Consider the following 273,002-nt stretch of genomic DNA (forward strand, 5'->3'; position numbering starts at 1 on the left):
CAATAATAAAATGTGACATTCTGTACTTCTGCCTCATATTAATATGTCATATGTCATAATAATATGTCTTGACACCACAGGTAACAGAACAATTGTATCTTTACTGTTCCAATACTTATGAAGGGCACTGTATATAAATTTGATGAATGACTGCAGAAATCCTGTTTCCCTGCATTAAAAAAAATAGACTGAATGTTTTATGCTCAAATGGTACAAATTAGTTATGTAGACAGATATAAACTGTGTAAATATATTAATTTTTTACATTTTAAAGGCACATTATATATCTTTTTTTTACATTTATATAATGGTTTGGAAGAGGTGTTCATGGTGTACTCAACCATGTTTTTGTCTTTTTTTTGTCCTGAATCAGTATGGTACACCTGTAATCTTTTCAGTGTTTAAATATACATATTATACTATTTAAGACCAAGTGAGACACCAATTAATGTGGAGTAGCTCTAGCTGCAATGTTTTTCCGCTAGATGCATAAAATTTTATTTATTACCCACTAGAGTGGCAAAAATTACATAGTGTACCTTCAAACATTTTTGGCACTAAAGGGTTACAGTAGTTCACCCAAAAATGAAATTTCTGTCATTTACTCACCCTCCACATGGAATTCATGACCAGTGTCAAAATGTGTAGCAATACATACCAAATCATCTGTTGTGGTTGTCTTCTTGTAGTTCTTTCCATGCTGACAAGCATATATCACCCTACTTTTCACAGAGAGTGCGACATGTTCTGAATAGTCTTCTACTTTCCATAGACATTGTGGTGTCACTTTCTGTTTTTTGTGACTGTCATCAGACCTGTTATGAGGAAAAATACAATTAAAATTAAAAATGAAAGAAAAGCAGAACATTATGGGACAGGCACTGCATGAATAAATAAATGTATTGCTCACTGTTAGTTAATGCTTTGACTCTTACTGTTATGAAGTGAGACCTTATTGTAAAGTGTTACCCTCTGCTACCTATTATCTTCTTACACTGCATATTAATGTAATTTGACATGAAACACCTGAGCTCAGGACAGGTATCTGAAGTTATAACTGTGTTAATGTAATTTGACACGAAACACTTGAGATCCGGACAGGTATCTGAAGTTATAACTGTGTTAATGTAATTTGACACGAAACACCTGAGATCAGGACAGGTATCTGAAGTTATAACACTGTTAATGTAATTTGACACGAAACACCTGAGATACATATTTTGAAATTTGTTGGGATCCAGTCTGATAGAAACAAAGTATATTAATAAAGTATTAAAGTATAAAGAGGTTTAATACTTTGGTCTCCATGATCTTTTTATTTATATTCATTCAGTATAACTTAACTGTGGAAAGATGCATAGACTATACAAAATTGTTTTTGGTTATTTATTTGTTTTCAAAAATAGCTTAACTGTAAGATAATAAAGCATAATAGTTATAAAATATAAAATCTACCTCCATGACTGTTTTGTCCTTCCATCGTAGCTTTGCTTTTATTTCTCTTTCATTATCCATCTGAGTTGATCCTGGGATTGGAAATGCCCATGCATGATTTGTGACCTCTCATTTATTTTTTTAAATTTTTTTGAAAGAGGGCATTTTCCAAGACCTCCGGAAACACGCCCACTTTGCATCGTGGAACGAAACCCCTGGAATTTAGTGCCTGCCTTAAATGGACAGACAAAACCAACTGCCCAAAGTCATTGCCTATGTCTTTTGGAACTCGAAAGAGTATCAGCGGAAATGCCCATGAAAACTGGGCCTTGATCAGGTTTCTTTCATTTCTCATAGGTCCCAAAATTCCAGTGGATGTACATGCATGGTTAATTCTAATTCTAGAGTCCACTGGCTACCTTGACATCAAAATATCTGAGCACAGACACAGATTTATGAGTCTATTTCCACAGCAGAAGTTGCTTCCTAAACATCATTTCTTGGAGCACTATCCGGAGCTGATACAGGCTTTTGGTCCTCTGGTGGCTATGTGGACCATGCGCTTTGAGGCCAAGCACAGTTTTTTCAAACGTGTTGTGCAACACACCCATTCTTTCAGAAACATCTTGCTTTCGCTTGCAGTGAAACACCAGTTGTTGATGGCTTTTCACTTTTCTCATTCAGATAACTTTAAACCATCACTTTCTGTTTCACATGTGTCCAATGTCAATTTGGATTTGCCACATGATGATGTACAAGTTTGTAAAAAATTTCCAAACAAATCATCAATAGTGTTGGCAAACACTGTATCTTGTTACGGAACAAGATACAGTAAAGGTATGATTCTGGCTTATGGTTCCACTGCTGGACTTCCAGACTTTGTTCAGATACACCAGCTGATGGTTGTAAACAACTCTGTAGGCTTTATAGTGAAAACACGTAGAGCCTGGTACAATGAGCATTTGAGGTCTTTTGAACTGGATGCACCTGGCCATGTTAAAGTACTTAAAAAAAACAGAGAATTTAACTTGGATGGAGCTTCATGATGAAGTCAAGATAAGGGATAACTGGAGAAATATTAATATAAAAATGGCCAGAACTTTCTCCTACCGCCGTTAGGATATAGTTGAAAATAGTCCTTCAATAGCAAGTATTCAGGAAAGATGGCTTGCTTTGTTCGACACCTCTCAGCTATCTACATTTATTTCCTTGTTTTAATTTTGCTCTAAATTTGTCTGAGATTTGAGTAATGTATTGTTGTCTTTTTAGGTCAAAGAAAAATTCAGGAGGTTAACAGCTGTTGAGCTGGAAACAACATTCATGGTCAACCTGGACAAACACACAGATGCTCTACTGTCTTTGTTTCGCACCAAGGGAGGAAATGCTGGACAGCAAATTAGTGAAATTTTGAATATGCTAAACCAGTTATGTGGCTAATTTGTTGTCAAAAATACCAGTACTTCAATACCAAGTTGAAATTGAAATGTTAAAGGGTTAGTTCACCCAAAAATGAAACTTCTGTCATCAATGACTCACCTTCATGCCGTTCCACACCTGTAAGAACTTCATTCATTTTCCATTTACATTTACAGCATTTGGCAGACGCCCTTATCCAGAGCGACGTACATAAGTGCTTAAATCTCTAACATTGAATCATTAATGCTGGCTCACTAGGTTACATACTTAAGATACCAGGAGTTTAAAACATTTGTTCAAAGTTACAATGAAAAAGTGTAAAAGTTTTTTTTTTTTAAATGCAAAAGATAAGGAAAGAAGTGCTGGTTGAAGTGTTTCCTGAATAAGTAGGTCTTCAACCGCCACTTGAAAATAACCAGTGACTCAGCTGTCCGGACCTCTTGGGGAAGTTAGTTCCACCACCTTGGTGCCAGAACAGAGAAGAGTCTTGTAGTATACTTGCCTCTTACCCTGAGGGATGGTGGAAGCAGTCGAGCAGTGCTGGTAGATAGGAGGGTGCGGGGTGCAGTGCGAGGAGTGATGAGGGCTTTGAGGTAAGAGGGAGCTGGTCCATTTTTGGCTTTGTAGGCCAGCATCAGTGTTTTGAATCTGATGCGTGCAGCTACCGGAAGCCAGTGGAGGGATCAAAATGGCCGAATCCTTCTAATGTTGTAGAGAAGAAACCGACATGAGCGAGTCACATTAGCAACATGAGAGGAAAAGGACAGATGATTGTCCATGGTTACCCCAAGGTTGCAAGCTGTGGCTGAATTGGAGATCAGATCGTTGTGCAAGGATATAGCAAGGTCATGACCTGGGGATGAATCACCTGGGATGAACAGCAGTTCAGTTTTGCTAGGATTGAGCTTTAACTGATGAGCAGTCATCCATGATGAAATTTCTGCCCGACATGCTGAGATCCAATCAGAAGCTGTGGTATCTGAGGGTGGGAAAGAGAAGATAAGTTGTGTATCATCAGCATAGCAGTGAACCCATGTGAGGAAATAACTTCACCAAGAGAGTGAGTATACAGGGAGAAAAGAAGAGGACCAAGTTCTGAGCCCTGTGGGACACCAGTGGAGAGTCTACGTGAAGCAGATGTCACTCCCCTCCATGTTACCTGAAATGAGCGTCCTTCCAGGTAGGTAGCAAACCATTCCCAAGCTGATCCGAAATCCCAAGATTCCTGAGGGTGGATAAGAGAGTCTTGTGGTTGACCGTATCAAACGCTGCTGAAAGGTCAAGGAAGATAAGGACGGATGACAGTTTGGCTGATCTAGCAGCATGTAATTTCTCAGATACATCCAAAAGCGCTGTCTCTGTGGAATGAGCTGCTTTAAAACCAGACTGGTTGGGATCTTGGAGGTTGTTCTGTGAGAGATAGACAGACAGTTGATTATAGACAAAGCGTTCAAGAATTTTTGAAAGAAAGGAGAGGAGTGATACCGGTCTGTAGTTACTGATATCTGATGGATCCAGAGCAGGTTTCTTTAGGATGGGAATAACATTTGCTCTCTTGAAAGTAGTTGGTACCTGACCATTCATCTTCAGAACACAAATTAAGATGTTTTTGATGAAATCCGAGGGTATCTGATGAACACATAAGCTGCACGTCATTGTATCTTTTGATGTCAAGAAAGTTGAAACATGGTTAAAATAATCAACATGACTACATTGGTTCATCTTTAATATTATGAAGCAATGAGAATACCGTCGCTGAACCTCGTATGTCCAAATTTTGTCAATTTCATATTTTTTCACATTTCGATGCTATTGGTCAGTGTAAGGACTCTGCCCGGACTCTGGCCACGTGCGCTTGTTTACGTTTCTCGTCACGTGTCTGCCCCGCCTTCGTCTGCTCCTCCCTGTCATCACACCTGATCCTTATTGTGTCATTGTCCTTTTTTGTATTTAACTGTGCCGCGTTGCCTCGTGCAGCGCGGCATCTACTGTGGTCTTAGTCCTGTTTAGTCCCATCTCTAGTCTGTGTTCCTGTTTTGTGTTTTGTCATTAAACCCCGTTTATTTATGCTATCCTGCGTTTGGGTCCGCTCTGTTCCGTGTTCATGACAGAAGATGCCGCCACATTAGGACCCAGCGGGATAGCAGCAACCTGGACCGGCCGACTGGGAGTACTTTTTTCCTGTTTGTATTTTTTTTTCTCCCCCCTGGACTTGGTGCGTTTGGTGACATTGGTCTGCATTTTTTTTGGTGAGGGACGCCGCCCCGCTTCCGGTTTCTCTGCGGGGGGCGGCGCCTCACTTCCTGGTTGCGGGCCATGTCGCCAGCCCGAGGTTTGTTCTGTTTTTCGGTGTCCTGTGACATCGCCCCACACTTTCCGGTGGGGGGCGTCGCTTCACATTTGGTTTCCGTGGAGGACGTTGCCCCATTTCCTGTCCGCGGGGGGTGTTGCAGGCCCGCGTTTTTCCCTGTTTTTGGATATCTTTCTTTTCTGTGGAGGATTTTCCCCCCCTCCCTCCCTTTCCTGGACTCTGGGGGTGGATCTGGCCGGGGTGCATCGGGGATTGTGCTCGGCCCTTCAGCTCGGCTGTGGACGTCGCACGGCCCTTCAGCTCGGCTGTGGACGTCGCTCGGCCCTTCAGCTCGGCTGTGGACGTCGCTCGGCCCTTCAGCTCGGCTGTGGACGTCGCTCGGCCCTTCAGCTCGGCTGTGGACGTCGCTCGGCCCTTCAGCTCAGCTGTGGACATCACTCGGCCCTCTTTGGCTGTGCCGCCATGTGTCTTGCTCCCCCCCACCTGCCTCGCCGTGTGCCTTGCTCCCCCCCACCTGCCTCGCCGTGTGCCTTGCTCCCCCCACCTGCCTCGCTGTGTGCCTTGCCTCCCGGACCCGTCGGGACTGCCTGGACGGATTGGCGCGTCGGGAGCCGCGCCTTGGCGGGAGCTTCTCGGCATATTTCTCCGATGGAGAGAGTGTAGAGAGAGAGGAAGCAACAGAGGTGGAGGATACAGTGGTGCAGGATATAGTGCAAAATATAATATTTGCATAATATAATATTTCAATTAAATTGAATGTTTTGGATACCACTATTAAATTATGGTTTTTATTATTATTTTACTGACTTTAAGTCAGCCTACTTATAGACAATGCCTCTCTTGGCACTGTGCATGTAAAACACTGTTTTTTGGACACTAACAAGTGAAAATAGTTAGGTTAGATACATTTGAGTAGTCCTGTTTTGTTAAAATATGATAGCTGTAATGCTTCTGTGCAGAAAGAAACCCGTGAGCCACGAAGGTAAGTTTGCCAGCAGATTAGACTAATTTCCACCTATTAGACAGCCTAATCAGCTTATCGTGTTTTATAAATATATATATATATATATATATATATATATATATATATATATATATATATATGTATATATATTAGGGCTGGGCAAGTTAACGCGTTTTTATCGTGTTAACACATTAATTAATTAACGCCGACAATTAGTTTATCGCGCGTTAACGTACTTTTTATTTTGAAAGTCCGTTGCTCACTACGTTTGAATACACATAGATAGACTGTATTAATACAACTGGAATACAACACAAACCATGGGTCACAGGAGGGGTGGGATGTTTATCAGTAGGCTACTGGCTGCTTGGGATGAGCATCATCACGCGTCTCAACTAATGAAAGCATTTGTTGTGTGCCTAAGAGAGCTACAGCACGAAACAGAAAATATCTGGTGCGGACAGAAAAATGGAAAAAGGTACCGAAATCTTAAATGGACATTTTTATTTTAAACCTCTTCCACACGGTGGACTTGATAGAACTAAAGCTATTTGTAACCACTGCAAAGCTGAATTGTCTTATCATCGGAGTACTTCAAGTCTGAAGTATCACTTAAATGTAAAGTTGGAAGAATGGATATATGCAGTTAATTTTGTCCACTCAACCTGCATCACTGAAAGTTTTTTTTTTTTTTTTGGACTGAGATTCTCAGTCTCTTAAAGGAGATTGATGTTGTTGCTCGGAAGTGGCCAGTTATAATGTTATGATCAAGGTTCTGGACATAATTTTTTTTTTTTTTTTTTTTACAAACTAAACAAAACATTAATGTTTTATTTAATAAAACATTAACGTTAACATTTATACCATTTATAAATGTTTATAACATTTATACGTTAATGTTATATTTAATTTGATTACATTAATGTTTAAGTTAAGATTTACAAGAAGTGTTAACTGCTACTAACTTTTAACTGCTGTAAAAAAGCACTTTATTTCTTTAAAGTTTTGACAAACCAAATGTTATTGCACTTTTGTTCATACAGTAATACTTTGAAAGAATAAAATTACGCAATACACTACTTTTGATTTCATTATTGAATTTTGCAGATTAATCGCGATTAATCACAGAAAAATCATGCGATTAATCGCGATTAAAAAATTTAATTGTTGCCCAGCACTAACATATATATATATATATATATATATATATATATATATATATATATATATATATATATATATATATGTGTGTGTGTGTGTGTGTGTGTGTGTGTATAAGTTTGTTTAAAATATTTATTGGACAATGACATTTGCCATCACACTGTAATATACACACGTGCACAAACAACGTTACACAATATAACCTTTACAACACACATTTTTGGTCTTAGCTTCCGCTCTCTCTTTTAGCGAGTAACAAGTAGTATGTGGTGGCGATGACCATGTATTTTTAAGAGGTGCTACCCGGAGTCGTTTGCCTTTAGACAACTCCTGGGGGCCGTTTCAGAAAGGAGGTTCAACCAACTCTGAGTTTAAACTTGAACTCTGAGTTGACAAACCCTGAGATAGGAAACTCTGAGTTTTCGGTTACAGAACAGCTGAAGAGAGTTAGTTTTATCAACTCTAAATTGACTGACTCAGAGTCAAGCGTGTGTACTACAACTAAAAAAATCCATTATCAATGGAGCGCAGATATAACGAGTCACCATGGCAACAGCGTCAGACAAAAGAAAAGTCTGCATATTTCTCGCCAGCAGAACCGGAAGTGCTTATGCAAGCATATGTAGAATTTGAACATGTATTTAAAAAAAAAAAGGCAACACTGCTGTATAAAACAATAGTGGATTTAACATCCAATTCTAAAAATATATATATATATATATATATATATATATATATATATATATATATATATATATATATACATTTTTTAAATACACCTTTTAAAATTTGATGTTAAATCCACTATTGTATATATATATATATACCTCTCTCTCACTCATTTTCTACCGCTTATCCGAACCCCCGAGGCACGGGGAGAACATGCAAACTCCATATATATATATATATATATATATATATACCTTTAAAAGTTTTTTTTTTTAATATTTTAATGTAAACTTCTCCCTCTAGTTACACACTTTGTTCAATTCAAGGATAATTCATGCAATTGTATATTGTTTATTTCTTGTCTCTCCTTATTGTTCAAGTGGTTGAGGTTGATATGGGATTTAGAAAATAATTAATAAGTAAGTAGACCAATACTTTCTAGATATAGTAATTATTACATTAATCTAACTAGATTTGTAAAGTTCGTCGCGACAAAATTTGATGTTGGCTTTGACGAGGCAAGTATTCACAAAGGCCGGTGCTTTTTGGAGGCAAGTAGACATAAGGGTCAGTGTTACTTTTGGAGGCAAGTGGACAGAAAGATAGGGTGCCAAAACATTTGGAGGCAAGTGGAGACGAGCATGTGACGTCATCCGAATACTCCCGAGGAAGTTCGCTCAAATAAAAATGCATATGGATGTGACAAAAATCCACTCTGGGCTCAAAAGAATTAATACAGACTCTTCATCAACAGGATCGTCCATAAAAGGACACGCCACTTCATTAATTTTACATTTACGGCATTTAGCAGACCCCCTTACCCAGATTGACTTATATTTTGTTTCAATTTATACAACTGAGCAATTGTGTCCACAAAATCTTAGTGGACCGGGGATTTGAACCCCTGACCTTCTGATCAGTAGTCCAACACCTTAACCACTGAGCTACCACATCCCACATTTGCTTTGCTGCGAACTGTGTAACTGAAACGTGGGCAATGAATGAGGCGTTTAAACGTCGCTTCCTCTTTAAAAAGGGGAAGAGACCGAAAGAAACTCTGGGTTTACTGAAGAAAACCTGCTCCCGACCAGGTTAGGTTCACAGAGTAAGTTACTATGGTAACTGACTCTGGGTATAAGTTACCTCACTTTCAGAAACGGGCTTAACTTAACCTGCTTTCTTGGGTTTAACTTACCTCCCTTTCTGAAACGGAAAACCCAGAGTTTCCATAATTTCAGGGTTAACATACTCAGAGTTTTCACTTAACCTGCTTTCTGAAACAGCCCCTACTCTATGTCTTCTTTATTCTCTGAAAAATTATAGAAACAAGATAAGAAACTATATATCACTCATTTGTTTATATTGTGCAGTGAATGAGTTACGATAAAACAGCTACTGCTTAAGTTACATACCTTTAAGCATTAGTCTTTGTGCCCTGAAGAAGTCTTGTTCCATCGTACCCAATGAACCTGAGTTTGGTCAAACATTTCATAGTTAAAGTCCTTAATTTCGCTAGTTGAAACTGCCGTGTAGCCGTCATCCAGGTACCTCACGTATGCAAACATTCAGATTCCCAGTGATCAGTAGATTCCTCGTGTAGAAGCGGAAGCTTTTTATTTACCCCAAAACAAAATCCTAATTACGGTGGCAAAAACATGATGATCTGGAACACGTGCACTTATACTATTTTCGATAAACACTGTAAGGTATATAATGTAGTCGGAAACATTGCAAAATTTATTTTTGGAAAGTGCAGGAACTACATTTACCTTCGTGAACATAGTTGCTTTAAATGTTGCATAGCAACGCTGATGCTGGGTAATATCTCTCCACATTACCGCTTCACTAAAAAAACCAACAAACAACTTAACTACTTCTTAATTGAGACAAATGGATTTTATATATATATATATATATATATACGTATATATATATATATATACGGTATATATATATATATATATATATATATATATATATATATATATATATATATATATATATATATATATACACGTATATATATATATATATGTGTGTGTGTGTCTTTCAAAAACCATCATTCTGTATGATTTATATGCTGCTTCCCTCATGGAGCCCAGGAAGTCAACATTTGTTGGTATTACTATATTTAATTTGTGGAGACACTTTAATCCTTAACGAACGATTTTTAAATGTTTTTATTCTTTGCAATTCAAAGTTTTTTAAGCTTTGTTATTTCAGTTCTTTATTCAATAGAGGGAGCAAAAGAAATAACACACTTACAATTAAATATATTCCAATATTCATTCATTCATCTTCTACCGCTTATCCGAACTACCTCGGGTCACGGGGAGCCTGTGCCTATCTCAGGCGTCATCAGGCATCAAGGCAGGATACACCCTGGACGGAGTGCCAACCCATCACAGGGCACACACACACTCATTCACTCATTCACTACGGACAATTTTTCCAGAGACACCAATCAACCTACCATGCATGTCTTTGGACCGGGGAGGAAACCGGAGTACCCGCAAGAAACCCCTGAGGCACGGGGAGAACATGCAAACTCCACACACACAAGGTGGAGGTGGGAATCGAACCCCAACCCTGGAGGTGTGAGGCGAACGTGCTAACCACTAAGCCACCGTGCCCCCCATATTCTAATATATCATGTTTTAATCTTATATTAATGTGTTACATAGAAACATACACAAGCAAAAATAAAGCTTGTTCCCATAAAGCTCATTCCAGCAAGATCATACTGGTTAAAGAATTAAAGGAATCAAGCATATTACTGACTTCAGTATACGTGACAGAGAATTACACATGGCTACCTTCTATTGGTCATGTGTTTTTGTTGTCAGAGAATCACACAGTTATGTGTGATGTGGTGTGAAATCTCGGGAACCTTTTCTCTGTGACGTGCATTCATACTTGCCACATCTGTTGACCATCTTACTTGACCATCCCTCCCCCAACAGCCAGATACTCTGTCTAACCACAGTCAAGGTGATAAGAATTCTATGTAGAGTTAAACCACGGAAGTCCAACATTTCCTAAGTAATATCATTGTTTCTATGTGCCTCAAGACAACCAAAGTCTACAGTTTCTTGTTTCAATGATTATCGTCCCGTTGCACTCACACCCATCATGATGAAGTTCTTCAAGGGGCTTTTCATAATGCACATCAAGACTCAGCTACCACCTCCACTGGACCGCCCTCAGTTTGTGAATTTTCCAAACTTCTCCATGATGCCATTGTCTTGCTCTTCGCCCCCTAAATTTTGTGGCTCTATAGAAACAGCGGCAGCTTAGTGTGGCTGAAAGGCTGGGGCAGCCAAAAGCCCTTTAAAACCAGAGAAACCAATCAGGAGTGACCTCTAACCTTTCACCCTCTGAGAGTAAGCGAGCTAGGAGAGCCTGTCTCAGCACTGGGAGAGGTAAGAGATTGAGTATGCTCTGGTGAACTGCAGATGCCTTCTCCACCATAAATGATTGGCGATGCTGCCCCAGAGTGAAAACACTGAGCACTGCTCCACCACCACTGCTGCACTTTCACTTTCATCCCAAGCCAACAAATAATGGCTAGTGGACTTCACGCATCGGCTCCCCATTTGAAGCAGTCCCACTGTGGAAGGCCACCTCCCAGAACATCACCAAGGAGCTCTTCATGCTCTTCAGTTGAGTGGTTATCCCAAAGGACATCCTTACTGACTATGGTGGAAATGTGTCAGTTATTGCAGAAGGTCCATCTACCACCCACAGATAGATGGGCTTGTGGAATGGTTCGACCAGACACTAAAGAGGATGCAAAGGAAGGTGGTAGATGAGGAAGGATAGAATTGGAACTTGGAGGCACAACTAAGTCTCAGACTTTGTTGTGAAAAATTTGTGAACCCAGGAATGCCCCAAAAGTAAAGTGATATGCCTTAAAAGGATTATAATTAGTGTCATAAGACACATGGGAATAGACCTCAGATGGGGTAAACTGGGGATCCAGGTTCAGAGTCAGAAGAAGAAGAAGCCAAAGCAGGAGAGAGAGGGTGGATGTAGGCGAGAGGAGGTGATGAGGGACGAGGAGGAGAGACAGGAGTTCCAAGCTCAGGGCAGCAAGGTTCAGCATGAGGACAGCCATCAGTTTGAGTTCTCTGGTCCACGAGGTCAGCCAGAGGGGTTTGAGAGGAGGAAGTGCGAGCAGGAGGTTTCCTCACAATATGGGACAGCAGAAAAGGATGCTCAGGAAGTTCAGGAGACCAGAGCTAGTCCAGGAACTTGGTGAGTTCATGGGTGATATGAGACAGCTGAAAGTGGCGATAGCCAGCCATGACCTCAGCAGGAACTGGCCTTGGGTAGGGGGAAGGGCGAGAGATCCAGATGGTGTGACCTGGACTGAGGTTGAGGATCTATTGGGAAAAATACGGAGTAACTTAGTAGAAATATAGAGAAACTAAAGCTTAAAGTATGCATGAGCAAGCCCAGTCTGAGAAGTAACAGACTGAGATCATAATGAGGTTATAAGTTCAACAAAGCTTAAGGAGCTAACATAGAACTCCATTTATATTCAAAGCAACATTATAGCAGCAAAAGCTTAGCAATACAATATAATCAAATATAAGTAAGGACTTTTAACATAATTCAAACTCATAAAGTTAACATATAATCAGTAGAAATCATATACACTATAAAATAGCAAGAGAAGAAATGAGAAAAACTTACTCATTGTAGCTGAAAGGAGGAGTAATCCACAAAACGTCTGTCATGAAAGACTGAGCGACAAATGTGATACAAACAAGGAAATAAAGCTCTCTCGAGCACATTTTTTAATAACAATGACGAAGAAGGTTGGAAATAATAGGAAATTAACAAGGACAGGAAAATCCATATACAGAAAAATCCAAGGGCAGTCTGGGAAATAAGGGGAAATCAGAAAAACAGGACATTAGGTCACTTAGGGGGCGTATGAGGTAATTCTGGAAAATAAGGGGAATTCTGAGAAGTCAGGTAAATGATTAGGCGGGGCTTTGAGGGCAACTTTGAGAAATAATGGGAAATTGCCTGAAGGTATGTAAATTAAAAGAGGAGGTGCCTAGAGGCACCAGAGCACATATTGAGGGGATGTTCTTGGGGAAGGGGGATCTTTTTTGGGTTGCAGGTGAATGCTCTTTTGGGTTTTTATTTGTTACTTTTAACTTTTAAATAATTTTTTCCTTGACCTCAATGGAATTGTTGGCTGATTGGCTGCAATAAAGAAGTTTGCTCATTCAGATCCAGGTCTGAGGAGTCTTCTCATTGTTTTATGTGCACTAATTATAGTGTTATCTTTTAAGTTTAATTAAAATAGTTAAGATTTGACCAAAAGACTAAGAATGTAGTTCACCCTGTGATATGTTCACTTGGAGGCGGGCTCTAAGTTCCGACAACTTCAACAGCTACCCCCTCCCCTATGAAGCTACTCCCTCCCCACCATGTTATAGAGTAACGAGAGAGAGCTCATACATATCAAACATGGAGCTCACAAAGTCATCGCAGGTATCATTGGCCCCTGACATTTGGCCGAAGACAGTCTACATGGAGTCCTGCCACATTTCAGTGGCTGATGGACATCGTCCTTCACCCCAAAACCAATTCACTGCTGAGTACCTGGACAATGTAGTAAGACATTCCTCCAAAACATGGTCAGACCACCTGTTCCAACTGGGGAGGTCTTTGGGGCCCTCTGGTAAGTGATGGCCAACTCTTGCAAATGTCATCAGAGGCTGAACGATGCGCTGTACCTAGGGTACTACAAGGCCTGATAAAACTACAAGAAAAGAAGACTGAGGCAGTGAAGTAGAACCCCAATCTCACCACCAAAAAGCAGATACGTGCTTTCCTTTTTCAGATACGTGCATTTTGGAAGGCCATATTACTTGCCCTCACATCACTTTTTGATTCCATGGGAAACTTAATGTTAAAACGCATTCAGGAACTCATGCGGTTTAAAGTTGGAGAGTGTATGCTAAGTTTTATTAAAATTTGATCTGATCTAATGTTTCTTTAAATTGGTACTGCCCCTTTAAAAGTGTGGGGCAGCCATGCAGGCAGTGTGCATGGGAATAACATCTACAGCAGGTGTGTGTGTGCACAGAAGAATTCACGTTAGTGTGAGAGTAGTTCTGAAATGTTAATTAAAAAACTTTCACATATAAAAATTACTGCTCAGTATTGTTCATCCTCAGTAGCTCAATATGAACTCGTTCAGTTAAAGGCCAACTTTTCTTTTTCCTGTCTTAATCCATTCTGCTGGCATACCTTCTCTTTTTCCTCCTCCACCTCCTCTCTCTCTGCTTCTTTTTTGTGATAAATAATAAGGGAGAGAAGCATGGGGCTACAGATTACAGAGTAAAGAATTCTTTTTTTCACTTCTACAGAAGTCCAACCATGCATCTACCAGATAATGCAACATATATAACATATAACATTGCTTGGCAAATCAAATATTTCCACTAGTAAATGAGCCAAGCCATACTCAAGTACCTATGCTAAATTTGGCAAAGAACCAAAACTGTGGAGCTAAAAAGAGTGCAAAACATTGTTGCACAATTCTCATGGTCAACATCTCTAATTGGAATTGCTTCTTTACCTGTACAAAAATATTCAAAAGTAGTCTAGTATAGTGTTGAAGTTCCTTACACTTTCCAAAAGTCTGTTTCCTGGTAAATTTAAGCAGTTTTAAAATATTTTTTTCAAATTGATTTACTTATGGTAATGTAAGTTGATCTGTTTTTCTGTGCATGTGCAGCCATTAACTGAATGTTAACTGAAAACTTCACTTTTGGAAGATGTTATTTTTTTTCTATAAAATCTGTTAAGCCAAGCTAATATTACATATTTGCTGTATATACATGGTCGCAGCTCCCATGGCTAACCTGGCACCCTATTCTGGTCTGCCGGATTAATGCAAAGGCTTTCTCTTAAATCTTCGAAATGCAACCTAACCGTTTTCCCACAGATCAATGCACAATTGCGTTTATCATCTTTCTGCTCACCGGAAAGGCATTGCAGTGGGCAGAATCCATTTGGCAGCAAGACGGATCATTTCTTCACTCCATCACGGACTTCATGACGTACATCCAAGAGGTATTTGCAATGCCAGCTGGCGATACTATCGTTTGTGATAGTCTCTATCATTTAAAACAGGGGAATTATTCTCTGCAGTTTTGCACACTAGTGGCCATTAGTGATTGGAACAAAGGAGCCCTCCACACCACCTACCACAATGGCCTTATCCCAGCACTGAGTTTGCAACTCTCAGCCTATGATGACACCATGGGCTTAGAGAGCTTCAATCAGCTATCAATCAGAAGAGAATACCGTATGCAATTCTGTTAAAACGATGTTAAAGGACCCGTCACGTCTCATATACTCCGACAGCCAAAACCGTCATCTTACATTTACAGCATTTGGCAGATGACCTTATCCAGAGTGATGTACAAAAGTGCTTAAATCTCTAACACTGGATACATTAATGCTGGCTAACTAGGTTACATACTTAAGATACCATGAGTTTAAAACATTGTTCAAAGTTACAAAAAAAAAAAAAGTGTCAAAGGTTGTGTTTTATTTTTATTTTTTTAAATAAATGCAAAAGATAGGGAAGAAAGTGCTAGTTGAAGTGTTTCCTGAATAACTAGGTCTTCAACCGCCGTGTGAAAATAGTCAGTGACACTAGCTGTCCCGACCTCTAAGGGAAGTTCATTCCACCACCTTGGTGCCAGAACAGAGAAGAGTCTTGTAGTATACTTGCCTCTTACCCTGAGAGATAGTGGAACCAGTCGAGCAGTGCTGGTAGATCGGAGGGTGCGGGGTGCAGTGCGAGGAGTGATGAGGGCTTTGAGGTAAGAGGGAGCTGGTCCATTTTTGGCTTTGTAGGCCAGCATCAGTGTTTTGAATCTGATGCGTGCAGCTACCGGAAGCCAATGGAGGGCTTGCAGCAGAGGGGTGGTATGCGAGAACTTTGGCAGGTTGAAAACAAACAGTGCAGCTGCATTTTGGATCATTTGCAGAGGATGAATTGTGTTCATAGGTAGACCTGCAAACAGTGCATTGCAGTAATTCAGTCTTGAAATGACAAGAGACTGAACAAGTACCTGAGCAGCCTGTTTGGACAAAAATTGCCGAATCCTTCTAATGTTGTAGAGAAGAAACCGACATGAGCGAGTCACATTAGCAACATGCGAGGAAAAGGACAGTTGATTGTCCATTTTTACCCCAAGGTTGCGAGCTGCAGCTGAAGGGGAGATCAGATCATTGTGCAAGGATATAGCAAGATCATGACCTGGGGATGAATCACCTGGGATGAACAGCAGTTCAGTTTTGCTAGGATAAAGCTGTATCCCCAACTGATGGGCAGTCATCCATGATGATATTTCTGCCAGACATGCTGAGATCCGATCAGAAGCTGTTGTATCTGAGGGTGGGAAAGAGAGGATAAGTTGTGTATCATCAGCATAGCAGTAAGAGAACCCATGTAAGGAAATAACTTCACCAAGAGAGTGAGTATACAGGGAGAAAAGAAGGGGACCAAGTACTGAAACCTATGGGACACCAGTGGAGAGCCTGCGTGGAGCAGATGTCACTCCACTTGAAGTAATTATACTGACATACGTGTCCTTTAGTGACACATGTTTTCGGATTGCGTAGGAAACCCTTCCACAATCCCGCTAAAGGATGTGTCCTAGTTTGCACGGGTTAGTATTGAAAACACAAGATCAACAATTAGAGTTGCTCTTACCTTGAACGCAGATATCCTTCGAAGTCCCTCGGTCTTCTAACAAAGGTTCTGCTCCAAGTTCTTCTACCTATTCTATTGTTTGAACCTTTTGATGAAGGAGTCAGACTTAGACCTTTTTGTCTTTTCAGGATCCTCACAATGGGAGGCCTTGTTTTTATTAAAAGTAGTGTAATACAAATAGATGTATGTAATATATGTAAAGGAAAAGAAAAGAAAATTACAAACAAAATCTCCTTCAAATAGTCAAACAATTCTAGCGTAAGTAGAAAGAAATAAAATGCAAAGATAAAACAAACCAGGAAACACTCTCCTAGTGTAAGCCTGCGTCTGTTCTCCTGATGCACCCTCTATAACAGAGTATAACACAATGAGCTTGCCTCAAGGTGAATGCACACCGATAACTGGTTCTAAAATCCTATTTATAACATTTCTTAGTATGATCTCATAATGGTCATTCTGCTTCTGTCAGCATTCTATCAGGTCTCTGATAACCTCATGCTTCTGAAAAAGATCCTGATAGGTCTCCTAAGCTGCATGGCTGGCTGTGTATTCTTACAAAGCTGCTGACACAGAACTCGTGATTTCTTTTTTAAGCTTCCATTGTTACTTTCTGTCTTAGTATCTAAAAACATTATATCATTTCTTAATCACACAATGGTTACATAAATTCATATAAAAAGTAAATGAAACTTATCATTCTATAAAATGGAAAAGAAAGTTCATATAAAGATAAATGAAACTTATAACAATTCTATAGTCTTCTTTCTGCAAGATGATGGGTCTTGATCCAACTGTCTATGTACAGTGTCTGTTCCTATTTGGGTTGACTCAGGTTACTTCTATTGTAGGTCCTTTTCTTCACAGTTTTAATCAGATATATTCAATTTCTTTATGTCATATAACAATTTACACATTTCTTTTAGTTTATTTTCCACAGCTTCCTTTTTCCTTGCTCTCTGTCTTTGTTTTTGTTTCTGTCTTTTTGCTGCATTAATTTCACTCTGTTTCTTTATAGTCAAATAAGGATAACCAGGTGCACGTTGTATGGTAGTTACATGTGATATGGCAGTTACTCCACTCCTAACATTTCTGTTCAAACACTCCATGTTACCTTATATGAGCGTCCTTCCAGTTAGAAAGCGAACCATTCCCAAGCTGATCCGCAAATCCCAAGACTCCTGAGGGTGGACAAAAGAGTCTTGTGGTTGACCGTATTAAATGACTAGGATAAGGATGGATGACAGTTTGGCTGATCTAACAACATGCTGTTTCTCAGAGACATGCAAATGGGCTGTCTCTGTGGAATGAGCTGCATTAAAGCCAGACTGGTTGGGATCTTGGAGGTGTTTTCTGAGAGATAGACAGACAGTTGAATATAGACAATGCGTTCAAGAATTTTTGAAAGAAACGAGAGAAGTGATACCGGTCTGTAGTTACTGATGTCAGGATGGGAATAACCCTTGCTCTCTTGAAAATAGTTGGTACCTGACAAGATGCTATGGATCTATTGATGATGGTGGTAATGAAGGGCAGAAGGTCTTGCGAGATGGTCTGGAGCATAGTGGAAGGGATTGGATTCAATGGCCAGGTGGTATGATTGCAAGACTGGATGAGTTGTAAAATCTCTTCTGCTGCTACAGTTGAGAAATGAGAAGCAAATGTCTTCTGCAGGAAGGTAGGATGAAGAAGGTGGAGCCGGGTGGTTGAGTAGAGAAGAGATGATGATGTGGAGCTTCCGAGGGTCATGTAATGAAGCTTCAAGCTTTCCCTTGCAGAAGGAAGTCTTGGCAGAAGTCACATCTGAGGAGAACTTGGCCAGGAGTGTTCGGTAAAAATCAAGATCTGCATCAAGTTGTGATTTCAAAGGAGCAGAACAAGAAGTTTTCTTGGGTTTAGTAAACATAGGGCAGAGAAAGTCCATAGTTGAGTAAAGAGATGAGAGGAAAGTATCTGTGGCTGAGTCCAGTGGTAGTGAGGAAAAAGACTCAGGATCAGGAAGAGAAAAAAAAAGTGCCAGAAGCTACAAAAGGAGCCAGAATCTGCCAGAATCTGAAGCCATCTTCAGAGCCAGAATCCATGCAGATCTATACCAACCATCTCTCACTGTCTGAACGTCAACGTCGGCTCACCCAAGGGCTGTGTCTATGATGTGATCCAGCTGGACACTCTATTGGAGATATATGCTCCCCTAACCACAGAGGTTCAATTCCATCTCTCTGACACTTTTGTTACAGTCACAGCCACTTACTCAAGGTCAGCCGGCAACTTCATCTTCTCGCAGTTATGATTGGACCTTCAGATCCATGGGGAACGGATCCCTCAAAAACTCCAAGTCTAGTCTGTAACTGGCAAACCCCTCAATCGATCCTCCATTAACTCCAAGACGTGAGATCGATCTGACAGTGGGAGTCCTACAAGGGGAAACCATCAGATTTCTCCCTCCACAGAGCCTGGTGAAGAAGCCCCCCTCTCGAAGAAGACATCGGTGTGTACACTGTTCGGGAGTTACTGGATGCCAGACTTCGAGGTGGACAGCTTGAATATCTGTTCGATTGGGCGGGGTTTGGACCTGAGGAATGTTCCTGGGTTTTTCGGGACGACATTCTGGACCCAGAGCTCCTGAGGGTGTTCCATGCTCTGGTGTTCCACCCACCCAGAGAAACCCGCTCCCAAATATATTATTAATTTATTATACTGTATTATCTAAACCATGCCAGTCAGAATGTGGTTGTATTGAAGTAAACATATTGTTATAAGTGAAATATTGTTGTATTAGTGTGATTTACTTTAAGTTGTTTAGAGAGTGGCTAAGTGCAGTGCTATAATGCTAGCTTGCTAGTTGTGGTGGGCAGGCAGTACACAATGCCAATGCTTATTACAATTTTTTTATATTGAGTTGGGATGTTGTTGTATTATTTTATTTTATTTATATAAAAGTGTCATTCTTAGTAATCATTTATCAGAAAAGGATCCAAGCAGATTTATTTCACAACTGTTTTATCAGAAAAAGACATGATATTAGTTGAAGTACATGGAATTTCTCATTATGGATTGGTTAAAAGTTCTGTAATTATTTTGCAATGTACATTTTTGCCGACTTTTTTTTTCTTCTGGGGCAAATTCTTTCAGGTAGACAACTTTTTAGCTGGCATTAGCTCTTCAGTCTTCTGTTTTATTTTTCCACCTACAGATTGAATGCCATTCTTAACAGAATGGTAAGACTGAGACTTTTCATTTGCATCGTTACATGGAACGGAAAATGATCTCTTTTTCTCTAGAGGGAAGTGAGTTTTGAACTGGAGGTTTTTGAACTGGAGGAAAAAAATATAGGTATATATATATATATATATATATACATACATTTTATATATATATATATATATATATATATATATATATATATATATATATATATATACCTATATATTTTTTTTTTATAAAAAATATTCCTGGTCAGCATAAGATCCTGCGTTTGTTGATGCATTATTTTGTTTTTTCTTTTCTCCCTTAATATTTTCAAGTTGCGTATGACTTGTGCTGAGGTCATGTATTCTTTCCCACCTGTTGCTTGTCATGCCAAATGTGTTGCGTTTTATATATATATATATACACAGTAGCATGTTATATACAGTATATATATATATATATATATATATATATATATATATATATATATATATATATATATATATATATATATATATGTTCTTGTGTATATGTCTTTGTTCATCCTTGTATTGCATTGCGTTCTTGTCATGTGTGTTCATGTGTAAATTTGGTCATGTAAGGTTATGTTAGTTTGTACGTGAATAAATGTATGAAATCATATCCTGCATCTTGGTCTGGCTGTGGTGCTTTCTTGTGAGAACATGACACCTGTGTTTGTAAAACTGATCTACAAAGATTAAAGTTGCCTCAATCTACAATCTACAAAGATTAAAGTTTTTATTTCTTATAAAACAAAGGAATTGGTGTCAGCATGCGAGAAGTGTAGCTGGATGGCAGCCTCTGTCAAATCTGGTAAAGATTTTAATACATTGTTTTTGGAAATACCAACTCGTCATCGAAATTTATGGGTGAAAATTACCAGCAATGAAAACCATAGGATCATCCATAGACTACCAAATATTAAGTGTCAATTATGAGGAAAACTGTCATGGCTGGAGCACCTGCCTCACTCCATGCGTATCAACACAGAGAAGCGTCTCCGGAGTACTAGACACTTCCGGACTGCAGTTCCCACAATGCCCGCACCGGGGCTAATTACGCAGCCAGCTGTAACCAATTTCCCACGCTACTTAAGCGCACTTGAACTTGACCCCGGTGCAAAGTCTCGATTTGCTTTTGCAGTCAGTCTGAGCGTTTCCCATGTTTGTTTCCTGTTCTGGTTTTTTGACTCTGTTCCTGTCTTTGGTTTCTCAATTGTTCGCTGCTTGTCCTGACCTTTTTGCCTGTTTCCCGTTTACTATTTTTGCCTGTACTACGTTGTTGTGTTTGCCTGCCCTGACCGTGCCTGTTTTGTCTACGATTAATAAAAGCTGCAAATGGAGCCTCAGCCTTACGATGCCTCATTACAAAAACATGATAGACAAAGCAATAGGCAATTGCAGAAAAAATTAAAAATAATAAGCAATATTATAAAAATAAAAAATAAGCGTTTTATAAACAGAAATCAAAGGGGGAATTGGCAGTCATCTTAACTGTAGCACCATTACATGAGTTGCCAAGAGAAAGACAATTTTGTATATTTCTGTGATCTAAAGCAGATCTCAAAGCTGATGATTTGGCCAAGAAGAGTCATATTATATAATTATACAATACTATATATATATATATATATATAGGGGAATATGCCACTGCCTTCTGGGGCAGATAACAAACCTTTGAAGGAAGACTGAGTGGGCAACAGGATCCTAGTCCTCCCACCCAATGCTTTAGGTCTCAGTATAACGAGTGGTTATATGTTGATGTCTATAGTGTTGTCAAGTGGGACTACAGATAAGGTGAGGTGTGGTTCAGGATCTATCTTATTCACGGTGGTAGTCTGAAGTGTGGAGAATGGTCAGGAAAACCCACCCTCCCAGATCTAACAGGATAGATGAGACGGCCCCACTCCTTAGTATAAAGGACTCAGGTTAACTTACAGACGTTCAATTTAACTAAACAAAAATATTTATTTAAATAAAAACATTAATCCTATGAAACGGCTCAGAATTAAACCAGTATATATATATATATATATATATATATATATATATATATATATATATATAAAACCGTAAAGAAAATAAAAACAATGTGACTGTTTCAATTAAACCTTAAACAATCATGTTCTTTTGCCACACTGAAAATTTCACATTCACAATTACTTTGAATTAAATCAGTTCCCCTCAAATTTTAAAGAGTTCGTTTCGAAAATCTTGAGGAAATTATACTCAGTCCATTCACGAATCAAAATGTCCATAGACTGGCAACAAAAATTTATGAGTCTTTTTGTTGGAAACTCACATGACAGTTTCTCGTTTCTTTAAAGCACAGTTCCGTTTTGATACTTGTTAAAAAAAAAAGGTAACTTGCTTATCAACTGTCAAGGAAAAACAAACAAATTATTGTACATCACCACCCTTGGGTCCTGGACGGAGCGCTGAAAGGTGTCCGGATAGGCAGGGTACTGTTTCCTTAACTCTTTGATCCCAACGTTTGCCCTCGTTATCCTGAAAGACACAGCACGACCTGACGAGGCCACAATCCCATCCAACGGTGATGAATTAGAGGAAACAACGAACACACGATGCCATCCAACGAGTCAGCCAATAGTCCCCACAATAGCATCCACTACGCCTTGAGTTCATTTGAACTAACAAAATCTGGATGTAAATCACAAAAAGAACCCAAAAACACGGGGGTATTCAACTTCTGCACCGAATAACTCGAATGACATTAACAGGCCTGTTGTCCAGCCTCATTCACAAGCACAATGACAGGCTCGTTAAGAGGAATGGAGACTTAAAAGCACATCAGGTAGTGTTGTGAAAAATCTGTGACCCCAGGAATGCCCCAAAAGTAAAGAGATATGCCTTAAAAGGATTATAATTGGTGTCATAAGACACATGGGAATAGACCCCAGATGTTGTAATAGTTTTAAGGCAATATAATATGTTACATATAAATATAATGAGTCAGATTATGAATAAGAAAAGGAGTTTATTGTAATTATAATAAGAGTTTATTGTTTTATAATAATAATTATAATAAAAGTAATAAGGCCCAGTACTATCAGGCCTAGGAGAAGTAGGAGTAGGAGGGAGAAGAGGGAATGTAAACTGGAGATCCAGGAAGCCAAAGCAGGAGAGAGAGGGCGGAGTTCCAAGCTCAGGGCAGCAAGGTTCAGCATGAGGACAGCCATCAGTTTGAGTTCTCTGGTCCACGAAGTCAGCCAGAGGAGCTTGAGAGGAGGAAATGCGAACGGGAGGTTTCCTCACAATATGGGGCAGCAGATAAGGATGCTCAGGAAGTTCAGGAGAACAGAGCTGGTCAAAAGGGAGTAGAACTTAGTAGAAATATATAGAGAAACTAAAAGCTTAAAGTATGCATGGGCAAGCCCAGTCTGAGAATTAACAGACTGAGATCATAATGAGGTTATAAGTTCAATAAAGCTTAAGGAGCTAACATAGAACTCCATTTATATTCAAAGCAACATTATAGCAGCAAAAGCTTAGCAATAATAGCAATACACTATAACCAAATATAAGTAAGAACTTTTGACATAATCTAAACTCATAAAGTTAACATATAATCAGTAGAAATCATATACAGCATAAAATAGCAAGAGAAGAAATGAGAAAAACTTACTCATTGTAGCTGAAAGGAGGATTAATCCATAAGACGTCTGTCATGGAAGACTGAGTGACAAGTGTGATACAAACAAGGAAATAAAGCTCTCTCGAGCACATTTTTTAAAATCAATGACGAAGAAGGTTGGAAATAATAGGAAATTAACAAGGACAGAATGACAAGGACATATATAGAAAAGTCCAAGGGCAGACCTTGAGTCTGGGAAATATGGAATCAGAAAAACAGGACATTAGGTCACTTAGGAGGTATATGAGGTAATTCTGGAAAATAAGGGGAATTCTGAGAAGTCAGGTAAATGATTAGGCATGGCTGTGAGGGCAACTTTTAGAAAGAATGGGTAATTGTATGCAAGGTATGTAAATTAAAAGAGGAGGCGCCTAGAGGTGTCAGAGTATAATTTGGGGAGTTTTCTTGGGGAAGGGGGGATCTTTTTTTGGTTGCAGGGGAATGCTCTTTTGGGTTTTTATTTGTTACTTTTAAATTTTTCCTTGAGCTCAATGGAATGGGTGGCTGATAAAGAAGTATATAGAATAAAGAAGTTTGCTCATCCTCATCCAGGTCTGAAGAGTCTTCTCATTGTTTTATTTGTATTAATGTTAGTGCTATCAGTGATGTTTAATTAAAATAGTTGATATTTGGCTAGGGGCACGGTGGCTTAGTGGTTAGCACGTTCGCCTCACACCTCCAGGGTCGGGGTTCGATTCCCACCTAATCCTTGTGTGTGTGGAGTTTGCATGTTCTCCCCGTGCCTCGTGGGTTTCCTCCGGGTACTCCGGTTTCCTCCCCTGGTCCAAAGACATGCATGGTAGGTTGATTGGCATCTCTGGAAAATTTCCCTAGTGTGTGATTGTGTGAGTGAATGAGTGTGTGTGTGCCCTGCGATGGGTTGGCACTCCGTCCAGGGTGTATCCTGCCTTGATGCACAATGACGCCTGAGATAGGCACAGGCTCCCCGTAACCCGAGGTAGTTTGGATAAGCGGTAGAAGATGAATGATATTTGGCTAAAAGTCTGCGATATGTCCACTTGGAGACGGGCTCTAAGTTCCGACATATTTAATGGCGTCCAACGTGGGGCTCGATAAGGGACAGCGTGATCTAGGTCTGGAACCGGGACCACTCTCTCAGAAGGGTTACAGAGGCAGGCCATAATAACAAGGTGAGCAGACGCCTGTTACTGTATATTCAAATGTCTGTGTATAGTGAATCTGTGGCCTGACTGGGGAGGGGCCCTGGTGAGGAAGGCAGACAGCTGCCCTCGAAATCAAGAACCCCCAAGGGTGAAATAAAAGAACTGGATGAGAAAAAGCAAAGGGAAAGCCCCATACGTACAGTAGATGGGGGGTGTAGTTTTTGTATTGGTTTTGATTTGTGACTGTGTGTGTGTGTGTGTGAAAAATCTCATGAGTGGATATTTACAGCAGATATATGTGTTGTTGTTAGGCCTGGAAAATTCCTGCGGATACCGCCAGTGTGTGGGTGCTATTAAACTCACAGACTGTGGCTGCACGGGCAGGTGTAGAAAATGTTAGTCCCTAGAATACCGCTGTCGGATGAGACAGGTCTGCTTGGTAGGGATGGGGGACCCCCGGTAATGAGTATACGGTGAAGTATATAGTAATGAGTATTCGGTGAAGTATACGGTAATGAGTATATGCGTATTGAATTGTTTATGTGCATATGTAAATTGTTGAACCGAATGACGATTCGGTTTGATGTGTGATGTAGTAAAAGTAATTGCAAGATATTGTTTTAGTAACAAAGATATTGTTCAAGTAACTCCATAATCCGAATGGAGGAGGAATTGTTGTGTGTAATATACCGTAGGTGTATTGGTTGGACAAATTGACAGGGAGTTAGGAATTGCATTGTGGGCAATTAAATGTTTTTTAAAAAAAAAAAGTCCCAGAAGGAGAAAATAGGTAAGTAAGCACGACACCAGTATTGTATAAAGTAGTAAAAAACAATACTTGAATAAAAGTACAAGTATCATACTAGAAAAAGACTTTAGTAGAATATTTTACCTTATATTATAACATACTACCTTTAATAATAGTAAATAACCTTTATAGTATAATACCTTTTATTATAATAAACGTCTTAAAGTATCTGATATATACTGTACTTAATAGGGCTGTATGATTTAGGGAAAATGTCATATTGCAATTATTGAGGTCAATATTGTGATTGTGATATGCGATTGCAATATAATAAACAAATGGTATCATGAGTCAACTTGCTTGGTTCTCAAGGAAAATGCACACACAGATTACTGATAATGCTGAAATTTGTATTTCTCAACTCAAACTAGCAACAACAACAAACATATGCAAAACGTTTTCAAATTAAAATATTTTTACAAAATAACATCTTTGCATTACTGCAAACAAACTTGTTATTGTCTCAATAGTACAGCTAAATATAATAAATAGAATAAAGTAATTTCTATGTTCATGAAAATAAGATATTTTGAACATTCTGTCCAAACAGGGATATTTTACCTGGACATAACATTTTTGTATAAACATTCAAAAAGGAATTTGGATATAAATGTGTGGTTCAAAGCACTAAAACTGTTGTTGGTCATTTACAAAAACAAAGCAACAAACTGGTACTTCCAAATCCTCTTCCTAAAAAGCTGTACTTATCACTTGAGAGGTTCTTTGCCAAAAAAACAAGCATATAGCATAAAGCTCAGGGATTGCAACTTGAGAGAAATAGTTCCGCGAGGGCAGCTGGTACCTCTTGTCCAGTATGCGGATCATTTTCTGAAATCCGCCTTTGCTAACGGTGTATATGGGCAACATGTCTCCTGCCAAGCATGAGAGTTGGTGCATTATAGAGTTGGTGATTTCTCTATATCTCTGTGAAGACCTTTCATATGGCGCAACACTCTCAAACACATCTGTAATTGTGTTTTTTTTTTTTTTTTGTCTTATAGATTGTTCTTTTTGTTCCGTTGTTTCTTTACTAATCTGGGCTTTATACTTTCATGTATTCATCAGAGATGGGGGACTCGAGTCATATGACTCGACTCGAGTCAGACTTAAGTCGCAAATTTGAGACTTGAGACTTGCTTGACAAATATTTAAAAAAGACTCGACTTGACTTTGACTTGACAGTCATGACTTGAGACTTGACTCGGACTTGGGTTAAATGACTCGAAATAACTTCTTTTTTTTTTTTTTTTTTTTAATAAATCTGTTTTGAACGCCTGTTCAAAAAATGCCCGTTCGGATAAGCGGTAGAAAATGAATGAATGAATGTTTTTGAACGCACGCAAGAGCGTAATCTAACCACGTGATGCAGCAGGCAAGCAGAGGGAGCGCGCGCACTAACTAATAACAGTCGTGACGAAACATGGAAGGCGCGGCCCCCAAAATAATTAAGTTCGGGTACCGGGATTTTGTACAAGACGCGAAGAGAAGAACAGCCGTATGCAAGGCCTGCAAGACGAAGATATCCGATACAACCAGCACCACATCGAATTTCATTCGACACTACAAATCCCACAAAAAACTGTAAGTAACAAAGTCTGTCCCCTTGTTTTCAGATAACGTCTTAGCCATGTTAGAAGTTGATAAAAATCAATAATTCAAGGCACTCAAATGTTATTGAGAAAAAAGTATGATAGGTATGCTAATGGTAGGTATCCATTTTTGAAAAAAAAAAAAGCTGGTGGTGAAAGAGTTTAGCATTACACTTTAGCATGCCCCTTTCAAACATATCACAGGCTACACTAAACAAACGTCACATTCTCTACAGCAAGCCAACTGATTCACCTAGTATACCAGTTAAATGAACACAATGCGTTAATTCAAATTACAGCTTTTAATGTAATGATAAACTATGTAATGAATAAAATAAATATGCCTGTCATGTTTCTTTCTCTTCCTTCTGTTTAGATATGAAGAATACCTCCACACCAAGGCCACATTTGACCCAGATCAGCGTCCAATTTCCCAATTCATTGAATCAAGGATACCACACTACAGCACCAACCATCCCCAGCAGAGAGCCATTACAAACTCAATACTGTCAGACCTAATTATAAACTGCAACATGCCTTTATCCATCATTGAGCATGAAAGTTTTCTTCACTTTTTATCAGTAATGGACAACAAATACTCCCCTGTTAGTCAAAGAACTATTACTTCAAAGCTAGACGATCTAGTGGCAGAAAAACAGCTGAAGTTGAAAAATGATCTAGCAAAGGCAGATAATGTTTCAGTGACAGTAGATATATGGTCAGATCGTAGGATGAGAGGCTTTCTAGGAGTCACAGCACACTGGCTCAGTACAGAAGATAACAGTCTGCAGTTAAAATCACAGTTGCTTGTATGTAACCGCTTCAAAGGTTCTCATACTGGAGAGAGAATTTGTGAAGAATTTCAGCAAATATGTGAAGAGTACCAGATCAGGAGAAAGATTGAACACATAATCTGTGATAACGCTGCAAACATGAAAAAGGCATTCAGCACGTGTTTCCCAGCACAGGGAGATATAGAAGACGACCTTGAAGATTCTGACATTTGGAATGACCTCGCAGTTGAGGACCAAGAGATGGTTGAAAAATCTTTTAGCACCAAATCCCAGACACGGCTCCAGTGTTTTGCACACACTCTTCAGTTGGTCATAGGAGATGGCCTTAAAGAGACAAAATTAATCAATGCATCCCTTGCCAAAACCTCCAGGATGAGTTCCTTACTCCACACAAGTATCTCTTTCAAGGACAACTTTGAGAAGGAGTTTGGACAGCGTGGAATCCCAGCCTCTGTTGTCACACGCTGGAATTCCACACTGAGGCAACTGAAAGCAGTACTCAGCTGTGAACACCTAAGACTATGTACATTTCTTGAAAATGAAGGACACAAAGAGACAATATTCACAGCTAGAGAGTGGAATCAGATGCAGGAACTTGTCCAAGTCCTTCAACCCTTTGCAGAAGCCACAGATCTTACACAAGGTGAAAAACATGTGACCATAAGTGCTGTGGTTCCCTGTGTCCTTCCTCTTAATCACCACCTGGAAAATCAAAAGGAGAGCGTGTGCTATTTGGGCAGTTTGATCTGTAGCCTGCAAGCATCTCTCAAAAGAAGATTCAGAGGGATCTTTGTTAATGTGAAGATGGCAGATGGAGAGAGTGATGGGCCATTATTGCCATTCTCTGACCCTCTATACCTAAAAGCTGCTCTGCTGGATCCTTCATTTGCCTCAATGTGGATAAACCATGATGTCTTGGTCCCTGAAAATACCAAGGAGGTTGTGTTTGCCATGATTAAAGGTATGTTATACAATTTTACATCAACTTGTCTGAGCTAGACTAAAATAAAAAATAGCATATGGTATATTTTCATTACTGTACATAGGTGCTTATTTTACATTATCCATAACCTGTTGCACTGTTTGTTCACAGTATTCAACACATGTACATTTTGTTTCATATTCTTGTTTCAAATTCAGATTCATATTCTTGCTTTTGCTTATTCAGACTTGATTATCAAGGAAGCATGCATAGCTACCACAGTCTCTTCCCACAGCCATGAGCAGGAGGATCCAATAACAGTGCCAAAACATCAGACTGTACTGTTCACAGCTTACCGCAAGCAGCAGAAGAGAGATTCAAGTTCCAGTCCCCTTATTCAGTTTAACCACTATTTGGACATTTGTGATGGACAGGACTCCCTGCAGTTTTGGGCTGTGAACAGACACACCCTCCCGTCATTGTTCAAGGTAGCGGAAAGAGTTATGGCCATCCCTGCATCAAGTGCACCTGTTGAGCGGGTATTCAGCCATGGTGGGGTGATAATGCAACCACATCGCTCACAATTGAGTGACAAAGTTTTATCCAATTTAATTTTTTGCAAGTGCAATGCATTGTAAATATTTTTCATTTTCTCACCCTCATGATGTTACAAACCTGTATAAATTTCTTTGTTTTGATGAACACAGAGGAAGATATTTTAAGCAATGTTTGTAACCAAACCATTCATGAGCCCCATTCACTTCCATAGTGTTCTTTTTTTCCCCACTATGGAAGTGAATGAGGCTCATGAATGGTTTGGTTACAAATATTCCTCAAAAATGTGTGTTCATCAGAACAAAGAAATTTATACAGGTTTGTAACATCATGAGGGTGAGAAAATGACAATTTTTATTTTTGGGTGAACTATCATTTAATATTAATAAATTACACTCACTCATACAATCATCTCTCTCTCTCTCTCTCTCTCTCTCTCTCTCTCTCGAATAGTTAATTCTCACAAGGTTTGTGTTATTCAATAATTTAAGTTTTTTGATTGACGTGATTTGTTGTTGTTATTCTGTTGATAGAAAGGATCTATTGAAAATTGTCCCATTTAAAGCCTGCCTGTTCAATAAATGCCATTTGGTTGCATAGAACCCATTGTACTTTTTTATATATACACTTTTCCATGGTCGTCTGCCACGTTTGAGGCATATTGAAACTTTTCATTCTTTTATGTTGGCCTAATTTCAGTTAAATTTACATCTTATTCTTTGTAGTTTTTTCATAGTCCATAAATACTGTTGATTTAACCTTGTTTAATATCTACATTTAGTTAAATCATCAAACATATGTATGACTTGCCAGTGACTTGCTTGACTTAAGCTACGACTTGACTTGACTTGCTTGACATAAAGCAGTGACTTGACTTGACTTGACTCTCACAAAAAATGAGACATAAGACTTGAGACTTACTTGTGACTTGCACATGTGTGACTTACTCCCACCTCTGGTATTCATCATACTTTTCTCTGTGCTGTTTCAGGTGCTGATATAAGTTTGTCATGTTGCCACATGATGTAGCAACTTTATTTTTTACAAATTCTTCACAGTATCTCTCTCTGCTCAGTGTCGGATATCTTATAGCCAAAATATCGCCATATAACAGAGGTAGCATTTTTTCTGGCCACCAGTTCAGTAGTGTTAATTTCGTCACCTATTTTTAATTTAGTCTTAGTCTTGTGCCAAATGTCCTTGTTAGTTTTAGTCACATTTAGTCATTCACATATCTTTTTTGTTAGTCAAGTTTTAGTCGACTAAAGGTCCCGTCATTTTAGTCTAGTTTTAGTCAAAAGAAAACTCAAGATATCTTAGTCAAGTTTTAGTCGACTAAAAGTCTTTTAATTTTAGTCTAGTTTTAGTCAAAAAATTGTAGTTTGACCACATCTGGAATCTATTGTAAGAATAAATACAACGAGGCTTCATTAAATGCAATAATATCAGGAACACAAGTGTTATAGTGGAAATAAATAACTTAATGAAATGCCTAAGATCAAAACTGTAGGTGTATATATATATATATATATATATATATATATATATATATATATATATACCAATTACCAACTTAATGTAAGTTATACATGGTGTTGCACGCACCATTATTGATGATATTTGGAACAATATTACATGTAATTGTTAAACTTGATTCCCTTACATATACATTTGCTTTTAAGCCTAATTATTAATTTTGATTATAATGTGATTGTGACAGGGGCGTGGGAAGAGGTTTCAGGTTGGGGGTGCTGAGTTTTTTCTGTCACCACTTTTGAATAAGAAACAAAATCAAGGCTATAAAACTTGTCAAAACTCTGCGAATCACAAAAGTATCAGTGAGAAGTTGAGAACACTCGTTTAAACAGTGCATACACTCGAACTTGACTCCACATCACATTTTTTTATTTTATTGATACTGCTTTTAATCGTAATGCAAAGACCGGTCATCGGGACATAAGCTGTCATGTACAATAAAAGAGCCTGCGCAGCGACAGGAAATATAATTTAACACAAAAAGCCTGCCTAGACGGTGGACTTGTGCTCGGGATTTTTTATTTATTTATTTATTTTTAACAGACCGCTGCAAACTATAACACACCATTGCCATGAAAAACAGAGTGTTGCCATGGACACACAGGATTCTAACCGTAGAGACGGAGCGCACTATTTTCTTTAGAGGAAGCAATACAATCGTTTGTAAATCAATAAACTCCTTTTTAAGGAGTCATCATTTTGTGACAAATTATTGATTTATTTGGTAGGTAGCAATATAATAAGCGGAATCCGCTTCGTTGACTTGTAACTTGAGCAACAGCTCAAAGCCGCAAACTCGTTCTGAATATTTTAAAGGCGTAACAGCTGATGAAAAAGCAGAGACAATTGTAGACGAAAATGAAGAGAGATTATATCTGTTGTGATACAGGACAAAGGCGAGCAAGGATCCAAATGCAGTCTATAGTTTAATTATCCAAAACACAAGAAACAGACAAACAGAACAAAGAGCTAACAGGGAAAGGGAACATAGAAACAAACTTCCAACATGCTACAACGGCCAACACCAGGGAAGCGGACAAACAGAGTATATATAGCTGACAGGAACCAATGACAAAGCAGAGACAATCAGAGACAAAGACAACACACCTGAGGAGATGAATGAGTTCAATCAGTGTCCATGGGAACAAACGAGTGGGCAGAGCAAACAATTAACAACAGGGAAAGACAGCAGACAGAAACGGGGCAAAAACACAGACAGACTCATCACAATATCTTAGTTTTTATTTTATACAAAACATTTTTGCCACGTCTTTTTTCGTCAACAATAATGCATGTTAATTTAGTCTTAGTCAGCGTTTTTGGACAGTGGTGCAGTCTTGTCATCGTCTCGTCTTAGTCATGAAAAAAAAGTTTGTTGACGAACATATTTCGTCTCGTCTTGTCTGACGAAATTAACACTACAGTTCAGTGTCCGTCTGCTCGGCATCCATCTTCACCCGTTCCGCGCTGCACACCGGAAAAAGTCACGTGCCACTGCATAAACTGAAACTCACTGGTCTTTTTTTTTATTAGCGGATAGCGGTGTAGTGTATGAAATAGGCAAACAGCTTTCAGAGAGAATGGGTTGTCATGTCCACACATGCATTTATTTATTATTTATTTATTTCATAAAATCACAGCATTTTGCGTCATATAATTGCACAGGCTTGATATTGCGATTGCGATATGATTAATAGTATTTAAGTATCAAAATACTTAATAGCACTAGTATTTAAGTATCAAAAGTAATTTTCTGATACTTAATGTACTTAAGTAGTTGAAGTAGAAATAAGAAGTAAAATTTCAGTGATTTTTAGGTAGGCATAAGGATTTCAGGGTTTAGGATTTCATCTTTAGGGGTTTTAGCCATCGGTGTGAATTTAAAGTAAGAGGAGGTTTATATTATATCTTATATGACTACATAGTTAGCAAAAAATTATGGTATTATGTAAAATGGCAAAAGTGGACACCAAAATTTCAAAATTTTCAGATCAGTTCATGTATGTGTGCAGTTTCCACAGTGTGTCCAATGAATGTAGTCATTAATAATAAATAAATAATAATATTGACAAGACAAAGACCAAATCAATAAATATTATGTTTATGAAGTATTGCATGGAGTGCTTGCATTAATATTTTGTTTGTGCTATAACGCTGGTAACAAGAATAGTGTCATTTCACTGCGGTTGGTTGTTTTTGCGCTCTTTCCAGCTCTAACAGTGCGTGCACGCTGCGCGCGCTTGTGCTTTTCCATAGAGCGTGCGGATGTGCGTAATGCAATCCAAGCTAAGAGCAGTGTAATCTCCCTTATGGCATTCTTCTGCTTTTAGTTTGTAGTAACGAGTAACAAGGATGCTTAGTGGAAATATAACGGAGTACAAGTGAAAAGTTTAAATTTAAAAAGCGAAGTAAAGTACAGATTTGTGAAATTTATACTTACGTAAAGAAGTATTTGTACTCTGTTACATTATAACACGGCACGACACACAATATTTAGAACATCTGTCTACACACAAAGGATTGCATGAAGAGCAGATTAATATCCTGAGTAAAATGAGAAAGGAGAATTATTGTGTTGCATTTTATAGACAAGAACAGAAACGTCATCCCGCTTTTGAGCTTTAATTCCTCTTAGTAACAACGTCACGGACACGCACAGCTTCGCGCAGCTTCCAACATCCAACTCGTCTACTTCGGGGGAAAAAAAACTCGTCTACTTAGTCAGAAAATCAGATAGCGGCTAAATTGTGGTCCCTGACAGGCTTTGATGGACTGTGGGCATTAGAAAGTTTCTTTCCATCGTGATTTTCCATTATTTCTGTCCATGTGATAATTGGTATGAGAAAATAAAAGTGATCTGGAGGCCACGACTGGTGAGCCCAGTACTGAGAGTCCTAGTAGAGACCCCTGATGATTAATAGGCTGAAATACCATTGTGGGATTTTATAAAAGACCTATTTGATGCAGATGATGAACGGTTGGGAGAATTTTAATGACATGTCCATGTTGTGGTCAATTTTTGATTTCGCTTATTTTGGGGGTGGGGCTACACGTGACGTCACGTGACGTTACCAGAATACACGTGAGGCACTTCCCCTCATTGGGCTGAGTGTTTTGATATATGACATGTCCATGTTGTGATAATTTTTGTTTTCGCTTATTTTGGGGGCGGGGCTACAAGTGACGTCACGTGACGTGACCATAATACACGTGAGGCACTTCCCCTAATTGGGCTGAGTGTTTTGATATGTCACATGTCCATGTTGTGCTAATCTTTAATTTTCACGTGTCATCACGTGACGTCACGTGACGTCACGTGATGTGACCAGAATACACGTGAGGCACTTCCCCTCATTGGGCTGAGTGTTTTGATATATACTTATACTTACTTTACTTTATTGTCCCCAAAGGGGAAATTCCTTTCCACAACACTGCACTTGTTCGACACACACAACATAAACATAAACAGTCATAATACACACATGTCAAGAAACATTCAGAATAACACTCAGCGATGTCTGTTGTTAAGATACTTAATGACTGAGGGAATCAGGCTTCTTCCAAAGCGGGCCCTCCTGCACCTCAGAGCCCTGTACCTGCACCCTGAGGGCAGTGGGGCTAGGTGCTCATTTAGTGGGTGTGTGGAATCCCGTTCTATTGAAATGGCAAAGCGTCCGATAGCTGTGTTATTGAGTTCTATAAGGTTAGCTGTTGGAAGACCTATAACTTTTGCAGCAATATTGGACACCTTTGTGAGTTTGACCATATTTTTTAACAGAAAGCATGCCGAAAAAACAAGTTGAACAATACAGTAAAATTGACTGAATAATGCTTTGATAAAGTAATAATAGTAAATGAGGAGCGACATTAAGTCCTTTGAGTTTGCGAATGACTGACAGTCTTTGATGACTTCTTTTCTGAATGTCCATAATGTGCTGAGCAAAGGTGAGTGTGTTATCCAGTGTCACTCCCAGATATTTGAAACTGTCCACTATTTCAACTGGTTGATTTTGAATGACAATAGGGTGCTGAGGTGAAGAGGGACTGACTATCAGCTCTTTTGTCTTGCTAACATTCAGATTCAGGTAGTTACCCTCACACCACTGAGTGAAGTGCATAACAGTGGTGTGATAATCCATGACAATGTTGTTGTCTCTAAGCAGGGAAAGAATGGCTGTGTCATCAGAATATTTTAAATATTTTATGCTAGACGAAGGGCTGATATTGTCATTTGTGTAGAGTGTATACAAAAATGGGCTTAACACACAGCCCTGCGGTGCTCCGGTATTAATAGTAAGAGCAGAAGATGTAATTGAGCCCAGCCATACTACTTGCTGCCTGTCGCTAAGAAAGTTGTGTATAAGTTGAATCAGCCGAGATGGGATGTTGAAGTGAAACAGCTTCTGAATCATCACGTCTTTGGATGCAATTAAAGGCAGAGCTAAAATCCACAAAAACTATCCGAGCAAAATTGCCAGGGAAATCCAGGTGCTGAAGGAGGAGATTCATCAGACAGGCTACGGCGTCCTCTGTGCCTCTTTTAGCCTTATAGGCAAATTGGAGGGGGTCCATTTGTGGACTGACAGCTGGCAAAATAGATTTCAGCAACAGCTTCTCCAGGCATTTCACAATTATAGATGTAAGGGCAACAGGTCGGTAGTCGTTAAGCTCTGAAGGCCTAGGTTTCTTAGAAACCGGGATTATGACGGACATTTTCCATATGGAAGGTATGATGGCAGTGAGATAAACCTCGCTGAAAAGTAAATGAAAGACATATGAGAGTTCTTGGGCGCAGTTCTTCAGCACCCGTGCTGAGATGCCATCGGGACCCGGGGCCTTGCCCAGCTTACATCTGCTGAGCTGATGCCTCACATCTTCCACAGTAAAGGGGGGTAATTCATCAGGGTCTGGAGGAGGGAGGGCTCTCAAGATGTCAGCACATTCAGATGAAAAGTCCTGCTTGTCAAAACGAGCGTAAAATGCATTCAGTTCTTCTACAAATAGTACTGGATCTATTGCAGAATTTGTACATTAAGTTGTTCTGGGTTCACATCCTGTTAGTGTCCGTACTGTCTGGAATGCTTGTTTTGTGTTCATGTTGGAAAAATCTCTGTCCTTGTATTTCAGTTTTGCCTTAAATACAGCATTCTTAATATTGCGGTTTGCCAATTTCAAGCTAACCCAGTTCTTCTCTTTGAATGCTTTATGTTTTTCTTTAAGACATTGTTTAATTTGGGAAGTAATCCATGGGTTGGAGTTTGGATATTTCCTTACTGTTTTAACAGGAATGCACATGCTGATACAAAATCTTATATAATCAGTAATAACAGAAGCCTTGTCATTCAGATTCCCGTCAAAAATGTTCCAATCAGTGCATCTCAAGGAACCCTGTAGGCGTGCGATGGCGTCCTCTGACCACTGTGGGGCACTGTAGCATTGTGGACTGTTTCTTCAGTTGTTGTTTATATAGCGGGAGAAGTGAGATGATGTTATGATCGGCAGCTCCTAGCAGTGGATAAGAGCAGGAACGAAATGCATCAGTTATATTGCCATAACACATATCCAGGATGTTTGCCTGCCTTGTGGGAATATTAACATACTGCTGGAATGATGGCAACACACAGTCCAACTTGCAGTTGTTAAAGTACCCCAGAATGAACAGCGGTGCACCAGGATACGTAGCTAACTTGTTGTTAGCATCCCCGGCTATAGGCTCAGCTGCTTTATTGATATTGGCGCTGGGGGCAACATAAACACAGCTGACCACAACAACAGGGAATTCCCGGGGCAGGTAGTAGGGACGAAGGGACACAGTTAGTATCTCCAAATCGGCTGTACATGACTTGTGATGTACTTTGATGTTATCACACCACCTGTTGTTTATGTACAAGCACACCCCACCACTATGCGTCTTCCCCGATTGCTCAGTTCTGTCTGCACTAATTATAGTAAAATTGTCCAGACTGACTTCAGCATCCGAGACCGACTGGTCTAGCCATGTTTCTGACAGGGCAATGATACATATGTCCCTGAAGGCCCTTTCCAGTCGACACCTTGCATGTAGCAAATCCATTTTATTGCGAAGTGAGCGTACATTTGACAGAATGATGGAGGGAAGAGGAGGTTTGAATGGTCATTTTCTAATTCTACTGCGAATACCCCATGTCTTCCTCTTTTCCTCGGCCGAAGCTCCGGTGGTAGAAGCACATCAGGCTTGATGTTACACAGCAGTGAGGACCGGTGTAGTAAAAGTGCATCACGGCTATAAGTGAGTAACCTGTTGTCGGTGTCTGTCGGATGTGCGTTGTTCCTGCCAATCAGCCATGCCGTCAGGATTATTGTGATAGTAATCACCTTGTAGTGATGAATTGTTTATCCAGCTAAGTATAACGTAACATAGAACCAAAAACACAAAAGACGTGCACTTAACACTCATAAACGGGTTGAACATGACAAAACTGGATCAAACAAAATACAGGTCGTGCTGTCGCAGCAGAGCATGGGTCATCATATGACATGTTCATGTTGTGCAAATTTTTGATTTCCCTTATTTTGGGGGCGGGGCTACACGTGACGTCACGTGAATACCCGGTGGGGTGCCAATAGTTTTGGACAAAAGTGACTACTAAGTGTTTTGACATTTCATTTTAAAAACTGCAGTCATTATGGAATTCTACTTATTATTATACTGCATAGAACAGTATTTTGGGGGCGGGGCTAGACCTGACATCACATTAATACCCGGTGGGGTGCCAATACTTGTGGACAAAAGTGTACTGACTGGGGGCCAATACTTGTGGAATCATTGGATTGATAGTGTGGAGTTGATAGTTACATGTATTGAGAGTCTCCTTTACATCTACAGAGAGAACAAAAGAATTTTAAGAATTCCCCATTCAAGTCTATTTGGAAAAAAAACCCCTTTGAGCTTCCGTACCGGGAATTCCAGAATTCTGATCGCTTATAAAAGTCATAGCACACCTCTCCTCAATGAGCCGGTCGATTTGACACCTCATTCATGGGTCTAGGACAAAAGCTGCGGGACAAGTTACGCGCCGAAAAAGTGTCCGGAAGAATAATAATAATAACTAGAACGGTACATTTCCTGAAGAAAATGTGAATGGTGCTTGCACGTGGCAAGTTCCCCTCATCGTGCTGAGTGTTTTGATATATGACATTTCCATGTTGTGATAACTTTTTGATTTTGCTTACTTTGGGGGCGGGGCTACACGTGACGTCACGTCACGTGACCAAAACACGCGTGAGGCAGTTCCCCTCATCAAGCTGAGTGTTTTGATATATGACATGTCCATGTTGTGCTAACTTTTTTATTTTGCTTATTTTGGGGGCGGGGCTACACGTGATGTCACGTGACGTGCCAAAACACGAGTGAGGCAGTTCCCCTCATCGGGCTGAGTGTTTTGATATATGACATGTCCATGTTGTGCAAAACTTTTTGATTTCGCTTATTTTAGGGGCGGGGCTACACGTGACGTCACGTGAATACCCGGTGGGGTGCCAATACTTTTGGACAAAAGTAACTACTAAGTGTTTTGACATTTCATGTAAAAACTGCAGTCATTATGGAAGTCTATTTATTATTATACTGCATAGAACAGTATTTTGGGGGCGGGGCTACACCTGACGTCACGTGAATAAACATAAACAATGTTTTGTTTAAGTAACAGTGAATTGGTGGGGTGCCAATACTTTTGGACAAAAGTGTATTGACTGGGGGCCAATACTTGTGGAAACATTGGATTGATAGTGTGAAGTTGATAGTTACATGTATTGAGAGTGTGCTTTACATCTACAGAGAGAACAAAAGAATTTTAACCCTCTGGGGTCTGACCATTTTGTGACACTGGCAGAGGTTCTGACATGCTCTTACATTTGGTCTTTTTTCAGTTACTTCAAAACATATTAATGGCTAATATCACATAACACTGTATTCAGCACAAACTGGGCTACAATATTATGTAAGTAAAATGTATGTACATGTTTGTATTTTTAAGTAAATGATGTTTATGCGTGGTTAGTAAAAAAAAGAAAAAGAAAAGTTGCTGAAATAAGGCCAAGAAACACATACTAAACATTTGTTCACAAACAATAAAGTTCTCTACTCTTGTAGAGTTGAGAATTTGCTACAAAAAGATGTAAAAACCATTTTACCCACTCATTCACATGAAACAATACATTGATTTAACTTTTGTAAGACAGTTTTTGTTGTGTAAAGGCAATATGCGAGGGCAGGTCAATGGTCATGAATATTGATGATTCACACCTGAGGAGGCCCAACCCCCTAATGGCTTAGTCTGGATTGTGTTGGCAAAAGAATGACTCAAAGAGAAAATCTTTTGCTTGTAGTTTAATAAAATAGTGTACAATAAAGTACAAAAGACTTTTATATCTGTACTTGACAAAATAAGACTTTTATTTTACCAATGGTAAAAAAACATGAACAATACAATAGAGTCAAGAGTCAAGAAGCTTTATTGTATGGAATGATTCTTTACAATATAAAAAATAAGATAGAAATTTGTAAGCCATCACACACTGTGAATCTTTGAGAATGGAGTTTAAATGTCGTCATGCCATTGCTCAAAACAGTTCCTATTTAACTGAACACACATTAGTCTCAGTTGCTTTGAACTGAAAGAAGACCTACGGCATGTGTGAGTAGCAGGTGATGGTAAAGGTAAAGGTGATGCAGACACATTCCTAAAAAAAAAAACAACATAATTAGTCTCATGTATTTTCCAAAGTACTAAGCAACACATTAGTAATAATAATATATAACTAATATATACTAATATACAATATAACAGAAAAATGGGTACATGTTGACGTACTCTTTTTTGTTCCCAGTTGCGTTGCTGCGTGCCCTCGTGCGAGTATCAAACGAAGGTGAACGTGTTGCAGCCACATTCCTAAAAAAAAAAAACATAATTAGTATCATGTATTTGCAAAGTACGAAGCAACACAATTAATATAATGTATTTTCCACATCAGTAATACAAATATTCTGCACGCATAATAGAAAAAAATGGTTACATGTGGACGTACTCCTTATTGTTCTCGTTGCTGCGTGCCCCAGTGCGAGCATCAAACGAAGGTGAAAGTGTTGCAGCCGGTGCAGGTGAAGACAAGAGTGATGCAGCCACATTCCTACAAAAGTTTTTAATAATTAATATAATGTATTCTCCACAGTAACAAACTTATAAAGCAATAACTAAGGCAGTTAAACATAGCTGAGATAAAATAATTGAGTACAGAGATGCCCTGTATATGTTTGTTAACGGGCCATTACCGGACATATTTATGGCTAAACATTAACACATGACATATCTCCGGGCACATTTACAGCTCATCGCACATTTATATTCACATTACATTAATCAGCATACAGCTTAATAAGAACTAATATATTAAGGTAAATAAAAGTTGCCAATTACGAGACGTTTCTATAAAGTCACTCTTAATATCTGCTTGCAAATAGTCTGTATACAATACAGTATATATAATTTTACATCACACAAGATTTCAACAAATGTATGTAAAACTTACTCTTCAGAAATTATATCCTCGCTCGCGGATCAAGTCGCTCTTCAAAATACAAACGTTCGTCGTCGGAGTCCTGCTCTTCATCTTCATCTGTTTAATCTGTTAAAACTTTGTGCTTCTTACATTGTTTGGGGGCGTTGATCTTATTTGCATAGCCCGCTCAGGTAATTTTCATATGAATGGCGCGCACGGCGTTAGGTGGGATCACATTAGTGGTAATGAGGTCGAGCCAGAAAAACTGTACCTCTCTTTACTTACATACAGATTACACAAAAAGACAATATTTGCAAAATTTAGTATTTTAAGTGGACTTCACGTCGAAGAGGAAAAAATGCGCCAAAGACGCACCGGTGCGTCTTTCGACCCCAGAGGGTTAAGAATTCCCCATTCAAGTCTATGGGAAAAAAAAACCCCTTTGAGCTTCCGTACCGGGAATTCCGGAATTCCGATCGCTTATAAAAGTCATAGCACACCTGTCCTCAACGAGCCGGTCGATTTGACACCTCATTCATGGGTCTAGGACAAAAGCTGCGGGACAAGTTACGCGCCGAAAAATTGTCCGGAAGAAGAATAATAACTAGAATGTACATTTCCTGAAGAAAATGTGAATGGTGCTTGCACGTGGCAAATTCCCCTCATCGTGCTGAGTGTTTTGATATGTCACATGTCCATGTTGTGCTAACTTTTTGATTTCGCTCATTTTGGGGGCGGGGCTACACGTGACGTCAGTTCCCCTCATTGTGTTGAGTGTTTTGATATATGACATGTCCATGTTGTGCTAACTTTTAGATTTCGCTAATTTTGGGGGCGGGGCTACACGTGACGTCACGTGGTGTCGAGTGCCGCCACCAGGGGGCCAATACTTTTTGGAATCATTGGATTGATAGTGTGGAGTTGATAGTTACATGTATTGAGAGTCTCCTTTACATCTACAGTCACTAGGAGAACACAGGAGAAAAGCGGTGCCTGAGCTCTGTGCACGCTGCGTGTGTGAGAGCTTAAAGGAATTTCAGGAATTTCCCATTCATTTCTATGGGACTTTTTTCGCCGCTTTTTTGTCCGCTGTGCGAACACCGTTGGTCCGATCGCTTATAAAAATCAGAGTACACCTGTCCTCAATGAGCCGGTCGATTTGACACCTCATTCATGGGTCTAGGACAAAAGCTGCGGGACTAGTTACGCGCCGAAAAAGTGTCCGGAAGAAGAATAATAATAACTAGAATGTACATCTCCTGAAGAAAATGTGAATGGTGCTGATGACGTCGTGCTGAGTGTTTTGATATATGACATGTCCATGTTGTGCTAACTTTTTGATTTTGCTTACTTTGGGGGCGGGGCTACACGTGACGTCACGTGACGTGACCAAAACACGCGTGAGGCAGTTCCCCTCATCGGGCTGAGTGTTTTGATATATTACATGTCCATGTTGTGCAAACTTTTTGATTTCGCTTATTTTGGGGGTGGGGCTACACGTGACGTCACGTGACGTGACTAAAACACGCGTGAGGCAGTTCCCCTCATCGGGCTAAGTGTTTTGGTATATGACATGTCCATGTTGTGCAAACTTTTTGATTTTGCTTATTTTGGGGGCGGGGCTACACGTGATGTCACGTGACGTCACCAAAACACGCGTGAGGCAGTTTCCCTCATCGTGCTGAGTGTTTTGATATATGACTTGTCCATGTTGTGCAAACTTTTTGATTTCGCTTATTTTGGGGGCGAGGCTACACATGACGTCACGTGAATACCCGGTGGGGTGCCAATACTTTTGGATAAAAGTGTATTGACTGGGGGCCAATACTTGTGGAATCATTGGATTGATAGTGTGGAGTTGATAGTTACATGTATTGAGAGTGTGCTTTACATCTACAGAGAGAACAAAAGAATTTTAAGAATTCCCCATTCAAGTCTATGGGAAAAAAAACCCCTTTGAGCTTCCGTACTGGGAATTCCGGAATTCCGATCGCTTTTAAAAGTCATAGCACACCTGTCCTCAACGAGCCAGTCGATTTGACACCTCATTCATGGGTCTAGGACAAAAGCTGCGGGACAACTTGCGGGACAAGTGCGCGCCGAAAAAGTGTCCGGAAGAATAATAATAATAATAATACGTATGCAGAATAACAATAATGATGCTTTTCAAGCACCATTAATAAGTATGCAAGAGAATAAGAATGTGCTTTGCACATTAATGAGCACATTAATAATTAAAGCTGCAAGCAGCATTTCCCGGGTTCAAGCGTTTAAGGCCTTTAGGGAGTTTAAGGCCTTAAAGGATTTTCACATACACAAAGTGACCCACAAGTTACAGAGGGTGGCACCCGCTCCTAACCTAGTGTCTCTAATACAGAAAAGCTTACCAACGTGTTGTGTTGCACAATATATGCCATGTGAAGTACTCACCTGTCCAGTTTTCCCTAAAATAAACAAAGTCATATCCATAAAGCGAAGAAACACAAGCATCCAGATGCAGAACGAGTGACCCGCAAGTCACATACACAATGTGACCGGCAACTCACATACACAAAGTGGCCCTCAAGTCACATACACAAAGTGACCCTCAAGTCACATACACAAAGTGACCGGCAAGTCACATACACAAAGTGACCCGCAAGTCACATACACAAAATAACTAAGAAATTGGGATACATGAACAGTCTTACATTTGAACAGTCTGAACAGTCTTACAGCCCTCTAATTGAAGCTGAATGTGCTTGGAGGAGACCACTAACTCAGGGCTCAGAGATTCTAGAATCAGAAGAACCTCTGATTCTAGAACTGTGTTCGGACTGTGATGTCACACAGGATAATGAAGATTGACAGGAGATGTCCAATGGTAGGGATCTGAAAAGATATTATTGACATTGAAACTCCAGAGAATATTAATGCACTGGATTGGTCTCGACCAGGCGAAAAACCTAGGACTAGTTTGCAAAAGTAGGTTTCGGACAAAATGCACTATAGCGAAAAAAAATTTAATGGCGGAGATGAAATCGGAGATATACGTTTTTTAAGTCATGAGCCAAGGATTCCAATGATATAAAGCACTTGAGATTTGGACATAGGTGTTTTAGGGGTTTAGGGGTTATGGGGACAAACGCGTTGAGGGGCGCTGAAGCGCCCCAAATTGTCCGATTCCGCTGAGACCTTGGCCCTGAGTAACTGTGACCAGTACTACCATCTGACCAAGTTTGAGCTCTCTAGGCCTTAGGGTTTGGGCTGCACGATCGTTTCTAGGGCGGAATAATAATAATAATAATTAAACCTGCAAGCAGCATTTCCCGGGTTCAAGCGTTTAAGGCCTTTGGATTGACATGACAATATATGTCATGTCATGCTACATATGTCATGCTACAGAGGGTGCCACAACATATGTCATGTGAAGTACTCACCCGTCCAGTTTTCCCTAAAATAAACAAAGTCATATCCATTAGAGATGAGCCGGATACTCGGCTGAAACGAGTATCCGGTACGGATAAAGCACTTCTCCCGAGTACGAGTATTATACGAGTAATACGAGTCAATATCTGTGCTCGGATTGTATGAAAATCATCATTGGCTAGCTGATTGTGTCAGCGTTCTGTGATAGGCTAGTCACAGCGCCCCCCCCCTACAGTGGTAGGCTAGTCACAGCGCCCCTCCCCTACAGTGATAGGCTAGTCACAGCGCCCCTCCCCTACACACATACAGATGTATTGTGTTGCTGTGTCTCGCTATGCTCACTCACAGTCACACACAGAACAGCTCTCTGTCTCTCCCTCAGTCACTCGGGTCTTTTCCGTTAACGTTTAGGGTTTCTTCAGCTTTTTACTTCGGGTTGTAACGTTAATAATACGTACTTACTAACCAGTAGAGTTCTGGTAAACGTGGGTTCGTTCAGACGTGGTGCTTGCTTGGTAGAATGCGACTCGCATTGCGTCTCTGCCTGTCGGAGATTTTTTTTCTTTTTTAAACCTTCAGCTGTCTCTAACCAGTAACCAGACACTGTGTGTCTGACACGTTTTTGCTGTATTTCATAAAAACATAAAGGTAATAAGCTAGTGTTATAAATATTACAAATTAATTATTACCGGTTAAAGCCCCGCCCATTTCAAGACAAGCCCCACCCACTCCGAGTCAGAACCAGAATCAGAATCTTTGCCTTACAAGTCAGCACAAAATTGGGTTTTTGGACTGTTGGGGGCGCTAGAGAGCTTTTTTTAAAAAAATGGCTGTTTTTAGTGAGTTTTCCATTATAGCGCCACCAAGTGGCCAATCGCCACGGTTTTTGAACTGTGACCTCAGTTTGACCTCTTTCACATGTCTCCCAAGTTTGGTGTTGATAGCTCATTTAATTCTTGAGTTATTGACATTTTAGTAAAACTGGCTCCTCACAGTCCAAACTTTTTGGGGCCCCTTAAGGACCCTGAATCAAAATTTAGACTTTTTTTCGAAAATTATTGTCTTTGAGACTCCAGAGAATATTACTGCACTGGATTGGTCTTGATCAGGCGAAAAACCTAGGACTAGTTAGCAAAAGTAGGTTTCGGATAAAATGCGCGATAGCGAAAAAATTTAATGGCGGAAATGAAATTAGAGATATACGTTTTTTAAGTCATGAGCCAAGGATTCCAATGATATAAAGCACTTGAGATTTGGACATAGGGGTTTTAGGGGTTTAGGCTTTTTGGGGACAAACACGTTTTGGGGCGCTGAAGCGCCCCAAATTGTCCGATTCCGCTGAGATTTTGGCCCTGAGTAACTGTGACCAGTACTACCATCTGACCAAGTTTGAGCTCTCTAGGCCTTACAGTTTGGGCTGCACGACCGTTTCTAGGGCGGAATAATAATAATAATAATAATAATAATAATAATAGAAATCCTAACAAAAACAATAGGTTTTCAGCGCTTCGCGCTTGAACCCTAATAATAATAATAATAATAATAATAATAATAATAATAATAATAAAAGGTTTATAACGGAAATCAGAATCTTGGCTTCTACAAAGCCAACATAATAATAATAACTAGAATGTACATTTCCTGAAAAAAATGTGAATGGTACTTGCAAGTTCCCCTCATCCTGCTGATTGTTTTGATATGTCACATGTCCATGTTGTGCTAATTTTTTGTTTTTGGCGTGACCAGAATACACGTGAGGCAGTTCCCCTCATTGTTGTGAGTGTTTTGATATGTCACATGTTCATGTTGTAAAAAGTTTTTTGATTTTGCACATTTTGGGGGCGGGGCTGCAGCACAATTGGAAGGCCAGACGGTACACTAATTTAAGCCAAGTTTGTTCAGAGTATCACCCTAAAGGAGCTGGCTGAGATTGGTGTAGATAGTTCAAAAGCTTGCCGAGCTATAAACCTCCAAATTTATAATGGGAGTCTATGAGAAAAAAGGCCATTTTAAGACCTGGTACCGGAAGTACCGGTACTCGGATCGCTTATAAAAGTCATAGCACACCTCTCCTCAATGAGCCGGTCAATTTGACATGTCAGTCATGGGCTAGGACAAAAGCTGCGGGACAAGTTACGCGTCGAAATTTTGTCCGGCACAATAGTAATAATGTTGCTTTGCAAGCACCATTAATAAGCTTATAAAGGAAAACAGAATGTTGGCTTCTACAAAGCCAACATAAAAACTAGATTTGCAAAGTTTGTCGCAACAAACTTTGATGTTGGCTTTGATGAGGCAAGTATTCGCAAAGGCTAGTGCTTTTTGGAGGCAAGTTGACATAAGGGTCAGTGTTACTTTTGGAGGCAAGTGGACATAAATCTTGTGAAATCTAATGGAGTGCTAGGGTGCCAAAACATTTGGAGGCAAGTGGAGAGAAGTCAGAGTATCCCCCTAAAGGAGCTGGCTGAGTTTATAATGGGAGTCTATGGGGGAAAAAGCCAATTTGAGACCCGGTACCGGAAGTACCGGAACTCGGATCGCTTAAAAAAGTAATAGCAACAAACTTCAGACCAGGGTCTACAACATGTCCGAATTTGGTGCATGTAGCTCGAAAGCCCTAGGAGGAGTTACTCTTGATAAATTTTTGTCTAAGCTTAAATAGGAAAACAGAATGTTGGCTTCTACAAAGCCAACATAATAAGCTTATAAAGGAAAACAGAATGTTGGTGTCAGGGAACCGCCAGGTTCTTCCCTCACACAACAAACCCGATCCTCATCACCTGAGTTCTAATCACCGTCACCTGGCACCCGTCATTACCGCAACGCTTAAAAGACGCTCACCCACACCCACACCTTGTCCAGTCTCGTACACGCTAGCTGCTCTTGCATGCTGTGTCTACTAACTCGACTCTTTATCTCTCTTTATCCAGTAGGATCCTAGTACTTCGCCCTCCCAAGAAGCTTATCCGAGTGTGCCTGCTTCCAGTTATCCCGTGTGTGTTTTTTTGCCATTGTTAACTTTTTTCTTCCACTGTTTATCAATAAACACTGTTCTTTTACGTTACCTCTGTCTCTGTGGTGTTCTGTCTGTGACAGAAGACTGGACCAACAAACTTATGTCTTCCCAGAACTCGGACACCTACCAAGGACTGATCGACATGCTCAGACAGGAACTGCTACAAACACCGGGACAACCACCGCACACCCCGAGCCCCGCAACGAACAGTGCCACCGTTGTCACGGTTCCCATGGCCAACCCCGCGCCCTACTCAGGTGTCGTGGAGGAATGTAAGGGATTTCTCCTCCAATGTTCATTAATCTTTGAAATGCAACCGTCACGTTTTCCCACAGATCACAGCAAGATTTCATTCATCATCTCATTACTTACCGGAAAAGCGCTCCGTTGGGCCAAGTTGGCATCAAGACGGGTCCTTCTTATACAACCGTTGGCGATAGGCTTTATCATATTAAACAGGGGAAGTCTTAGGCAGCCGACTACTCTCTGCAGTTTTGCATGCTAGCGGCCGCTAGCGGTTGGGATGAAAGAGCACTGATGACAACCTACCGTAACGGCTTGAAACCAGAACTTCGTCTGCAATTATCAGCCTTCGATGATACCATGGGGTTGGAGAATTTCATCCAGCGAGCTATCCGAACAGAAAATCGTATGTTGTCATGTACCTCCAATGTTTCTCCACAGACTCAACTGCCAGGACCACCCTCTCCGGGACCCGAACCCATGCAGGTCGATTCCACCAGGTCTCCGAGCGTCATCGACAGCTGACCCAGGGCCTGTGCCTGTACTGTGCAAACAAGGGGCATTCCATTTGCGACTGTCCCATCCGCCCTCCGAGAGCGTTCAACCTGAACCACACATTTCCACCCCACTCTCCACCAAGGTTCAGTTATCTCATCCCAATCTATCTGTTACAGTGTCCGCCTTGCTCGACTCGGGGTCAGCCGGGAATTTCATCTCTGCGCAGCTCTGCACTCGCCTCAACATTGCGAGGGAACGGATAACCCAGAAACTAAAGGTCCACACAGTGACTGGCAAACCACTTAACCGGTCCTCCATCCACCACTGCACCAGTGAACTCACGCTGACCGTGGGGTGTTTCCATCAGGAGATCAAACTTCTGGTCCTGGAGAACTCAACAGCCGAGGTGATCCTGGGAAGACCCTGGCTGATGCAGCATCATCCAGAGCTCTCTTGGGATACTGGCAAAGTGAAGCGTTGGAGTGACCATTGTTTCCCTCGCTGCTTTCAGAGAATCCCTAAACCACGTATTCCTCCTAAACCAATGAAGGTATGCAGGACCTCTATTGAAAGTCCCAAGAATAATGTGTCTGTCTCTATCACGCACACCTTCGCAGCGCATATAACCTCATCCGTATCCGGAAAGGAGATGAGTGGAAAACCACTTTTGTGACCCCTACTGGCCACTGGGAATATTTGGTCATGCCGTATGGCCTGGTTAACGCTCCATCCGTTTTCCAGGACTTTATGCACACCATCTTCCGAGACCTGCTGAACCGATACGTGATAATATACATTGACGATATTCCTATCTTTTCCAGAAGCCCCACTGAACACCTCCAACATGTGAAGGAAGTCCTAAAATGGCTGCGTCAACATTCCTTGTTCCTCAAGGCTGAAAAGTGTGAGTTCCACAAATCCACGATCCAATTTCTGGGATATCATTTCTCGGCTAAGGGAGTCAGCATGGATGAAGGGAAGGTTAACGCCATCATGAACTGGCCGGTCTAGTCGACAATCAAGGACCTTCAAAAATTCTTGGGGTTCGCAAATTTTTACCGTCGTTTCATCCAGAATTTCAGTAGCATCGTAACTCCACTCACGTCGGTATTGAGAGGTAAGCCGAAATTACTCCAATGGACTATAGAAATGGATAAAGCATTTAAGAAACTGAAACAAGTTTTCTGCGAAGCACCAGTTTTAACCCATCCAGACCCAGAAAGACCGTTCCTAGTGGAAGTGGATGCGTCATCGACTGGAGTGGGAGCTGTTCTTTCCCATCAAAAAGGTAAACCTCCAACTCATCATCCATGCGCTTTCTTCTCGTACAAGTTCAATCCGGCAGAGAGGAATTACGACATCGGCGATCGGGAACTCCTGGCTATTAAGTTGGCATTAGAGGAATGGAGACACTGGCTTGAAGGCGCCCGGCATCCTTTCACCGTACTGACAGACCATAAAAATCTCCAGTACCTCCGGGAAGCCAAGCGGATGAACGCCAGACAAGCCAGGTTTGCCCTATTCTTTACTCGCTTTGATTTTGTTATTTCTTATCGTCCAGGACAAAAGAATTGTCAAGCTGACGCTTTGTCGAGAATGTTTTCTCCCGAGGATGACCACACGCCTCCCACAACCATTCTGACAAGGTTTTCGTCTGTCCCATCGAGTGGAGTGAGGAGGACATGATCCCGAACACACCATCAGCACCACTGGGCTGCCCAGAAGGCCACAAGTATGTCCCACTGTCTCATCATGTTCTCTTAATCGCCAAGGCGCATGCCTCTCTAGGCACTGGTCACCCCGGCATACAGCAAACCCTCTCACTACTAAAACATGGTGGCCCAGCATGGCCCAGGACATCAGACGGTTCGTGAGAGGGTGCAAGGATTGTGCTATGGCAAAGACACCCCGGCATCTTCCCAGCGGAAAACTCCACCCTCTGCCCATTCCTCATCGTCCCTGGTCACATCTGGGGGTGGACGTCCCTGCGGACCTTCCAGCCTCACAAGGTAACACCTGCATTTTTGTAGTAGTCGATCATTTCTCCAAGATGTTACATACCTCTTAAGAGCAGAGTTGCTATTTCAGCATGTGTTTCGTTATTTCGGCCTGCCAGAGGTCCGCAGTTTGTCTCCAGAGTCTGGAAGGCGTTCTTTAAACTCCTGGTTGTGACAGCCTCTCTTCAGGTTATCATCCGCAATCCAACGGCCAAACTGAACGGAAGATCCAGGAGGGTAGCCGTTTTTTCCGAACTTTCTGCCACCATCACCAGAACTCTTGGAGCCAGTTTATTCCGTGGGCCAAGTACGCACAGAACTCACTACGTCAGCAAGCCACCGGCCTAACCCCTTTTCAGTGCGTGCTCGGCTACCAACCTCCCTTGTTCCACTGGGCAGAAGAGCCATCGGAAGTCTTGTCTGTCCAGCATTGGTTCCAAGAGAGCGAGAAGGTTTGGAATTCAGCACATCATCATCTGCAGGGGGCGGTCAAGCGCCAGCAACAACAGGCGGATGTTCGTCATGCCCCGACACCCGAAGTCAAGGTAGGGGACAGGGTCTCCGCCTCCACCTACCCTGCAAAAAGCTGAGTCCGCGATTTATTGGCCCATTTACCATCGTAAATCAATCCCGTAACCTTTGAGTTCCGACTCCCCTCACACTACCAGATTCACCCAGTATTCCACGTCTCTGCACTTAAAGTATATCACTCACCTGTCTCTCCTTCTCTCCTCAAAGAACCTGGCGAAGAAACCCCCCCTCTGGAAGAGGACTATGCCGTGTACACCGTCCGGCAACTGCTGGACTCCAGGCACCGAGGTGGCAGGTTAGAGTATCTCGTCGATTGGGAGGGATTCGGCCCAGAGGAACGTTCATGGGTCCACAGGGACGACATCTTGGACCCCGAACTCCTTCCTGACTTCCACAATGCCCACCCCGACAAGCCCGCACCTCGTAGTAGAGGTCGCCCACCTCGGCGCCGGAGGTCGCAGCGGTCCTCAGGAGCGGACCCTCGGGGGGAGGGGTACTGCCACGGTACCGCCAGGTTCTTCCCTCACAAAACAAACGAGATCCTCATCACCTGAGTTCTAATCACCGTCACCTGGCACCCGTCAATACCGCAACGCTTAAAAGATGCTCACCCACACACACACCTTGTCCAGTCTCGTACACGCTAGCTGCTCTTGCATGCTGTGTCTACTAACTCGACTCTTTATCTCTCTTTATCCAGTAGGATCCTAGTACTTCGTCCTCCCAAGAAGCTTATCTGAGTGTGCCTGCTTCCAGTCATCCCATGTGTGTGGTGGAGCCTCGTCTGCACTGTTTTGCCATCGCTAACTTTTTTCTTCCACCGTTTATCAATAAACACTGTTCTTTTTATGTTACCTCTGTCTCCGTGGTCTTCAGTCTGTGACAGTTGGCTTCTACAAAGCCAACATAATAATAATAATAATAATAATAATAATAATAATAATAAGGGGGCACGGTGGCTTAGTGGTTAGCACATTCGCCTCACACCTCCAGGGTCGGGGTTCGATTCCCGCCTCCACCTTGTGTGTGTGGAGTTTGCATGTTCTCCCCGTGCCTCGGGGGTTTCCTCCGGGTACTCCGGTTTCCTCCCCCGGTCCAAAGACATGCATGGTAGGTTGATTGGCATCTCTGGAAAATTGTCCCTAGCGTGTGATTGTGTGAGTGAATGAGAGTGTGTGTGTGTGCCCTGCGATGGGTTGGCACGCCGTCCAGGGTGTATCCTGCCTTGATGCCCGATGACGCCTGAGATAGGCACAGGCTCCCCGTGACCCGAGGTAGTTCGGATAAGCGGTAGAAGATGAATGAATGAATGAATAATAAGCTTATAATGGAAATCAGAATGTTGGCTTCTACAAAGCCAAGATAATAATAAGCTTATAAAGGAAAATAGAATGTTGGCTTCTACAAAGCCAACATAATAATAAAGCACAGAGATGCTGAAAAGGAAATAAATAAGTACATGAAAAATGGCAAGAACGGACAAAAGGAGAGTTGCAATGGCCTGAACAAGGAACATTTGATGAAGGAATATTGAAAATATTGGAAAAATTAAGCAAAAATGTTTTTACCTCTCATATATTGTTTCAGGAGGCCTATATAAAGTATATAAATAACGATTTTTCAAAATTTTTACATTCTAGTAAGTTTTTAGGGAAATATTATAATATTGCAACTTTGGGCTCTGCTAGGAGCAGAATTTCTGTATTTGTACTCACCTTGTCTGATCAGATATACAGAGCATTTAAGCATTCATTTTCAGGGTTGATTGCTTACTTTGCCCCATAACCGTATATACTGTATCATGAGTAATAATCACATAATCATATTTTGTATAAATAAGCATTTATTAATATAAGTATTGGGGAAAAAAATAGACTTTTAGACATTAAATAACAAACAAAAAACTACAAAGATACAGGGAGTTTCAGATACTGCTCTATAGGATGGAGTTTCCCCATAAAATTTATTCTTGTGTGTAATTATGATCTAATCGAAAATAAGTATAAATTTAACATAAAAGCACATTTAGAAATGAGTTACAATGAATCATCTAACAGTTTAAATTTCAATTTGTGATGTGAGAAGTGCAGTGTCCTTATGTAATGTGTAAGGTGCACAGGCTATTTTGACTACCACTCTGGCCCAAAGTTGTAGAATTACAACATGGACATAACATGCTCTAAATCAAATTTTATTAATGTTTTCCAAAATATCTAAATATGTATGTGTACTAGACATTGTAATAAACACAGGAAAAAGTATGGGAAGAATTTTATTTGCTTGAATTTTGACAAATCCAGTCATGCAAAATAAAAAAAAAAGAGATAAACTCAACGCGAAGTTTGCAGGTAGGGTGAGTTCATGGCCAGGTGACCGGACAAATAAACACTTCTTCTATCCAATAGCATTATGAGGACAAACAATAGAACCCACTAACTATGTAAATGTGGTCTTGTGGGAAAAAAAAAGAAAAAAAAGGAAAAAAAAAAAACATTCACAGAACAAAAGAAATTGTTAAAGGTGTTGTTGTAATTCTGCAACGGTGGGCTTTACAGGGTCAAAGGGAGAACAGAGTAAAGAACAGGAGAAAGAGAAGGTTACAGCTCCACCATCAGGTGAATGTGAGGAGCAGCTCCAGCCCCCATCTTATAACGAGCATTACAAATCCGAGTAAAGGAGGCAAAGTATAAGAAGTAGAACTGAAGATCACAAGCGGACAAGTCAAAGGGTTAATACAACAGGTATCAGCAGAAGAAAAAGACATGAAGAAAACGAAGAGCCCAGCTCCCCTCTCCCAGATGACCACGATAGAAGGAGAGAGGAAGAAAGTGTAAGACGAAAAGACACACAAGCAGGAAGACCAAAGAGCCCGCAGATGGCTGCTAAAAAAGGAAGTGATGGAAAGGAGTCATGGTGGGAGGACCCAATAAACCTTGAAGCAATAAAACTCACGGAACGATGGCTAAGAGAAGACTATCGTGAGCAGGAGCAGCAGTCCCATAGCACTCCCAGAATACGAGAACACCTGCAACAACAGCTTATGCCAGACCATAGGAAACGCTAAAATGATGGATAATGCTGGATTGAAGAGAATGGCGGACGATCCAAGGGGAGAAGGAATAGCTTTCGGTCCATATCGGAATATCCTATGGAATGTGCTAATTGATATGTACCCAACTAAAGCCGACCCAGGAAAGGTGGAAAAGATAAAACTGGACAAGGGAGAAGGAGTTGCGCAATTCATACTGAAACTTCTGGACTCCTGGAGAGAAGAGATGGGAGCACCCTGGGATGAGACACCGGCAAGAATGACACTGTTCAAAATCATGTTAAAACGGGCACACTCGGTGGAAGTTCAGGATCAGCTGGAAACAGTAGTGGGCTTGAACACTATGCCATGGGCCACGTTTGAAGCTAACATAATACAGCATACAGAACTACACAGGAAAGGGAAACAGGAGGCAAAGAAAGCTGCAGAAGACCTGTTTTTGCAGCTACACAAGGCACAACTAGGAGAGCTGTCGAGAAGCAAACAAGAAAGTCATGAAAAGAAGAAGAAAGAAGACAAAGAATACACCACAAAGCAGGCAGCAGTGATGGTGGCTCCAGCCGAAGTTCAGGCAGCACCACCCCAGAATGGAGGATTGCCGCAGTTGGTGATGGCACAACCATAGCCTTTGCCCCAAAATATGATGCAATATCCAATGGGATACCCAATGAATTATCCCATGAACCCTCAGAGGTCGAGGAAGAGGACAAAGGAGACACCCTCCCCAAAGACCTGCCTGGGGAACAGGAGGACAAGGAGGAAGTTGCTGGAACTGCAATAACCCAGGTCACTTGAAACGAGATTGTCCCTACTTACAATATGGGGCACATGCTGGAGGAGTCATGGGACACCAAGGAAGACAGCAGATGCCTGCACAAATGCCTGCACCAATGTTCCAACAAGGAACAGGGCAGCCAGGGATGCAGCAAACACCCACAGCAGTGCCACAAAGGGCTGAAAATTGGGCAGGCCAATGGATGGGCCCAGGATTTCAAAGACAAGCCCCAGTTCCACCTGAAGGAAGCCCAATGGGCCCAGTTCCAGGGGTAATGTGAAGAGGCCTAGAGAAGCCAGAGGGGGAGCTGGTGCAGTGTACCACCTCATTGCACCCTGCACAAGTACCAACAATTATGGTGGGAATTGGAAATGAAGTACAGGCCCCATTCCTGATTGACACAGGAGCAACATTTACAAGTATTGGAAAAGAAGGCTTAAAGCTTCCCCTCACACGTAGAGCAATAAAGACAGTGGGCTTCTCAGGAAAAACTCAGACTACGATTTACTGAGCCTCAATGGATTACTGTGGAAAGAGTAGTAGTGCAAGCACCTTTACTATATTCACCAGACACTCCAGCCAATCTTCTTGGGAGAGATGTGCTCTGCAAGCTGGGAGCCAAAATATACTGTGTTCCAACAGGAGTGTGGATAACACTCCCAGAAATGTTGGCCCAGCAGTACTTAGTAGTAAGCCAAGAAGAAGAAATAACTGAATTGGATAAAGTGTATTGGATGGAAATCGAGGACAAAGATACATCAAAAATATGGAGAAAATATTGCGAATGAAAGCCATGGTTAAATTATATACGTCCGGATTGCTGTGAAGCTAGAGGACCAATATACAGCATAATAATTGGACAGCAAGGAGTCGCTGCATATGTCACACTCCCAGATGAGATTCAAGGATGGTATCAGGTCGGGAACGCAGTCTCCCACATCTCTCTGATGATCGGGAAAAATTTTGAATCCAAAGATTTAGTGCCCATGATGAAAGAGGCAGAAAGGGTAGTGAAGTGGTACATGACTAGAAACCCTAGGGTACATATGTCAGAAGGATAGAAAGTTTCTGAAGATAGAGTATAAAGGGACAGAGCAAGTAGTACAGTAGCTACAACCCTGTTAGTGAGTCAGCAAACAAAAATACAAGTAAGAGTAGAAAAAGAGGTACAGATGCCACAAATTGCAGATAAGGAGGAGCTGACAGAGAAAAAAGTAGAAGAAACACTAAGTAAAGTCCCAGAGCAACTGTGGACTAAACATGCAACAGATGTACTGGCTAAGTTAGCAGAGTTAGCAAAGAAGGACCAATACCCCATCGGAGACAATATCCATTGTCTAAACAAGTAGAGGAAGGGATAGGACCAACTATTAAAGGGCTAGTGGAAGCAGGGGAGGGGTTCTAATCCCCACAAAAAGTCAGTGCAGCACTCCATTTTTTCAAGCCAAACTTAGATAAATGGAGATCGGTCCATGATTTAAGACCAGTCAATCAGATAGTGGTGGCTGAGACCCCAGTTGTCCCAGATCCACACATGTTGTTATCAAACATTCCAGATGGAACAAACAAAATGGATTGATCTGTGTTCTGCATTTTTTAGTGTTCCATTGCACCCAGACTCTCAGCACTTGTTTGCATTTACCTATCGTGAACGTACCTATCGAAGCTTAAAGTATGCATGGGCAAGCATGAGAAGTAACAGACAGATCATAATGAGGTTATAAGTTCAATAAAGCATAAGGAGCTAACATAGAACTCCATTTATATTCAAAGCAACATTATAGCAGCAAAAGCTTAGCAATAATAGTAATACACTATAACCAAATATAAGTAAGAACTTTTGACATAATCTAAACTCATAAAGTTAACATATAATCAGTAGAAATCATATACAGCATGAAATAGCAAGAGAAGAAATGAGAAAAACTTACTCATTGTAGCTGAAAGGAGGATTAATCCAAAAGACGTCTGTCATTGAAGACTGAGTGACAAGTGTGATACAAACAAGGAAATAAAGCTCTCTTGAGCACATTTTTTAATTACAATGATGAAGAAGGTTGGAAATAATAGGAAATTAACAAGGACAGAATGACAAGGACATATACAGAAAAATCCAAGGGCAGACCTTGTGTCTGGGAAATAAGGAATCAGAAAAACAGGACATTAAGTCACTTAGGAGGCATATGAGGTAATTCTGGAAAATAAGGGGAATTCTGAGAAGTCAGGTAAATGATTAGGCAGGGCTGTGAGGGCAACTTTTAGAAAGAATGGGTAATTGTATGCAAGCTATGTAAATTAAAAGAGGAGGTGCCTAGAGGCGCCAGAGTATATATTGAGGGGATTTTCTTGGGGAATGGGGGATCTTTTTTGGGTTGCAGGGGAATGCTCTTTTGGGTTTTTATTTGTTACTTTTACATTTTTCCTTGAGCTCAATGGAATGGTGTAGGAGAAAATCGCCTCCAACCTACATTGGCCCAGGCTAGCTCCTGCAATCTGACTATAAGTTTAAACAATAATTCTAAGTTAAAATTCAAAGAAGAAATGATCAGCCAAACTCACGAAGACTGGATTCAGTTGAGGTAGGTTTATTGACAGTCGTATAGACAGCAATCAACCAGCTGGGACCAGGGATACAAGTTTGTCCAGTAGACGATACTTGCACCGAAGCACTGCTGATCACAGCAAGCTTTATATACAGTTCTGACATGCCCGCTTTTTCCTCGTTATCCAATCATAATACAGCTCACGTACACAGTTTTGCTCGCTTACGGAAAAATAACATTATCTCCAGATGGTCAATGTTTACCTATGCATTAGGCTATGCATTTAGGCCATCTAAATTCCCATTATCTTCTAACTGAGGGGCCCCATTCCTATGTCTCTTAGCTCACCGCCTACGTCATCAGGTCATAAAGCTTTTAAGTTGGTTTTATGTGCTTTTAGACTTTATTCTCCTTTATGAGGTCTTTGTCAATACAACTCACTTTCTTCATGGGTACGTATGGGTTTCTTGTACTTTTGTTCTGTATCCTTGGATACGGTGTGCATTAGCCATTAGTTTACTTATTAACTCAGTGGCCAGAGGCTGTGCTTACTGAGGCTTTATGGACTTGTGATGTGTTCTAGCTTCAATCTCTGCATGGGTCGCCCAACTTTTGGATGAAACCAACCTTTCTACACCATCACCAACTGCTGATCTTCTCACTGAGGTCATTACTCATTATATCCAGGATATGGAGAGTCGTGGTCGACCCAGTGACACATCTGCTGTTAAGGGGGTCGATGTCTCAACACAGACTGCTACAGTGGTTACCAAGTCTACTCAGACTCCCTCAGCCTCATCCACAAGCACACAAGCTACTCAAGCTTCATGGCGTGTTAACAAGAAGACCCAATATCCTCCTCGTCATGCTGTCAAACCATTTTATATTAAGAAGTGACTCTGTTTGATTTTGCATCTTCTTATTAAAACTTATGCTCAGTTTTGTGCCTTAATATTGTGTGCACATGTGTCCTTTCTGCATTCCTGTGTGTGTTGGTTTCTGTGTGTCTTTAGGGGTGGTTAATTATTCTCTACCTTTCATGGCCTATGTCTGGGACCTGCTCGCGTCTAATGGCCTTTTACCTTTATGGCCTATGCCTAAGACCTGCTCACGTCTAATGGCCTGTGCATAATATTACATTTGACTCTAAATGGATGCTTCTTCTCCCACTCTCATCTTTCCCCTAGTTCGTGGTGTATTTAGCATTACTTTATTAAAAAATTCCTACATAATTCCCCCCTTTTGCAGCTGCAAAGCTACAAAACCCAATGGACTTAGTGGTGGGTGGTGAAGGGAAGCATGTCACATTTTATGCTAGCACAGTATACATACATCATTCATGTTTAAAGCCTTGGTCCGGTGAGCGAAAAAACCCTCTCATACTTGCCAATCGATAGGGAAAAATTCTCACCTTGCCAGCGTTTTGTGCTCGACAGTGCATTCATCACCTGGACTCTACACACAAATATATACATCCTGACATGTTATATGCATTACATATTATATTGATTATCGATTACTGATAGGTTACATTCGTTATAGATTAATGACGTGCGCTACACATTATATATTAGTGAAGGTTATTTATCACTCGTTGTGTGTAGGTTCGTTCCGTTGTCCTCTGTCGCCCCTCAGAACAGTGTACTTCTGCCCCTTGTGGCTCTGCACCACGTAGAAAGGCTTGGTGGGGAACAGGGGAGAGGTTACTAGCACTTCACCACGTTCCCTGGGTCGCTTTCCAGTCCTTGCACATGGCAAGGCCTCCAAGAGCTGTTCTACCTTCACAGGTAGGTTAGCTCACAGTCTATCAGTCCCTGCACAAATCGTGATGATTTCCATGTTCTTCCACATGGGTGTGTTCAAGGAAAGCCAACTCTAGTCCTCCCACCTTGAGTCCATATGATATCTCTCGCATCAGGTGATATTTCGTGTATGTCACCCAGATCTGGACACCTTCCTTGTTCAAGGGCCCATACACCTGTTTCTCCCGTGCAGCTACCCACTTTCTGTCCATGGTGATGTAGTCTGCCTGTCGGGGAATTGGGTTTTCCCAGTGGGTCAAACTCCACTCTCCAAGTTCATCCATCAGGATGTCCTTGCTCTGTCCCATATTCATCATTTTCTCTCCACCCTTTCCCTGTTAATTATAGGACACAGAGAACACGGGGACAAACAACACATAACACCATTCTTGTTTCTAAATTATAAGTATTTCTACACAATGTGTACTACTTGATTTCTAACTTGGGGTGCTTTTATATATTTTATTTTTATTGTTTTTTGTTTTTATGTAATTTTTATTTATGCTATTTATTTTTGTTTCAGCTTAACATAACATACCATATTTACATTTTATTTACAGGAATCTTATATTGTCTGGGCAAACCTGTGCCTTTCTAGGGATGTCATATACCCCGAAGGTTTTCATTTCCATGTACTCTGGTTCAATATTTTCTACAATTTGCAGATTCTGTCCAAATATAGATTTTGTGGCATTGGAAATCATTTTACGAATCAAAGGTATTCGTGTTAGAATAGCTCTCCAGCTTCCTGAAAACAACCAGTACCACCAAGTTCCTCCGGTTACATCTGGTTTGTGGGTGTTTCGTACATGCTCCATGCGCAGATCTTCCAATGCTTTGAGGGCAACGGTAAGGTTACCTCCTTCCCCTGTATGCATTGGAATTACTGAACAACACTCGTCTCTGATCAGACTACACACTCCGTCATCGGGTGCTCTCATTGTATCGATGGCAAGTCTGTTTTGCAATGCCATTACAGATACTGCATGCAATTATCATTCGATTCCTTGAAGAGCTAGGACAGTGGCATTTACAAATCGCTGTTGATTATACCATATGTAGTTGATCCATTCCGCGTTCTTCTTTGTTTGCAACCGTGGAAAAAACACTACGAGGTTGTCCACGGCGAGTTGTCCCTGTGCTCTGTACTCGGCCGGGATGCCTACCGGGATTCCTCCCCACTCAACATAGACAGATTTATCTTCTGCATAGCTGAATCTTTTCCGTCTTCTTAGCAATTGCGTCGGCACAGGATTCTTTATTTGTCCTATGGGAAGAGTCAGCACAGGATTCTCTATTTGTCCTATGGGACGTACCCTTAGGGCCCCAATCAGGATTACTGGGGCACAGATTCCTCCCCACTGCTCTGGGAGTCTTTGCTGTAATGACTTCCCCTGTCCGCAATACCAGAATACATCTATCGGCAGTGTTCCCTTCTTCACCAGGTCTGAGATTGTCCAAGTATGCTTCACTATTTGTCCTTTTTCCCCCACAGCTTGCACTCTTACATCTTTGTTGGCTTCCCACACTTCTTCACAGTTCTGTACTTTCTGTACTTTTTGTGTGCTATTTTTATGTTTCCAGGTGGCTTGGGAACTGCTGGTCTTGTTATTAGGGAGGCTATACTTTCGCAGCTTTCTTCGTACAAATGTTTATAGCCATATCTTATTGGTTTTTCTCCAGGCTTACTTATTGGTCTTTTCACTGATGGAACGGTTGGGTCGAAGAAATGATTCAGACAGAACGGGACACATCCTTGGTATGTGCATGCTGACATAGATTTGCAGCCACGCATTTGGCACGTCGCTAAATTTCCTGGAATTGGGACCACCCTAACAGGTAAGTTCCTCTGAGCACATATTACACAGTCTGTCTTCACAGTTTCTTTGGCAGTAAACGTTAGCCATTTCAGGTACAGATTTTCTGTTCCTTGGTTGACTTCTTCTATGTGTACCAGTATTGTTTGCTTTGTTTCACGTTGTAGCAGTGCTTGTTGGATACCTTCTGGGTTCTTCTCTTTCTGGCTCCTGCTGGTCATGTTGTGGGCGTACAATTTTACCTTACTGCCTTTCGTGCCTTCAGTTTTTATCTTCCATATTTGAGTACAGTCTATCTGGACCTTCGTTCGTTTTATGGTCCTCAGTAGTCCTGCTGCTATTATGAGTATGGCTGCTATTGCCATTGTTATTAATATCGCAGATATCGGGCTTACTCTTCTAGCGTCTCTTGGGGTCATCTTCAGTTCCTGTCTGTTGCTGCGTTCCTGTTGTCAAGTTCTTGCTCTTGTTCTAGATGCTGGCCCACCCCTTATATCTTCAGGCACTATATTTTCCACCCCTTGATCTATGCTGTCCCACCCAGCAAGTATCTGTTCCCACTCTGCCCTGTTAATGGTGGACGGTATCTCAGCCTTAGGTGATATTGGACTGTCGGCCCGTTCTTGCTGCCTGGGGTGGTTCAGGAATCTGTTCCACCTCGCGTCTTAGTGCATCTAGTGCCTGTTCTACTCCTACCCTCCAGCAATTCTCCTGTTGTGGGCTGATCGCTGTCTGGGAGGTTCCTTCCTCGGGTTGCCCCAGCCTGTCGTCTCCCGGGGCTCCTACTGATGTTTCAGGTAGCACTTCTAGTGGTGCAGGACATGGGTCAGATTGCTCCTCTGAAGGTGGTGCCCTTCCTTCTTGTGTCTCGTCGGGCTGTCTTTCCCCCGGTGGTGGGTCCTCCGCTGGTGAGTCTCAGATGTCTCGGGTGTCTCAGGTGCTGGGTCTTGCAACTGCCTGGTGAATACTTCTGGGGCCGAGGGTGCAGTTGGGTCTCGTGCACGTGTGCAATGATTGAGGTGGTACCATCCAGCCTTACCTTCTACCTTTATGGCTGTTGGTGTGGCTAGTGTTACCTTGTATGGTCCTGTCCTTCTTACATTGTTCCACTTCCTTTTGAAGGCTCTGATGTACACCCAGTCCCCTGGTCCTACTTTTCGTAGTTTGTTGGGTAGTTCTATCACTCTTGCTTCTGTTGCCCCTTTTACCTGTTGAAACACAGTTCTGTGTATTTGGGTTAGATGTTTTACATAACTGGCCAGTTCTCTTTCTAATTGTTCGAGTTGGGGCCCTTTGTAGGGGCCTCTCAAGTATGGCACCGGCATGGGTCGACCCGTAAGCATTTCGTGTGGTGTTAAATGTGTGATACGATTTGTCTGCATGCGCATGCTCATCACTGCCAATGGTAGTGCTTGTACCCATGTCAATTTGGTCTCTGCACAGATTTTAGACAATTTTGCTTTTAGCGTCCCATTAGCCCTTTCCACCATCCCCTGCGACTGCGGATGATATACACATCCAAACCTGTGTTTTATCCGCAAGGCCTGTGTCACTTTGCTGGCAACTTTGTTCAAGAAATGCATACCATTATCCGAACTGATCTTATCAGGAATTCCAAATCGGGGTATCACTTCTCTGCAAAGAAATTTCACTACCGTTTCAGCGACAGCATGTGCTGTCGGGTGGGCTTCCACCCATCTACTGAACCTGTCCACTACCACCAAAACGTATCTTTTCCTTTCTTTCCTTTCAATCATGTCAATGAAATCAATCACTAAATGTCGGAATGGACCGCCTGGCTGTGGGATGTGCCCTATTGGAGCAGTGAAGTTTTTCCTGATATTACGTTTGGCGCATATTTCACAGCTTGTTAATACATGATCGATTGTTGGGCCTAAAAATGGTGACCACCATGTTCTTTTAAGCCTTTTCACTACCTCCCCCCTTGCGCAATGGTCCAAACCATGCGCAGTATTGATTAAGGTAGACAAAAGTGATATAGGGGCTACAAAGCTTCCATGTGGCCCTCGCCACAGGCCAGTTTGCCTGTGCCTGCGTGCTCCCATTTCCTCCCAACGTGTAGTCTCATGGACTGATGCTGCATTCTGTGAGGCAGCTAAGGATGCTAAGTTGGTCTCTGGTGGAGGAGTGTCATGTGGGACAGTAACTGCTAGGATATCTACCCGCTGTGATGCCACCTTTTTAGCGGCTTCATCCGCTGCCGCATTACCCTTAGACATGAATGTACCATCCGTTTTGTGTGCAGCACACTTCACAATAGCTAGCTTAGCTGGAAGTGTGATGGCATGTAGTAGGTCTGAAATGGCCTGACCATGCGTGACCGGTGAGCCATCTGCCCTATGAAACCTGCGCTGGGCCCAGATTGGTCCGATTAGTGACATACTCCATAGGCATATGCTGAGTCAGTGTAAATTGTGCACGTTTGTCCACTGGCAAATATACATGCTGCTGTCAACGCTTTTAGTTCTGCTAATTGGACTGATTCTCGAGATCTTGTCGTGCTTTTAAATGTGCACTGGAGACAGCATGACAGTCATGTGGCTCTCCTTCTAAAGGAGTCATCATTCTGTCTGCTGGATTTACCGTACGACACCTCTGGATTGTCAATTCAGGTGCTGACAGAATTACGTCATACCCCGTTTTTCGTGCATGGGTAATTACGAATGCTGGGCTAGTCAAGAGGGCATGTAGTGCATGGGTCGTATAGGGTTGTTGGGTGGCCCATAGTAATTGTGGATGCCTTTTGATAAGCAAAAGCGGCCGCTGCTAACCCTCTGTAACAAGGAGGCATTCCCTTTTCAACGTTATCAAGTGATGTACTAAAGTAGGCAATCGGCTGCTTCCCCTGGCCATGTTGTTGAGTTAAAACCGCAGTTGCAAAGCCTTGTTTCTCTGAGACATATAGGTGGAATGGTTTGCTATAGTCTGGTCCAGCCAAAGCTGTTGCAGAACACAGATCACCTTTTAGCAGCTCAAATGCTGCGTGGGCCTCTGTGGTCCAAGTAAGGGATGCTTTTTCATTTCTCTGATCAGCTGCATGTATCAGTGCACGCAGAGGAGCTGTTTTCAACGCAAAGTCACAGATCCATTGTCTACTATAGCCCACCATGCCTAGAAAAGAAAGCATATGTTTCACTGTTTAAGGTTTTGGGGCGGTGCGTACCGCTTCCACATAAGCTGGGGTGGGAGACCTATCTGTTCCTTGTAAGACCCTACCAAGGTATTCAACTTTTTCTTTACAAAACTGCAATTTCTCTCGGCTGACTTTATGGTCATTTTCTGCAAGCATGTTAAGCACTGCCAGTGAGTCCTTCCTGCACTGCTCTCTGGTTGGGCTACATATCAATAAATCGTCAACAAACTGAATTAAAATGCTAGAAATGTCAATCGAGGCCAAGTCTTCTGCCAACACACGGTTGAAGTTCGATGGGCTTTCACAATACCCTTGTGGGAGCCTTGTATACGTATACTGCTTACCTTCGTATGTGAACGCAAACAGATGTCTTGAATTTGGATGTAAGGGCACACTAAAAAAGGCTGAACATAAATCTATTACTGTATACCACTTTGAGTCTTCTGGGATATTTGACAGGAGAGTGTGCGGATCAGGCACTACAGGCGTCTCCGCTTGTACTACTCTGTTGACTGCCCGTAGGTCATGCACAAGTCTCCATTTGTCAGAGTTGGGCTTCTTGACAGGAAATATGGGGGTGTTGCAAGAGCTGTTTGTTGGAATTAGGACACCTGCTTCAAGTAACCCTTGAATTGTGGGTCTAATTCCCTCTCTTGCCTGTACTGACAATGGGTATTGCCTTTGGTAAGGTAACCTAACATTGGGTTTAAGCTGAATTTGGATTTGACCTGCCGATTTAACTAATCCTACATCAGTCTGATGTTTTGTCCACAAGATATCTGGCACGCTTTCTAGCAATGATTCGTCTTCATTGGCTTCATGCTCTGTCCTGAGTGTTAGTGTATGCAATGACAACGGCATGTGCCTCTCCATCCATGTGTGTGTAGCTACCACGCTATCTACTGCCTTTTGTGAGATTTGTGTGTACTTCCCGTCTGGCGAGATGTGTATGTAGGAATTATGCGTCGGTTTCCCTGACCTGCACTGCATCCCTAATCATTGGTCCTAAATCTTTCGATTAAAATCCTTCTGCTACCATGAGAGAGATATGTGGGGCCGCATTTGGAATGAGATGCCACGCCTCTAGCTCATCCTTTAGGATTACCATGGTGGCCACTCCTTGTGGGCCTATTATCACATCTGTTGTCGTTATCTCAAACTGTTTCGTCTCCATCAATCCATTCCACAGTTTTCCATATTCTTCATTCTCGCTGTCATAGTCATAGTATAGGGTACAATGCAAGGGGCTCTTCGGTTCCTTGCAGTCTGGCCGCATGGCCTGTATCCACATTTTCCATTTCATGTAGGTCTGGTTTAGTCCAGATGTGTTAGGGGTGGTGTATTCCAGCCAATACACTGTATCCTGTGTCCTCTTCTTGTTCGTTTCTGTTAGTAAGTGTTGACCTGCCAATGTTTCATCTGGGAAAGTTACCCAGACTCCTGTTGGGCTGCAGTGTATTTTTGCTGCTAGTCTGCACAGTAAATCTCTTCCCAGTAAGTTCACTGGGGATTGGGGTGAGTATAAGAGTGGTGCCACTATCGTGGTGTCTTCAACTGTTAAGGTCTGAGGCTCCGTGAATTTCAATATCTGTGTTGTCCCTGAGAAGCCAGTAGTTTTTATCGAGTTTTATGCGTGAGAGGGGGAGTATTTTATGCGTGAGAGGGGAGTCCGGAGCCTTCCTGTCCTATACACGAGAAAGTGGCACTCATGTCTATCATAAAGGGAACTGATTTCATGCTGTTAATAGACACCATAGTTGTTGGTTCCTGCCTTGGATGCAGTGTGGTGACGTACTGCATGTTCTCCCCATCCGGCTTCTCTGGGCATCCTCAACTCCAATTCGCTGCAGGCCCTGTCCAGGGTCCTGCTTGTCCTGACCATTGGTCGGGACCTGATGTTGTCCCTTGCTGACATCTGTGTTCCGGCTGTCCTGGTTGACTTTCCCATGGATTGACCTGACAGTTTCTTCTAGTGTGTCCTTTTCCGCCACACCCCCAACATTCAAGTGCCTGTGCTTGTGGGTTGTTTCCACCAGCCTGGGGATTCCCAAACTGTCTTGGCCCTGGGCCTTGGGGCCATCTTTGTCATCGTCCTGATCCTTGTCTCTGGCCTGGTCCCCTCATAGGGTGGTTTTGTGGTGCCCCCTGTTGAGTGCCGAGGTGGACATGTATTGGGGGCATAGCTGCTTGCGATAGCATTTGTTGTTGCGCACTTGGGGGTATTTGTGCTGGAGGCAGCATAGGCTGTTGCACATATGTCTGTGTCGTTACTTGGGGTGCTTGGGTCGGTGTCATCTGGGTTACATTTGATGTAGCAGGTACCATTACTGCTGCTTCAATTGTTGGGGCTTGCAGTGAAGCTTGTACCTTTCCTGTTTTTTCTTTTTCTCTTCTGGCTTTGGTGAGCTCTCCCAGTTGAGTTTTGTATAGTTGTGTCATTAGTGCTTCAGTTGCATCTTTAGCTTCTCTCTTCTTTTTCCTGTGTTGTTCTATGTGATGTACGAGATGAGCTTGGAATGTTTCCCAGGGTAGGGTATTCAGGCCTACCACATTTTCTAGTGCTTCTTGCACTGCTGCTGGCATGCATCTTTTTAGCATCATTTTGAACAAGCCTTGGTTTGTCTCATTCATGTTCCAGGGTGTACCCGTCTCTTCTAGCCATTTGGTCTGGAAGTTCTGGATGAACTTTAATGTATTTTCTTCTTCGCCCATTGTTGTGGCTTCTAGTTTACCTTGGTCCATTTTGGTGGGGTACATATCACGTAATGCATCCCACACACGATTTCTGTAGGCTCCAAAGGCTAGGTCGTCGTCTCTTTCTGAATCCATCGTATTCTTCAGTCCTGCTTCTGACAGTATTTCAGTCGGCTTACTTTTCCCTATCACTTGGGCCAGTATGGCCTTGATATCTCCTATTGCCAGCAGGTGGCCAGTCGTTTTTTCTTCAAACTTTGTTATCCATTTTTGCCCTCCCATGTCGGGGAGTTGGTTTGCCAACCCAGTCATATCCATGAACGACCAGGGCACATAACGCACCTCTCCTCCTTTGGCTATTAAGGGGCACTGGCTCACTTATGGTTCTTCCATCACAGTCGCTGGTAGGTCTTCTTCTGTCCCATATCTTTGTGGAGCCCTTATCGATCTTCCTGACTTTCTCTGTTTTGTACTCTCCGGCTTCTCTTGTTGCAGTTGATGCAGTTCTCTTTCTTTTCCAGTTCGGCTAGGTTGTCATCTTCTTGTTGAATTACTTCTTCTATTTGTCGCATTCTTTCTTCCATTTCTGCAGTACTTCTCTCCAGTGTCCTTTTAGCATATGCATCAATTTCCTCAGTATGTTTCAACTGTTGTTCCAGTCGGTTGAGTGACTTTACCAGTTCCTCCTGCAGCTGTTGATCTTCTTTTCTTCTCAATGCTGTGGCTTCTGGCTCTATGTACAGTGTTCCCTTCACTCTTCTTTCAACAAGTCCACTTGTATTTCTTTCGCCACTGTTATCTGGTGTTGTCCTGATTCTGGTGTCTTCTTCTTCTGGTAGTTCTCTCCATCGTTCTTGTTCTGTGGAGTGTTCTCCATTTCTGGGGTTGTTAGCTTGACATTCTTCTTCCATCTTGCTTTCCTCTGGTGCCAAGGGTGTGCTGGTGGAGAGACCTATTTCTTTCAGGTAATTGTTGCTTTCTTCTCTTAGTCCCTCCAGCTGCAACTTTCTTTTAGCTGTAATGGGTGCATCTTGATCTTCTGTTGAACTGTCCAGATGACTTGCTGATTCCACTCCGTCTTCTTCTCCGAACAGCTTCACTCTTCCAGTTATTGTTCCTTCAATTTTTGTCCAGTTCCCATCGTTTTCCTGTACCACCATCTGTGTTACATTTGGATACAGTTTTCTGTGTGTCTGCAGTCCATGATGTGTCGCATAGGGTGGGGGTTTTTCCTCGCTGCACCCGTCTCCCTCTTGTCGTCTCTTTTCTTCCTCTTCTTCTTTCTGTATCACTTTCTGTATTGCTTCTTCTCTTCTCTCTATTTCTTTGCCTTCTTCTTCAAACCAGCTAAGTATTTCTAGCCTCTTTATCCTCTTTCCTCTCGTCTTATCATCTTCTTTCCCTACTTTCCAATGTCGCAACATTTCTTTCACTTCTTCACACCTTTTTAGCCTAAATGTCCCTTCCTTAGGCCATTGCAACACTCCCTGCATCCTGTCACGCCATTTCATCATACACTTTTTAATGTATTTCTCATCTGTTTTGTGTTTAGCAATCACCACTTCTGCCGGTGTTGGCTGAATTGTTTTTATCACTTTTCCCATGACACACCCTTCTTTCTCCTAAGTTTTGGTTGTTTCTTGACCAAACCAAATGTACGTTTATCTGCTTGACAGTTATCGCTGGCCTGACTGGTTTTTTCCTCCTGTATCCTTCTGATAATGTGTTTATCTTATCTATCAATGCAGATACTGCCAATCCTCTCTCCCAATTCACACTCCTTAACTCTACAGTAACTATTGCTGTAAGTCCTGAGCAGTAGTTGTTTTGGATAGGTCGAGCTTGATTTAAATTTATCGCAGGCTCTTCTTCTTCACTGTCTGGATCCTTTAGGAAATCAAACAAAGGGATGGTGGCCTTAGTAGCACTGGGATCTTCCACCAGTCGCCATGATATTGGGCTTAGGAGTGTGGGTTCCCAGAGTTTTTTAAGCGTTTGTGTCCAATCAATCTCAGGAAACTCAACCTGTAAATTCAACAAGTTATTACACTTAGTCAGATATCACAATTTAGCAGCAATTAATTCTTTCGACTGCCACCTTTCAACCCCACACTTATCTTTAAACGTTCGTTTGTCCCAAAAGTGTGTTTTTATGCCTTTCGTCTCTATAAGTATATCTTGTGGTGCCATTAACTATTTAACTTGTCTGACACAAGGCCCTCAACCACCAGAGGGAGCCAACAGTACCAAGTGAGAATTACTCTCACGGGGGCTTTACTCTGCTCGTCCTTTAGATACTAGTTTCTTCCGGTGTTTCACTATTTCTACAATACAGGCAGTCATAAAACTCATTAACTACCACTATGTAGCCACCTGCACAATACTGGAGCTTAAATCTTCTAACACGTCGGCCTTCGACGTAATACTGGGTGATTATTAAGTCACGACCTGGATTGGTAAGGAGTAGTAACACTAGTGGTCTGTCAGCCGACACCGTCAATATTCTTGGGGGAACCTGGCTCCTATATTATTCCTCAAATCTCAAGAAACTTGGGTATAATGCTAGGAAGGTGTACCACCATGTAGTCATATGTAGGGGACTTTAATGTTCAATGTGGGTCCAGGTTCAACCCTACGTTTTTATTGTGGAGTATTACCTTAGGGATTCTTCTTCTGGTTCAATGATGCTTTCAACGTATCTTATCACTAGTCTATATTGATTGTGGGATCTAATTAATCTCTATCTTATGAGGTGTAGCTTATCGCCCTCTAGTCTGTTCTCCGTTAAATCATAAGTTGGGTTTTCTAACAACAGCTGCACAATTGGATGATTAGGAGCTATTGTGTGACAGATTTCTGAGGCTACGCTAACGTTATCACCTTCTTCAATGCCTACACAGCATGGAACCAACATGTGAAGCGTCATTCGGGGCTGTCTTTTACTTATTAAAGTAAGTCCTATTAAATGTATTTTACAGTGTTATTCAACACGTATTTTGTTTAATCTTTATATTATTTTCACTTTTTCTGCAATTTATTACTGGGGCTCCTTCAGGAGTCCCTTTGCTCAGATTACTTTGAGCACTTAAATGAGTGTTATACAGTTCTATGGACCACTATATGTTAAGCAAGGGCTATTTCTACGGCAGCCAACAGAACTGACAATGCTAGGTGGGGGCACTGGTAATACACCAACCCCTACAAAAGCAAATAAGACAATATTCCTACGCCAACACACATTAGGAAACACTATGCAGGGAAATCAGCTTAGTCATAGAAAATCACACACAGCAGGGAAATCAGCATTTTGTCATAGAAAATCACACACAATACTCACACATGGCCATGCAAATCCACCCTTATCACATAAACATACACACAGTAATGCAGATCTGCTTTTGTCACATACAGCAATGCAAATCAACTCCAGCTCTTTTTACACATAAAATCATACACAGCAATGCAATTCCACTTCTCTCTCGAGCTTTTTCAACACAATATCTTCACTCTGATCTGACCACACCATCCTGTGCCTTTCACAGCGGTATTTCAGATGCTTCTGACCATGCAGCCCTGGGGCAGCTGTTTATACAGAGAAGTAAACCCTCAGATTACTGTCTTGCTTGACAGTCCGCAATGAGCCTTTTCACACACTCCTTTCTGCTCACCTTTGCTTTTTCCTTCTCTATATAAAGATAATGAATCTATTTTTCTCCTCTATTCACCTTTGTGCTGCAACGTACCCCAGCGGTATCTCGGGAAACCTTAACTAACTCACACAACCTGTCCGTTCAGACCTGTCTTTACTCAAAGACAGCGGTAGCCACAGGTGAAACAATAATCTCAATGTGCACATACACTTATCACTCTCGATCTCACATATATACTTTTCCACCAATCAATGTTTGCAAACGTCACACAGTCTCTTCCAAATCCAGTCTTTATAGCCTCATGAAAACGCGCAGTAATTTTTTGGTTTTATGAATCAATCACAAATTTTAGTAAAGTCTTTTGGGTCTTTATAATTAATCAAAAATTTTCTTGTTAAAATCCTTTGGATTCTCTATAAGTCAATCAACTTTAATAAATCTTTTTGGGTTTATGAAATCAAAGCTTCTTACTAGGTTCTTTTAGGAGAGTCAAGGAACTGATCCATCCCAAAAATGGGGCCGCTCCGGCCGTACAGACCACACAAGGCTATAGCAGAAACTTTGATCTAACAGGCATATTGCTTACCTTTTCCTATGATGGCCAAAGTTGTCTGGTCTGGACGGCGGCGCTATGCCTCCCCACATCCGGGGTTCGGGGTCCCCGTGGACTCTCCTGGCTGGCTCACCGAAACAATGTAGGAGAAAATCACCTCCAACCTACATTGCCCCAGGCTAGCTCCTGCAATCTGACTATAAGTTTAAACAATAATTCTAAGTTAAAATTCAAAGAAGAAATGATCAGCCAAACTCACGAAGACTGGATTCAGTTGAGGTAGTTTTATTGACAGTCGTATAGACAGCAATCAACCAGCTGGTACCAGGGATACAAGTTTGTCCAGTAGACGATACTTGCACCGAAGCACTGCTGATCACAGCAAGCTTATATACAGTTCTGACATGCCCGCTTTTTCCTCGTTATCCAATCATAATACAGCTCACGTACGCAGTTTTGCTCGCTTACGGAAAAATACCATTATCTCCAGATGGTCAATGTTTACCTATGCATTAGGCTAGGCATTTAGGCCATCTAAATTCCCATTATCTTCTAACCGAGGGGCCCCATTGCTATGTCTCTTAGCTCACCTCCTACATCATCAGGTCATACAGCTTTTAAGTTGGTTTTATGTGCTTTTAGACTTTATTCTCCTTTATGAGGTCTTTGTCAACACAAACCACTTTCTTCATGGTTACGTATGGGTTTCTTGTACTTTTGTTCTGTATCCTTGGATATGGTGTGCATTAGCCATTAGTTTACTTATTAACTCAGTGGCCAGAGGCTGTATGTGCTTACTGAGGCTTTATGGACTTGTGATGTGTTCTAGCTTCAATCTCTGCATGGGTCGCCCAACTTTTGGATGAAACCAACCTTTCTACACCATCACCAACTGCTGATCTTCTCACTGAGGTCATCACTCATTATATCCAGGATATGGAGAGTCGTGGTCGACCCAGTGACAGATCTGCTGTTAAGGGGGTCGATGTCTCAACACAGACTGCTACAGTGGTTACCAAGTCTACTCAGACTCCCTCAGACTCATCCACAAGCACACAAGCTACTCAAGCTTCATGGCGTGTTACAGATGCAGCAGCTCAGAATTGCTGTTTGACTACTGCATGATCACTGCATGATCACTGGGTATTTCTGCCAGACATCCACCAGGAGTGCTACAATGATCTTGTTCCCCCGCTCTGACGTAGTTAATGAGTAGCTGCCTTATTCACGCCCCCTATGCGCATCTGTTGCAATGACGCATTGATCAGTGTAACAAGCTGCTGGCATTAACCAATGAAACGTCTCTAAATTAAATTAAAACCATTTTGACCATTTTTAATGTCAGTAAATAATAAAACCTGTTTTTTTCCAGGTCAAATTGACTTGAATGCTTATAAATCAAAAACTCTACAATGATCACCATTCTGTGTGATCAGCTTACAGTTGTTATGTCTATTTTGCCTACCAGATGCCATCTGATCACCAAAAAACGGGCTACACACACACACACAGAGAAAACATGGCATAATTTATTGTGAATAAAACTTCCTTTACACCTCTTATGCTTTTTATTATATTTAATTTATAAACAATAAACCTCATGAAATTATGCCATGTTTTTGAGTAAAATAAGCAGAAATTATTAAATATTATTTTGGATAACCACTGGCTGGTGTATGTCAAACATCCCCAGATCAAAGCTGACTGAAGCAACTAAATTCAAAAATAAGAGAGAGAAAACAAATATGATTTGAATATGAAAACACAACGTTGTGCGTGTGTGTGTAGCATCATTTCATTAGATCATACTTTGCCTCTGCTAGGCAAAGGAATATCAAAAGTGTGAAATATTTACAAATGTGTAGCTTTTTTTTCTGGAGGCCTAATGAAATGCAATGCCCAGTGTGTGTGTGTGTGTGTGTGTGTGTGTGTGTGTGTTTTGGGTACGTGTGTTAGTGTACATTTTATGTGTGCATTTTTGTGTCTGTATGTATGTTCATTGCACTGAAAAGGGCAAAAGTGTAACCTATTGCCCCACTAAATGTGGCCGAGTCAAAATGACTCGGGAGGAAAGTATTTATTTTATGAACACATAGTTCAACGAAAATAGACAAAATTCATAATTTGGAACAGTCCTGGTAAATTTCAGGCAAATATGTGGAAGGAAACCCAGGTTATGACACATTAAACTTTCCAGATGAGTCAGATAGACCCCAGGTCATTGTATTAGCAACTTTTCATTCTGTTTTCACACAATTTTTTATAAACAAAACAGACTATTTTGCATTTATTTAGGCATTTATTTATTTGGGCATTTCTGAAGGTTTCCATGTCACACACAGAAGTTTGGCCTGCCTTGGATCTGAGCTACTCTGAGTGAACAAATGCAAAATGTGCCTGGCCTCACAGGTGATGGGTGTGTTTGCACAACAAAAGCAGGAGGAGAATCGAGCTGAAGAACTGTGAAAATCTCAACGGGGGGAATCACACCTCTTGTACCGCTTTGACACATTGCACTTACAGTAGGAAACATCTCCATCCAACAAACCTCAGTTTCTGGTTCTCACATGTGTTGTTTTCAGCATTTTTGTGCAAAGTGCTCATGGGGATAGAGTCTTGTACAAACAGGCCAAATACACACTGGAAAAGGAGATCAGAGTGGCAAAGAGAAATTATTCTGTAAAGCTACAGGCTCAATTTTCCGCTAACGACTCAGCTTCAGTGTGGAAAGGTCTGAAAGCCATCACCAACTACACGACACCATCCCCCAGCACTGTGGTGAATCAACAACCTGAATGAGTTCTACTGCAGGTTTGAAAAAGCCCAATTCTCACTTCCTGTAAACCCCGATGCCAACACACCTAAAATTCAGTTCAGTGAAGATGAGGTGTGTCAGGTCTTCAAGAAGAACAAAAGAAGAAAGGCACCAGGCCCAGGCAGCGTTTCACGAGCCTGTCTGAAAACCTGTACTGATCAACCGGCCCCCATTGTTACAAGGATATTCAACACCTCACTGGAGCTGTGTGAAGTCCCCTCATGCTTCAAAAGCTCCAGCAGTCTGTGCAACAGTGACAGTGTGTGTGTGTGTGTAGCATCATTTCGTTAGATCATATTTTGCCCTCTGCTAGGCAAAGGCATATCAAAAGTGTGAAATATTTACAAATGTGTGGCTTTTTTTTCCTGGAGGCCTAATGAAATGCAATGCCCAATTTGTGTGTGTGTGTGTGTGTGTGTGTGTGTGGGGGGGGGGGGGGGGGGTAATGTGTTTTGGGTGCGTGTGTTAGTGGACATTTTATGTGTGCATTTTTGTGTCTGTATGTATCTTCATTGCACTGAAAACGGCAAAAGTGTGACCTATTGCCCCACTAAATGTGGCCGGGTCAAATTGACTCGGGAGGACTTGAGGAGGAAAGTATTAATTTTACTTGCAAAGTTCATAATTTGAAGCAATCCTGGTAAATTTCAGGCAAATATGTGGAAGGATACCCAAGTTATGACACATTAAACTTTCCAGATGAGTCAAATAGACCCCATGTCTGCACAAGGGTTATATAAATATCATATGTACTATGGCAATGACAAACCTTAGCAATTTGAGGTCAATTTGACCTGAAACATACTGTAATAAGAGGGTTAAAGTCTAAACAGGTCCTAGATGCATGTCTTGAAAATATCTTGTCCTCGGTTCAAATCACGCTCTTGGCATACAGTATATTAGTCTTAGTTTTCATTTTGGTAAGTAAAAATGAAATGAAAAATCAAAAAAAAATCTGAGGATTCCTATTAAAACTGATGTCTCTAATAGTGCAGTGTTGTTATGCTTGGTGATGCATGTTTTAATATATATAATATATATATATATATATATATATATATATATAGATAGATATACTGTAGATATAGATATAGATAGAGAGAAGGTATATATAGATATAGTACCATCTTCCTGCTGGACAGGTAAAAGGTGAAAGAGAAAACTGCTTCTATACTCTTAAAAAAATGTTGTCTCTGACCTGTAAAGTCAGGGTCAGAAAGTATTTGTGAGCAAAGCCCCATCTTCTGTTTGTGCCCTGGAATTGCATTACAACAGCTAAAAATGGGGGTGGCTACATTAGAATATTCACACGTCCTTGATTGCCTGTAGAGAGGGGGGCTCATGACAAAAGTCTGTTAAAAGTGTGATAAAGGTGTGATGAAAGTCTGACTAAGGTCAGTCACACGTTGCTGTGTGTGTTCTAAGTTCCATGCACCAAGACGTGACGATCGGTGACGGCAGAAAGAGGAAACTCAACACGATAACAGACTATAACCACATATATATGCTTGACCTGGAGGTGGTGAATGCCTACATTTTGTACAAGGCATGTACAGGGTGGACAGGCAAAAGAAGATTATTTCTGAGTCTTCTAGCTAAGGAACTTTGTTGCCGATTCATGCAGCAGGAAATATTGGCACAAAGGCAGGCTGCTGCAGCTGCTGCAGCTGCTGTGCCAGGGACTGCACAGACAACGCAGTGCCAGGTGCAAGAGAGCTGCAACAGGAATCGCAGCAGGTTTACCTGTGCAACATGTCAGAAATTCACCTCTGCCAAATGCAGGGACGATGGACACTGGGTCTGCAAACGCTGTAAAGTTTGAAACACTTTAAAATAAACCAGACTTGTGTTTCCATATATTGTGAATGTGTGTGTGTATGTATGTATGTGTGTGTGTGCGCATGTGTGTGTGTGTGGTGTGTGATTTGGGTGCGTGTGTTAGTGGATATTTTATGTGTGCATTTTTGTGTCTGTATGTATGTTCATTGCGCTGAAAAGGGCAAAAGTGTGACCTATTGCCCCACTAAATGTGGCCGGGTCAAATTGACCCGGGAGGACTTGAGGAGAAATGTATTTATTTTACGAACACATAGTTCAGCGAAAATAGACAAAATTAATTTTACTTACTAAGTTCAGGATTTGGAACAATTCTGGTTAATTTCAGGCAAATATGTGGAAGGAAACCCAAGTTATGACACATTAAACTTTCCAGATGAGTCAAATAGACCCCAGGTCTGCACAAGGGTTATATAAATATCATATGTACTATGGCAATGACAAACCTTAGCACACAGTTTTTTATAAATAAAACAGACTATTTTGTATAGATACGGCAGGCCTTTCTGAAGGTTTCCATGTCAGACACAGAGGTTTGGCCTGCCTTGGATCTGAGCTACTCTGAGTGAACAAATGCAAATGTGCCAGCCCTCAGAGGTAATGGGGGTGTTTGCACAACAAAAGCAGGAGAACAATGGAGCTGTAGGGGTCCTAGGAGGTGTGAGGTCCAGGGATTTTACGCAAATTTGCGCAGCCTTAGTAATTCTAGTGTTAAGAGTATAGTTCAGCATACAACACAAGACACTTTCCTTTAAAGTGTCTATTACACTATTCTATACACTATATATATTTCAGTCAGGACCACTTGAGTCAAAATAAAGAGAATTCTTTGACATTTGAATTTTTTATTTGCAAGCTTATAAAATTTACATTTGGCGGTATGGCTCTGTTCTGAATTCCCCTTCTTTTTCATGAGCTCCATGAAAGCTAGTCAGGGAACAGCAGCAGCTTCTGGGGACAATCTCCCATTTAACTGGGAAAGCAGCAAGACAAAATCCACCCTTCCGCCCCCAACAGACCATACCAGGCAATCCTCCCTGGCTCTTCCTGCTAACTGAAGAGCCAGCAGAGGATTAAAGCGAGCATTTCACTAGCCAATCTTATTAGTAAATACCAACAGAGCAGATAATGTTATTATCAGGCACAGAAAGCAGTTCCTTTGCCATTTACTAGCAACCAGTGACCATTAAAACCCCCCCAAAACCAACAAAAGGTGCTGAATCTGTATACGATTCAAGGCTGCAGAAGACTCCAGAACATCATGATGAGAGAAAAAAAAAAGAAATGCCATTCCACTTTTCCAAGGAGCAACCAGAACTTTTTTAACGTTCCACTCCTGGTTCAGCTACCTTTGGGGACGGCAGCAGAGGAGAGCTAGCAGCAGCAGAGGAGAGCTAGCAGCAGAGCTAGCTCAATCACAAACAGAACACGAGAAACCAAGTGCCTCCTCCCTGAATATCCCCCAAGTAGCCATCCCTCTAGGATCCATCCAGCAACCCGAGAAAGGAGACTTCCAAAAGGCCCAACAAGAAATCTATTCTTAACTTCCTTTTCCAACAAAGAATCAACAATTTCAGGTTCTTTAACAGCAGAAAGCAAATTATTATAGGCAAACGAATGAGTAGGCAACCAAGACACTCCCGCGAAAACCTCAGATAAGTCCAGCTATTAAATAATTGAAGAAGCAGCGGTTAGGATGCTTCTCAGTACCTTTCCCAGCTTTGGAACATTACTTTGTTTTTTTTTAAGAACAGAAACACAATACAAGCAGAGCCAGTAGCTATCGATTATCAATCCACCAAGTCACTATCTTTTTTTCGCTGGACACTGCTGCAGAGCTTTACAAGGAGGAGATAAATTTAATCAAGCTTTTCATTTTCATTGCTGGCTAGCATTTAACCATTGTCAAGATAAGAAGTTAGACCATTTGTCAGTAAATATTTCCTGCATAACGTATCATAACAGCCTAGCAAGTCCTAACATAACGCATCATAACGCCTAGCAAGGCATGGCATAATGCATCACAACAGCCTAGCGAGGCACAGCATAACGTAACATAACGCCTAGCAAGTCATGGCATAATGTATCATAACCGCCTAGCAGGGCATAGCATAACAGAACATAGCCTAGCGAGGCATCACATAACGTAACATAACGCCTAGCAAGGCATGGCATAACGCATCATAACAGCCTACAGAGTCCTAGCACAACGCAACATAACGCCCAGCAAGGCAAGGCATGGCATAACATACAACACCCCTGCGAGGCACAGCCCAATGTATCACAACAGCCAGCGAGGTATAGCACAACGCAACCCAACACAGCCCAGCAAGGCATCGCATAACGTAACGCAAAACCGCCCAGCAGGGCACAGCACAATGCAAGATAACACCTAGCAAGGCACCACATAACGTATCACTACAGCCCAGCGAGGCACAGCACAACGTATCGCAACAGCCAACAAGGCATAAACACAGCGCAACACAACACGGCCCAGCGAGGCATAGCATAATGTAACATAACGCCTAACAAGGCATGACATAACGTACCATTACAGCCTAGGGAGGGATAGCATAACGTAACAAATGCCTATCGAGACACGGCATAATGCATCATATCAGCCTAGGGAGGCATAGCACAATGCAACATAACGCCCAGCAAGGCACGGCCCAACGTATCATAACAGCCAAGTGAGGCACAGCATAACGTAACAAAAACGCCTAGCAAGGCACGGCCTAACGTATCACAACAGCCTAGCGAGGCACAGCACAACATAACGCCTAGCAGGCATGGCCTAACGTATCATAACAGAATAGCGAGGCACAGCACGATGCATCACAACAGCCTAGCGAGGTACAACATAGTGCAACATAACCTAACATGGCCTAGCAAGTGATAGTATAACGTAACGCAACACAACATAGCCTAGCAAGGCAGAGCACGACATATCATAACACAGCCTAACGAGGCATAGCATAATGCATCATAACAGCTTAGCGAGGCACAGCATAACATATCACAACAGCCTAGCGAAGCACAACATAGCGTAACGTTACCTAACACGGCCTAGCAAGGCACAGCCCAACGCAATGCAACATAGCCCAGCAAGGCACAGCACAGCACACAATAACACAGCCTAGGGAGGCATAGCATAAAGCATCATAGCAGCCTAGTGAGGCATAACATAGTGCAACCTAACATGGCCTAGCAAGGCATAGCATAACGCAACACAAAATAGCCTAGCAAGGCACAGCACAACATATCACAACAGCCTAGCGAGGCACAACATAACGTAACCTAACATGGCCTAGCAAGGCACAGCATACTGAATGCAACACAACATAGCCCAGCAAGGCACAGCACAATGCATCATAACACAGCCTAACGAGGCATAGCATAACGCATCATAACAGCCTAGCGAGTCCTAGCATAATGTATCATAACAGCCAACGAGGCCTAACATAGCATAATGTAACAACATGGCCTAGCAAGGCAAGCATAACGTAACGTAACATAGCCTAGCAGGGCATAGCATAACGTAACCCAACATAGCCTAGCAAGGCATAGCATAACGTAACCTAACATAGCTTAGCAGGGCATAGCATAACTTAACCTAGCATAGCTTAGCAGGGCATAGCATAACGTAACCTAACATAGCTTAGCAGGGCATAGCATAACATAATGTAACATAGCCTGGCGAGGCATAGCATAACGTAACATAGCCTAGTAGGGCATAGCATAAAGTAACCTAACATAGCCTAGCGAGGCATAGCATAACGTAACCTAACATAGCCTAGCAGGGCATAGCATAACGTAACCTAACGCCTAGCAAGGCATGGCATAACGCATCATAACAGCCTAGCGAGGCATAAAATAGCGCAACGTAACCTAACCTGGCCTAGCAAGGCATAGCATAATGTAACAACATAGCCTAGAAAGGCAAGTCTAACCTAGCATAACGCAACATAGCCTAGCAAGGTGTAGCCTACCTAGCATAACATAACATAGAATAACCTAGCATAACATAACGAGCTGGCATAGCAAGGCATATCAAGGCATAGCATTACCTAGCATGAGGTAATCTAGCCTAGTATAGCAAGCATGGCATGACCCATTGTGACGAGCAATGCAGAAGCATAGCATAACCTTATCTTATAACATAGCGTAACATAATATAATCTAGCCTCTCATAAAATACATAGCACAGCATAGCGAAGCATAGCCTAACATAGCGTAGCATAACAGACTGTACAACAGTTAGCCCAGCAACAGTCAGCTCGAGTATACTAATAGTAGTCACGACCTCTTATAGTTCCATATCCCAAACACAAAAGGAGATAGCTGCGGTTTAAACTCTAATAGCCGCCGAGTTTAAATCACAGCAACAGCAATGCAGAGGAAACAGCCCCATAACATAATGAGCTGGCATAGCAAGGCATATCAAGGCATAGCATTTTCCTAGCATGAAGTAATCTAGCCTAGCAAAGCAAGCATGGCATGACCCATCGTGACGTGCATAGCAAAACATAGCATAACCTTACCTTATAACAAAGCGTAACATACAATAATATAACCTAGCATAGCATAACATGCATAGCCTAATGTAGCATAGCATAACAGACTGTACAACACGCCAGCCCTAAGGTCGCTTCAACAAACGCAAAATTATACACAAACATGCGAGCCGTATCGATTTACCGTAAGTTCAAAGCGTCTTCAAACTTCCCTTTCAGCTCAAGTATACTAATAGTAATCACGACCTCTTATAGTTCCATATCGTGAACACAAAAGAAGATAGCTTGCGGTTTAAACTCCAAATAGCAGCCGAGTTTAAATCGCAGCAGCAGCAAAGCAGAGGAAGCAGCCCCACAAAAGAAGATAGCTTGCGGTTTAAACTCCAAATAGCTGCCGAGTTTACATCGCAGTTGCAGCAATGCAGAGGAAACAGCCAAGCAGACAGACTGAAAAATGCATTTAAATAGGGCACCCTGTTTGAAAGGGACCAATAGCGGGCTTAGGAATCAGATCAACTGATGGGCGGGGTTAGAAAATTTGACATCAGCTGATAGCCGAGCTTGACTATGTGGCCTAAGTGAACTGACGCTGAACGCTATATTAATAAACTAACCTAACGTGTTTACATACATCCATCCATCCATCCATCCATTTTCTACCGCTTATCCGGGGCCGGGTCACGGTGGCAGAAGTCTAAGCAGGGACGCTCAGACTTCCCTCTCCCCATACACTTCCTCCAGCTCTTCCGGGGGAATACCAAGGCGTTCCCAGGCCAGCCGAGAGACATAGTCCCTCCAGCATGTCCTAGGTCTTCTCCGGGGCCTCCTCCCGGTTGGACATGCCCGGAACACCTCCCCAGGGAGGCGTCCAGGAGGCATCCGGAACAGATGCCCGAGCCACCTTAGCTGACTCCTCTCGATGTGGAGGAGCAGCGGCTCTACTCTGAGCTCCTCCCGAGTGACCGAGCTCTAAGGGAGCACCCAGCCACCCTGCGGCGGAAACTCATTTTGGCCACCTGTATCCGGGATCTTGTCCTTTCGGTCATGACCCAAAGCTCATGACCATAGGTGAGGGTAGGAACGTAGATCGACTGGTAAATAAATTTCTTCACCACAACAGACCGGTATATCGACCGCATCACTGCAGAAGATACACCGATCCGCCTGTCGATCTCCCGCTCCATCCTTCCCTCACTCGTGAACAAGACCCCAAGATACTTAAACTCCTCCACTTGAGGCAGGAGCTCTCCACCAACCTGAAGAGGGCAAGCCACCCTTTTCCGGTTGAGAACCATGGCCTCGGACTTGGAGGTGCTGATTCTCATCCCCGCCGCTTCACACTCGGCTGCAAACCGTCCCAGTGCATGCTGAAGGTCCTGATTTGAGGAAGCCAACAGGACAACATCATCTGCAAAAAGCAGAGACGAAATCCTGTGGTCCCCAAACCGGACTCCCTCCGGCCCCCGACTGCGCCTAGAAATCCTGTCCATATAGATAGTGAACAGGACCGGTGACAAAGGGCAGCCCTGCCGGAGTCCAACATGCACCGGGAACAAGTCTGACTTACTGCCGGCAATGCGATCCAAACTCCTGCTCCGGTCATATAGGGACGGACAGCCCTTAGCAGAGGTCCCCGGACCCCATACTCCCAGAGCACCCCCCACAGGTCACCACGAGGGACACAGTCGAATGCCTTCTCCAGATCCACAAAGCACATGTGGACTGGTTGGGCAAACTCCCATGAACCCTCCAGCAACCTGGCGAAGGTATAGAGATGGTCCAGTGTTCCACAGCTGGGACGAAACCTGCATTGTTCCTCCTGAATCCGAGGTTCGACTATCGGCCGAATTCTCCTCTCCAGTACCCTGGCATAGACTTTTCCGGGGAGGCTGAGAAGTGTGATCCCCCTGTAGTTGGAACACACCCTCCGGTCCCCCTTCTTAAACAGAGGGACCACCACCCCAGTCTGCCAGTCCAGAGGCACTGTCCCCAGCCTCCACGCGACGTTGCAGAGGCGTGTCAACCAAGACAGCCCCACAACATCCAGAGACTTGAGGTACTCAGAGCGGATCTCATCCACCCCCGGTGCCTTGCCACTGAGAAGCTTCTCAACTACCTCAGTGACCTCAGCTTGGGAGATAGACGAGTCCACAACTGAGCCCTCGGTCTCTGCTTCCTCAATGGAAGACATGTCGGTGGGGTTGAGGAAACCTCGAAGTACTTCTTCCACCGTCCGAGGATGTCCCCAGTCGAAGTCAGCAGATTCTCACTCCCACTGTAAACAGTGTGCGCAGGGCACTGCTTCCCCTCCTGAGGCACCGGACGGTTTGCCAGAATTTCTTTGAGGCCAACCGATAGTCCTTCTCCATGGCCTCACCGAACTCCTCCAAGACCCGAGTTTTTGCCTCCGCAACCACCCGGGCTGAAGCTCGCTTGGCCCTCTGGTACCTATCAGCTGCCTCCGGAGTCCCCCGAGCCAACCAGGCTCGATAGGACTCCTTCTTCAGCTTGACGGCATCCCTTACTTCCGGGGTCCACCACCGGGTTCGGGGATTGCCACCACGACAGGCACCAGAGACCTTACGGCCACAGCTCCGAGCGGCCGCGTCGACAATGGAGGTGGAGAACATGGTCCACTCGGACTCAATGTCTCCAACCTCCCTCGGGATCTGGTTGAAGCTCTGCCGGAGGTGGGAGTTGAAGATCTCTCTGACTGGAGACTCTGTCAAACGTTCCCAGCAGACCCTCACAGTATGTTTGGGTCTGCCAAGTCTGTCCAACTTCCTCCCCCGCCATCGGATCCAACTCACCACCAGGTGGTGATCAGTTGACAGCTCCGCCCCTCTCTTTACCCGAGTGTCCAAGACATACGGCCGGAGGTCAGATGAAACAACCACAAAGTCGATCATCGACCTCCGACCTAGGGTGTCCTGGTGCCATGTGTACTGATGGACACCCTTATGCTTGAACATGGTGTTCGTTATGGACAAACTGTGACTAGCACAGAAGTCCAATAACAGAACACCACTCGGGTTCAGGTCGGGGGGGCCGTTCCTCCCAATCACACCCCTCCAGGTGTCACTGTCGCTGCCCACGTGAGCGTTGAAGTCCCCCAGTAGAACGATGGAGTCCCCGGTCGGAGCACTTTCCAGCACCCCTTCCAGAGATGCCAAGAAGGTCGGGTACTCTACACTGCCATTTGGCCCGTAAGCACAAATAACAGTGAGAGACCTATCCCCGACCCGAAGGCGCAGGGAAACGACCCTCTCGTTCACCAGGGTGAACTCCAACACATGGTTGATGAGCTGGGGGACTATGAGCAAGCCCACACCAGCCCGCCGCCTCTCACCGCGGGCAACTCCAGAGTAGTAGAGAGTCCAGCCTCTCTCAAGGAGTTGGGTTCCAGAGCCCAAGCTGTGCGTGGAGGCAAGCCCAACTATCTCTAGTCGGTATCTCTCAACCTCCCGCACCAGCTCAGGCTCCTTTCCCCCCAGCGAGGTGACATTCCATGTCCCTAGAGGCAGATTCCGTGTCCGGGGATTGGGTCGCCGAGGCCCCCACCTTCGACTGCCACCCAATCCACATTGCACCAGCCCCTTACGGTTCCTCCTGCAGGTGGTGGGCCCACAGGAGATCGGCCCCACGTCGCTCCTTCGGGCTGAGCCCGGCCGGGCCCCGTGGAGTTAAGACTCAGCCACCAGGTGCTCGCATGCGAGCCCCAACCCTGGGCCTGGCTCCAGAGTGGGGCCCCGGTTGTGCCATACTGGGCGACGTCACGGACCTTGCTATTGAATTACTCATGAGGGGTATTTGAACCGCTCTTTGTCTGGCCTGTCACCCAGGACCTGTTTGCCTTGGGAGACCCTACCAGGGGCAGAAAGCCCCAGACAACATAGCTCCTAGGATCATTCAGGCACACAAACCCCTCCACCACAATAAGGTGGCGGTTCGAGGAGGGGTGTTTACATACACAGGTCCACAAAGGAAAGCTTTGAATAGAGGATGGAGAAAGTTAAATGAATGAAAGTTTCTTGCACTGTATACCATTTGTTTAGACGATCACCTGTATGAAACATGAACTTATCAATTTACTATCCGTTAACAGTTTAAAATCTTGTCAGTTTTTTATGAATTTCTTTAAGTGTTATATCTAAATTATACCAGTTCAGCAAGAACATGGAGGTGCTGTTTTTGTGTTTGTGTTTTCTTTGGATTGAAATCTCTCATCAGTCAGAAAGGGAGTTTGTAGGAATTAAAAATAAATTTAATAAATTGAAATAAACTCACAACACAGAATTTGGTGAAAAATACAATGTATTAAAGAAATAGATGGGTGGGCTGGAGCTGTTCAGCTGAATGTGTGTATAATAGCCAGAGTGAAATGATGGGGCAGGATGTGGTAGAATGGAGGAGGAGGAGAGGCAGTGAGTGTAGAAGCATGATGCTCCACCAGTGCTCTTATGTGAACAGCTAGACGATTTAGACGATGGGAAAAGCGAGCCTTGAGAGTAGACATACAATATATGAACTGAAATTTTTTTTACACAGATTAAAAGAACATTTAAGCACAACATTATCGGCACAAACAGTATTATGTGCTCTATAGAAGTAAAAAGATGGTACATGGCCATACTCATACATACGGTCTTTTGTCTTTGTCCAAACTTCCACTATACTGTTAAGCACTTTACTAAACTAACTAAAGCAAATTATAAACAAAGCAAAAATGAGACTGCAGATCTGGATGAGATCCATGAAAAATCCTCTCTATTTATACCTCAGCACCACTAAGTGCCTCCACTTTTAATTTACATACTTTCAGGAAATTTCCCATTATTTCTCATTGTTGTGCTTGAAGCCCATCCTATTAATTTGCACGGCTTCTCAGAATTCCCTTTAATTCCCAGAATTGTCTCATATGCCTCTTCTATGATCTAATTTCCAGCTTTCTGAAATCCCCTTATTTCCAGAAATTGAAGCCTTCCCATTACTCATATGTCACTGGCAGCTTACATACATGGCAGGCATGCTGACTAAATTTTTGGATTACCTCTCTGACACCAAATTGCTTGAGTGTCCTTTCATGCTGTCACACATTGTAAGACACAAACATGATCCCCTTGTCACACTGTAGGATCTCAGTTGTCATCATGTCAGACTGTACAACAATCAAAGGAGGTTTGAAGTTGTGCTAAGCAGTGTTGTATAAAGTATTAGAAAGCAATACTTGAGTACAAGTATCGTACTAGAAAAAGACTTTGGTAGAAGTGAAAGTTACCTTTTAGAATATTACTCAAGTAAAAGTCTTAAAGTATCCGATATATACTGTACTTTTAATAAATAATTTTTTAACAGTATAAATAAAACAGTCATTTTCTGATATTTAATGTACTTAAGTATTTGAAGTAAAAGTAAAAAGTAAAATTTCAGTGATTTTTTGGTAGGCATAAGAGCAGGGGTGGTTCTAGGGTTTCATCTTTAGAGGGTTTTAGCCCTCAGTGAGAATTTAAAACAAGAAGAGTTTTATATTATATATTATATGACTACATAGTAAGCCAAAAGTTATGGTATTATTTAAAATGGCAAAAGTGGACACCAAAATTTTATGCATGATGTAATGATGCCAGTCTTGAATCAAATCAGTTCATGTTTTTGTGAATTCTCTACAAAGTGTGTCCAATGAATGCAGTCATTAATAAAAAAAAATATTCACAAGACAAAGACCAAATCAATAAATGTTATTTTTATTTATTATTGAACGGATTGTTTGCATTAATATTTTGTTTGTGCTATCAACTCTGGTAATAAGAATAGTGAAATTTCACTGCTTTTGGTTGCCGTATTTGCAGCTTTCAGCTGATTAACGTTATAGATAAATGCCTCCAGCTCTGACTGCGCGTGCACTGTGCCTCCAGCTCTGACTTCTCCTTAGAGCGTGCGGACGTGCGTAATGCAATCCAGGAGCAGTGATTCACCGAACCTCCCTTATTGTAGTCGCACACATTTCTTCTGATTTTATTTTGTAGTAATGAGTAACGAAGACGCTTAGTGGAAATATAGCGGAGTAAAAGTATACATTTTATCTAGGAAATGTAGTGGAGTAAAAGTGAAAGTTGACATAAATTTAAATAGCGAAGTAAAGTACAGATACGTGAAATTTCTACTTAAGTACAGTAACGAAGTATTTGTACTCTGTTACATTACAACACTGGTGCTAAGTGCACATCTGGTTCGGTGCTCCTACTGGTTCTTGGTTTGACGCTGGTTGTAGGAAATGTCACACCGCAGGTAAGTGTCTGAAATCTCCTGATACTTCCAGAACTTCTTCAGAGAAAAAAAATGATACCAACAACCATTAACTGCTTATCTGTCACCTTGTCAAACCAGCGCTCGAAGACTACAGGTTTTACCCTAGGATGCTAGAAATCTTTTAGGATTTTCAAAATTTGTCTCAGATGATCAAATCATTGCCAGAATCGCACAGTGTGAGCCCGACTTTAAGTCTGGGGTACTTTCTGGCAATGGACCCAAAATTTTGATGTTTTGCACCAAGATATTCTTCTCCATGCTATTTTGTACCACATGCTTCCCTGATGCTCAATCAGACTGAGATCTGGGGGCATGGTCAAAATCTTCAGCTCTTTGTCATGTTCCTGTGAGTTCTGAGAAAACCAGCACATCTTTCCTGCTTCTAACACATCATCTTTGGGGACTGACTGCTCTTTAGCTCAGTGATTTTAAAGATATGGCTGATTGTGTGGATATGTAATTTAAATACATACATACATACACACACATACATACACACATACATACATACATACAGTGGTGTGAAAAAGTTTTTGCCCCTTCCTGATTTTGTATTTTTTTGCACATTTGTCAACTTTAATGTTTCAGATCATCAAACAAATTTAAATATTAGTCAAAGTTAACACAAATAAACACAACATGCAGATACTTTTTCACACAGGGCCACATAGGTTTGGATTTTGTTTTCCCTTATTAATAAAAATCTTCATATATATATATATAAATCAGGAAGGGGCAAACATATTTTCACACCATTGTACATACATACATATGTATGGTATGTACAGTATGTATGTATTTAAACAGGGCCAGTGTATGTATGTATGTATGTGTATATGTATTTAAACTTAACCCTCCCTGTATCATAGCTGCCCCTGTACTCTGACCCCAACCTCCACAGTTGGGATATGTGAAGAAAGAATTCCACTGTGCTGTAATGTACATGTTGTGATAATAAAGGCTTCCAAGCCCCAATTTAATTCAATACATACATACATACATACATACATACATACATACATGTACATATACCTTCTGGTCAACATGTCTTTGCATGTGTTGCATACCTTTAATTTGCCTTTTTATTTTTCAGCGATTGCACATAGTGGAAATACAAATATTCACAGAATAAGCACATAATAATTACTATATTCCTGCCAAAAAATATTGTAGTCAGGATCACAGTATATGCAAAAGACCTTAAAGTATTCTACATCTAGCTCATGGGAATCATTTGAAATTACTTAAATCTGGAGTATTTAATTAATTACTAGAGTACAACCAAATCAAGTGAAATTACTTAGCACTGACTATGTAAAGGTTTATGGTGCTTTACAGAGCTGTGCTTTACACTAGTACACTTTAAGAAATATACAAGTCTGCATATACAAAATATTTCTGTGCTTTTCTTTCTTTTTTTTGATCATGCTTTTAAACATCAGTGCACTTTTCCAAAGTGACAAAGCCATGTTCCACAATCACTGGAACAGTACAAAAGATAGCTGTACAATAGCTGAATATTCTGGTGCATCCCTATAATGTGTTTGCTTTTTTCATTTCATGTACCTTATTTTGCAAATGCAGATAAGTGGCTTTTGAGTGAAAAGGACAGAACAGAAGATTAGCAGTCTCATCTTAGGTTTATAAATATATTGTGTTTTCTACAGTGGACAATTGATAAAAGGGAATGAAAAAAAGCATAAAACAATGTAAAGGGTTCTATTTTCATGCTAACACAAGCATGCAGTACATGTTATTCTGGATGGTCACAATACATTTTTTGTGGCTGTGCACTGTTGCTGTTTACATGTTCATAAATTAATGTGCCATAATGATGTGGATGGAGTGACAGAAAAACCTAAAATATCTGCTGACACAGTAAAACATTTAAACTCTTTTTGGCTCAAAATTGTGTGTAACTACTCCAAGTACCCTACTAGCACAGAGAATAAATTATAGTTTTCTAACTTCAAGTAGAAGTTAAGAAGTACTATCTTACAACCCAGTTTTTTTTGTTTGTTTGTTTGTTTTTTGCTACATCGCCCCCCTGTCAAACATAAGTATGGCAAAATTCAGTCTTAATCATTTTATATGAATGCTTTTAAAAATAAAAAGAACCAACAATTCAGCTGTGTCAACTAAATTTGTACTATTCATCCCATATAAGCTTCTATTTAATTATGGTTTAAACCTGACAAGATGCACCATTGAAGCATGCACTCATTCTTTTTTTATGTATGCATGAGTGAAACATGAATAAAGAATTAATCCAAATCCATTGAATTTCCAAAATAACATTAATGTATTAAACTAACAAATAAATGTACATAATAGTCAGCAAAATAAGTGCTGATAGAATACAGATAACATTAGTTTGTTTTGCACTTTACATCTGGTAATATGGAATCTACTGTATTACTGTACTTACATTAAAAAGTGTGAATTTGTTGCTGGAGTTGGTGTGAAGATAATGACCTAGATAAAACTATTGGACAGGGATTTAATTCTTATTTAGCAAAGAAATCAGATGTTCAACTCAATAACACAATACATTTGATTATAAGACCTATCAGACATAGTTAAATAGACCTATGAGCATTTAGTTCCACTGATAAAAGCACAAATTTACATTTATCGTTAATAAACAAAAAGAAATAGTTCAAAAACTGATTTAATTACAAGCAGTGATTGTGAAATACAGCATGAACCATACTTGTATTCAAGTTTATATTGTATTCATTTATTACATTTTTTACATCACTATCAATATCAAATCTAAACTGATTTAAAGATTGTACCCCTGTGGTTACAGCAATGAAGAAAGAAACATATAGCACCTGCTATCCAATATACCACTCTCCAATATGCCAGAGCTAGATGAACGGGATATTTCTAGTGATTCAGATGAAGTCCAAATGAGATAACCAGATACAGAGAATTGCCATCAAGTATCATCACCAGCTGACAATGACAAATGGCGCAAAGACATGAAATATCCTAGAGATGATATCTTATAAACTATGTTGACTATTTGTGAACTACCACTATATGATGATTTTGAGTGCCTTCACAACTCTGGACAAGCAATACTTAGTAGCAGCATGGACTGCCTTTGAGAACACATCATTTAACAAATGCAGGCATCATTTGGGAAAAATAAATTCAATGCAAGACACAAAATAAACATTGAAACATGATTCAGAGAATTATTTAGGCATTAGAACATAAAAATAGCAAACATGGATCATTGAAGCAAGGCATTCTGAATGTGTTATAACAGATGTGTCAAATACTACAAACTCACAAATCTCAACAGGGATATGGTGGGTATTTATAGTAAGGTGGTCAATGGAATAATGCATCCTAAGCAAGATGTTGTGACATAAAAAGAGCATGATAAAAGAAGTAGGATTTTGAACATGCCCAGACAACTTAGGCATCTACGAACACTGGGATTCAGCCTGCCATCTGTTGTTACAGCTGTGGATAACAAGGATTCAGAAGGACTTTATTTAAACAAAAATGAAAGTTTGAAGACCATGACTGAGAGCCTGGGTAAATAGATGCCCATTTCCTTAGGCCCCTCCTAGACCTATTTAAACACTGAGCAAAAGGCCTTCACACGTGGACAAAATTGTTGGTACCCTCCATTAAAGAAAGAAAACCCCACAATACTCACTGAAATAACTGGAAACTGACAAAAGTAGTAATAAATAAAAAAATTGTGAAAATTGACTAATGAAAACCATACAGTGATTTGCAATGTTGTTTAACAGAGGCATTTAAAAAACATACTAACTGAAATTGGCCTGGACAAAAATGATGGTATTCTTATTATTTTGTTGCACAACCTTTTGAGGCAATCACTATAATTAAGCAATTTCTGTAACTCTTAGTGAGACTTCTGCACCTGTTGACATACATTTTGGCCCACTCCTCATGAGTAAACTGATCCAGTTGTCTCCGGTTTGAAGGATGCCTTCTCCAGACTGAATGTTTCAGCTCTTTCCACAGACATTCAATAGAATTTAGATCAGGTCTCATAGAAGGTCACTTCTATAGAAGGCCACTTCTACAGAGTAGTCCAATATTTTGTTCTTGGAAATGTACCTTGACCTTGCAGTTCACCTCTAATATCTTTGGAAGTTGTTCTGGGCTCTTTGGTTACCTTTTGTATTATCCATCTCTTTACTTTGTCATCAATGTTTCTCTTGTGACCATGTCCAGGGAGGTTGGCTACAGACCTAAAACTTCTGAATAATATGTGCAGCTTTAGTCACCGGAACATTAAGCTGCTTGAAGATGTCTTATAGCCTTAACCTTTAACATGCTTGTTTACAATTTTCCGAATAATCTCCTGAGACAACACTCTCCTTAGCTTTCTGTTGTCCATGTTCAGTGTGGTGGCAAAGTGACAAAGTGGCAAAGTGACTACAAGTTTGAAGACCCCTGTGATGCTAATTACATGACACACTGCAGTATATCATGTCCCTATGGTCAAATTATTTTCAATAATTTCTAGGGGTGCCATCATTTTTGTCCAGGCCAGTTTCATTGGTTCATTCATTCATTCATTCATTCATCTTCTACCGCTTATCCGAACTACCTCGGGTCACGGGGAGCCTGATCTCAGGCGTCATCGGGCATCAAGGCAGGATACACCCTGGACGGAGTGCCAACCCATCACAGGGCACACACACACTCTCAGTTTCATTGGTTTGATTTTAAATATTTCTGTTAAACCAAAATGTTAGATTTTCATTAGTCAACTTCCTTTAATTTTTTATTTATTTTTAAAACTATATATTTTATGTTACCTTTTTCAGTTTCAAGTTATTTCAGTAAAAATTGTGAGTTTTATTTCCCTTAATGGTACCAACAATTTTGTGTGTGTGTGACCAGGAAAAAATAACTTGACTTTGGTCAAGTTGTAAGTCAGTCTAGCCACAGGGCTTGCAAGCCAGTGACTTCTGTCTGGTCCCAAGCATGGATAATTAGAGAGGGTTGCATCAGTTTAAACATGCAAATCGTCAAAGGGAATTCTATGCAGGACCAGTGGAGACCCAGGTTAACAACAATTGCCACTAGCACTCTTGACTGACAGGGTGCCGGTGGAAATTGGATTACTTTTGGTAGAGGAAGGAGAGGAGGGAGAAGGGTTTGGAGACAAAGAGAGAATAGGAATTGCAGGTGTATAGGTCTAAGAATAGTGACTCTTACCATTAGTACAATGACAGAGAAAGATATAGAGCTGACAGACATAAGGAAGTTAGATACACTGTTTGCAGTAGAACAGGTGGAAAGGGAGCAAATTATGTAGTATTGGAGGGGAATACAAACTTTTTTATTATGTTGTGGATAGGAATAGGATTGGGGTAGGAGTGATCCTGAAGGATGAGATGTGGAAGAGGAATGTTTTAGAGGTGAAAGGTGTGTCAGACAGGGTAATCAGTTTGAAGTTTGAAATTGAAGGGGTGATGTTGAATGTCAGTGCTTCAGTCTTTATGCTTCATAAGTAGGCAAGTTAAAAGAGAAGGAGAAATTCTGGAGTGAATTAGATGAAGTGATAGAGAGTATTCCCAGATGAGAGAGAGTAGTGATTGGAGCAGACTTCAACAGGCATGTTGGTGAGGGGAACAGAAGTGATGAGGAGGTGATGGGAACCCTGGAGGACAAATGGTGGTGGACTTTTCAAAGCAGATAGAAATGCCTGTAGTTAACACTTATTTCCGAAAGAGTTCAGCTCTGCAATCTGAAAGAGATAAGTGACTGCAAAGTGGTCTAAGAAAGAGTGTAGCCAGACAGCATCAGATTGTGATGGTCTCTGGTCATTAGGAATAAGAGGACAGGAAAGATAGAAAAGAAGACCAAGTGGTGCAAGTTGAAAAAGGAAGAATGTTGTGAGGAATTCAGACAGAAGCTGAGATAAGCTTTGGGTGGTCAGGAAGAGCTTCCAGATGACTGGGAAACTATAGCAGAGAGACAGCTAGAATGGTGCTAGACAAGAATACAAGGAATTACAGCACAGAGTAAAGAGGGACGTGGCAAAAGCCAAACAGTTGGCATACAATGAGCTGTATGCCAGGTTAGACATGAGGGAAGGTTAGCAAGACAGAGAGATAGAAATGGGAAGGATGTGCAACAGATAAGGGTGATTAAAGACAGAGATGAAAAGGTGCTAACAGTCAAGGAGTAAAGGAACATTTTGAGAAGCTGATGAATGAGCAAAATGAGAGGGACAGATGGGAGGAAGAGGTGAATATTCTGGAGCAAAAATTAGAAAGTATGAGGTGAGGAATTCTCTGAGGCAAATCAAGAGTAGAAAGGCTGTTGGTCCAGATGAAATTCCCATGGAGGTGTGGCAGTGTCTAGGACAGACAGCAGTGACGTTTTTATCTTGTTCAACAAGATTTTAGAGAGTGAGAAGATGCCTGAGTAATGGAGGAGAACTGGTCTATTGCCATTACCAAGGGGGATGAGCAGATTTGTAGCAACAACAGAGTTATAAAATTGATAAGCCACATAAGGAAGCTATGCGAAAAAGTAGTGAAAGCTAGGCTAGAAAGGAAGTGAGTATTTGTGAGCATCAATATGGCTTAATGCCCCGAAAGAGCACTACTGATGCAATTTTTGTTCTGAGAATGTTAATGGAGAAGTAAAGAGATGGTCAGAAATAGCTGTACTGCACCTTTGTAGATTTAGAGAAAGCATATGACAGGGGGCCGAGAGAGGAGGATGTCAGGAGTGGCAGAGAAGAAACGTCAGAGTAGTTCAGGATATGTATGAGGGAAGTAAGACAGTGATAAGATGTGCTGTAAGTCAGAAAGAGGAGTTCAAGGTGGAGGTTAGGCTACATCAAGGATCCACTTTGAGACCCTTCTAGTTTGCTATGGTGATGGACAGGTTGACAGATGAAGTCAGTGGGCAATGCTGCTTGCGGATGACATTGTGATCTGCAGTGGAGAGCAGGTGGAGGTCTGCTTTGGAAAGAAATGGAATGAAAGTCAGTCACAGTAAAACAGAATTCATATGTTTGAACAAGAGGGGAGGAAGTAGAACAGTGAAGTTACAGGGGACTGAGGTCAAGAAAGTGCAGGAGTTTAAGTATTTGGGTTTAACTGTCCAGTGCGAAGGGAGTGTGGAAAAGAGGTAAAGAGGCGAGTGCAGCTAGGTTGGAGTGGTTGAAGAAAAGTGTCAGTGTGGTGTGACAAGAGTGTCAGCAAGAAACAAAGGAAAGGTGTACAAGAAAGTAGTGAAAAAGCTATGATGTATGGTTTAGAGACTGTAGCACTGAGGAAAATACATGAGACAGAGATAGGGGTAGCAGAGATGTGGATGTTGAGCTGCCAGCTATATACTGAATATATATCTTCTTTGGCCTTCATCTTGACCTCTTACCTGGCAGCTCCATCTCAAACATCCTTATACCAATATGAATTATTAATACAATATAATAATAATAATAATAATAATAATAATAATAATAATAATAATAATAATAATAATCATTCATTCAATCATTCATATCCTCATCACTCCTAAAGAGAACCTCAACATCCTCATTTCTGCTACCTCCATCTCTGACTCAAGTCTTTGTGCTTTGTACCCTCAGTGCTACAGTCTCTAAACCATAAAGGGGGCCAACACTTTTTCACACTACTCTATATATGTGTTGAAAGAGAAAATGAAGTTAATTGGTGCGAGAGTAGAGGATGCCGAGGATAGTATTAGGTGGTAACAGATGATTTGCAGTGGCGACCCCTAACAGGAAAAGTTGAATATAGAAGAAGAACAAGAAGGTCAAGTTGTAATTCAATTCACATCAAAGAGTAGTTTTGGCAGGATGAATTGACATCTATCTTCAAGAAAGTGTGACAATAACAATGTCATATAACCCACTGTGCGTAAAGGTGATTGGAAAGGACTCTGTAAATAGCCAGCCTTTTACAGAGCTTCAGTCTCCCACTAGCACCTTTAAGCATGCTGTTTAAAACTTAATGCAACAAAAAAAAAAATAAATAAAATCCCAATATTATGGGGCTATCACCACTCTCAATGTCATCACTCACTCTCTAGTTCATGGCACTCCTTTTATTTTACACTAAAAGGTAAGTAACTTTGCCTTGTTTACACACAGGTGAAAGTCATCATATGTTACCTACTGGTTCAACACACCTCCTCTCCATCCTCAGCTGACGTTCAACAACACCATGTGAATACAATTTTCATTTGGTCCAAAATCAGCTGAGCAACACCACAGATTTATCTGATCAGATTTAGCAAAAGTAAATATTTTTTTTCTTTTTCTGTGCTAATGCCTGAAAAGGTTGTCTGGCATGAACTGTGGCTGGAGAACAATACACTTAGACTAGATGACCCCAGTCTCTACAGAAAAAAAATCACACAATTTACCACATGCATTCTGCTACCACCACAGGAAAGCAACAGAAATGTCATTAGTCATTGTAAATTGCCCTGACAGTAGGTTAAAAGAATAAAAAATGATAAATGTTTGTTGACAGTCTTGGACTTCCTGGTAAAAAAAAGGCCACAAAGCTAGTCTGTCAAAGACACAGCTTTGTCAGAAGGAATTGATATATCTGGGCCAGGAAATCTAACAAAGATTGTCAATCAAATGTTGGTGACTAACCACACTCTAAGAATTGTTTTCAATTTCAGTAAAACATGGATAGACTCCTAAAATGTGAATCAACCATTTAATGAAGTGCTGAAGGGAAAGAGATTCCAAGGAAATATGCAGTTAAAAAACTCAAAAATGGTATTTGTTAGGCACATGCCTTAGGGTATTCTCAGACCTTTTGTCCTCGGAATGATTGTTAGGTCCTGGATGGAGAATGGTGCAACACTATGACAATTTCAGTGGACTATGAAAATAAAAAGACAAATCTGTTGTGCATATCATATACACTCTTTATAGTGGAAAAAGTTAAACGATGGAACCCATAATTCAGAATGGAAGTAGAATATTTGACACAACAGAGTAAACACAGACATTATTGATGAAAATGAAAGGCTGACATTGACAGACAATGGTTAACATTTATGATTAGTGAGGTGACTGAACATTTTACTAGTCTCCATTATTATATCTTATATTTAACCACAATCAACCTTAATCATTTATTCACATTTAAATAATCTTTTTATATAATTAATTGTTTAATGCTTTAATAATACAATTTCCATATGTTTCTAGAACTTTATGGAGAGTAAGCATAACCAATATGATAACCACTTTTATTATCACTTATATATGCATCTGTTTTCCTTATCCATTTTTGTTTTGATGAAGAATATTTGGCTTCAAATATATCCAGGTCTGAACCTCCAGGAAGGGGCAACCAGATTTAGGGACTTGAAAACCATCTCCAACGCCTGAGCGATACACCAAATTATTGTACGTGTAATTTATCCAGTCCACTAGCATGGATATTTTGGGAAGTCTGATAAAACCAGACAGCAAATGCTAGGAGAAAACTCTTGAGCTGTTAGGTGGCAATGCTTCCTGCTATGCAAAATAATGGTATAATGGTATCACAAAATATTGTGTAAAAAATGTAGATGATGCTACATTCTATGCAAGTTTGACATATAGTGGTAAACCAGAAGGAAAACATAACCATATACTTAGTAGAGACAATTCTACTTATGACTCATCCAGACACCAGGTTCCAAAGCCTCAAAAACCGTGGTGTTAGACCATCAGGACACTTGTATCTCACTTACTGTAATTTACTTCAGAGTGGTTTCTGAATATATATATATATATTCTGGGTATATGAACAACGTTTAATAATTTTTATTAATCACATTCCAAAACATTAAAATCGACAAATTCTTATTTTATATTTTTTTCAGTGAAACTAAAGGCTAATGGAAAAAAGTGAACTTTGCTACATCTGTATAACAATTGTTACATATTGCAGGACAATTAGTCCTGTACATGAGTTTTAGATATACTGTTTCAAACCAGCTCCAACAGCGAATAACAATTTCACTTTTTTACATTTTTATACATTTTATAAAATGGCAATATAATAGAATTAACCAGCAAATCATGCTCATATTGGCATGAAAATTGAGCCCTATAGTCTCATCAAAAGAGCTATTCCACTAGATTGGTGAAGATTATAATGACATTCTGTACACAACAGGATAAACTTTGTTTTCAAACTATACCTTTGATTTGTTTATCACAAAATAACACCTAAATGTTCCATATACCATAAAATGTAATTGTTGCAGGTAGTTCATATTTAAAAATCACATACCTATATGTGTATATTGTGTATAGTGATTGTTAAATATGACATTAGTTAATTTCCACCTTGGAATATCACTTATGTAAAAATGCCCAATGCACTTATTTTTCAATGTTACATTATATAGCTATAAAATTTCATGTTCAGTAAAAATACATGTCTACTTCACATTAGAGAATTACATCAGATAATTACTTGCAATAAAGGGAGGATCAAAATTTACGTGTAACCTGAATTATTAATAAAAACACAAATAAAATTTAAATAGACATTTATCTCAAATAAATATTTGAGATATGCATACACATTTTTTTCTTTTTGGTACTGGGAAGTGGAAAATTACATTATAATATCTGCAACTCTATAATAGAATGGTTAAGTGCTTTAATAACTTCTAGAAATAAAATGTTACAGATACAGGCACAATAACATATAATATATAACTTGACATACTGTGTATGAATACATTATAGGCTATACAACTGTTTGAGTTTCACAGAAGCCTAGTTCTCAGTTGGGCACTTTGGGCTCAATTTTGAGTGAGGCTTCGTACATGCTTTCTTCATCCAACACATTGCTACTGTCAAGCAAATACTGTGCTGCCTAGAAAACAAGGAAAAACAAATAGACAGTTTCAGTTTATATTTATTTCTTGTTACCTTTTTAAAGCTTAAGATTCTGAAGGGGGCAAAAACAAATTACAACAAATTTATGTTGAGTCATGAACAGGAACTGAAAATAATTTTTCCAAAAAGACAAAGTGTCACTTGAAAGTTTGTAAACCCTATTGAAATTTTTATATTTCTGCATAAATATGAGACCAAAACATGTAGTCCAAAATGTCCAAAATGTAGACCAAGTGAAACCAATCAAACAAATGATCTTATTTGATTATATGATTATATGATATTATTATTATCAGATGATATATGCTTATATGATTATACTTATTTATTTATTTATTTATTTATTTATTCCAGCATTACATATCTGTGACTGCCAAAATTATGTGAACCTTTGTTTCAGTATCTGTTGTGACCCCTTGTGCAGCAATAACTGCAAGTAAAATTTCCAGTAACTTGCTTCAGGGCCTTCCACAAAATTTCTTTTGGATTAAGATTAAAAATTAAATTTTAATCCTAGAGGTTCACATACTTTTGCCCGACAGAGACATTTAAAATTGAAAAATTTCCAGAATAAAAATTTCTGAGAATATTTCTGTTTTTGTTCCCTGCTTTCAGGTCTTCTGAAAGTACAGTAGGTGTCTAAAAATATGGATATAGGAAGTGTTAAGAAACTTTCAAACAACATTGAATAATGCTGCTGCATTGATAATGTGTTAATGTGTGAGACAATCAGTTGCGGTATTAGAGTGTCTTTAAATAGATTAAAATACACTAACAGGCAAATGAAACGCAATGCACAATTTTTACTTAGTTTGCCTCTTTTTACATTTACAGCTTAATCATGCCATAAGGCAACTGACAGAAATTCAAGAATTGAAAAAAAAAATTACAATCCTGGTTACAGAATACTTTGTGGTACCCTTTGCATTCATTAGAAAATTAACTCTTTAGAAATGTCTTTTTTTTACTTAACTGGACACTGTTATTTTATCTCACACTTTTATGCAAAAACTTTTAAGTTCCTTAGATGATGAATTATACTTTGGTCAGTATTTATGCTCATAGGCAGGTTGTCTTTAGCAAACAGATTGTCTTTAGCAAACAGATGCGGCTTTCTTCTGAGCCAGCTTCAGAAGAGGCTTCCTTCTGGGACGATGGCCATGCAAACCAACTTGTTGCAGCCTGCAGCATATGGTCTGAGCATTGACAAGTTGACCTTCTGCAGCCTCTAAAACAATGCTGGCAGCACTCATGCTTCTGTTTTTTGAAGCCAGTTTCTGCACCTAACGAACAGCAAAAGGACTCAACTTTTTCGATCGACCTTTGCGAGGCCTGTTCAGAGTGTAACCAGTCTTGTAAAACATCTGAATGGCCCTGGCCACTGTATGCTAACTTAATTTCAGGGTGTTACCGATCTTCTTAGAGCCTAGGCCATTTTTGTGGAAAGCAACAATTCAAATTCTCAAATCACCAGAGAGTTCTTTGCCATGAGGCACCATATTTAGTATAAGAGAATTGTAATCAAAGCACCAAGAAATATTTGTGAAATACACTACTTTTTTGTTATGCAAAGGCTGAAAAATATGTCTTTTTCCAATTAACAAAACTTTTGGTCGACTTTTATGTATTTTTTTTTGTTTGTTTTTAGGTGCAGTTATACTGGAATTACTGGTAAGACCTGCAAACCCTGGTGAATATTTACTTGTTGAACAAAAGTAACTTGAACAAAAGTAAGTCTAAAACTACAGACTGTAAGACTGCATGCTGTATGACTGGTTTTTATATGTATACATGGTTTTACATACCTTTGGCTGATGTTCAATCTTGTATGCGGTTTGCTGAAACTGCCGTATTTCTCTGATGATATGAGAGATCTAGAACAGGACACAAATAAGTGTTTGGCCTAAAAACAAAAATGTGCAATTTTATATTTTATGTACATTTTTAGAGTTTGTGGACAACCAAGTGAAACGTAATGATGCATTTCTTCTCAAAACAAATGTAAACATTGTAAACAAAACCTAGTAATAAAAAATGGACTACTGACAGGTTAAAACAGTTTAAACCATAGTAATAAGTGTCAACAAAAGCAGAAAACACAGTTTGTCATGTTGATTTGCTTTTAAACACACCAAAAACTGTTTTCTTGAAATCATATAACAGATGCCTCAACAAAAACACCACTTGTTTACACTCAGTTTATGTCATGTTAATTATGCCTTGATAGTGTTGAAAGGGTTGGAGAAGTTTAAAATTGGTATTGTAAACAGGCATAAGGTCTTCTAAAGTACAGAGACCTTCTCCAGATATCTTAGAATGAAACAATTATGCTAATAAATAGGAGTTGGAGTTTGTTAAACATTGAAGTCACTTTATTAGTTATATTTTCTCATTCTAGAATATTAGATTTGTTTTCTTGAAATCACATAAACGATGGCTTAATAAAACACCTTTTGTTTACCATTCTCATCTTGGAAAAGTTAACCAGGTTGTCTTCTGTGTAGTTTGGTGTACCTTCCTCAATGAATGCCAGGTCCGTGAGGTACATCCCCAAGTACGGCACGCATGGAGGATCACAACTAGCAGGGGCATTAGCATTTTATTAGATAATGTAAAGAACGGACATATTTGGCTGAAATATATATAATTGCATGTCACAAAATATAAAAGTATTAAGCCATATCAAGTTTACTTTTTTAAAGCTTCTCTTAGGTTCTTGAACCTTCCTTCTGATGAGACCAACTTCTGCAGCTTGTCAATAACTGTTTTGGTCTGTGGAGTAAATCAAAATCAAAAAGACATTATATATGTAGAGAACCGTTAGATAAAAAAAAATTGTGCAGTTTAACAAGTAACTTTTCAATTTTAAATGAATATTAGAAGATTAGACACAAATCAATTTGAATTGTTACATCTTCTTTCCGTTTACCTCAAACAAAGCCCTGTATATGCTCTGTATATGCGGTCAACATTCGACAATGAAGCAACAGCCTGTCTGGCCTTAAATATCCTGCCAGAAAGATGCAGGAAGTCCAGGTTAATCAAGCATTCTCTGTAATGACATATCTCACACTGCACTGCTGCTGCTCTGGCAATATTATGCAAGAATTCTCTGATGAACTCCAGGTCCCAGCAATGGCATGCTGGAACCCATGGCTAATCCTCTAGGCTGACCTATACAAAAGGTGGAATTTTCCACTACTCTAGCCACAGGGGTTGCAAGCCAGTGACTTCTGTGCCAGTCTCAAGCCCAGATAAATATAGAGGGTAGAATCAGGAAGGGCATCTGGAGTAAAATGTACCAAATTTAAACATGAAAAACATCAGAGGAAATTTCATACTGGATCGGTCAGGCCCGGGTTAACAACAACTGCAACCAGCATTGTTGATTGACAGGGTGCTGGTGAAATTTGGACTATTTTGGTCAAGGAAGAAGAGGAGGGAGAAAGGTTCATAGACAGAGAAAGAAGAGGAAAGGCAGTATAGGTCTGGGAATAGGGACTCAATATTGATTGGTACAATGACAGGGAAATGTAGAAAGCTGGCGGACATAATGAAGAGAAGGAAGGTAGAAATAAATTCTGTGCAGGAGAGAAGGTGGAAGGGGAGTATGTAATAGTGGAGAGGGATACAAACTCTTATTATGGTGTGGATAAGTAGAGAAATAGGGTAGGAGTGATCCTGAAGGATGAGTTTGTGAGGGATGTTTTATAGGTGAAAAGAGTGTCAGACAGAGTAATCAGTTTGAAGTTTGAAATTGAAGGGGTGATGTTGAATGTCATCAGTCTTTATGCTCTATAAGTAGGCTGAAAGAGAAGGAGAGATCCTGGAGTGAGTTAGATGAGCTGATAGAGAGTATTCCCAAATGGGACAGAGTAGTGATTGGAGCAGACTTAAACAGGCATGTTGGTGAAGGGAACAGAGATGAGGAGGCTTGGCCAGGTTTGGTGTTAAGGAAAGAAACCTAGAAGGATATATACAGTAGTGATAGACTGGCTAAAAGAATGCAAATGGCTGTAGTTAACACTTATTTCCATAAGAGAGAAGAACACAGACTACGCATGTAGACTACATTATATGTAGACGTGGCAATCTGACAGAGATTAATGACTGCAGGTTGCTGGTAGGATAATGCACAATGTCTCTGGTATATCAGGAATAAGAGGACAGGAAAGATAGAAAATAAGACCAAGTGGAGGAAGTTGAAAAAGGAAGAATGTTGTGAGGAATTCAGACAGAAGCTCAAGTCAAGTCAAGTCGAGTCAAGTCAAGAAGCTTTTATTGGCATTTCAACCATATATAGCTATTGCAGTACACAGTGAAATGAGACAACATTTCTCCAGGGCCATGGTGCTACATAAAACAAAGACAGGGATAAGGACTTAGTAAGTAGGACTAGCCACATAAAGTGCAACTGTGCAACCTGGTGCAAACAGTGCAGGACAAGACAAACAAGACAGGCAAGACAGTGCAGGACAAAAGACAGTGCAGATAAAGAATTACAAGGCAATACACATAAGGCAATAAACAGAAACAGCACCGACCAATGTAAATACTGTATGTTCAACAATATTACGTGCAGTAATATTAGAATGAACACAGTGTTATAGCAGCAGGTCCATGAGACAATGTAAAGAATTGTGCAAAACAGAAAATGACTGAAATGTGAGTGAGTATGTGCAAAGAGCAAAAACGTGTGCAAAAACAGCATGTAAACAGGTTGATGGATGTATATGGATGTATGCAGTGTTGTAATGTAATGGAGTACAAATACTTTGTGTGGTGCAAATACATACTGTATGGTGCGGTTGTCCGTTACTTTTTTAAATTAATTCATTTTGGCTGAAGTGTAGCCTACAGCCTAACCTGTTTACTGCAGTGACGCATTGTAGGATTGGTGGATGCCAACCACTGTAAACACGAAGACGCACTGTGGGCGTGTTTCTGTTTATTCAAGTATGTGCGGCAGTAATGGCGAGTCAAGGCGAGAGCAAGACAAGTTTCTCAGTGGAAATATGCTCATTATTTCTTTAAAAAAGTAACTAAAAAGATACTTTTAACAGTAATGCGTTACTTTTTGGTGTAAGTAATAAACAAAGTAATTGAGTTACTTTTTGAATGAAGTAACTAGTAACTGTAACTAGTTATTATTTCTTAGTAACTAACACAACACTGGTGTTGAGTGACCAGGTGAAGTTTTTTCTCGCTAGATGAACACCAAGATCCGTCGATGTTCATTGGACAGTGGTCGCTCTGTGCTCCTCTGAAGTCAACAACCATCTCTTTAGTTTTATCAACATTCACAGGTTGTTGGCTATACACCAGGTAGTTAGCTGTTGCACCTCCTCTCTGTATGCTGACTCGTTGTTCTTGCTGATGAGACCCACCACAATCGTGTCATCGGAGAACTTGATAATATGGTTCGATCTGTGCATTGCTGCACAGTCGTGAGTCAGTAAGGTGAACAGCAGTGGACTGAGCACGCAGCCCTGAGGGGCTCCAGTGTTCTGTGTGGTGGTGCTGGAAATGCTGTTCCCGATCCGGACTGACTGAGGTCTCCCAGTCAGGAAGTCCAGGGTCCAGTTGCACAGGAAGGTGTTCAGTCCCATCAGGCTCAGCTTCCCAATTAGGTGCTGAGGGATGATTGTGTTGAATGCTGAACTAAAGTCTATGAACAGCATTGGTACTTAAGTGTCTTTATCGTCCAGGTGAGTAAGGGCTAAATGAAGGGCCGTGGCAATGGCATTGCCCGTGGAGCTATTTGGATGATACGCAAACTGTAGGGGGTCCAGTGAGTGTGGGGTCTTGATGTGCCTCATGACGAGCTTCTCGAAGCATTTCATAACAATGTGTGTGAGTGCGACGGGATGATAGTCATTGAGGCAGGACACTGTAGATTTCTTTGGGATGGGGACAATGGTGGTTGTGTTGAGGCATGTAGGAACGACGGCGCTGCTCAGGGAAATGTTGAACATGTCAGTGACATCCACTAGCTGTTCTGCGCATTCATCTCCGCTGTCCTGGAAGTGGCTGTAGATTGTCTGGTCTTGTGCGTGCTTTGCCTCTCTAATGGCTTGAGACAGTTTGGCTGTTCTTAGGGCTGCCCTGTCCCCTGTTCTGAGGCTAGGTCTCTAGTCTTCAGCAGTGCATGTACGTTACCAGTCATCCACGGCTTCTGGTTTGAGCATGTGGTGATGGTCTTTGAGACGGTAACACCATCAATGCACTTGCCGATGTAGCTGGTCACTGATGCCGTGTACTCCTCCAGTTGATGGAGTCGCCGTTGGTTGCAGCCTCCCTGAATATGTTCCAGTCAGTGCACTCCAGTGCGATGGCGAGTGTGGAAAATAGGTGTACAAGACAGTAGTGATGCCAGCTATGCTGTAAGGGCTAGAGACTGTAGTACTGAGGAAAAGACACATTCATAATTCTGCATTCATAATGCTTTTAGCACTGTGGATTGTATACCAATAGAAATAAGAATGTCTCTGTCATAACTGATTGTGTCTGTGATGGAAAGAAAGTGTTTAGAGTGGTAAAAAGTGTAAAAAAAAAAAAAAAAAAAAAAAAAAGCATGGTTGACAGCAGCCTACATTACCAGCACTATCCTGAAAGTAGAATAATGGATGCCAAGGACATTCTTGGTAAAATATTTCCCACAAAATGTGGTCTGCCCACTCAGATGGATTGCTTGAGGTAAGTTATTTTAAAGCATGTCTACCAGTGTATATGTAAGTGCCAAAACCTAAGAAACTCCTTGACTTGGTCACTCCTGGGTGTCTGGAAAATGCATGGTCCCATGGTGTGGAAGGGGAATCTGCCTCCCTGGTTGGGCTCTACGAATAAAGCTTCTATGATGCCATTCTCTAGAGCCCAGCTGAATGGATTCACAAATCGAGGGTTTGAGATTATAGGAATAGGTTACAGATCTTGACCTGAGGAAATCCATTAGAAGAAAAATAACTAAGGTTTACTATTCTTTGCAACTGTGTACTTTGAACCTGCCAAAAAAACGAAATCCACCTTGCTTGATGATAAATGTGGCAATTGAGGCCAGAATTAACCACTCCTAAGCCTACGCCAGAGACCTAAATATAAACAATTCTTTAAGATCAGGCAACTGGGTGATCAGGCAGCTTGGAAGCCTCCTCTTAAGATACATAAATGTCTTTCACCCTCGGGTCTCAAAGGTAAGTGTGGTTTGAGTTACACATAGGTATAGTGATCCATAGCCTCTCTCAGGGCCTCATTAATAGTTTCTATTTGTTTTCAACTTAAACTGAGTTTCAACTACAACTCTGTAGTTGTAAAGATGTAATTTCACAATGAGTGCAATTAAAGATGCTCTGATAGGATGACCTCACTTTCTGTCAAAGTAAGCGAACAGTTTTCTGGTTTACTAAAAGTGGTCAAAAACAATCGTTTAGACCAGGGCTAAATATTTTGACTATGTTTAAATATTAAATAGGCCTTCAACAACAAATATTCAATCTAACAATTTTAAGTAATGTTAAAGATAATGGTGGATAAAGATTAAATTTGCTGATTTGTTTATTATTATTATCGTTATTATGATAATGATGATGATGATGATGATGAAGAAGAAGAATTTTCTTTCTGTACTTTTTTGAATGGGTGTTACTGAATTTAGATGCTCTGTGCTGAGTCATGATTAAAGCAAAATTATTCATAATAAGCAGAATGTTTTACCCTACCTGTTTGGAAATTTTGATCCAGGTCTTTTTGAGACGAAAAATGGCGCTGCGGTTGAGGGATGAAGTTATCTCCAGGACAGCATTATAGTTATGGAGACAACGGCAGATGTCAGCCACTGCTACCCACTTCTCTATCACAGCCACCCGTGTGTTCATATCTTCACAGCGTAGGATTTCTGATGCAATTAGGTTGCTTACCTTAAAAGGGAAAATTATATATAAATTATCTATATTATATTTATATGAACTATATTACTATAAAAGGTATATTTAATCAAAAATACACGCATTATAGTGATTTTCAATTAAGCTGTATATAAATATAATATAAATTATTGTGATTATTAATACATGATAAACTATGCAATATTTCTGGGCACATTTCTTTTAATATAAAGCTAAACCTTTTTTGACTCTTACAAATTTATTAATGAATCAACAAGCCTATTATAAATTTCGTCATAGAGCAGGGGAAACACTGAGCAGCACTCTAGACATGCATCTAAAGATTAAAATGCTTTCAAATTTTGTCTTTTATAATCAATTTGTCACCATTTATTACTAGGGATTTTGGCACACACATGTTTAGGAGTAAAAGCAAATATGCAGGCATCCTCTTACATTTGATCATATTTGTTGATCGATATGTGTATATTTATGGTTTATGGATAAAACTAAATACAGATGGTTGATAAATGAGACCCCTGAATTGGTAAAAAATGTAATCAACTGAATACCTTATTGCATGCTACAGACATTTCAATAAGATCATTAACCAATGTATAATGGGGCTTTGCAATGAATACTAAAACCATCCTGAATCATTTTGGTCTAGTGATGACCCTGGCATACCAACAAATCAGATAACCAACCCTATGACAGAATGGAAAGGAAAGCCACATTCAAACCATTTGGGAAGGGAAATATTTACCCTGTAGAGCCTTGATAAGGTACAAGTTAATGACCACAAAGTGGAACAGCTCCTTGTAGAAAGGCATGTCTATTAAACAGGGAAATAATATTCACTACTCTGTGGCCCAGCCTCTGTTTAGACAGGGGAGCACCCAATGTTTGTCAGACTGTAAGGCACATACAAAGAATGCTCTATAGGTGTCACTTCTTGAAATACTACACGGTCAATCAATTGGCAACAAAATTAAGTGAAATGCAATAATGGTAATTGTTTCTGTCTGAGAACTAACCATTTTTAATATGACTTACAAAATTCTTTGACCTACAGACCTGGTTTTAAGCTAGATGCCAGGGTATGTGGAGATGAAATGCTGAAGAGGAACGCTCGAACAGGTAGAATGAGATATGGAAATGATGAAAATGTCATCCATGGAAATTATATCTATACACAATGGAAATGGTATATAATTCCATTATATCTAATGGATAGAATACCAACTCCAGCCATGAAGTTTTGTCATTGGATCTCACAAAATAAACTGGCCTATAAATAACAGATCAAAATGCATTAGCCATGCTTAGCCACAGGCCTGAAACTCAAAAAACTGTGAAAGAGCAAAAGCATTGAATGAGAACCAATACTTTCTAGAGATAGTAATTATTACATTAATCTAATTAGACTTGTTGAAGAAGTAATTTGTAGTTAGTAATTAAGAACTATTTTAGAGTAAATTCCCAACTGTTATAATAACAGAGGTGAAACCGGAAGAACAGTATTTTATTTTATCAGGACAACACAAAAATTGTCAGAAAGCGCTTAAGAGGGAGGCACACTTTCCTGACCGCTCTGCAAACAGTAGCCTTACTAATATGTTCTGCATCCCTGATGTTATACACAAAACTACCATTTGCAAAGAAACATAAGGCAACGCAAAGCATCTGCTCGGATGTAAGAGCATCGCCACGATGGCTGATGTAAAGATGGATGAGATTATGGATATATCTTGACTGTAAAGAAAAACAGTACTGCTCAAATAAAAATGCGTAGGGATATGACAAAAAAATCCACTCTGGGCCTCAAAATCCTCTCCCGATGTAAATGTAACTCCCTATGAATTAATACAGCCTCTTCATCAATCGGATCGTCCATAAAAGGACATTTCATTCCCTTAGATGCTCTCTGCGTAACTGAAATGTGTGCAATGAATGAGGCGTTTAAACATCACTTCCTCTTTAAAAAAGGGGAGGAGACCGACAGAAACTCTGGGTTTACCGAAGAAAACCTGCTCCCGACCAGGTTAGGTTCACAGAGTAAGTTACTATGGTAACTGACTCTGAGTACAAGTTAGCTCTCTTTCAGAAATGGGCTTGACTTAATCTGCTTTCTCGGGTTTAACATACCTCCCTTTCTGAAACAAAAAACACAGAGTTTCCCTCATTTTAGGGTTAACATACTCAGAGTTTTCACTTAACCTCCTTTTTGAAACAGGCCCCTGGCAAAACTTCACTAGGTTATGTATGTAACCGGTTCTCGAAGAAGTCAATGAGATGCTGCATCAAGTCTAACACTATGGGAATGCTTCTTTGAGGAAGTCGTTTCTGAAGATCTGTGTGCACACGCCAATTTAATGGATTGGAAATGGATTGGATTGGAAATGTGCCAGTGAGACCATATGAGGGCATCTACATACATCACCTTACTCCAGATTCTGTTTTTTTCCGAAGGAAGTGCAAGTGGATGCCTGGGGTGTGGCAAGCAAAGCAGTGTCTCATTCCCTTCTCAGGAAACCTGGTTACATATGTAACCTTGCGTTAGTTCCCTTTTAATGGAACTGGATGCTAGGTCAAAGCTGACGCTATAGAAACATCAATAAACACACTGCCACTCATTGGTCAATGACTGTGCCAGAGGCCATGAAACAACACAAGTGGACTAGGAACAGAACATCTATAACCCTGAAGGATGTGGGATCCTGGGGTGAGGTCCAGGTTATACAACCTGATGATGGTGTGTGGAGATAATGGTGTTCAAGCTAATTAACTTCCTTCTCAGACAAATTAAAATTTAATTTAGGGACAGGACATGTTACCTATAATGTCTCTGTGGTGGCAAATCAAAAGAAGCAAGCCCTTCCTTGCCTACATTCCCTACATTCCCTCAATTCCCTATGTGCACAGCAACATCAGCATGTAAGCTTCCAAATCTAAAACGCAGAGATCAGAGTCAGAGGAGAGGGCAAGAGAAAAGGGAGGACCCATCTCTTGTTCCGTTCCACCAACCTAATCTGCAAACCCCATGATCAAAGGGACCTGAACCATGAGGCGCAGATGCTTGGCTTGGAAATACAGCCAAGTGGGATCAGAGATTACGCGGAGGAAACCTCTCACAGTGCATGAACCCGGCTCCCTCGAGAGATGACCGGGCATGCTTCTCTACCAAACAGACAATGCAAAGACAGTGCATGTCATCCTCCATAATATAGCAGGGGCATGAATGCATACACATCTTAAAATGCTTTTTCCCCCTAGACTAGACAGACAAGACAATCAATTGATGCACACATACACAAAGCACTTACAGTACATAAGACGAATAAGCTGGAAAAATGTGACATAAATGACCTCATATGGATTCGCTGGCATGCATTCACTTAATGACATGTCCTTTCTAACCCATTAAATAGCCATGTGCACATAGAGCTTCAGACACAACTTCCTCAAAGAACCATTCCCATAGCATCAAGTTCCCTTGAAAGGGAACTGAGATTACTTGTTAACAGAGCAGGAAGTAATACACAAAAGGACTAGCAAAGCTAATGAGAAAATAGCAAACCACAAGATTCAATTGTGTACTCCACTCTAAGCTCAAAGTGTCAGGGAACGGGGGTGTCTTCACAGATAAAAAAGCCCAAATGCAGGGATAACAAAAAGGGGAAAAGGTTTTATTGAAGGGGAAAAAATAACAAAAGGCTAGAAACACAAAACATGGTAACACAGAAACAGAAGCAAACAAAGACAACAGAATCGAAAGGGCTGGGCATCCACAATCGATCAGAAAGCACCACTTCCACCCCAGAAGCATGATTAAAAAATATTAAAAAGGCAAAAAGATACAGGATTGCAACATCCCCACAGGCAAAAAGTGAGGCAGCACCCTCCACGGGAAAACAGGAAGTGAAGCAGTGTCCCCCTAGTGTCCAAGTAGGGAATAGTCCCAGCTATTCCTGACACAAAGATAGCAAAATATGCTCAACATGGTCAAAAATATGATAGGTGTCTTTCGGCAGTGCAGACATCTGATGCAATGCTGAACGTTATGCAGCTGTATACAAGTTGAATGTTAAGCAGATAGGACCATGTGTTTTTCATGATGTACAATGTGAATAAAGTGAAAAGAAAAAAATGGAAATTTGGCTATGTGACAGTCAGGTGATTCCACACCACACATGGTAGTTAAGACAGGTGAAAGAGAACTACAATTTCAGTGCTGTTGTTCATGACAGTGTCACCATAGATGCATATATACATCATTGAAGTGCTTTGTCGTTGTCATGATGTAGGGTGTCTTTTCATTTTTGTCATTCTTCATCCAGCCTTGGCCAAAGAACTCCCTGGAAATAATAGTGACAGTGTTATTTTCAGAGAATAATATAGCCATTTTTAAAACATAATTTACAGTATGGAGTTTTGAATTTGTCATCCCATGTATGTGTGGATTTCCTCCCTATACTATATTACATTAGGTGTTAAATGTACCCTGTTAAATGTACAGGGTGTTGCATGTTACTTTAACATTAATGGTACCAAATTATGTATGTTCACTGTAAAATATTCCTACATCATAATGTCATGAAAGTGTGTTGTGCTGAGGAAGAAGACCCTACACTTAGATAACCTAATCTTAGATTATGTTAGACCATAATAGTGTGGTGTACACAATTATTAGATGAAGCCTAATAAGAACAACAACAAAAATTAGTCTGTAAATGGTGTCACTGCAAATATGTTATGGTCATGTGTTTGACTCACATATTTTCATAATATTTATATAGAATGTAATTAGGCAAGGTTAATTACATGTATCCTTTCTCTTAAACGTGTATAGACAGTAGTAACTAATACTCTTACGTTTAAAAATGCTTAAAAATACTGAACATATACTGACTCGTATGGGATAACTTTGAAAAAAAGATGGTCCAGCAGGGTGAGCTGCTCTGCAATCTCTAAAGCTGAGTGGTTCTCAAAAGGCTCTGCTTTATCACCCTCAGCCTGTCAAATACATATGTACATAAACACATACACTGAAATTGCATATTAGTTAAAATGTAAAATCATTCATGCTTTTAACATGACCCAACAGCATCTCACTCACCACCTGTAGTACATCTTCCAGAGAAAGCTGATTGTCACCAGGATCCTCCTGTGTAAGTGTCCTATTAGATGAATAATTAACAGTCTTTATACAGCATAAGAAGAAATTAGCTTTATAAATGTATTAGAGGGATAGAAATCAGTTTGGGTATATAATGATGTTGTGCCGTACCTTATGATGTTGGCCGCTGCTTTTCTTTCCTGAGTCAGAAGCTCAGGGTCATGCATAACTTCCTCCAAGAAGGATATCACATTCATTTTTAATTCTGTATTAGTCTCAAAATCCTAGATATGCATAGGGAATGAGAAAGGGAGGGAGAGTGTAGTTATTTTTTGAACAGCAGCCACCACTTTCCAAAATTTATTTACCCCATGTTTCCTAATATGAATTCAATTATTTTCCTCAAAGCAAACATTGTGAGCATGGCTCAAACATGGCTTCATTTTCTTTTACAGATATTTTTGTTTACTTATGTATTTATTTATTAATTACCATGCTAAGAACTAGGTGCCCCTTAGAGGTCAAATGTTTCTCAAAGATTTGTGACCCTTGCATACAGACCACCTTTGAAATTAAAACTGAAGAACTGTATATATGAACTCTTCTCTGAATACAGAACTCTTTGCAAGAGAAAGCAAATACATTGTTAGAGTATGCAAATATCTTTGCACAATGAGAATGCAAAAAAAGTTGACCAAGCTAAATTTTTCTTGGGAAACCCATAGTTGAATAAATTAAAATAAAAGTATTGAAATATACATTTTCCTCCCACTTCATATTTTTTTATCTCCAAAGTGCTCCATAAAAGTCACTGGTATTTCTATAAGAGTGTTTGTAAAAAGTGTTTGTAATAACAAACAAATTAAACCCAAATGTACTGTACAGTATGTGCCTGGCTGGGCCAATAAGACAACCACTGATAAGTAGTCGATAGAAGGTTAAATGAGAGCATGCTATGTAAAATTTCACCTGGGAATGCTTGGACACCCAGTGCCTTAGGACATTAAGTACTCTGTTAGTTGCCGCTCGGCGAATCACAAACTCCTTATCTCCATTCCTCTGGTCTGTGGGGAATCCTGGTAAACAATCACAATATTAATCGAATGTTAATTAATGCCTGCCTTTAATTCTGTTATTACGTTGCACTGTTGCAGCCTAAACATAACAATTTTTACCTGTGCTAGCCAAGGACATGCGGCGGTACTTTTCCTTGGTGGGTGTGCCCTCATTGGCCCCAGCCGTGGCAATAGCAAAAGCAGATGCTGCTGAAAGTGCACTGCGGTTGTTGTCTATTTCTCGGCAAGATGACATCATCATTCCATTATTATATGAAAACAGGGAGAAATCTACACAAAGGTAGAGCAAAATAATCTCTTACTGTATCTTAAAGTTATTACATGCAATTAGACATTTTATAAAAAAAAAAACTAATTAAAGTTCAAATTAACAAAATTCTCAACCAAAAGCACCTGTGTAATGTTATGTTGAATTATGTTATATTGTATAGCACTCCTTAGTGGTCTTTCATTTCACTGTAAATAAATGACTTACTTCATTTGCAACCACATTCCTCTACCATTCTTGACAGACTGACCAAATCGTGGATGCAGCAGGGATGCAGAAGAAGCAAAAGTAAAATAATTAATCGATCAATGCCATGCTGTCATGACTCAAAGCTAGGTGCCCCTTTTATAACATCTGGTTAGGCTCTTGACCAGACTACAATCATCTGCCACCCCAACCCACTGAGAATGCCATTATAGCTTGCAGCTAATAGCATCACTCCTCTTCAGTCTTTCCTCTTAACTGGGGATTTTGTTATGACTTTCTGGTCCACATAGGGCTATGCCTCCTTGCATGACTGAGAATGAGAAAATATGGCTGATCATGGATTAAACCCATGTAATCGAGCACCCACAAGCCAATGCCACAAGTTTACTGTGCACACCTTGTCAGATGACCACAAGCATGTCATTATAATGTTGTTATAAACTATATGTATATCATGATTATCTTGACTTGGCTGGAAGCACAAAACAAAGTGCCTGTGAGGACCACCACTCCTCACATGACCAGGAACTGTATATTACTATAGATCATGTGAGAAATACACAGAATCAGTTACGGACATCTGCTGGACCAGACCACATTCTTGGCAGAGGGCTCAGAGGATATGCAGACCAGATGGTGGATGTTTTCATAACATCAACGATATCTTCCTAAGCAGCAGTTTTATTCCAACCAGCCTCAAGGCCATCATCATTGTCCCTGTGCTGAAGAATTATTCAGTGTCCAGTCTCAATGATTACTGTCCCATTGCATTCAAACACACACTCGTGTAGTGCCTTGAGATTCCCTTCAAGAAATTTTGACCCTTTGTAGTTTGTGTATCTTACCAGCTGCTCAATATATGATACCATTGCCACCACCCTTTATTAGGAGATTTGGGAATGAAATTGCCATGATCAGCATTGCACTCCTTTTTCTGCATTCATGACCAGTTGATAAGTTAAAGACAGAGTATGTAATTTTAGACCAAACAAATAAAATTTAATTTAATTATCTGTGATGTACAATTGCAGCTGCTTAGCTTCCATACAAACCATCAACGGAAATTGGCAAATCCAAAGGATTGCTAAAACTCACACTTCTTGCAATCACTCTGGTTACCTTGCTTAAAAATGATGAGTTGCTCACCTATCTCCTGCCCATCAGGGACTGCTGGAACCACTGCAAGAAACAGTCATAGTAGCTTGTGTGCTCTTTCTCCTGATTCCATGTGACTGTAGCCCATTCCAGAAGCTTGTCTGTCAGCATGCTGACAAACTGTGATTCTGGTGTTGTCTGGGTGCCCCTCTTGACCAGCATGAAACCTTTACAAGTGCTCGGGTCACCAGAACACTTTTCTGGACAAGTGACAAGTGGGAATATACATTGGGGTTCCACCTACAGAGGAGCTAATCTAAATATTTAATAAACGTATTCATTTGTTGTTACGGTTCAACAATGAAGTGGCACTGGCTCACTAATGTTTGTCACCATCCATTTCTAACTGCTGCATCCATAGAGCAGCAAAGTATTCTGTCAGGAATTAGTTAAGGATGCAATTGCAAGTGCACAATTTTTTTCCCCGCAAATCTATATGCTATTATGTTGACTAAGTCAGTATTTTGACTTCTCACTTATTTCAACTTAATAAGTCAATATTTTAAATTAATATCTGGTTATTTTGACTTGATCGCTTGCTTTGTAATTACATTCACTAATGACTGTAAGTAACTGTTTTGACAACTCATTATTCTTAATATCTGATTTTTCTGAATTATGTGATTATTTTGACTTAGCATCTCATTATTTTAACTTGATAAGAATTCTTTTGATTTATTATTGTTTTAATTTTTTGGATTGATGCATTTCTTTGACTTATATTATAAATTCTTAAGTCAACTTATGGTTCTTATCACACCAAGAAGCTCAGAGGGGTCATGTGCTTATAGGCCATGTGGCCAGTTCTAGGGAGTGTGAACAGAGAAGATGACTTGTGTGGCTGGTAATGAAAATCAAAGACAGTGTGCATACTACCTGAAGAGGTTTTGCATTTTACAGTTTTTGGAGTTGTAGGCGATTTGGTGGGCGAAGCCTCTGCATCAGCCTCATCACTCTGGACCGGTTCACTGTCACTTTCTTCCCTCACTGAAATATCTATGGAAAAAAAGCATTCATTATTGTTAATATACAGTAGTTTGAAAAAGTGTTTGCCCCTTCCTGATTTTGTAAATCTTTTGCATGTTTGTCACACTTTAATGTTTCAGATCATCAAACAAGTCACTCCAAAGTCTTCATTTTGTTTTTCTTCAGCCATTTAGAGGTGGACTTGCTGGTGAGTTTTGGATCATTGTCCTGCTGCAGAACCCAAGTTCACTTCAGCTTGCGGTCATGAACAGATGGCCGAACAGTCCTTCAGTATTTTTTGGTAAACAGCAGAATTCATGCTCAAGTCTTCCAGGTCCTTAAGCAGCAAAACAGCCACAGACCATCACACTACAACCACCATATCTTACTGTTGGTATGATGTTATTTTTCTGAAATGTGGTGTTACATTTATGCCAGATGAAATGGGACACAGCTTCCAAAAATTTTAACTTCTGTCTCGTCAGTCCACAGAGTATTTTCCCAAAAGTCTTGGGGATCTTCAAGATGTTTTCTGGCAAAACTGAGACGAGCCTTTATGTTCTTGAGAAAAGAGAAGAGAGGAAAGTTTTCCAATGGTAGGGAGGAGAAGGAGAAAGAGTGACAGAAGCTACAGAAGAAGGGGATATAGAGTGGAGGATACGATGGGTAAGAGAGAAATGCTTGTTTTTAGGTAGAATAGGGATAGTGAAGAATACTAGGTGATAATCAGAAATATGAAATGTGGTAGCAGTCATGTTTGTAGCTGGGGAAGGACGGGTGAAAACCTGGTCTAGGACATTTTCTCCCTTGTGTGTGGGGAGCCAGCTATTGAACATCAGTGAGAAGGATTCCAGAAGAGTCAGGATGCAAAAAGACTAATGCTTGTCAGAATGGAGGTTGAAATCACTAAGCACTGTCAGAGGGGTGCTGTCAGATGGGAAAAGCATTGAGTAGTATGTCCATAAAAGGGAAAAAAAGCAAATAGAGGATAAAACAAATGGTGTAGCGGTGATCTGTGGAGATATCCAGTCTCGGTTAGCGTGAAAACCATACCATAACACTAAATTTGCTCTTAAATTGATCTCTTGATCCGACATTATAAATCATATTCCTGTAAAAAAAAAAACTCCACTTGTTTCTTGTAAACACGTCTGTGTTGCTAAAAAAAATACTATTGGCTGTTGCCTGTGCTCCATTCTGTGTCTGGGAGAAGCTTACACAACAAAGAAGGCGAGGGGCCATCACCCCGATACACAAAATGTTTTGCCTTACTATTGGATTTTGCTTTGAGTGATGTGAAATTGAGGCTTGAGGACAAGCAAATCTCCAGAAAACTATGTTTGGAAACAAAACAACATTTAAATCCCATGTAAATGTCTCAGACCTTTAAATTGAATGAAGCAGTTATCTACAGAATTAAAAACACTTTTTTTGCTTGGATAAGGATGCAGATAATTATAACTAATGTGTATGAAGACTTTTTAAAACAAACCTGAAATAGTTATATTTGGATGGAATGAACACCTATAAATCAAATAAATTCAGTTTTATTGTTTGGTAGCTGAGGAAACTCAGATACAGCGGTGTGCCAACATGGCACTGGAGAGTGCATCTAAACATTCTTCTACAAAATCCTCTCTATAATACCTTGGCTTCACAATATATAAATTAAACTTGAAACAGTTAATGATGAGATGTTATAACAGATTAATTGAGTTTTTAGGCTTTTACTGCATGAATTCAAAGAGATATACTCTCTAAAATTGTAAAATGTTGTCAGGTGGAAGTTTTATTATTATTATTTTTTGCTGTGTTCTGTCTTCTCTGAAGCTATCTTACATGTGCTACCAATTTTTTAAAACCAAAATTATTCAAATACAAATGAGATGAACTCATTTTAAATTGAGCATGTCATTTTTAAGCAAGAGGCTCAAAAATAAGCTGGAGGCCTAGGGTGAAAAAATTCATTTTGATTCATAAGATTTTTATGATTTAATGTGAAGATAAATTCATCCATATTCAAGACATTCACTGTCCCCCACTTTTTTTTGCAGTGTAGAAAACAAGAGTGTATGAATTTCCATGCAGTTTATTACAGCAACTCTTTGCAGTTTTAATCACATTAAGGCGGTACAATACACAATACAACAAATAGAGAATACAAAATAAGTAACTAATTCTTAGTTAAAGAGGCAGTTAAATTTGCTCTGGCATACTCACTCACCCTGTCTACCAAGGGAGGGCTCCTCTGCTCGCTCAGATTTGCCTTCAGCCTCATCTGTGATTTTGCTTGTAATTGGGCTGGACACATAGAGCTTGTTGATATCCAGTGTGGTCTTGCTGAAAGGTGTAATGGTGGAGTACATGCTTGCATATCCATTGGAGGAACAAGTAAGTGCAGCAAGGTCCAATGCCTTGCCACCTGTGATGATGGGGATGTTGAGTGAGAGCTTGCGGCGCCGGTTGGGAGAAGATGTCTTGCCAAGGGCCAGTGGAGGAGGTGAAGAGAACTTACGGCTGGCACGAGGTGACTTGGGTGGTTCACCATATAGCAGTTTAGTATTCTGGCTGCTGGCAAAGAACAGCTCTAAAGAGCTATGCAGTCAGAAAGAGTGGGAGAGAGAAAGAAATAAAAGAGATATATTTCACATTCATAAATGTTTACTGAGAATTTTAAAAAGCATCATAAGCATAATTAAGCATTAGTCATTATGGAACTTGGAAGAGAACAAAGTACCACAGTGTCTGGAAATGTACTGGAGAGATGCAACACACACACACACACACATATATATAAAAGTTTGCATACCTTGGGAGAATTTGCAAGATGTGTACCATTTTTTAAATAAAATGTGAGTGAGAAGGTAAAACAAATTTATTTCATTGTAAGGCATAACTGTCACGGTTGGAGCACCTGCCTCACCTCCAGAGCACCAACATAGAGAAGTGTCTCTGGAGTACTAGTCGCTTCCGGACTGCAATTCCCACAACCCCCGCAATGGGACTAATTATGCTGTAGCCAATTTCCCACGCTATTTAAGCGAACTTGAACTTGACCCCATTTGCGAAGTCTCGATCAGTCTGAGCGTTTCTTTGTGTGTTCCCAGTTCCGGTTTTTGATTTTGTTTCTGTTTTTGGTTTCTCGATTGTTTGCTGCCTGTCCTGACCTTCTGTCTGTTTTCCCGGTTACCATTTCTGCCTGCTCTACGTTATTGTGTTTGCCTGCCCTGACCTTGCCTGTTTGACTACGTTTATTATTAAAGCTGCAAATGGATCATCAGCCCTATGACTCCTCATTACAAGAGACTTCACCAATGAGCAATCCAGCAGCCATCCTCCAGCTCGCGACGGAGCTCTCTGCCCAAGCCCAGCAGCTCGCCGGCCCTCATCAGCAACTGACACGGCTCACCTCGCTCACCGGAGAGCTCGCCGCGGCGCTACAGAATTTATGAGGGACCACCGGGGCGTCTAGCCCCGCGCCACCGGCGGTGCTGTCCCCAGCCGCCTCGTATACCGCTCCTGCGGTCGCCAGCCCTCAACTTGCCTTCCCGGACAAGTTTAACGGAGACCCCGGGAGGTGCAGAGGTTTCCTGATGCAATGCTTACTCTTCGTGGTGCAGCAGCCCGCTCTCTACCCAACCGAAGCCAGCCGTATTGCATTCGTCTGCACCCTCCTCAGCGGCAAGGCGTTGGAGTGGGCCACCGCAGTATGGAGAGAGGACAGTACCGCGTTTTCCACCTTTGAGCACTTCCTCGCTCAGTTTCGCGCCATCTTTGATCACTCCGCTACTGGTGAGAGCACAGAGGAGTGCTTGCTGGCCATAACCCAGGGAGACCACCCTGATGCATATTACGCACTAGCATTCCGCACCCTCGCCACGGAGGCAGGCTGGGAGGAGAGACCCCTCAAGCTGCTATATCATAAGGGCTTGAACCCGGACCTGCAGGCCGAGCTCACCTCTCAGGACGAGGGGAGAAGCCTGTCCGAGTTCATAGAACTCTCCATTCAGATCGACAACCTGATGAGGACCCGTTGCACCCCCGTATGTGCCTTCCGGCCGGAGAGCACCTGGCCCGTGCAGCTGGATTACACGCATCCCACAGTGGCCATAGCCATTGATTTCATCACAGATCAACAACTACATGGTAATCCTCACCCTCATCAACCGGTTTTTGAAAGCCTGCCACCTGATCCCTCTACCTAAACTTCCCACGGCATTCGAGATGGCCGAAACCCACTGCAACTGCATGTTTCCTTTTTTTCGGCTTGACCGAGGACATCGTGTCCGACCGAGGTCCCCAATTCACGTCATGAGTCTGGTCAACATTCCTCCGACAGCTGAACGTCAATGTCAGCCTCACCTCGGGATATCACCCACAGGCAAACGGGCAGACGGAGCGCCTGAACCAGGAAATCACCCGCTTCCTCCACTCGTACTGCCATAACAATCAGTCCAACTAGAGTGAATACATTGTGTGGGTAGAATACACGCAAAACTCTCTCATCAAACCTGCTACGTGCCTCACACCTTTCCAGTGCATACTGAGCTACCAACCTCCCTTGTTCCCATAGTCCAGCGAGCCATCTGACCCACCGGCCGTGGATGAATGGTTTCGCCGGAGCGAGGAGACATGGAACGTGGCGCACCGCCAACTGCAGAGGGCCATCCGGAGACAAAAGACCCAGGCCAACAAGCACTGCAGAGCGCACCCCGACTATCAACCCGGTCAGTGGGTCTGGCTCTCCACCCGTGATATCCGTCTCTGCCTGCCCAGCCGGAAGCTCAGCCCTAAGTACGTGGGTCCGTTCAAGATTGTCAGACGCATAAATCCGGTGTTGTACCACTTGGCATTGCCTCCCACTTACCGCATCTCACCCACCTTCTACGTCTCGCTGCTGAAGCCCGCTAGTGGGGGCTCTGTCACGGTTGGAGCACCTGCCTCGCCTCTCGAGCACCAACATAGAAAAGCATCTCTGGAGTACTAGTCGCTTCTGGACTGCAATTCCCACATCCCCCGCACCGGGACTAATTACGCCGCCAGGTGTAGACAATTTCTTGAACTTGACCCCATTTGCGAAGTCTCGATTTGCTTTAGCGATCAGTCTGAGCGTTTCTTTGTGTGTTCCCAGTTCCAGTTTTTGATTCTGTTTCTGTTTTTGGTTTCTCGATTGTTTGCTGCCTGTCCTGACCTTCTGTCTGTTTTCCCGGTTACGATTTCTGATTGCTCTATGTTATTGTGTTTGCCTGCCCTGACCTTGCATGCTTGACTAGGTTTATTATTAAAGCTGCAAATGGATCATCAGCCCTATGACTCCTCATTACAATAACATGGCACAATGGCACAATAATCAAACAATCCCTGTTCAAAAGTTTGCATACCTTTAGTTCTTAATATCTTGAAACTCTTGTATAGTTTATACTAGAACATTTTCCTTCTTTCAAAGTGTGAACACATCGTCGATAGCATCAGCTAGTTGTTTACACCCTCTCACACCAATTACCTATGTTGTACTTGCCCTTGAGTGCAGGTAAGGACACATTTGAGATGCACTCTGTGGAATTAGAGCTGGAGACCATGGAGAAGCAGATCCGTGACCTACAGATAAAGCAGGCCCATCCGCTGGAATCTTCCAGGATGGAAGTTCACCTGTCCCTGTACATTCACCTAATACTCCTTCCACCTCTACTCCACGTATTTCTCTGTCCAGGCCCAGCGCACCCAGAAAGAGGCCAGCAGCAGCGGAAGACGTGACCCTGGCACAGGGTAAGGACCTCAGCCCCACCACAACCATCAGTCTTCAAGAGCTCTACCAGGAACTGCTTCTCCGCCCCTCGTCATGATCATCGAAGACTGCATCATCTGTCATGTCTGTGCTACTGTAGTTAAAGGTAAGGTGTGAACATGCTGTTTTCCTGGTGCCCATGTTCTTGGTGCTGCTGCACAGGTACCCAGCATCCTGAGCAAGAACACCAGATCTGTTGTCCTTCATGTCGGCACAAATGACACCAGCCTTAGGCAGTTGGAAATCCTGAAGAAGGTCTTCAAGGTAGTTACAGCAAGAACCAAGAGGTTCAGTAGACTTTTTGCCTTAAATTAATGGTTACAGTTATGGTGTCAGGATCAGAAACTACTCTTTATTGACAACTGGAATGTTTTCTGCGAGCGTCCTAGGCTATTCCATGCTAATGGCCTGCACCCCAGCAGAGTATATCCATTTCTGTTCCCCAAATAGTGAGATCCAAGAGTAAATTTATGAAAAGCTCTCTAAATAATCTTAGCATAATTTAACAAGAAAAACTTCTTGTAAATGAAATTATCTCGGAAAACAGCCTTATTGCACTCTGTCTTACTGAAACCTGGCTTTATCAAATGATTACGTTGGTCTAAATGAGTCTACCCTGTCAAGATATATCTATAAGCATGAGCCTTGTCACACTGGTCATGGACTTTCTTACTGTTAATCAGAGAACAGGATCTAGGTTTAACTTCTTTGAAGTGCTTGTCTTTAATGGCGCACTCTTGGATATACAGAAGAAAAAAATTGTGCCGTCTCTTGCACTAGCAACCATGTATAGTCCCCCAGGGCCCTACACTAATTTTCTTAGAGAATTTGCAGATTTTCTTTCAGACCTATTGGTTCATTTTGATAAAGTGTTAATTGTAGGACATTCACACTGACAATACAAACGATACTTTAGGACTCGCAACTCATCTTAATCATACGCTAGATTTAATATTATCGCACAGAATAGATGTCACTGATATAGATATCATACCTAAAAGTGATGACATCACAGACCTTTACCTCATACTGTACACACTACCCATAGAACAGATTAACCATGTCTCACCAAGTTATCAACTTGGTAGAACTTTAATTCTGACAACTAAAGACAGATTCACAAATAACCTGCCTGATCTGTCTATCTGCCTGATCTATACCCTTAAACTCAAACAATCCAGATGAAATAACTAACAGTATAGGCACTTCACTAGCACATTAGACACTGTAAGGTTAGAGATAAAACACCTGCACCATGGTATAATAGCCATAGTCAGGCCCTTAAGAGAGCAACCTGTAACCTTGTGCAAAAGTGGAGAAAAAAGTAAACTAGATGTTTTTAGAATTGCTTACAAGGACAGTATGTCCAGTATAGACAGACTCTAAAAGCTGCTAGCCTAAGCACCTGAGCAAACTCATAGAAAATAACCAAAACAATCCATGGCATTTATTTAGCAAAAAATCAGATCTGAAAACACTATTCCGTCACAGTTCAGTAGTTAGGAAATTATAAGATTATTCTCTAGTAAAATTAAAGGGTATCAGGAACAAAACAGTTGACGTTCAACTCGTGACAGCTTCTCATGATCCAGTCACACCTAAAGCTCTACAATTACAACTACAGTACCTTACAAGAATAGGACAGGAAGAGCTATATTAACTTATTACTGCAGCTAAATGTTTGTTATACCCCATTCCAACTAAATTACTGGAAGAAGTATTACATACAGCTGGTGAGACTCTTCTCAGTATTATTAACTCCTCGTTATCTTTAGGTCATGTCCCTAAATCCCACTCATTAAGAAACCTAATTTAGATCCTAATAAACTATAAAATTACAGATCCATTTGGAGCTTCCATTTATGTCCAAAATATTGTTGTGTCTGTTCAACTGTGCTCCTTCCAATAGGAGAACAATATCTTTGAAGAGGTTCATTCAGGTTTCTGGCCCCATCATAGCACAGAAACTGCACTTGATAAAGTTACAAACGACTTGTTCTTAGATACCATTTTGTAGATTTAAATGGAGAATCCTCCAATTTATCACCAGCATAGCGACACTCATATTACGTCACTCACAATATACATGCTTCCCTCAGGATACATCATTAGAAGGCATGGGATTACCTTCTATTGTTATGCTGAAGATAACCAGTTGTATATCTCATCAAAACCAGATGAAATATCTAAATTGTCTAGGTTAACCAAGTGTGTTAAAGATATAAAAAATTTAGTAACCTGTATTTTCTATTTTTACATTGTAATGAAAGAGAAATATTACTTATCGGTCCAAAAACCAGTACACTGAAGCTCTCACAATTCAACTTCCATATAGAGGGAAGTACTGTACTGTTATTACTACAGTAGCTCAACAGTAAAAGACCTGGTTGTTATATTAGATGGCAACCTGCCTTTTGAAAATTATATCACGTATATTACAAAAACAGCCTTCTTCCAGCTTAGAAATATTGCCAAGCTAAGATACATTGTATCTGTATCTGATGCTGAGAAGCTAGTTTATGCATTCATGAACTCCAGACTGGATGCAATACTAGGTGGATGTCCTGCATCTTCAATAAAAAGGCTACATTTAGTCCAAAATGCAGCTGCCAGAGTTCTTACCAGGTTGAGAATATATGATCATATAAACCCAATTTTATAATCTCTACACTGGCTGCCTGTTTTGTTTAGAATTTATTACAAACTGCTGCTACTTAAATACAAGGCTCTAAGTCTAAGCTCTAAGGCTCTCTATGGTTTAGCTCCCATGTATCTAACATCCAAGAGCACCCCATGTACAGCTTTTGTGCTGCAAATTGTCTGCCAGTATTTTGTGATAACATGCTGCATTCATCTTGCAATCAACCAACTTGTTTAATTTGTACCTATAAATGAATGTGATGTAACTGCTTGTAAATAACAACAAAAAAGAACTTTTATATGTATTAAACAAAAGAAATAAACAAAAAAAATATTTCAACTGAGGAAAATGTTATACACCCTATGCCCTAATAGCTTGGATTTCCCCTTTGGCTGAAATAACCTCAGTGAGACATTTTTTGTAGCCATCTACCAGTTTCTGACATCAGCTGGAAAAAGGTTTCCCCCACTTCTCAATGCAGAATTCTTTCAGCTGTGTGTTTGAAGGGTATCTTGCATGCCCAGTCTGTTTCAAATCACTCCACATGATCTTAACAGGATTTACATCTGGGCTTTGACTCAGCCATTCTGAAATTCTAATGCTGAAAGGTCCAGTTTCATTTTTTGACAGATGGTCTCAAATGTTCCTCAAGCACCTTCTTATACAATTTAGAATTAATAGTGGATTCATAGTGGAAAGCCCCCCAAAATTAAATTTTAGACTCATCTGTCCAAAGCACATTATTCTAGACATCTTGGCCTTTGTCTCTGTATTTTTTGGCAATCTTCAGTCCTCATGTTTTTCTTAGACAGCAAAGGTTTCCACCTTGCACACCTCCCATGATAATTAAAGTTGTGCAGTCTCTTTCTGATTGTAGATTCATGCACTTTGACATCAACTGTAGCAGGTTAGGTTTTCCTGGGGTCTTCTTTAAGCATCTCGCAGTTTTCGCTTGGGGTGAATTTGCTTGGATGGCCTGACCTAGCTATGTTGGCAGTTGTTTTAAATGTTCTTCACTTACAAATGATTTTTGGACAGCGGAATGGCTGATGATAATTTTTTTTTTATAGATCTTTTAATATCCCTTATCAGACTTATAAGCATCAACAATCTTCTTTCTGAAGGCCTCTGAGAGCTCTTTGGATCTCTGCATGGTAATACCTCTGGCTTCAACAATTTAGAGCAAATTAAATATCTAAATTAATTAAATTAATTAATTAATTAATTAAATATTAAATTAAATATCAAACTAAATATCTGAGGTTTAAATAAGGCAAGCCTTCTTCAAAATGCTCTGTAACAAATGTTCTAATCATTTGCACCTGATGTAATATACCTGTAGGTAATTTTATCCATTTTAAGTAAAAATACTTATATTACTATGTGGTGGTGACCTATTTACTCACAAGAAATAAGATTTTTTAAAATTATATTTTACAGACCATTTAAAAATGACATTTCTTTGATTGATATTTTAATTATATAATAATAATAATAATAATAATAATAATAATAATAATAATAATAATAATAATAATAATTAATGTATATATTATTGTTAAAATGGAGATTAAATGCCAATATTTTTAACTTAAAAAAATAACTAAATTTCATGTGGTGCAGGCAGTGACTTCGACCAACAGCATGCATACAGTAACGGCCAAGCATTTGATGCAAAAGAGGGTCTCCCTGGGGATTTCCTCCACATTTGAGACAAGGTGGCAGACAACAACCTAAACCAACCCTCCCTCCCAAATGGACACTCTCTTAAGGATAACAAAATGCTGGCTCCAGCTGAACACCATCAGCCCCGCGGAGAACACTGAGAGGATGGCCGTAGACTGGTTTCTGTGGGATCTCCTGCCAGAAGAGTGAAAGGCCAGTGGGCTTTAAGGAGCCTGCAGAGAAATGTTACACTAGATTGTACCTTGATGACCCTGGGAATCAGCAGGGGGAAAAAGCAAAAGAACCACACAGCCCCACACTGACCAAACCTTTTGCTGACCAGACTCAGATTCAACTGGGGAGAGGAGGATGCCTGAGAAGACCCCAGGACCAATTGACAAGCCCATGCCACTCAGCTAGACCTCACCACCCAGCCACAGGACAACAAGCCCTGGCTTACCGGTTGCAGACTCCACACCCACACAACTGCCCAAAGCCCCTCAGGACACCCAGCATACGATCCTACATAAGTCAGCCAAGCCAGCAGGGGCACTAATGGTCTCAATTTTTCAAGTCGATGTCCATGAATTCCCTGCCACTCATTAGTGGCCACTCCTGGTGGGCCTCATACCTGACCTACCACTGCCATTCCCACATGGACACAACTAGACAGGATTCAGCACCACTATGGATACATTTGTCTGTAAAGCAAGAGCCCAAGCATCAGGAGTGCAGAAGGTCTGCATGGCCCAGGAGGCTCATGGCTTTGCAATGGATTTGCAAACCTACATTGGTATCCAAACACGGCGAATCCTGATTTAAAATGATTTAAAAATGGCACTAACGATGTTGTTTTTTTTCTTGTTGGTCACAGTAACTGCCCCCAGCCCCTGAAGCAAGCGGTTTTTTTAGTCTAGACCAGCAAGGTTTTAATGCTACTGTGACTGATGTTAATTTTCATGTATGTATATTTACAATGTAAATATATGCATTTCACTAAAAATCCTTCCTATTTGTTTTATTTGTTTAATATGTTTTATGTCATGTTTAAATTAATTAGTTCTATTTTTGGCGGAAGTGTTTTCTTTTGCGATTAAGCTGTGTTATGTCATGACGTCATTCGGGAAGTGCGCGCTGCTCCTCAGTTTACTTTGTGCATACTGAGGAGAGGTAAGCTGTTAGCGGTGCTCTTCCGGGATTACTTGTAAAATTGAGTTTTACACATTTGAATTTCACTCATAACATGTTCAAATATTATTGTTAAGTGTTATTAATGTAATATGTGATATGTAAGGTGATTTGTGGATGGATGGGGAGGATTAAGCGTCTTATTCAATAAGTACAGCGAGCAAATAAGCATGTGCATTGGCTAGGCTTAGTGATGCTAGTGAGTTAATGGCTGCAATTTGACTTGTGCAGGTGGTAAAGCTGACCAAGCAGCCACGGTTATTTTGTTTCTTTCTGTATTCCATCCAGGTACAGTAACTTCTAATGTTTTATAATTTGTTTAATTAAATTTGTATTTCTGTTTTATTAGTTTACTTTGTGCATACTGAGGAGAGAATTGTTGAGTGTTGGTGACAATAAACTCTCCAGTACTGCTGCAGCAAAGTTGTAAAGACTAGTTATTTCACAACACAACGCAGAGAACGCGAGCACCGGTCAGAACCGAACGTGACCGGTTACAGTGGTGCCGTGACCCGGATGAAGGTCAGTTTGCTTTGGATCTTCGTCCAAGAATCAACACCGTTTGATCACCGGAGGGCGCTGCACTTCAGTCAAGGTTCCAATGAACAGTAACACACTTTAGTGCATTGCTAAGGGACTGGACACTCCGCTAAGAGATTAGTATTGTTACTTTCTTTTTCTTTCCTTGCTATTTTCAGATTCTTAAAATGATTTTTCCATGCTGATGTGTAGATAAGGTTGTTTATTGAAAATTTATTCTGTGTTTAGTGATTTATACATTATTGAACAGAGATGGCTCATAGCTTAGATACAGATAGTTTCAATGTTGAAGGGGGTATGTTAAATTTTAGCTTTGGGAGAGGGAGATTTTCGGGTGATTGTGTATCTACACCAGGTGTAGGGAAGGGTAGTGGTGAAAGAACACCGGGATTTTGCTCTACTCAAATAATTGGACAGACACCTGAACAGCTAAGAAGTAATCCATTATCGGTTAACTCGGATTTAAATGATGTGGCATTGCATGACCTCGTAACGCACATCGCTCAAGAGGTAGGACGGACAATAATATCTGCTCAAAGTGAAAGGAGGGTTGGAGAAAGGGAAACCAGTAGTGCACAGACTCATAGTTTAAGTGCAGGTCAGTCATTCTCAGAAATACCCTCACTTAATTTGACAGGAGTTAAACTAGTCATGCAGTCTGAAGTAAAGGAGCCCCCACTTTTCAGAGGAGATGGAACTGATAAGTTCAATGTGCATGAGTGGGGGGAACTAATGGACACTTTTTTGCGGAAAAGGGGTATACCAACACCAGAGCATCATCATGAAATCCTTACGAGACTGATGGGTAAAGCTAAAGACATTGTTAGAATCACTCTTCGTAGTAACACTTCTCTGAGACCCTCGGAGAATCCCAAGGTGATATTTGATATTCTAAAACAGCATTTTAGCGAGGCCAGATTTTCTTACATGCCCTTAGCAGATTTCTACAGCACAGTACCTGTTGCCGGAGAAAATCCAGTTGAATATTGGGTTCGTTTGAATAAGGCCGCAGATGTTGCGGAAGAGGCTTTGATTAGACTCGGGCGACAGATGGATAACCCATGCCAAGAAGCGGCCATGATGTTTGTCAAATATTGCCCAGACCCGTCTTTGACAGCGATTTTTCGTTTGAAAGCACCAGATAAGTGGACAGCAAGCGAGGTACAAGAACATCTAGACAGATATCAGCTTGAGCAAAAAGAACAGTCAGTAGTTAGGTCTAAGCGTGATATCACTGCGAGAAATGCAACAGCTCATACCCAGTCACTTAGGGAAGGGAATGCCACCACAGGAGATTTCCCTGTTGTGACGCCTGATGATGCTAATGCTAGTACCTTATCTTTACAGAATGATGATAGTTGTATAAAGACACTTATCAGTTTACTTGATCGTGCGCTAACTCAGAATAGTCAGGTAGAGTCAAAGGGCCCTTGGCCAAGTCAGTCACCTATGAGAGCATGTAAAGTATGTCGATCTCACGAGCATTCCACTTTGTCACATTGTCGACGGCAGCGACTCTGCCTTGCTTGTTTCCAACCTGGCCACATAAAAAGGAATTGTGTGAACATTCAATCAAGTACTGACAGTCAGACTGTACAGCCATCTCAAGGTTCACCGGCTTTAAAATAGTCGGCCCACATCTGGGGAGGGGACGTGTGGGTGGAACAGAACGAACCCTCAGTACTACAGACATTAAAGAAGTTTATGAAAGTGCATGTGCACAAGCTCCGACCCAAGTCAAGGTGATTGCACAGAATATGCAAACATTGGAAGTATTTGATGAGTTGTTCTATGCACCTGTTTATGTGAACGATAAATTCCAAATGATGGGAATGTTGGACTCTGGATCCATGGCTTGTACTTTCAGCGAAGCAGTAGAGAGCAGAATGCTCAGAGATAATGTGTTACCGAAACCCACACCACTGACACAAGAAATAATGTTAGTGGGATGTGGAGGTAAAGCAACGAGGCCAAAATGCATATACGAAGTCGAGCTTAAAGTATATGGTATGAGATGCTTGGTACCAATCTTGGTCGTGCCAGGGCAAAAGGATGATTTAATCATTGGAACCAATGTGGTGAAGTTTCTAATGAGTCAAATGAAAGCCAATAGTGATCATTGGAGAACTCTGTCTAACAGTGCTTCTGAGTCATCTTTATCATGCAAACGTTTTTTAGATGTTATGGCAAATACTTGCTGTTGGAGGGGTAGTGACCCACCAGATAAGATTGGGACTGTTAAGCTTTTTCAAGCAGTCACATTAGTGGCAAAAAAAGAACACCTTGTTTGGGGAAAGTTGCCAAGTAATACTGCCATGTCACCAGGAAGCACTGTCATCGTAGAGGCCACTTCTTCCCGAACTATGCCTCGGAACATTATCATTGGCCGTGTCGTTACACCTTTATGGGGAGATCGATGGGTACCTTTGAAAGTTATCAACCTTTCAGACAAACCGATCACTTTAAAAAAGAACTGTAAGCTGGCAGATGTGTTCCCATGTCATGCTGTGGAAGATTTTGAACTTTTACAGGGTTATAGTCAGGCTCAGGTGGCTGCACCGGAGAGTATATCTCAGCCTGGTGCCATTGCTGATCTTAAGCAGAGACTAAAGGCTGCAGACCTTGGTGACATCAACATCGATTTGTGTTCTGCTAGTGATGCAGCAAAAGACAGGCTTGTGCAGCTGCTTGAGAACTATAATGATGTATTCTCTAAACATGCTTTAGATTGCGGAGAGCTCAAAGGTTTTGTTCACCGCATTCGCCTAACTGACGAGCGTCCATTCCGACTTCCGTACCGTCGGATACCACCTGCTCACTATCAAAAGTTACGGCAAGTTCTCTCAGAAATGGAAGAGCAGGGAATAATCCGTAAGTCAGTGAGTGAATATGCTTCGCCCCTTGTTTTAGTATGGAAGAAAGATGGTAGTCTAAGAATTTGCACGGATTTTAGATGGCTGAATGCTAGAACCATCAAGGATGCTCACCCACTTCCTCATCAATCAGACTGCCTTGCTGCTTTAGGAGGAAACGCTCTCTTCAGCACTATGGATCTGACATCAGGTTTCTATAACATCCCCATGTCTGAAGAAGATAAAAAGTACACTGCGTTTGCAACTCCAGTGGGCCTTCATGAGTATAATAGGATGCCACAGGGACTGTGTAACAGTCCAGCATCTTTTATGCGCATGATGCTGAGTATCTTTGGGGACTTGAATTTCAGTAGCTTGTTGTGTTATTTGGACGACTTATTGGTGTTTGCACCTGATGAGGAGGCAGCGTTGGACAGGCTGGAGATAGTCTTTCAACGGTTGAGGGATTACAACCTCAAGTTAAGTCCAAAAAAGTGCCATTTCATGCAAACATCTGTTAAATTTTTAGGTCATATAATTGACGGGAATGGTGTATCTGTTGATCCTTCGAAGGTTGAAGCCATAGCCAAATTGTCAAAAGAGGACCTCATGGAAGAGGATGGGTGTACTCCATCTGTCCGAAGGATTAAGTCTGTTTTGGGCATGATTCTCTATTATCAGCATTTCATCCCAAGTTGTTCCTCAATAGCCAAACCGTTGTTTTCTTTGACAGCTGGACAGAAAAGAAAGACAAAGGTCAAAACTGGGACTAGGGCAGGCACTTATAGGAAGTTGAAATCAACCGATTGGACTCCCGAGTGTGATGTGGCCCTTTCTAAACTGAAAGAGAGCTTATTGAAGAGCGTGGTTCTAGCACATCCTGATTTCTCTCTTCCATTAATTTTGTCAACTGATGCATCTCTAGATGGACTCGGGGCTGTGCTATCACAGATACCGGCTGGGGAGGAGAAAGCACGCCCCATTGCATTTGCAAGCAAGACTCTAAGTAACTCTCAAAAGAGGTACCCAGCACATAAGCTTGAGTTTCTAGCCCTGAAGTGGAGTGTATGTGAAAAATTTAGCCATTGGTTAAAAGGACACATGTTCACGGTATGGACAGACAATAACCCTCTCACTTATATACTAACTAAAGCTAAACTCGATGCTTGTGAACAACGCTGGGTATCCAAGCTTGCTGCTTACACTTTCGATCTTAAGCATATTGCTGGGAGCAAGAACATTGTAGCTGATGCCTTGAGCCGTGATCCTTTTCCAAAAACAGTGAGTCATAGGCTTATCACAGAGAGATACAGCAACTTACTTGCTGAAGCTGACCGTGTTGATGAGGATGGGGTTCAGGACACTTTTCGGTTGCAAGTGAACAGTCTCCATGTAACGCCCTTGGCTAATACAGCGTCATACAATCATGATACAGTCAGAACCCTCTTAGGTCTTCATGATCAGTGGGAAAGGGTAACCGAGCTGAGAGCCATGCAGACAATCCAATCGATTCAGAATATGGTAGCGCCCGGGTGTGATACCATCTCAGCAATCCCTTTAGAGAAAATCAGGCAGGATCAAGAGTCAGATTTAGCAATCTCGAAAGTGATTCCTTTTTTGACTCAGAAAAAACGACCATCAAGGAGAGAGATGATTGGAATGGGTGCTGGAACTTTATTTCTTCTTAAGCAATGGGATAGGTTGAAATTGCAAAACGGAGTAGTTTATCGCGTCTCGAAAGATCCGTTAAGCAATCACAAAAGGCTCCAACTTGTAATTCCATCAAGTCTTAAGGCTAAGGCTTTAAATGGTGTACATGATCTTGCTGGACATCAGGGACAGTCAAGAACCCTCCAGTTAGCTCGACAACGTTTTTACTGGCCTAGGATGGAGTATGATATTAGGGAGTATGTCAAGTGTTGTCAGAGGTGTGTATTGGCCAAAACACCAGAGCCATCTGCTCTAGCCCCTCTTGAGAGCATTAAGACTTCGGTACCGATGGAGTTGGTGTGTTTGGATTTTTGGTGTGCTGAGGATAGCAAGCAACGATCCGTGGATGTATTAGTTGTTACTGATCATTTTACTAAGTTGGCTCATGCTTTTCCGTGCGCAAACCAGAAAGCGAAACAGATAGCCAAGAAGTTGTGGGATCATGTTTTTTGCGTCTATGGTTTTCCGACACGTATTCATACCGACCAAGGGGCTAACTTCGAAAGTGCACTCATTGCAGAATTGCTTAAATTGGCTGGTGTTGAGAAGTCTCACACTACAGCATACCACCCGATGGGGAATGGTGTAACAGAGCGGTTCAATCGAACTTTGGGCAGTATGCTACGCTCCTTGCCTCTTAAGGAGAAACAAAAATGGCCCGAGCAGATACAGGCTCTGACATTTGCGTATAATGCCACGGTGCATGAGACCACTGGTTACGCCCCATTTCAGTTAATGTTTGGTCGTATCCCAAAGTTGCCAGTTGATGTCATTTTTGGGCAGGTGTTCCATGACCCTATGGTTGTTGATCATAGTAACTATGTGCAAACGCTAATGTCTCACCTCAAAGAAGCAGCATACATAGCTCAGAAACACACTGAAAAGGAGCAGAGAAAACAGGCCAACTTCTATAATCGGAAGGTTAAGGGGTTATGTTTGAACGTTGGAGATAGAGTGTTGCTCGCCAACAAGGGTGAGAGAGGAAAGAAAAAACTTGCTGATAGGTGGGATCCAAATGTCCATACGGTAAAGGACCGGGATCTTAGGGCTAACATATACAAAGTGATTGATGGAAAGGGTAAGTCAAAAGTGGTGCATCGCAACCTAATTCTGGACATCAGCTTTCTACCTATTGAACCAACCCAAGATGAGGATGTTCTGTCAAGTGCTGGGAATGTGGAGACCAAACCTTGCATGTCGGATCTGTTCGATCCAACTGATGGGGGTGGTTCTGATGACAGGATGGGAGCATGGGTGTCTGATGAACAGGGAGAAGTCGAGGGCCAAGAGTCTGTTTGTGGTGATTTGGAATCTGATTATTCAGCAGAATGTTGTAGTCCAAATGAGGTTGCTGGAGATTGTTCTGATCGAATGAATGATGAAGATGGTGAATCCTACTCTAGTACCTTAGACCAGCAAGTAAGGGCTGTAAATGACTCCAATACTAATCATATTACTGACATGCCAGCACACACATCAGATGATACACAGAGTTTTAGGACTCGTGCAGGGAGGGTGGTCAAAAAGGTTAGTCGTTTGATTGAGTCTATGACACAGAAGTCACCAGTTGTGAAGAGGGCAGGATCGTTTCTTTCTCAGTTTTAAGGAGGGTTTTTACTTTCTTTTCTTTGGCATAGTGTTGCGAATAGATGTGCACGATGTGGAGTTTATAGAGAATAATAGATCAGGTTAATGAATACTGTAAAAGGCAGTATGACTTTCTAAAGATGTCCAGGACTAGACCAACCTTGGATTATTCTAACCTGTTAAGCGGGTAACATAGTATGTTGAACTACAAGTAAGTTTTGCTTGTGAATCTGATTCTATTGTTTCCATTGTCTAGTCCAGTCAGGATTTTAGTGAAATTCAGGAGGGGTGAATGTGACTGATGTTAATTTTCATGTATGTATATTTACAATGTAAATATATGCATTTCACTAAAAATCCTTCCTATTTGTTTTATTTGTTTAATATGTTTTATGTCATGTTTAAATTAATTAGTTCTATTTTTGGCGGAAGTGTTTTCTTTTGCGATTAAGCTGTGTTATGTCATGACGTCATTCGGGAAGTGCGCGCTGCTCCTCAGTTTACTTTGTGCATACTGAGGAGAGGTAAGCTGTTAGCGGTGCTCTTCTGGGATTACTTGTAAAATTGAGTTTTACACATTTGAATTTCACTCATAACATGTTCAAATATTATTGTTAAGTGTTATTAATGTAATATGTGATATGTAAGGTGATTTGTGGATGGATGGGGAGGATTAAGCGTCTTATTCAATAAGTACAGCGAGCAAATAAGCATGTGCATTGGCTAGGCTTAGTGATGCTAGTGAGTTAATGGCTGCAATTTGACTTGTGCAGGTGGTAAAGCTGACCAAGCAGCCACGGTTATTTTGTTTCTTTCTGTATTCCATCCAGGTACAGTAACTTCTAATGTTTTATAATTTGTTTAATTAAATTTGTATTTCTGTTTTATTAGTTTACTTTGTGCATACTGAGGAGAGAATTGTTGAGTGTTGGTGACAATAAACTCTCCAGTACTGCTGCAGCAAAGTTGTAAAGACTAGTTATTTCACAACACAACGCAGAGAACGCGAGCACCGGTCAGAACCGAACGTGACCGGTTACACTACTTAAGAATTTTAACTATTTTAAATTACGCTCTGGCTGTGAACCAGCACTCAAACTGCCTTAAGGGGCATTAATGTGCTCCTGGAGAACCGCTTGTCCTGCAAATTTTTATAGTAGAATGACTAATAATTAACAGATTTGTTGAATCAGGTGTGCTGGGAGCAAGCTAAAACTAAAATATGCAGGAGAGGGCATTCTTATAAAATGTGATTGACATGTGTTTGATTGTTAAAACAGATACAGCTGATATGCGAGTTTCAACAAAATGCATAGAATGTGCACTGAATAAAAATATTATTATATTATATAATTTAATGAGAGGAATGCAGACAATTATAATCAAGTGAAACTTCATTTCTGACCTCATAAATGTACTCAAAAAATATGAATTTATTCTTTAGAAAAGTTACTTAAGTAAATGTATCAAAGTAACAGCAACTCGGCTCACTCTAAGTTAAACCATAGAACTCATTCATAAATAAAATTTGAACAATTTATATATATGACATCACATGACAGGATGTTCATTACTAATCACAGACATTAAAGGTGTGGTATCCATTGTTTGAAAGCCAATGTTGATATTTGAAATTACCAAAACAAACATGCCCCTAACCCAAATAGGTCCCACATCTGTTTTGATAGCTCCGCCCCACACATACACCAGACAAGTATAACCCAGACAAGTATTATGGCGCAACCTGTTGGGGCAGCTGAACGAGGGTATATTTTTATCAATAAATGAACTCAATGAGTAATACTATGGTAATACAAATGTGTTTTTGTAGTACTGTGTGTTGTACTGTGAAAGGTTTATCTCCGTTTCACATGGAAGACGTTCAGTTCTCTCCAGCGATGGAAAGCTGATCCTAAATTAACATGGGTCCTGCTTCTTGCCTTATTGTAAGCCTTTCTTCACTTTCTTTCTTTGTTTTTATCCTCCATGTTAATGTTAAAACCGCTTTCTGCTAATGTCACAAATGCGCACTGAACACTCTCTCCGCCCATATTGACTAGACATGCCCCTTTCTGTTCATTGGCTGCACGGTAGTTTTGTTTATGTTTTGTTTGGCGGCCCAATGCAGTTTTCTGAAGCATTTCTCAAACAACAACCACCTTTAAAGTTTGACTCTTTTAAATAGATTTTGAGAACAGATTTTCCACAAACATTCATTTTCAAATATATTTCTTTTCAGACAGCTCATGAGCTGTAAAAAGCACTAGGAGCCAGCATCTGTTATACAAACTACAACATAATGCAATACTTACAAGCTTCCATTAATTATCAGAGCTGTTTGCACTTTCTGGGTGGCACATTACAGCAATAGCAATCTAAATGTGAGACCCACCGAGCTGGGATGGCACTGATGGGCCTTTTGTAGATGGCAATGAGCTTGTCAAGTACGACATCTGCAGTAGTAAAGACGCGGTACGAGTGTAAAAACGTGTTGAGAAAATCAATCGACAGGAAGCGCAGGTCAGTCAGCCTCTCCAATAAACGCTCCACGCTGGCATAGCGGATCTGCAACACTTTGCATGAGTTCATCATCTTACTGAAGCGGATGTCCACGTCATCGCAATAAAGACTGGCATCAGATCTAAACCCAGAAGATGTAAAAATGGTAAAACATGTAACATTCAGTGTATGTGTAAGTGTACATAACAAAGTGTATGTGTTTGTGAGAGTGTATTACATTGTGATTTAATATTTTTACAATTATAAGCCAATAGAAGTATCAATTATAAATATGTGGTGGTAATCTATAAACTTTCCTGAACTCTATTGCATCTTAACTACAAGTAATTTAACATCCAGTGATCCAAAAAATAATAGGAAGGAAATAATGAAAAACAAGCCATAATGTATCTTAATACTCTGGTAACATTTATTCTTTGGGTACTTGTGATAAATATTATAGATATTATAAGCACTACAAACAGCTATTAGTAAATTGATAGTTTTACTTTGTCTTGCATCACTATCTTTATTTTTGTTGAATCTATTAAAATATATCTTAGTTTATTTTTTGTGATTGAACAACTAATTATTTGGCCCTGCTTCCACACAGACATTCATGACCCATCTCAAAAATGGATTTAAAATCTGTAATAATACCCTTATTGAAGGGCTTCCAGTCCAATTTCACCATGGCACAGTTAGTAACTGATGAAAAACCCAATTAGTTTTATATAATTTTTTTTATAGAGCAAACAATTAGACACCCTCTTGATGAATGTGTACCAATATGATTGCCAAAGATAGGCAAGGTATGAAACTAAGCAAGAAAAGTTAAATCTAAGGTGAAACATTTATTGTTTCTTGAAGTTGAGATGAAGTTAAAGTTTGTTACAGGAAATACGTATATACAGTGGTGTGAAAAAGTGTTTGCACCTTCCTGATTTTTATTTTTTTTGCACGTTTTTTAAACAAATTTAAATATTAGTCAAAGATAACACAACATGCAGTTTTTAAATGAAGGTTTTTATTATTAAGGGAAAACAAAATCCAAACCATTAGGGGGCAAGCACTTTTTCACACAGGGCCATGTGGGTTTGTATTTTGTTTTTAAACAAAATATTTAATATTTAAATTTGTTTGATGATCTGAAACATTAAAGTGTGACAAACGTGCAAAAAAATACAAAATCAGGAAGGGGACAAACACCACTTTATCTTTAACACTTTTTCACACCACTGTATCAGTCACATCAACATCACTATATCATAGTGTTTTCAAAGTGTTACAATTATTGTCACTTAGCTCATTGGATGTTTTTATGAATGCGTTACAATATTAGTCATACTTGATCATCTGTGGCACAGTGACTTTTGAGTTGTCTTCAAAAGCATTCATCATAAGGCCATTACAACGAATATTGTCAATACACTGAGGGAAAGAGAGAGAGGGAGAATATAAGTACTGATTTTAAACCACAGGAGTTAAAAGAAAAAAACATCCTGAAGCTGTGTGGATTAACAAACAGGAGGTGAACATGCCTGGCTTATGTCACTGGTCCAGGCTGACTTCTCTTGCCTTGAGGAAGCAACTAGGATGACGGTGAAGGACTGGCTGTCTTTAGGCTCCACCACTATTTTAAAGTCCAGGTGCTCCATATCTTGGGTATTCTTCTCTGATTTTGCTGTAGAAAAGACAGGTAAAAATTATTTTGTTATAATTGTGACTATAGACTAATTTAAGGAAAACTAATAGAAAGTGCCTTAAGAAGGTGTAAGACCACCACAAGCCACCAGAACAGCTTTAGTGTGCCATTGTATATGTGCCATTGTATTGAAATTGGATTGATATGTGACATTTACAGCAATTGGAAGATGCCCTTATCCAGAGCGACGTACAATAGTGCTTTAAAGTGTCTATCAATGAATACATTAACACTGGTTGACTAGGTTATAGATAAAGGTACCATCAAAATATTTTCCAAAATTTCCAAAACTGTTTGCTTATATGCTGTTCCATACTACAGGCATTGAATATGACATTGAGGTGGGTGATCATAAACCAATTAGATAACACCTACATACTGTAAAACCTTCAAAGCATGCAATTATGGAGCAGGATTATTAATTGGATAATTGGTTAGCTATTCGGAGTGTGAGCCCATGGTGTTTCCCTTATGTGTCCTATTTAGTAAGTAGGTAGGACAAGGGGTGATCAAGCCATTAATTGCCAATGTTCTGGCTATATGCATATTCCTAGCTCCTACAATGAGGTGCAAGCTCTGTCGGTTTTTAGGTCTGGATTGTTACTACTGGTCTTTTTGTAAAAACTTCTCCAACGTGGTTTTACCATTAACTAACCAGTTATGCAAGAATGTGTTGTTTAAGTGGATTCCAGAATGTCTGCCAGTTGGAAGTTGGATGTTGATATTAATGGCACAGGTTCGGGAGCCGTGATTCTAAAGGATGACACTCTTGGGATAGAACACCCAGTTTGCTATTTTTCTAAGAGGTTTTTTAAACAAGAGCTTAACTACAACACAATTGAAAAAGAGGCATTCAGCACTTTGAAGTCTACCTTAATGATAATCCAACAGCGATACAAGTCTTTACTACTGTAACTATAACCTATTAATGTACTTAAATTGTATGTGTATTACAAACCAGAGGCTAATGCACTGGTCCATGATTATGCAAGTTTTTAATTTATTGATCACACATAAAAAAGGCAACCAGAATGTGTTAGCTGATGCCCTATCAATGATTTTATTTCAAAGGGTTTTGAGGGTTTTTTTTTCCTTTTTTGTTGATTGTGAATTCCATTGAGGTTCAAACATAGGTGGGGAGGTGTAACAGTATAGTAACTGGTGTCTACTGTGTTCTTTGTACGTGTTTATTTGCAGGTCTGATGAGCTTAAGAAGCTGCTGCACTTTTGCATATCACCATTAATCCACAATAAAAATCAATTTCTTCACACAACATCAATTTCTTCTTCAACATCTTAGATTCATCTTGATCCAAGATGGCCACTCTAGATAGCCAGAGACTAATACAGTACAGAAATCATGCAGCAATCTCCTGTGGGCCCACCACCTGCAGGAGGGACCATAAGGGGCTGGTGCAATGTGGATTGGGTGGCAGTCGAAGGCGGGGGCCTCGGCGACCCAATCCCCGGACACAGAATCTGGCTCTAGGGACATGGAATGTCACCACGCTGGGGGGAAAGGAGCCTGAGCTGGTGCGGGAGGTTGAGAGATACCGACTAGAGATAGTTGGGCTTGCCTCCACGCACAGCTTGGGCTCTGGAACCCAACTCCTTGAGAGAGGCTGGACTCTCTACTACTCTGGAGTTGCACGCGGTGAGAGGCGGCGGGCTGGTGTGGGCTTGCTCATAGCCCCCCAGCTCAGCAACCATGTGTTGGAGTTCACCCCGGTGAACGAGAGGGTCGTTTCCCTGCGCCTGCGGGTCGGGGATAGGTCTCTCACTGTTATTTGTGCTTACGGGCCAAATGGCAGTGTAGAGTACCCGACCTTCTTGGCGTCTCTGGAAGGGGTGCTGGAAAGTGCTCCAACCGGGGACTCCATCGTTCTACTGGGGGACTTCAACGCTCATGTGGGCAGCGACAGTGACACCTGGAGGGGCGTGATTGGGAGGAACGGCCCCCCCGACCTGAACCCGAGTGGTGTTCTGTTATTGGACTTCTGTGCTAGTCACAGTTTGTCCATAAAGAACACCATGTTCAAGCATAAGGGTGTCCATCAGTACACATGGTACCAGGACACCCTAGGTCGGAGGTCGATGATCGACTTTGTGGTTGTTTCATCTGACCTCCGGCCGTATGTCTTGGACACTCGGGTGAAGAGAGGGGCGGAGCTGTCAACTGATCACCACCTGGTGGTGAGTTGGATCCGATGGCGGGGGAGGAAGTTGGACAGACTTGGCAGACCCAAACGTTCTGTGAGGGTCTGCTGGGAACGTTTGACAGAGTCTCCAGTCAGAGAGAACTTCAACTCCCACCTCCGGCAGAGCTTCAACCAGATCCCGAGGGAGGTTGGAGACATTGAGTCCGAGTGGACCATGTTCTCCACCTCCATTGTCGACGCAGCCACTCGGAGCTGTGGCCGTAAGGTCTCCGGTGCCTGTCGTGGCGGCAATCCCCGAACCCGGTGGTGGACCCCGGAAGTAAGGGATGCCGTCAAGCTGAAGAAGGAGTCCTATCGAGCCTGGTTGGCTAGGGGGACTCCGGAGGCAGCTGAGAGGTACCGGAGGGCCAAGCGAGCTTCAGCCCGGGTGGTTGCGGAGGCAAAAACTCGGGTCTGGGAGGAGTTCGGTGAGGCCATGGAGAAGGACTATCGGTTGGCCTCGAAGAAATTCTGGCAAACCGTCCGGCGCCTCAGGAGGGGGAAGCACTCCTTCCACCGTCCGAGTACTTCTAGGTTCTCCTCAACCCCACCAACATGTCTTCCATTGAGGAAGCAGAGGCTGAGGGCTCAGTTGTGGACTCGTCGATCCCCCAAGCTGAGGTCACTGAGGTAGTTGAGAAGCTCCTCAGTGGCAAGGCACTGGGGGTGGATGAGATCCACCCTGAGTACCTCAAGTCTCTGGATGTTGTGGGGCTGTCTTGGTTGACACGCCTCTGCAACGTCGCATGGAGGCTGGGGACAGTGCCTCTGGACTGGCAGACTGTGGTGGTGGTCCCTCTGTTTAAGAAGGGGGACCGGAGGGTGTGTTCCAACTACAGGGGGATCACACTCCTCAGCCTCCCCGGAAAAGTCTATGCCAGGGTACTGGAGAGGAGAATTCGGCCGATAGTCGAACCTCGGATTCAGGAGGAACAATGCGGGTTTCGTCCCGGTCGTGGAACACTGGACCATCTCTATACCCTTGCCAGGTTGCTGGAGGGTTCATGGGAGTTTGCCCAACCAGTCCACATGTGCTTTGTGGATCTGGAGAAGGCATTCGACTGTGTCCCTCGTGGTGACCTGTGGGGGGTGCTCTGGGAGTATGGGGTCCGGGGCCCTCTGCTAAGGGCTGTCCGGTCCCTATATGACCGGAGCAGGAGTTTGGTTCGCATTGCCGGCAGTAAGTCAGACTTGTTCCCGGTGCATGTTGGACTCCGGCAGGGCTGCCCTTTGTCACCGGTCCTGTTCATTTTCTAGGACATTATTATATGGACAGGATTTCTAGGCGCAGTCGGGGGCCGGAGGGAGTCTGGTTTGGGGACCACAGGATTTCGTCTATGCTTTTTGCAGATGATGTTGTCCTGTTGGCTTCCTCAAATCAGGACCTTCAGCGTGCACTGGGACGGTTTGCAGCCGAGTGTGAAGCAGCGGGGATGAGAATCAGCACCTCCAAGTCTGAGGCCATGGTTCTGAACCGGAAAAGGGTGGCTTGCCCCCTTCAGGTTGGTGGAGAGCTCCTGCCTCAAGTGGAGGAGTTTAAGTATCTTGGGGTCTTGTTCACGAGTGAGGGAAGGATGGAGCGGGAGATCGACAGGCGGATCGGTGCATCTTCTGCAGTGATGCGGTCGATGTACCGGTCTGTTGTGGTGAAGAAAGAGCTGAGCCGCAAGGCGAAGCTCTCTATTTACCAGTCGATCTACGTTCCTACCCTCACCTATGGTCATGAGCTTTGGGTCATGACCGAAAGGACAAGATCCCGGATACAGGCGGCCGAAATGAGTTTCCTCCGCAGGGTGGCTGGGCGCTCCCTTAGAGACAGGGTGAGGAGCTCGGTCACCCGGGAGGAGCTCAGAGTAGAGCCGCTGCTCCTCCACATCGAGAGGAGTCAGCTAAGGTGGCTCGGGCATCTGTTCCGGATGCCTCCTGGACGCCTCCCTGGGGAGGTGTTCCGGGCATGTCCAACCGGGAGGAGGCCCCGGGGAAGACCTAGGACACGCTGGAGGGACTATGTCTCTCGGCTGGCCTGGGAACGCCTCGGTATTCCCCCGGAAGAGCTGGAGGAAGTGTCTGGGGAGAGGGAAGTCTGGGCGTCCCTGCTTAGACTGCTGCCCCCGCGACCCGGCCCCGGATAAGCGGTAGAAAATGGATGGATGGATGGAAATCATGCAGCAGCCAACCAGCACTATGATATTTTTGAGAAGCTTTGCAATCTCAGCTTCTTCAGAAGCGCAGGCCTCCATTCCTCAGACATTGCCTGATGCTAATGGCCGGGAGAGGGAATGTTGTAAGTGGTGTGCAAGAAAGCAGAGGTGCTGTAAGTGGGTGGGTGTCCATGCTAGGCTAAAAATAAACCCTAACCGGCTGGCTCTCCTGTCTATCCTACTTTCCAGTGTTTGCTCTCGGTACATTAAAATGGACTACATCCAACTTCAATGAACCACACGGAAGAGTTTTCACTGAGATGCGGCTCAGCAACAGAGTTCCGGATGCCACCACTCAGCTAGATTGGCTCATCTTGTTTTGCGCCTTCAATAATGCAACTCTGTGTGGTAAGACTTGCAGTGGTTGCTTGTGCGTATACATTAAAAAAGAATGGTGCAAGAACTCTGTTCTTGGTTCTAGTTACTGCTCATCTATAGAATTTAGAATTTTGTTGTTTATTTACCATAAGAATTCACCACTCTTCATTGTTGTATTGTACATTCCCCCCAGCACTAATGCTATGGACGCACTATATGAAATCTATGGGACTATCGATGAGCTGCAGAATGCTCACTCTAACGGATTGTTAATTTTTGCCAGAGATTTCAAACATGCAAAAAGTCGAAAATTATCATCCTCATGCCGAAGGCTACAGGGTCCTGCCTCAATGACTATTGTCCCATTGCACTCACACTCACTATCATTATGAAATACTTTGATAGGCTCATCATGAGGCACAACACAATCATCCCTCAGCAACTGATAGATAAGCTGAGACTGCTGGGCCTGAACACCTCCCTCTGCAACTGTATCCTGGACTTTTTCTCTACAGATTGTGAACAGCATCTACAGCACCACTGCACTGAGTATTGGGGCCCCTCAAGGTTGCATACTCAACCTACTTCTGTTTGCTGACCCAAGACTTTGTAGCAATGATCAGCTAAGCACATCATCAAGTTTGCAAAACACACTCACTCATCACCCTCCTACTGTCTGGGAAAAAGTACTGAAGCATTTGGTCCATCAAAACCACAAGGTGTAACAGTTTCTTTCCTCAAGCCATCACACTGCTAAATAATTAAATTGAATTGAAAACTAAACTAAAATAAATTGAATTGAAAACACAAACAGGTACACTAGGTTAAAGACAACGGATACCATAAACTCTAAAACTCTTTTGGGAGCTTTTATTTATTTTTTTTTTTAAAATACATAAAAAAGGAGGGAAAATAAGAGCTAATTTACGTGTTTTTAGGAATAGGTAGGTCTTTACACCTTATTTAAACATAGCCAGTGACTAAGCCAGAAAAAGTTTTGATGAATACCTAACTCTTACCCTAAGAGATGCTGGGACCAGTCATGCAGTGATAGTAGACTGGAGGGAGTGAGGTACAAGAGTGACAAGAGCTCTGGTGTAAGAGGGTCCTGGTCCATTTTTGGCTTTGTAGGCAAGCATCAGTGTTTTGAATCTGATGCATGCAGCTACTGGAAGCCAGTGGAGGGAACACAGCAGTGGGGTGCTGTGGAAGAACCTAGACAGGTCAAAAACAATTTGTGCAGCTGCATTTTAGATCATTTGCAGAGGACAAATTAATTTGCAGTAGTCCAGTCTCAAAATGACAAGAGACTATACAAAAACCCGAGCAGTCTGTGTGTCCGAATCCTTTTGATGTTTTCTACATGAGTGTGGCACATACAAGGAAAAGGACAGTTGATTGTCATTGAGTACTTCTTGTGAGCAGTGGCCAAAGAGAAGAGCAGATTGTTGTGTAGGAATAATCACAAGATCCTGACCTGGAATACAGATGTGGCAAGTAAGAATGGGCTTCACAGAGAAAAGGATCCCATGATTTCTTGCCACAACACATGTAACTATGTGTGATTCCCTGGTGCCGAAAATACATGAGCAATAGAGGGCAGTCATATGTAATTCTCTGCCATGTATACTGAAGCCAGTAATATACTTCGTTTCTTTAATTCTCTCAATGTTTAGAGTATATACTTTTGTCGAATTTAAAAATCTCTGTGACCTCCTCTACAGACATGTTATTCTGTACATCTAAAACCATGACCGTTTTATATATATATATATATTGTGACGGCGGCACGTGCAACGCCGCATATTCATGTTGGATAAAGCATTCTTCGCCCTCTGCATCAGCAGCCAAGAGGAGAGAGAGTGTAATAGGTGGCGGTTCAGCACCTTGGCCAGCGGCGCTGAGTGCTCAAAGTGAGCAAGTGAGAGAGAGGCGGGGCGGCAGAAACTCCCGCCGAAAAGCACAGACTTCAAAATGTTTTCTATCGACAGATGCTTAGTGTCATCATTAAGGCATTCGTCTCAAGTACCGGACCTACGTTGGTCACGTTGGTTCGACACACACTCAAAGCGGGTGGAGTAGGATTAGTTAGTCTTATCATTTTGTAAAACCACTAGCCACAGCATCAAGCCCTGTTTACAGATATAACTTTACCCAGGGGTGGTTCTAGAGGCTGGGCCACAGGGGCCCTGGCCCCTGGCCCCTGCTGAAATCTGATTGGCCCCCGTTCCATCAATCATTGATGAGAAGAGCAACCGGAGAATTTTTCACAACAATCACAGATGCAATTCCACCCCCAAACAATTGGCAGCACTTGCGGCAGTAATGTTTCGATGCAACTTGGGAGAAGAAGCAGAGGTCTTGGCTTTATATTATCTTTGCTTGAAACTTTGTCTGTGAATGGCTTTAGTGGCTTTTTTTCAGCTCTAGCACTTATTAAAAACCACTTGAGGACAGCCATGGGTGATGCCAGTTTGAGTCACTTGGGTGTCCTAAGCGTTGAATCCCGACAGGCCAGGTCATTAGATTTGGATGAATTTGTCAGGCGTTTCAGCTCCAAGCATAGCAATCGGAGAATTCTTCTTTTTTGAGGTGTATGTGTGTATGGGTGTGTGTGTGAATGAGCAAGTGAAAGAAATTGAGTGAGAGAAAGATAAAGAGAGAGAGAGAGATGTTTAAGCTGGGAGGTGCAAGTTGTTGCTCCTACAGTATGTTAAGGCTGCTTTGCATGTTCAAAATTGTTTTTCTCATCAAAAAAGGGCTTAAATTGCAATTTGTTTTTCTGACAATATGTGAAAAAGATGAGAAATTGTATTGTATTTGGAAACAGTGTTATGGTAACATGCATACATGTTAAAATACCTCTTTGTTTGTTCTGAATTTGCTGTGCTCTGCTGCACTTTACCTTATTAGGTATAGGATATATGGGAGGTATAAATATATCCACACTGTAAATTGTATAGTATTTGATTAATTAATCGCTGTGCTGTACTTTAGCGTGTGTGTGTGTGTGTGTGTGTGTGTTGCATTGTGTCCTTTATGCACAGTATAAAAAGGAAAAAGGAATGACTGCCGAAATGTATTTGCACCATACTGAATAAATTATTTTGTGTGCTTGAATGTACCCTGTACTTGGCCCCTGAATGTACAATGTGGCCCCTTAATGGCCCCTGTTACAGAAAAACAGACTTTACTACAGACTTTACCTTTTGTTAATGTTATCATTCCTTATATTTATTAAAGTTTAATGATTTATAGAATTTATTGGGAATATTAAGTGTGAATAGTAGTTATATGCTATTGGTACTTATAAATAGTAGCAGATACTATTTGCACCTCAGTATTGTTGTGCATTAAACATTATTAAATGATAACAGAGTGTAAATAATTATATTTAGAAAAAAGGATGACAACTTAGATAGGAATGAACCCATGTCTCTGTTGTCAAAGGTGCATATACAGTAGTACATGCTCACCACCGAATGCCACTGGGGCCACTGTTTGCATGCAGTTTAATGCAGTCACTGTTTCATGCATGACTAAGAATATATTTCTTTATTTGGCCTGGAGATAAAGCAAATAAACTAGTGCAGAGATTTCTCGCATTATTAAAGCTATTAGTTAGCAAACATCTTTTTTTAACATTTATTAAATAAATGCTTATTGAGTTAATAAAAGTAAGATTGTTTCATTTTGTAAAGTCTTATAACAGACTAGGATAGGAGCAAAATTAATTATAACAGAATAGGAGCTTAGAATGTGAGCGGTTACAACACAAAACATTAATTATCCTCTAAACAAAATCACATAGCATCGTTTTTAAATAATTTCATAACAATCAGAGATATTTAGATATATCACTGTCAAGTTTGAGAATTAGATAAATGGTGAGACAAACTATGCCTAAAGCCGCACAGAGTGTATCTTCCACTTCAGACTGGAGGTGAAGCATGTCCTGGGTAAGCACTGGAGGGCAAGACAACTTGAAATGTTTGCAAAGTCACAGCAGTTTTCAGCAACCAAATTAATTTGCATGTGAAGAAACTGTACTATGACTTTAGCTGATTGTTGTCTGGTCTCGCTGTTATATTTGTTGACGTTACATTCCTCTTTTATTATAAAGAAATATATCATGCCTATTTTTAGATTTTAATATTTAATGGCCTTGTAAACCAACGGTACTGTCTAGCATGTTGACAAAATTTTATATGCTCTCCTACTTATAAATCAGAGCATCAATTGCTCACTTTTGCTCAGAGTCACGGTATTGTCACGTAGTTGTCCTAACCACCTTTTTAATTGATAATTTGAGTTTTTTTCCCTTAAGCTTGTAAATACTAAAACATTCACACTTCTTTGTAGGGAGGGTCCTAAGATATAAACTCTATCCGCATCTTGTAAGAGAAATGGTTATGTGAGTAACAAACTAAGACTAAGAAAGACTTTTATTTGTTGTAGCATTCGCAAATCTTTTAATCGAGTGTGTTAGCTTTAAAACACTTACCTATAGTTGTCATTTTACATTCCGTTTGTTAAACACTATACTGGTCATGTCCCTACGGAATTATGATAAACAAAAAAAAAAGAACAAGTGTCCAGACAAAAGAAAAATAAAAGGAAATACTGTTTATTAGGAAATAATGTTTCTTTATTGATCCCAACGCCTTTGGACACACAGGGAGACTACCAACAGTCGTTTGAAAATTGGTCATCTCACCTGTCAGTTCCGGGAGAGCATTCAACAACCTTTAGCGGACCCTTACAAGATACTGATTTGGGTTTTCCATCAGCGGCCTCCACACCCTAAACTGACCGCACTCATCAGCTGCCAACCAATCCAGAACATGTTTTGTCAGTGTGCTTGTCTTACACAGGAGAAATAATTCACCAGTTGGCAACAAATTCTATGCTTAATTGCAACAATCCACTTGTTCAACAATATTCTGCATTTTCTCCTCCACCAAACACATCACAATTTTCTCCTTCAGCAATGTCATCTTTTTGTTTGAAACTGCCTGAAACACCAAGAAACCCTTCGCATTCTCAACACCACCAACTAAACTTTGACAAATACATTTCTGTATATACTGCATATGCTGTGATATACTGTAATACTGTTAGGACTCTGCCCGGACTCTGGCCACGTGCATTTGTTTATGTTCTTCGTCACGTGTCTCCTCCTGCCCGCTTCTACACACCTGTTTCCCATTGTAATTACCGTGTCTATTTAACTGTGCCGCGTTGCCTTGTGCAGCGTGGCATCTACTGTGGTTTTATCCTGTCTCTAGTCCATGTCATGTTTCATGTTTTCTGTTATTAAACCCTGTTTGTTTTAGCTATCCTGCGTTTGGGTCCGCTCTGTTCCATGTTCATTACAGAAGATGCCGCCACATTAGGACCCAGCAGGATAGCGGTAACCTGGACCGGCTGATTGGGAGTAATTTATTTATTTTTTTCTTCTTATTTGATTCCCCCCCCATGGACTTGGCGCGTTTGGTGACTTCGGTCCGCATTTTTTCGGTGAGGGACGTCGCCCCGCTTCCGGTTTCTCCGCAGGGGGCGCCGCCTCACTTCCTGGTTGCGGGCCATGTCGCCAGCCCGAGTTTTGTTTTGTTTTTTTTCCCCCCTGCTCGGCTGTGGACGTCGTTCGTTCCCCCTGCTCGGCTGTGGACGTCGCTCAGCCCTTCAGCTCGGCTGTGGCCCCCACCTGCCTCGCCATGTGCATTGCTCCCCCCACCTGCCTTGCCGTGTGCCTTGCTCCCCCCTCCCCGACCCTTCGGGACTGTCTGGACGGATTGGCGCGTCGGGAGCCGTGCCTTGGGGGGGCTCTGTTAGGACTCTGCCCGGACTCTGGCCATGTGCATTTGTTTATGTTCTTCGTCACGTGTCTGCCCCACCCCTTGTCTCTTCCTGCCTGCTTCCACACACCTGTTTCCCATTGTAATTACCTTGTCTATTTAACTGTGCCGCGTTGCCTTGTGCAGCGTGGCATCTACTGTGGTTTTGTCCTGTCTCTAGTCCGTGTCATGTTTCGTGTTTTCTGTTATTAATCCCTGTTTGTTTTAGCTATCCTGCGTTTGGGTCCGCTCTGTTCCATGTTCATTACAAATACATTATAACATTATATTTATTAGAATGCTTTTTGAGTGTTATGACGCTATAATATTTGCTTCTCAGTTTCTAGTTGCTTTGTCCGAGAATAAATGTCAAAAAGAATGCCATTTTTAATAATGAAAGCTATTCTAGAACTTATTACTGTATGTTAAGAAGCTAGACTTTATAAGGTAACCATGTGGCTATCTTAACGTTAAGGTGATATTTAAGACTTTTTTTTCAGGCATTTGGAAAGTTTTTTCTAAGATCAGTCTTTAGAAAAATGTAAGAACTGTCAACATTTTTTTCAGGAATACAGTTTATTGCTAACATTTTTCTTGAATTCGAATTTAGGAAGAACGTGGCAGTTGAGTAGAATTTTTTGTGAATTCTGATAAGACCACACGTTACTCGTTAATGGATCATCACGTAACTTTAGATTATCTACAACCCATTCTCACGTATTTCATGGACAATGGAGTGGACATTAGTGAATTATCAATACCTAGGATAAGGCAAAAACTTGGGTGGAGGTATTTGAAAAACTCAACACTGTCTTATGATTAGAAAAAGATCTCCAACAAGCCCAAAAATGGATTGACAAGAAGTTGTTGTTTCGCAAAGTCATTTTCACTGATGAAACAACAGTTGCTTTGGATCGTTTTGCTACCATGTAACTTCATAAGAAAAGTAGAAGTATGTTCAAACCAAAGCCGAAGCCTCAGAAATCCTTAATTACGTAAGGTTTTTATTTTTCTTTCATATGTATTAGATTAAACCTTATTTTTGCTGGCCATAAATATCGGGCTGATGCCTCTGTTATTTGTAAAGGCTTTGTTTGTTTTATTTGAATGGTTGGATTCTTTAAGGTCTCTGTACGTTCTGTTTATTTATTAATTTTATTCATTTACAATCTGTTATCATTGCATTCATGTTTAATGCACAACTGTCCTGAGGTGCAAACAGTATCTGCCACTATTTATAAGTACCAATAGCATACAGTATAACTACTATTTACACATAATATTACCAATAAATGTTATAAATCACTAAAACATTAATAAATATAAGGAATAATAAGGTCTGGTATGGGAGATGAGCTCCTTAATGATGCCACTAAGTGTCTGTCGTTAGAAAACATCTTGAAGTCATGTTTACGCACTCTCTCTCTGGCCTTTGTTATGTTGTGACTAAAGTTAACAATGGCATGTTGTGAGATCATGCATCAAAAAACATGCCTAAAATGAAAACCATTTCTATGCATGCCCTTACAATTCTTTCAATGGGATGATGCCGAGCTTCAGATTCAGAGCTTCACATTTTATTTTTTTAATATGAAAGAATTACAGAGGTCTGGAATCCCTAGACAATCTGGTCAATACTTGTAGGACAGTGGGTTCTGCACCACCTTGTGAATTATGTTTGAAGCAACAATATATATATATATATATATATATATATATATATATATATACACTGTATATAGCTACATCTGTAAATCACCTGGGATGACCAGGAGTTCAGTTTTGTAGTGTATTTTATTTTCTTTCCAATGAAAAAAATAAAAAATCATACTCATAGACTGTTACTGTCAGGACTCAGCCCGGACTATGGCCACGTGCATTTATGTTCCTCGTCACGTGTCTGCCCCGCCTTTGTCTGCTCCTCCCGTCTCCACACACCTGTTTCCCATTGTTGTTACCTTTGTCTATTTAACTGTGCCGCGTTGCCTTGTGCAGCGCGGAATCAACTGTTTTCTTTGTCTGGTCTAGTCTGTGTTATGTTTCATGTTTTTCGTTATTAAACCCTGTTTATTTTGTCTATCCTGCATCTGGGTCTGTTTTATCCCGCGTTCGTGACACATGATTCCGCCGTACCAAGACCCAGCAGGATGGCTGTAGCCCGGACCGGCCGATTGGGAGCATTTTTATTTTATTTTGTCATTGGAGGTCTTCTCTTCCCCTGGACTTCGCGGGTTTGGTGACATCGGTCCGCATTTTTCCGGTGAGGGACGCCGCTCCGCTTCCAGTTTCTCCGCGGGGGGTGCCGCCTCACTTCCTGGTTGTGGGCCATGTCACCAGCCCCAGTTTTGTTTTGTTTTTCTGGTGTCCTGTGACATCTCCCTGCACCTGTCCATTGGGGGGCGTCGCTTCACATCTGGATCCCGTGGAGGACACCGCCCCACTTCCTGTTCGCGGGGGGTTTTGCAGGCCTGCGTTTTGCCCTATTTTTTTTTGTTGTTGATTTTTCTGTTCTTTGGAGGATTTTTCCCACCCCCCCTTTCTGTTTTTTCTGGACTCGGGTAGGGGGTTGGTGCTCGGCCCTTCAGCTCGGCTGTGGACGTTGCTCGGCCCTTCAGCTCGGCTGTGGATGTCGCTCGGCCCTCTCTGGCTGCGCCGCCGTGTGCCTTGCTCTCCCCACCTGCCTCGCCGTGTGCCTTGCTCCCCCCACCTGCCTCGCCATGTGCCTTGCCCCCCCCACCTGGACCCCATCGGGACCATCAAGACGGGTTGGCGCATCGGGAGCCGCACCTTGGGGGGGTTCTGTCAGGACTCAGCCCAGACTATGGCCACGTGCATTTGTTTATGTTCCTCCTCACGTGTCTGCTCCACCTTTGTCTGCTCCTCCCGTCTCCACACACCTGTTTCTCATTGTTGTTACCTTTGTCTATTTAACTGTGCCGCGTTGCCTTGTGGAGCGTGGAATCAACTGTTGTCTTTCTCTGGTCTAGTCTGTGTTATGTTTCATGTTTTTGGTTATTAAACCCTGTTTATTTTGTCTATCCTGCATCTGGGTCCGTTTTATCCCGCGTTCATGACAGTTACAGAGCTGTGAAGCCATTGTTATTTTTGGCCATTTTCATATTAAAAGTTCTTATAGAATGGCCTAGCCATCTATGAGATGACCAAAGCTGCCTGTGCTCAGGTTTTAGAAGGATTTCATGGATTTGGAATGGTTTTGTAGGGAAGAGTAGAAAGGTATTGCCAATCCAATAGCTTGCCATGCTGACAGACTCACAGAAACAGAATTAGTGGTATTATAAAATCAAAGGTGTTTCAGCAAACTGTTTGTTTTGGAGGGTGTGCAGTTTACAATACAAATTTTATTTTATTTTTGCCTCTCTTAACCATTTTGCCAAAATGACCATCATCTTTTAATGTTCACACCACAAGTCATGAAGATCTTAGAGAGGATCAAAAACTCGCTTTGGTCTTCCATTTCTGACCCCATTGACCCACTTCAGTTTGCCAATCCTGCCACAACAGGACTACTGAGGATGCCATTCACCACCCTCACCTACATCAAAAAAGGGAACTATATGAGGCTGCTGTTTGTAAACTAAATCTCAGCTGTCAATGGATCCCAAAGGTTGTGTCCTGAGCCCTCTCCTGCACTCTATCTAAACACATGGCTGTGTGTCCCAGTACAGCTCCACTTCTATCATTAGGTTTGATAGAGATTTTTACCAATAACAATTCATGCTGTAAGCTTAAGCACATAACATAAAGGTTTGCAATTATTCTTTAGATCAGATAAATCAGGTTTATTATAATTAAAATGACATTAGCCTTCAGTAAAATTGAAGTTCCTCTTCATTCCTCTATGGCTCCATTCAGCTTGTAGTGCTGACTGTAGGATCTTAATAAAGGTTATAAGCATTTGTGACATGTGTGACAATATCATTTATATTTTCCAAAGTATCTTTCATTTGCCAACCAGAATGCCAGATATTATATTTATATTCAGCTTGTAGGCTGTACTAATTTATTTGAAAATTTCAGTACTGTTTCCACTAGTTATATATTTGTCACAGAAAGTAGGTATACTGTGGAGGAGCCCAGTAACCCCTTGGGCAAATGTACTGAGAATGATGTATTTTGATTTTAGTTTAGCCGAGAGCTTTACATTTCTTGGTGCTTTGATAAGTATAATAATAGCTTTCAGTCCACTGTCAGCTAATAGATGTCACATTGCCTGTAAAGGTAGATGGAAGTTAATGGCTCTAATACTTACGCTCATCATCCGTGCTTTCAGGGTCCTCAATCAATGTGCAGTCAATAAGTGAAACCACCCCGTTCTGTTGGCCACAGACACAGAGACAAAATAAGCTGCTACTCTGAGGAATTCAGGCAAAAAATATTGGTAATGACCACTTAGTCATTATTTGATACATTATATGGCCAAAGCTTTGTGGACATCCATATGGCTGAACATTCCATTTCAGACATACAGCAGGTAAAATAAATATTGAACATGTCACCATGTAATGTAATCTAGGCATATAAAGAAAACCAAAATAATTTTAGATGTTATGTGTAATAAAATGAAATGACACAGGGATCGAACACAATTATTGACATTTATTTAATACTTCGTTCAAAAGCCTTTGTTGGTCGATATCTTTAAGACACCTCCTATACAGAGAAACTTCAGGTTTTGGTGTGATTTTGGCCCATTCTATAAAAAGTCTTTCAATCTTGAAGGTTCTGTGGGCCTCTTCTATGAACTCTGAACTTTAGTTCTTTCCATAGATTTTCTATTGAATTCAAGTCAGGTGATTGGTTGGGCCATTTTAGCAGCTTTATTTTTTTCTCAGAAACCAATTGACAATTTCCTTGCCTGTTGGTTTGGGACCGTTTTCTTGCTGAAATACCCACCCTCATTTCATCTTCATCATCTTGGTGGATGGCAGCAGATTTTTATTATCAAGAATGTCTTGGTACACCTTTCTTCAGCAATAGAGTCTTGTGAGGTGAGCATGTACAGTATACAGGCCATGGTGGTTGAGTGCATTGCTTATTTTGTTCTTTGAAACCATTGTACCTGCTAATTCCAGGTCTTTCTGAAGCTCTCCACAAGTGGTCCTTGGCTCTTGGACAACTCTGATAATTATTTTCACTGGTCTGTCAGAAATCTTTAAGGAGCACCTGGTCATGGCCAGTTTATGATGAAATGATGTTCTTCCTACTTCCGGATTATGGCTCCAACAGAAGTTTAGAAATCATTTGCTATTTCATCCACAAAATAGTTAATGAGGTCAGGCATGGGTCACAGTTCATCCCAAAGGTGTCTAGTGGGGTTGAAGTGAGGGCCATTGTAGGTTCTTCCACTCCAACTTTACAAAGCATGTCTTCTTCATGGTTTTGCAATGGGATATTGCCATTCTAGAACATGTTTGAACAAGGCCTCCAAGTCAAGTAAAGGGATACATTAATGCTACAGAATACAATGACATCCTGTACATTTGTGTGCTTAGTGCCTAAAATTTGGGCAGTTGCCACATATGGATGTGATGGCCAGGTGTATGATGAACCTTTGGCCCTATAGTGTATAAAATATCAATTCATAACACTAAGAAGTCATTACCAAAATTATTGCTTTGCCAAAATTGACAAAATAACCATTGATAAAACACTTTGAGTGTCAAACTTATTCTTAACAGTATTTTCCAATGATACAAAAGCATTTCATTGAATTAACAAAGACTGTGGGTGTTAACAAAATTTAATATATAAACTCAGTTTAATCAATTTATCTTGGTAAAACCTGCATCTTATTCTTAATATGTTTTTAGTTTTTTTTTTAAATCTTGAAATAGTATATAGGTGTTAACAAGCTATACATAACTTTGAGAATGATATATACACTACCTGGCAATTTTTATAATTTTTATAATCAGTCATACAATCTAATATTTTGTTTTACTTAACTTAAATTAACTTTACTTAATTTCTTATACTTACAGAATGCATTCACAATATCATTTTGATAAGCATCAAAATTAATTCCCACCCAGTGTTGCATTAATTTCTCCCCAAGATTACATTTACAGCATTTGGCACCCTTATTCAGAGTGACGTACAGATCTCTAAGATCGCTTAAATCTCTATCACTGGATACATTAATGCTGGTTCACTAGGTTATATACTTAAGATACCATGAGTTTAAAACATTGTTCAAAGTTACAATAAAAGTTTATTTATTTATTTATTATTTTTAAATGCAAAAAATAGGGAAATAAGTGCTAGTTGAAGTGTTTCCTGAATAAGTAGGTCTTCAACCATTGTTTGAAAATAGCCAGTGTCTCAGCTGTCCGGACCTCTAGGGGAAGTTCATTCCACCACCTTGGTGCCAGAACAGAGAAGAGTCTTGTAGTATACTTGCTTCTTACCCTGAGAGATGGTGGAACCAGTCGAGCAGTGCTGGAAGATCGGAGGGTGCGAAGTGCAGTGTGAGGAGTGATGAGGGCTTTGAAGTAAGAGGGAGCTGGTCCATTTTTACCTTTGTAGGCCAGCATCAGTGTTTTGAATCTGATGCGTGCAGCTATCAGAAGCCAGTGGAGGGATCGCAGCAGTGGGGTGGTATGTGAGAACTTAGGCAGGTTGAAAACAAGCCGTGCAGATGCATTTTGGATCATTTGGACGAATTGTGTTCATAGGTAGACCTGCCAGCAGTGCATTGCAGTAATCCAGTCTTGAAATGACAAGAGACTGAACAAGTACCTGAGCAGCCTGTGTGGAAAAAATGGCCGAATCCTTCTAATGTTGTGGAGAAGAAACTGACATGAGCAAGTCACATTAGCAATATGAGAGGAAAAGGAGAGTCGATTGTCCATGGTTACCCCAAGGTTGCAAGCTGTGGCTGAAGGCGAGATCAGATCGTTGTTGAGGGATATAGCAAGGTTATGACCTGGGGATGAATCACCTGGGATGAACAACAGTTCAGTTTTGCTAGGATTGAGCTTTAACTGATGAGCAGTCATCCATGATGATATTTCTGCCAGACATGCTGAGATCCGATCAGAAGTTGTGGTATATGAGAGTGGGAAAGAGAAGATAAATTGTGTATCATCAGCATAGCAGAGGTAAGAGAACCCATGTGAGGAAATAACTTGGAGAGTGAGTATACAGGGAGAAAAGAAGGGGATCAAGTACTGAGCCCTGTGGGACACAGGTGGAGAGTCTGCGTGGAGCAGATGTCACTCCATGTTACCTGATATGAGCGTCTTTCCAGGTAGGAAGAGAACCATTCCCAAGCTGATCCGCAAATACCAAGATTTCTATGGGGTGGACAAAAGAGTCTTGTGGTTGACCTTATTAAACGCTGCTGAAATGTCAAGGATAAAGATAAAGCTGGATGACAGTTTGGCTGATCTAGCAACATGTAGTTTCTCAGAGACATCCAAAAGGGCTGTCTCTGTGGAATGAGTTGCTTTAAAACCAGGCTGGCTAGGCTCTTGGAGGTTGTTCTGTGAGGGATAGACAGACAGTTGATTATAGACAATGCGTGAAACGAGAGAAGTGATACCAGTCTGTAGTTACTGATGTCTGATGGCTCCAGAGCAGGTTTCTTTAGGATGGAAATAACCCTTGCTCTCTTGAAAGTAGTTGGTACCTGACCAGATGCTATGGATCTATTGATGATAGTGGTAATGAAGGGCAGAAGGTCTTGCGAGATGTTCTGGAGCATAGTGGAAGGGAGTGGATCCAATGGGCAGGTGGTAGGATTGCAAAACTGGATGAGATGTAAAATCTCTTCTGCTGCTACAGTTGAGAAATGTGACAACGAAGATATTGTACTATATGGTGGGAAAGTCAGACCACTGCATACAGTCTTCTCCAGCACCTTTCAAAAGATTCTCAATGAGGTTAAAGTCTGGAATTTGTGGTAGCCAATCCATATTTCATATTTTCAGCATGGTGAATCCTGGAATTGAAGTCTTGTTATATGCACGTGCCATCATAGGGAAAATAATCCATTGATGGAAAAAACAAAAACAAACAAAAAAAAACTGGTCAATTAGTATATTCAGTTAATCAGCTGACCTATTTTTTTGGGAACATAATGTTGCTGAACCTAAGAATATAACAACACCCCAACAGGCTTGTACAGTGAGTACTATGCATGATGGGAGCATCACTTGATCCACCTGTCTTCTTACCCTGTTGCACCCAGGGAAAATCTTTATCTTGTGTCCAAGCCCAGCAAACTGATAAGTGGTTTCTTAAGGCTACACAGCAGTTTTGTCTCGCTCCCTTGAGCTTTCCTTGAATTGTATGTATGGTAAACCTTTTACTTTCATAGTTATTAAACAGTTCTTATGTTTTTTTTGTGCAATTTCTAAATGCAATTTTTCCTCAAAGATGATGGTTTACCACTAATCTTTCCAGGTTTTAATAATTTTAATAGATTCAGCAATCTCTGTTAGTTGTTTTCTTTGGTTGGCGCAGGCCAATAAAACATGTTATATCGTCGCTGTCAGGCGGAATCCTCGTATCTCCAAAACCATTACTTTTCAAGAAATTAAAAAAACGCCGTACCTTATCTGCAGTGCACAGGGTTTAGTCCGCATTGCAGTGGATTGTCTTGCGCTAAATTCCTGTCCTCAGACAAGCACCAGAACTAGCGGGGGTCAAGATTTTTTTTCTTTGAGCCCAGTGTTTTGAAGACATTTACCTTAGAAGATGTGTTGATTCGTTGCGACTCTTCTTGAGGAGAAATATGCCGCGAAGCTCTCCCGCGGAGTGAGGAAGAGGTGGACAGTTGAGGTGTCCAACGGAGTTAAGAGATTTGCGCTCAAGCTATTTTCAAGACTTTAGATTGGTTAATAACTTTTAATATCATAACAATATAACAATAAAATAACAGACCCACGTGGGGACTGACCAATAGCATCAATATGTGAAAAGATATAAATTGACCAAATTTGGACATATGAGGTTTCCGCCCGACAGCGATGATATATAAAAATATATGTAAAATCTTTGTTTTGTTAAAGCTTTTACATTTGACAGACTATAGGTAAATATTAAATGTGCACATTTTACAGATGCACTCCACAATGCTTTCTATAGCTACACTATATGGAAAAAGTATGTGGACACTTGATCATCATACTCAGTTGTGCCCATTATAAAGCTATAAGATTAACATGGAGGTGGTCCTCACTTTTTACCGTTACAGCTTCCAGTCTTCTGGGAAATATTACTACTAGATTTTAGCTATTTTATAATGGCTACAGGGATCTCTGCTAATTCAGGCACAAAAGCATTCATTCCAAAGTCATTCAGTGGAGTTGAGGTTAGGGCTCAGGCCATGGAGTTCTTTTGCATCTAGCTTGGCAAATAATCTCTTCCTGAACCTTGTTTTATGCACAGGGGCACTGTCTTAACAAAGCATGACTTTTGTTTCAATTAAGCTAAATCTTAATGGTGCAGCATACACAGAATTTCTGGTAATCGTTTGGGGAAGCCCCACATGTGATAGTGTTAAGTGTCCACATACTTAAAATGCATAAGGTATTTCTTTTTATTTCTGCTTTTTTCTGTAGCTATATACCTCTTGCTTTTGTCATTTATTTGACTATTTATTGGTGAAGGTATACCGTCAATGCATGATACTACAGTATGTGGTTGTTTTTATGCTCCACTTCACACACAAATATAGCTACAGTATATCCATCTTAGAGTAAGAAAAGCACAAAAAGTATCTCATTGGCAAATTAATGATTCTTCTATTTTTTTCTATTTTTAGATTAGTTATAAAAAATATTTTAAAATAAGTAAGCCCATTTCAAGATATATTTACTTATTTAAAGTTGTCTCTTTTTTGGGACGTAATTAATTTATTGTCAAGAAATAAGCATCACAGTTTTATAATTTGTTAGACAATATCTAAAAAAAAAAAATATTAAAACTTATTTATTCTGGCATACATCTTTTTTTGTGGAGAATATATTCACCAATATGATTTAAAAAGATTTTTCAGAAATGTTTTTGAGAAGTATTTGAGAAAATCACCCTAGGAAGTGATCCATGATCCATACAAACCTAGACCTTACCTTGGTGAGGTGCAGCTTCCCTCCAGAGCCCCTGGTACAGATTATGAGGTGTTTGGAGAAAAGAAAACACTGTCTCTCGCCCTCTTTCTTTAGAGACAAGGAGCCCAAACGGCCACGGGTGATTTTCCCTTTCTCACTCATGGGCACCTGGATAAGTGATCCTTATAATTGAGTAGTGAAGGATGGAGCAATAGAAAGAAGGGTAAAATTATTTTCCAATTTTCAGTTTGATCTGGTATTAGATAACAGGCCATTCCAATTACAGTTAAAAAAAAAAAAAAAAACGGGTTGGCATAGTACAATTTTTTGGTCAGAAAGTGGATGTTTTAATATGCCACTTGTCACAATCCCTGGCTTCTTAGCAGATTGACTTGTAATAAATGTATTTATTTATTTTATTATTTAATTTATATATTTTTAAATGACAACATTGCCCTGTCTGTCATTCCATGACAGAGCTTTTCTGAGACTGGTGAGATTAAACCTGTTAATGTTTCAGTGTCTGAAGAATCAAAATACAGGTACAGAAAAGTGAGAGACAGACTTTTGACAATGTTGGTGACAAGACTGGATTAAAAATTATATCTGAATACAACTGTGAACCATGCTCTTAACTTTAATCTAAGTTTCCTTTCCAGAGCTCTTTTCTTTGAAGTGTATTTGGGATTAGATGTACCTTGTCTGACAAAAGTCTGGCTAGTATCCAGGAGAATCTCACAGCCCTCCACAATCATGCGTTCAATGGCCAGGTTCTTCCTGATGTTCTCGGTTTCACTTACTTCATCGTGCATGATTCTTAAAATAAGTATTTAGTTATCACATTCATATCACAATATAACAATAATGAATGTAGTTCAGATCATGATATTGTTTAAATGACAGCATTCCACAGTGCATTTAAAAATGATTATTTTTATCATTTTATTTGTATTATTATTATTCTTCATTATTTTAACATATACAGACAAACTATTGAGTAAAAATGCCCTACACTTTATTAAACCTTTTTTGTTATTATATGTTTGGAGAATTCACTTTTTTTTTTTACAAAGTGGACAAAATCTGGAAGTGTAGCAGCTTTACTGAATTTTTAAAGAAACCAAACTAAAATATGCACTGCTAGAAAAATTAAAAGCGTCCAAAATTATCAGGTTCCAAAATGCTATTGCAGGTCATGTACCACAATAAAATATATCCTAGAAGTGAAAATATAAAATCAGTTTTTTTCTAGTATATCCTATTATAAGGTTACAATAATACAATTATAGAATTATCAAAACATTTCTAGACATTTTTGCAAACTTCAAGCTTAAAATAAAGCTTTTTTAGATAATCAGATAATCTTTCTATTTTAAGTTTTTATTTCTGGAAAGAATACTTAAAAAGTAGAATCGGTAGCTTAGGGTAATGATAATGCGTGCATTGCTGTATTTTCTAGCCAAGTGACTTCGCCTGGTGGTTTAGGTCCCACTTCCGCTGTGGTGGCACAATGGCTTCGATCATCGGGTTCACTGGTTGTGTTAGCAAAAGCAGAACAAGAGAGAGGCCCTTCCCTTTCTCTTGTCTTCCCCTTCTTTCTCTCAGTTTCAAATCGTGTGGCGATTTCTCTCGATCCGGAAGAGAATATGTTGCTGTCCGCACCAGGCTCAGGCTTGCTTCTTCTGATCTGCCACAACAATCAGTGGCATTCAAGGAGCTGTTTAGAGCCACCTTGTTGGTAAGGCTTACATGGCAACAGGTCAAGCTGATGTGGCCCTACACACTATGGCAGTCCTGCCCACCTATCAGGTGAGACATTGAATCGTGAGGCAGTATTTGAGCTCCGCCACGGATCTTGTGCTCCCTGCCACAAAGCAGACAGGCAAACATTCAGGTAATTCATCACTCATCACAGTGAGAAGCCTCGGCCATCTTTCCGCCACACCCAGCCCACTCCTAGCTCAATCAGAGCGAAGAAACAGGAAAGTGTTGTAGCCCAAGCCCCCCTGTCAAATGCTAGAGATGAGGGGGCAATACTACACCCCCACTCTGAGATATGGAAGCTTTTGGTCTAAAGACAACTCTCCTCTTATCCTTGGTCTCCACAAAAAGATTGGGAGATTTGCAGGCCCTGTCAGTCACCCCGCCTACCTAGAATTTACCCCTGGCATGTACAAGGTTTTCCTTTCCCACACTAGGGCATGATATGTCGCCAAGGTGCCCACTATGGCCAGTTGTCCGATCATCCTACAAGCCTACTGTCCTCTGCCCCATAAGGGTGCACTTGCTTTGCCCGGTATGAGAGTTGAGCACTTGTCTCCATGCTTGAGCTTGTGACGCAAGTCCTCCTCTTTATTCGTCTTCTTCAGAAGCCAGTGTCTGGTGCACTGGGTAGTAGAAACCATTACAAATGCCTATGATGCCTCACTCGACTAGGGGTATAACCTCTTCCAGTGCCTGGCCATGGGTGTTCCCCTTGAAGAAATTTGTATTGTGGCCGGTTGGTCCATTCCGCACGCCTTTATCCAGTTACATATTTAACCAGGTTTCCTGAGAATGGAACAAGATGCAGCATCACTTGCAACACCCTGGATGTCCATTTATGCTTCCTTCATACAAATAGAAACTCGAGTAATGTGGCATAGATGCCCTTACACGGAGTTGCTGGCGCATATTCCCTTCATCATGTGTCCTTTCCGAGCCCTTAAATTGACTTCTTCAAAAAAAAAACTTCCTCAAAGAGTTCCCATAGCATCAGCAATAGTTTTTCACAAATCACATCGAATATGAAAAAGCTGGATAAAATTCAGATAAAACACTAATTCAAAAGTGTCATCCATGTTTGTGGTCAAATCGTTAGAAGATGGACTTGATTCAGTATAGGAGAAGATATCAAAAAATGAAGGGCAAATTGAAGAGATACACTGAATATGAAAAAAGGCCAATGAGAAATGGTAATAAACCAGAAAAGGACTATGAATGAATGAATAAAACACTAGAACAAGAAGTGAGAGAAGCTGTAGTTAAAGATCACAAGAGATTATAAGGCTGAGGTAGAAAATAGCATGTGAGAGCAACATCCTTGAAATAGAAATGCTTCAAGGTATTATTTACAACTGCACCTCAAGTCTGTCCAGTCTGATGAGGGGCAATAAAAAACTGTGAAAGGGTGTAACTTGAGTTTGAGCAATACCTACTGGGCATAGGCCAGTCCTTACTGCAATAAGAAGAATAAATAAAGCAGGTCAATATTCTTCTATAGTCACTCCCCAATTTACAATCATTTCATTTGTTGTAGTTCATTCATGCTACTCCCATGCTGAAACTGACACTGGAAGCACTCATTCAATTATTAAAGAATTCTGGCCACAAATCATAAAACTGCTGTCTGAAATGTTCCAATCGGTAACAATGGTAAAATATGGACAGTCTTGTTGGCAAAGAGGCAGGTAGAACATATCGTAGGTATGTCTGGGTAGCAAAGCAAGTCATCTTGCAGTCTTCCAATTGTCAAGGGAAGAGAAAAGATTTTAATTTACAGAGTATATTCCTGAACCTTATGGCCATAGCCAGCTCTTACTGTCTATAGTATAATCCACTCCTCTGATATCCAAAAAGACAGTAATATGTAAGAGAAGACAAAACACAGGGGCAGAAATCCAACAACATATTAAGTGTTTGCTATTTGACCGTTTCTACTGATGTACTGGAAAGCACTGTAGTGGAACATCATCAGATTGTTACTACTGATAACGTACCAATTTGCAATGAGGCCTAACCCTAACCCTTGTAGCCAAACAAAAAGTGATTAACAAATCCAAGAATATCAGAATTTATTACTGTTGGTATGATGTTCTTTTTCTGAAATGCATTGTTACATTTATGCCAAATGTAATGGGGGACACACCTTCCAAAAAGTTCAACTTTTGACTTGTCAGTCCACAGAGTATTTTCTCAAAAGTCTTGGGGATCATCAAGATGCTTTCTGGCAATCTGAGATAGGCCTTTATGTTCTTTTTGCTCAGCAGTGGTTTTTGTCTTGGAACTCTGCCATGCAGGCCATTTTTGCCCAGTCTCTTTCATATGGTAAAGTCACGAACACTTAACTGAGGCAAGTGAGGCCTGCAGTTCTTTGGATGTTAATGTGGGGTCTTTTGTTACATCACGGATGAGTCATTGCTGCGCTCTTGGGGTAATTTTGGTCTGCTGGCCACTCCTGGGAAGGTTCACCACTGTTCCATGTTTTCACCATTTGTGGATAATGGCTCTCACTGAGGTTAGCTGGAGTCCCAAAACCTTTTCCAGACTGATAGATCTCAATTACTTTCTTGGTCATTTGTTCCTGAATTTCATTGGATCTCGGCATGATGTGTAGCTTTTGAGGATCTTTTGGTCTACTTCACTTTGTCAGTCAGGTCTTATTTAAGTGATTTTTTGATTGCAAACAGGTGTGGCAGTAATCAGACCTGGGTGTGGCTAGAGAAATTGAACTCAAGTGTGATAAACCACAGTTAAGTTATGTATTAAATGGGGTTCAAACACTTTTTCACACAGGGCCATGTGGGTTTGGATTTTATTTTCCCTTAATAATAAAAACCTTCATTTAAAAACTGAATGTTGTGTTTACTTGTGTTATCTTTGTCTAATATTTAAATTTGTTTGATGATCTGAAACTTTAAAGTGTTTAAAAAAAAGAAAATCAGGAAGCGGGCAAACACTTTTTCACACCCCTGTAGATCATTCAATCATTCATTCATTTTCTACTGCTTATTCAAACTATTCTCGGGTCATGGGGAGCCTGGGTCTATCTCAGGCATCATTGGGCATCAACGCAGGATACACCCTGCACGGAGTGCCAACCCATCGCAGGGCACACACACACTCTCATTCACTCACACACTCACACACTACGGACAATCCCCCCACCGAGGCACGGGGAGAACATGCAAACTCCACACACACAAGGTGGAGGCGGGAATCAGACCCCCTAACCCTGGAGCTGTGAGGCTAACCACTAAGCCACCATGCCCTTATCCCTGTAGATCATAATTATTATTATTCTAAATTATACATACTGTGACAAAACCATTACAAAAAAGATAAACAATTAATATTGTATTAACAATGTTTTGTGCAAAGAAATCTGAAAAGAATACGACTGTCGCAACACACTCAGTCAACAATTTAAGGGTTGGAGCTTAAAAAAGGAAGTAAGTAAAACCCATAAACGAAAGCACTTTACTAGTAGTTTAAAAACTCATCCAAAATGTTGATTAATCAGATTCATACACAATATAAATTCAATAATAACACTTGTATCTGCAAAAAATTATGCAAATTTGCAAGAAAGTAAAAATTAAATGATTCGTGTTGAAAACTCTGCATACCCTTAGTTCTATCTACTGTGTATTGACCCCTTTAGCATCAATGACAGCATGCAGTCTTTTGGAATAACGGTCTATGAGGCCCCAAATTCTTGCAGGTAGTATAGCTACCCATTCGTCTTTGGTCGTCTTGCATGAACCGCGTGTTCGAGATCTCCACAAAGTTTCTTGATGATATTAAGGTCAGGAGACATGTGATGGCCACTCCAGAACCTTCACCTTATGTACTGGAAAGTCCAAGAGTGCACCATGGGCAGCTTTCATGCAGAAGAATGTAAATTGTCTGCAAGTATTGTCTTATAACATGCTGCATTCATCTTGCCATCAGTTATCCCAAGATTCTCTTTGCCTTTAAAGCTCACACACCACCAAAACATCTGCAAGCCACTACCATGATTCACAGTGGAGATGGTACTCTTTTCACTATTGGCCTTGTTGACAAATACTCCAAATACAGTTGTGACAATAAAGCTCAAGATTCCTTGATTCTCCTCACTTCAAATTACAGTGTGCCAGAATGTGTGAGGCATGTCAAGGTGTTGTTGGACATACTGTAAGCAGTCTTTTTGAGGTATTGGTGCAGATTATTTTTGTTCTAGTATCATTAATTTGCTCTTGAAACAACCACACAATTTTGCATCCAAAACAATTCTGGCAGCTGTGGTTAAAATCTTTATTGGTCTACCTGACCTCAGCTTGGTATCAAGAGATCCCTAAATTTTCAAATCCTAAATAAGCAATTGAACAGTATTGGTTGGCATTTTCAAGGATTTGGATATTTTTTATATCCTTATCCTCCTCTATAGAATTCCACTACCTTGTTACACGGGTATTTTAACAGTTGTTTTCTGCTCCTCATGGCTCATTATCTAGCCTGCTTAATGCATCAATGTGAGAGCTAACATGCTTATTGTCTCTTTATAAACAGACAATAATTGCAATTTAAAAAGCCACAGGTGTGGGAAATTAACATTAAATTGCAATTTGAGTGCCACCTTGTGTGTCTGAAACATGAGAAATCATTCAAGGGTATATAAAAAGCAGCCAAACTACTGGGTGATAATAAATGGCTTTATATGATCACTATCCTAAAATAAAATGCAGGAGTTTTTTTGTATTTTTTGCAGGATCAGTCACATTTTCAAACTCAATTCCAAGATTTTATATTTTCTTCCAGGGTACATAGACTGTACATACATTTATGCATCAGTGATCAAACATCAAATTAAATGAATCTAAATCAATTCAGAAGCTAAACATGATGACTATATTAATAGTTTTAAATAAATTATTAATGTTTTATGGCATGTATGGTGCAATAAACTTGAATTAGGCTTGGCGATGCTTATTGTGCTCTGCTGCTTGTTGCACAGTGGGTCTGAGAGAGATTCTCAGATCCACTGATTATCAGTTTCAATACAAGAATAAGAGTGTTGAATACAGTGTAAGTATGTCCTGGAAGAACTACAGTATTTACTAGCAATATGTGTTTGTTCAAATGAAATATGACTGCCCCTACTGGTATTTCCTCTGTGTGATCCTGTCTGATACTGAATGAAATCACAGGATTCATTTTACTTTGATATGCATTCTCGGTGACCACATCTTTTCCTCTTATGGTAGCAAAGTCACCACAGATTGCTGCAATACCAATCAAAGATATCTTTACAAGGTGGGCTACTCCAGCTTACTGGAACGGGGCAGATGAGTTCAGCTTGGCATACAGATTCTCACCAGCAGAAACATTGAAAGAATGAATGTTTGTTCATGTGTCCACTGAAAAGGTTTGCCCATCAGTCACTTATCCCTGAACCTATCATATATAGCACCATTGAGAGACAGTATACAATAGTAATCTATATGCTTTGGAAAGGTAAATAATTGTGGTTACTCTAAGAAATATTATTTGTAATAACTTTTTTCTCCTGAAGGAAGGGGTGTTTAACTATCATTTATTATTGTGTGAAAACAACTATTCCTTCCACTAGGGGACAGAAATGAGTTGGGTGACTAGGGTAGTGCAATAACAAAGAAAGAACCCTTCCAGGGAGGCTGTATGCAAACTGTATGATTTAGTTCTTTTGCTCCAGAGAAAAGTTTTTAAGCTCTGTATAAGTATGGATGTATGCGATGCATCAAATTTTAATTGTCTTTGATCTTAAGTTTAACAATATTGGAAGATTCAAGTAATATAACTACACAAAAAAAACAAACAAATGTATCTTTAAAAGATCTATAAAATTTCATTTAAAAAAATCGAATTTCTTGCGAGGAAAAAGTAAGGTCACCCTCACACATATTTATACTTAAAATGGATAAAACTACTATAGCTGTGTCACATCAGGTGCAAATTATTACAACAGAGCATTCTGAAGAAGGCTTGCCTTATTTAAATGTCAGATATTTTAGCTCTTAATTTTTGAAGTGAGAGGTATCACCATGGTGAGATCCAAATAGCTTTCTGAGGTTTTCAAAAAGAAGATTGTTGGTGCTTATGAGTCTGGTAAGGGATATAAAAAGATATCAAAAGAATTCGTAATTAGGCATTCCAGTGTCCGAAAGTTATTTCAAAGTGGACAAATGAACAACTGCTGCCAACAAGCCAGGTCAGTCCATCCAAGCAAATTCACCCTAAGAGCCAACTGCAAGAAGACCTAAAGCAAGCTCGTGCTACAGTTGATGTCAAAATGCATGAATCTACAATCAGAAAGAGACTGCACAACTTTATTTATCATGGGAGCTGTTCAAGGAGAAAACATTTGCTGGCTCCTCATTGGCTAAACATGCAAATAAAGCTCAAGATTCCTTCGTAGTAGTAGTAGTAGTAGTAGCCTTTATTGTCACTGGTCACAAGTACCAGCGAAATTAGCCATCAACCTGTCCATACATACAATTCATACAATATGACAAGGTGGGACAGGACAGGAAGACAGGGGATTGGAGGTAATCAAGCACAGGCAAGCAGCCATCAGGTACTGCAGCCTTTATCCTCGGTGCCTCAGTCCGCAAGATTGTCATAGCGATACACAGCAAATTGCCATGGAGACAGCCTTGATCAGGTCCCAGACAGAGTCAACAATCAGCAGGTGTCTGTGGAAGTGGGGGAGGAACGCAAGAGCGTCTTGCTGCAGTGCTCATCCAGGGGAATTGTTGTTCCAACAGCAGCCTTGGCCGAGGCCAGTGCTGGTTGAGGGGAGCCGAAAGCAGATAAGATTGGGATTGTTTGGTCTTGGGGCGAGTATATGCATTCCAATTTACACGACTACTCTCTTAGTCCATTCTGGTCTCCAAATCGATCCATTTTCCTTTCCAAAAGCAGTGAGCTTCACCATGATGTTATCCATATTGCGGTTAATAGTCCCAGCTTCAGTGCTGACTGCTCTGCCCACTGCAGCCATCATGACGGGCAGCCTTGGGAGGCTTTGGACATCTGTCAACGTTTTTCTGATTTCCTTGATAAACCAGGGCAATGCCTAATGCAATCAGCAGAACTCCTGTTATCCTGGTTCCGAATAGGAAGATATCTTCAACGTCCTCCACGGAAAGAGCCACCAGACACACGACCCGCCACCTCTCCCACGCGTCCATCATATATCCAGCTGCGAACGTTCCGGCAGGGCAGTCAGGTTCCCCCGAACCCAAGCTTCTCGTTGAGAAGATGGTGTCAATTGCGTTGAGAGACCAATTTATCAAATCCATGATATTTTTTTAGTTTGGAGAGCAGTGCGGAGAGAGTCTCTCAAAGTATAAGACAATAGACGAGACAAGAGAAGCAAAGCAGGGAAAGTAAGGGGGAGGAGAGGGAGAGAAAATGCGACCGCCTTCGTTGAGAGCCAAAAGAGAAGACTCTCCTCACTTGATTCTCCTCATTTCAAAATACAGTGTGCCAGAATGTGTGAGGCATGTCAAGGTGTTGTTGGACATACTGTCTTTTTGTGGTATTGGTGCAGATTATTTTTGTTCAAGTATCATTAATTTGCTCCTCAGGGGCTAAACCAAGACCCACATTTTGGGGAAGGGGTCTAAGATTGCCCACTGTGCCTGAGAGAGGAGATCATTCCTGAAAGGGCTCTCCCATGGAGTGCCATCTAGGAGGGAAACTAAGTCCACGAACCAAACTCAAGTGGGCCAAACAGGAGCCACAAAAAAAGTGGACTCGATTGTGGAGCACTCTGGCTAGGACTTTTGGGAGCAGAGCTACTGAGGTAAAAGCATTCAGGTGGAGCCTTAGCCATATCTGTACCATGGCATCCAGGCCCAGAGAGACAACCCTGATGATTGATACATAGCATACCAATATCTGCTGTGCAAACGCAGACAGCCCTGTTGATTCATACTGTATTATTATTATTAATAATAAAACCACCACTCTTGTTCCACTTCCACCAACTCAACCTGCTAACCGCATGATCAGAACTTATAAAGAGGAATGCTCTCACAATGCATGCAGCTGTCCCCCTCGAGATCCAAATGGGCTTGCTCATCTCCCAAACAAACAACACAAAGAGAGTGCCTGTCATCCTATCCTTATATAACAGGGGCACAGATGCACACACTTTTTAAAATGCTTGATCTCCACAATGTCTTTTTTTCTTTTTCTTTCTTTTTTTTCTACTTTTTTCCTTAGTCTACACAGACAGGACAAACAATTGACATAAACATACACAGAGTGCTCCCTGAAGACAAAGAAGCTGGAGTAATGTGACATAGATTTGACTATCCGAGCCATGAAATTGCCGTGTGTGCACACAGAGCTTTAGACACAACTTCCTCAAATCAGCCTTCATACAGGGTCGAGTTGCCTTGAACTGGAAATTTAAATTGAAGTACTGTATGTGAACCCTTTTATTTAGTAGTTTGAGGGACCTCCTTGCAGCCATTACTTCAACCAAACATTTTCTGCAACCACTGACCAGTCTCACACATCTGCCTTTAAGGATTTTTACCCACTCACTCAGTTGAGTGAGGTTTTCGGGACATCTGGCATGTACTGACTGCTTCAGGTCTAGCCACAACGTTTCGATTGGATTCAGGTCAGGACTAGGCCAATCCAGTGTCCGAATCTTCTTTTCCTTTTAACCCAATCCTTGGTGATTTTACTTTGATTTGTTGTCTTGTTGCATTACACATTTTCGTCCCAGCTTCAGCTCCCTGACCTATGGCAGGAGATTCTCATCAAGAATTTGGTGATGTTTCCCTGGATAATATGGAGTCATTCAGGCCCAGAGGCCAAAAAGCAGCCACAGACTTTCACATTTCCACCACCATACATCTGTCAGGATCCAGCCCGGACTTTGGCCACGTGCTTTCTATGTTCACATGTCTGCCCCAGTTTTCCGTGGGGGATGCCGCCTCACTTCCTGCTTGTGGTTGGTGTCACCAGCCCAAGATTTTTTGTTTTTTTTTGGTGTCCTGCAACATCGCATCACACCTGTCCGGTGGGGGACGTTGCTTCAATTCCTGGTTTCCTGTGGAGGACACCGCCCCACTTCCTGTCCGCGGGGGGTGTTGCAGGCCCGTGTTTTGCCCCAGGGATATTTTTGTTTCTTTTCTTGCCCCGTGGTGGAGGACTTTTCCCACCCCCCTTTCTGGTTTTCTGGACTTGAGTCTGGCTGCAGTGTGTCGGGGGTTGTGCTCGGCCCTTCTGCTCGGCTGTGGATGTCTTCGGCCCTTTTGTTCTTCTGTGGACGTCGCTGAGTCTGTTTTTATCCCCACGCTGCCATCACTGTTTGGAGGAGGTTCTTTTCATGGAATTCAGTGTTGGCTTTTCTCCAAACATGGCTGTTTTGTTTATTACCAAAAAATCTATTATAGAATATTAATTATGGAATATATTATGTTGGTCTTTGTGGGAACACCTGGGCAATCCTAAGGATGTCTAATTTGTTTGGTCTGCTAAACTGATTAATTAAGTACCCAAATGTGTGTGAACTGCTCAAGGGATTTACTAATATTCATGCAGAACTGATTGTGAGTAATAAATATGTTCCTGAAGCCAGGTAAAAAAAAACATGCAACGATATTTGGTTTATTATTTCTTATCATTGTTGTTTGACCAGAACTATTTTTATTACTTTGCAGCTTTCCTTTTATATATAATATTATTTTACATTATTGTCAAATAGTTTCATTTAATAAAAATGATTTATTTTACATTATTGTCTTCGTGCTAATAATTATACATGTCACTTGCTCACAGACAACAACATATGTCAATATCATGTTTAGTTTTCAGTGAGTGGTACACATGGTTTCTACCTGGACAGCTCCTCAAGCTTGGATTTAGCATATTCCAGACTATTCCTCTCCACATGTTCATGAGGTGTGTGTGCCAATAGCTCATGGAGAGTCAAAATGTAGCGTGGTATCTGTGTGGAAAAAACATAAAATGAACTGAAGCACTTTTGTGCTTAGGGCAGAGCCTATAACTAACTATGAGGACAATGAGGTCAGGACCTCAACAGATTTTATATTTTTAAAATGTCCTTGTCACATTGAATATGGAAACAGAAATTGGTTAATAATTTGGTGACAGCTTGTAGCTTACTATAGAAGAAAAATGTAGTGGTGATTGATTCCTGACAAAACACAGCAGCTTAGAATGGTGCTTTGTCCATAGATGTAATCAAAGGTTTGTCCATAGATGTAATCATCCTTCATCTTTAGCTCTCATGGGACACTATCAAATTCTCATTGAGTTTTATGCAACATGCATTTTATTATAACATATGACATAGATGCTTGTAACTACTTGTAATAATGCTAGCCTAATAACATTAACAATAATGCTATTTGTAATGCATAAATCACAAAAATCAAGGAAGTAAAGATGAGAAGATGAAAACACACAGAGAAAAAGAGAAAGATATCTACATACAGCTATACTTATCAGAACAAATGTACAACCACCATCTACTTTAATAGAAACACCAGTACATCTTTTCTGAATTACAGTTCAATCATATCAATCATTTGGCAGCAGCACAATGCATAAAACCATGCAAATACAAGTCAAGAGTTTCAAAATCAGAATCAAAGAAAATGTGTTTCACTAGCATTTACAGGCCGTTTATGCTTCATAACCCTCCAATGTGGAAAGAAGAGTGGGTGAAAATAATTCCACATTGATGTGAAAGACTCATTGTTAGTTATCACAAATGCTTGATTGCAGTTGTTGCCATTATCAGGTTTAGGGGAAAATTACTTTTTTTACATGCATCAACAACAAGGCCATAATTTTTATCATAGAGATTTTCTTAAATCCGATGTTTTATGTGAACATTAACTGAAGTTTTGTCCTGAATCTTCAAGAATTAAATTTTGTGCTGCTGCCACATAACTGACTGATTGGATAACTGCATAAATTTAAGTTAAAATAGACAGTTTTGGTTTTATATCGCTGGTTACAGCTTTAATTGAGTTTAGAATAAAAGAAAAATGGAGAGTAATGGAAGATAGATAAGAAAGAAAATCATCACCTGGAACATGGGATACGTAAGAAAGGTCTCCAAAGTGCGCTCCTCACAGTCAGGCTTGGACTCGTACTGCTTCAGCAACTTGTCAAAATCACGGTTTTGTTTGCAATGTGCCAGGATCTGCAGGCTGTACTGGTGATTGCGAACAAATTCCTGGTAGATGTTCAGCATGGGCAGGAGAATGTCAAAGAGGTCAGCTGATGGTCAAAGACAATAAAGGGATAAGTAATCTCTGGTTACAATTTAGTCATAACTTTATCAGCAATGTATAAAAAATTTGGCTGACAGTATACTTGACTTAATGTTTGAAAAGCACTCACCCAATACTAATGTTGGCCAGCTTGCTATTCGTGCTTTTAGGCCTTGATAGAATATCTGGTGTAAAAACATGATGGTTTCACTGCAAACACAAGACCACAAAAATAAGAATTTATTTTACGTTTCTGCGTATAATAGTGGAATGGGATAATGATGTACTCTCACTCACTCTCACTCACTCATTTTCTACCGCTTATCCGAACTACCTCGGGTCACGGGGAGCCTGTGCCTATCTCAGGCGTCATCGGGCATCAAGGCAGGATACACCCTGGATGGAGTGCCAATCCATCGCAGGGCACACACTCTCTCATTCACTCACGCAATCACACACTACGGACAATTTTCCAGAGATGCCATTCAACCTACCATGCATGTCTTTGGACCGGGGGAGGAAACCGGAGTACCCGGAGGAAACCCCAAGGCACGAGGAGAACATGCAAACTCCACACACACAAGGCAGAGGTGGGAACTCGTGGGTGCTAACCACTAAGCCACCGTGCCCCCCATAGTGATGTACTCTGGTAGGAAAAAGTTAAATAATCATTGTAAATTTTCCTTATTCCAGCACTTTTGATTGTCTGCCTTTGAAGGCAGTGATGGAGTAAATAAAGCTGTACAGCGACAGTAATAAGCAGAATTCCATGAAAGGCCCCACATTTACACTCCAGGACCATTTGAGCCATAAAATCAGGAATCATGTAAAGATGCAAGTCTGAGATGAGTATCAGGATGTATAGAGGTAGATTGAATCCTATTGTTGTACAGAAAAGCTAGTCCCTAGTACTGAATTGCCTAAACTGAATCCTAGCAAAGGATTTTCAAGGCCAATTCTACAGTCTTCACACCACCAACAAAATACATAAACAGTACAAGAAACTGACAACTGCAGTCAAATTTGATAATATTCTTTATATAGTTCATGTCCCATGAATGCAATAACAATAAATTACCTAACCAAAACTCCACTACACACAGCCCAAGAATACAATGCAGCCATGCAGATTATTTACACATGAGTATCCACCAAAGAATGAGGACAATGGCTATGCTTTTACTGTGGCCAACTCCAGCCAGCAGTAGAACATCAGCATTGATTAAGTAGCTCCATAAGAAGAGGTGATCAGGCTAGGAACTCGGAACACCAGGAGCTCGGGAGTGGCATATATAGCTTGACTGTATTCAGGTTATGGACAATGTAAAATATGTACAAAGTGCAGACAAGGACTCCGGCAAGACTAGCTATGACAGCATAACTAAAAAGCTAGAGCCAGAAGGCGTCCTGGGATATAAACGGTCCCACCACTCCACAGTCTGCAAACCTGAGTGACTTGCAAAGGTGGTAAGCCAACAGCATCCAGACATACCAGTTCACCAAACACTCTATGCCCATTAACCCTCCAGCCTTTTGTACTTGAGGTACTACCAAATAGCCTGCACCAAAAGTAGGTGTGACCGATCACAAAAAAACCAAAAGATCTCTCAGGTACTGTGGCTCGAGACCATTAAGTGCTTTTTAGGTTTATAATAGTATTTTATAATCAATGCAAAACTTGACTGGAAGACTGGAACTTCAATGAGGATAAGATAGGGGTGATATGTTCATATCTTCTGATTCTAGTTAGGACTCTAGCTGCTGCGATCTGGACTAACTGGAGCTTGTGTATGCACCTACAGGAACATCCAGACAGTAAAGCATTACAATAATCCAAACTAGAGGTAACAAATGCATGAACTAGTGTTTCTGCATCATTTAATGACAACATATTTATTATCTTAGCAATATTTCTGAGATGAAAGAAGGCTACCCTTGTGGTATTATTTACAGTATGTGAGCTTCAAATGAGTTAAGCAGGAGGACGTTAGTAGGCATCCAGTGCCTTCACACAATCTTCAATATTATTAAGCTGGTGACTCACATCTGACTTAGCTGAAACATATAGCTGCGTGTCATCAGCATAACAGTTGAAGCCAATACCATGTTTCTGAATAATTGCACCAAGGGGTAGCATATATATTGTGAAAAGCAATGGGCCTAAAACAGAATCTTAGTTGTTTGTTTAGAGTGGTCATTTATGGAACAATGTCACATTTATATATATATTTATATATATATATATATATATATATATGTGTGTGTGTGTGTGTGTGTGTATATATATATATATATATATATATATATATATATATATATATATATATATATATATATATATATATATATATACATATTACGTAATATAAATTAATTACCAGGCCAGAGTAAGAGAATATGTAACACAGCAAAAAAAAATTAAATTCTGCCTGACAAAATTATACAATTTTATAGAGTATATCTCTTTGAATTCATGCACTGAAAGCCTAAAAACTCAAAAAATCTGTTTTATAACACCACACCATTTAACTGTTTTATGATTCATTTATCTAGTATAGTTATAAAAGTTATATGTCACTAAAGCGTTCAATCCACCCAAATATAACTATTTAGGGTTTCTTTTGGAATCTCTCTACCATAGCATGCAGTAAATACAGTAATGTGCATCATGCCATGCTTCAGAGTTAAAGTGCTCTCCAAGAGCAAGCCAGCACTTCCACGAATAAAAACAGCAATGACTTTGTACCGAATAAACAAAACTGACCAATAATACCTTTCAGCTGATATAAGGTATTCTCAATCATTACTCAGATGAGATATGGGATTAAAAACTAAAATCATGCTGATCCAGTTACAGAGGAAGGTATTAAGTCTGAGCAGTCTCAGCTTCTCAATCAGGTGCTGGGGATGATTGTGTTGAATGCTAAACTAAAGTCTATGAACAGCATTCATGCATATGTATCTATATTATCTGGGAGTGTAAGGGCCAGAGGCAATTGCATTGTCTGTGGAGTGGTTTGAACGATGCGCAAACTGCAGGGGGTCTTGGTAGCTGGGTCTTGATGTTCCTCAAGATGAGCCTCTCGAAGCACTTCATTACAATGGGTGTGAGTGCGACAGGACGATAGACATTGACGCAGGACATGGTGGACTTCTTGGCATGGGGACGATGGTGGTTGTCTTGAGGCACATAGGAACAAAGACATCCCCTCGCTGTTCTGCAGATTCCCTGAGGCCCCTGCCAGGATTGTTGTTTGGCCTGGCAGCCTTCCGTCAGGTTAACAGAGTTCTCCTCTCTTTGGCCATGGATAGACCCTGGTACCTGGTCATTGGTGGAACGGATGGTCTTCCTCGATGCTACATCGTTCTTAAACTGAGGGTAGAAGTCTTTCAGCACATCTAGGAGGAAGACGTTCACTGTCACAGACAGGTGAAGCTGTCTTGTAGTTTGTGATCGTCTGAATGCACTGTCACGTGCACTGAGTGTTTCCACTGTCCTGGAAGTGGCTGTGGATTCTCTGGGCATGATGGCTCTGGACAGTTTAACCTTTCCTGTTCTTAGGGCGTCCCCTTCTTTGAAGGCTAAGCCTCTAGACATCAGCAGCGCATGCACCTTAGCAGTCATCCATGGTTTCTGGTTGGAGCATGTGGTGATGGTCTTGGAGACATGACACCATCAATGCATTTGTCAATGTAACTGGTCACTGATGCTGTGTACTCTTCCAAGTTGATGGAATCGTCGTTGGTTGCGTCCTTCCTGAAGATGTTCTAGTCAATGCACTCAAAACAGTCCTGAAGAGGAGACATGGTTCCTGCTGGCCAGGTTTTCACCTGCTTCAGAAACGGTTTAGAGCGTCTGATGAGTGGTCTGTATTCTGGAATTTGCAAAACAGAGATGTGGTCTAAATAGCTGAGATGGGTTGGGGCTATGCACAATATATGGGGATGTTTGTGTAAACAAGATCCAGCATGCTTGCTCCTTTCGTTGCAAAGTCCACATGCTGATGGATAATTAACAGTTTCTAAACTCTCATAATGTGGTCCACTCAAGTAGAATGTCATCCATTTTATTGTCCAGGGAGCAAAATTTGAGAATAGAATGTATCTGAGAGCTGACTGTCTAGGGATAGTGTTTAGCCTAGCACGGACACCCGCCTGCTTACTGTGCTTCCTCTTCCTGGACCACCGTTTTTGCTGTACCCTATCTCAGTTACTAGCATCAGGCAACACAGAGGATTAGAGGACTGGTCTACAAAGAAAGCCGAAGTTGCAAAGCTTGGGTGGCACTGTAGCCACAGATAAATCATATGTAGAAGTAGGAGAACCCCAGGAGCTGCTGCAGCTGCTTTCATGTCACAGGTCTTGGCCAGTCCTTCATAGCTTTGATCTGGTTTGGGTCTATCTGTATGTTCCCATCCTGGTGTTGTTCCCCCACTGAGACGAGGAGGGGTCTAGTACGGCAGAGGGCCTGGTAAAGGACATGACCATCTAGGCTTTGGACCAGGAAAGCAGATGGCAGGGTTTCAGTCTCAATTCCCAGCTAGTGGGACAATCCCTCGTCCATGAATTCAGCATCAGCACCAAAGTCTGAAAAGATGGCCAAGTCATGGTCCTGATGCTTTCCCTATATTTACCTTTACCCTAGCAAAAAGTTTGAGGGAGACCACGGAATCTGCTGGCTCACCAGTCCTACACCAAAATCCTTCTCTCTACGCCTAACACTTTTTGAACTCATGAGCTCTTTTAAGGGTTAAGATGTTTGTGAATAACTTTTATCTTTGCTAGGATACTTTTATCTTTACTAGGATCTTATATTTAAATTTAAGAGGAAACACTTACATACAAAATTATCTTAGTTGCTCCTAGTGGCTAAATTCTAAGAATTTTCATGAATATGGGCCTAAATCTTGAGCAAATTAGCTACTTTTTCAAATGTGTACATAACATTTTCCACCCCAACTACAACCCAACAATGTTCAAACATTGAAGGATGGAGAACCAAGTAAAAAAAAATATTATTTGGCTACCCGAAAGAAGTGGACACCACTGTGGCTGCTCTGAGATGCTTTTTCACCGACAAAATCTATCTGCTTATTTACAACATCCCAAACAGCTGTCTGATGCAGAAATGCACCCCAGTATTTTTGGGTTCCTCGTGTGCATTTAACCCAGAGTGTTTCTCATGTTCTTTGTCGGTTGTTGTCCATTTATTGCTGTTGCGTGTGCTGTTGAGTGTTTCTCGTCTCGTCATGTTTGTGCTGTGTTTATTAAAATCTTTACTTGCACTTGGATCCTCTGCCTCTTTGTTCTGTCACGTGCGTAGAACAAGGCATTCACTAAATTCCAGGGGTTTCGTTACTACAACGTAAAGTGGGAGTGTTTCAGGAGGTCTTGGAAAAAAATAAACAACCAAAAACTACGGTTAGGGTTAGATTATCAAATAGGCCACGCCTGCCTGATGACACAGTATCTGTTACGCTGTTCTGAAATCCCTGGAAATAAGTGCATCCCTGTAGAACAAAGAGGCAGAGGATCCAGTAACAAACCAGAACAGTTCTTGTTCTATGACTAAGAACAACCAATGAAAACAGGAACAGAATGACACATGACAATATAACCAATAAGAACATGACATGTACACAAGGCAGGAGGACATGGGGCAAGGGAAGCAAGACAAGAAACATAACAAAATAAATGACATGGATAACCAAACACAAGACAAAACACAAAACATGTGTTACAGATATTTAGAGTATGTAGTTAATATTTTAATAACTTTTTTATTACCCAACCCACAGATTATCCACAGCACCTACAGATATAACCACAATCTGCACATTACTTGTGTGGAGTTCTGCATTAACTTTAAATCTAAGCAAATATAAATTTTTATTGTCATGCAAGAAAAGGAAGAACATTCATATGCCAAGATTTTTAATATGGTGATAGCATATTATGGAATAAATATTAGTTTGCAATCTCAAAAAAACACACTTGAGGAATAAAGGTATGTTTCGAAAAACAAAACTATCCCAGGTTAAATGATGGAATGAATAAATGATATAAGAGCAGAGCTGCTTGGACCAGGAGAGTTGTTTAGTTACCAGACAAGGCTAGCACTTTGAAATGCCAGTTGTGTGTTAAAAGTGATGACATTGTGCGGTTGCTAAAAGAACTTAATCCATAAGGGACAGTGGCATAGAGTTGTTCAACATTATAACTCAGTGGGTCCAAACTATCAGTGGTATGAGGATGGTTATGATAAACTAAAGCTATATCAGGATGCATTGACGGTTTTTAGAAATGCGTCCTGTTGTCTATTTGTAGACCAACTAACAATAATCCTGCTGTTACTGCAGGTCTACAAGAAGTTCCACAGTAAAAAAATTCTTTCTAGATTAATTGCAAACTCTCGGTTGCACTATTATAAACTGTTGTAGAAAGGACAATTATTTACATTTACATTATTTACTGTAGAGTGTCACCCAAATGAGGATGGGTTCCCTTCTGAGCCTGGTTCCTCTCAAGGTTTCTTCCTAATATCATCTCAGAGAGTTTTCTGCCATCACATCCAGGTCATTTGAGATAGGGATAGATACACAGTATTTTAAATTTTAAATGAATATATTTTTTTTAATTAATTTTAAACTTTCATTGTATATATTTACTTATACTTATACTTTTATCCTTATTTTTCTTCTTATTCTTATTATATATATATATATATATATATATATATATATATATATATATATATATATATTTTTTTTTTTTTTTTTCTCTTAAAGAAATAAATTAAATCTCAAATCTTATTTCCCCCATTCTTAAAATGAGAAGGTTATAAAAAGTTTAGCCTTTATACTGTGTGATTCATATTTTAGGTATTTATTTTATACAATATATTTGTAGTACGTTATTTTACTCTGCTGTAGGAGTTTGCAGACGCTTGCTTTCCTCTTTCAGTGCTGTTCCCGCTAAGTATCTACAAGCAGCGATCCTACAATATAAATGAGGCTAGATTAACTGTGCTTTCAGAAAGAGCAGCTGGTTAACCGCAGTTAGTTTTCTGCCTTGTCTCATAAAACCTCAAGAAATTTCCTGCAGATATTTTCCAGAACGCCATATATAAGTGCTAGTTTAAGTGTGGAAGAGGTAGGTATTCACCCACCATATGAAGATGACTCAGGTGCTCGGACATCTACATGAAGTTCATTCCATGACCTCAGTGCCAAAACAGAAAAGACTTTGTATTCCTACATCTTATCTACTTAGATCAGCATCGTGCAGTGCAAGCAGTGACAAGAGCTTTGAGGTAATAGGGTGCTGGTCCATTTTTGGATCTGTAAGCAAGCATTAGTTTTGAATCTGATACGTGCAGCTACCAGAAGCCAGTGGAGTGGATCTTGAATGAGTCATTCTGCCTGTCCATCAGCCTGCACATGATATCCTGGCGTGAGGTTAATATTACCCTCTGGTGCTTGCAAACTGCCAGGATTGTCAGTGCTGGGCAAGGTGTGTACCCACTGGAAGATGCTTTGTTGGAAGTTGGCAGGCACATATTATTTCCCTGGTATACACTGAAGAGGTGGGGAGTACAGGAACTATGAGTAACAGAGGCAAAATGGGCCCTATAACTAAAGGTTTTTGTGGAAGGTCATGGCAACAGGTGAGGGCATCCTCCTTGCAGTTCTTGGTACCAGGTTGGTATATAACATTAAAATCAAAACGGTGAAACCTCAACCAGTGAACCATCAACAAAATCATGAGCACCTAAGGCTCAGTGATGCACATAGGAAGTAAAAGGACTGTGAATTTAGCCCCCCACATAATCATAAAATTAGCAATACCACATCATTTTGTTTGTGTATTGTCTGTGCAAAATAAAAAGATTTTTGATATTAAATGTTTTTCCAGTACAGTCTCCACATATCATCCAAATCATTTTAACCTCTTCTTCTTCTTTTTTTGTATTGTTTGTTCACATGAAATAAAAATTTGTGCTCATTCAGTCAAATTTATTTTTTTATGCAATATGTTTTTGAATGCCAAATTTCAGAGTCATTCAGCTCATGTCACAAAAAACCTGAGATGGAAGATGGCTCACCTTTGACCTCATCTTGTATTGATGTAAGAAGAGCATTTCTTCTTATTATTATATATATTTAATTTTTTTCTCTTCTGTTTCTATACTTCCGTAAAGCTGCTTTAAGACGATGTGAATTGTTAAAAGCACTAAACAAATAAATTTAATTTGAATTTGAACTTGTTGCCCATTAATTAAATTTCTCTCTTTTGGTGAGGATTTTGAGCATATCAAATGTAAATGGTATGGCTGCTGTCTTATTACAAAAAATGCAGTGACATGGGAAAGAAAATACAGCAACTGCATAAAAAGATAGAAAGCTATATAAAAAAGACTGCAGATCTTTTATTAGTGAATTAGTGTAGAAGTGCAGTAAAAATCTACAGGCATTTGAAAATTATATGTTGTTAAGGATTCAGTCACACACTGAAAACTGTCAAAAGAGTTTTAAACTGTAAATTTAAACAGTGGAAAATAAAAAAATATTATCTGATAGTGGACAAAGTTGTTACATAAAACTCTCAATGCAAATTCTCTATTCAAGTACCTGTTGAGAAAAATGCTGCTGACATCATCATGAGTAATAGGTGGCTTCTTGGAACTGGCAGCCATGCGGAGTGGTCGAAGGAAATTGTTGACAAGTATGTGAAGCTGTTGGACATACTCTGCCTCAGCTTCCAGCATGCTAAATACCACCTGGTTTCTCTTCCTCATGCTTTCGGCATGTGGTGAACGAATGTAATCCTGGATAATGGTCTTCCACTTCCTCCGACACATCCAACCACGCAAGAAACTCTGTACCTGAATAGTTTTTAAGGCAGTCTAGCATCAGTTAAGTCTGGACACTACAACATGGAGCTATAGGCACTTAAATATTTATATATATATAATCAGTATTTTATATAAATGTTAGTCATAATGTAATTGTTTTTCTTATAGCTTAATACATTACAGTATAAGCATAATACCTTGTGACTATGGGTGTTTTTAGTAATAAACTTTCATAATCTTCTGCTATATTTCATGTCATCATGGCTATGGTTGAGTGTATTTTGTCATTTTTGGAGCCTTTGAGTAACATCTTGAGTTTGGTTACCTTGTTAGTTTGCTAGACCTGTTAACAATGTAACAATATCTTAGCCAGAAACAGTTGTTCTGCTTCTCGGTCCATGCCCAGGTGTCTTTTTCCTTACAGACTTCTTCACATCACCTGCTGTCTGCAATTGACATGCCACCAGCTATACTTGAACACTTGCTAGATGAGCTGTATAACACTAAAAAAAATAACTGGAGCCTCTCTTGAAAATGTAGTCCTGCACCACATAATCTATCTCCTTTATCTAGCTGATTTGAGATCCTGTGGCTAAGCATTTTTTGAGTGTTGAAAAACTGTTCATATAATCTATTACCAGACTGCTAAAAACACATTATTTCTCTCATTTGTTTCTTTTTTCCCTCCTCCTGCAATCCATTTATCAGCGTCCATTCCACATCTTATGCTCCTTAGGATTACCCACCCAATTAGCTGGTTTCCACTAAACAGCTCTGGCCATTTGTGGATAATGACCAATGCTGCAGAATTCATGCTGGGACAAACAATATCAACTACCTAGAAGGTTAAGATAGACAGCATGCACTATCAGTCTCTGTTTTAGATATCCCTTTACTGATGGGACAGTGAGATAACAGATGAGTCTTACAGTTATTCATCTACTTATCAGTCATTGCTGGCCATGGATGTTGCCAGTAAGTAGATTAAGAATCTGCAAAAGCATTTATACATAGTGTAAAAGCCAGGCATCAGATATGGCTCAACTTAAATAACTGATCCAGAAACTGAAGCCATGTAAAGAATCAGGTGCCATTCCGCAGAGTCCTATCCCCTGTGACACTAGCACCCCTCATGCATCTCATCTGAATTGTGAAATATGCTATGTCCATAATTACATGGGGTATATATCCTGCCTGACAGTGAACTGTAGGTCCAGTTTTAACTGCCATATTCAACTGCATAGGCCACATGTCTGCTGTAGGCAAATGCAGCTCCTCATCAAGCACTGAAACATGAAAAAGATAACATTCTCATGAGCTCCTATATTGTTACATTGTGGATGGTGCACATGAAGCAATTTTGTTGCTTCCATTGGAACGATCGCTCCAATGTGCAACCATCAACCCCTATTTGACAGAACTGATATAATGTCACACCTGGCAGTAGAACAAATAAATAACATAGATTGGCTCCACCTGTTTAACCGCACCAAGTATTCTTGAAAATTGCAAATGAACTATCCTATGTGACAGGGTTGCTCTTTGGGGCTGTAGCCAAAGAAGCCATAACTACAACATACCTTCCAACTACAAACTAGCCCAGCCAAATAAACTGACTAAGCTTTTCCCTCAAATGATCACAACAAACAGTTAGATACCTAAAAAGGTTTCATCAGCCTTATTTTAACCCCAGATGAACATTATAATCAGCTATCAAGACGGCATGACTAAAGCAGGCACATGACTACCTCCAATTTGCCCCATTTACAAGCATCAGCACTGTGTACTGTGCATTCATTCTATCATAGTGCTTGAAAGTTTGTAAACATTTTTATATTTCTACATGCATATGACCCAAATCATTATTAGATTTAAAAATAATTGAATTTAGACAAAGTAAACACAGTCAAACAAATGAGACAAAACTATTATGCTTGGTCATTTATTTAGTGAGAAAAACTATTCACATACTTAAAAAAGTAGGTGAACATTTGCTTTCAGTATTTGGACTCCCTTGTGCAGCAAAAAGTTATGATGGGTCCTGCATAATGGCTTAGCAGAATTTTAGCCTACTCCTCAGTAAATAATAGCTTCAACTCTGGCATGTTGGTGGGATTCCTCACATCAATTGTTCTTAAGGTCCATCCACAACATTTCTTTTGGATTAAGGTCAGGCCTATACCTTTCTTCATCTTTAACCATTCTTTGGTGAACTTGTGTGCTTGAAGTTGTGGTTGTCTTGCTGCATTACCCATTTTCTCTTGAGTTTTAGTTCACAGGCAGATGTCCTTGTGCTTGAGAATTCACTTGTTTAATCCTGAATTCATTGTTTAAAATGAACTGTCCTGGTCAAAATGCAACAAAACAAGCCCAAACCATGATGTTTCACAGATTCATATGCAGATTTTCTCCAAACATAATGCATCTCATTTAAACCAAAAAAAGTCTACAAAACATTTTTCCAGTAGTTTCTGTCTTGTCCACATGATCTTTAGAAACATCAGATGGGCAGAAATGTTCTTTTTGTATAATAGTGGTTTTCTCCTTGCAACTCTGCCATCTACTCCAAGGTTGTTCAGTGCTCTGCTAATGGTGGACTCATGCATTAGTTCCTTAGAAGTTTTGCTGGGTTCTTTTGTGACTTCACAGACAATTATACATCTTGCTTTTGAAGTGATCTTTGTTGGTTGACTGGTCCTGAGGATTGCAGCAATGTTCTTAAATTTCCCTTATTTGTACACAATATGACTGTGGGTTTGTGTAGTCCAAATTCAGTTTTGTTACCTTTTCCAACCTAATGAGCAACAACTCTTTTTCTGTCCTCAGAAATCTCAATTGTTCATGCCATGATACACTTCCACAAACACATGATGTTTTATATTTTATAGATATTTTATAGATCCCTGTTCTTTGAATAAAACAGTGTACACTTGATTGTGAAGCCAATGATTGAAAAGAGGTTTACATACTGTTCACACTTACAGATATGTAATATTGGATCATTGTCCTGAATAGATAAATTACCAAGCATAATATTTTGTATCCTTTGTTTGGTTTCACTTGTTCTACTTTTAGAAGTTCTGATGAGGTTTTTTGGTTAAAATATTTGGAGAAATATAAGAAATTGTAATGGTTTCACAAACTTTCAAGCACCACTGTATGAATCACTTCGCTTGCTGTGCCCAGCATTCACCGTGTGTATGCCAAGCATGCACCCTGTGTATAGGCAAGATGACAGCAACTGGATCAACATTGTCTATCATTAGGGAAACACAGGATGGCAGTTGTCAACCCATGAAAAGCTAACCAGAGAGTAAAACTGTCTGAACAGTTAGTGTCTCATTGCGTGGTGCCCAGTCCTATTGCGCAGTGCATTGGGAAAAAATTCACAGTGCTTCACCTTTTTCCACATTTTGTTATGTTACAACCTTATTCCAAAATGGATTAAATACATTAATGACACTGTATCATGACAACGTGAAAGAAGTTTGTTAGAAATCTTTGCAAATTTATCGAAAATAAAAGAACGAAAAAAAAATCACATGTACAGTCATATGCAGACATTTAGGAACCCCTGACAATTTCCATGATTTTGATTTATAAATATTTGGGTGTTTGGATCAGCAATTTCAATTTGATCTATCAAATAACTAAACGACACAGTAATATTTCAGTAGTGAAATGAGGTTTATTGGATTAACAGAAAATTTATGTATCAATGCATCATGCATCATGTATCCAAGATGGCAGCGCGGCAGTAGCACGCAGCCGCCTCTCCGGATTCAATACGGTGCTATTTACATTTTTCTAAGTTTTTATGTACGGTTTTTAGCCTGACCATTGCTTGGATGCCAGGGACAGCGGTGTTCATGTATACAACCATCAGGACCTAATAAAGTACAGAAATCATGTAACAACCAACCTGCACAATGATGTACTTTATAGGCTACGTGACCTCGGCTTGCTGCGGAGACCAGGCCTCCAGTCCCCGGTACCGCCTGATACCAGAGACCAGGAGAGGGGACGCCGAAAGCGGTGCGCGAGGAAGCGGAAGCGCGGTAAGCAGGCGGGTGTCTGTGCTAGGCTAAAAACAAACCCTAGCTTGCCGGCTCTCCCGTCCATTCTACTAGCCAACCTTTGCTCCCTGGACAATAAACTGGACTACATCCGACTCGAATGCTCTACACGGAGAGAGATTAGAAACTGCTGCGTGTTTGTTTTCACGAAGACGTGGCTCAGCGACAGAGTTCCAGATGCTGCCATTCAACTGGACGGGCTAACTTCATTTAGAGCCGACACAAATGCAGCTCTGTGCGGTAAGACTCGCGGTGGTGGTGTGTGTGTTTATATCAACACGGAATGGTGCAAGAACTCTGTGCTTGTTTCTAGTTACTGCTCATCGTCAGTGGAGTTTGTGACTGTTAGATGCAGACCATTTTATTTACCACAGGAATTTACTACTGTTTACATTGTCGGAGTTTACATTCCTCCTAGCGCTAATGCTAAAGAGGCGCTAAGTGAGCTATACGGAGCTATTAGCGACCTACAGAATGTTCACCCCGACGGACTTTTTATCATCGCCGGAGATTTCAACCATGCAAATCTCAAGTCAGTGCTCCCTAAATTCCATCAACATGTGGACTTTGCTACGAGAGGTGAAAACACGCTGGATCTTGTTTACACAAACATTCCCGGCGCGTACCGTGCGGAGCCCCGCCCCCACCTCGGCTACTCAGACCACATCACTGTTATGCTAATTCCAGCATACAGACCACTCGTCAGACGCTCAAAACCGGTTATGAAGCAGGTGAAAACCTGGCCAGCAGGAGCCACCTCTGCTCTTCAGGACTGCTTTAAGTGCAATGACTGGAATATCTTCAGGGAGGCTGCAACCAACAGTGACTCTGTCAACTTGGAGGAGTACGCGTCATCAGTGACCAGTTACATCGGCAAGTGCATTGATGACGTGACCATCTCCAAGATCATCACTACACGCTCCAACCAGAAGCCGTGGATGACTGCTAACGTGCGTGCTCTGCTGAGGACTAGAGACCTAGCCTTCAGAACAGCCATTAGAGAGGCAAAGCGCGCACATGCCCAGACAATCCATAGCCACTTCCAGGACAGCGGAGACACCCGGCGCATGTGGCAGGGCATACAGGCGATCACAAACTACAAGACAGCTTCACCTGCTTGTGATAGCGACGCCTCCCTCCCAGACGCGTTGAATGATTTCTATGCTCGGTTCGAGGTACAGAACAACGTAACGCCAAGGAAGACCATCCCTCCCCCCGACGACCAGGTACTCTGTCTATCCACGGCCGACGTGAGGAGATCTCTATGCAGAGATAACCCACAGAAGGCTGCTGGACCAGACAACATTCCCGGCAGGGTGCTCAGAGAATGTGCAAAACAGCTAGCGGATGTCTTTACGGACATCTTCAACATTTCCCTGAGCAGTGCCGTTGTTCCTACGTGCCTCAAAACTACCACCATCGTTCCTGTCCCAAAGAAGTCTACAGTGTCCTGCCTCAATGACTATCGTCCCCGTTGCACTCACACCCATAGTTATGAAGTGCTTCGAGAAGCTCGTCATGAGGCACATCAAGACCCAGCTACCACCCTCACTGGACCCCCTACAGTTCGCATATCGTCCAAACCGCTCCACAGACGATGCCATTGCCACAGCCCTCCACTTAGCCCTCACCCACCTGGACAATAAAGACACTTATGTACGAATGCTGTACATAGACTTTAGTTCAGCATTCAATACAATCATCCCTCAGCACCTGATTGGGAAGCTGAGCCTGCTGGGACTAAACACCTCCCTCTGCAACTGGATCCTGGACTTCCTGACTGGGAGACCTCAGTCAGTCCGGATTGGGAACAGCATCTCCAGCACCACCACACTGAACACTGGATCTCCTCAAGGCTGCGTGCTCAGTCCACTGCTGTTCACTCTGCTGACTCACGACTGTGCAGCAACGCACAGATCGAATCATATTATCAAGTTCGCCGATGACACGACCGTGGTGGGTCTCATCAACAAGAACGACAAGTCAGCATACAGGGAGGAGGTGCAACAACTAACTGCCTGGTGTAGAACCAACAACCTTTCTCTGAATGTGGATAAAACTAAAGAGATGGTTGTGGACTTCAGGAGAGCACAGAGTGACCACTCTCCGCTGAACATCGACAGATCATCTGTAGAGATCGTCAAGAGCACCAAATTTCTTGGTGTTCATCTAGCGGAGAACCTCACCTGGTCACTCAACACCAGCGCCATCACCAAGAAAGCCCAGCAGCGTCTCTACTTCCTATGAAGACTGAGAAAGGCACGTCTCCCTCCCCCCATCCTGACCATGTTCTACGGAGGGACCATTGAGAGCATCCTGAGCAGCTGCATAACTGTCTGGTTTGGGAACTGTACGATCTCGGATCGCAAATCCCTGCAGCGGATAGTGAGGACAGCGGAGAAGATCATTGGGGTCTCTCTTCCCTCTATCATAGACACTTACACCACACGTTGCATCCGCAAAGCCAACAGCATTGTGGATGACCCCACACACCCCTCACACACACTCTTCACCCTCCTGCCATCTGGAAAGAGGTACCGAAGCATTCGGGCCCTCACGACCAGACTGTGTAACAGTTTCTTCCCACAAGCCATCAGACTTCTCAATAACTGAATTGTACTGTTCTGTCATCATACTGTTTACATGCTGCTTACAATCCAGCAAACTGTTTACATGCTGTTTTGCACACTTTTTCTGCTGTTTTTGCACAAAGGATGGTGAGAATGGTCAAAAACGGCACACTTTGCACAAGGTGAAGCTGTACGGGAGATTGATGCGAAAGAAGCCTTTTCTGCACACACGCCCAAACGGAGTCTCTTGAGGTATGCAAATGCACATTTGGACAAGCCAGCTTCACTTTGGAATAAGGTGCTGTGGATTGATGAAACAACGATTGAGTTCTTGCATGGTGGCAAAAGAACACAGCATTCCAAGAAAAACACTTGCTACCCACAGTAAAATTTGGTGGAGATTCGATCATGCTGTGGGGCTGTGTGGCCAGGGCCGGTACTGGGAATCTGGTTGAAGTTGAGGGTCGCATGGATTCCACTCAATATCAGCAGATTCTTGAGAATAATGTTGAGGATTCAGTCACAAAGTTAAAGTTACGCTGGGCGATCCAAAACACTGCTCAAAATCTACTCTGGCATTTATGCAGAGGAACAAGTACAATTTGAAGCGGGCTGTCCATGCTTGGCAACCATCAAACCTAAACCTGAACTGGAGATGTTTTGTAAGGAGGAATGGTCCAAAATACATTCATCCAGACACTCATTACAGGCTATAGAAAGCATCTAGAGGCTGTTATTTCTGCTAAAGGAGGCTCTACTAAATATTGATGTGATTTTTCTGTTGGGGTGCACAAATTTATGCACCAGTCTAATTTCGTTGTGATGCATATTGCACATTTTCTGTTAATCCAATAAACCTCATTTCACTACTGAAATATTACTGTGTCCTTCAGTTATTTGATAGATCAAAATGAAATTGCTGATCCAAACACCCAAATATTTATAAATGAAAATCATGGAAATTGTCAGGGGTTCCAAAACTTTTGCATATGACTGTATTCACAGCCTTTGCCATGGCACTCAAAAATGAGCTCAGTTGAATACTGTTTAGACTTTTATTGGAGTCTACCTGTGATAAATTCACTTGATTGGACATGATTTGGAAGGCACACACCTGTCTATATAAAGTCCCACAGTTAACAGTGCATGTCAGAGCACAAAGTAAGCCATGAAGTCCAAGGAACTGCCTGTAGACCACCGAGACAGGATTGTAACGAGGCACAGATCTGCGGAAGGGTACAGAAAAATCTCTGCAGCATTGAAGGTCCCAATGAGCACAGTGGAATCCATCATCTGTAAATGAATGAAGTTTGGAACCACCAGAACATTCCCTAGAGAGGGTCGGCCAGCCAAACAGGACCTTTAAGGTAGACAGGCCAGACGGAAGCCACTCCTCAGTAAAAGGCTTTTATTTTTTTTATATAAATTTGCAAAGAGTTCAAGCAAACTTCTTTCACATTGTCATTATAAAATATTAATTCATTCATTCATCTTCTACCGCTTATCCGAACTACCTCGGGTCACGGGGAGCCTGTGCCTATCTCAGGCGTCATCGGGCATCAAGGCAGGATACACCCTGCACGGAGTATTATAAAATATTATTAGTGGAATTTTGAAGAAAATAAAGAATTTATTCTATTTTGGAATAAGGCTGTAACATAACAAAATGTGGAGAAAGTGAAGAGCTGTGAATACTTTCTGACTGCACTGTATCATCAAGAATTCAACAGGAAATGTTTTGAAAATATGTATGTTACCTAGAGTAATGCTGCTCAAGAAGCACTGCACTGCTATTACCTTTACATCAGTACTATGAAAGTCATTTCCACACATTTCCATTCAGTTTATTTTTGGGACCTATTGACATTGTGGCATAGGTGATCCAGAAGATTCTTAACACCTATGGCAATTAGAAATGCTGAAACAGAATTTAGTTATGAATCTATGTGTGTAATTGTTGATCAAGAACACTTGATGACTGACAGGGTTTCTTTGTCATTCAAAACTAGCACAGAGCCAGCAGGAATGTGAAGAAAAGGCTGCATGGAACAGTGGCCATATTAATGGCCAAAGACCAAGTCATATGGTAATTTTGTGATGCGGTTTTGTGAAGGCCTCAGCATGTTTAGAAGAAGGTACACAGGTCATTCTTACCATCCTAGGCAGTTTTCTAATTCTTGCCAAAGAAATAATGTCTAGAACTAAAATATATAATAATGCAAACAGCAAAGTTTGCATTCTGTTATTGTACATGACCAATTTCTTACCCTTCCAGGTTGTAGACTTTTTAAGGTTTAGCTATGATTGCTCTTTTGAATTATTGCTAACTAAGGATTGACAGTAAAAAAATATGAAGTTTGCATGTGACTATATCTCTCATGTGCCCTTGAAAATTTGTTATACAAAAAAAAGTTGGTCAAAAACCCTTACCTTCTTGATTTTCTTGATTTCAGAGTCTTCTTCACTGGGGGCAATAATGGGGTTGGACTGGATCTTCTCATTGTCTTTAAGCATTCCAGCAATCTGCCAAAGCAAATAACAGAGTAACTATGCACCCATAAAAATGACTGATGTATTTTTCACTCCTCTTAAATGGCTAAATGCACTTATTTATTGGTATGAGTGCCACAGAAAAGATTTTTTTTTCAGAAAAATCATATTTCTTTTAACATACTTAAATACATTCCCAATCTTCTTTATTATGAATATATGCACACCTCCATATTCATGAAATTTATCAAATATGATCTAAGCTGGGGGGGCACGGAGGCTTAGTGGTTCGCCTCACACCTCCAGGGTTGGGGGTTCGATTCCCGCCTCTGCCTTGTGTGTGTGGAGTTTGCATGTTCTCCCCGTGCCTCTGGGGTTTCCTCTGGGTACTCTGGTCTCCTCCCCCGGTCCAAAGACATGCATGGTAGGTTGATTGGCATCTCTGGAAAAGTGTCCGTAGTGTGTGATTGCATGAGTGAATGAGAGTGTGTGTGTGCCCTGCGATGGGTTGGCACTCTGTCCAGGGTGTATCCTGCCTTGATGCCCGATGATGCCTGAGATGCCACAGGCTCCCCGTGACCCGAGGAAGTTCGGATAAAGCGGTAGAAAATGAATGAATGAATGAATGAATGATCTATGCTGACTTTATATACTGTGCTGGTGTCACATTATTGGCTATGAGAACACCATGATACATAACATCAGTTAGATCCAGGTCACGAGCTTCAGATAATGTTCACATCATACTTGGACTATGGGATGGTTTTTGGTGCTGGTTTATGTATCTAAGAATCTGCTAATTCCCTGGGATTTTCAAGTCAATTCTACAATTTTTGGAGAGTAGAACAAAAAAATCACGACAAAAAAAAAACATCCAGTGACAGATGACAGGATAACGCAAATAGGTATCTACAATTTACAGTGTCAGTTTTCAGAAGTCATGTAAACAGGAGGTTTTAGTGGTCCAGTGGGATCCTCATGCAATACCATATAACCAGCAAAAATAGAGAATAAGAGCTGAAAACAAAGACACTTACTGGTTTTTTTGAAAAATATGGAATTTATTGCTGCCTTCATGTATGATGCAAAATACATGTTTAGCTCTCATAGTAACATTAAGAGTATCTCTATATTATTTAGTGTGATTTTCATGGAGAAGAAGATGAACTGAAGAAAAAAATGAAAAGTTGTCTTAGCAACATGAAATGCATAGTGTCAGATAAAACAGTGCCAGATTAAAAGACTGAAAAATGCACGACAGTGTACTACAGGACAGGTACATAAAATAGTTTTGACCAGTGTACAGTCTGTGTTGACCTTTGTGCAAATAAGACAATTTGTAAACATATAATAGCAGCAGTTGGTGGCAGCATTAACTTCTGTATGAAATGTGCGAAATGATTGTGATTATTACCAATTAATCCAAGCAATAGTGTCCTGTAATAAATATATATAAAAAATGGATTAATAAGTAATAACCAGTTCCACATACATATCCAAAAAGAATCACTCCTGGGTAGCCACCAATATATTTAAGTAAAAGAAAATTATGGACAACCTGGATTTCCACCAACATACCTGCAGTTGGTGTTTGCTGGAAACCAAACAGCATGTGCAAAGTAACCATTAGTTAACAGTCATTGGAACTTGTAAATCAACTGATTGTGAGCTGCTGCCCTCAGTAGAAAGTATAACTAAGAAACTGGCCCAACCTCTTAGCCCCTTCTGCCACTGGGTACCTGCCCAAGACAGAAGGAATCTGTTTAAAGGAAGTGATGTAATGCTTCAGGCCCAATGCATCAAAGGGGGGACTGTAAGAAATAACAGATTGTGTGTACCCAGATTCCACTCCAAATACATGTCAGAAAGCTCATTCCCAAAAGGTTTAATTTCATAAGACAATACGCTTAAAACTAAATGAATGACCGTGATTAATTGGTAGTATTGGAGCAGCATCAGGACAACACTCACCTATTTACATGGCCCTCATGATTGCCATCAGACTTTTTATGATATTAATTGATTTATGTTGAACCATTGCTTAAAAGGTTGCCGTTTTTTAGTTTAGTGATGCTTGTAAACTGAATCTCTGTATGGTAACACATTGAGCTGTTTAATACCTACTTTAATATCTTATATATTATTTATTATATTATATTATATTATATTATATTATATTATATTATATTTTATTATATTATATTATATTATATTATATTATAATAATTTATTATATAATAAATTATATATAATTATTAAAGTACTTTAATACCTATTTAATACCTACTGCTGACACAGGATGGGGTCTCTTTGAGTTAGCAATGCTATTGTATTTAGAGATGGTTCACAAACATTGTCGCACCAAAATGAGTGAGTGGATCACTTTGGTTAATCAAAGCAGATTTGAAACTGACATCATTATTATAACACACTTGGCCAATAAACCTCATTCTGATTAACAAAATACGTGCACCATGTGTGTGTAATCGGTCTCAGCAAAAGGAAAAATCTGGTATGCCAACCAGAACAGAGGGTGCAAACACCGACCACCTTAATAAATCATGTAGGAGATGACCAAAGGAAGACCCTGAGTTTTGGGAAGAAGTGTTTCAGCACTAGAAACATGGCCCCATCTTCAGACAAACTGTGTGCTATGAAAGACAGGAGCCCTTCCAAATGCCATGGGAAAGGTGGCCATCTAGGTCTGCTCCCCAAAACAAAGGAGAGGTGTCTGTTGAAAGAGTCTTGTGACGATGACGGAATAACAGGCATGGGACCCATGATGAGAAACCAAGGTTTGTCCACATAAGAAAGGTATGAAGTTCCTAATGCGTAGCCTTTAGCAACACTAAAATGGTTCACTAAAACAACACTAAAACAATCTTAAACAAACTTTAAAAAATCTCATATGTAGCAGACCCAAATTAATTATATGCTTCTACACTTGGAATGCTCACAAAGTTAAAGTGATGAATAAGACTAGGCCAAAAGGGAGAATCCGACACTAGTATGGTTCAACCTGAAAGCAAATCTGGGGAGTCTCCTGTGCGTTAGCAAGATGACTACATGAATATAAGCATCCATCAGGTTTATCATCATAAACCAATGGACACAATGGCCTAGAGCATTTATACCTTGTACTCTGAAAATTCAATTCAGAGTACATAGGTCTAACATGGAAAAATTTGTAAAAATTCATAAGAAGCAGATGCATGGGTGGGCATGGCTGACCACCAAAATCACCAGAGGTGGCCAGGCAGGCATCAATGGAGATGGAACATCACTAGAAAGCCTAGCCCTCTGGCATTAGGATTCCTTTCTGGCCTGCCTGGCAGAAAGGACCAAACCGCTCGCCTGCCCCTAAGTGCTGGCTGGTCATGCACTAACCATTTTTTTCCTGCCTCAGCAGGCCAGGCTGGGGACAATGTCAGCTCTTTGTTGCAGCTAGTGAAGTACAGGCCCTTCAAAGACATCTGGGTACCTAAAAGAAAGGTTTGCCCTTTTCTTTGATCGCCATTACATTGATTCTCAGCAGACATGTTCAGCAGACACGAGACCTGAGCCATAAGGGACAGATGCTTGGCTGGAGAAAGAGCCAAGTGGGAGTGAAACTTACAGAGAGGAAATGTTTCACAGTTTTGCACATTCCATTTCCAAACAAACACCAGAGAAAATGTGCAAGCGACCCCTTGTAATGTAGCGGGGGCAAAGATGCATGCACTTTCTAAACTGTTTGCTTGCCATCTTTTCTAATCTTTTATAGAAGAACTGGGTGACAGTCCAGTTCTTCTTCTCCTTAGCCCAGCTAAGACACCTCTGACATTGTCTGTGGTTCAGGAGAGCCAAATTCCTTGACACATCTGTGTGTGGTGGCTCTTGATGCCTTGAACCCAGCCTCAGTCCATTCTTTGTGAAGTTCACCCAAATTCTTGAATCAATCTTGCTTGACAAGCCTCTCAAGACTGCGGTTCTCTCGGTTGGTTGTGCCTCTTTTTCCTTCACACTTTTTCGTTCCACTCAACCTTCTGTTAACATGCTTAGATACAGCAGTCTGTGAACAGCCAGCATCTTTGGCAATGAATGTTTGTGGCTTACACTCCTTGTGAAGGGTGTCAATATAATTGAAAGATCAGCAGTCTTCCCCATGATTGTGTAGCCCAATGAACCAAATTGAGAGACCATTTTGATGGCTCATGAAACGTTTGCAGGTGTTTTGAGTTGATTAGCTGATTGGCATGCTACAATATTCTAATTTTTTTGAGATAGTGAATTGGTGGGTTTTTGTTAAATGTGAAACAAAAACATCACAATTAAAAGTACCAAAGACTTAAACTACCACAGTCTGTGTGTACTGAATTTATATAAAATGAGTTTCGCTATTTGATTTGAATTCCTGAAATAAATGAACTTTTCCTTGACCTTCTAATTTATTGAGATGCACCTGTGTGTAATGTAATATTAATATATATATAGTACAACACTGAAGAAATGACACTTTGCTACAATGTAAAGTAGTGTGTGTACAGCATGTACAACAATGTAAATTTGCTGTCCCCTCAAAATAACTCAACACACAGCCATTAATGTCTAAAGTGCTGGCCACAAAAGTGAGTGCCCAAAGTGTCAATATTTTGTGTGGCCACCATTAAAAAATGAAAAATTGTGACGTGACATACAGCTAAAGGGCACCTCAGTCGTGGTATTGCCGGCCCGAGACTCAAACCCACAACCTTAGGGTTAGGAGTTCGAACTCTCTAACCATTAGGCCACGACTTCCCATTATTTTCCAGCACTGTCTTAAACCTTTTGGGCATAGAGTTCAACAGAGGTTGCCACTGGAGTCCTCTTCCTCTCCTCCATGACAACATCATAGAGCTGATAGATGTTAGAGACCTTGCGCTCCGCCACCTTCCATTTGAGGATGCTTGGCCAGTCCATTACCTTTACCCTCAGCTTCCTTAGCAAGGCAGTGGTCATCTTGGAGGTGTGTTTGGGGTCATAATCATGTTGGAATACTGCCCTGCGACCCAGTCGCCGAAGGAAGGGGATCATGCTCTGCTTCAGTATGTCACAGTATATGTTGACATTCATGGTTTCCTTGATAAACTGTAGAACCCCAGTGCCGGCAGCACTCATGCAGCCCCAGACCATGGAACTCCCACCACCATGCTTTACTGTAGGCAAGACACACTTGTCTTTGCACTCCTCACCTGGTTGCCACCATACATGCTTGACACCATCTGGACCAAATAGATTTATCTTGGTCTCATCATCTTACTCTGCTTGTCTTCAGCAAACTGTTTGCAGGCTTTCTTGTGCATCATCTTTAGAAGAGGCTTCCTTCTGGGATGACAGCTATGCAGACCAATCTGATGCAGTGTGTGGCGTATGGTCTGAGCACTGACAGGCTGACCCCTACCCCTTCCACCTCTGCATCAATGCTGGCAGCATTCATACGTCTATTTCCCAAACACATCCTCTGAATATGATGCTGAACATGTGCACTCAGCTTCTTCGGTCGACCATGGCAAGGCCTGTACTGAGTGGATCCTGTCCTGTTATGACATATAGGGGGGGTTGTGCCTAGATGTTTTGGGAATAATCTTGTGCCTTTAGTACACAGAGATCTGTAGCATTTAAACAATAAAGACACAGGTATGAATGCTGTTCATAGACTTCAGTCCAGCATTCAACAAAATCATCCCACAGGACCTGATTGAGAATTTGATCCTGCTGGGCCTGAACACCACCTTCTGCAAAAGGATCCTGGTCTTTCTGACTGAGAAACCTCAGTCCGTCTGGATCGGGAACAGCATTTCCAATAGCAATGTGTAGCAATGCACAGATCTAACCACATCATCAAGTTTGCTGATGACACAAAGGTGATGGTTATGATTTTGAATCCCATGGTCCAACAAGATGCCACTGCTGGGCCCTGGAGGAAAGACTTTGACCCTTAGTTGTATAATGTGAGAAAAAAATTTAAGTTGCTCTGGGTAACATATAAAAGATTTATGTACTGCCAGACATAGTCAAAATGTTCATACCCTTCCAATATAAAAAGAAAAACCCACAATACACACTTAAATAACGAATCTGGCAAAATTAATAATGAATAAAAATTTACTGAAAATTGACTAATGAAAATCAGACATTGCTTTTGAATTGAGGTTCAGATTCAGAAACATTTAAAAAAGTAAACTAATGAAACTGGCCTGAACATTTTTGAAAGCAATTTTGAAGCAATTACTGCAATCATGGGATTTTTGTAACTCCCAATGAGACTTCTCTGGTTTGAAGGGTGCTTTCTCCAGACTGCATGCTTTAGGTCTTTCTACATATGGTTCAATAGGATTTAAATAAGGGCTCATAGAGGGACATTTCAGAATAGTCCAGTGTTTTGTTCTTAGCCATTCTCGGCTGTATTGTCCAGTGTTTTGTTCTTAGCCATTCTTGGCTGTATTTTCAGCTTTGGCTGCGCCTCGTGGTTCAGGTCCTAGCATCTGCCAAGGCCACGTGGCGGCTTCGATCATAGGGTTCACAGATTGTTAGCAGAAGTGGCGCAAGAGACAGGTATTTCCCTTTCTCTTGCCCTCTCCCCTGACTCTGTTCTCTAGGTTTCTGTTTCAGGAGCTCACGCTGCGATTTCTCCCAACCCGGAAGAAAGCATGCTGCTCTCTGCCTTGGGCTCCAAGGATCTCAATGCAGGTGGGGAGGGGCTTTCCCAATCTGAACCACTGACGCAATCAGTGGTGTTCGAGGAGCTCCTCGAGCTGGTGACACCCGCTGTGTCTAAGTTACATTTAGATTGGCCAGAAGAGGAGGTAAGCGTCGTCCGTTCTAAGCTAGACGACCGCTTTCTGACTTCAGGCCGCAGGCCACCTTCATGCAGGCAGCTTCCATTTTTCCCAGACCTCCATGCCGAGGTCTTGGGGACATCAATTTTCAGTGCATCATTTTTCCCCTGCTATTCAGCCATTTTGGGGCTTGAAAGTCATGGGTATGGGGAGCCTGGGATTGAAGAAGCGCTTGCGGGCTATCTCTCACCTACATCGCCAACATGGAGGAAACTTGCCCTTCCAACCAAGCCTTGTAGAACTACTTCAGCCCTTGTGGGTAAGGCATACACAACAGTAGGCCAAGTGGGTGCAGCCCTGCACACCATGGCAGTTTTGCGGGCCTACCAGGCTGACCTGGCTCCCGCTCCAGCTTTTACAGTTGACATTTCATTGTTCCCAAGAATTACGGGGCTGCGCCCGATTTTGGACCTACAGTCTCTGAACTGTACTCTGAAGACTAACAAGTTCAAGATGCTCATGCTCAAGGTCATTGTGTCCCAGATCAGGTCCGAAGACTGGTTTGTGATGATCGACCTCAAAGACACTTATTTTCACATAGGCATTCTGCAAGAGCACAGAAATTTTCTCAGGCTAAACCCAGAAAAGTGTGTGCTTTCTCCTTCTCAGAGAACCACCAACTACTGGGGGTAGTTTGCGGGTAGCACATCTCCCTGTCTCCCGCTCAGGTGGCTTCTATCTTGTCAGCAGGGAAAGCTAAGGCTAATATCATTGAAACATTTTCTCCCACACCTCAGGGGCTGCCATGTCTTGGTATGGACAGACAGCACTTCGGTGGTGTCCTATATCAATCATCAGGGCGGTCTGTATTCGCGCCCCCTGTTCAGGTTGCCGCCGCAGATTCTGCTCTGGGCAGAGACCAGGTTCCTTTTGTTGAGAGCGTTTTTCATTCCAGGGCATGTAAATCGGAAGGCAGACTTCCACATGCTGGAGCAAATTTGGCAGATTTTCGGCCGGGCGGAAGTGGATCTGTTCGTCTCCAAGGAGTCGACCCACTGACTGCTGCCTTGGTATAGATGTGGCCGAGGCTCTGTCTGTACACCTTCCCCTGGTAGCTCTGCTCCTGAAAGTCCTAGCCAGAGTTTGCCACTACCGAGTCAACCTTCTCCTAGTTGCTCCTCGTTGGCCCTCTCAAGTTTGCTTCACGGACCTAGTCTCCCTCCTGAACAGCACTCCATGGGAGGTTTCAGTAAGGAAGGATCTCCTCTCTCAGGCACAGGGGGCAATCCTACACCCCTACCTGAGATGTGGAAGCTTTGGGTCTGGCCCCTGAATGCTAGAACTCCCTCCACTAGGAAGCTGTATGCTCTGTTTTCGCCTCTGGTGTGATGAACATTGTCAGGATCCAGTTCGCTGCCCGGTCGGAACAGTGCTAGAGTTCCTGCAGTCTTGCTTTTCTTGGGGCCTGTCCTCGTCTACTTTAAAGGTGCCACCATCACTGCAAACCACGAACCTGTCCTCAGGGCCTCCTTGGAGAGGCACCCTCTGGTCTCTCGCTTTCTGTGTGGTGTCAGGTGGCTGAGGCCTTCCAGTAGACCATGCCTTCCTTCCTGGGACCTCTCTGTGGTAGTGGAGGGGTTGCGGGAAGCCCTTTGAGCCCATAAAGTCAGCCTCTGAGAAGTTTCTAACCCTGAAGATGGCTCTGCTCCTAGCCTTGGCCTCTCTCAAAAGAGTGGGTGATTTGTAGGCCCTGTCGATCCCCCCCGCCTGCCTAGAATTTGACGCTGGCATGTTCAAGGCTATTCTGCACCCCAGGGAAGGATATATCCCTAAGGTGCCGAGGATGACGGGTTGTCCAGTCATCCTGCAGGCCTACTGTCCCCCCGCCCCACAAGACAATGGAACAGGAGAGGCTGCATTTGCTTTGCCCAATAAGGGCCTTGAGGACTTATGTCCACCACTCTAGCTCGTGGCGTTACTCCTCTGCAATTTTTGTTTGTTTTGGGAGCCGGAACAGGGGTAATCCGGTTTACAAACAGCGCCTGGCACAATGGGTAGTGGAGGCCATTACTCAGGCCTATAAGGTGCCCAGTCTTGCCTCTCCTCTCGGCATCAGTGCTCACTCTAGTAGGGGTATCAACTTTTCCAGTGCTTAGCCAGGGGTGTCCCACTTGAAGATATTTGTGCTGCGGCGGGTTGGTCCTCTCCGCACACCTTTATCAGGATTTATAACCTAGACTTGGACCCCACTCCAGGGTCCCAGGTCCTGCAGGGCCATTGATGTTCTGTTCCCAGTCTGCTTGCATCGACCAGTGCGTGGCGGTGTGAGTATTGGCATTCCCGTAGCGTCAGCCCTGATGCAGCGTTGAGTTCCCTCAAAAGGGAACTACACCAGGTTACGTATGTAACCCAGTTCCCTGAGAAGGGTACGAGACACTGTGTTGCTGGCCACGCAGTGGGCATCCTCTTGCACATCCTTCAGACAAATAGAAGCTGGAGTAATATGATGTAGATGCCCTTATATGGACTTACTGGCATGTAATCACTTCACCACATGTCTTTCCCGAGCCATTAAATTGGCGTGTGTGCACACAAACTTCAGACACAACTTCCTCACAGAAGCATTGAACAGACAGAAAAATACAAGAACCTTTTGTTTGTAACAAAACTGACCCAAGAAATCGGCCATTACAGGATACAACACAAGCTAAGTTAATCCTGAAATCTGAGATTCAGATTCCAAAGGCATAAGGATGAGCACTCTGTGAACAAAACACACAGAGCTAGGAGCAAAATACCACTAGTCTAGCAAAGTAAATTTGCTCTTACCTTTGGTGTTTCAAGATTATAAATCATATTCCAATATAAAACTCCTCTCGTTTCTCTAAAAAAAAACTTTGTTCATTGGCTGTGCCTTGTGCTTTGTCTCTGATTCAGTAAAAGATTTAAAAAAAAATTGCCGATTGGCCTTCACCCCTCACACACTAATGTTTCTGGCTTAATATTGGATTTTGCTTCGAATTATGTGAATTTTGGTGAACTTTCCATACAATTTTATTGGCTAAATCCTCTCCATTGACAGGTTCAAGCATCCAAATTGGCCATGGGGATCTCGAGCAAACAGTGTTTGAAAAAAAAAACATTTAAATGTCCTGGACCTTTAAATTCAATAATGCAGTTATCTATAGAATTTAATTTCATTTTTGCATGGTAGAAGTTTTCAAACAAACAGTTCGTCTGAATAGTGCACATGAATACCTTTTTATATTGTCTGAAACATACGTAAATATGCATTTATTATGGATTAGTTTCATTTATTTCGTCCAAAGTTATCACTGTTTTTATTCACAGACGTACTGGCTTGCTCTAGGAGCTCATTTGTGCATAAGCTATGGCTTGTATTTACTGTATGGCATAATGGGCTATAAAGATGGTTCTTCTACTGAAAGGCTCTCCTCCAGAGAAATTCTGGAGCTCTGTCAGAGTGACTATCGGGTACTTGGTCACCTCCCCGACTAAGGCCCTTCTCCCCCGATTGCTCAGTTTGGCCAGGTGGCCCGCTTTAGGAAGAGTTCTGGTGGTACCAAACTTCTTCCATTTATGAATGATGGAGACCACAGTGGTCGTTGGGACCTTCAATGTCCATGCAGAGCACCATATTTACACTTTAGAGTTAAGCAACAACTATTTGCTCTGGCTGATTAGGAACACAGCAAAGAATACAGATCTACTTTAGGTTTTTATTTTTACAGGAATAGATGCAAACAGGAATTTGATTCTTGGTCTAAGATGCAAATGTTTTTGTGAAGATATCAAAGAAATATTCTTTAAGTGAATGTGTTGCTTTTGTGAAATATTCAAAAAATGCAATTTCCTTAAGATTGCATGATCGTTACCTGATGTTGCACCTCAAGTGATCCTTACCTCTGATTTTAAGCGTTCAATTTCAATCTCCCCATCCTCAATCTGTTGTCGAAGTTGCTTAGCAACTGTTTTCTCAGTCTCCAAAATTTGGAGCAGATGGAGATACTTCTGCATCAAAGTCTCATGCTCTGTGGCCAGGTTTCTGTAGCTGAGTGTGCAAACAAACAGAATCAAAGTACAAACTATATCATATTATGAGAACAATATTATAACAACACGGTTGTCCTGTGTAAATGATTCAAACAGTCATACGTAGGTCATGAAAATCCAGTCTTTACAAACTCCATCTGCTGTTGTAATACTTGGATGAAAACAATTAATACACACCAAAAGGACAAGTGGACAGAAATACAATTAGTACAAAATCATGGTACAGTGATACTAAAATACATACACATTAAAATAAATTAGAATTTAAATTTAGAAATTAAAATATCAGAAAAGAAATCAATAACGTTTACATTCAAACTAAATAACATGACAAATCTCATGAATCACCATATATAAAGTTGAAGTGTAGAAATTAAGTTACATTTAAATTTTAATTAGAAACAGATCATTATGGCACAGTTTTTGGAGATTGATCAAATACTATATAGTAATGTGAATTTAAAAATGTTACTTCAAGATATTTCCACACACTTCTGGCATTGTGGTCCACATGAGACTCAATGCTGAACATGGTTTCAATCAGAGCTATACTTGTTAGCAGAGATTAGCAAGAGTCAAAGTATTATGATGGTGGAATCAGCCTACCTGGCATGCGTTATTGCTGCTACCCATTCATCGCAGTCTTTTACATCTTCACTGCGAAGTTCAAGAGCTTTTTGATTTTCATGGTTGAAGCTGATTGTGAAATAATACTGAAATGTACAAAAAAAGCAACTTTCAGCATCTCATCTCTCTGGTAAAACTCGTTTATTGTTAATTGCAAGTATTTTCACTCACTCATTTTCTACCGCTTATCCGATGTAAGTATTTTCATTTAAGTATTATTTTAGGTACACCTTTCTTCCCACTGCCAAAAGTAGTCAAAGAGTTAATCACCCAGAACAAATAGTTACTTTACTCTAAAGTAACTATTTGTTCTGGGTGATTAACATGGTGCCTAGTGTGGCTGATAATTTTGCAATGCTCTCCTGATACAAAAATAATTTTTTATGTGTATTAGTGTTGTCATGCATCTTAAGTGCATAGTTCATGCAAGCGACAGTAAGACACAGCAGGGAAGGACTTCTGTACATTGGTAAAGTTAATCATAAACTTAAAAAGTGCCTGTTAGGCTGCAGATTTCTACTTCACCTGGACCAAACCAACACCAAGACAGCGCAGCAACGGCGTAGCGTGAAAGGCACAGACCATGAACAACTTCACCAATGCGTAGACGATGCGGGCTACATGCTAGGCTAAAGGCTAGAGCTACATGACCACCGTTACCTAGCCTACTGCAAGCTATTTTCCACTCATTTGAAAATAAGATGGACGAGCTAAGAGCAAGAATGAAATAAGGAAATATTGTGCTTTGATTTTCACAGAAACCTGGCTCTCAGACAAAGCGCCAGACTCTGCTCTTAGTCTTCACACACACAACATTCACACACAGGAGGTGGAAAGGAGGTGGTGTCTGCATGTATGTTAACAGCAGATAGTGTGAAGATGTGCAGGTTGTTGTAAAGCACTGTTCTGTGGACATTACATTTTTATTGGTGAAGTGCAGGCCCTTTTTTACCAAGGGAGTTAAGCGCTGTATTTCTGCTGGCTGTTTACATTCCGCCAGAAGCCGATCACATGACCGAGTTGGGAATTCTGCACAAAGTCATCAGTAGACAGGAGACTGCACATCCAGGGGTCTCATTTATAAACCGTGCGTACGCACAAAACGGGGCTGGAAACGTGCGTACGCCAGTTTTCGCGCAAAGGTTGTGATCTATAAAAATCAAACTTGACGGGAGAATGTGCGCACCTTTAAGCAAACTTTGAGACGTGCGTACACACATTCTGGAGACAAAGGGAATTGGCGACACAGATGGTGAGGTCGTGAACTGAAGTTAGAAGAAGAACGATTATAAGAATTAATGACATTTAATTTTCACTCCATTTCATACGTTATATTTACATTATGAAGATTAAATCCAACAGTGTTATTTGTGCCGATTGTTTTAGGCTATATACATCTAGTAAAATCCAAACGTAATTCAAAATGTATTAAAAATAAAATAATAATAATAATAATCAGCGCTACTCCGTCCAGGGTGTATCCTACCTTGATGCCCAATGACGCCTGAGGATAGGCACAGTCTCCCCGTGACCCGAGTAGTTCGGATAAGCGGTAGAAGATGAATGAATGAATGAATGAATGAATGAATGAATAATCAGCGCTGCCTTACAGTCACATTGTCCACAACGGGAGCACAGGAGGAGATGGCGCGACTACATGTGATACAAAATAGCATGAAATACCCTTTTATTAGAGAACTGCAGAACACAGTGTAAAAACGAAATATTTTCCTTAATGTACATATAGCTATCATAAAATGTCAAAGTCTGCAAATACAGTCATGAAGCACAATCGCTACTCATCATCGGTCCTACGGTGTTCATTACAAAACCGTCATGAAGAAACATGTGTTCACTATAACATTTTCGTCTTAAATTTTCGCCCACAAATTAATTCTGTGATTTTGTCAAGGTGTTAACGATCAGTCTAATTGCTAGAAACATATAAATCCTCCGGTGACCCGGGTATGTAATGCTTCATGATGGCACTGCTGGCACTGTTGGAGGATTACGCCAATGGCAGAATAAGGAGAGAATGAGTTTTCAGGGACCATGATGATATCCTGGCCCATTATGATTCCCTAGAGCTGTGCTCTTAGATCTATGTGCTGAATTGGGTCCAGTATTAGATAGGGCAACACGCCAGAACCATGCCATCCCAGTCCAAATACAAGTCCTCACCACACTGGGGTTCTTGGCAACCGGCTGTTTCCAGCGGTTATATTATAAGTAATCCTCAACTTTGTCTCTAAGACCTTTTTGTATATGAAATAATTCTATTGGAATCTATCATCTCACCCTATAGGTCTGGTATATCACAGCTGTCCCTGAGTGCCATAATATCTGTCGTTTTGAATGGTATACTTACGGTGGTATACTTAAATCATATGTGACTCCAAAATGACTCTCACAAACATTGTGGCACGCTGGCATGGTTCAACACATGATTCCTTTATCTTGACACATAGCAGTGTAGGGAACAGACTAAATGCAGGCGCAGTATGTGATGGCTTGGTGAGTTTAACAATATTAAAAAGTAGAAACTGTAACAATTTTGTTTTTAATATAATTATAACAATGTTGCTTTTAATATAATTATAACCTGCAGGCGACAGTGGCTACCCCTGAGACTCTGGCTCCTCACCCCATTTTTAAACCCGCAGAGCGCAGAGGAAACTCATTATAACGAGGTCCACTCTCGTGCCCGCGCAGTGATTTGCATTGACTATTTATGGTTAAAAATGGGCGTGTACAGGGCGGGATTTCACGTACGCACATCTACGGGTGATCTGTGATTTATAAAGGGAACATTGCTTAGAGGAGTGCGTACGCACGGTTTTATAAATCGGAATTTTTTTTGCCGTACGCGATTTTTGGCTTTTGGGCGTACGTAAACTTTTATTAGGGATCCTACGCAGTTTTATAAATGAGACCCCAGATGCGTACATCGTGGCTAGTGATATTAATCGCTGCAACCTCAGGGATGTTCAATCCATGTACCACCAACAAATGTGCTTTCCAAAAAGGAAAAATAACATTCACGACCAAGTTTACAGCAACATAAAGGACGATTATAAGGCTGTACCCTGGCCACACTCTGAACAGTCAGACCAAATCTCAGTGTTTCGCTATCCAGTTTAGAAAACAACTCCTCAAGCGAGCCCCCACAGAAAGTAAGACTGTTAAATTGTGGAATGAAGAATCAGAACTGCTTTAAGAGTACAAACTGGAGTGTGTTTAATACTGCTGCTCTGAGAAAGGACTCTACTGTGGACTTGGAGGAGTATGCTGCAGATATAACCAGCTACATTAACACATGAACTAAAAACATCACTCCCACAAAACACTGCATGATCTAATACAATGATAAACCTTGGAGCAACTGTGAGTTGCGGGCCATGCTACATGCCCGCTCCACAGCATTTGTCTCAGGAGACACAGGGAAATACAAAAAGGCCAGATACAACCTATGCAAATCAAGTCTCGCACCACAGTACCCGAGTGATCTTTTGTCTTCTTATGATCCGTCACACCTACTTCGATCAAAAGGTGCAGGCTATTTGGTAGTACCTCAATTACAAAAGGCTACAGCAGGATGCAGAGCTTTTCTCACAGAGCCACACAGATATGGAACAGACGTCCAATTAGTGTTCGGGACTCAGTGATTGTTGTGGATGGAGCCACCCGGAGACTGTCATGCATTTTTCATCATGCACTGTTCAGGACAGGAAAGCTCTCCAGTGTATAATAAAAATGGCACAGTTCATTTGTGTGGTGGCCTTCCCATCACCCTAGGACATTTATAACACCCATAACATCATCAGTGACAATACACACCCACAAAACCTCTTCACACTTCTGTCATCTGGGAGATGCTAGAGGAGTGTGTGATCAAGGAGAAAAAGCCTCACAAACTTCTATTCACAAGCCATTAGACTAATGAACAGCATTTAACAAGTCAGGTCAAGTCATGAGTCAGCCAGGTGAACAGCATTGGGCTGTAACTGTGGACTTTACACAAACATCCCGAGGATCTGTTTTGAGGAATGTTTTGAGTGCACTGACTGGAATATGTTCAGGAAGGCTGTGACCAGCTGTGATTCCATCATCTAAAGGAGTGCACAGCATCAGTGACAACCTACATCAGCAAGTGCATTGATGAAGTGACCATTTCCACTACATCTAACCAGAAGTGTGTGACTCAAAATATGTGTGCCCTGCTGTAGTCTAGAGACTCCACCTTCAGAGCACGAGACAAGAGGCCTTAAGAACAACAAGAGCCAAACTGTTCTGAGCCATCAGAGGGGCAAATCATGTACACACCCAAAGAATCCAAAGCCACTTCCTGGACAGCGGAGAGAACCAGCAGATGTGGCAGGGCATCCAGGCAATCATGAACAACAAGAAAGCTTCATGTGCCTGTGACAATGACTCCCAGATGTGCCGAATAACTATGCTTAGTTTGAGGTGCATTTACATTTACAGCATTTGGCAGACACCCTTATCCAGAGCGACATAAATAAGTGCTTAATCTCTAACATTGAATACCTTAAAGCTGGCTCACTAGGTTACATACTTAAGATACCATGAGTTTAAGACATTTGTTCAAAGTTGACACTTTTTCATTGTAAAGGTGTGTTTTTTGTTTTTTTTTTTAATGCAAAAGATAAGGAAAGAAGTGCTATTTGAAGTGTTTCCTGAATAAGTAGGTCTTCAATCGCCGCTTGAAAATAGCCAGTGGCTCAGCTGTCCGGACCTCTAGAGGAAGTTCATTCCACCACCTTGGTGCCAGAACAGAGAATAGTCTTGTAGTATACTTGCCTCTTACCCTGAGAGATGGTGGAACCAGTCGAGCAGTGCTGGTAGATCGGAGGGTGCGGGGTGCAGTGCGAGGAGTGACGAGGACTTTGAGGTAAGAGGGAGCTGGTCCATTTTTGGCTTTGAAGGCCAGCATCAGTGTTTTGAATCTGATGCGTACAGCTACCGGAAGCCAGTGGAGGGATCGCAGCAGAGGGGTGGTATGCGAGAACTTTGGCAGGTTGAAAACAAGCCGTGCAGATGCATTTTGGATCATTTGCAGAGGATGGATTGCAATCATAGGTAGACCTGCCAGCAGTGCATTATAGTAATCCAGTCTAGAAATGACAAGAGACTGAACAAGTACCTGAGCAGCCTGTGTGGACAAAAATGGCCGAATCCTTCTAATGTCGTAGAGAAGAAACTGACATGAGCGAGTCACATTAGCAACATGCGAGGAAAAGGACAGTTGATTGTCCATGGTTACCCCAAGGTTGCGAGCTGTGGCTGAAGGGGAGATCAGATCGTTGTGCAAGGATATAGCAAGATCATGACCTGGGGATGAATCACCTGGGATGAACAGCAGTTCAGTTTTGCTAGGATTGAGCTTTAACTGATGAGCAGTCATCCATGATGAAATTTCTGCCAGACATGCTGAGATTCGATCAGAAGCTGTGGTATCTGAGGGTGGGAAAGAGAAGATAAGTTGTGTATCATCAGCATAGCAGTGGTAAGAGGACCCATGTGAGGAAATAACTTCACCAAGAGAGTGAGTATACAGGGAGAAAAGAAGAGGAACAAGTACTGAGCCCTGTGGGACACCAGTGGAGAGTCTGCGTGGAGCAGATGTCACTCCCCTCCATGTTACCTGATAAAAGCTTCCTTCCAGGTAGGAAGAGAACCATTCCCAAGCTGATCCGCAAATCCCAAGACTCCTGAGGGTGGACAAGAGAGTCTTGTGGTTGACCGTATCAAACGCTGCCAAAAAGTCAAGGAGGATAAGGACGGATGACAATTTGGCTGATCTACAGATGTGGCCTTTTAAAAAGCCCGCCTCGGAAAGAAGAATGCCGCGAGGACTTCCGGCATTCTGCGGCAGTCTGTTGAAGGGGGGTCAAATGTTCAGCGCAGGAAATACAAAACCTGTAGAGGGCAGTCGTGTTTCAAGCAGGCTGACGAGTCGACAATATGTGTGTTATTTTCTTTTGCCGGTTACATAAACAGTCACATCTGCGTCTATCTCCGCTGTCACGGCTGGCTTTTTGGTACCGCTCGATGCAACTTTGGATTTCCTCAGACGACGCGCGGTGTGTTACGGAAAAAATGCTTCTGTTGGTTTGTTGATGGTAAACATCATTGTTGATGGGGTTATTAGCGATAGTTTATCAGTATTGCAGCAAATAGTTTGTTTTGTATTTCCAAATCGCTTTTAAATCTGAATAAAGAGTGTTATTTGGTGTAATTAGTGGTTTATTTTTTATATATTATGGTGTAGTAGAGGATATGGCAAACAGCTCATCCTGAATGAAATCCCTCATTCCATATCTAAAGCATTTTGAGCGCAATATAAATGTATCATATTGTTATTCTTATTATATATGAATAATAAGCTAATTTATTTAATTAAGCTACATTTAAACAAAAATTTGTTAAAAAAATGTTTTTTATAATTTTTTTGTTTAAATGTAGCTAAAATAATTGATTGCGACCACTTACCTTAAATAAATTTAGTAAATTGAATGAATCATTTTTTTCAGTGTGTGTTGTAAGATCTGTAAAGTGTTCTCAGTCAATAAATATCTGTTTTAGTTTTCTATATCGTGTTTAAGTCATTATTTATACATTTTATGAAATACAATGTTATCTAAATACAATGTCTGAGGTATTTTTTTTATTAAAAATAAGCTCCAGTTCATGTTCTCTAAACAATAAACACTGTTTATCACATGATTTTTAGTCTGATTATTTGCATTGAGCATATCGCAATATAGAGGTTGTTCTTATGTAGTTATGTACTAATTTAGCATTTTTTGTCTGATTATTTGCCATTGAGGCATATCACAATAGAGAGATTAGCAACCTGCGTGGCGCAGATCGATTGACACATGAGATCAATGTAACGCGAGTGATAAGCTTTTGAATGGCTCTCGCGGAACTTTGATGTCATAGATTGATTTGTCTGTGCAGTGCTGCATGCAGTCAAATACATGTAAACAATATGCCTGTTTCATTACGTTCAGGCCGAATACAGATGCCCCTACACCAGGGGCGGTTCTAGACCTTTTTTAGGGTGGCTTCAGCCCCCCTGTGTGATCTCAGCCACCCTAAAACTATAAGGATAATTTTTACTTTCATAAATAAACAATAAAAATTACGTTAAAATGCAGGACATGTCGTCGATGGGAAAGAAAATTATTTATCAGTTTGATCCAAGAGCGATTTTTTTACTTTGCTTTTACGCGCGTGCGTTGTAGTCTTTTATAAGTGCGTCTTCAGCTGTCTGCTTTATTTGAATGGAGAAGCACAGGTACGCGCAGCGTGCACGCGCAGTCAGAGCTGGAGGTGTTTATCTATAACGTTAATCGGCGGAAAGACGCAAAGACAGCAACCAAAAGCAGTGAAATTTCACTATTCTTATTACCAGAGTTGTCATATAATATATAATATAAAACTCTTCTTCTTTCAAATTCTCTCTGAGGGCTAAGCCCCCAAAGATGAAATCCTAGAACCACCCCTGCCCTATACTCGTAATATATTCATTTATTAAAAAAAAAAAGGCATCACCCTCATGTCCATGTGTACACGTGTAAAATAAAATATGAATTATTAAAAAAATAATTAAGCATTATTTATAAAAAAATTAAATATGCATTATTTATGTCTCCCCACAGTCTTTATTTTAGCTGCTTCATAACATTTAGCCTTGATAGACCACTGACACAACCCCCAATACTATTCGATCTCCTCTCAGGGATTCAAAAGAAAACCGTTTTTTCCTGTTTTCACCATGTTGTGGGGTGATTGCAGTTACTGTTTAAATGCTATTTACTGCATAACTTATAAACATTCATCTGAAATACCCTATAACTTGGGTCAAAAATGGGTCGATATTGCATAACTTAATTTGACATATGTTGATATAACCAACTTAAATTTACAGCAATAAGTGGAAAGTTTTACGTAATCAACAAATGGTTAATACAAAGCACAAGCTTTTTCTTGCAGTTACTTTGTTTAAATGCTATTTACTGCATAACTTAAAGGGTATTTCAGATGAATGTTTATAACTTAGAAAAAATGGGTCCAGAGCCGATCCTGACCTCCTTGGGGCCCTAAGCAAAATTCTGCTAAGGGGCCCTCCTACCTGACCCGTGAGCCATGTAAACCATTTGCCACACATTCACACTTGACAGCATCTCCTCTACTAACAAATTTCAGCATAGCACCTGTAAGGTTTAGATAACTACTATTATTCATTTTATAAGCTGCATTAGGCCCCACTTAAACTGCCTCCCTCAGATTCCTCTTTATCCATTTTCAAATGTAAAATACTATTTATAATATGACTTGGCTCTTGCAATATTCAACTAGTGAATATGCAATAGCAGATATCAGCAATTACGTTTTTACTAGTGTAAAATGTAATTCCTGATATCAAAAATATGGTTACTACTAGAAATCACACTCTTAATATTTACATTTTTTGAAAACTGAATTGATATCAAAAATCCATATCATGTGAATGTATAAAAGCTAAAATACTTGCCATACCGTATCACTTTTTATAGTATGCATTAGAGCAATACTTGATCCCTGATGGTTATTATTTACTGAGGAATGTGCATTCATATTGACCTGGCATTATGCTCATTCCAATGTAAATCCATTGGTTTCCATATTGCATTAACGTTGTTGTAACCTTGAGAGACTATAAACATTGTCATTTAGGAGTGCTATCACGCTACTTTTTGTACTGGTCCACTTTTTTTTTCACTCTTTCAGATGGATAACTCCGCTTCATATTGTCATCTATACAGCAGGGGTGATTCTAGGGTCAGAGCTTTAGAGGTGCTGAGCTCCTTTTCAGGGGTGCTGAAGCTAAGGTTATGATAAAAAGGCACACCGAGGTGTGTCATTTTAAATGTCTTTATTATTATTAGGGGTTCAAGCGCAAAGCGCTGAAACCCTATTGTTTTTGTTAGGATTTTTATTATTATTAGGGTTCAAGCGCGAAGCGCTGGAAACCTATTGTTTTTGTTAGGATTTTTATTATTAGGGTTCAAGCGCGAAGCGCTGGAACACTATTGCATTCGTTCTGATTTTTATTATTAGGGTTCAAGCGCAAAGCGCTGGAAACCTATTGTTTTTGTTAGGATTTTTATTATTAGGGTTCAAGCGCGAAGCGCTGGAACACTATTGTATTCGTTCTGATTTTTATTATTAGGGTTCAAGCGCGAAGCGCTGGAAACCTATTGTTTATGTTAGGATTTTTAATTATTATTATTATTATTATTAGGGTTCAAGCGCGAAGCGCTGGAAACCTATTGTTTTTGTTAGGATTTTTATTATTATTATTATTATTATTATTATTAGGGTTCAAGCGCGAAGCGCTGGAAACCTATTGTTTTTGTTAGGATTTTTATTATTATTACTATTATTTTTGTTAGGATTATTATTATTATTATTATTATTATTATTATTATTATTATAAGGGTTCAAGCGCGAAGCGCTGGAAACCTATTGTTTTTGTTAGGATTTTTATTATTATTATTATTATTATTGCTTTTTATTATTATTATTATTGAAGTGCTGGAAACCTATTGTTTTTGTTAGGATTTTTATTAGGGTTCAAGTGCGAAGCACTGAAAACCTATTGTTTTTGTTAGGATTTTTATTATTATTATTATTATTATTATTATTATTAGGGTTCAAGCGCGAAGCGCTGGAAACCTATTGTTTTTGTTAGGATTTTTATTATTATTATTAGGGTTCAAGCGCGAAGCGCTGGAAACCTATTGTTTTTGTTAGGATCTTTATTATTATTACTATTGTTTTTGTTAGGATTATTATTATTATTATTATTATTATTATTATCAGGGTTCAAGCGCGAAGCGCTGGAAACCTATTGTTTTTGTTAGGATTTTTATTATTATTATTATTATTATTATTATTATTATTCCGCCCTAGAAACGGTCGTGCAGCCCAAACCGTAAGACCTAGAGAGCTCAAACTTGGTCAGATGGTAGTACTGGTCACAGTTACTCAGGGCCAAAATCTCAGCGGAATCGGACAATTTGTCCCCATAACCCCTAAACGCGTTTGTCCTCATAACCCCTAAACCCCTAAAACCCCTATGTCCAAATCTCAAGTGCTTTATATCATTGGAATCCTTGGCTCATGACTTAAAAAACTTATATCTCCGATTTCATCTTCGCCATTACATTTTTTCGCTATAGTGCATTTTGTCCGAAACCTACTTTTGCAAACTAGTCCTAGGTTTTTCGCCTGGTCGAGACCAATCCAGTGCAGTAATATTCTCTGGAGTCTCAATGTCAATAATCTTTGAAAAAAAGTCGAAATTTTGATTCAGGGTCCTTAAGGGGCCCCAAAACGTTTGTGTATAAAAGCTAAAATATAATGTATAAAATGTATAAAATTTATAAAACGTATAATGTAATGCAAATGTATAAAAGCTAAAATACTTGCCATACCGTATCACTTTTTATAGTATGAATTAGAGCAATACTTGATCCCTGATGGTTATTATTTACTGAGGAATGTGCATTCATATTGACCTGGCATTATGCTCATTCCAATGTAAATCCATTGGTTTCCATATTGCATTAACGTTGTTGTAACCTTGAGAGACTATAAACATTGTCATTTAGGAGTGCTATCACGCTACTTTTTGTACTGGTCCACTTTTTTTTTCACTCTTTCAGATGGATAACTCCGCTTCATATTGTCATCTACACAGCAGGGGTGATTCTAGGGTCAGAGCTTTAGAGGTGCTGAGCTCCTTTTCAGGGGTGCTGAAGCTAAGGTTATGATAAAAAGGCACACCGAGGTGTGTCATTTTAAATGTCTTTATTATTATTAGGGGTTCAAGCGCAAAGCGCTGAAACCCTATTGTTTTTGTTAGGATTTTTATTATTATTAGGGTTCAAGCGCGAAGCGCTGGAAACCTATTGTTTTTGTTAGGATTTTTATTATTAGGGTTCAAGCGCGAAGCGCTGGAACACTATTGCATTCGTTCTGATTTTTATTATTAGGGTTCAAGCGCAAAGCGCTGGAAACCTATTGTTTTTGTTAGGATTTTTATTATTAGGGTTCAAGCGCGAAGCGCTGGAACACTATTGTATTCGTTCTGATTTTTATTATTAGGGTTCAAGCGCGAAGCGCTGGAAACCTATTGTTTATGTTAGGATTTTTTATTATTATTATTATTATTATTAGGGTTCAAGCGCGAAGCGCTGGAAACCTATTGTTTTTGTTAGGATTTTTATTATTATTATTATTAGGGTTCAAGCGTGAAGTGCTGGAAACCTATTGTTTTTGTTAGGATTTTTATTAGGGTTCAAGTGCGAAGCACTGAAAACCTATTGTTTTTGTTAGGATTTTTATTATTATTATTATTATTATTATTATTATTATTAGGGTTCAAGCGCGAAGCGCTGGAAACCTATTGTTTTTGTTAGGATTTTTATTATTATTATTAGGGTTCAAGCGCGAAGCGCTGGAAACCTATTGTTTTTGTTAGGATCTTTATTATTATTACTAGTAGGGTTCAAGCGCGAAGCGCTGGAAACCTATTGTTTTTGTTAGGATTATTATTATTATTATTATTATTATTATTATTATTATTATTATCAGGGTTCAAGCGCGAAGCGCTGGAAACCTATTGTTTTTGTTAGGATTTTTATTATTATTATTATTATTATTATTATTATTATTATTCCGCCCTAGAAACGGTCGTGCAGCCCAAACCGTAAGGCCTAGAGAGCTCAAACTTGGTCAGATGGTAGTACTGGTCACAGTTACTCAGGGCCAAAATCTCAGCGGAATCGGACAATTTGTCCCCATAACCCCTAAACGCGTTTGTCCCCATAACCCCTAAACCCCTATGTCCAAATCTCAAATGCTTTATATCATTGGAATCCTTGGCTCATGACTTAAAAAACTTATATCTCCGATTTCATCTTCGCCATTACATTTTTTCGCTATAGTGCATTTTGTCCGAAACCTACTTTTGCAAACTAGTCCTAGGTTTTTCGCCTGGTCGAGACCAATCCAGTGCAGTAATATTCTCTGGAGTCTCAATGTCAATAATCTTTGAAAAAAAGTCGAAATTTTGATTCAGGGTCCTTAAGGGGCCCCAAAACGTTTGCACTGTGAGGAGCCAGTTTTACTAAAATGTCAATACCTCAAGAACTAAATGAGCTATCAACACCAAACCTGGGACACATGTGAAAGAGGTCAAACTGAGGTCACAGTTCAAAAACCGTGGCGATTGTTTGTTCTTGTTCTCTCTCTCTCTCTCTCTTTGCTGCTTGCAGCTTTAATTATTATTATTATTATTATTATTATTATTATTATTATTATTATTATTATTATTATTCCGCCCTAGAAACGGTCGTGCAGCCCAAACCGTAAGGCCTAGAAAGCTCAAACTTGGTCAGATGGTAGTACTGGTCACAGTTACTCAGGGCCAAAATCTCAGTGGAATCGGACAATCTGGGGCGCTTCAGCAGATGTATTGTGTTACATATTGTGGTACAGATGTATTGTGTTGCTGTGTCTCGCTCTGCTCACTCACAGTCACACACAGAACAGCTCTCTGTCTCTCCCTCAGTCACTCGGGTTCGCGGGTCTTTTCCGTTAACGTTTAGGGTTTCTTCAGCTTTTTACTTCGGGTTGTAACGTTAATAATACGTACTTACTAACCAGTAGAGTTCTGGTAAACGTGGGTTCGTTCAGACGTGGTGCTTTCTTGGTAGAATGCGACTCGCATTGCGTCTCTGCCTGTCGGAGATTTTTTTTCTTTTTTAAACCTTCTCTAAACTGTCTCTAACCAGTAACCAGACACTGAGTGTCTGACACGTTTTTGCTGTATTTCATAAAAACATAAAGGTAGTAAGCTAGTGTTATAAATATTACAAATTAATTATTACCGGTTAAAGCCCCGCCCATTTCAAGACAAGCCCCACCTACTTCCGGGTTAGGCCCCACCAACTCCGAGAATCAGAATCAGAATCTTTGCCTTACGAGTCAGTAGAAAATTGGGTTTTTGGACTGTTTTTTTAAAAAATGGCTGTTTTTAGTGATTTTTCTGTTATAGCACCACCAAGTGGCCAATCGCCCCGGTTTTTGAACTGTGACCTCAGTTTGATCTGTTTCACATGTGTCCCAGGTTTGGTGTTGATAGCTCATTTACTTCTTGAGTTATTGACATTGTAGTATAACTGGCTCCTCACAGTCCAAACATTTTGGGGCCCCTTAAGGACCCTGAATCAAAATTTCGACTTTTTTTCAAAAATTATTGACAATGAGACTCCAGAGAATATTACTGCACTGGATTGGTCTCGATCAGGCGAAAAACCTAGGACTAGTTAGCAAAAGTAGGTTTCGGACAAAATGCACTATAGCGAAAAAATTTAATGGCGGAGATGAAATCGGAGATATATCAATTGATGATAGTGGTAATGAAGGGCAGAAGGTCTTGCGAGATGTTCTGAAGCATAGTGGAAGGGAGTGGATCCAATGGGCAGGTGGTAGGATTGCAAGACTGGATGAGTTGTAAGATCTCTTCTGCTTCTACAGTTGAGAAATGTGACAATGAAGTAGTGGGGGAATCCATACTGTGAGATGTAAGTGCAGTCGGTGCTGAAGTGAAGGTCCAGCAGATTTCCTCAATCTTCTCCTGGTAGAAAGAAGCAAAGTCTTCTGCAGTCAGGGAGGACGAAGGAGGAGGAGCCGGAGGGTTGAGCAGAGAAGTGATGATGTTGTGGAATTTCCGAGGGTCGTGTGAGGAAACTTCAAGCTTTGCCTTGTAGAAGGAAATCTTGGCAGAAGCCACATCTGAAGAGAACTTGGCAAGGAGTGTTCAGTAAGATCTGCATCAAGTTGTGATTTCTTCCACCTTCTCTCTGATGATCTTAACTCTTTTCGATTGTTGCACAGCACATCTGAAAGCCAAGGAACAGAACAAGAAGTTTTCTTGGGTTTAGTGAACATAGGGCAGAGGAAGTCCATAGTTGAAGAAAGAGATGAAAGGAAAGTATCTGTGGCCAAGTCCAAGGGTAGTGAGGAAAAAGACTCAGGATCAGGAAGAGAATTAAGCGTGCCAGAAGCTACAGAAAAGGGGAGACAGAGTGAAGGTTGTGGTCGGTAAGAGCGAGGGGGTGAGAGGTAGTTTTAGGTAGGATAGGTAGAGTGATGGTGAAGGATACCAGGTGATGATTGGAGATGTGTAGTGGTGCAGAACCACACAGTTGCAAAAGAAGCCAAAAAAGTCACCCATGCCAAAGAAGTCTTTATGTCATGCCTCCACAATTATCGTCCCTTCGCACTCACATCCATCGTGATGTAGTGCTTCAAGAGGCTCATCATGAGGCACATCAAGACCCGGCTACCACCATCAATGTACACCCTGCAATATGTGTATTGCCCAAACCGCTCCTGGGATACTGCAATTGCCATATCCCTCCATCTGGCCCTCACCCACCTGGACAATCAAGACACATATGTACGAATGCTGTTCATAGACTTCAGTTCAGCATTCAATGCAATCATCCCTCAGCACCTGATCGAGAAGCTGAGCCTGTTGGGCTTGTTGCACACTCATTTAATCGCTGTTTTGAAAACAACATTTTAAAACCTCATACAATGCTGCTATTACACAAGTGTATATCCAATGCTGCTATTAGACAAGTGTATATATGTGTTCACTAGAATTCTCTTTGTTCAGATTCCGGTATTTTTTCAAAACGTACTGTATAATATACAGTATGCGCATTGTTGTGTACTTACCTTGTAATGTTTTGTATTGTCTGTTTGCACTGTCTTTTGTCTCTGTTTACACTGGGTTGCACAGATGCACTTTATGTGGCTAGGACAACATACTTTAAGTCCTTAGCTCTGTGTTGTTTTAGGTAGCTATATGTTGTTTTGTATAGCACCCTGGTCCAGCAGAAACACTGTAGCTATATATGGTTGGAATGACCATAAAAAATCCTTGACTTGACTGTATGACGTTTTGACTGGCATTTATAATCTCTCTCAATCCAAGCAATTTGCAAAAAACACATTCATCATGCCGGTGCCTAAGCTCTCTAACCCACAGTGATGAATCCGACTACAGGGGGAGGTAAATTGCCTGGCCGCGTGTTGTGCTGACAATAACCTGCTCCTTAATAACAGCAAGTCCACCTTATTGTGGACTCTAAGGAGAAGAGAGGTAGTACACACACCCCATTCACATCAGTGGGATGATGGTTGAAAATGTTACCAGCATCAAGTTCCTGGGGATCCACATCTCTGAGGACTTGTTTTGGTTTCTATTTCCCTCTGATGACTTATTGTTCCGTGGATTATTGGCATACCGCTCCGTGAGATTTTTTCAGACTTTTTTTCATGGGATTTGCATGATCTCTAAACAGTAAGCCTGTTTCTCCGTTGGCTTATTATTTGCTCTGTGTTTAATGTACAAACTCTTAACTGTTTGCATTTTCTTTTATCTGCTCTGTTGCCAGTCTATGAACTGTTCTGTTTATTATTCTCTCCATTTTGGACTCTACGTTCATTGCCAGATGTTGCTTTTCCGTTTGTATGTCTGCTTATTTAATGACTTTCATTTTATTGTTATTTTACTATTCCTCAGCCAGCTGATTTTCGTGGTGCGTTTTTTTACTGTAGATATGTATTTTAATTCTCTTAGTTACTCAGTTATTTTGCATGGTCTTGCTGTCATAATGGTCATAATGTTTATGTTCTTTGTTTTTGATCTTTTTTTTATTTTCTGAATTATGTTACATGCAAATTACCTGCTTTTGTTTCTTAGCCACCCTAGTTTTTTTTTTTTAACTCTAGGGCCTTTTATATTTGTCTTAAATCTGGACTTGCCACCTATGCCGACTCTTGGCTAAGATTTGGATTCTAAGCTATTCATTAAATTGCCTACTAATTTTATCTGGCGTTGTTGCATTTGGGTCCCTCCCGTCTGATCCCTGACACTAACGCTGTGCAGTTGAGAGCATCCTAACCATCTATATCAAATTCTGGTACGAGAATTGCTGCATCACAGACCATAAAGCACTTCAGAGGGCAGTGAAAACTGCCCAGTGCATTATTCGGACCCCACTTCCTGCCACTGAGAATGTCCAGAGGAAGAGGTGTCTGTATAAAGCACGCAAGGACACCTCGCACCCACCCCATAAACCTTTTACCCTCCTACCCTTTAGGAAGAGGTTCAGATGCCTTCAGTCAGGCTAAGGAACAGCATTTAACCCCACAGCAGTCTCCTTACTGAAATCTGTAACTCACTAACACCCCACTGAAAGTATAATTCTTCATCCCTGGAGAAAAAGCAAGCCAAAATTCCTAACTCTGTTCCTGATGTGGAATTTCGTACCATTGAGCTAGCGAGCTAATGTTACACCTTAGATCAAATAGGGAATTATTAAAAGGAGAAATTACCCTGATTGAGGACAGACTGGGAGTTCTGGAAGAGGATGTTCTTATCTAATCTTTGTAAGGGTAACAAACCATTTGTTTCCAAAAGCTGAATTGAATGTGGTATTTGCAGTCTAAAAGACCTGTACAATGATTATGGGCTTAAGTCCTTTCTGAATATAATAGATGAATTCTCTCTCCCAGGATCCTTCTTTTTTTTGTACTTAAGATTATTATCTGAGCTTAAAGATTCTGGAGTTCCCTGGTTGATTAAAATATTTACTCATCCTATGATAAAATGGATAGATTCTAGTATGTTTTCTAGATATGTTGTTAATATAATTTATAAGTCACTTGTGGTATGACAGTATTTAAACTTTACAATTGAGTGTTTCTGGAAAAGAAACCTTAATACTGCGATTGATTAGGACAATGCCTGGGGGAATTGTTTTGCTACCTCAATAAACCCAGATCACCAAATTATGTATTATTAGTTAATTTATATGGCATATACCACTCCCTGTTTATTATATAAAATGAAAAGAAAGCCTGATCCCTTATGTCACCTGTGCAGGAGCTCAAGTCAAGGCAAATATATGCATATGTTCTGGGACTGTTCCCAAATTGTGTTGCTCTGGTCCCTGGTACAGGACTTATTGTAGGATCTTCTGAAGACTCAGATCCAAAAGGACCCACTGCTTTTTCTCTTGCTGGATGATTTTTCACTATCATTGTCAGCCAATCAAAAAAAGATTTTGTCTGCTGCTCTTACTGCTGCCAAAATGTTTATTCTGAAACTGTGGTTAGATCCATCTCCCCCAGTTAGTTTACAATGTAAATTGTTGCCCTTTTGGAGTGTACCACAGTCAAAATACATGGCACCATCAGAACCAACCTCTGTTACATCCATTAACTTTACTGCATGTTGGAATTTTTTTTTTTATAGTTTCTCTTTCTAGCCATCCACCTAGTGCACATTTTTGTTATATTTATGTTCCCTATTTTGTTTTCCCTTTATCATGCACCAAAAAGGAAGGCAACGTATAATCCATGGTAATAATTTGTTTAAGGTTCAGCACAAACATGCATGTGGACACCTGACCTACAGATGTGTGCCTTTCCTCATGCATATACACACACAAGTCTTCTGTCAGGACTCAGCCCGGACTTTGGCCATGTGCATTTGTTTGTGTTTTGTGTCACATGTCTGCCCCCCCCTTGTCTCTTCCTGCCCACTTCTGCACCCCTGTTCCTCATGTGTTTGATTGTCTTGTCTATTTAGTTGAGCCGCGTTGCCTTGAGCAGGGCGGAATCCTTTGTCGTCCTGTCTCCAATGTGTGTCTATGTTTCTAGTTAATAAATCATTATATTCATTAAATTATTTTAGCTATCCTGCAGTTGGGTCTGTTTTTATCCCTGCGTCTCTGACATCTTCTGTTGTCTCAGTTTAGCATTAGGTTCATAGTTAATGGGTAATTGATTCTGTTTCAATACATCTATTGTTAATTGATTCTGTTTCAATACATCAAAAATCCTATTGCTGTGTTGAGGTCTGGAATTTGACTTGGACATTCCAACATCACTTTTTTATTTTATTTTTTATTTTCTTTTTCATATAGTTTTTGATTTGCTGATGCTGTGCTGTTGCACAATTTTTTGCCCAGCCTAAGCTGCAGAACAGATGCCTCACTTTTGTCTCTGGTATAAATTGGATCATTATTTTTCTATGACACGAAATAAAACATCACCCTTTACCATTAGACTGGTCATTCAGTGCATATATACATACATTATACACACACACACACACACACACACACACACACATACATATATACATATATATATATATATATATATATACATATATATATATATATATATATATATATATATATATATATATATATATATATACATATATATATATATATATATATATATATACGTATATATATATATATATATATATATATATATATATATATATATATATATATAATGTATGTATATATGCACTGAATGACATGTATATATATATATATATATATATATATATATATATATATATATATTCTCTTTCTCTTTGGAAGAATAAGCATGGCTCTGCTCAGGCCACTACCAAACTCAGCCCAGGGTCACGAATATCTCCTCATCCTTCCTGAGGTGGTCCCACTATGGAAAGCCTCCTACCAGAACATTGCTAGGAAGCTCATTTCTCTCTTCAAACGAGAGGGCATATCCAAGGCCATACTCGTGGACCAAGGTATACCCATTGCGTCTCGGTTAATGTTGGATCTGTGTCCAGATTGCAGATAAAGCACCTCAGTACGTCTGTCTACCACCTCCAGACAGATGGACCCGTGGACAAGTTCAACCAAATGCTGAAGAGAATGCTACAAAATGTGGTAGACAGTGAAGGACGGAACAATCACCCTGCACAGCCCAGCCCAGGATAAGTCCTACTCCTCCTTCATAATGCGGCCTGCAATTTCCTAGTGAAGTGGCAGGGCCTTCAATTTCCTAGTAAAGTGGCAGGGCCCCTACTTGGTCTTTGAGAGGCTTGGGTCGTTGAACTACCACCTGCAACAACCAGGTAAGCATGCAGACAAAATTTGTATCATAAAAATCTGTGGAAAAAGTGGATACCATTTTGTTGACTGTGTGTGCCCTTGCCTCTGTCAGCGCAGATTTCCAAGTACATGCCCTTGTGCAGAGGGGAGTTGATCACTCAGCAAGTCAGCATCAAAACCTCATGAAAAAAACATGAGTCACACTCATGTAGTCCAGCATGAGGTCAAAACCCCTCCTGGGATGATGGTACAAGCTACAGAGGATGAAGTGGCCAAAATGCTGCAAGATGGCATCAAGAAAGAGTTTGCCAGCTGAAGGTTCAGCCCCATAGTCATAGTGTCTGGATATGCATGACTTCTGTTTCCAAACAGGTGTCAGACTTTGACAGCTATCCCCTTCCTGCTACATATTCACACTACATCTGATGAAAGGATATTGGCAGGTGTCACTGGTTCCTAACGCTTGTCCCAAGACGGCCTTTAGCACCGCCAGCAGGCACTGGCAGTACCAAGATCTAATGTTCTCCCAAGTTCTCCCCCATTGATAATTCACCACAGTGTATGTGGATGAGGTGTTAATACACTCTTCCACTTGGACCACCTGTTCCACCTGGGGGAGGCTCTGGTCACCTTCCGGAAAATGAGACTAACAGATAACACCCACAAATGCCATCTGGGGCTAACCATCGGCCACCTCCTCAAACCTCAGAAGAAGAAAATGGAAGCGGTAAAGGAGAACCCCCTTCCCACTACCCCTTTCCAGGGCTAACTCCTAACTTCTCCTCTGTAGCCTCTCCCATTTAGGATCTAACCAAAAAGGGCCAACCTGAACGGGTGCAGTGGACCGACGCAATAGAACAGGCCTTCTGCCACCTCAAAGAAGCCAAGGACTCTTGGGTAACTCAATGGTTCCTCTCATTGAAACACTTCTTGTTTTAAATCAAACACAGGGCCTGATCCCAACATGGAAACATGGATAACCTCTCCCTTGGCTACATTCTAAGGGTACGTCAGCTGCTAGACGAGGTCTCCGAACTAAGGAGGGAGCTGAAAGCCTGCCAAAACTGGAGGAGCCAAACAGGAGTGGCCTCCAACACTTCACCCTCCAAGAATTGATTTTATTTCGGTGGAATAATGCTGGATGTCTCTCCTACCCTGTGTTTCACCAGAATCTCTGGCCTGACTGTAGTGAAGCCTCTCCAGCCACCAGCCAGAGGCTTCCTGGGTTGACTGATTGCAACTGTACCTCCTCCACTCTGCCACGGACATGGACCACCAGCACTGCTCCCTAGCCTGCTCTCACCTTACCTGCTTCCAATTTTCTGCACTGAATTTTCCAGTGCCTTCCCGACTTGTCTTTGCATCCCACCTTGCAGTGTGAGTCGCTGCAATATATAAATAGGTTTGTATGTTTTTTATGTAACTGACAAAATAAATAAACTGGATTTTAATGTATATGTGCAGAAAATTTAGGAACTTATGACTTAAATGACAGTTATACTACAAGAATACTGCACTTAGTAAATACTTTGATATTTACACTCCTTTGCTTGTATGAAGTCAATGATATGTAAAGTTATTTAATTTAGATTTTGCCTGTATCTGATGTACTTGATTAAATTAGGTGAACTCATTTTTGATCAGAGAAATAAATACAACAATCAGTAATAAAAGAAGGTATGAATCAGGCATGATGTAGGAAGGAAAATGCTGTACAAATTTTCTTACTGTCTATGGCTTCTATATCATCACTGGTCACTTTATTTGCATCACTGATAGCACTATGTTGTTTTCTAAAACCTGATTGAAACTTTTACCAATTCCCAATTCTTTTTTCAAAAATCTTCTGTTGCTTCAATTGTTCATATACAAGTTGAAAAAATAAGAATGAGAGCTCTAAATTTCCACAGACAGAAGTCAAAAAAAAGATTTTGAAATAATATGCTAATTTTAGCTGTCTAAAATAGCAGCATTATCTATGCTTGTCTTTAGCTATAAATTTATTTAAGTCAGTGTTTCAGAAAAAAATCTTGTTTAACATTTAAAGCTGTAATGACAGGGTAAAATTATAGAGGCTCTCTAGCTAGAAATGAAAGTGTCAATTTTTAGTTTGAAGAAGTCAAAGACAAACTACCCTTAACTAAACAGCTTCAAATGGCTAGCTAAAATACCACATTAAAATTTAAACATCTGCATCTGCAACAGGAAATATCTGCAGTCACCAGACCACATAACCGTTCTCCATTGCTCCAAAATTCAATCTTTATGCTGACTAGTAAACTGTAACTGGGTTTCTTGGGGCAACACACCTGTTTAGTCCCAATTCTGTTAAGTTCTCTTTACATCACATTCTGCATGTGAAAAAGCCCTTACTTTCACTAGTAAAAATAACTGTCCTAAACCTAATGTAGTTTTTTTTATGTTTGTTTTATTATGGTTTGATTTCAGCAAAATTTTAAGTGATCTCAGATCACAATAATTGTGACATGTAGTTTTTACCAATTTATCTTACATGATGATCAATCAAATTGCAATAATATTGTTTATAAGAGAAGTGATGATTATGCATTGCTTAAAGAAACACAAAATACAATGTGTAAAGGAATGGACTACCAAAGCTATTTGTCCAAATGCTGTGTGATCAAATATAGCCACTAAACCATATTAGCGGTGGCAAGCAGTGGGCAACTTTTTTAGTCTTTGAATATTTGATTCACTGTTTGATGTACAATATAATTGAGACAACATGTTATTCCTTATAGTTTTTCTGTATTTCCAAATATAATGTTCTGTTATATATATATATATATATATATATATATATATATATATATATATATATATATATATATATAAACAGAACATTATATTTAATCATTTACATACATTATAAATCATCATTTTTTAGGTATTATAAGATATATATATTATCTTATATCTTATAATACCTAAAAAATGATGATGAATGACTAAATGAATGATGTTGAATGACTATTGAGTCTGAATGAATTGGAGTAACATGTCTAAATAATTTACAAATCCTATGCCAAATTTCGAAGTCAAAGTTGAAATAAATAGTAAATGGTAGATGTTAATCGGATAAGCGGTAGAAAATGAGTGAGAGAGTGGCACATCTAAAAGCATAAAAAGCTGTAATAAAATGGCTGGTCAATGTGTTTTGATTAATTATCTAAATATTTTGGTTAAAGAACACAATCATGAAATAGCAATTTTAACAATAGCATAAGAAATCAAAAACATCTCCAAATGTGCAACAACTAATTTGACAGAAAAAATGTTATATGTACCTGTGCACTCTAAAACAAAGCCTTTTTGTGGTACAAAATATAACTCAGTGATTATTTAGTTAATAGAAGATAACACTATTTAAAGTTTCGTTGGGATCAATAAAGTTCTATATTATTTCTTATATAGTCTGTTTGTTTGGCAAGATAGCTGGTACTACTATTATTATTAGCCTTATATTATACCTCTAAGAGAACCTTCTTTGCAAGAACTGCTTTTAATATTAATGTTTCCCAATTTAGTCTTTTTTCCCCTCTGCATTTACTTGAAATACCTTGTTCTTCCAAAAAAAGCAAACATAGTTTCCATTGTAAACTCATTGTAAAATCATTCTTTAAATTGGTTATTATTCTCTAAGATTCATCATAATCTGTAAACTCCTTCCAGTTCATGACAGACCTTGATAATTCTAGAACCATATGTGAATATATAGTGCATCGGGAAAGTAATCACAGCACTTTACGTTTATCCACATATTATGCATTATTCCTAAATAGATTAAATTCATTATTTTTTAATTGAGTGACCAAGAACCCGATGGCCACTCTGTCAGAGCTCCAGCGTTTCTCTGTGGAGAGAGGAGAACCTTCCAAGAGGACCAACCATCTCTGCAGCACTCCACCAATCAGGCCTGCATTGTAGGAAGCCATTTCTCAGTAAAATGCAAATGATGGTCCATCTGTAGTTTGCTAAAAGGTGTTCAACAAAGTATTGAGCAAAAGCTGTGAATAATTATGCACATGTGATTTCTTTAGTTTTTATTTTTTATAAATTTTCAGAGATACACATTGTCATTATGGGTAATTGTTGAATTGAATTTAATCCATTTTGGAATAAGGCTGTAACATAACAAAATGTGCTATGTACTGTAAAGTCAATATACAGTAAACTCAGGTAATGCCTGCATTATTTCTAATAGTTTTAAAGCAACATACAGTATCAGCTCTGAGGCCACCACAATTAAATATTTTGATTTTACATTACCTTAAATGCAATCAGATTTGGCAGAGGTAAAAAAAATTACCCCTTACCCTCAAGAGTTAAAGCTAATATAGAAAGGTGTAATTTTATACGTGTTTTTTTCTGAACTGTTAAAACAAATATATTTTTTATATTATACTTAATTAACCCTTCCAGCTGAAATATCTTATTAAAAATTTCAAGACTGGCACAAGAGGATTTCTTGTTTACATTTAAGGCATTTGGTAGATGCCCTTATCCAAAGTTTTAAGTCTCTATTGATGGATACATTAACACTGGTTCACTGGGTCACAGACTTAGGATACCATCAATCTAAAACTGTTCAGTTGTTTTTTTTAAATACACATATAACAAACAAAAGAAAAAGTGCTAGATCAATTCTTTCAGGAAGAAACACTTAAGGAAACACTTGTTTATCCGGCAGGGGAAGAAACCTAGAATTAGGTCATCTGCACAGCAACAAAAGAGGGGAAAATGCAGAGGTGTGAAATCATGTATTTCTGACTATTACTGTGGCTGTCAGCTGAAACATACAATATGCTTGTGCACAAATGCAATAGCAGTGAGTTTTCCAAAACAAGCATTTTAATTAGCTCCTTGGATTCACTTGACAATAAAGGTTTGAGAAAAAAACTATCCTTAGTGGCATACAAAATGTAGTACCACTGCTCAGGTAGTGTGTGCATGATGACTTTCTCCTAAACAAACAAAGGATGATAAAAACACATGGAGTTTTGCTTCAATGTGAAGCCTACAGTATAGTGTACTTGCAATCATGTGATTTTTGATTTATCAGGACATTTTTCCTGTGCTTTGCTTTGCTTTGTCCTCAACTTGTCTTATCGTTTGATCTTTGCTTGGCTGTTAGCTTTGATGTGTTTTATGCTTTCTTGATTTTGCTCAACACCAGCTTCAACAAAATAAAAGCCCAACAGCATCTCTACTTTTTATAAAGGCTGAGAAATGTCTATCTCCCACCCCAAAACCCTGAGGGTATTGGGGACAGCTGAAAAGATCAACAAATTTCCTCTTCCTTCTGTCCTGGACATTTACAATGTTGCATCTGCAAAACCATCATCATTTTGGAATACCCCACATATTCTTCACCCTCCTGCAATTTGGAAAAAGGTACTGAAGCATCTGATCCCTCAAAACCACTCATTCAATATACATCTTTGTTTACAGCACCACCCCTATAACCACTGTACAAATGCTGTTTTGCAAATCACAATTCAATTGCAGACGCAATCACAACCTCATATTCAATGTACATCTAGCTATATTGTTTTTATCTGTTTCAAAATGAAATCAAATTACAAATTTTCACATACACATACATACAGAGTACGACATGCAGTGAAATGCTTTTTATGTCTGTCCGGTATTCATGCAATAAAAGGAATGGACCAAAATAAAACCAAAAAGAGGTAGATAAATAAAATCCTGTGCATGATGATCCTGTTGCGGTGAGGCAAAGACGAGTGAGGATTCAAATGCAGTTGAAACTTTTATTAATCTGAAACAAGAAGCAAGCAAACAGACTGGCAGGCAAAACAGGGCAGAACACTGAGCAAACAGGAAACAGGAACATAGACATAAACATTCAACAACGACCAGCACCAGGGAAGTGAACAAACAGAGTAGATATAACAAACAGGAACCAATGACCAAGCAGAGACAATCAGCGAAATTAAGGACTTTAACTATGACATGTTTGACCAAACTCAGGTTTATTGGGTACGATGGAAGCAAGACTTCTTCAGGGCACAAATACTGATGCTTAAAGGTATGTAACTTAAGCAGTAGCTGTTTTATCGTAACTCGTTCACTGCACAATATAAACAAATGAGTGATATATAGTTTTGTTTCTTATTTTGTTTCTATAATTTTTCAGAGAATAAAGAAGACATAGAGCAGGAGTTGTCTAAAGGCAAACGACTCCGGGTAGCACCCCTTAAAAAAACATTGTCATTGCCACCACATACTACTTGTTCCTTGCTAAAAGAGAGAACGGAAGGTGAGACCAAAAATGTGTGTTGCAAAGGTTATATTGTGTAACGTTATTTGTGCACGTGTGTATATTACAGGCTGGTCGGCCTGCACACCAGCATCCCAGGCTGGTCGGGCCTGCAAACAGCACCTAATGCTGGACCAGCACACCAGCATCCCAGGCTGGTCGGCCAGCACACCAGAAACCAGCACCAAATGCTGGACCAGCATACCACCATCCCAAGCTGGTCCCAGCATGCAAAACATACCTTATTCTGGTGACCAGCAATGCTGTTTTTTTTTTAGCAGGGGAAAGAAAGGATATGCTCATTTTAGAAAGTGTGCTCAGTCTAGAAAGTGTCATGGCTGCTTCTGGAACAGGCTCAATAACTCTTATTTAATATATAACTTATGATTATAAGAATTATACTGACTTTGCCAGTGTAATTGCAAGCAAAGTATATGCAACCAAATGTTTTTGTACAGTTTTTGCTCTTTGCAGAAGCTGTCACACATTTCAGGTCAATTGCTATTTTGCACAACACATTACAATACCTCATATAACTGCTGCTATTATACTAAGTGTACATTCCAGTATTATTCACATGCAATAGATAACATACCATATGTACACTGGTCGGTGCTGCTTTTGTGTATTGTCTTTTGTGTAATGTCTTGTATGTTGTCCTGCACTGTCTTTTTGTCTTTTGTCTTGCACTGTTTGCACCAGGTTGCACAGGTGCACTTTATCTGGCTAGCACTGACTTACTCAAATCCTTAGCTCTGTCTTTGTTTTATGAAGCACCACGGTCCTGGATAAACCTTGTCTCATTTCACTGTGTACTGCAACAGCTATATATGGTTGAAATGTCAATAAAAGCTTCCTAAATTAACTTCATTTGAAAGTGAAACTCGCAGACAATACAATGACAAGAATTCTGCACAGCAGCAGGCATAAATAGGGAGACAATTAGACACATGAGAACGCCCCCTGGAAAGCCCCCTAATGTTCCAACAGGTAAACGTGTCAGGATACAGCCTGGACTTTGGGCAGGTGATTTTGCTTATGTTCTGTGTCACGTGTCTGCCCCGGCCTTGTCTCTTCCTCCCCACCTCTGCACACCTGTTCCTAATGTGTTAATTGTGTTGTATATTTAACCATGCTGCATTGCCTACAGTGGCACGGAATCCTTGTCGTCCTAAGTAGTCTGGTCATGTCATGTTTTGTCAAGTCCTTGTCCCTGTTTTTATATGAAATTAATTAACAAATTCAGTTTATTTTACACTATACTGAATTTAGGTCTGTTTTTATCACTTAGTCACTGACAGAAGGATTCTGCCAGACCCAGACCCAGCAGGATAGTGTCAGCCTGGACCAGCTTATTGTGGGAGCATGTTTTTTTACGGACTTTTTTTTTCTCCTGGACTTTTGTTTTTTTTTGTGTGTGTGACATCGGCCCGCATTTGTTCCAGTGGGGGACGCCGCTCCGCTTCTGGTTTCCTGTGGGGGATACAGCCTCACTTCCTATTTGTGGACGATGTTGCAGCCCAGTTTTGTTTTTGTTTTTCTCTATGCCCTGCGGCATTGCCCCGCACCTGTTCCAGTGGGGGACGTCGCTTCACTTCCTGGTTTCCTGTGGAGGACCCCTCCCCACTTCGTGTCTGCAAAGGTGTTGCAGGCCCATATGTTTTACCCTAGGGATACTTTTGTTTCTTTTTTGCCTGTGGTGGAGGACTTTTCCCACCCTCCCCCTTTCTGGTTTTCTGGCCGTGGGTCTGGCCGTGGTGTGTCGGGGTTTATGCTCGGACATTCTGCTCATCTGTGCCTTTCTCCCCCCACCTGCCTTGCCCTGTGCCTTGCTTCTCCCTACCTGCCTCACCGTGTGCCTTGCTTGCCCCCACCTCCCACACACACACACCGCCTCTCTGTATGCTGACTCATTGTTCTTGCTGATGAGACCCACCACGGTCTTGTCATCAGCGAACTTGATAATATGGTTCAATCTGTGCACTGCAACACAGTCGTGAGTCAGCAGAGTGAACAGCAGTGGACTGAGCATGCAGCCCTGAGGGGCTCCAGTGCTCAGTGTGGTCATGCTGGAGATGATGTTCCCAATCCTGACTGACTGAGGTCTCCCAGTCAGGAAGTCCAGGATCCAGTTGCAGAGGGAGGTGTTCAGTCCCGGCAGGCTTAGCTTCCCAATCAGGTGCAGAGGAATGATTGTATTGAATGTTAAACCAAAGTCTATGAACAGCATTCGTACCTACTTATCTTTATTGTCCAGGTGTGTGAGGGCTAAATGAAGGGCCAGGGTAATGGCATTGTCCGTGGAGCATCTTGGATGATACGCGAACTGTAGAGGGTCCAGTGAGGGTGGTAACTGGGTCTTGATGTGCCTCATGATGAGCTTCTTGAAGCACTTCATAACAATGTGTACTGTGACGGGACGATAGTCATTGAGGCAGGACACTGTAGATTTCTGTGGGACGGGACAATGGTGGTTGTCTTGAAGCACGTAGGAACAACAGCGCTGCTCAAAGAAATGTTGAAGATGTCAGTGAAGACATCCGCTAGCTGTTCTTTCTTTCTTCTTTCTTTTTATTATTTATATAGCACACATTATACAACTGACGTTGCCCAAGGTGCTTCACAAACAGTCATATAAAACACTTAATTTAAGAGTTGCATACAACCACAATACAGTATAAGAAAAATAAAAAAAACAAGGCAGACATTAAAACAACAGAAAGCTATCCTTATCACTAGCTAAAACCCACAGGCCAAGCGCACTCAGACTGCCCCCATGCTACCTCTAATAAATGGGTTTTTAACAAGGCCTTAAACACATCCAGCGACTTTGCTGATCTGAAGGAGTGCGGAAGGTCATTCCATAGTAAAGGACCAGCATGCGAGAATGCTCTGTCCCCTTTGTGTTTATAATTAGTTCTCACAGTCACATGGAGATTTTGGTTCTCTGATCTCAATGACCTAGAGGAAGTGTATACCGACAACAAATCTAAAAAAATATGGTGTCGCCAAATTATGTAGTGCTTTAAAAACTGGCAACTGACAGGGAGGTATCTATTAGTCACTTGGAAACTAAGTGGGCATCAGGACCGAAAACTATAACCTCAGTTTTCTCCTCATTTAATTTGAAAAAGTTATCTGCCAACCAGTCTTTCACCTCCTGCATACATGCTAGTAGATTGCCAAAATCATCACAGTTTGACTGTTTTACCGAAAAATAGATCTGTATGTCATCCACATAGCAGTGAAAAGACATGTTGAGAGATGCTGAAAGATTGAACCAAGAGGTAGCATATATAAAGAGAATAAAACAGGAGCTAAAATCGAACCCCACACAGTAACAGGGACCTCAGGGACATACAGTCTTTTACACACACCGAAAAAGATCTATCAGCAAGATAAGATTTAAACCACTTTAAGACATTCCCCAAGATTCCAAACGCTGGATTAAAATATTGTGATCCACCATATCGAATGTAGCACTGAGATCTAGAAGAATCAAAACCGAATTTTCCGACCTCAGTTATGGAGTTCAACCACAGGTGTTCTTGGAGTTGCTTAAAAACAACTCTTTCTAACACCTTTGCTAGAAATGGTGAATGGAGAACAGCATGTTTAAAATCAATTGGACAGATGCCCTGGCTAAGGCATTTGTTAATTAAGTTCAAGATATTATCACCCACACTATCCATGATCTGCTGAAAAATTTGATCTGCAAATAACACTATTTGAGCAACAACATCAAGAATCTCAGCGCAGATGGATTTGAACTGCGTGAGATGCTCATCAATAGTTAGAGAGCAGAGAACAGTTTCAGAGCATGTAGCTGCATACCTTTTGTCATAGAGCTCTGCAAACTCACCACTAGTCGCAGGAGTTACCTTTCTAGTCCGCTTTTTTAATCAGTTGAAAAATATGATTTTGGACCTGAAAATATTTTCAATGCTCATAAAGAAACTGTAGAAGGAACCAAATACAAAAAGGAAACATGTTTGTTATCTGTAAAAATGAGGATGGTTTGAAGTAGGTAAGATTATTACTCAATGATAAAAATGCTGCATTCTGTCTACTCCATTACTGAAAAGTGAAAGGCTTTGTGTCTACATAATATAGGTATTTATTGCATCACACCTATCACAAGCATTTTCTACTGTGTTAACCAGGATCTACTGGATCATTACCCTCTACCTATGTATGCAATATGTCAAGTCAACATTTCTCCAGGACCATAATGCTACATAAACAGTGCATAACAAGACCGCTCAGAAAGAAAAAACAATATACTACAGGACAGATAAACTAATCCTGACAAGTTTACAGACTGCATTTAGCATTATACAATTTACGATTTATAAACAGTAAGAGGATTTTTGTAAACATATGTACACATACAATAGCAGCATTGAATTCATTCATTTTCTACCGCTTATCCGAACTATTCTCAGGTCACTGGGAGCCTGTGCCTATCTCAGTCGTCATTGGGCATCAAGGCAGGATGCAGCATTGAATTGTGATGTGCAAAATAGCATTAATGTGAATATAAATTAACAGCATATGAACATTGTTTATATAAGTGGTGCTGTGAACATAAATGTATATCAAATTTGTGTGTGCACGTGTCAGTTCAATTCTGGGTTCTAAGTAGCAGAATAGCTTGAGGGAGAAAACTGCTACACAGTCTAGTTGTGAGGGTCTGAATGCTCCAGTACCTTTTTCCAGATTGCAGTAAAGTGAGGAGTGTGTGAGGGGTATTTGGGTTTATCCACAATGCTGTTGGCTTTGCAGATGCAGTGTGTGGTGTAAATGAAATGCGCACATAGCCCTGAGGGGCCATTGCTCATTGTGGGGGTGCTGGACATGCGGTTTCCAAATCGGACTGACTGAGGTCTCACAATCAGGAAGTCCAGGATCCAGTAGAAGAGGGAGGTATTCTTTTTCAGCTGCTGAGGTGTGATTGTGTTGAGTGTTGAACTGAAATGGATGAACATCATTCTTACATATGTATCCTACAGCTTTATGCTGTATTTGTAACAGCAAGACAGTTAAATTGACAGTAACAGTAACTTGTTGTCAACTGTGCTGCCAGTTATTGACTTGTTTTTTCCCTTGAAATGCTTAACGAGGTGGGTTTTTTCTGTTTGTTAATTCCCCCAACTTTAGCCTGTTTTAGCCTGACATTGCCTAACATTTTGGCAATGTTTTTCAGTTTTTGAAATAAAGTGTTTTACTTGAATACTTTGCTGTCAGTATGAATACAAATGAATGCTTGGCTGGCAACAGGCATATATTATGACTGCTTCATCTAGCTCATTTTGTATGTTTTAGATCACTCACCTGAAGGTAAATAAAATGTATATTAAAGTCATAGCTTCTGTCCAGCAAGCAAAGGAAAAACACAGTGCCACTGAGTTTGGTCTGGAATTCAAAACAATCGCTGATGGCAGCAGATAGAATAAGCCATCACTCATGCAAAAAACACATGCTACAAAAGTAGCAATGCCTCTCATGCCCTGCAGTGAACCTTCAACCGCAGTCCAGAGTCCTCACCTATACTTCACTTACCCATGTACAGAAGTTCCCATTTTCATCCCCATAACAGTTTCAGCCTGCACCCAACCTGCAATACCTGCACCCTTAAAACCTGGAGGGTCCATTCCAACAAACAAAAAAAATGCTGTACGAACAACCTACATCATCTTTGTACATTTTCTTTGCACGCAGTCAACATGTTAATAAACATATTTAAGAGTCAACGTGTCTATGAACACAACGAGCAACCAAGAATACGAACCCAGTGGCTTTAGCGGATAGCTAGTTTGCCTGACACCTACAGGTTTGGTGATTCTATTCCTGCTTGGATGGTCATATAGGATTGTAGGTTTGCTCATATTCTGCTTGAATCGGTGAAAATCTATACAGTGGCTCAAACCAGCCTGGGTACTTGTGGAGACCACCTCTCACCCTCCAAAATCACAGAGGTTGCCAAGATGGAGGAAGATTTTCAAATGTTTTACAAATCTCCCCTTTAGTTTCATTCATTTATTTTACAAATGAAATTCACATTCACACAAACCATTTTTTGGGAACTAAACCACAGCAGTAATATGTCGACTGTCAAAATTGACAATGAAATGTCTATGAAGTTATCATTTAGTACTTTCCTGTAGTAAAAGTTTTTTGCCAACTTAAGTTTGAGTTATGTCAGCATTTATGTGGGGGAATTTGACTTTGTCCACACTTAGGTTAATTTTTTAGGATCCAGAAGCAGTGATCCAGAAAATACGAAAATGGAAGATAACAGCAACCAGAGGAGAGACCACAAGTAATATAAAAAGCAGCTTGTGGAAGTATTTTGGGTTCTGCACCGTGGATGGCAAAGTGGCAGTAAAATATATGGCTTTTTGTCGACTTTGTAAAAAACAGTTGTCTTACACCTCCTCACCTATTGTCTTTCCACCCCAACAAGGCAGCAGAAAGTCAGACAGAGGCACAGATGAGCAGAGGAGTGCTGCAAGCATCCAAACTCATATAACTGCATATTATTTGGTGATGTCATATCTGGTTTTAGTAAAATACTTAAAAAGTTAATTAAAAAAATAATACATTTAAAATCTGAACAAATTATGCGACAATTTTAATTAGTTTCAGTTTCAATTTTAATTAGTATATTATCGACAGTAATAGCATAGTACAGTAGTATCATATACTGATACATAATTGTTCAAGTTCAAGTTCAAGTTCAACTTTATTTGTATAGCACATTTACAAACAGCCACTTGGCTGACCAAAGTGCTTCACAGTGCGTTTGACACACACATACACTTAAGAATACACACATGCACAAAGTAGTTCAAGAAACTAAAATAAGAATTCTTAAAAAAATATATGTATATATGTAAATATATATAAAAATCAATAAATAATAAATAAAATAACCAGTGTAAAAGAAGGTGAGATAAATAAAACCATAAACCGGATATAAACAGACATAAACCCCTGGGCAAATCATGAAAAAGCTAGAGAAAATAAGTGGGTCTTTAGCATGGACTTAAAACTAGATATGGTGGGTGCCGTCCTAATCTCTAGTGGCAGGGAGTTCCATAGTCTAGGACCGGCCACAGAAAAAGCTCGCTCACCTCTACGCTTGAGCCGTACACGAGGAACCACCAACATGGCCTGGTCAGATGAACGAAGACTTCTAATTGGAAAATAGGGATGAAGGAGTTCAGATAAATAGAGAGGAGCGGTATTATGGAGAGACTTATAGACAAAGAGTAAAATCTTAAAATCTATTCTCTGCGAAATCGGCAGCCAGTGTAGAGATTTAAGAATGGGAGTGATGTGTTCATGTTTGCGACAGCTAGAGAGAAATCTGGCAGCAGCATTTTGAACGAGCTGGAGACGCGTAATCTGAGTTTTAGGTATACCGCAATATAAAGCGTTACAGTAATCTAAGCGAGAGGTTACAAACGCATGAACAGCCATTTCTAAAGTCTTTGGGGTAAGAAAATTTTGGAGAGAATCCGCAGTTGGTAAAAATAATTTTGGAGAGAATCCGCAGTTGGTAAAAGCTAGACCCAATAACAGACGAGATGTGTTTGTCAAATTTTAAGTGCTGATCAATAAAGATGCCAAGATTCTGCACCCGTGAAGATCTAAAAACAGATAAACTCTCTAGGTTGATGCTAGAGGACTGAGAGTTCTCATTTGGGCTAAACATTATTACCTCAGTCTTTTCTTCATTTAAAAACAGAAAATTTTGTGCCAGCCATACTTTAACCTCTTCTAAACATTTTAGAAGAGATGAGATTGCTAAAGGGTTATTTTTCCTAATTGGTAAGTAGATCTGAGTGTCATCAGCATAGAAATGAAAGGATACATCATGTTTCCGGAAAATAGAGCCCAGGGGTAGTATTTATAACGAGAACAAAGAGGGAGCTAAAATTGAGCCTTGTGGAAGGCCAGAGGACAGCGCGGCGGGGGAGGAGGAAAAGTTACCCAGTTTCACTATGAACTTTCTGTCAGATAGGTATGATTGAAACCAGCTCAAAACATTATCTTTTAGACCTACCCAGGTCTCGAGCCTTGATAATAAAAGGGAGTGGTCTATGGTATCAAAAGCAGCTGATAAATCTAAGAGAATAAGAACCACAGAGTCTCCGGAGTCAGTAGAAAGGTAGATGTCATTTAAAACTCTCAAAAGGGCAGACTCAGTACTGTGAGCAGACTTAAAACCCGATTGAAAGACCTCATAGATACAATTGTTATTCAGAAAACTTTGGAGTTGATTTAGCACAATTTTCTCCAGAATTTTTGACGTGAAAGGCAAGCCAGAGATAGGTCGAAAGTTTTTTTGAATGGAGGGGTCCAGTGAAGGCTTCTTGAGCAAGGGAGTAACAGTGGCAACCTTAAGGTTGGCAGGGACTGAGCCAGTTTGCAGGCACTTGTTGATCAGAGACAGCAGGCCTGGACCAATTGAGTGAAAGATTTGATTTAAAAATTTTGGGTGAATTATGTCACTAGGACAAAATGAGGGCTTGAGGTTCACAATCACCTCCTTCAGTTGCTGGAGGTTGATGAGCTCAAAAGCTTTAAAAAATGCAGAGACCTTTGATGTGATTGGGGAAGAGATAGGAGTTATAGTGGGGTGAACACTTAGTCTTAGTTTAGTGATTTTGTCACTAAAGAATCTCGAAAAGCCTTCACAGACAGCAACAGAGGAAAAAGGCATAGATTTAACAGAAGGATTTGTCACGGATTTAATGATAGAAAACAAAACCTTAGGTTTAGAGTGGTTTCTTTCAATTAGATTAGAGAAATAAGCAGCTTTCACAGATTTGGCTAAAGTCTGGTAAGATGTAAGAGCGTCTCTAAATATCTGAAGAGAAACATGCAGCCTGTCCTTTTTCCATTTACGTTCTGCCTTTCTGCAAAGTTGTCTTTGGAGACGAGTCTCAGCGTTTTGCCAAACTACAGATTTTAATTTTTTCTTGCAAGGTTTGAGAGGAGCAGTTGCATTTGCGGTCTCAAGCCAGGCAGAATTTAAGATACCAAGATGTTGGTCAGCATCCAAGTCAGGTAATGGCTGCTCCAGGAGCAACTGTGAGCAGCATTTGGCAAAATACGAGTTAAAATTAATGCTAAACTGTGGAGAATAAAAACGTGAAACACTTTCAGACATATTAGAAAAGTGAGAGATGACTGGAAGAGACAAGGAGAATAATATAGGCTTATGATCCGAGATCATAATATCAGAAAGCACAATATCAGGCACATCAAGTCCATAAGATAGAACCAGATCAAGCGTATGTCCCTGGATGTGGGTGGGGTTTCGAGCAAGTTCAAAAAGTCATGTGAATGGGGGATAGACGGACAGCAAACATGCACGTTGAAATCGCCCACCAATAAAAAGCGATCATAACTCACAGCAATATTGCCAATTAGTTCAGTGAGATGCTGTATAAAGTCCGTCGAATGTGGAGGACGATAGATCACCCCTAAACAAACTGGACCATTCCAGTCCAAATGAAGTAACTGAACTTCAAAGCTGGTAAATGTCATAATTGGAGTTAGACGACAGCGTTCAGATAGAGAGCTCTTTAAAATGGTAACTATTCCACCTCCGCGTCCGCTCGGACGAGGCGTGTTAAAAAATGTACAATCTGCGGGGATCAGGTCAGAAAACGGCGTTAAATCACCAACCTTTATCCAGGATTCCGTGATGAACATAAAGTCCAGGTTGTGGGAAGAGTAGAAGTCATTTATTAAAAAAGTCTTATTCACCAGCGAACGGGCATTCAATAATGCCATCTTCGGTGAGGAGAAGGTAACAGGTGAAGAGGATGCTCTCTTCAACTTGCGAAGATTGTTGTGTGTAACTCCTCGACCCCAGGAGCCGAGACCAATTCGGTGGATACCGGCATGGCAAGCACGGTAATGATCAGGGCTCGGATGCGAGGGTGAGACAAAACGAAGGCACCTGTGTGACATATCTAGCGGGCGCCGAAGCGCATGGCCGCCATACATCGGTACGTAGGAAGGATCCGCGAGAAAGTTTGCCCGCAGATGAGCTTTTAGCTTCACGATGTAACCTCCGCGGTTGCCCCGTTTCCTCCTTCGCTTTCTCCGGGTGATGTTGAGAGGCCACCGGCAAAAGCATTCAGGTAAAGGCGGTTTGATGGACTCGTATGTGTAGTTGAAAAAGCAGTTCAACTCAGAGGTGTTTTGGTTAGTGAGAGATTTAGCAACAGAGTTTCGGATATCCAATAGTGTTTGGCGGTCGTAGGTTAAAAGCGAGTAACAGTTTAAAAACAAAGCAGACAACCAAACACACAAACACGAGAGCGACAGACGGCGTGCCCAACACACAGGCGCCATCTTGTCCTGTCTCGAAGAGACATGTCTCTGATTAATGTCTCTGATTAATGCGCCACCTGCCATGTTGACTAGGGGTGTGCCATATCATACCGTCCATGAAAACAACAGTGTAATGTTTTACATGATAAAAAAGTGTCATCTCGCGATAACAATGATATATCAACGGCTGCGACGCAATGACATATGGTGTATTTACGTTCCCTTGCACACACAGCAACAACACCTAAAAGCAAGAGCAGCATGTCAGCCTCCAATTACAAAGATTTAGTACCGAAAAAGGGAGCTACTTCAATAGTATGGAGGTGGTTTGGTTACAAGAGGTTAGACCTCCAACAAAGCATATTTTTTTGCAAACAATGCAAGTGTTACCGCTAAAGGAGGAAACACAACGAACTTGTTTCAACACTTGAAATAAAAGCACACCTTCGCGTACAAACAAGCTATGAAGGTACACGAGGAGGAGATACTAGCAGCTAGTGATGTGCAGCCCAAAAGTAACAAATGACTCAACCGAGCATCGGAGCACAAATTATGCCAGCGATATTCCGCGACAAATTAGCCGCTACGCTATCATCAATGGATTTTTTTTGCCTCAACCACAAATGCAGCAACAGAGAAAACAGCCGTGTCTGAGATAGAGAAAATCACAGCTGAATAACAGCTACTTGAACTGTTCACCAGCAGACAGAGAGAGTGATCCCCTTATGTGGTGGAAGATGCATGAGGTGAACTTTCCTCAGATCAGCCGTTTAGCTAAGAAATACTTCTGCATCCCTGCCACTAGCGCTGCCCCAGAAAGGCTATTCAGCACTAATGTGAATATAGTAACTTGTCAAAGATCTGCTCTTAGGCCAACATCAGTGAATATCTGGTGTTCATGACAAAGAATCTAAAGCTCTGACTGTGATGTGTCTGCCACATCGATGGCTAGTTAACTCTTAATTGTTCACTTGTACAGTTCCAGCACTGACATTCTAACCTGACTTCCATTTTGTTTGCACAAAGAATTAGAAGCAATGCAACAGTTTCAGCACTGATATTCTACCTCATTTGATTTAACTGTTACTTAAGTTTTGATAGCATTTTTATTTTATTTTTATAGGCAGTAGTGTGTTTAACATTTTGAAGGTTTTACCTTTTGCTGCTGTTTGTTTACATTTAAACTTAAAATTTTAGGTCAATTTTATTAGGTGACAATATTGTGCAGGCTCCTGATAAGTTACAAGGTTAAATTACTTTAGTTACTGTTAAACAAGTGTTAAGGAGTCCCGTTTTATAGGGAAAACACTACCAACTCATACCAAGGATAGGTTTGTACTGTGTTTAAGTTTGACTCATGCTGTGTGATTGTCACTACTATAGCACTATAATGCTGCTGCTGCCACTTTACGACAATAAATGTACACATCAAATTAGGTAGTCTGTCATCAATGAACGCTTATTGGATGCAAAATGCAATTGCCAGCTGCAATTGCCAATAAAATATTGTTCCAAATTTTTTTCTATACTGTCATAAATATCATTATCACAAATGTTCTTGAAATATCATGATATAATTTAGAAGCTATATCGCCCACCCCTAATGTTGACACCAGAATAGGTATTCAAATACACATCTCAGAATCCAGTGTGGCCTATAAACATGCCTCTGAGAACTACCACATCCATACTCTCTGTTGTTCAGATTCACCAGACTAACAATTACATGTCCTGTCAATCACCTTCCTATTATAGGGTAATAATCAGGACACTGAACTCATACTTGCAGATCTTGGAAGATGTTTAACCTTACTGCCATGTTCATGAAACCACTCTGTCACCAGTTCTGCTGTGTATATTAGTGCATTATCATCCTGATTCATGTCACCACTTTCAGGGATGTTTGGGATGCTGTAGCTTAGTGGTTAAGGTGTTGAATTACTACTCAAAATGTTTGAATCCCAAGGTCCACCAAGCTGCCACTGCTGGGCCCTTGAGCAAGGCCCTTAAACCGCAAATACTTAGTTGTATAAAAATGAAATTAAATGAGGGGGAAATCTAAGTTGCTCTGGATAAGGTCATCCACCAAAATGCCACTAATGAACCACCGAATGCAAAAAGCACCCAATGTTTGGACATTGACACACCTATCTAGTGCAAATAGGACAAAAAACAAAAAAACTATAAACACTCAGAAAATTTGTTTTAGTAACCTTATTAGCATAAAATTAGATCATAGTGAATGCACAGCCGGCACCTTTGATATGAATCTAGGACTGTTAAATATAAGATCTCTTGCATCTAAAGATCTTTTGGCTAATGAAATGATCACTGATCAGAAGTTTAGTGTTCTGTGTTTAACAGAAACATGCGTCAAAATGGTTTGTCGCAATAAACGAAGCTTGTCCACCCGGTTATAGTTATATAGATCAGCCACACCTAACAGGCAGGGGAGGAGGTGTTGCAGTTATTCATGATGATAAGCTAGGTGTCAAGCAAGAATCTAGACATATGTTAAAGTCATTTGAAGTTCTTCATACTAACATAACAATACAGTCAGTAACTATAATTGTTATATACAGAATTCCTCTTTGAATTTTCAGATTTCATTTCAAACCTAATTGTTTCATTAGACAAAGCAGTAATTGTCAGAGACTTTAATATTCATTTTGATAAGTTAGAAGATCCTCTGAGAACAGCAAGTGTTTCCATCTTAGCTTTGGTAGGGGTTAACCAGAATGTAATCAGACCCACTCATAATGGAGGTCACATTCTTGATCTCGTTCTAACCCTTGGATTAAATATAAAAGAAATATAGCCACAGTGCCTCAAACAGAAGCTCTCTCATTTCATTTAAATTGAGCTTCAGACACTTGCCATGTCACCGTGTTAAACGTACATTTACATCTACTACTGCAGAGAGATTTACCAACAGTCTACCAGAATTATCATCCATGATTGGATCACCATCTGTCCCCACAGAACTTGATCGGGTGACTGACTGTTTAGAGTGTTTCGCTACAACCTAGATATTGTAGCTCTACTTAAAAGGAAAGTAAGGAAAGCACCCTGGTACAATGACAACACACAAACTTTATCAAATAGGAAATTAGAACATAAATGTCATCAAACTAAATTATCAGTATTCCAATAAGCATGGAAGGAAAGCCTTCATAGCTATTATCCGTTCAGAGTGCAAGGCGGGGAGGCTGAATTCCCACCGAAAGTGGGAAACCAATCAGCGGCGCCTATTGCCCCTTTTCCACCAAAAAGAACCGGGTGCTGGTTCAGAGCTAGCTCTGGTGCTGGTTCAAAGTTGGTTCCACTGGTGAACCTTCTAAGAACCGGTCTGTCGTTCCACCGGCTAGAGAGCCATCACAGGGCCGAGTCTGACGTCACTGTATACGTGTCACGTGTGCCAGCAACTTTAGCGCAGCAGCGGCAAACACAAACACATCAACAATGGCGGATGTTGCTTTACTGTTAATGCTCATGGCTTTGTGAACCTACATTAGCATCCAAATGCGGCGAATCCAACGTGTACATGCAGCTCCATGTAATTTGTATAAACGGAGGTTGTAATCAAGAAAGTACATAACATTATTTTATCATTAACACAGAAAAAAGTTAGACTTAGCAAGTAGCTACTTACTATCATGTGTGCTGATAATGTATCATATCGGGGTAAAGTAAAAGTGTATTAAACATTAGCATACTTAAGGTACATGATCAAATGCGCTAACAGTAGCCCCGCCCACAGCCCCTAACGCAAGCGGTTCTTAAGTCTAGACCAGCAGCATTTTGGTGCTACTTAAGAACCACTTTTCCTGGTTCAGAGCCGGTGCTTTGGCTGTCGAAAAAGAAAGAACTGGTTCTAAATTAGGCTCTGGCTCCGAACCAGCACTCAAACTGCCTCGGTGGAAAAGGGGCATATGTGGCACTCAAACTCTGGCTAGGAGACACAGCAGAGTGCCAGGCTCAGCAGCTAGAGGTAGGTAAGATAGAGTAGGACAGGATTACTAATGTGCTGTCTTTGCCTCCCTTATTTTTCCCCACAGATTTGCCAGAAGACTCGCCACCTGCCTGCTGAGCCATGCTCCTGGGTTGAAATCCTACTCTCCCTCTACGCTTTGGAGACGTCTGCCTTTCTTTTTGGGACTGCAATGTCTCCTTCACTCCCCGTCACACACCCTACACCACCAATTTGTTTCAATAAACCCTTAATACTGAGTTTTTTCAAATATCTCCCGCCTATGTCTGCCTTTTTCCGTGTCTGATTCCCTAGAGTGCCCTACAACAGATACTACCAGCAGCTATCCAACCCTTAGCACTGGCTATGTGCTGAATTTTTTTTAGCTGGTGGTTATCAAATCTTTGATTAAAAAACCTGACCTTGACCCAAGCCAGCTGTCCAACTATAGGCCAATATGAAACCTCCCCTTTATCTCCAATATCCTAGAAAGGGTTGTAGCTCAGCATAAACAAGCTCCAGTTAGTCATAACTAGAACTAAAAGATATGAACATATCCTCATTGTATTGGCTCCCAGTCAAGTTTTGTATTGATTATAAAATACTATTACTAACCTATAAAGTACTTAATAATCTTGTGCCACAGTACCTGAGTGATCTTTTGTTTTTTATGATCCATCATGCCTACCTCGATCAAAAGGTGCAGGCTATTTGGTAGTACCTCAAGTACAAAAGGATACAGCAGGGGCAGAGCTTTTTCTCACAGAGCCCCACAGTTATGGAACAGATTTCCAATTAGTGTTCGGGACTCAGACACAGTCTCAGTGTTTAAGTCCAGGCTAAAAACAAATTTGTTTAGCATAGCTTTTTATGAATAGCTTTTCTTAGGTAAAAGAGCAGATCTGGAGGGGTAATGAGTTTTTGGTGAACTGGGATGTCTGGTTGCTGTCGGCTTAGCACCCTCGCAAGTCGCTCAGGTTTGCAGACTCTGGAGTGGTGGAACGCTTTCTTCCCAGGAAGGCCTCATGTCTTTGTCACCTTCTGGCTCTAGGCCATCAACTGATTACAATCATACCTAACAATTCTCTCTCTCTCTCTGGCAAGCTATTTATTCCACTCCCGAGCTCTCGGTTTTCTGAGTTCCTAGCCTGATCATCTCTTCTTACGGAGCTATGTCATCAATCCTGATGCTCTACCCTGGTTGAAGTCTCGTCGCCCGGTGGCCACCCTGCCAGGGATTGATTTGCATGGTCAGCCAGTGACTCATGGGATTGTTGTGGATGGAGCCGCCCCGAGACTGTCATGCCTTTGAACCAATGTTGTCAGTGCTGAACTCAAAGTTTTTGCGCTAACCCATTAGTTCCTCAGGAGCTCTCGGCTGTACAATGATAAACTGTTGTAGAAAGGACATTATTTACATTTACATTATTTATTGTCCAGTGTCACCCAAATGAGGATGGGTTCCTTTCTGAGCCTGGTTTCTCTAAAGGTTTCTTCCTCATATCATCTTAGAGAGTTTTTCCTTGCCGCCTGTCACCTCCGGCTTGCTCATTAGGGAATAGAGGTATATGTTTTTTTTTTTTATTTTAAATTAATATTTTAAAATTAATTTTAAACTTTAATTGTAAATAAATGTATATATTAATTTATATATTTTTATCATTATTTGTTATATCGTCGCTGTCGGGCGGAAACCTCGTATGTCCAAATTTGGTCAATTTCATATTTTTTCACATATCGATGCTATTGGTCAGTCCCCACGTGGGTCTGTTATTTTTACAAGTTATTAAGAAGAGTCGCAACGAATCAACACGTCTTCTGAGGTAAATGACTTCAAAACACTGGGCTCAAAGAAAAAAAAATCTTGACCCCCGCTAGTTCTGGTGCTCGTCTGAAGACAGGAATTTAGCGCAAGACAATCCACTGCAACGCGGACTAAACCCTGTGCACTCAGATAAGGTACAGCGCTTTTTTAAATTTCCTGAAAAGTAATGGTTTTGGAGGTACGAGGATTCCGTCTGACAGCGACAATATATATATATATATATTTACAGATAATTTTTTTCCTCTCTCTCTCTCTTCTGTTTCCATACTTTTGTAAAGCTGCTTTAAGACCATTTGAATTGTTAAATGTGCTATACAAAAAAACTGAATTTGAATCACCTGCCACCTGCCATCTATAACATTTTCTGTAATGCTATAAGCTACAGTTATTTTCATGAACCAGGGTCAATTGTCATTTTCATCATAAGCAAATATGTCCTGAACTTAATTCAAATAGTCATAATACATTACTCCACAACTCACACAATACATTTCTAAATGCATAATTTGGCTATATGACAAAGGTAAAAAAAAGTCTCGTCACCCATAACACCTTGTTTTTGAGTTAGACCTGTGCTAGAACAGCCAATGAGACAGTGCAATGTACTAGTAAATTTGTAGTTATCAGTGCATTGGCTTTTGCTATACTGACAGCAAAGCTGTAATAAAGATTTATATATAGTTTCACCTGCCTTAAAACAGGGCTAGAGGCTAATATGATTACAGTATGCACTCACAGAAAGGCAGCTCTACCTATTTAAATATGTATAAAAATGAAAAAATAAACAAGACAGAGACATTTACCTGCCTAATGCAGCATAACTTTTCCAAATTTGGCATAAGCAGTGTTAGTATTATTGAGAAGGAAGCAACACAACTCTATGAGACACACTGGTTTTCTTTTTCAAATGCAAATAGGAGTTGCCATAGGAACCAGAAGTTGTGCAAATGCAGATGATAATAAATAGGGACATTAAATGGATAGAACAGGCTTGTTGATTTGTATAAACAGCAGATATTGAACCCTTGCAGGACAATTATCAAAAGGATGAATATTTATAGAGCCAACATTTTTTATGTTAAATATAACATTGGTTTATTTTATTTTATTTTTTATGGAAAATGCATTTCTGTAATCTTTGCATGCACAAATATGTACAGTTTTTATGTTAACATCCATGTGCAACACAGTTTGTGCTAAATTGAAGCTGCAAGAGGAATGCAAAATAGATAAGGATAACCAGTGCAAAGAACATTTCTTTCAAACCATTAAAAACTTTTAAAGTTTTGTGAATAACCAAAAAAAAGTGAAATAAAAACATTGGCATCCACTATTGTTATAAAGGATTAATATATAGATGCATTACATTATGGACATGGTATGTATGTATGGTACTTTGGGGTGGGGTTTAAGGCTATAAATGTGAGTGAGACACAGAAAGAAATGCAGTTCTGCACCTCCTGTAATGTTATTACCACCAATAGATTGGAAATGATGGAACTGTTTCTTTTTTTTTTCTCTTTAAACTGTCTGTATACCAAGAAAGTGAATCTACATCATATAACCAAAAGTCTGTGGACACCTGATCATCAAACCCTTTTTTGCTTATTGATCATGCCATTCCAAATCTATGGTCAATAATATGAAGTTGGTCTCCTCATAGCTGATACAGTATAACTGCTTCCACTGGGAAAGTTTCCAGTAGATTTTTTTTTTTTAAATATGGCACATAATAATGTACACTAATATGGCACACTAATAAAGCACAAGCACTTAGCAAGTGCATTAGTAAGGCTTTCCAACTCACCTTTGAGTCTTTAGGGACCACTTTGTGCCAATGGCATTGTCACTGTTATTGACCACCTGTGGATATGATGGTCAGGTGTCCAGATTTGACTGTATACTGTTCTGTAAATAGTGTTAGGTTAACCAATAGCCAATAAACTGGGTACTGAACGTGTATATATACACACACACACACACACACACACACACACACAGACTCAAAAGTGGGTTGTGGGTTGCATTAGAATTCCAATGGAATTTAAAATGAATAGAGTTATGAATAAGGAGGAGATTAACATTTGTTGAATGTTTAATTAGGGACTGGCCCTGGTCCCCTGCCCCTATAGAAGTGGCACCATTGCAGGATCTAAATTTAATATCTATATTAACTGTCAAAAGCACTGTATAAATAGAATTGAACTGAATGACATGAATTTCATAAAATGGTTTAAAGGGTTTTATAAACTATGTCTGTCAACTGAAAAATAAAATATAAAAAATTAGCAAAGCTTTAGCGAGAATGAAGAAACGCTGACCAAGAGTGTGTCTTAAACCCCAATATCAGAAAGGTTTGTTAGATACGGTTGCCAAGGTATGCTGCTATTAATAACCTTGCCGGAATAAAATTACTCCGTCAAACATACACTAAATTCGACACCACTTTTCCGCATGATGGCGACTCTGGGATTTATCAAGTGCCTTCCGTAGCATCAGTCACTCTCTTGGAAAAAAGAGCATCAAGCCTACTCTTGGACATTTTGGTCAGGAATTAGACAGAATTTGACAAATTAATCCGATACAACAATTTAAACACACATCCACCAAATTTGTTTTCAATCTTTGTTTCCAATTGTTTAATATCAATAATAACAGAGTTTATCTAAGACAGTGTATGCTTATTATGTAACCTCCTATTATATAGTACAGTGCAATATAGTTCCACCTCCCAACCCCCACGTTAGGGGAGATGTAACAAAACCAGACGTGGCGTTTGAATAAACTGCATACATGAGAAAGCAGTCCTAATTGCTTATCGTTCTTACCATCATTAAAAGGTCTCTAAAAAGGACGTTTAGAAATAAAACCACCATTTTATTTTTACCTGACCATGGAACCAGAATTGATATTAAAAAGTGATAAAGACGCAAAACAGCAAATTGTCCTCCTTTTAGTCATACCTGTTTTTCTAAGCACTCCTTGGCGGAGAGCGATGGCTTAGGCGATGGCGACCGGTCACACACGCAACCCTCCAACAGGTACAATCCGGAGGGCCGAGAGCTTGACTCACCCTCGAAATAAAACAGCATGTTTTGCAGCAGCGCAAACCATTTGGTGTGCCATTTCGTGTTGTCCGAGCTCTTCTTACTTAGGCAGCCCCGCCTCGTGCCGTCCTTTTTTGCCAAAAGACCCAGGTATGTGATGTGGCCATCATTGAGTCTCATTCCCTTCTGCATTTTCGCGGACAAAATGCAAAATGCAGGTTCGGCAGGTTCCTTACATTTTCTTATTCGAGCGAGTGATCCCCACGATTAAGGAGCAATAAACCGCAGCCTGCTTGTTTGCGTCACGAAGAGATAAAGCACGGCGAAATATGAGAAACCCAAGTGTATTAGCACCCTAGCCGTGAGCGTCGTCTGAACTGACGCGAGGACGCGTGCAACCTCGTTAATGTGAGAGTCAGGCTATTGATTAAATAAAGGTTAGCGGTGTTCTAACGTGAAATTGTCCAGAAATTGCCTTGCGCCTGAGCAATAACAGGAGATTGACGAAAGTGTCACGTGATTCCATGCGTTTCAAAACCTTCGAACGAAGAAGTTTGCATTAGTGCTCTATTTCATATCTATGAAGATTTAAGGTTAAAGACTAACACCAAGAACAGGTAACTGGACTCATGATATTATAATACTGAAAACGTCAGGGTTGATTTTATAAAGTTTCCTGGTCAACTCATCAGTCGCCTGGTCTGCTTAACTAAAGCACCCCGCTACCCGTTTGGATCAATATTACACTGCATGTAAGTGAATTCTTCACCAAGGTCCTGTTACTGTGCCATAAAATCAATAAGCGTTCATTTAACACTTTGTGAGCATATATGGTCCTACTCTATACAGAATAAAAAATATACTGTCTATAATGTCAAATATTTGTGTTAATATAACACTGTGTAGTGTTAAAAATAACACTTGCAATGAAAAAATATTAGAATAATTTCGACTCATTAAATCATGACTATTCAATTAGTTTTTCATGGCACAAGTTCAAGAAAAGCATCCCAAAGAAGTACATAAAATGGTTCAGATCAGTAAAACCTTTGCCTTATTCCCAATTATTTATCTCTTTATCCTTTGGAACAATTGACTTGTGACTTATGTAAGAGATCTAATGATTTCTGGTATATCTGGTCCCTGCTTTGGAATTTTCTTGAGAACGTATACTGATTATCTTTACTTTATCATTCCTGTTTATTCTGCCCATCACTGATCTTTTGACCTACCAGCTGATGATTGTATGATGGGTGATTGTATATGCCACAATGAGATATCTGTACCAATGTAAATCTATAAAAAATAAAAATAAATTAAAAAAAGAGTTAATCGGAGAGCCATATCACACTAATTGAGAATGTAACTGATACTTAAGTGCACATCACAAAAAAGTTCACAAATGGAAAATAACGGAAAATGGAAAATAACGGAAAATAACATAATGGAAATTGTTTCATAAAAGCTTTTGTGAAAATTAATTATTTTATCAAGTCTGTTTAAACTACAACAGCCATTTCAATAAGTGACAAACATTTAGGCTGTCTCATACACTGAAAAAACAAACTTGTAAAATTTACTAAAAAAAATCCTCATAACAATTTGCACGAACTTTTTTAAGTAAAATTTACTACCTAATTTCAAGTATCAATTACCTAGCAAAATCAATTAAAATCTACATGATAATCCATGAAATGTTTGTTAAAAAAATTAAGAAAAATGTTACTTAATTATTTTTATTTTAGAAGTTAAATTTATTGGAATTATTTATGTAAAGTCTATTAGATTTTTTCAAAGTGTGTAGCATTGCTGTACTAGAAATATTTAATAAAACTTATTTACTTTTTTAGGGTAGTTTGCATTTACTGTTTTTTTATTTTATTTTGTAGTAATAATTAAGTAAACATTATTAATAATAATAATATTACCAAATAAATGTAATCACTTTGTCTATGCTTTCAACACAAATCACACTGGTTAAATGCAATTAATTTTTTTTGTAGTAGTACAATGATTTAGTACAAATTGGCAAAAGTACAAATTATGTACCAAAGTGAAGGAAACAAGTTCAAAACAACAGAACAACCCAAAATAAGGTATTTATGCAAAGGGTTCACCAGAACATGCAGAATGGAACACTGAGTTGGGGTGTTGTAATGGCATCCAAGAATGTGCAGAACTTGCCATCACAAACACACTTTAAGACAGCAGCTTGGACTGTAAAGTTTGAACTTTAGAGGACAACTTAACCCCATCCAGTTCAAGAAAAAGTTTTTGAAACACCTCAAAAGCAAAGTGCAGGGCTTTGGGATATACAAGGTTGAGGGCATAAATCAACCCCATAAGTAGTGCACAAGCTTTAGCCATGTTGTGACATCCTGGTAGGATCTCCCGGCCTTTGAGAATAATGGATACGTGCACTGAATCCTCTACACCAGCTCCATAGACCACCAGAATCTTAAGGATGTGTTGCATGGTGTCACTGCGACTGTACTCCTGCATATAATTAACAAGAAATATTACTTGGTTTGTAGTGGTAAAACACCCTCAAATAGTTTAGTAGAACATGGCATTATATTAAGAATTTGTGTGTCTCTTAATTCATGCTTAACTTTATGGTAACACAATTTAAAATGTAATTTCACAAAAAAAGATTTACTAGGCATTCTTCAAAAAGTTCCTCTTCTTTTTCGCCAAGGTACAGTATGGGGCTCCAGATAATAGCTTCACGTCTTACCTCAATGCTTTGGTTCTGTGAAGAGAATAATGTTGTCAACACATACTGAACTGTGCAAAAGTCTTAGGCATGCTAGTATTTTTACCCCCAAAAGAGGTTTTAAGCCAGTTAAGTTCTTCTGAATTTAGTTTGTCTCAGTGTTCATGTAATAATAGACAGATTTGATGATGATGAGATCAGAGCTCTGTGTGTAGCACCGGCTGTTGTCAGTCTCCTTGTGCATACAAAAATCTCACTGGATTATTACAAATAATGACAAAATGAATGTTTAGAAATGTAAACTGAAAATTCATACTGGCACAATACAGCAAAGGAAAAACTTAACTGGCTTAAAACCTCTTTTGGGGTAAAATACTAGCACGCATAAGACTTTTGCACAGTACTGTATATCTAAGCAGTGTTGTTCAGCATGCAGACTTAAGTAATTTTTATACTGCAATAATTAAACTGCAATGTCAATCACATAATGAAACATCAAGTATTTGGTTCTATCTAAAGAGGAATATTTCCTGCACTTACATTAGCCATTCAGTTTTACTTTTTCACTTTTAGGTTCATCCCAGGGTTTTTGGAGTCACCTTGTTCTATGTATCCAGGCCAGATTATTCTCCACGACGTGTTATGTTAATCGATGATCATCCATTGTCTTGCTTAGTATCCATAGCACTTAACATGCTTTTTTAAATTGAATTTAAAATTTGCGCAGTAGCTTTATTATGGATTGCTTACCAGACGACATGCAGTCTTTTTTGTGCAAGGCTACTTTAACTTCATGACTCTTGCAGCATGATATCCGCGCTAACTTCATGACTCGTGCAGCATGATATCCACGCTAACTTCATGACACGTGCAGCATGATAGCCACACTAACTTCATGACCCGTGCAGCGTGATATCCACACTAACTTCATGACTCTCCCTTTGCAGCATATTATGAACCTGCTATTTTGAACACAGCACTAAACGTAGCTAATGTGTCGTGTTATCTATTCATGTCTAATATCAAATTCATGTACTTTAAATATCATTACCATGATAGAAAATAATATGGTTACGTTTTTCAGTGAATATATTTTATATTATGTATTTATATATTACGAATTGGATCACAGCATCAAGTATTTCTATAGGAATCTGCCTGATTAGTAAGTCAATTGCATAACGTGTAACGTTAAGAAAAACGGAATGCAAAAACGGCCCATTTACAAAGCATCGAGGCTCATACAGAAGTTTGTTTGGTTTTAAACAAACTTCTGTATGAGCCTCGATGCTTTGTAAATGGCTATGGAATGTTCTAGGCCTCATTACCGTTGAAAGTGTAACGTTGACCCCTAACATTAACGTTATTTTACTTAAGTAAAGTATTATACAACAAAATCACCTAACAAAAACTATAAAAATGCTCACAGACCTATAAAATGACACAAATTACAGAAGAAATGTAAAAATAACTCTCCTTACTTCAACTAGCCATGTGAAATAGCCCTCCTCTGAACCAAAACGCGGTTAAGAGTGTCCTGTCCAATGGCGCATGTGCAATGTGCAGACTTGAATGCACTAAAGTTTTTGATTAAAATTTACTTGGTATTTTTAGGACTATGTGCAGTGACTATAAAACACTTAAATAATACGAGAAAATATCTAATAAAACTTACTAGTCCCACACAGTACATTTTGTACATGAATGAATTGTGTATTTATTTATAATTCTACTTAGGAAAATCTAGTATTCAATAAATGTTAATATTACTATGTAGAAATCATTCGGGTTAATCTAATATATTTTACTACACCAAAAAATGTGTTTTTTCAGTGTAATGAGATCCTCATTTTTTTTTAGATTTCACAAGAGCAGTGAAACTGGGTGTATAACACTGTTTGGTTTGGTATAACAATGAGTTTAAGAAACATTTCCTGATTTAAAACAAAAGGATTTAACAAAACGGCAATTTAAATTTGGCTATTATAACAGATACAGTGCAAGCGGAAAGTATTCACAGCAGTTCACTTTTTTTACATTTTGTTATGTTACAGCCTTATTCCAAAATGTATTAAATTCATTATTTTCCTCAAGATTCTGCAAATAACACCCCATAAAAATTTTAAAAATAGGTATTCACAGCCTTTGCGCAATACTTTTTTGATGTACCTTTGCAATTACAGCTATTACAGCCTCAAGTCTTTTCGAGTATGATGCTGCCAGCTTGGCACAACTATTTCTGGGCAGTTTCTCCCCTTCTTCTCAGCAGGACCTCTCGAGCTCGATCAGGTTGTATGGGGAGGATCGGTACACAGCCATTTTCAGAATTTTCCATGTTCAATCGGGTTCAAGTCTGGGCTCTGGCTGGGCCACTCAAGGACATTCACAGAGTTGTCCCATAGCCACTTTTTTGTTTTCTTGGCTGTGTGCTCAGGGTTGTCCTCTTGGAAGATGAACCTTCGAAACTAGTCTCCCAGTTCCTGCCACTGAAAAACATGATACTGCCACCATCATGCTTCACTGTAAGGATGGTATTGGCCAGGTGATGAGCGGTGCTTGGATTCTTCCAGATACAACGCTTGCTATTCAGGCCATAGAGTTCATTATTTTTTCCTCAGATCAGAGAATTTTGTTCCTTGTGGTTTGAGAGTCCTTCAGGTGCCTTTTGGCAAACTCCAGGTGGACCATCATATGCTTTTACTGAGGAGTGGCTTCCGTCAGGCCACTCTACCATTCAGACCTGATTGGTGGAGTGCTGCAGTGATTGTTGTTCTTCTGGAAGGTTGTCCTTTCTCCACAGAGAAATGCTAGAGCTTTGTCAAAGTGACCATCAGGAACAACCTCCAAGATCCCAACCAGTCTGGCTTTAAAGTGGCTCATTCCACAGAGACAGCCCTTTTGGATGTCTCTGAGAAACTACATGCTGCTAGATCAGCCAAACTATCATCTGTCCTTATCCTCCTTGACCTTCCAGCAGCGTTTGATACAGTCAACCACAAGATACTCTTGTCCACCCTCAAGAGTCTTGGGATTTGCGGATCAGCTTGGGAATGGTTCGCTTCCTACCTGGAAGGCCGCTCATATCATGTAACATGGAGGGGAGTGACATCTGCTCCACACATACTCTCCACTGGTGTCCCACAGGGCTCAGTACTTGGTCCTCTTCTTTTCTTCCTGTATACTCACTCTCTTGGTGAAGTTTTTTCCTCACATGGGTTCTCTTACCACTGCTATGCGGACGATACACAACTTATCCTCTCTTTCCCACCCTCAGATACAACAGCTTCTGATCAGATCTCAGCATGTCTGGCAGAAATATCATCATGGATGACTGCTCATCAGTTAAAGCTCAATCCTAGCAAAACTGAACTGCTGTTCATCCCAGGTGATTCATCCCCAGGTCATGATCTTGCTATAGCCTTGCACAACGATCTGATCTCCCCTTCAGCCACAGCTCGCAACCTTGGGGTAACCATGGACAATCAACTGTCCTTTTCCTCTCATGTTGCTAATGTGACTTGGTTTCTTCTCTATAATAGTAGAAGGATTCGGCCATTTTTGTCCACACAGGCTGCTCAAGTACTTGTTCAGTCTCTTGTCATTTCAAGACTGGATTACTGCAATGCGCTGCTGGCAGGACTACCTATGAACGCAATCCCTCCTCTACAAATGATGCAAAATGCAGCTGCACGGCTTGTTTTCAACCTGCCAAAGGTCTCGCATACCACCCCGCTGCTGCGATCCCTCCACTGGCTTCCGGTAGCTGCACGCATCAGATTCAAAACACTGATGCTGGCCTACAAAGCCAAAAATGGACCAGCTTCCCTCCTTGTACCTCAAAGCCCTCATCACTCCTCGCACTGCACCCCACACCCTCCGATCTACCAGCACTGCTCGACTGGTTCCACCATCTCTCAGGGTAAGAGGCAGGTATACTACAAGACTCTTCTCTGTTCTGGCACCAAGGTGGTGGAATGAACTTCCCCTAGAGGTCTGGACAGCTGAGTCACTGGCTATTTTCAAACGCCGGTTGAAGACCTACTTATTCAGGAAACACTTCAACTAGCACTTCTTTCCCTATCTTTTGCATTTATATTTAAAAAAAAAAAAACACAACCTTTGACACTTTTTCATTGTAACTCTGAACAATGTTTTAAACTCATGGTATTTTAAGTATGTAACCTGGTGAGCTAGCATTAATGTATCCAATGTTGGAGATTTAAGCACTTATGCATGTCGCTCTGGATAAGGGCATCTGCCAAATGCTGTAAATGTAAATGTAAATGTAATCACCTCCCTAACTAAAGCCCTTCTCCCCGATTGCTCAGTTTGGCTGGGCAGCCCTCTCTAGAAAGAGTTCTGGTGGTTCCAAGCTTCTATTTACGGTTGATGCAGACCACTGTGCTTATTAGGAACTTCAATGCTGCAGATATTTTTCTGTACCCTTCCCTAGATCTGTGTCTTAATACTATCCCATCTTGGAGCTCTGCAGACAATTCCTTGGACTTGTGCTCTGACATGCACTAACTGTGGGACCTTATATAGACAGGTGTTTGCCTTTCCAGATCATGTCCAATTAATTGAATTTACCACAAGTGGACTCCAATCAGGTTGTAGAAAGGATGATCAGTGGAAACAGAATGTACCTGAGCACAATTCAGAGTGTCATGGCAAAGGCTGTGAATACTTCTGTACAAGAGATTTATTTTTTCAGTTTTAATTGGTAATAAATTTGCAAAGATTTCAAGCAAATGTCTTTCACATGGTCATTATGGGGTATTGTTTTTAGAATCTTTAGGAATATAATGAATTTAATCTATTTTGGAATGAGGCTGTAACATAACAAAATTTGGAAGAGGTAAAGCATAGTGAATACTTACCTGAGGCACTGTATGTTCAAAATAATGCAGTCCAATAGGTTACAACAGCATTCACAGTTTTAGCAGACAACAGCAAATATAATTCATCTCACAAGGTGCTACACAACAAACTTCCATCCAAGATAGAATGGATATAAAAGTCTACACACCCCTGCTAAATGTCAGGTTTTGTGGTGTAAAAAGGAAAGAAAGAAGAATCCAAGATAAATCATGTCAGATTTTTTCCAGCCTCAATGTGAAAATCCAAAAGTGGAAAATTACAGTAGTTACAATAACCCAATTCAGGATGTAAATGTTTTCAGAATGTACCAAATAAAGAACAGCTGTTTCTGTAACATTCTCTTCACATCTTGGTTTCATCTGACTGCTGAAGCCATCAAAGACCACAAAGAGGTTATTAAGCATGCATAGTGTCTCACGTCTTAAAAGGTATCGATGAAGAGAGGAGTATAAAAGAGTTTCCAAAACATTACATGTATTATAGAGCACTGTAAATGCCTCATCAATAAACAGAGACAATTGAGCACCAAGAACGACATCCCCTCTAAAATTTATAAAAAGTATTATACAAATAAAAATATTTATTACTCTCTGCAAAAAAGCAATTCAGTCATACTGCAAGACATTTGTGTGTGCTATAACTGAAGATTTCTCCTTTTAGCTCATCAATGACCCAAAGCATACATAAAAAATGAACAAAGGAATGGCTAAATCAAAAGAAGATCAATGTGATTGTTGATAAACAATGTGCAATGTTGATAAACTAAGACAAAAATACAGGTGTAATAAAATGAAAAGGTGTCAACAAAGAATAGTTTAGGAGTCACACGTACTGTGTGCAACCAGGTTATTGTCATTTTTTTATTTACATTTTTTTTTTACATTTAAATTATACTTTTTATTTTGCACAGAGGGTTAAAAAAGTTCCTGTAGTATATTCTAATATCCATTACACAATAAGTGTAGTAATCAGTGAGGATCACACAATTATTTAAATTCATTTAAGCCCTGTTAAATAAAACACAGACTTGAATGAGGATGAACATTTTCCCATGAATATATAATCCATCTTGTATATCTTGTGTACCGGAAAACATCATCAATCATTGGCTTAGATCGGGGTCGGCAACCCGCGGCTCCGGAGCCGCAAGTGGCTCTTTCATCCCTCTGCTGCGGCTCCCTGTAGATTTGAAAAAAAAAATTATTTAAATTTATTTTATCTTAGTTTGTTAGTTTTAAAAAAAAATGTAATTCTAAGTTCTAAGATTATGATGCTTTTGTAACATTAAAATAAACCGTGTTTAATTTTTTTTGTCGCTCAAAATATGCGCCATAACTGCCGACACATTGAAGCGGACGGCATTTTTGGTTTGCTGCAGCCGGCAAGTTAAAATTTTGATGTCATGCAGGGCTGTCAAGTGTCACACATTGAGAGTGACAGTCATGCATTTGGGTCTTTATTCACGCTCTCCCGCCAAACATCGTGTTTCTCACGCAGAAAAACTTTTTGACTATTTATCATATATTTAATATACCGCAGCGCCTAAAATGTCTCTGTCCGCACCGCTGTCTCTAGAACTGGGCAGGAATCAAGCGCGTCTCCCCTGGAGTTCTTAGTCGAGCCTAACACTTATCAACCAATCAAAAAAAGAGGTTACACAATAGCCAATCAGAAAATAGCACGATCTGGGAAAGATTTAATGCAACAACCAATGAAAAAAATTAGGGTTGGCGGCGGGGGTGGGGGGGTGGGTTAGCTGTTGGATTGGAGATGAGGACTCAATTACTGTAGACATTGAACATTTTATTTGAAAGTAACCTTCAACCCAGCATCTTTTTTATTAAGGTTAGTTCAAACTGTTCAAAATATTTTAGATTGCCTGAAGAAATAAAATTTCGTTTACTCGGTAGCAGTTCATTGATTTCATAAATGCAACACACTACAGTTTTTTTCTATAATTTGTATAAAGGTAAAAAACGGTATATGCAGTGTTATCTTCATTTTAGATGTCAAATGGGTTTTGTGGCTCACTGTGTTTTTTTTTTTGTTTTTTTTGTGGGAAACGAGTCCAAATGGCTCTTTGAGTGTTAAAGGTTGCCGACCCTGGCTTAGATGCACAACGCCTGCTCACCTCCTGATCAAGCTAATCTTGTCCTTACCAAGGTCTCTTGTCCTTACAAAGTCCCGCCAACTTATCTCCAGTCCACTGGCAAAAAAAAAAAACAATCACGGACAATAAAAATTTCTAGTCACAACAACTACCAGTCACGAGAAACAGAAGGCCTTACAAACATCTCTTCTGTAAAGATTTCCACCACAATTCCCTCCTTTTTTCTCTGGGACAATAAACTAAATTTTACTAATCATAACTCTAATTGGTGTATATAGCAGTATCAATAATCAACCACATAATCCACAGTATTGTTAATCAATTACTTAATCAGTATCAGTTAATCAGTTACGAATATATTCACTTATGCCTTAAGCTAAGCTTAATCATGTACAATCTCACATCAGCGTATCATTTCTCCCCATAGGGTTTTCATACTGTAAATGCATGATCTTCGGTGGACAATATGCTTTTTTTTGTGGGGACAGGACTCGTACATAAAAAATTAAGTTAAAGGCAAAGCATTAAGCACTAATCTCATTGTTACTTCTCTACAAGTCACAGTCTCTACTGTCCGTATTCACCTTTGTCTGTTTCTGAATCAGTCTGGGCAAATTCAGAGAAATAGTCATCGTCGAATGGAGGAATCCATAAAGTGTCGTTGTCAGTATTGTCCAGTTTCACAAGTTGCTTGGACGTTAGATTGGACATTATAATGTAATGAACACATTTGTAAATGCAAGGGCCAAACAAACATAATAAGATTAAAACCACACTCACTGGAATTATCATTGATAGATAGGGAGTGCACTGTCCAAACAGTGTATACCAAAGTCCCCAACTATAATCTCTGTGTTCATCTCGTCTCTTTTGGTCTGGTACTTTGTGCATATCATGCAGTGCGTCAGAGAGGGAATGAAGGTGCAACATTGATCTCCTATCATGGCGCATACACCTCCCTCCTTAGCTAATAGAATATCTAAGTCTATTCTATTTTGTGTTGTAGTCAATCTAAGGGCTCCGAGTTCTTGTTTGATACCTTCGACTGCCCGGTTAGTGGAGTTAATGTAAGTGGCAAGTGTGACTTCTAGTTGAATCCATACCTGAATCATCCCATATTGTGGGAAGAAGGAGTCAAAGAATTTACTCAGTTTACCTTTTAGTCTATGTTCTGGCAGAGGACAGTCATCATCAGAAATGTCTCTTTTGGGTTGCTATTATTGGTGAGTGTGAGTGAAGTATGACCACACCCAGATACTTAAACCTTGCTAAAGTTCATACTCCTTTCCAGTTACGGGGTAAGGCCAGATACATGCTTTTGCCACAGACCCAGTACCAATTGTCACCCTTTAGTAATGTGCCAGTGTCAGATGGATGAATAAGGGGAACACTCTGCCTGTGGGCAGGTCCCGTGATCTGAATATGGGTAATATAAGTGAGCGCACCTAAGGCTGATGATATTACCTTATGGTATGTTCCCTGTTCCTACAAATCAGTGTGTGTAGTTTAATTTAGGAGGAGGCTGTGCAACAAATGTGTTAACTCTTGTTTGATTTACCTTGAGTGTTCGTTGCAACACATGCATTAGAGTCAGTAGACACATAGTGGCATTAGTCAAATTAGTCCTCCCAGGAACTCCATCTTCACACCTCAGGGAGGCTGGTGAACTTATCACCAGACTTAAATGTGTACCATTCGGGACTGTATCCTGATTCCACATGCAGTAAAAGTTTCTACAGTATTGGGCTATGGCCTTCAGTTCAGTAACATTACCTCTCATGTGGATAATTGGTGTTTGATTGCAGCCATGGGGACCACCATACACACATAAAAAGACTCATTTGTGATCATTCTGGCAGTGTAGTTGGCAAGTTGCCAATAAGTGTTTCATACAAGTCTCTGCGAGATCTACTAAAAGTGGGACATTCTGGAGTCTTTTCTGCATTCTCTTCTGCTAACAGGTAGATCATAAGGATGCCAATTGTATCTATGACTTTAGGGTGATAGTCAAAAAGGCTCCTCATCTTAACAGGAGCTTCTAACTTGTCTATGTTGATCATCTTTTTTTTTTTTATGCAAACAGACAATTACAATATTTACAGAAGAGAAATTAGATGCAAAATACAAATACAAAGACCAACAAAACAAAACGTATGTGTGTGTGTGTGTGTGTGTGTGTGTAACTGTAAGTGTAACTGGGTGTGGGAGTGGAGATATATGAATGAAGGAGCATGTAGGGAAGTACAACAGATAGAAAATATATACGGACATATATAAATCAAAGAGGAATATATATATATATATATATATATATATATATATATATATATATATATATATATATATATATATATATATATACTGTATATATATATATATATATATATATATATATATATATATATATATATATATATATATATTTATATATATTAAATTAAATAATATTTTTAATGACAATAATAATGATAAAGATAATAATAGTATCACACAAAACAAAAAAAAACAAAAACAAAATTAATTTAACAAGAAAAAAAAAAAAACAAATAAATAAATAAATAAAACAAAAATAAAAATGGAAAATGGGGAATGAGGAAGGTGACAATATCAACAGTAATTAATAGCAATGATAATAATAATAATAATAATAATAATAATAATAATGAAAAACCCAATTAATAAGAAATAGTAATATAGTATTAGCAGTAGTAGTAATAAACTGATAAACATATTTACAAATATACAAATTTCCTCCGGAATGAAGGGGAGGTTAAAGGATCAGGAAGAGGACAAATAGAAATAGTAGTAATAATAGCAATAATAATGCTGATACAGCCATTAATAGTAATGATAATAGTAGTACTTATAATAGCAGCGATAATAATAATAATAATAATAATAATAATAATAATAATAATAATAATAATAATATTGATACAGCTATTAATGATAAGGTATTATAAAGCTGCTTCTGATACCCCTCATGGCCATGGCATAGTATAGACCCCCGCCAGTGTCATATTACAACGGGCTATCAAGGTGAGGTGCTGCCGGGTCCAGGGTCCCAAAATCCATCCTCATCCCCAGCCGTCCCACACATGCCACGCTTACCCTGTTTGTGTGTGTTTTTTTTTTTTTGGAATAAATACGGCTGCTTTCATTGCTATAATCATGATATGTTTATGTCAACTAGTGTATAACGCATTAAAAAAGCATGGCGTGTAGCATGGAACCAGCCCAGTGCAAAGCCCAGGCCGCCATGCCCACGCCACACTTACCCTATGTGTGTGCTTTTACATATATATATATATATATATATATATATATATATATATATATATATATATATATATATATATATATATATATTTATTATTATGCTCCAAATGAATGTGTGCACACCTCATCTAATATGTGATGCATTGAAACAGCGAGACAAGTGCTGGGCCAGCCGGAGACAAGAAATCTCAGGCATAAGTACAAGTTGGAGGGCGAAAGCCCAATGCCCCCAGCCCCACATCACACCCACCCACAACTAATCAGAACTTTTCAGACAAAGAAGGTCAGTGGATTCATGACTGTTTGAAGTTAAAGAGAGATGACCAAGACGGGTGTAATTCTGATGTATTATTTTGAATGGAGGTAGACAAGTTTTCCATGGAGATGTACTCTATTAGTAAATTTTTCCAAGTTGTAATGTGTATGGTGTTCCTTGATTTCCAGTTCATGAGTATAGTTTTCTTGGCGATAGTTAGAGCCACTAGGAGTAATTGACTGTTTGTACTGTTTAAATTGATTATGGATACGTCACCTAATATACAGAGGGAGGGAGACAGCGGGATGTGACACCCCATAAAGTTGGATAGTGAGTCAATAACGTTTTCCCAGAATTTTGTAACTGATGTGCAAAGCCAAATAGCGTGTAAATATGTGTCTGGGGTATTTTGTGTGCAATGTGAGCATGTTTCTGAAGTAAAACCCATTTTACATAATTTCTGTCCAGTTAGGTGAAATCTATGAAGTACTTTATACTGTATAAGTTGTAAGTTGGCGTTTTTTGTCATGAAGTAGATATTTTTGCAGATTTGTGTCCAGAAAGCGGCATTGGGAGCAATGGATAAGTCTGATTCCCATTTAGCATTGGGGAGGCTTAATGTGTTGTCTGATTTGAATATTATTTTATATATTTTGGAGTGTAGTTTTTTGGGGAGGTTATATTAATTAGTTCTGAAATTGGAGGCAAAAGGTCTAGATTAATTGTCTGAGCATCGATTTTTGATTGAATAGATGATTTGATTTGTAAATATTCCAAAAAACAATTACTCCCAATGCCGTATTTCTGGACCAAGTTGGAAAATGGTGCCAAGTTGTTATTAAGGAGGATGTGTTGAAGTTGTGTGATGCCCTTATCTACCCATGTGCATAGGTTGAGTGGCTGCTTATTAACTATAAAATCTGGGTTATTCCAGATCGGGGTGTATTTAGATGATGCAAGAGGGGTGTTTGTGATTTGATGAAATTTCCACCAGTCTGTCAGAGCTGTGGCTATTGTTGGTGATTTAAAACAGTGATGCTTTTTGATTGTCTGACTATAGAAAGGTAATTCTGAAATGTTCATCTCTTTACAAATTGACTGTTCAACATCTAGCCATGTGCTTTCTGATGGGTTAGGATGAATCCATTTGTATATGTTTTGGAGCTGATTGGCCAAAAAGTAGTGGTAGAAATGTGGTGCTTCCAGTCCTCCTTGTGTTTTTGGTTTCTGTAGTGTAGTCAATTTAATTCTTGGAGTCTTATTTTTCCAATAGAATTTAGTGACGATTGAATCTAGTGATTTAAACCAGGTGAGCGTGGGTAGTACTGGAGTTATTGTAAATAAATAGTTTAATTTAGGGAGTATAGTCATTTTAATTACTGATATTCTGCCCATAATGGATAGTGGTAAATTCATCCAGCGATGAAGGTCATCATTTATTGTTTTAAGTAATGGAGTAAAGTTGAGTCCAAACAGCTCTGACAGCCTGGGGGAAACATTAATGCCCAAGTATGTGATATAGTTGGTGCACAATGGAATAGGTGATGTCTGGGATGTCACATCCAAGCTGTTGGAATGTAATGAAAGTATGGCTGATTTACTCCAGTTGATCGAGTATTCAGAGATATTTGAGAATGAATCAATGAGTTTAATCGTTTCTTGTAATGATGATGAGGGGTCTTGTAAATATAGTAATATATCATCAGCGTAAAGACTAATTTTGTGGTCCATGTTTAGTGTTTGAATTCCTTTAATGTAGCTGTTTTGACAGATAGCTGCTGCTAATGGCTCAATGAAAATGGTAAATAATGAAGGGGAGAGTGGGCATCCTTGTCTAATCCCTGTTGCAGCGTGAAGATATGTGATGTTAGTCCATTGGTGATGACAGTGGCTGAAGGTGATGTATACAGAATTTTGATCCAATTAATGAATGACTCCCCAAAACCAAACCTCTCTAATCAAAAGCTTTTTCTGCATCGAGAGTAACTATGATGGTTTTGTTTTTTGAGTTGATGAATAATGCATCAAGTTAAAAAGTCTGCGTGTGTTGTTGGATGAAAGTCTACCTTTGATGAAACCGTTTTAATCTAGATGGATTATAGATGGTGTGACTTTTTCTATTCTATGAGCTAGTGCTTTGGCGATGATTTTAATGTCTACATTGATTAGGGAAATCGGGCGATAACTTGATGGTAATGTGGCTGTGTTCATAGTATCTGGGAGTTTTGATTTTTGTTTTGATTCGGTAATCATACGGATAAAAAGTGGTGATAAAATGGACCAAAAGTGTTTGTAGAACTCAGCAGGGAATCCATCGGGGCCTGGTGTTTTGTTGTTTGGCATGAGTTTGAGGGCATTAAAAAGTTCATATTCTGATAAGGGAGATTCAAGAGTATGTATTTGATGTTTACTGAGTTGAGGTAGGTTGATATTGTTGAGGAATGAGTCAATGTCTTTCTGATCTGGGTCTTTATTGGAGGAATATAATTTACTATAAAAATTTTGAAAGATTTGATTTATTTCTTCTGGTGAGTTGGTGGATTTTCCTGCTGTGTCTACAATCACTGGTATTGTAGCTTTTTCCTTATTTTGTTTTATTTGATTTGCCAAATATTTACCAGATTTGTTATTATGATGGAAGTTTTCTTGTCGTAGTCTATGAATTAGGAATTGTGTATGTTTATTGAATAATTCATTCAATTTGAGTTTATATTTTCTTAATGAATCCTGTGTTTCTTCTGTTGGGTTATTTATGTTAATGTCTTCTAGTTGTTTAATTTTTTGTTCCAATTCTACTTGTTCATCCTTTTCTTTCCTTTTTTTGTAAACTGAGAATGAAATTATTTTTCCTCTTAGTACTGCTTTTCCTGTTTCCCACAGAAGAGATGATGTTTCCGGGGAGTCATTCATCTCTAGAAAGCATGCCCACTCTCTTTTGAAATAACTGTCAAAATCATGATCTGTCAGAAGGGATATGTTAAATCGCCATCTGGTAGTGGGTTTATGTTGACTAGTTGTGTTCCATTTTAATGTTACCGGGGCATGATCACTGATGGCTATTGGATGAATCTTTGATTCAGAAATATTTGATATGATAGAATTACTGGTAAGAAAGAAGTCAATGCGGGAATATGAGTGGTGTACTGGTGAGAAAAATGAGTAATCTTTACTGTTAGGATGCTCTAGACGACAACTATCGCATCTATCTATTGTTGGATCTAGAACTGTATTGAAATCACCTGCAATTATAACTGGACAATTAGAAAAATTTGAAATTGAAGAGAAAAATGTCTGGAAAAAGGATGGGTCATCTGTGTTTGGGCCATACAAGTTGCCAATTGTGACCGGGCTATTATTAATGGAGATGTTTATAATAATGAAACGTCCTTCAGGGTCTGTAATAGTGGTGTTATGAACAAAAGAGATTTTTTTTATTTATTAGAATGCATACTCCTCTTTGTTTTGTGTTGTAGTGAGCCGAGAATAAATGACTGTAATTTGATGATTTAATTTTGTTATAATCTGATTCTGATAGATGTGTTTCTTGCAGGAGAAATATGTCGGCTTGTAATTTATTTAAATGATTAAAAACTTTGACCTTCTTTGTCTGAGAACCAAATCCACGAACGTTCCAGGTTACAAAAGTGATAGATGACATGTTTTAGTGATTATGGCAGTTATTGACTCAGGAATGAAAGTGAAGTGAAAACTCGATATAGTTGTCCATCTATAGTTGTCCATCTATGTATAATTTGTCCACTGTAATGACTGCCTTTTTTCCTGCATTTATTTTCTGTTTTCGGATTGGGAAGAGTTGTTTCCGGCGTTCGAGAATGACCTTTGGATATTGATCATTGAGTCCATAGTTTGTGCCTTTGAGTTGTTTGCCTTGCCTCTGAACCAGTTCTTTGTGTTTATAGTGTTCGAATTTTGCGATGATCGCTCGTGGTCGGTTGTTATTGTTTTTAGATCTAATATGGTGAACTCGATGAAAGGTGATGCTCTGTACTGTTTCCTCCGGTAATTTGAGTTGTTTTATCATGAAATCCTTGACTGATTTTTCAGGGTCGTCTGGAGTTTGTTCTGGGATGCCTGTAAAAACTAAAGTGTCCCTCATGCTGCGCGATTGCAAGTCCAAAATGTTTTCTTTCATGGTTTTGTTTTCAGCGACAACGGAAGTGAGTTGAATGGTAATTGCTTGTACGGAGTCCTTTAAAAAGTTATTTTCTTTAGTGAGAGTGTCTATATGTTCTTGGCTGAATTCTAAGCTGTACCGCAATTCTTGGAATTCCTTGTGTATGACTTCTATGAGTGCAATCCTGGTTGTTGATCATCTTTTGAAGTCAGATCTTTGTGTGTGCGTGTGTGCATACAGTATAAGAGACTGGGTGTCATAGTCAGTATGTAATACTGTATGGTCGTCTGCTGTCGTAAATGTACCTATTTCACTTAGTTTATTTATTCCATTCACAATTGTGTTCACATTTGTGCGTGTCCCTATCAGGGTTACTCTTTCAGATGAAGCTGCCTCTTCTCAGTGTCAGTAAGCTGTGCTATATCGGGGGTTTCTTCTGACTCAGACACTTCATGCATCGTAGAGAGCCAGTTGGAGCTCATGGGAGAGGTTACTAGCACGTAACCGTGTGCCCTGATGCTCCTTCTTGCTCCCTTTTAGCAGCTGTTGGTTGCTGGGTTTGCTTCTGTCTCTGGGACCCGCTTACAGTGGCTAACGTGATTCAATGCCACTCTCTCTGCAACCTTTACTGCAGTCTGCATGGTCAGAAGTACCTGAAATGGTTTAAACCACCGCCTGGCTCTCTGGCTTTTCCACCTGAAATCCTTCACCACCATCCAGTCACCTGGTTTGAGATTTTGCAGATCTGTTTGCGTCACTTTAGGCAGTGCCTCTTTCACCTGCTTATGGATTTGAGACAAAATAGAGGACAAGTTTGCACAATAACACAGCATTTCATCTTCACATTGGCTTGTAGTTAACCTAGGAGTGTGTCCAGGCTCAATCCCTGTATTTGTCTGCCAGTCAGTATCTCAAACAGGCTTAAATTTGTTCTCCCCAGTTCTCGTTCTCATGTATAATAACACGATGGGGAGGACCTTTACCCATGATAGACCTGTTTCATCACAGCATTCGGCCAATTTGTTTTTTAGTGTTCCATTTTCTCGCTCTACTGCCCCTCTGCTAGCAGGGTGGTATGTGCAGTGTTGTCTGAGATCTATGCCTAAGTACTCTTCCACCCGTTGAAGTGCTTGGTTTACAAAGGGAGTCCCATTGTCACTACTGATTTTATCTGGGATTCCCCAACTAGGGATAATTTCAGACAGGAGTGCTTTAGCTACTGCACTTGCATCCTGTTTAGAAGTGGGGAAAGCTTCCACCCACTTAGAGAACATATCCACTATCAGCATATTCCCTTCACTTGTTGTCAATTCAATAAAATCAATCTGTAGGTGTTTAAAGGGTCGCTGTGGCAGAGGATGGGCACTCTGGGAGACTTTAACTCCTCGGCCAGGATTGTTTGTTTCACACACTATACATTTCTTATAAAATTTTTGGGAGTAGTTAGCAAAGCCCTTAGTTTGCCAGTATCTGGAGACACTGTTGTACATCCCCCCTTTTGATGCATGATCTTGTCCATGTGCCAAACCCCATCTCTTACCACACCTCCTGCTTTTCTCCATGTGGCTCTTTCCTCCGCTGTAGATTGTGACTTCAGATCTTTAAAAAAGTTTCGTCATTCACAGAAAATTTCTGTGTGGCTGTTTTTGTTGCTGCATCTGCTTGGGCATTACTATGTGAAATGGGATCATTTCTCCCAGCGTGCACCTCACATTTACATATGGCAATAGATTTTGGTAGTAGAATTGCATCCAGGAGTTCAGAAATCAGGCCATTGTGTGTGATCACTTTACCTGAAGAGGTCAGGATACCTCTGTGTTTCCACAATGTATCAAAAATCATGCACTACTCCAAACGCATATCTACTGTCAGTATAAATGGTGACAGTTTTGTCTTGTGCTAACTTGCATGCTGTTGTTAAAGCAACCAACTCGGCTGCTTGTGCAGAGAGATGCTCTGGTAATGATTCTGCTTTAATTATTTCATGTTGTGTAACTACTGCATACCCTAAGCAGTTGCGGCCTGATCTCTGAAGGCTGATCCATCCACAAAGAACTCAAGGATCTGGATTCTGCAATGGCGTCTCCTGCAAATCAGACCTAGGACTGCAATTTTTTACAACTGCAACACAATTGTGTGGTTCTCTATCCACTTCTGTGGGGAGAAGAGTTGCAGGGTTTAGTACAGTACAGCGTTTCACTTTAGCATTTGTCATTTCAAGCAAAATAGTGTGATATCTCAATCATCGTGCTGCAGACATATGTGCCGTTTTCTGTTCAAGAAGAAGAAGTGACACTGCATGTGGGACCAAAAGAGTTAGTTCACTGTGTCCCACAACATCCATAGGAGAAATAAGTGCTTTTTCAGCGGCTGCTACTGCTCTTAAGCACATAGGCAGGCCTACCGCTACTGTTTCTAATTTAGCTGAGAAGTAGGCTACTGGTCTCAATTTCCCACCATAATTTTGTAATAGCACAGATGTCATACATCCATTTTTTTTCATCGACTGCTTACACAAATAATTTATTTGGATCTGGAATCCCCAATGTTGGGGTGGTTTGTAGAGCCATTTTTTTAAATCTACAAAGGCTTTTTCTGCTTCTGGTGTCCAAGTCAGTGCACTGTGGGCCTGTAGACCTTTCCCTTGAGCGATTGCGCTGAAGGGTGCCTCGAGAACTGCTTAGTTAGGTATGAGGCTCCTGCAATAGGAACACATTCCTAAAAACTACATTAATTATTTTTTTGTGTTAGGCTTTGCAATGTTTTGTATGGCTGCAACTCTGTTCTGATAAATATTTTTGCCTTGTCCCAAGAATTTAAGTTTTTGTTGTAAAAACTGCAGTTTTGATAAGCTTGCCTTGTGACCTTCCTTCACTAGATGACAAAGTAATGCAACAGTGTCTTTTTCGCATTGGTCTGTAGATGGTGCTACAAACATACAGTTGTCTATATATTGAAAAATATCTGACCCTGGGGTCAGCATCAGAGATTGTAGACTGTTCTTAAGAGCTTCATTGTAAATAGTTTGAAAGTCACAATATCCCTGACACAATCTGGTAAAAGTTTATGGATTTCCATTGAAAGAAAACGCAAACCAAAACTGGATACACTGAAAAAAGCATTAGCTTTCTGGTGGAATTTGGGACAAGATTGTGTAGGGATGTGGCACATTTGGAGCTCTCGATATTACTGCATCATTCACTACTTGCAAATTCTGGACAAAGCACCACTCCTCTGGTTCACCCTGAGGCCTAATTTCTTTCACAGGAAAAAAAGGTTCTCACTGGAGAGGTTTCACATGGCACAATCACACCAGCCAAAAGCAGCGAATTAAATACTGGCGTGATACCCTTAATAGCCTCTGGCTTTAAGGGGTACTGTGTCTTAAAATGTATGTAATCTGATATAGGTGTTATCTGCACCGGTGCACAATTTTTGATCAGATCTACATCATATTTTCCTGTTGCCCAAAGTTCTCTAGGAACTGCTTTTAATAGGGGGTCTTCAGTTCAAGGACATACAATAGGCTTTAGTTTTCTCACTGTACAACACCGTGGGATCTGAACTGGGTTTCCAATCACCAGTTTACACACATTTCACTTTCCTAAATCTTCACCTTTTGATAGAGAATATTGGTTCACACACAGTATTCTCTCACAGTAACAATTTCCACCACAGGGTGTTTTCTTTTTCTTTTTTAATTAGCAACATTTGTGGATTTGGTGACCACAAATAATATGTAGGTGATCATAATCTTTCCCTAAAATCTTTCTGATTTAGTCTACTTTTTTACGTTTTATTTTGCTTCATTTATTTTTTATATCACATAAACCTTTAACAGGAGTCTGTATTCTTCTAATATCCATTATATAATGAGTATAGTAATTGATGTGGACCACACAATTATTTAATGTAAATCTTCTTAAATAAAACATAGACTTGAAGGAGGGTGTACATGTTCTCATAAATGTATAATCCATCTTTGATATCAAAGCAAATACCATCAAGGTATACCCAACTTCAGTCTGCTTGGGGGGCTAGGGTTTTTAAAAATAGTTAGCAACATTTGCGGAATTGGTGCATAGGCAAACATCCATCACCTAATCAAATGTGCCTGTATGCCTCATTTCTTTCTTCTGTGCTGTGGTTTGACATCTTTGAGAAAGTCAAACCACAGATCAATCACTGGCCATAGCACAATTACACCATGCAAAGAAATGTCATATCTGGCTTTTTTTTCTGTTTTCTGCTTCTTTTTTGAAGTACTCTCATCACTCAAAATGACAGATGGTGACAGACCTTCTGGACTGATTTATATGTTGTTTTGTACACCAAAGACCTAATCCATTTTCGATGGTAGACTTGAACATGGAGAAACATCACCAAATACAAGAAATAATTCTTGAAACAGTTGAGTAAAGTTAACCAACACCTAAAAAAAACTGATGAATACATAACTGCATATAAGTAATTAAATCAGAATTACAGTAAATCAGTTTTAGCATATATTATTCCATCTTTTACAAACAAACAAAAAATACATTTTCATTGTTCATTGGATATCAGACAATGTTTCATAATTATTGCTGCATTTTTAGACACATCTTTACATTTCTTAAAATAAAATTTTAATTTGGGCTAAACAAGTAATACTAAAAAAATAATTTTTATTTTGGATCATATTTGATACATCAGGCATTCATGGCAATTTACTGACAACTAAATTTTTTATTTTATAAGAAAAACAAAGCTGATTATTCCATTTGGAATGTTTAAAACATTATTTGTTTGTTTTTCTTTTTCCAAACAGGAACCTTTTTATGACTTTTTCATTTCATGACATCTTTAACTCTGTACTTTTTTGACATCTGAAAATACATACAAAACACTAATGTTTATGTATTCTGAATTTCTTCTCTGGATTGGTAAATACAATATATAGATTATGATAATCATTTAATTATCTTACTGAAAATTGCTAATGACAAAAGACAATTTTAGCAAGCTACAAACATCAAGTTGCATCTACAAAAATCACATATACAATGTCGCTTGAAAGCTTGTTAACTCTTTAGAATTTTCTATATTTCTGCATAAACTTCAAAATGTGTTGCATTCACAAATTAGATCTAACACACTTTAAGGTGTGGACCGGTCATGACCAGCCAGCTTGACTTGTGGACTGGACTCTCGACAGGGGAGTAAAAGGAAGGTTTGTTATATTTTTGAGCTTTTGAGGATTCAAATTTAAGTCTGGGTAGTGGTGGCTATACATTTCACCAGAGCTCTATAGAATACAGTATACTATTGTGTTGACTGCAGACATGTTGCTGTCAGGCTAGCTTCTTAAGCAGCAGAAGTAGCAAGTATGCTGTTTATGTGCTTCAATAAAGTATTTTGGAAAACCAAAGGTGGTGCCATGTGCTATTACGTTTTAATACTGCCTGAGCTCTGAAATGTAAATAGCCAGGTTAGCGGCAGAGGAAAAGAATGTTAGGATTAGTTAGGTTTAGTTCTCACATTCTCACATGACATACACATACACTGACAGGTGTATGTCCTGATTTTAATATGTTAGGTTTAGTTCTAATATAACAGTGAGAGACCTCTCCCCGACCCGAATCCACGACCGGGACGAAACCCACATTGTTCCTCCTGAATCCGAGGTTCGACTATCGGCCGAATTCTCCTCTACAGTACCCTGGCATAGACTTTTCCGGGGAGGCTGAAGAGTGTGATCCCCCTGTAGTTGGAACACACCCTCCGGTCCCCCTTCTTAAACAGAGGGACCACCACCCCAGTCTGCCAGTCCAGAGGCACTTTCCCCAACCGCCACGCGATGTTGCAGAGGCGTGTCAACCAAGACAGCCCCACAACATCCAGAGACTTGAGGTACTCAGAGCGGATCTCATCCACCCCCGGTGCCTTGCCACTGAGGAGCTTCTCAACCACCTCAGTGACCTCAGCTTGGGGATCGACGAGTCCTCAACCGAGCCCTCTGCCTCTGCTTCCTCAGTGGAAGACATGTCGGTGGGGTTGAGGAGATCCTCGAAGTACTCCTTCCACCGTCCAAGAATGTCCCCAGTCGAAGTCAGCAGATTCCCACTCCCACTGTAAACAGTGTGAGCAGGGCACTGCTTCCCCCTCCTGAGGCGCCGGACGGTTTGCCAGAATTTCTTCGAGGCCAATCGATAGTCCTTCTCCATGGCCTCACCGAACTCCTCCCAGACCCGAGTTTTTGCCTCTGCAACCACCCGGGCTGAAGCTCGCTTGGCCCTCCGGTACCTATCAGCTGCCTCCGGAGTCCCCCGAGCCAACCAGGCTCGATAGGACTCCTTCTTCAGCTTGACGGCATCCCTTACTTCCGGGGTCCACCACTGGGTTCGGGGATTGCCGCCGCGACAGGCACCGGAGACCTTACGGCCACAGCTCCGCGTGTCCTGATGCCATGTGTACTGACGGACACCCTTATGCTTGAACATGGTGTTCGTTATGGACAAACTATGACTAGCACACCACTCGGGTTCAGGTCGGGGGGGCCGTTCCTCCCAATCACGCCCCTCCAGGTGTCACTGTCGCTGCCCACGTGGGCGTTGAAGTCCCCCAGTAGAATGACTGAGTCCCCCGTCGGAGCACTTTCCAGCACCCCTCCCAGAGACGCCAAGAAGGTTGGGTACTCTACACTGCCATTTGGCCCGTAAGCACAAATAACAGGATGAGAATCAGCACCTCCAAGTCCGAGGCCATGGTTCTCAGCCGGAAAAGGGTGGCTTGCCCCCTTCAGGTTGGTGGAAAGCTCCTGCCTCAAGTGGAGGAGTTTAAGTATCTTGGGGTCTTGTTCACGAGTGAGGGAAGGATGGAGCGGGAGATTGACAGGCAGATCGGTGTATCTTCTGCAGTGATGCGGTCGATATACCGGTCTGTTGTGGTAAAGAAAGAGCTGAGCCGCAAGGCGAAGCTCTCTATTTACCAGTCGATCTACGTTCCTACCCTCACCTATGGTCATGAGCTTTGGGTCATGACCGAAAGGACAAGATCCCGGATACAGGCGGCCGAAATGAGTTTCCTCCGCAAAGTGGCTGGGCGCTCCCTTAGAGATAGGGTGAGGAGCTTGGTCACTCGGGAGGAGCTCAGAGTAGAGCCGCTGCTCCTCCACATCGAGAGGAGTCAGCTGAGGTGGCTCGGGCATCTGTTCCGGATGCCTCCTGGACGCCTCCCTGGGGAGGTGTTCCGGGCATGCCCAACCGGTAGGAGGCCCCGGGGAAGACCTAGGACACGCTGGAGGGACTATGTCTCTCGGCTGGCCTGGGAACGCCTCGGTATTCCCCCGGAGGAGCTGGAGGAAGTGTCTGGGGAGAGGGAAGTCTGAGTGTCCCTGCTCAGACTGCTGCCCCCGCGACCCGGCCCCGGATAAGCGGTAGAAGATGGATGGATGGATGGATGGGTTTAGTTCTCACGTTCTCACATGACATACAGTAGCAGATGTATAACATAATGTTCAATGATTTTATTATGTTAGGATTAGTTAGGTTTAGTTCTCACGTTCTCATTAGATCAATACAAGCTTGCATAGTTTTAACATAGTATTGATAAAACTAAACTAGTTTTAACCTAAAATCGTGCAATTCAAACTGATATTTTTGCATCATATTTTACTTTCTGTTGTTTGCACAGCTCAACACACATAACGTATGAAATTTCTGATACTGTTTCGACATCAATCTGTTACAAGTTTATTTCTTCTATTGAACATAAAAGAAAACACTTTCAAAAATGTATATCAGAATGTAAAAAAAAAAATTTAGTCTTTGGTTATATTTTATATATATATATATATATATATATATATATATATATATATATATATATATATATATATATATATATATTGAAATATATTTTATGTTCAAAAGAAGAAAGATACTCATAGCGGTTTGAATTGAAACAGTTTAATTGTGCTCAAATGGGCCAATTATACCTTTAATTAATATTAGAGTCACCAAATTAATTATTTTTCTCTTTTTTAGTCATGAATGAATCGGAGCAAAGCTGTGTAACCACTGCAATTGCTGAGATTCTCAAAGAAATTTCATCCTCGGTGATACAGTCAGTGGTGGAGACACTGAACTCACTTGGAGTATCTTCACCTGAAGATTTCCGATATGTTCAGGAAGCAGATCTCTTGCCCAAACTTGTGTCTGCCTGGAGTCAGATCAGTAAGTACATTTTATTTTTATGATAAAATATAAAAATGTAAGAGTGTTCTTAAATTGGTTTCATAAGTGATCATTTTTACCTTTGTCTTCTTAGAAGAAAGTTTAGATAGCTTGCTAAGTTCTAGAGACAGCTGCAGTGGCACACTGTCTTCTTCATGCTCATCATCACCATCCCCAACATTTGGCAAGGCTTCCACGGTTGCTTATGACTGGGCTGACAATTTTAAAATACCATGGGAGAAGTTGCCAGAAGCATTGATGCAATGTTTAGAAAGGCAGAAAAGACCAACCCCAAGATTGTGACAAGATATGGTGAAAATTGTTGTGTCCGAAATGATGAAGATGCGAGTCTCCAAGTAAGCAAAACTCTACAGCCATTGCCAAAAAGATGGTGGCCAAATACCCTGCATCCTTGCAGGATGTTATTGATGGTGATATAGTTGGTGCAGGATATCACTCACTACTTAAGCAGATCCAGAATCGTGTAGAAAATGTGAAAAGGACCAACGTTCCGAAAATCCGAAAACGCACAGAAGAACAGAAGACTCTGACACAGAGGAGATTCCTGCTGAAAGAAAGGCAGCGATTGAAGACACTTAAAATGTGTAAATTGGAATGTAAAATTTATGCCATTGAATGAGACCAAAGAGAGCCAGCTGGAAAAACAAGAAATGATGAAGATGAAGTCTAAAGCAACAAATTTTGATTTGGAAGAAGTTAGCAACCTTCTGAAAGCAACATACTACACACAGCGCAAAGACATAAACTATGGAGCAAGCATACACCAGCTTTGTGAGAACTGGCCATTTCTATTTCAAGAGGTTGGTATGTGTACACACTTCAAGCAGCTAACTGGAATTCATCTGAAGGAGATGTTTCTTAAAAGCTTGGATAAAAAAGGACAGCGGCTCCTGAACTTTCTTAAAACAGTTGGTGCAGAAAAGAAGCCAAAAGTTCTGCAAACTGCTGCAAAACTAGATGTTTTGAGGTGTCAACCTGAAGGATGCAGTGAGGATTTAAAAGATGTGGTGCTTCTTCTGCTTGCCTACTTCGACGAAAAGGTGATGTTTCATTATGTGGAAGAGTCTTGCCTCGTGGAAGATGTGGATGTAGACACCTTACCAGCAACACCCTGCATCATTGTCTGTGGTGAGTTTGAATTAATAAAATTGTTTTTTTACAATTTAAAGGATAGTTCAATATTATAATTCTGTAATTTACTCAAATTAAATTTGTTCCAAACCTGTATAGATTTCTTTGTTCTGATATTATTTTGACGAAGGCTTCTAACCGAACAGTTGTGGGTGGATATTGACTTTATTAAGCAAAATACTGTGGAAATCAGTGGCGCCCCAAAACTGTGTGGTTACAAACATTCTACAAATTTTCTTTCTTTCTGTTTAGGAAAAAAAAATTATACAGGTTTTGTTTTACTTGCTGGTGAATAAAAGATGACATTAATTACTCACTATCATGTAATTCCAAGGCAAGACCAAAGGCATTTAATTGTTTGTTTTTGTCTGTAGGTACCTCATGTTACACATCAAAGCTTTTCATGCTGAGCATCGACCAGAAGATTTCAACTCCACACATTTCAACATTCGTCGCAGCAATTTGCATGATGTTTAGCAGTTACTACTGTTTTGGTTATACTCTGGAATTCATACAAAGGTAGGCATTAAACCATTTTTAACACGTAATTGCACTTTACAGTAATTTCTCATTTGTTAACGTAAGATAAATTTTAATAAAAAAAAAATTTAACTGTTCTTTGTACATTGTTTCGGTTAGAAAAATAAAGTTGTTCATTGTTTGCTCATGTTAGATACTTTCATCATTAGTGAACTAAGATTTGTATTGCTAATATGTACTTGTACTATATTAGTTGTTAAAAAAAAAAAAAGTTTTGTTTTTTTTAGTGAAGTAATTTGGTGAACTTTATTCTATCTGTATTTGTGACCAACAAAATGAGTGATTACATTCTCTTTTGTAGGTGCTTCTTCAGCATAAATCCAGAGAAGGGAACCAAAGTTGAGTCAAGAAAAAACAAAAAACAGCTTCCAGTAAATCCCAGAGTCCTTACACTCATAGCAGACCTTGCTGATCACGAATGGAGAACAGACTAAGGTTGGACAAAACTTATTTGACAGATGATGAGGATAATGTTGGCAGTTAGGATGCTTTTCAAACTTATACTGGAAGATGCTTTGAATGTAGAAAATGATTTGAGAATGTTGAAAATGTGTGAGCTGTCCTCTTAGAAATGTTTTACCAATATACTGCTTGGTTCTTATGGTATGTTTGAACTTATGGTATGTTTGTTACTATACCAGTAATTATTTAAGCAGTGAGTACTTAAAATGTCACTTTTGCATTAATAATTGAATGTCACTATAATCGCTAAAATAACTTTTTTTCTCTTTGATTTCCTTGATTAACCACATGCCATTAAGAGCATAGAATACTGTTAAGATTAATAAATGTTGCCTTCTGGTAAAGACCGTAATAATTTAAAATGTTTATTCTGGAATATATTTTCCTGCTGTTTTACAGAAAAGAATATAGTTGTCATTGTATATGTTTGTGGTATTAAAATAAAAGGTATATTTGCTTCCTTACCAGTTCTGGGTGTAATTGAATAATTTATCAACTTTCATTTTTATGATGTTGCCAGTTTTTATTGTAAATTGTATGATGTAAATACCTGCAAGTGAACTGTAAAATTTACAGTTAAAAACCAGCAGCTGTGGTTGTCAGTAATCTACCGTAAAAATACATTTTAAATGTTTTTCTGTTTACAGTACACTTAAAGGTGAAATGTAAAATTTACGGTAAAAAAACTGGCAGCTGTGGTTGCCAGAAATCTACCGTAAAAAATACAGTCAAAATGTTTTTCTCTTTACAGTACACTTAAAAGTGGACTGTAAAATTTACGGTAAAAAACTGGCAGCTGTGGTTGCCAGAAATCTACCGTAAAAAATACAGTCAAAATTTTCTTTGTACCGTAAACTAATAAACATTTCGACTGTAATTTTTACGGTAGATTTCTGGCCACCACAGCTGCGTTTTTTACCGTAAATTTTACGGGATTTTTTTACAGTGCTGATTTTAATATGTTAGGATTAGTTCTCATGTTCTCACATGACATACACATACAGTGACAGGTGTATGTCATGATTTTAATATGTTAGGTTTAGTTCTCACGTTCTCACGTTCTCACATGACATACACATACAGTGACAGGTGTATGTCCTGATTTTATTATGTTATGTTTAGGTTGAAAACAACTGCAGGTTTAGTCTCACATTCATGTTGAAGCGCGAACACACAAACACCCCCCGGATCGTTAGCCAATGGGGGCTATCTATAACGTCACATAAGCGCACACGCCCCCCCTGAGCAAACACGCATGCGCAAAAAAAACGTGCACACGCTCCCTCCTGAGCAAAACACGCGCACACGCACAAACGTGCGCACACGCCCACCCCCGCATTTAGTCTTCAAATACCATACCGTCCCTCCATGCATAACGCGTATGAGACATTGAGCATCCTGATGCACCGAAGAAAATGCAAAAATATACTAAGCCAGAGATTTTAGATCATGAAAGTAGTCAGTATTGGGCGATGTCAAATGGCTGTACAGCTGGCTTTCACTTCAATGCTGAATCAAACAACGCAACGCTTTTCAAGCTATCTGTACCGGATCACAAACACTGGAGCAAAGCTACTGACGCCGTAACTTTTGATTGGAGTGAATGGAACGGCGGGGGGGCACGGTGGCATAGTGGTTAGCACGTTTGCCTCACACCTCCAGGGTTGGGGGTTCGATTCCCGCCTCTGCCTTGTGTGTGTGGAGTTCGCATGTTCTCCCCGTTCCTCGGGGGTTTCCTCCTGGTACTCCGGTTTCCTCCCCAGACATACATGGTAGGTTGATTGGCATCTCTGGAAAATTGTCCGTAGTGTGTGATTGCGTGAGTGAATGAGAGTGTGTGTGCCCTGCGATGGGTTGGCACTCCGTACACGGTGTATCCTGCCTTGATGCCCGATGACGCCTGAGATAGGCACAGGCTCCCCGTGACCTGAGGTAGTTCGGATAAAGCGGTAGAAAATGAATGAATGAATGAATGAATGAATGAATGAATGAATGAATGGAACAGATTTCATAAATGGTGTAAGTATTTTGACTACATTGTTCGAAAAGATTTTTCACCAGAGGTCTACGAGCATAAATGTTGGAGTGACTGAACTCCTCAGCAAATATACTGCATTGATGCAAGAAATCTTTCAAAGGATCAGCTATCACTGT

The 273,002-nt window shown here is 40.4% G+C and overlaps 3 protein-coding genes across 5 annotated transcripts; 2 read left to right on the forward strand and 1 right to left on the reverse strand.

Moving 5' to 3' along the window:
• The first annotated feature begins 28,690 nt into the window (after positions 1-28,690).
• Positions 28,691-29,446, forward strand: LOC132851634 (zinc finger BED domain-containing protein 4-like). The gene is made up of 2 exons (XM_060878602.1): positions 28,691-28,847; positions 29,055-29,446. Exons 1-2 carry the CDS (start codon positions 28,691-28,693, stop codon positions 29,444-29,446), a joined length of 549 nt encoding a protein of 182 aa, XP_060734585.1.
• A 65,999-nt stretch (positions 29,447-95,445) lies between these two features.
• On the reverse strand, positions 95,446-243,571 carry rasgrf1 (Ras protein specific guanine nucleotide releasing factor 1). Of its 3 annotated transcripts, none has more exons than XM_060877709.1 (27): positions 243,018-243,571; positions 198,539-198,645; positions 197,783-197,930; positions 187,002-187,094; positions 177,702-177,955; positions 169,202-169,281; positions 168,885-169,078; positions 167,665-167,774; positions 156,720-156,838; positions 156,044-156,204; positions 150,217-150,280; positions 135,229-135,371; positions 135,036-135,118; positions 133,581-133,829; positions 115,445-115,815; positions 113,131-113,250; positions 110,724-110,837; positions 110,518-110,624; positions 109,720-109,832; positions 109,549-109,609; positions 109,342-109,445; positions 108,703-108,787; positions 104,265-104,462; positions 99,242-99,321; positions 99,011-99,128; positions 98,355-98,423; positions 95,446-96,526 (listed from the first exon to the last, which is right to left on the reverse strand). In XM_060877709.1, exons 1-27 carry the CDS (start codon positions 243,291-243,293, stop codon positions 96,434-96,436), a joined length of 3,714 nt encoding a protein of 1,237 aa, XP_060733692.1. In that variant the 5' UTR covers positions 243,294-243,571; the 3' UTR covers positions 95,446-96,433. The 3 variants fall into 3 exon arrangements, with proteins under 3 accessions (XP_060733692.1, XP_060733691.1, XP_060733693.1); XM_060877708.1 differs by having other exon boundaries at positions 110,724-110,894; XM_060877710.1 differs by lacking the exons at positions 177,702-177,955; positions 198,539-198,645; positions 243,018-243,571 and having other exon boundaries at positions 110,724-110,894; positions 197,783-197,908.
• Positions 130,165-132,225, forward strand: LOC132851087 (uncharacterized). The gene is made up of 2 exons (XM_060877711.1): positions 130,165-132,018; positions 132,105-132,225. The coding sequence occupies exon 1, from the start codon at positions 130,175-130,177 to the stop codon at positions 131,204-131,206; it is 1,032 nt and encodes a 343-aa protein (XP_060733694.1). The 5' UTR covers positions 130,165-130,174; the 3' UTR covers positions 131,207-132,018; positions 132,105-132,225.
• Positions 243,572-273,002: the final 29,431 nt, after the last annotated feature.

This window comes from Tachysurus vachellii, chromosome 9 (genome assembly GCF_030014155.1).
Source record: "Tachysurus vachellii isolate PV-2020 chromosome 9, HZAU_Pvac_v1, whole genome shotgun sequence".
Taxonomy (NCBI): domain Eukaryota; kingdom Metazoa; phylum Chordata; class Actinopteri; order Siluriformes; family Bagridae; genus Tachysurus; species Tachysurus vachellii.

Coding starts and splice junctions, on each gene's coding strand:
- rasgrf1 (XM_060877708.1), bottom strand. CDS start 243,293: ATGCAGAAGGGAATGAGACTCAATGATGGCCACATCACATACCTGGGT. Junction 109,833..110,517: donor GGGTGTCCAAGCATTCCCAG/GTGAAATTTTAC, acceptor ATGCATATCTAG/GATTTTGAGACTAATACAGA. Junction 99,322..104,264: donor GGATCAAAATTTCCAAACAG/GTAGGGTAAAAC, acceptor TTTACTCCACAG/ACCAAAACAGTTATTGACAA.
- LOC132851087 (XM_060877711.1), top strand. CDS start 130,175: ATGGGGAATGGTGTAACAGAGCGGTTCAATCGAACTTTGGGCAGTATG.
- LOC132851634 (XM_060878602.1), top strand. CDS start 28,691: ATGGCAGATGGAGAGAGTGATGGGCCATTATTGCCATTCTCTGACCCT. Junction 28,848..29,054: donor TGTGTTTGCCATGATTAAAG/GTATGTTATACA, acceptor TTGCTTATTCAG/ACTTGATTATCAAGGAAGCA.